Consider the following 222,702-nt stretch of genomic DNA (forward strand, 5'->3'; position numbering starts at 1 on the left):
TTGTATATATATCCTGTTTGTTTGATTTATATCTTGCCTTTTCCTCAAAGCAGCTCATCCCATAAGATTGATCTACTTTTCATTTCTCAATCTCACAATTACCCTAGGAGGTTGCTTGCACTGAAAACAACATCAATAGAAAATAATGGCAACAGAATTGCTTGGAAGATCAAATTCTAAGCATAATTGTAAATAGTAGCTTCTTTTATCATTCTGTTCCCAGGTCTTTTTTTTTATAAAAAATATGTGTTTCCAAAACTGTAATTGCTTTTCTTATGATAGTTTAATTTGCTTTATTTTACAATGATGTAACGCTGTAAATGGCTGGGAAAGCGGAGTAAAAAAATTTTGAGGCTATTGTCCATGCGTGATGCCACGGTTGGTGGAAATCTGCACAATACATTCCAGGCATGCGCCCCAGGGAGGTCACTTAGGTGCTGCTAAAACAGTGGTTTGACTTCACCCCAGAGGCACACTTCATTGTCTCTCAAGCCAGAAAGATGTCAGCAATAATATGTTATGGACTTTGTGGAAATAGATGTTACTGTTCCTGAATTATTGGTCCCCGTCCCCGTCCCCCCCATATTGTGTGTGTCTTGCTTTATTGCTGTAACATAAGGATGTTAGGCTTTCCACAGTGGTGCAGCCTTGAACTGTAGTGACATGACTGCAGGTCAGTTTGTCCTGATGCCAGTCATAACCATGGGTAGGCAAACTAAGGCCTGGGGGCTGGATCCAGCCCAATTGCCTTCTAAATCCAGCCCGGTCCTGGAATCATTGTGTTTTTACATGAGTAGAATGTGTCCTTTTATTTAAAATGCGTATATGGGTTATTTGTGGGGCCTGCCTGGTGTTTTTGCATGAGTGGAATGTGTGCTTTTATTTAAAATGCATCTCTGGGTTATTTGTGCGGCATAGGAATTCGTTCCCCCCAAAATATAGTCCGGCCCCCCAAAGGTCTGAGGGACAGTGGACTGGCCCCCTGCTGAAAAAGTTTGCTGACCCCAGGTCACTACTATAAAAACAAAGCTGAAGAACACTATTCTGTGATATGATCTGGAATTGTTGTGATATGATACTCTATGAGTCTGTGATGTTCAGAATTTTAGACAGATTTTCACAGTAAGAGACCTCCCTTTAAGAGGGCTTATCCATACTGTTGTTTAACATGGATAGTAAGCATCCTGTACCTCCCTTAATTCTGTTGTGCATATGACATTATCCCCCAAATCACTGCCTTCCCACACTTTCCCCTCAGTCCCAGGGATGCTCCAAAAAGGAAAGGGTATGAGAAAGTCTGAACTGAGTGAGTGGAAAGTGTGGGAAGGCACCAATTTAGATACTGTCATATGTACAATGGCAAATTAAGGAAGGTACAGGAATCTTTTATCCATATTAAACGACACTATGGATGAGCACTGAATCACAGGTCATAAGAACTTATATAGCTAATTACAATATATCCAGGTACAGTTGCTTGGAAGTTTACCCATGGACCAATGAATAATGTAATGTTTGGTCAAAGAGCTGCATAGGAATAATGGACTCTGTGCAGTTTATTCATTTACTCAGATCTTGTCTGGTCTTGGAGGCCCACAACCACAGTCTGCAAGCATGAGGAACTCTTACAAGTGGTCCCTGGAGACTTGGGCATCTTAGTGGACTCTAGCGCCTGCCAACCTAGCAGTTCGAAAGCACCCCTGGGTGGAAGTAGATAAATAGGGACCGCTTACTAGCGGGAAGGTAAACGGTGTTTCCGTGTGCGGCTCTGGCTCGCCAGAGCAGCGATGTCACGCTGGCCACATGACCCGGAAGTGTCTTCGGACAGCGCTGGCCCTTGGCCTCTTTGAGTGAGATGGGCGCACAACCCTAGAGTCTGTCAAGACTGGCCCGTACGGGCAGGGGTACCTTAGTTTTGCCAGTAGCCTTGTTGATCACGAGATCAGCCGATTCAGGGCCCTTGGCAGTTTCACTCCCTAGAATCCTTCTGCCCTTGTTGAGCTGGGCCTTCCTGTCATTTAATGGAAAGCTTTGTGTGATGGGAAGGCAGAAATTCAAAATTAATTTGACCAAGCACCTTAGAGACCCATTGAAGGTCTAATATTTGGCTGTGATAGCAGCAAACAGTAATGCTGCTTCCTCACCTTGGTGACCTTTAGCCCTCTGTGCCCCAATAAACAAATAAGATGGCTTGCCTTAAAGTGCAGGGAAGGCAATTACAGCAATGATAGTGGGAGTGTTTGCTGATCTCACATATTTTAGTTATGCTGTTACTTCAACTTGTCACTTGCGCATCTGAGTCTGTGGTTTTTTTACTCAAAAGTTAGTTCCATTAACTTCAATGGGGCTTGCTTCCAAGTACGTAATAGTGAACAGGACTTATAAGCAAATTTTAGAATCAGAGAAGCCACGCGACCGTGGAAATTGAGTTTAGTCCCGCCCCCTGCACTTCAAGGCACCTCATGACCCGAAGAGCGCGCGAAAATTACTAGGGCTGGTCATACGGCGGATAGGGAAGCATAAGCCGACCCACCTCCCATCACTGATTGGTTACTCGATGCCACCCTGCTCTGGCATTCCGTGATTGGCAGGAGAAACAGAGCAACGCGAACGTCGAGTGGTTCTCCCAACGTCGCTCTAGCAATACGGATTCCCGATTGGCTAAGAAGGAAGCTGATGACTGGAGCACCCAAATGCCACTCAACCTGTCAGGGCGGTGATTCGCTAGGGACGAGGCGCGGCTGTTGGCGAGGAACGTTGTCGATCCAACCCTCGCGCGCCGATTGGCGGGTTTGCTCGGAGGAGCCGCGCTACGTGGGGGGGCTGGGCCGTGGCGCCCCGCCCCTTTCCCGCCGAGCCGCGCTCTCGGCCGGCCCCTGACTGGCTAGGCCGCGCCTGTGAGTGGCTGGGATGGCGGTGGCGGTGCGGGCTCTGCAGGAGCAGCTCGAGAAGGCCAAGGAGAGCCTCAAGCACGTCGACGAGAACATCCGCAAGCTCACGGGGCGGGACCCCAACGATGTGCGGTGAGGCGGGAGGAAGAGCGGGGCGGCCGGCGGGGGGGTTTCGGCTCAGAGGGGACCGCCGCGCTCGCCCCCTGAGAGGCTTCTCTGAGGTTGCCCCTTTCGTGCCCGCGCCCTTTCCCTTCCCTCTCCCGGTACTTCAGGGGCCCGAGCGGTGCAGCCGTTAGCCCCGTCCCTCTTCAAATCGAGGACGGAGCGGGAACGCAGAGGGAGGCCTACGAGCAGAATCCGTTAGTGGCGTCCACGTGAGTTGCCAGGCGCGGCTGCGCCCTGCGAACGAGGCTACCCCGCTTGGCTTCAATGGAGCTCTCTAGTTCCCAGTAAGGGCGCTTAGGGACGCAGCCTGCACCGGCGGCCAAAGTTAACCCGGGTGAAGGGTGCGCTCATGCCCCAGCCTAAATCTGTAAAAGTTTCCGTGGCACAGAAGGTAGGCAAAACCCACTGCCGTCCCCCTGCATTTTCTGCTACTTCCTTCCACGTGGGAAGTCAAGGTATTTAAATGAAATAGGCCATCAGGATCCTGCACACGGTAGAAGCAGTCTCTTCCCGTCCCCAAGCACTAAAGCTGACTAATAAAGTGGGGGTGGGGGATACATTTGCACCAGGTCTCCAGTGGTGTTCCTTTGAGGGATGTTTTCTGTACCTCTTTGCACCTTCCTGATGATTATTCCCTTGGCTTTTCCCCCCAGGCCCGCTCAAGGGAGATTATTGACCATCACAGGCCCTGGTGGAGGTAGGGGGCGTGGAAGTATATTACTTAGGTGAGTATCTGTGGATGATTAATGGAAACCAATTCTGTACCTTTCTGAGGGCAGCTTCTATGCTGCACAGAATGTTACGCTTGTATTTGAAGGCTAGAAATGAAAAGAAGGTTAAATGTTAGGTAGCTAGAGTCTGAACTCAACTGCCATACTTGTACAGTGAGGGGGAAGAGAGGGGTTCTGTTCATGGTCCAAAGCATATTCACAGGCAAACAAGCAAATAGCTGTTGGGGTACTTGACCATTGCTTGTGCTGTCACTACTGCCCTAAGGTTACATGCAACTTCTAACCTAAAAAAAAACAAAAAAAAAACTTAAGTAATTTCAAGTTGGACTTAAACAGTTGCTGTAATGCTAGTTTATGGCAGTACTGAGGAGCCCACAAGATTGCTGTGTTCAGAGATTTCAGTAGAAGGCATGTATAACTTGCCACTTGGCTCATATACCATTGTTATTACTGAAGGGTGGGCAGCCACCCATGCTATTCTAAGGGTTACAGATCCTCTGCTGTTATAGCCTAACACTGGCATGGTATGGTACAGTGGTACCTCGGGTTAAGAACTTAATTCATTTTGGAGGTCCATTCTTAACCTGAAACTGTTCTTAACCTGAGGTACCACTTTAGCTAATGGGGCCTCCTGCTGCCGCCGCGCAATTTCTGTTCTCATCCTGAAGCAAAGTTCTTAGCCTAAGGTACTATTTCTGGGTTAGCAGAGTCTGTAAACTGAAGCATCTGTAACCCGAGGTACTACTGTACTTGAAGGCTATTGCAACAGAGCTCTGCCTGGTTTTTATTGGATGGTGTTTTAGGCTCTGCTTGCACAGCAGTCTTTGCAGTCCTACAGATATTTGGCCTACTTGGTATTTAGTTTTGGTACTGGAAAGTTTAAAATTGCTAGATATATTCAGATTTCTAGAGTTTCTTTAAAATGCTCTTAAAAGGAATGAATAAGCTTTTGAATTTGTGGCATTGTGTAACTCAGGGATTAGTTACTTTTGTGGGTGGTTTATTTTTTAAAACTGTCACATCCTCCACCCTTGGAGGGGCTTTTCTGAATTGGAAGGGATACTTTGTTCTGTGTATGAGAGTTGGATATATATACATGGGCAGAGAGAGAGAGGGAGATATTTATGTGAGGTGGGAGAATAGAGGGTAGGTATGTGTTTGAGAGGGAGAGATGTACTTGCAGCAGTGTATATGCGAAGTACAGTATATGCATGTGTGTGAGAGCTGCATGAGTGTGCTGAGAGGCTTTCTCTTGCATCTCACCCAAATATAGTCATACCTTGGAAGTCAAACAGAACCCATTCTGGAAGTCCATTTGACTTCCAAAACATTTGGAAACCAAAGTGCGGCTTCTGATTGGCTGCAGGAGGCTCCTGCACCAATCAGAAGTCGCACTGGATGTTCGGGTAATCATTCGAAAACCGGAACACTCATTTCCGTGTTTTGATCGTTCGGGAGCTGATTTGTTCGGGAGCCAAGGCATTTGAGATCCAAGGTACAACTGTAGTGAACGTCCCCTGACAATGGAAACAGAGAAAAGCACTCTAGCAATCTTGAGGCATAAGCAAGCTGGTTTAGGGAGGTGTTCTGCTTCAATTATTTGGGCTCCAAACCATTTAGCAGCTTAATAAAGGAATACTAGCATTTGAAATTTTTGAATTATGGTGCTGGAGGAGATTCTTGAGAGTCCCATGGACTGCAAGAAGATCAAACGCATCCATTCTTAAGGAAATCAGCCCTGAGTGCTCACTGGAAGGACAGATCGTGAAGTTGAGGCTCCAATACTTTGGCCACCTCATGAGAAGAGAAGACTCCCTGGAAAAGACCCTGATGTTGGGAAAGATGGAGGGCACAAGGAGAAGGGGACGACAGAGGACAAGATGGTTAGACAGTGTTCTCGAAGCTACAAACATGAATCTGGCCAAACTGCGGGTGGCAGTGGAAGACAGGAGTGCCTGGCGTGCTCTGGTCCATGGGGTCACGAAGAGTCGGACACGACTGAACGACTAAACAACAACAACAGCATTTGAAATTGGCTTTGGCAGCAAATAGGCTGCCATGGTAGTTCTTTCAGAATTGATGTGATATGATTCCATCAGGATAAAGCAACCGCCTTCTAAGTGGGTAGCCAGGGGGCCCGTGTGTCTGGGTCTTTGATGCAGGATACTGGACATCTTTCCTCTTTAAACTTAACTTTTTTTACAGGGCAACTGGTAACACTTCAAAGTACAGCACTGGTGAGACCCTAGACACCTCCCATTCAAATTTGCCAACGAGCGCTTGTCTATTTTTAAATAAGTACATAAATATGTACATAAACAGTAGCTCTAGACTGTGGATGGGGTGGAGGGCCTAATCCACATATAGTATACTGGCCCAGGAAATTGCTGTTGCAACCCCATAGCTCTGAGTTCTCCCTGACAGCCAGTTTGTTTCTCCCCTTCAAACGACAGCTGAAATTGGTACCTATACATAAAAATAAACATATGCAAATATTTATTGTGAGCCTCTGCCCCTGAGTCTTTTCAGTACTCAACAATGCTCCTCTGCTGAACTGTATTCTGCACTAATGAAAGTTTTCAAGGGCAGCTCCTTGTACAACACATTACTGTATTCCATTTGAGAGATAAGCAGAATGTGCATCATGGTGGCAAGACTTTCTGTTCAGGAATGTTCCTACCTGGTGATAAGGTCAAATCTGGGAAGGGCAGTTTGTGACACTGGGGCTACCTTGGCCTCTAGTGACAACTGGATGCAAGTGTGTCCCCAAGCTGCAAATCTTCTTCATGGAAGGTGCACCCGCATCTGAAACAAGCCAAGTACCTAATTTATCAAGATAAGAACCACTTTCTCATAATTCTTTATTGTCAGTTTTCAATCTGTTAGCCCATTACTGAGCCCAAGCACTGGTTCAGCACCTGAACAGTCTCACCTAACTCAGATAAAAAAAAGAAATAGAGCTTATTTTCTTTGTTATACTGATGTCATCTTACTTCCACCCTCTGATCTCACCTAGTGGCTTTGTATAAATGTTAGAGAGCATGGCGTGACTTCTGTAAAATTTGCTGCACACAAAGCAAGACATTGAACTTTATTTTTATGGGGTCTTGGCATTATAAACTTGCTTGGAGCATACGGATCTGATACACTGATGTGCTCTTTTGTTTCAGGCGTGGATTCTCGGATAGCGGAGGAGGACCCCCAGCCAAACAGAGGGATCTAGAAGGGGCGACCAATAGGTGAGCAGAGAATGAAATGGGGCTGAATTCAAGAACAGGATTGAATGAAGTTAGAGACAAGAACAGCATGCCTTCTTAGCTGACTCAGTATATTTCTGTAGTGCATTTCTGCATGGTTTTTATATAGCACTCAAGGCTGTGTATAATTTAATAAGATTGTTTGCAATTTCAGACATACAAAAGGAACTGGGAGGGAAGAAAGGAAAAACCATTCATGTATCAGTTCTTCTTTAATTAAGTTGCATATAATTCCTCTTGGAATTCTACACTAGCAAATAATTTATACTGGTGTATCTTGATTCTGTGTGATATTTTAAATAGGATTTCAGTAGAACACCTTTTTTTGTCTTGAGTACCCGTAAATTGTGTAGGAGTTGCTACCCTACAATATGTTCCGTAGAAAGAAAAGTAAGCGGACTTTAAAAGTGAGGTCTCCATCTTTAAAAAGATGCTGTAATAAAGCAACAGATTTAGCAAGCAGCTAATCTGCATTCACCGGAGAGTTCATTGGATCCCAGCAGCAACATGGACAGAGAGGTTGGATCAAAGCAGTCTGAAGCACAGTATCTTGATTTTAGTGTAGTTATTTTGCTTTTATTAACATCATTTTCTAAGCCAATTGAAACATTTTCCTTGGTTCTAGTATAAAATGGATGCCTTTGATACTCTCTTAAATTTAGGCTAGCTGGGGAACGTCGGACAAGGAGAGAATCACGCCATGAAAGCGACGCAGAGGATGATGATGTTAAAAAAGTAAGGGATACCTAGAAGTTGGTGGGTAGAGAGGGGAAAGAAATGTAGAAAGCTTCCATTAACCTGGATTTGACCTATCCTTGCAGCCAGCGTTGCAGTCTTCTGTTGTTGCTACCTCCAAAGAACGAACACGCCGAGACCTTATTCAAGATCAAAACATGGATGAAAAGGGAAAACAAAGGTATCTTACAGTATTGTTTACCACAATGTTTTCAAACTCCAAGAGCATAATACTAAATATGAAAGAAATGTTCTTTCTTGCACAGAACACTTTGTCCAATGTTTTATGCTGTCCTAGCCTGTTTCTTAAGAAGTGTGTGTACAGGTACTGACTGCACCAGACAACTCAACCCAGCTTCCATGTTTATTTAAGTTGCCTTGCCCAGTTTGCTTTGCCTGTTGATTTGTAAGTCAAAATAAGTTGCTTATGTACAGTGGTGCCCCGCAAGACGAATGCCTCGCAAGACGGAAAACCCGCTAGAAAAAAAGGGTTTTCCGTTTTGGAGGTGCTTCACAGGACGAATTTGCTATGGGCTTGCTTCGCAAGACGAAAATGTCTTGCGATTCCTGGGGGTTTTTTTTCCACTCCCCACCCCCTTTTTCTAAGGCACTAAACTGCTAATAGCCTTTTAGCAGCTAATCCGCTAATCCCTTAAGCCTTTAATAGCCGCTAATAGCGCTAATCCGCTAATGGGCTTGCTTTGCAAGACGAAAAAACCGCTAGACGAAGAGACTCACGGAACTGATTCTTTTCGTCTTGCGAGGCACCACTGTACTTATTTCAGACTGTTGTTTTGATTATTCCAGGAATGTAAAAGCTCTGGGTAGAGATTTATCATGTTGTGTTTTTCAAAGATAGGCATCCTGCCAGATAATTTTTTTCTAAAATGTTCCCTTCTTGGTTTTTTTTTTAGTTTGATATGAACCAGTCTAATTCAGAAGTAAGTCCCATTGATGTTGGTGGGATTTCAGCCTTGGTCTTTAAAGAATACTGCAAATTAGCAGCTATTGTACTTTTTTATGCTTTTCTGTGCAAAATCTTGGGAAAATTTGTTAAAATTTGTTTGTCATTAAAATTTGTTTATGAGGTTTGGGTGATGAAACCAGATTTTACAGTCTGCTACAGAAATCAAAACATATTTATTAATTGTATAGATTTGTATCCCACTTTTCAGGGAAGAAATCATATAAAGCAGCTGACAAAATATCTAAAAACATGAATAAGTTCAGATTTGAGCTGTGGGAGCTCTGCTGCCCCTGCCCAACAACATTCTGTGCTGGCTTCTTTTATGAGGAAGGCTATTTAAAGGTCTCACTTTTAGACAGTGCATTGTGTTGAGCCGCTTGTGTATAAACTTCAGATATGTAGTTTGTGGGAAAGTATCCAAATAATTTTTTGGGGAAATTATTTCTTGATTCAAGCACCATCTCATATGTATTAGTTGGGGTGGGGCTGGAATGCTGGGCTGGAATTTATTTTCGGGCTGTGACCATTGTGCTTGGGGTTCTGACAGTAAGAGATGTTCTACAGTGGAGTGGACTCCCTCAAAAGGTTGTAGACTCTCCCTCCTTGGAAGTTCTTAAGCAGAGATTGCCTGGCAATCTGTCAGGGTTGTTTTAGTTGAATTTCCTGCATTGCAAGGGAACGGACTAGATGACCCTTGGGGGGGGGATTCCCTCCCAACTTAACAGTTCTATGATTCTCCATATGGGCCAAAGTTCTTGCTCAAACAGCTAGCCCTCAACAAAAAAGTACGTCAAAAGAAGATGACTATATTTTCAGTGCAATGGTGCTTACAAAATGGCAAATCATTTCTTGAGGTTCCTTATGAAAAGTCACAACAATGTTGTTCCTTTTATTAAAAATCAGTCTGTTTAATGTATTTTATTGTTGTCTTCAATCTTAGATAAAACTTTTGGATGTATTTGGGTCATATATTAAGAACTTGATTTAATATGTTTGGAAATTATATGCTATTGTTGATAAAGCTATCCACTGGAATTATCTTGTTATCTTCTCATGTTGGTTGTTGAAATTTGCAGTGTCCACTAGTTATGTTTCTTTTTAAATAGCTTTTGCACCCTGTATTATTATTGTAGCCTTTTTATAATTCGTGTGCCATTAACTAACAACCTTGGAGGATTTGGAAAACTGTTTCAATAGGTATGCATAATGAACACATATGAAAGTCGATCATATAATCATATCTTTTTACTCCTTTTCTAGGAATCGGCGCATATTTGGCCTGTTGATGGGTACTCTTCAGAAGTTCAAACAAGAATCAACAGTCGCTACTGAAAGGGTATTAACTCTATACATTGTAATGTTCATTAGAAGAGAGAGAGAGTACTACTTCTATTGAATGACAGAATTGTATACTGTCTTGTGCGAAGAAACTTACTGCTAGTAACCCAGTAGCTCAGATTTTTCATTGTGGAAACATGAGGACTTTAAAGTCATTTTTCAAGTGTAAAGGGAAACAGTGAGCATTCCTAAAACTTTACTTAAGCCTATTAAGTTCAATAGAACATGGATCCTACTACAAATACAGTTCTGTATGGCAACCCTAAACTGGGTTCTGGCAACCAGCTGGGAAAACCCCTAGTAACTGCCAGCAGCCTAGAGAGGTCATGCTTAGGTTTCATATGCCCTGCCTTTAGTTGGCTATATAGTTGAATTTTTATTATTATTTACTTGTCTCTGGTTCCATAACAATTTGAAAACAGATTAGAAAGAGAGAGGGGGCACAGAGCTCCTATTGGTTACCAGGCTTAAGGTCATAAGTTGGAGATATGTAATTGCATTGCCTGGCACTGCTTCACTGTAAATGTGGATTCCTCGATACACAAGGAGTGCTCCATACCTTAGGGGAGCAGAAATGAAAAAACCAACCACTATAAGCAGTGACTTGTCCAGCCAAAAGTTGTGGGCCATCTTGCAATAATTAGATAAAGACTTCAGTATTGATCGGATTCCAGAACAGGAGTCGACCACCTATTAAGTGGTATATAAACTAATAATAAAATTTCTGAGCTCACCTTAAGCAAATCTGAAACTGTTTCTCCACTTCAGCAAAAAAGACGGCAAGAAATTGAACAGAAACTTGAAGTGCAGGCAGAGGAAGAGAGAAAGCAGGTTGAAAACGAGAGGCGAGAGCTCTTTGAGGAAAGACGTGCTAAACAAACAGAGCTGCGGCTATTGGAACAGAAAGTTGAACTTGCTCAGCTGGTGAGTCAAAACTCAAGCAGCTGCTATGTGGTGTTTGTGTTGTGGACAATACTAAAAAAATAAAAATCTTTCTTTTACCAGCAAGAAGAATGGAATGATCATAATGCCAAAATAATTAAATATATAAGAACAAAGACAAAGCCTCATCTGTTCTACATACCTGGCAGAATGTGTCCTGCTACCCAGAAGCTGTTTGATGATTCCCAAAAAAAATTAAATGGTATGTTACTGGTGGTAGGGTAGATACATTTTCTTTGATATAAGCTCTTCTGGCATTTCAGTAGAAAAAGTTAAACTGATATTGATAAGGCAGTAAAGCGAACTTGCATCTTAGTCAAAGGGTCCATTCTGGGAGTCTGCATGTTTATACAAAAACACATAAAGCCAGAACTGGCCCACCCACAAGGTGGAGGATTGCCTACCCAGCTTTGGGAAGTTGGTGCAAAGGCACTGGAAGGGTCCTAGAGTCCTGGTTCTGGGGTTTAGGAAAATCCTCAGAACAGCACATAGTTGCAAGCGGGGTTTTTCCATCTTGCAAGATGATGTGCTTGCACAAACAGAACATTTGTAATGGTGTGACATTGGAATTCCAGCCCAAGTGATTGACAGATACAACTTGTCTCTAGGGGGTTGGGGAGATGAGAATCTTGCCCATCTGTTGGATCCAGTTATAAATTATTTCTTAATGTGAAGCTTTACTGCCAGTAGCCTGTAATTAAAAAATACGTGGCAAATGCCCCAATTCACAAGTGCACATTCTGACCTCTTTAACATGGATGATCGCTTGTCTGTATGAAACTTTCCTTGTGTGAAGTGGTTCAAGTGATCTATCAGTAAGATGGAACCATGCTAAGTACCCACAATAAGCTTAGTGTGTCGTCTTTCGTTCTGCAGCACTGTTTGAAAATAGGCGCATTGAGTTTGCTGAGCAAATTAACAAAATGGAAGCCAGGCCCAGGCGACAATCTCTGAAGGAAAAAGAACACCAGGAGGTGCAGAAGGAAGAAAAGAAGGAAGACCAGAACAAGGAGCAAGAAGAGGGTAAGGCGGTTCAGCAGGTGGAAGAGATGGAGACAGGTAATCGGAGCAATGATGTAGAAATGGAAGAGGTAGGGGAAGAAAAGGAGGTAGGTGCTAGTCACAGTGATGGAGAGATAGAACAGGAGGAGGAGGAGCAGAAAGAGGAAATGGAGGTTAAGGTAGATGAGGGACCAGAGATTAAGGAGAACGATAGGCAGCAGGATAATCAGGAGGAGGAGGTTGTGTTAGGGAAAGAGGAAGGTGAAAACACGCTGCCAGTAGATGGCGAGCAGGATGTGATGGAAACCAATGAGGCAGATCATGCAGAGCCACTAGAAAATGAGAATAGCAAAGAAGTGGAACCAGAAATGGAGAGTAATGCTCAACCAGAGCAGGAGGGGCCTGTTGCTCCCTTGGAGAAAGAGGAAGGCAACAAGCCAGAAGTGGAAGCTGAACCCGAGGAGGCAGAAGAGAAAGAGCCGGAATCTATTGCAGTGTCCGAGGCTGAGGTCCAGCCTCGACCAGAGGCTGTGCTTCAGCCACAGCCTTCACCACAGTTGGAATCCACTCAAGATCAAGAGCCTCAGGTAGACAAAGAAGAAACGGTAGTGCCTGAGAATCTGCCTGAAACTCAGGCAGACCAAATCCAGGCAGTAAGCGTAGAAGTCAAGAACAAGGTTAGGAGCAGGAGCAGAGGTAGAGCAAGGAACAAAGGCAGCAAGAGTCGAAGCCGCAGTACTAGCAGCAGCACCAGCAGTACTAGTTCTACAAGCAGTAGTAGCGGCAGCAGTTCTAGCAGCGGCACCAGCAGTAGTCGGAGTAGTTCCTCCAGCAGCAGCAGCACTAGCGGAAGTAGCAGTCGAGAGAGTAGCAGTAGCTCCAGCAGCAGCGAGAGCAGAAGTCGGAGCAGAGGGCGTGGGCACAATAGGGATAGGAAGCGTAGGAGGAGCCTGGATCGAAAGCGAAGGGATAACGCAGGAGTAGACAGGAGTCACAAGTCTTCGAAAGGTAGCAGCAGAGATGCGAAAGGATCAAAGGATAAAAGTTCAAGGTCGGACAGGAAGAGGTCTATATCAGAAAGTAGTCGGTCAGGCAAAAGAACTTCGCGGAGTGAAAGAGACCGTAAATCAGACAGGAAAGACAAAAGGCGTTGACGGAAGAGACCAGGCTCCCTAGCCTAATCTTTGCAGCAGAAGATTACTTGATGAGTGAAAGGATTCCATGTGGGGAAGAAAAGGCTGCCTTAATTGCATGCTGTATAAAATCTTTTGGAGAAATGCAGACTCTTTACCAGGCAATTCTCGTGCTTTTTACATGGTTTTGTAAAAGGTTACTTATCAAATTATGTGACGATGCAAAAGTGTACAAATAAAAGGATTGACAACCCCTTCATCTTTTTAAATCTCCTCTACTTAAAAGAGTTTCTGTATATTTTAATAGGTACATAGTTACATTTGTGTGAATCATTTCTGTATCAGATCTTTTTTTTTTTGTAGAAATAAATGTGTATTTTACAGAGGTGTGAGAGCCTGTTGCCGCTTCATCTCGCATAGATATCTTTCTCCCTTTGCCATACTTCATACAGAGTGTTTGAATATTCTGCCTATTAACACTTCCCCTCTTAATTGCTAAAAGTGAATTCTCAAGTTCTGTGAAGGAGCACACACCTGTGCATAATCCAGGTTTTCTTTTCTGTGCTTTCATTATACAAATTGATGCCAGCTTTTACTAACGTTCCTTGGTGAACTAACTGCCCATATACAGAAGCCAAGTGAGTGTATCAAGCCAATTCTAATTACTTGGCCATCTAAAATCTGTTTAGAGACTTCATGTAGTTATTTCAGCAAGCCTTGCCTCTCCCCTAGTTTTAGAGTAATGCTTAGATTTTTTTTTTTAAAAAAAAACTTGCATCTCATTTATTTCTGTGCTTTGCAGTACGTTGCAGGAGGCCTATGGGTAACTTCAAAACTAGATTATTGTTGGCCACAGGCTAAACTTTCAAATGCCAATAAAAATGCAGTATACCATTAAATTAATTGGGGGTTAAGACGTTGTATTTATGAATACCTGTTGATTGAGGAAAGTGGATTCAAAACTTGGAATTTCTGTAACATCTAAAGCAAGTCGATGGCAATATAGTTGGTGTAAAAAGGTGACATACTGTTTTTAAACTTCCTACAAGTGTATTCATTGGCTTGTTCTGTAAAAGTCTAAATAAAGGTAGCTTTATATACTATTTTCTGTATTCTGCATTTACTGTTTGTTTAATGAGAAGTTTTTTTATACTTGTCGTTCACCTACCAAAACCAAATGGTTTGACACAAATTAGAATTCCCATTCCCAGCCATAAACATACATCGGAAAGACCAGAAATCTCAACTTGTACTTAGGTACCCCTTAAAAACATTAAAGTAGTCTCTCATACCTAACAGTGTGGATTTGTGTATGGAATGTAATCCTGAACTGGGCTGGCGAAGGATTTGTGTGAAGTGCTCTTTTGAGTTTGTTTCCACCAGCCACCCAGCAAAAATTTCTTTTTAAAGGTCCTGGCTACAGATGTCTCTGTGGATGGGCTGGTGGAATCCAAGAGCGCCTGAGTCATTTTGTTCTACGTCTTTAATTTGCAGTGGGGAAAGGGTAGATAGGAAAAGACACTCTTGGCCTCAATAAGTATCCACCCAACTGTGGTCTAAACCATTGAGCTTCTTGGGCTTGCCGATCAGAAGGTTGGTGGTTCAAATGCCTGCGACGTGGTGAACTCCCGTTGCTCTGTCGCAGCTCCTGCCAACCTAGCAGTTCGAAAGCATGCCAGTGCAAGTAGATAAATACCGTATTTTTTGCACCATAACACTCACTTTTTTCCTTCCAGAAAGTAAGGGGAAATGTCTGTGCGTGTTATGGAGGGAATGCCTACGGGTGGCGGGGGGATCTGCTGCAGTCGTGAGCAGAGGATCCATGGTTCCCCTTCCTTCCTTCCTCCGTGGCTCGCTTTGAAACAGCAAAGCGGAAGAAGAGCCACTGAGTGGGGAAGAGAGAGGGACAGAGAGCCTGCTTCTTTAAAGGAGCAAAGCGGGAGAGGAGAGGAGCCGCTTACACGAGTCCTGTCCGGTTGGTTCCTCCCCTTATACCCCTCTTCTTCATTATTAGCAGCATCCTTCTCCACCCACCCCACGCGTGCTCCTTCTCCCCTTAAACCCCTCTTCTGCATTATTAGCAGCATCCTTCTCCACGCACCCCACGCGTGCTCCTTGTCCCTTGAGTGCTTTTCCTTCCCTCCCCACTTAAAACGTGGTTACAAAGCACGGATCCACATGGATCCTCGGGATTTTTGCACTGGGTCACCCCAAATTCATCATCAGATCACATAGCATGTCCATGGCTACATCTTGCACCAAAAAAATCCCGCACCCACTGTTGCCTGGGGCCGCAGTGATGCAAAAACGTGGTTACAAACATGGATCCACATGGCTCCTCAGGATTTTTGCATTGGGCTACTCCAAACTCACTGTCAGATCACATGTCTGTGGCCACAGCATGAACCACAAAAATCATACATCCACTTTCGTTTAGAATATTTTTTTTTTCTTGTTTTCCTCCTCTAAAAACTATGTGCGTGTTATGGTCGGGTGTGTGTTATAGAGCGAAAAATACGGTAGGTACCGCTCCAGCGGGAAGGTAAACAGCATTTCCATGCGCTCTGGTTTCTGTCACGGCGTTTGGTTGCACCAGAAGCGGTTTAGTCATGCTGGCCACATGACCTGGAAAGCTAGCTGTGGACAAACACCGGCTCCCTTGTCCTGAAAGTGAGATGAGCACTGCAACCCCATAGTCACCTTTGACTGGACTTAACCATCCAGGGGTCCTTTACCTTACCTTTACCTACCAGTATTAAGTTGACAAACTGCTTAGTGTTCTTAAAACAGGCCACCATGGTAGGTTAGTGTTAGCCTGGGATAAATAAAATTTAAATTATAAAGTTGGCAGTTAAATTACACATTATAAAATTACATATTAAAATGCATGTCAGCTTTACATACCTGGATAGGGTTAGTCCACACAAAGCTTTTAGCAAGTTTCAAAAATGATAAAGAGTGAAAGCACCTGCCTGATGTCAATAGGCAAGAAGTTCCAGAGTGTTAGTGCCGCAGTGCTGGAAGATAGATTCCTTACAAGTAGGGAAAAGAATATGTGGCACTTGTAAAAGCAGTCCCACAGATCAAGGTGGATGCATGGCCATATATGGACTAAGCTGATCCTTCAACTAAACTGATCCTAAGCTGTTGAGCAGGGGTCAGCAAACTTACTGTGCCTTGGGCTGGTGTTTCCAGCACCGATCACAGGGCAGGGGAGCGAGTGCCCATATGTGTGCGCACACGCTATTTCTGGCGCACTTCCGGGTCGGAGGAGCGCTGGAAATAGCTTGTGCGCATGTGCACGAGCCTTCTTCAACCCGGATGTGCACTGGAAATAACGCGCATGCGAACAAACTATTTCCAGTGCTCCTCCGACCCGGAAGTGGGCAGCCGTGCAGCGCAGCACTGGTAAGAGCGGGCAGTGGGCAGCAGGGGTTGCTGCGGGCCGGATAAACGAGTCCCTTGGGCCTTATCCGGCCCGCGGGCCTTAGTTTGGGGACCCCTGCTGTTGAGTGTTTATGTACTAATGGTAACACATTGAAGTTGGCCTAGTAACAGATTGGTAGCCAGTGAAGATATCAGAGAAGATACCGTATTGGCCCGAATATAAGCTGCACTTTCCCCCCAAATTCTGACCGTGAAAAGTTAAAAGTGCAGCTTATATTCACGACCTTACAGTATGCAGCCAGGAGTTCGGGGCAGACAGTGCCAGGTGTGTCCTCCCAAAGCCAGGAAGGGAGAGAGTGAGGAAGGGGAAAGGCCGCTGGCCATGCAGAAGAAGAAGAAGAGTTTGGATTTGATATCCCGCCTTTCACTCCCCTTCAGGAGTCTCAAAGCGGCTAACATTCTCCTTTCCCTTCCTCCCCCACAACAAACACTCTGTGAGGTGAGTGGGGCTGAGAGACTTCACAGAAGTGTGACTGGCCCAAGGTCACCCAGCAGCTGCGTGTGGAGGAGCGGAGACACGAACCCGGTTCCCCAGATTACGTGACTACCGCTCTTAACCACTACACCACACTGGCATGTGTCCCCCACCCAGTATGCAGCCAGGAGCAGCTAGGAGAGGAGCGGCTTATATTCGCGTATTTTTTCTTCTCCCCCCTCCAATTTTAAAGGTTCAACTTATATTCAGGTGCGGCTTATATTCAGACCAATACAGTATGTCATAAGCTGACTGTGCTAATATTGTAATAATAGTAATCTAATGATGTTCAGGGTAACAGCCATGAAAGCATTAAGATGAGGCAGCCAGGTTCCAGTGAGAGTTGGAGGTACTGAGAGGAGCAACAATTTGAGAAGGAACCAAAAGGGAACCACACTACTAAAGGAGATGCGATTTATTTATAAAATTCTATACTGCCATATAAAATATCAATATGGTTTACAGTTAAAAGATGCCATTTTAAAGAATATAAATAAAAATAATTGATAATCATTAATTTGACTGGTTAATGAAGATAAAAATTGAACAGCTGCAAATATCTCTTAGAATAAAAAGATCTTCAAGAGATACCTAAAAGTCAAAGGATGCTTGTGGAATCTGCTGGAAGAGTGTTCTGCAGTATAGGACTGGTGACAAATTCAAATATGATTCAAAGATGGAGGCCACTAAAGGAAATATGATTCAAAGAATGGGAGTAAAATGCAACAAATGAGCATTAGAAGGCTAAGAAAAACATTTCACAAAAGGTAGTCTTGTTTCTGCTTTAAACATTGGTATTATACTTCATATTCCCAAGAGGATAAAGCAATTTAACATAACAGCCTCCCAGTAAAATCACATTAAAGTTTAGTCCTGGTTCAGATATCTTTATGTCCAAGGAGACATTATCAGCTGATAGGTTTGGAAAGGCAGTTGCTTGGGTGGTGCGATGCTCTGCTCTTTTTCGAAGCTAAAAATCTTTTTAATGTCCCAGGGACTGGGTGCTCTTTTTTGTTGAAAGTATCCAACCCTAATAAAATTTCACTTTCTTTTGGAAGATGCTTGGGTTATAATTAGTCTCCAGCAGAAGGAAAGAGCTCTGAAGATGCCCCTAAGAAGCATCTCTCTGTGTTCCACTACGTACCATGTGTACCACAGTGCCTTTACAAATTTTAGGTTTTAAATAATCAAGGTAAACAAATAGGAACAAGATGCAATTCAGCAAGGGCCAATGTGAAACTTTGCATTGACAATTAAACAAATGGCCATGTATAAGAGGGCAAACTAGGTTTTTTTGGGGGGGGGAGTTAAGTGCAAAAGAAAAAGAAGAAGAGCAGCAACAAAAATGGCCAAAAACAAAGAGGAGATATGAACCTCATGTTCAGGTTAAATTTTTTTTAAAAGAAGATTATCAGTTTGGTTTTATGCATACCTACTCAAAAGTCCCATTGGAACGTGCTCTAAGCTGAGTGTGTGGCAACCTAAATTGCCCAGCATGTTTCATCAAAAAGAAGGGATGCAGTTTAGTGGCAGAGCATCTCTGTATGCAGAAGGCCCCAGCAACTTTAGGTGGGACTGGGAGAGATCCCTTGTCTGAAACCTTGGGTAGTTGATGCCAAGTGATGTAGACAATGCTGAGCTAAATGGGTCCATGGGTTGGTTAAATGTACAGCAGCTTCCTATGTTATTTGCTGAGGTGATTCAACAGTAACTGAGTAGACCACATCAGCACTTTTGAGAGATAAGCAGCCTCATATAGTCAATAGATTTAAGTCAAATTAATGCATGAAGGGGTTAAGACCATAGAGTAAGCTGACCTGCCAGGCTTAGCTATGTCCATTTCCCCTCACCTTGGGAGGAACTAGGTAATCAAGTTTTTTTTCTCCCGCAGTCTCCCTAAGAAGCTCTCTGTGTGAAGTGGTTTGAACTGGTTGTTCCAGCTCAACCGCATGGCTCTCATCAGCCATTCTTGAGCTCCTTTACAAATAATCTAGAAACTTTCACCACTTTGTAAGGAAGCCAAGTTTTACTGCCTCTGCAACTTTTCTGAAGCACATGAATCTGACCTTTGAAGAGTTTGTAAGTAAACCATTTTTTAACTTACCCAGTATGTGGCCTTCTTCCTATGCTGGGAAAACTTTTTAAGGGGACATGCTTTATTTCCATGCTGCAAATTTTGTGAATTTAAATCTCTGCTGGGGTTCTCTCACCAAAAAGTAATTGCTCTAAACTTGGATTTTGGAATCCAGGAATTCTCTTTTCTATACTATAGTATTTTTTTCCCCTTGGCACCAACAATATCATTATTACGTTATATGGGATAATAAAGGGAACCTGAAATTACAATGTGGTGCTCACAGCAAGCAACACTACTTTTTCTGGATCTACTAGTGCAATGCCTGTAGGCTGGATGGGCAGTCTGTAATAGAACTTTTGGGTTGACCAATGAGAGGGAAGATATAAATTGGAGGGGGAAAGAACCTTGGATGAAAAGGAGTTGGGAAAAGGCAGTTGAAGTGAGAAGACCAGACAGGCAACAGATGAGAGCGAAGATTAAGAAGCAGAGCTGGCTGGAAAATGGGAAAGTGAGCTGATATACACCACATTAAAGCAGCAATAAGCCTGATTGAACATAGGCTACCTTCCAAACGAAGGTCGTAAGACACAAAAGGAAATATCAGTTGGATAGGCTGATGGGCTTGGGTCAAGGATATTTGGTTTCAAATCACTATTCAGTTGTTGAGCTCACTGGGTAACTATAGCCAAGTTACCTAATTAACCTCACTTGATTATGGTGATGACAAAATTAGATAACTGTGTACAGTGGTGCCTCGCAAGACGAAAAGAATCCGTTCCGCGAGTCTCTTTGTCTAGCGGTTTTTTCGTCTTGCGAAGCAAGCCCATTAGCGGATTAGCGCTATTAGCAGTTTAGCGGCTATTAGCGGCTATTAAAGTCTTAAGGGATTAGCGGACTAGCTGCTAAAAGGCTATTAGCAGCTTAGTGACTTAGAAAAAGGGGGTGGGGAGCGGGAAAAAATCGCAAGAATCGCAAGACATTTTCGTCTTGCGAAGCAAGCCCATAGAGAACTTCGTCCTGCGAAGCGCATTGAAAAACATAAAACCCTTTCGTCTAGCGGGTTTTCCGTCTTGCGAGGCATTCGTCTTGCGGGGCACCACTGTACACCACCATGAGCTCATTGAAACAAAACTGTGATACAAATGGAAGAATTTTGTATCATATAAGGCCTGCTGCAACCCTTGTAGAATATATAATGTATTAGTATAAGGAACCTGTGGCCCTCCAGATGTTTATAGGCCAAGCTGCCAATGACCAGCGATGGTGGGAGGTAGAGAGGGCCATAGGTGCACCATCTCTGATTTATAAGGTGAAATAAAATGTAGACCTGCAATTGTTTATTTGTTAAATTTATTGGATGATCTTCATCAGAGTGATCCCAGGGTAATGTACAATACCAAATGCTGTGGCCACATATAAATTGCAATCAGCAACAATAATAAAAACACAAAATTGTGTTATTAAAATCACTAAAAACATACTCAGCAAAATTTAAAGCAGCAGTAACAGAACATCAGGGTTTTGGAATATTCTGTCGTATTGCCTGTTAATTCATATTACATCTTTCTCTACATAGCATCTAAAGTTCCACAAAGTGCTCCAATAACTTGCTGATGCAAATGAGGCTATTGGTACATCTATAGTCTATAGTTTGACTGAAAGCGCCTTTTTCATTTCAAATTCCAAGTCCATATTGTCACACACAGTTAATCATTAAGCCACTTAATCAGGACAGTTCACTGAGCAGCTTGTTGAAAGGGCATTCATGCAAGTGGACTTTGGAGGTAGAAGGAAAATGGAACCAAAAAGATTTTATATATATATATATTAACTAAATGGAGGGGGGTGAATGATGTTTCAGACTTCTATTGCCAAGACACAATCCATTTTTTATTTTTTATTCTGTCAGGGATCAGCTTTTTTTAACCATTTAGGATGCTGCCGATTTGGGAAATCAGAATTTTGTTTTTGATCTTTTCATTCCTAAGTATCACCAAGAGCACAAAGTTGCTGTCAGGCCACAAAAAGTGTGGCGATCCAGAATGCGAAAGTAAGTATAAGGGCTTTTGCTTTAAGTAAGCTTCTTTGAAACTAATTTAAGTGTCGTCAAAATCTGTAAAACTAAACAAAGCAAGAAAAAGCTTTGAAAATGCAATATATACTTCAATAAATGTTTGCAAAATATTAGCTTTATGCATGATTAACCTGTGTATTTTCAACAATAGACAAATTCTTTCTGGGAAGCCATTTGGTGGAACGGTGTTGTAGCATATGTAAAAGGGCAAAGTTCAGTAGAAAAGCTTGTTATCAAAACAGGGGCCTAGTTTTCGTCAGAATTGTCCCTGTGCTTATTCAAAATCTCTTACTTTCCAAAAGGGCCTGATTAATATTTACAGCATTTATATTTTAGTTATGTATACAAATTACTAGTGTTTTGTCTACCAAATCTATACCATATATTTGGGTTGATTCGGTTGTCTTTCTATTTTTCTTAGCACCTTGCAAAATCTTATTGCTTTTGTACCTTGCCTTAAAACTGCACTGTTTGTAGCACTATCTTCTGTATGTTTCCTCAGAAGGAAGTGCCACTGGGTGAGTTCAGTGAGTCTTACTCCCAACCCAAGTTAAGAATGCTTCGGATTGTGGCTAAGGCTGCAGTTGTATATACTAGAAGCAAGACTCATTGAATACAATGGCCTTGTTTCTGACAGAACATGCATAGGACTGTGCTGCCTGTTAATGTTATATACTAGTGAAATGCTCATCAATAGGACTGTGGGGTGGAGTGTTTGTGCAGATATGTAGGACTTGTCTATTGCAGTGTTCCTGGGCACCGTCTTTAGCATATGCTCCGTCGGGCTGCAAAAATCTGCCCAGCGCCCCCAAATTTAGTTTAGCAGTCTTGTTAAAATCTATTTTGGAATGTATTTCTAGTTACTCCAAAATGTGTTTCTCACTTAGCATTCGTCATAAAATGAAGAAAAAATGCAGCTCGCAGAATTCATAGTGTGTGCTCTAGGTGCGTTTTTGCAGAAATGGAAAACTAAAACAGTGTGCTGAAACGCATGTGTAATAGAAAAAAATACAAGAAGAATGTGTATTCATATACAAACATTAAACTTAGTTAGGATACCATTAGAGGAAATTCTAACCAAACACTACTCAGCGCAAACAATTAATTTAAGTTTGTTCATTTATTTTAAGAATTGCATAGTGAGACTAACCACTTCTGAAAAATTGTGTCCAGAGTTTTGTTGTTTCTGTAGTAAGTGGTAAAACATTTCATTTAAAGTGAGGTGAAATTCCCCCCACCTTCTAGGACAAGAGGATATCTAATGTATACAAATAATGTAAACGCAATGCCAGTGTGTCTCAGACATGTACTGTGATTTTTGCATGTGGCAACATATTATTTGGGAGGAGAGTAGATTTTAAACTTTAGGACAGCTGGGATAGGTCATGAGGCTCTTAATTTCAAGGTCACGTGTTCAAGGCCCACTTTTGGTGAAAGATTACTGCATTGCAAGGGATTGAACTATAGTGGTACCTTGGTTTGCAATCATTTTGGATTACAGTGGTACCTCGGGTTAAGTACTTAATTCGTTCCGGAGGTCCGTTCTTAACATGAAACTGTTCTTAACCTGAAGCACCACTTTAGCTAATGGGGCCTCCTGCTGCCGCCGCGCTGCCGGAGCATGATTTCTGTTCTCATCCTGAAGCAAAGTTCTTAACCCGAGGTACTATTTCTGGGTTAGTGGAGTCTGTAACCTGAAGCGTATGTAACCTGAAGCATATGTAACCTGAAGTACCACTGTTACAACCGTTTTGGATTACAACCACGTCAAACCCTGAAGTGTGTGTCCCTTTTTTTTTTATTACAACCCCCCTTTTTTTTTTGGAGGCCCCATTGGCGAAAGCGTGCCTTGGATTACAACCTGTCTTGGTTTACAACCGGACCTCTGGAATGGATTATGGTTGTAAACCAAGGTATCACTGTACAGTACATGATCCTTGAGGTCCCAACCCCACAATTCTATGATTCTATGACTGTCTGAAGCCACATGTATAAGATCAAATCCAGACTTCATTTGATTAACTTCGCTTAAGTTTCCTCTTTTTTTTACATACATGCAGCTTTCATGAGCAGAGTGCTAGCCATTAAAGACTACATAGGACCTGACTGCCGCTATTTGAACTTCAAAACTGGGGAAGAGATAATCGTATACTCCAAACTCTCCAGGAAAAGGGAGGACTTGTGGGCAGGAAGTGTAAGTATTTCAAAAGGCAACTATTTCTCTTATGGGCAATCAGAATTCACTCATATCAACAGATTGGTTATTCACAGTGTTTTTTTCTGGGGGTATTCAAGAGTACACAATAACAGCACCTTTTTGTCCAGAAGAAAAGCACTGGTTAAAAGTGTGGCACTCACTGTAACAACTTCATGGTGAGTACCGGCACCTTTTTTGTATAGAAAATAAGCAGTGGTTATTCATAAGTGGTTTTTCAGTGGGCTAGACACTTTTCCATGAATATTTTGAGGGGGGCAATATGTTACTTATTTTGTTTCCTACTGTTAATAAATTGTGCCCTAGGTAAGATTTCAAAGTGATGTTAATATTGTGGCATGAAGTGTAATCCTTTTAAATCCTCTTGGCGTAAACCATAATAGTTTCTTTGAACATTTCCTTCTAGAGATGTAATTTCACATTAGATGTAGGCACCCACTGTTACATTACTTCGGTCTATGTAAACAAGAACATTTCTGTGCTTTTTTATTAGCCAAGCAACTAGGTCATATCCCTGTTTCCAAATAAATTAACTGGGAATAGTTGCTAGAGACATTGTGGAACAATATAAGGCCATTATTGTACCCAGGAGGACCCAAACAGCAATTAATGGCTGGTTATTGTAATGTACAAGAGTACTTTTAATAATGTGCAAAATAATAACATCAAAAGTACTATTACTTTGTGTATTTTTATGAAGCGGGAGAGAAAGTTTTCTGAGGGTTAATAAGAGTTTTTTATTTATCCAGACTTAATTGAAATAAGTGCAGAGATTCTTCTCACAATTGTATTTGTTGTATATCAGTTTTAAGTACGAAACCCCATTTCTTTTATAATAAAAAGCTACATGTTTAATTTTATAGAAAGGTAAAGATTTTGGATATTTCCCAGTGGATGCAGTCCGGATTGAAGAAACTTTTATTACAAAAGAAGTAGAACTGCCAACTAAGGTAAATTAAAGTAATATCAAAATGGAGATATTTGGTTGTGGAAATGTATATATGAATGTATGTATTAAACTTGTTCTAGAATCATAGAATCTTAGAGTTTGAAGAGACCCTGAGGGTCATCTAGCCCAACCTCCTACAATGCATCTCAACTAAAGCTTCCATGACAGATGCCCATCTAACCTCTGCTTTAAAAACTCCTAGAACAGAAACTTGAGAGAAACCAAAATTGAGAGACTTGCCCATCTCTACGCAAAGGCCTGTGCCCCAGAGTCTTTTAAGTATCTATTGTTATGTACTCACCCTGGGCCAGCAGGGGGGGTACTGTAGATAGTTTTCACTCAGGTCCATATATGCAAATAAGGAATTGAAAGTGACGTTCAGTGATTGGATAGTTGCAGAAAGTTGTTACTGTTGCATTGTAGTTGAGCTCTATATAAGCAGGTTGGCTGAACTCTTCAGTTCTGTTCTGGGCCTGTGAACAAAAAAGAGCTGTTTGAAGAATCGCTGTGTCGTCTGATTTGTTCACTCACAACTTAACATCTATCACTGCCGCTTCCAACAAATATGCATAAGAATATACATTTGCATGTGTGTAAAACATGTTCTAAAGACCTCTTTCAAATGCATGAACTACTCATCTTGGTCTCATAAAAATGATTAATAAAGTTGCTCTGTTTTAAATATTCCTTGTGTTAAATTTTAAAGAGAATGTACATTTCACAATTATTTAACAACTTAATTATTTAATAACTTCCCACTTGGAGCATCTGCATGCTTTCAAAAAATATTCATAATGATATAATGTTAAGAAATAGTAGAGACGTATTAAATGGGTAGTAGCGTATTAACTTCAGACACTTGCTTATTTTTAGGAAACTGATTTCCTTTGTATTGATGAAGGGGAATACGTTTTTGAAAATGAAGACAGCATACTTAATCATTATGACAAAGAAAATGAATATATACCTCCGTACTCAGAAGAAAAAGACACCAAATTTGAAATGCCTGAAGACGAAGTCTTGAAACTTGGAGGTATTTCTTACCCAAATGAATATAAAGAACAATTTCCTGACAGTCATGAATCTGACAGTAAATACAAAGACCTGCATACACTGGAAACTACAAACCACGATGATACAGAACTCAGAGATAGGGAGACTAGACAAGGTGAGACTACTCCGGAAGAAGACCAAATTAGTCAGACTCCGCAAGCTGTCCCAACTCAGTCGGCCTGGACTGTGTCTGGTTTTGTTGGCTGGCTTGGCTTGGGAAGTAATGAAAATGAGGAGGCGGTCAGAAAAATATCACAGAAAACAGAAGAAGTTACATTCAGGCGCAGGAAAATCGCAATAACTGATGATAGTGGCTTAAAAAAATTAAATGAAGAGGGTGAAACAGCACCACAAGGCTCCAGCTGGTTTAAAAGTACTTTCACAGATTTGATGCATCTTGGAAGTGACAAATCAGAACTTGATCTGCTGTACAAAGAAAATGATCCAGAAATCCACGACAGCTCCACCATTGCTGGCAATGCCAACCACCTTGGCAGTTCTACCGCATCAGAAGGAATGAAAGAACATAGCAATTCCGAACAATCTGAATCAAGCTGGTTTGATCTGGAATTCAGTGATCTTTTGCCTTTTCGTTACGCTGAAGAAAATGCAGACAAAGAAAAGCTTGCAGCCGGAGGAGAAGCAGATCAAGATGAAGAACAGCGTCCAAGTGAACAATCAAGCTTAATGGACGATGGCTTGAGAAAGCAAACAGGAAGACTGATGCCCTATGAAGAACAAGACAAAGGGGAAATTGTTCAAGAAACCCCAAAGCAAGCAGCTGAACCAACTCTTTACGAAGGACAAGTGAAAGAAAAATATGACCAAGAAGCCCCAGGCATACATGTTAGAAAAACAGATTCTGATGTGCAGTTAGCTGATGAGCATGCAGACGTAAAAGATGCAGCAAGTCCATCACCTTTGCTTGGTGATAAACGACTTAAGTCTCCCTATGCAGAACAGGATTCAATACCAGACAACCAAGTTATGGAAAACAATAAAATTAAAGCTGTAACAAAGGAGTCAGAAAGAACAAATGACCAGTCAGGTTGGTATGAAAGTATATATAACGGTTTGATTGATTATAATAGGGTTACATCAGATAATCAACCAGGGCATGAGTATGTAACTGTTGAGAGTCCACAGGAATCAGCTGTAGATCAGTTATCATATAGTATAGGTCAAGGTACTGCAAAGGAAGAAAATCATGAGGGTCCTAAAAACCAGAAATCTTTCTTTTCTGTTAGTTATTTTACAAGTGTACTGAATTTTCAGAGTTTTATATCTGAAGGAACCAATAATGCTCAGCATGCACACAATAATCTAAAGTCTAGTGAGGAAAGCACCCAGTTTAAAAAGAGTGAGGAAGTATTACATATAGGCAAAGAAGAATTACTAGAAAATCAGAATATTACTGAAAAGGTGCCAGAAAACAGAGATGCTGATACTACCCAGGGAAACGTTTTGCTGTCTTCTTTAGCGGTAAAATGTAGTGAAGAAAGTAGAGGAAAAAGACAGGGTGAACAACTAGCGAAAGATAATACACCACATCCTCGGTCAGTAAAATCTATAGAGTTAGAACACCAGGTTTCCTATGGTCAATGTACAGGGAAAAAATTGTATGGAAGACCTTTGGACACACAGGGCCATTCTAATATAGAAGATAAAAACAATGTTCCTAACTTAGAGGCCAAACAGCAGTCTTCTTTAGAGCTACAAAAGCTAGCTGATTTGGCAGAGCGAAAGGATTATATTAGTGAAACATATTCCTATGAAAAATCTATCCTAGGAGAAGATGAGCCACAAGATGGGAAAGCAGTCAGACCAGATAATGTTGAACAAGCACTATTTTCTGAGGAGCTGAATGAACATTCAGATAGTTTTTCCAAATCAAAGAACACTCCAGGCGAAGATAAGATACCTCTTGATGAAGATAAGCCAGTTATCCAAGGGAGCAGAGAATTTAATACAAAAGATCAGCCTCCATTTTTAACAGAACAACATGAAGCACCAGAATTAACATACAGTGTAAGAAGACCACCACCACCACCACAACAACAGTATAAGGCTGTTAACAAAGATTCCAAATCTAGGAAATGCAATGTTAATAAAAATAATTGTTTAGTCTCAAAAGTTTTGAATGGGAGTAGTAGTACTCCTGTCATAGGTTATACAGATGTTATGAAAGGAATACAAGTTTCAGATCCAGTGCCACATTTACATTCAAAAAAACGTATAAACAACAATATAAGGGCAGATAATGTAGATTCTCATGATGAAAAGAAACTTCCTGATGTTAAAAATATAGAAAGTGTCCCCTCTCATGCCATCCAAGATTATTTTCATATCAACCCCAGTGCTGAAGATGAGATGAACCAAAGTGTAGTTACTGAGGTAGGCAAGAATTTGTTTTCTCAAGAAAGTGCAAAAGAACAAATGCATTTTTCACAGCATATCTCAGAACTTTGTGAAGGCAAACAAGGACACAATGAGCAAAATACATTAAGTAATCAAGGACCATCTCCACTGTCTGAGGAAGTTTTTCAAAGTGAAAAGGAGATTTCCAGGGACAGCAGCCACATACTGAATTATGATTCTGTCGCCTATGGTGTGCAGAAGAAAGGCTTTCAGGGCCCACAAGTGCAGATAGGTGAAAAAGGTGTTGAAGAGGAACAAAACTCAAAAGCAATAGAAGAACATTTAGATAGTGCTCAAGTTAGTGGTGCTTCATTAATAGATCAAAGTGTATTTCCTTATCCTAGCTCCTCCGGCACTTTTTCCAAGAAAAATATTCACTCACCTCAAATGTGTGCAAGTCTGACACATCAGAAGGAAGATAAAGAAGAGTTAAAAGGTGAACAAGTATCATCTTCCTACCTTGACTGTCAGAGTACCAATATTATGAGCTTAGTACCTGACAAAAAGTGTATAAGTCAGAAGGGACATGATAGAAAACAACATTTAACTGTGGGTTTAGAGGTGAAGAAGCTTAGAATCTCAGCTCAGCATAAAAAAATAGATAGCATTCCAGATACTGAAGAAACTAAACCTGAGTATCAGAAACAAATAGCATACACAACTTCAGAGATAACTGACATAAAACCTGAAGACAGTTTAGCGACAACTGACTTTAATAGTTTACCTCAGAAACAATATATTGTAGTTGGAACGAGTCCTGCCCGTGAAAATCCAGTCCAGCACTTAGAAGTGCGACGTGATACATCTAATCTAGATAATAATATTAATCCTAGCAAACATTTATCACATCATCTTCAGCCTGTGGATGATTATATTGACCCTATCCCTCCACATGCTAAAGATGGCATGGACACACAGCATTTAGCTAAAGATCATCATGATGAAACATTTGCACATGACTTAATTTCTCCTTTTCCTAAAAATCTAAACCATGCAGAGAAAGTAGCTTATTCTGGGCATGCAAGAGATAGTCAAGAAAAAGGCAAAACAGGTAAAGATAGTGAGAAAAAACTAAGATGCAAGAATATAGATTGCACAAGTGACAAGACAGAGAAAGGAGGTGTTGGGAGTAACATGTTTGGTAAAATATCACGGCTTCTTGGAGAGCCATTTAAAAATAAGGGCGACGAAGACTCTAAAAAATATGAAGATAGTAGAAATATTATTGGAACACAGATTAAGACAAAGAGGCAGGAGGCTGATGTAGTGAGAAGTGACTTTGAACAAGACAAAGGTGAAGTTCAGAGCACAAAAGCTATCAGGTATTTAGATAATTTTAAAATTAAGGATGAGGGATCTCAGGGTCCAGGGGAAAGAGACAGCAGCATCCAGGAAAAATCTGTTGCTTCAGACTCAAAAAATTACAACCAGAAGTATGACAGATCTGCAAACCAGGAGACAATAGTTCAAAATGGTCAATTAACAGCTGATACAGAGTTGGACCTGAAAGAAGCCACTTCCTTCAGTGGATTACAGGAACTTTATTTCAAGTTTGTTGAGGAATCTAAAAGGATACTTGAAGCAAATATGTGCGAAAGGCATGAACTGCAGCTACTAGAGCAAGAGTTTGAAAAACTTCGCCGCGATATCACCACTTTTCCATGTGAAGATATTCGCAGGGAAATGAAAGAAGTGACTACTTTGGTGGAACATGAAAATAAATTAAACAGTGGACATGAAAAGTGTTTGAAGGATAAAGTGAATTTACTTCCAGAACTGCACAGTCTTGTGCTGGACATCAGAAACAAATGTGAAATCCAAAAGGCAGAATCAGGTACCAGACCGTTGTTTTGATAATAAAAGTTAACAAAGCAAGAACAATATCGCACTTTGCTTTTTTATCTTAAAAAAGCAAAATGTCTGACCGATGGGATGATGTGATTTTTTTTCAGTATAAAATGAACTATAGAAGCTGATGCCCATTATAAGCTTACACAACAGCAGGATAATACCAAGTTGTATTGTGCTTTGTCAGGAAATATACTATAGAACCGAAAACACAAAAGGAGAATCATTCGTTTTCTATCTGTAGAATAAATAGCTGGGTGCTGGAAGGATGCAACAGCCCCACAACAATAGTATCTCAGAAGATACATGTTTGGCAGGGCTATTAACAAAAGGCTTTTTTCGTTGTTGCTTACATATCTGGATTTTAGTCCATTAGGTAAAGGTAAAGGGACCCCTGACCATTAGGTCCAGTCGTGACCGACTGGGGTTGCGGCAGTTTACTAAATATGATTATTATATAAGGAAAAGTCATATTTAAATTTTCATCTTCAGTATAAGAATGGAAAATATAACATATTCCCTGTCACAGTAATAAACTGATATAAAAAGGCTTCCAGAAGTGATCAGGTTCAAATTCCATCAGTCATGCTTGTATACATCTCCACCCTAGCCAGTTTCCTGCTTCTAACACATTTAAATGCAGTAATTTTAAATTGTCAGTCTTAATAATTTCAGGGATGTCATCCAATGCTTTTTTTCTTTCTTATTTTCTGCTTGCATTTCTTTTGCCAAAATTTGTGTTTCCTTCCCCCCTCCTTATTCAGACAATACTTAAGGTTTATGAAGGAACCTTTCTAGCCTCCAAGAGCTTCCTTGACCTATTTCATTAGCCATGCTTTGCCGTGGCAGTATATTCCCTGATTTTAATATTTCTAATTGTAAGTTGGGAGACTGTAGTACAAGAGAACTTTACTGATTGAAATGACAGTGAGATATGAATAGGAATCCTGGGAATTGACATGCAGGGGAAAAATGAATAATCAGGTGGAAATAAACATGATACCACTTTTACAATTATTTGTAGGTATGACCAATAATGGAAAATTACCTGACGATCATCCTAAAGAAAAACATCACTTGAATTTGGATAAAGAACCTAACAGTGGCCAACATACAGAAGCAAATAATGTGCCTCCAATAAATACTGAGAAGAAAATACATACTTCAGCCAAAAATAGTCAACATCAGCCAAATTCAAAAAGAAAATTATCAGAGAACAATCTAGTGACTCATAACTATACTATCAGTAATGGTAAGGAACATGATTAATCTAAAAACTGTAATTACATATAGTATTCTGTAAAGAAGATATATTGTAATACTCATTCTCTCTTCCTCTACTTTTACATGAAACAGAAAGAGAATGGCTATTTCAGATAATCCTGCATTTGAATGACTTCTGTGCCATTATAACATCTGTATTTTCAGTGATGGCATCTACCAGTAAAAAGGTACGTTTATTTACTTTGTATTTCTACAATAATCGTAAAAATGCACTAGTTACAGCTTTGAAAACATTTTATTTGATGTTTAAGCACAAAATCCCTCCTAAGTTTGCATTTGCTAGTGCACTCCCCTGTCACTTCCCTGTAGTTTTCAAATAGCACTGAACCTGATCTAAAGTAGGAATGGACAAAGGTTATGAATGCTTGCGAGTTCAGATGGGGGAGAAATTTGATTCAGTTTGCATTTAAAGGAGGATCTATCAAATTCACACTTTCTGAAACAATCTGAGAACTGAAATACAGCCATCCTTCCAAATTCACACTTATCTGGATTTTGCGATGCAGTTGTCTGGGCAAGTAATGTGTGCAAAAATGCATATATTGGGGTAAAAGTGTGCTTAAAACTGAATGCATTATAAACAAAATACAGTATATTAGGAGAAAATGCTTGCAGAAATGAGTATTATTAGTCAAAGCTACATACAATAATATGTGTATTAGGAGAGATTTGCACTGAAATGCTGATGTGTTTTTATGAGGTTTGTTTTTAAAGAATTGCAAATAACTGCAGAAATGTGTAGGATTAAATTTAATACGGGAAAAATTAGAAACTGAGAGAACTTAGACAGGTCCTTCCATCTCTACTGACTCCTGTGATATCACTAAGAACTGTTCCTTATCTCCTTGTTAAATTTGGCCTGCAGTGGGTGGAAGGGATAAGGATCTAATTGTAAAGAATTCTTTGAGTGGAAAATGTGCTTTTAAGGTCTGCTATAGTGTTGTATTGAGCCTCCTGAATTCTCATATCAATGCATACAAGAGTGCACAGTGCCTCCTAGGGAGGCATTTAATTTTTGCATACATATGTAGGAGTATGTGCTTTTTGCATGGTTGCCATCACATTTTAAATTTGTTCTGAGCCTTGTAACACGTGCAGATTCTTAGTGTAGGTCTCCTGGCTAAAACACTAAGAACCCCTTGCAGTAGATGACATGAGGAAGTAGTAGATGACATGTCTTCCTTGGCTCATCACTTTATTTTCTAGGTAGAAAGGAATTCATTATCTTGTGTGAAGCCTAAAAGCTTCCTGAGAGCCCACTGAGTTATCATTCTTTTGCAAAAGGCAAGAGTGATGAGTTTTGATGGGAGAGGTCTGGCTGAAATCCATGATCAACTCTGAAACTAATAAGAGTGACATTGCACACAGGGCCGTATTAAGCGTATCCGGCACCATGGTGCAAAAATCCCTCTGGTGCCCCCTCCCTTTTCCAGAATTTAGAACTTGGGTCCCAACTCGCGGACCACCTCGTAGCCCCGGGAGCTGCCACCCACAGAAAACGCTGCTGATGTGGTGGAAACGGTGTGGTTGGCCAGACCACCAGAACCCCACGCTCGTTTGTGAGGCTCCAGGGCATCTCCTCCTCCATTGCCTGACGACAGCCTGCTGCCAGTGCTCTTGCTGCTGCCCAGCAGCCCAAGGAACAGGAGGCTGTGGCCACGCTGCTGCCTGTGCCCTGGGGAGTGGTGGTGGTGGGGGGGCGGCGGGCACCGGTGACACGGAGGAGGCCCCTTGGGAGCCACTTCCACAGATGACGACAATGACAGCTGCAGGGCGGGTGGTGGCTGAGGGGATTCCTGCGGCTGAGGGAGAGGAGGCAGCGGCCTGTCCTCGGCCACTGCCTCAGAGTGGCTCCTCATCTACCACCGCCCGCACCGCCGCCGAGCGCTTGTGGGAGCAGCACAAGCAGCAGCAGCGCCAATGTGCCCGCCCACAGAGGGGGGCGGGCTGATGAGGGTAGGAAGGAAAGATGGGTGGCGTGGCGCAGCTGGCAGCGTGCAGGGAAAGGGGAGGCCACTGGCAAAGCTGCGCAGCTCCCCCACTCACTGGGTCGCCCCTGAGAGGCTGCGCCCTGGCACAACGAGCCACTAAGCCCTATGGGAAAGATGGCTCTGCTTGCACAAGTTGGTATCCCTCAGCCTCACCTGTATCACAGAGCTATTAGTGTATAGGTCAAATGAAAGAAGAATATATTGTAGCTATCCCGAGTCATTTTGATATGATGGAAATTTATGTAAATAGAAATAAAAATGTGGTAATTCAGACGGAGTTGGTGAAAACGCGCAAGCTTTAACTGCCTGACAGAAATAAGAGGACTCTAAAATTTCAGAATCTTTCTAGCTACAGCAGCTTCATCATACATTAATGGAATAAATAGGGGCACAGGTGGCGCTGTGGTCTAAACCACGGAGCCTCTTGGGCTTGCTAATCGTCCAAATCCCCACGACGGGGTGAGCTTCCATTGCTCTAACCCAGCTCCTGCCAACCTAGCACTTCAAAACACGCCAGTGCAAGTAGATAAATAGGCACCACTGCGGCGGGAAGGTAAACAGCATTTCTGTGCGCTCTGGCACTTATCACAGTCCTCCATTACCAGAATCGGTTAAGTCATGCTGGCCACATGACCCGGAAAACTGTCTGTGGACAAATGCTGGCTCCCTCGGCCTGAAAGCGAGATGAGCGCCGCAACCCCATAGTTGTCTTTGACTGGACTTAACCGTCCAGGGGTCCTTTACCTTTACCTAATGGAATAAATAACTCTTATCCGGGGTTCCTTAAAATTTAACCGTAAGAGATTAAAAGTGTATGTTCTGAAGAATGACTTGACAGCCTGAACTGAAACATGCTTATTTGGACATAAGACCCACCAAGTTCAATTCAACTTGTGTCTTATGTATGCTGCATCTTGCAAATTTATCTATATTTAGATAAGTGAAGTTGCCTTAGTATTAAATACAAGTATAAGACAATTACATGAGAAAATAGAAATTAATAAGAAACCAGCACTGCCATACAGGTAGCATATATGTACAGTGGTACCTCGGGTTAAGTACTTAATTCGTTCCGGAGGTCTGTACTTAACCTGAAACTGTTCTTAACCTGAAGCACCACTTTAGCTAATGGGGCCTCCTGCTGCCACTGTGCCGCCGAAGCACGATTTCTGTTCTCATCCTGAAGCAAAGTTCTTAACCTGAGGTACTATTTCTGGGTTAGCGGAGTCTGTAACCTGAAGCGTATGTAACCCGAGGTACCACTGTATTTCCTTTCAAGTCCAGCTTTCAGGCCTTGTCGTTTGTGAGTCTGATAAGATATTTTCAGCTGAGTCATATACTTGTAAAAAATGAAAAGAAAAAGTGTTACCTAAGCATCTGTTTAGCAATACCTTTTAAATACTTGCTGCGACTAATCTGATATTTCACAAGGACCTGACTACTGTAATACTATACTGGAAGAAAGTTGCTTGTCATTAACCTCCCTTTTGCACCCCTTCCTTAAACGCATACATGTCAAAGCAGGATCTCTTTTCCATTTGGAAACATAAGCTACAGGGAGCTCTTGTTATCTGGATAAACAACTAGGAAACTAGCGCTAACTTAATTATTCTTACAGATTTTTTTAACGTAACTTTTATGTGATTACTTGGTTCGTAAATGGAAAGAGCAGAGGAAGAGGTAAGTTTTTAAAGGTAGTTAAACTTTTAACGATAGTGAAAGGTGGGGAATGTTGTATCTTTAGAGTGCCAGACTTTTTAGTGCCACATAGACACTCCAGTCTAGTAGATCCTTTACTGCTGTCTTTTTATTTCTTTTTTGCTTTGTAGTTTTGTCTTTTGACATTTTGAATACTATCACTTGTGAGAGTTGGCAGCTTAACTTATTCCTCATGTTTTAGGAATAGTTCCTAGGTCATGACATTTGCCGTGGTCCCAGGTTATGACACCCAGGTATCAAGCTAATTTTAATGTTGAAGTAAAGGGCCAGCTGTTTATACACGGAGGTGCAAATAACCTATACCAATTTAATGTAAGAATCTACGGAAGAAATTGTTATTAGAGTTAATCAAAATGTCTCCTATTTCATACTCCTAGACATAAATATAATTTTCCAGAGTCGGAGATTTTCCTTTTCTTCCTTGGCCCCCACCCACAGGCTATTAGCTTGATTTATTTCCCCTGCAATCTTTGCAGTTTTCTCCCGCTTCGGTGTTTCTACTAAGAACTGCAAGTACTACAAGGAATATTATCCCAAGTATTCTAGGATTCTTAACAACAAATTGTGCATTCTTATCTGTTTGAAGAGAAAAAGCACATGCTTGAACACAGTGTTACTTAAAATGCTCCCAGATTGAAACACAATGCTATAATTGTTATTGGAGTTAATTGTCATCTCTATGCGAATGCTGTTTAAAGTTCCCATAAATATAATTTCCCCTCAAGTTTACAAAAAAGGGTAACCTGTATTAAGGAGCTGTAGCTTCAGCCCTCGTGGGGTGACCTACTTTCAGAGTGGCTTCAAGATCAAGGACGGGGAACCTGTGGCTCTCCAGATGTTGCTCCCATAACTTCCATAATTCCTGACTATTGGCCATGCTACCTGGGGCACATGAGAGCTGGAGTCAGCCTCATCCGGAGGGCTGCAGATTCCCCTTCCCTCCTTTAGACACTGCACTTAAGGCAGGAAGATGTGAAAACTGGGCTATGGACACATAGAAACGCATGCAGAGAACAAGCAACATAAGTTGCTTGGGCGTTGTTTTCCTTCTGTATTACAGTGTTAGAAGCTCCTCCTCTGAATATAGGTCCCTATCATCTTACTAGGAAAACAAGAAAATATTTACCTCAAAAGTAGTAGTCAACCAAAATTTATTTTCATTTATGTAAGATTGAGCAACATAGTCACTTACATTCTTATGGAAGAAGGCCCCAAAGACTAAACCCTATTTTAAACACAATACTTGGAGATGGATTCCTTAATTATAATAAACCCAAAGGCAGTTCAATCCTGTTCTCCTCCCCACACCCATAGCTGTTGTGGTGCAAAGGCTTGTGCAGTACAAATACAGTGGCAATACCATTATTGCTAAATGGACAAGGGAATCTGTTTGTTTGCCACACTCTCAGCTGATAGAACTCTGTATTTTTGAAACATGAAACCACAAAGGAAAGAGCTTGCCTGATAGCAGCTGTCCCCCACTTTTTAGCACACCCTCTTTGTACAATACTCCTGTGTAGCAAATAGTTTTTCTTTAGCACCACACAGCAGCAGAGCCAAAGGCTGCCTCAGTAATGGGGAAGAAGAACAAGGGTCAACTTGCTCAATGCTGGATCCTATGCTTTGCACTTCATCTGCTCAACACATGAGCATAGTGTCAAATTCTTACTGCCCAGTATAACAATTTACTCAAGACATGTGTCATTACACCACTGAATTCAGTGTGATGTTGGACTGTGGCCTCAATGTGTTTAGAATGGAGCAGTTGGTGAAGTAAAAAGATCTCAAATATAATTTCCTACTGGGACACAAGACTTAAAGCAGGAACTTGTTACACGGGTTGCATGCACTGTCATAAACCTGTATCATAATGTGGTTCTGCTTGGCTGCTGCTAATTCATGCTTGCTCAATCTGCATTTAAATAAGGCAGTGATTTATAATTTGTCAGTAGTCTGAGAAGCAGAGATACAAGTCTGAAACTAGTTATATTGACTTTGTAAAAATAAAAGTGTACTATTGAAAGAAGATACGTTTCAGCATAAACTAGTTCCCTACATGACTCTACTTAAAAATATCAGTGTTCTTTACTCCAGGGCCAGAATGTTCTATTGGGGAGCTTATTATTCCACCCCATATATTATCCCATAGGGAGCAGCTACATGTTTGGTCCCTGCTTGTGAAGATTTTTACCCCATGAGACCCAAGACATGTAGCACAATTCTGTACAGTATATGCTTAGAAGCACTGAGTTTGTTGGAAGATTTAAGACAGGTAAAACTATGCAGAGCATAGTCAGACTATGGAACTTGCTTCCCAAGGAGGCAGTGATGGCCACCAACTTGATGGCTTTAAAAGAGGATTAGGCAAATTCATGGAGGAGAGGGCTATCAATAGCTACCATTATTTATTAAACTTCTACACTACCCTTCACTCTGGGATCACAGGGCTGTTTACAATATAAAAACATAAGCATACAGAACACCATAACTAACAAAAACAATACCCCCCCCCCCCAGTTTAAAAGCTGTGTTCTTCATTCGCAGATGGAGGCAGAAATGCTTGTGAATACCAGAGAGGAAAGTGCTCTTGTGCTTATGTTCTGCTCCTGATTTCCCACAGGCGTTTAGCTGGCCCTTGTGAGAACTGGAAGCTGGACCTAGGTGGCCAATGATCTGATCCAGCAGGCTCTTCTTGTGTTCTTACTCTTTACCTGTTTAGGGCTGCAGATTAGCTTATACTAATAGTCCATATCCTTCAATCTTCCACAGATTAAAATAGGGATATGCTTGTAGCATGCCTCATCTCGTCCAAGGATCCTGTTGCAAGCCCTAACCCCCTCAACTATCGTATATTGTTGAAAACTCTCCAGTGCCCTTTGCATACTCTGCAATAACTTGCACCGGTTTAAAAGCCAAGTGACTGATTTGACTTTGGCCGGAGAGAAAATTGCAACTGTCTTCTTTGGCATTTTTCTGTCTTACCAAATTAACTAACTTGCACCACCGCCCTTTCCTAGACCAACATGAGCAGACACAGACGATGGCTGCGTAGGGATTGCTTGCTCTGTGTCATTCAGGTCGCTGCTTGGAGTTGGTTTGTAGCCTCCTCGGGGCTGGATTATTTATTTTGCCCCTTGCGAACATGCAGAAAAATACAGGGTAGTGGGTGCTTCCTATTGCCCTACAGTGGGGGCGACTGAAATGCCTATGCGGCCTCCTACCCAAACACCGAAACAGCCTCTCCTTCCCCGGCAGCGCTGCCATCTCTCCTCCTTCCCCCCTCTTTTCCCCCTTTTTAAAGAAAACCCTTTCGCGACGGCGGTGTCCTTCTTTCGCGGCGCCCGACTCTCCCTCCCCTTCGGCCATGGTTTATCCCGGCTCCCCCCTCTGAGGCTGCCGGTGGTGCGTCCCGTTGGCCGGGCGGGCGCCCAGGACAGGAAGAGGCGGTGTGGGCGGCGCCGCCGGTTGCCGCTGGGCCCCCCTGAGCCGAGCCGCAGTCGCTGCAGTAAAGATGGCTGCTGCCAGCGACGCCGCCGTTGCGGGGGGCAGCCCGGAGGACGCCGTGGAGGCCGTGGCCGGAGGCTTCGGGCTGGGTTGGCGGGACGGCGCTCGGCGCTACTGCGGGCTGGCCTTGGAGAGCGTGAGTGCGGGGAAGGGCAGGGCGCCGGGGGGGCGTGGAGTCGTCGGCCTTTGCCGGGGCTCTGCGGCTCTGCGTTTCCCCCGGCTGGGATGCCGCCTTTGCTTGCCTTGTGACGAGAGAGGGGCCCAAAGCCTACGCGCCCCCTCCCCCGTTGCGCCCATCTCACTGGCACGCCCGTCTAGGCTGCGGTACTCAAGAGGCGGCGGGACTGCGCCCTGCACATGCTCAGAGGCACGGCCGTGTTGCTTCAAGCGTTCCTGGTTATTAAAAGCCCTTTCTAGGACAAAGTCCAGGTTCAGATGATAGCCTTTAATGACAAAATGCCTCCAGGCTGGCATAACGTTTCACAGGTGGCTGTGTACCGTGGGTAGATGGTGGTAGGAATGCAACCATTGATTTAAGCCAAGTAGGTTGCCACCTTTTTTCTGATAGGTTTCCTGTGCTGTTAAGAGCTGTGAGAGGCTGACATTCAGGTGGAGCTTTCTCATTGCTTGAGTTTAGTTCCAAAGCTGTATTTTGTCTGTCACCTGTTAAAGAAATAGGCAGGTCTCTGTCTGGAAGAAGGAAAGAGGTGTCTGCTGTAAAACTCAAAAGTGGCTCTCTAATGTAGTCTGTGCCTCTCTCTTGTATCCTATTTGCTTCTGTAAGAAAACTATAGGCTGAATTCACATGTGCATATTTGTCAGTCTTTGATTTGCCTCTGTGTAGCAACCATTATATGGGACGCGGGTGGCGCTGTGGGTTAAACCACAGAGCCTAGGGCTTGCCGATCGGAAGGTCGGCGGTTCGAATCCCCGCAACGGGGTGAACTCCCGTTGCTCGGTCCCTGCTCCTGATGACCTAGCAGTTCGAAAACATGCCAGTGCAAGTAGCTAAATAGGTATTGCTCCGGCGGGAAGGTAAATGGCGTTTCCGTGCGTTGCTCTGGTTCACTAGAAGTGGCTTAGTCATGCTGGCCACATGACCCGGAAACTGTACACCAGCTCCCTAAGCCAATAAAGCGAGATGAACGCCGCAACCCCAGAGTTGGCCATGACTGGACCTAATGGTCAGGGTTCCCCTTTACCCTTTACCTTTAGCAACCATTATAAATCAGGTACCTTGGATCAAACCAGCCTCAAATACTATGTTTTTTGGTAAAAGCAATTCACGCCAGCTATTGTGTGATGAGACTTGCAAGGCCCAAGTTCAAGACCTGGGTTCCACTTGACCATAGAACAGAGTGATGTTAGACAGTGCACTAACCTATCTCATACAGTAAGTTTGTCATCAGAATGAAATAATTGAGGCAGGGATGGGGAAACTGTGGCCCTCCAGATGTTGTTGGAATCCAGCTATCATCAGCCCAGCTGTTGTGTCCAGTGATTACTCAAGTTGTAGTCTAGCAACATCTGGAAGGCCACATCTTTGCCATACCTGAGATAAGGATTGTAATGCACTTGTGCACAAAAGAATGCTGTAGTATTACTTGTAGTAATAACAAACTGATTTGATATATTGGTAAAACTGGGTTTGTATGTTGTGTACGTAACAGTCATTCAGACAACCATGGTTTTTCACTTTATAAATTCACCACAAGTTGTTTTCTCTCTCTGTGTGTATTTTCTCTTTTTATATTTTGATGTGTTGTTCAGTCTTGTGCCTGTTTCTTCAAAAGCCTTGATGCCAACTGGATGCACGACTGCCTGGGAGCTACATGATGGAAGAAAGGCAGATGAAGATAAATAAACTCCTTGTGTCTTAACTCAGTCTGTTTTTCAAAAGTTTTCCAGGACATGATGAGTTCAAGGAACTTTCGGGAACATTCACAAGACTGGATGCCACACCAAATTCATGGGGCGGGGTGGAGGAGGAGGAATATATTCATATGAAAAATGGTTGTGTAAATCATAGCTACGTTTTCTCAGAGTGTTAATATGGCAAGTCATAGTTTTGAACATCTATGCTTTTACTGGTTTAGGCTGTGAAATAAAAAGTTGAGAAGGGAAACTGATAAATGGCTTCTCATGTGGGAGAAATGAATAGGCTACCATGTCAATACAAGAACAGCCAATTCTGAACCAAGGATTGCTCAAGAGCCCAGTTTGGTTTAGAAGCCCTCATCTTGTGTGAAGATGGAAGAATAGCATGGAAAGATCTGCTCTGGCATTATGTATGTGGTAGTGAAATTTCTGATACAGATTAGTCAAGCTGGTGTGAGGCCATAAAATGTTCATGAACAGTCCAGTGTTTGAGGGATCAAAATGAGAGTAGGGGAAATTGCCTGTTTGGCTGGGTTTAAAATGCAGGTGCACAGTTTTGCAGGGCAGCTGTAGATGTGGCGATAGTAAAGCTAAGATTCAAGGATTCCAGAAATAAGGTGGCTGAGTGATAGAGTTATGATAAAGAATCTTGTGACACTTCTGCCCTTTTCCTTTACTAGGCATAATCTTTCATGGGCCATAGTGCACTTCATGAGATGTGAAAGTTTATGCCATACTTTGTTGGTTTTGCTATAACAGTCTAATCCTTCTGGAAATTTAAGGGTAGAGTGCAGTTAATAGACTGAGAAAAAAGTGTATACGTGGCGGGTGAGCTAAATAACAAAAAAGCAGAAGGAGGCTCTGAAGAAATCACAATGCATAATGTCAGAATGGCCTGCAAGTTGTGTACTAAGAGGATTGGCCAAAAGGTGGGGTATCTAAAGGGAAAGTGTGACACTGTAGGCAGTAGCCTGAAAAGCAGGAATCTGATGAAACGTGATTATGGAGACATGAAGAAATGAAGTCAAAGAAAAAATCACATGGGATGGAAAATAGGAAGGAATTAGAAAAATGATGGAGATTTGAAGGGATAGGTACTGTGTTCCAAAAAGTCACTGGCTATATAAATACCTTAGAATCTAGATCAGGGATGAGGAACCTGGGGCCCTCCGGATGTTGATCAGGCTAGCATGGTCAATGGTCAAGGATGATAAAGTTGGGAGTCCATGAAAACTGGAGGGCCACAGGTTCTCTATTCCTAGTCTATAGAGTCTGACAGGGCTATTATTCCTTTTAAGAATTTTATGTAAAGGGAGCTCTGCAAGTTGTAGCTCCTGCTGTCACTGCAGCATTGTGATTTGGCAATTCTAGAAGGACAGTGAGATGGAACCAAGAAGCAGTGTGCGGAAGCAAGGTCTTTGTTTCATATATTGATTTCATCTAGTCAACCAAATCTTTGATACTGCCTTATATTATAAGTCTGTTTTCTGTCATTTGCTGTTTAGCAGTTTTGTCCTATATGGAGAGAGGCACTGTAAGCTAGTTCTCTTGCTAACAAGTGTTCATAGTTCTATTAATAATTTTTCCTTCCTTTATGAGCATCAACTTTTGGGGTTTCCTAAAAAAAGCAACCCAAAGTAAGCAAACATTGGATAGCACACTATCTGTCTTATTTAGAAGTGTGCATACAATACTATCAAGAACATCACTCTTGTCTTCTGTTGAACAATAGTGTTAAATAAATGAAATCTCCAGATTAAATACAGGGCTTCTGATAAGTGTCTAAAAAAGTAAACATAAAAGACTGAAGCACTAAACTGTGGAGTTTGCTTATGATGAGACATTCTTCTCTTTCCCCCTTTCAACTTTTCTATTGTATTGATTTCTGTCTTGCAAAAATGTTTTATCAATTGTGTTTTGAAATAACGCTGAATTAGCCTGATCAAATATACGCAGTTTATGTTAACACCTTGCTCTTAATTGTTGAGGGAAAAGCTTGTTTTGTTCATTTTTGTTTTAAGGTTCTTGCAGCATTGCCTGAAAATATGAAACCTGGTCCAGATCTTTATGGCTTTCCATGGGAAATGGTGATTTGTGGTGCAGTTGTTGCCATTTTTACTATCTTACTTCTGATGTGTAGGAGTTATCAGTCAGTAAGTATTCAGTATGAGTTATACAGAGTTTTATCAAACTTGTTGGATTGCTTTTAAAATATTCATTTGTATTTTGAGAATCCTATGTAACATTCTACCAGACTTCTCCTGTGATGGGGCTTTGGATTTTAGCTGTAGAAGTAAATACTTGTCTGTATTTTGGCAACTTCATATTTCAACTTGGTGTTGGAAAAGCAAATAAAACAAAATCCATCTCCATGTTCAGTTGCATTTATTTTAATAGTTTATATTTGCAGTATTTCAGTTTTAATAAATTGGCTTTCTTTGAAATATTCAAGACTATATAGGTTACAGTTTCAGAATAAATTTTGAAGAATTACTAAATTATACTCAGTAGTGCAAACTGCTGTCCCTGATGATGTAACTATCTAATTTTCTCCTTGAACTAGTATTCTTTATTTTTGTCCATTTGGCCTCTCCCTGACTCCCATCTTTTTAAAGATATTAGTTTATTGCTCTGATGTTTCCTTGTAGCTTGAAGAAACATTATGGAAACTTTAATTTGCATGAGATTTTGTGTGTATTTTTCATCACAAGATGATGAAACAACATTTGAATCTATTAAATTAGGAATACCTTTATTTTTTGACTACATTATTGCGTTCTGAAGTTCCACATCCATTCAATCTAGATTGATTTTTAAAAAGCTTTTAGATCTAAGACAATAGTCTTCCTGTACTATTTCACAGGCAGTGACTGATTACCACAGTACAGTGGTACCTCTGGTTACGAACTTAATTCATTCCGGAGGTCTGTTCTTAATCCAAAACTGTTCTTAACCTGAAGCATGCTTTTGCTAATGGGGCCTCCCACTGCCGGCGCACCACCAGCACAATTTTCATTCTCATCCTGGGGCAAAGTTCTCAACCTGAGGTTCTACTTCCGGGTTAGCATAGTTTGTAACCCAAAGTGTTTGTAACCCGAAGCATTTGTAACCCGAAGTACCACTTTTTTTGCATGAAGTGCAGAAAGAATGTAGTAGGAAGCACTTGAATGTCAAAGTTGTGCAAAGGGTCCACTCCATTCACAAGCTGTTACTTTGAGTCATTGGCAGACATAATGATGGGGAATGGTTTGTGGCAGAGGTTTTCAACCTTTTTGAGTCCACGGCTCCCTTGACCAACTACATTCTTTCTGTGGTAGTGAAAGGTGAAGAATGTTGCATCCATAGAGTTCTAAACTGCTTAAGTGCCACATAAACACTCTAGTCTAGTAGGTCCTTTACTTCTACAATTTTGTTATTTTTTGCTTTGTAGTTTTGCCTTTTGGCATTTTTAATGCTATGGCTTGTGAGAGTTGGCAGGTGAGCTAACTTTCATGTTGAGAAAAGGGCCAGCTGTGTATACACTGAGATACAAATAGCCTATGTGATTGCATGCTCCTTCCTGAGAGCAGTCTTGTTTATCCCCAGTTAAGATATACGACTGCAGTAACATTAGCAGTCTGCTAAGGCTAATTAAGTTCCCCATGCAGAATTATGAACTAGCTCCATATTCTGAGACTCCTGTTTATGTGGCAAATGAAGTTAGCTTTAACCGTTGTTAATATCGTGATGTATCATTTAACTGTGATTAAAGGGGAAGTGTGGGGAGGAGGTGTGTGATTCTGCAAGTTGCTTGCCTATTTTTGATCTTTTAATTGATTTTAAGAGAGCCCTGATGTTACATTTGCTTTGGCCCTGGGAATCTACTTTGTTGACTATGCTACTCTAAATTTCCCTTAATATTGAAAACTGAGCCTCAATCCCATCTATGCTGTAAACAAACTGCAATATTTGCTCTTCTTTTGCAGATTAGAAGTAGACTTTATGTAGGTAAGTTCAAATTTTTGTCTGTGAGTTGAGTTTAGCTGCAGTTGAAACCGTTTTCTCTCCGTTAAAGGTTACCACATATAGCTCTTCCTCTTTTTAGGAAGAGAGAAACAGCTTGCCAGTAAAGTTGCTGAACTAGTTGAAGACAAATGTAAAGTACTGGAAAAACTCAGTGTCTGCAAAAAAGAGGTAATGGTTACTGTTTCCCTTCAAAGCTTAAATGCTTAGAGTTATTGCTTCTGCCCAAATTTTTAAAATACTAGAATATAGGCTTCCATATTTTATTTTATTTATTTTATTTTATTTTATTTTATATCGATTTGGCTTAATGAATGTGTGTGTACCTGGAAGTTTTCCCCCTTCATTTCCCTTCAATTACCATTTCTTATTCCAATGCACTTGCACAACCTCATTGCATAGGAGCTGCATTCAGATGATGCACAAGTATTTTGGCTACAGATACACCTGCCTTGCTCCTTCCTTTGTAAGAGTGAGAAAACCAAGCAACCAACCAGAAAGCTTTCTTCTAACCAAGTTTCCTGTTTGAACCAGGAAAATATGGCTAACGGTTATGGAACAAGCCAAGATAGTGAGCCATAGTGGAAACTGACTTAATATCCAGCCTTGTTCTGAAACCATTAACCATGCAATATGCCTGCAACAGAAATGCTATAATGTGCAAAGATGCCTAGATCACCCACAGCAAAAGGGTGATAACCATGCTAGGAGAAAAGAGTTCATTGGTACCAGGTCATAGAGCAGTGCTCCCCAAACTCCCCCCCCCCCATGGACCACTTGAAAATTGCAGAGGGTCTTGGCAGGCTACTTAATCATTTTTCTGTCTGCGGTAGCAATGGTATTGCACCGTGCTCGGCGCTGTAGGATTTTAAATTGATTTTTTATAGACATGTCACAGACCATCTGAGTGAAGCTCATGGACCACTGATGGTCCATGCACTGCAGTTTGGGAACCCCTGGCTTATAGAACCTTGTTTTCCTGAGAATTCTGCTAGGAATTGTCCCTCTCTGGGCTCCCATACTACTATTTGGAACACCTTGTTTAGCCTAGTTCTTGACAAGTCTGATAATTATAAAGCTGAAATGTGTGGAGCTTTTGCTAGCAGAGGAGTTTGAGGAGCACAGCCATAGGTTGCCTGATTTCCTTTATTTTAATTCTAACATGGGATTTTCATTTTAGTATGAAGAGCTAGAAAACTCCCTAAATGATGCCAGTCTTCTGCAAGGGTCAGCCAGTACATCAAGCATGAAGGTAAAAGTTGAACTGGGAAAAGTACTTGTATAATATTCATTTTATTTATATACCACTTCATATTTTAATATAAACCTCTATTTGGCTTAAAAAACAACAACAAAAAGGAGTCAATGTAAGAAAAAGAATAAAGATTAAACATTCAAAAATAATACTATTTCTAATCCTGCTAATTATCTTCAGCATAATTCCACATTTTAAGGAACATAAATGAATGAGCATCTGTAAAATATATTTTATAAAATAGAATATACTTTACCACCTGATCCTGTGCATGTTTGTTCAGTATTCCAACTGTGTAAGTAAGTGGGGCTCACTTTCAAATAAGTAAGCATTGAACTGCAGCACTAGGTAGGTTTTTGTTGTTGTTTATGACCTGTATGTATACTAACTCGCTGCTTTTTGTTGGCTATTGTGTCCAGTCACAAGGCATTAAGTTAGGATTTTACTGTACAAGTGCAGAATCTGGAATATTGGTAATCTCACATTTCATTTTTATAGGCTTTTAACCCTATCTGTGCAGATAAGCTCAACAAAATGTAGAAATGTACATTGTTTCTCAACAATGTAGAAAATGTGGGATGTCATACTCTGCATAGGCTCTTTTATCCATGCAAGGCTGGCAGAAGTAGGTTCAAGTATGTAAAATGAAGTAGATTGTGCTGACTTTAATTTGTATGATTTGATTTTGTACATCCTTGACCTAGGCATTTAATTTTTAGTGCATTAAAATTAAGTATAATGAATACATCCAATGTAGCCTGGTCTGTGGAGCTACTCTTACTGTTTCTACAATACATAATTAAAGTTAAAAGTGCTCAGTAGCTACTGCTTAATTCTTGATTAACCTTACTATAAATGTCTTCCTGTTATCTTTCAAAACTTGATTATTTTAGGCAGCATATGAAGAACTGAGCAGCTCGAACTCTGCACTCAAGAGTGACATAGAATGTTTAGAAAAAGAACTTAAAGAAGAGAAATCCAAACGATCAGAGCAGGATGACTTGGTATGTCTTTTGTTCAAAGCGGTCTTTCTCAGGCAGAAAGTTTGGCCTTCAAAGAGAAATCAGATAGTGTAATTTATCTGCATTAAAATTAGAATATCCTGTCCTCATCTCCTCTCTATTTGCTTTTTTTTTTTTTTTTAAAGAATAACATGAAGTCATTGAAGGTCAATTGCTCCTGTGGCTTTTGATCAAAAACACTTTGTACTTCATATTCCAAATATGTTAAATTTATTGTTCCTTTATCAGACTGATCCACATTTTTTCAGTGTGTCCTGGAGGCAGCACTGTTTGAATTTAATTATGTACAGCAAGGGTTGCCAACATTTTTGGTTCCAAGGACACATTTGTAAACCGGAGAAACTGCAATGGGCATCACATTGCAAACAAGTGCACACTGCAGCCTATTCTTTTGGCAGTAGAATGCTTCTTTCAATCCTAATTTCAGCAGCAGGGTGGGAGTCCTGTGGGTTCCAAGGATGACCGTAGAGGGCACATGTACCATCATATTTGCAACCCCTGAACCCAATGTTGGTTCTTGAAATGCGGCTATCTCTATGTCTGCATCTTACTCTCTGTGTGTATTTTGCTCATCCAAGGATGATTTATTGCCATTTTAATTAACTGTAGCTAATTCCTGAACAGGGACGCGGGTGGTGCTGTGGGTTAAACCACAGAGCCTAGGACTTGCTGATCAGAAGGTTGGCGGTTTGAATCCCCGCAACGGGGTGAGCTCCCGTTGCTCGGTCCCTGCTCCTGCCAACCTACCAGTTCGAAAGCACGTCAAAGTGCAAGTAAATAAATAGGTACCGCTCTGGCGGGAAGGTAAACGGCGTTTCCATGCTCTGCTCTGGTTCGCCAGAAGCGGCTTAGTCATGCTGGCCACATGACCTGGAAGCTGTACGCCGGCTCCCTCGGCCAATAAAGCGAGATGAGCACCGCAACCCCAGAGTCGGTCACGACTGGACCCAGTGGTCAGGGGTCCCTTTACCTTTACCTAATTCCTGAACATCGGAAAAAGTCCAGTTGAATTCAGTGGGACTTTTCTCCCATGTATTCAGCATTCTGTGAGAATCATACGTGGACTACAGTTAATTGGACTTCCTGTTTCCATGTGCCAGTGTTGTTTGTTTAGATGAATGTATAAGAGTAGATCTTTCAATATAAAAACATTATCACAAAGCTAATGGAATTGAATGTTTTCTTGACAAATGTGCATAGAATACCTTCATAGAGAATGAGACATTTGCCTTTGGGGCACAGTAGATAGAGCCAGTTGACTTTTGGAAGTTATTTGATCAACTTTCTAAAGCATCTTTTATACCAGGGTTGGGGAACCAGGGGTGGGGAAATGCCCCAATAGCCACATGGGCACTTTGACAAATGGGAGGGGCTGTGCACTTGTCAATTTCAAAGTAAGAATTGTGACAACACTTAGAATGCACTCCCAACTCTTTCTTTGCAGCTTGGCTGGATTAAGTCAAAGAATGTCACTTTTTTTTTTTGCAACCTATTTTTTTGCAACCTATATAGTATCCTATCAATGAGAGCTGAAAATAAAATCGTCACAAGTGACCCCTTGAGAAATACAGCATTTAAATCTAATTTAATACAGTGTTTGTTCACAGTTGTTTTGGCAAGGCAGTATCAACCAGAGTGTTTTATCTAAATTTATTTTACTGTCTTTGTAGTTGATTGAAATACGGAGAAGAATGGAATCCTTAGAAAATGAAGCAAAGTCTATTCAAATGCAAGTAGCTGAAGTAAGCCAATCTTTAGATATTAATGTAAATGTTTCATCATGCACCACAGCAAAATCTTGGACCTCACTGTCAACATTTTTCATTAGTCTTGAACACAAGTTCTTTATGTCTGCTCTGTTTAGACATTTCTTTCTTGTAAACAAATTGAATTCCTCTTGGTTTGCCATTGTTGTTGTTGTTGTTTAGTCGTTTAGTCGTGTCCGACTCTTCGTGACCCCGTGGACCAGATCACGCCAGGCACTCCTGTCTTCTGGTTTGCCATTAGGTTTGCCTATTTCTGCAGTAATTTGGCATTCTAGTAGGAGAATTCAGGACTTTTAATTTATTTCAACATTGCAAATAATTTAAGCCAAAGTAATATTTTGCCTTGTACGTTCTCCAGAGCAGTTATGCAGCAGTGATATCAGTGGGGGGACAGGACCTCCACAAGCTGCTGCTGTGCCATTGGCAACCAGATTCCATTGTTGTCACTTAGAACACAGGGTGTACACACAGCGTCACTAGTGCTGTTTGACAGGTGGAACTGTGTCTTGTCATATTAGTCAGTGGAGAAAGCCCTGCTTGCTTATTTTATTTTTCATTAAACTACCTTTCAAAAATCAACATGCAGAGTTAAATGAATGACTCACAGCTTTAGAACCCCAGACCATTGAGAGGTTTTTGGTGCACAGATCACATGCCTATGATATATATAATTTACTGCTGCTGAAGGTGGGATGCTGGGATTGCATGCATCTATGCCCCAGATTCACAGGATTGCCAGATGAGCAGAAAGATTCGTACCTGTTGTTTATTTTGGAGAGCATCGTGTGTTTGGCAGGTGAAAGGTGGGTTCTGTGAACATAGTTCTCTGTGCCCTCATCCACAGTATATCTTAGTGAGTATCACTCAATGGAACATAATTTTATGATACGGTATTAGGATTGATTGTAACAAGTCTAATGCCTAAAGGAATTGAGAGAAATAACAAAAAATGTACATGCGATTCTATGTATTTTTGTATATACTTATATTAGCAGCTTCACTGTGCTTTATTTCACTTAGGCCAAGTCCACATTAAAAGTATATGAGATCAACAGAGAGAGATTGAAAACTTCTGTCCAAGATGCAATAGCTGAAAACAACCAACTTCATGAAAGTGAAAAACAGGTATATTATTTACACTGTGTAGTTTTATAGAGTGCCTTTTAGGAACACTGTATCCTCACTTTAGAATAATTTGTGATTTTTAATATTGTTAAGGCTCCGGTTTAAATTATTATGTAGTTTAATGAAAGTTGGAGGGAAAGTGTGATAGCCCACAGACTGCTATAATTTTTGTGACTTTGCCTTCCATGGGGTAAATCAGTTGCAACTTCAATGAGTGGTTTGATGTTCCGAGCTGCTTGGCATTTCAGTGCATTTATTAGGACACAGGCCTTTTGGCGGGGTGTGTGTGTGTGGTTCAATTGCTTCCTTTCCATCAGAGTGGTTGGATGCTCTTTGGTCTTGGAGGGTGTGTTTCCTTCAGAACTCTCTCTTTGTCTTCCCTATAGACGCTTTTCTAGGTTGATGTGCCTGGGGCAATGTCAGCACAGTATTTCTGAGCTACTATCTCAGTCAGCTTTTAATAACTTGTCTTGCCGCAGATTGGATCCACCTCATATTTCCAGCTTGGGGATGATTAATCATAGGCTTGGGTTGCATTCTGGTAGCATGAAAGCTGGACTTGTTCCACATAGTTAGGTTTTATACTTTAAATCTCTAGCTCTATATTGGCCAGAACATTCTGAGTTATATCGTGTTGTGTCTCAAGCTGATGGGAAGTTCTTTGCTCCAGTAGAGCCTTCCATCAGCGGAATGGGAAGGAAGGCAGTTTTGTTGATTTCCCTTCCTCCCTGCAGACCCCTTCTGCCCTCTTAAACTGTTCTAAGGGCTTCCCGCCACCCAACCATTCTGAAGCAGATTTCGCAGGGCAGGTTTAAAAAATTGCCTCCCTTCCTGTTCCACTGATGGAAGGTCCTGTCAGATCAAAAAGTTTTTTATTAGTGTGCAAGTCACAATTGGATGCAACCTTATATATTCCCCATGCTTTTTTAAAACAGAAAAAGTTCAATAAACATGATTTTAGATTTCATGTATAGCAAAAGAACAGCTGTCAAAAATTAGAACATATGAAATGTCAGTTAAAATACAAAATATTCAGCTCAATGAATTTTGCTGTATGTATTGTTAAGAATTTAGGCCAGACCTTTTAGAATTAAATATTATGAAATTCTAATAACTGGTTGGTATAAATTAAGTACTGAACTTTCTAACTTTTGTTTCCAGCTCTTAAAAGAAGCTGAAGGACAGAGTGAACAATTAAGTGAGTTAAATGAGCAAGCAAAAATGTTAGAAACCTCAAAAGCAGGTATGGAGGAGACTCTTAAAAACAAAGAAAGTCAAGTCAAGGTAAAATTAAAGATTTATTTATTATACTTATATCCCAACTTTTTTCTCAAAGGATGGTTCTCCTACAACAACCTTGTGAAGTAGATTAGGCTGAAAGGCAGGGACCGGCCCAAGGTCACTCAGTGACTTTCCTGACCGAATGGGGGTTTGAAACCTGGTTTCCCAGGTCTTAGTCTAACACTTTAACCACTACACGCTGGTTGCGGCTCTTGCTTTACTTTATTCATATGGACATGTCTGAATTCTGTGCATGCCTAATGTCGCCTGGCACGCAGGGGGAAATTTGTTATTTATTTTGGGGCTCTTATCGCGGGAAGACTGCATCACATTTTAAAACAGCAGGAAGAGATCTTGAATTCTAGGGGGGAGAGAGAAAGAAAGAAAGAAAGAAAGAAAGAAAGGGGAAATTCCAGGAGTTGCAAGAGAACCAGTTTTATTATGTATATAATTCCCTCCCTCCACCCCACCCCCAAAGTATTTCTTGGTGTGCTGCAAAACCCTGCCACTCAACAGCAGCTTGCACTCCTCCCTTTGGGAATATTTGGAGAGATGCAGATGCTTCCCTCAGGCATTGATAACACTGCTTGGAACTGTGGTTGCCTTGTAGCTTCATTGATTCCTATGGGAGCCACTGGTGCAAAGCTCTAGGAGGGAGCATGGTAGACTGGTATGTTTGGCAAGTTGCTAAGCCCTTTTTAATTGGCTGAGCTGTAGGGTTATCTGCTTAAACTTCTTGGAGTCTTCCCTCCTCTCATATCAAGCATTCCATTTGTGTAAGTGAATGGGAGAAAAGGCCTAGGCAGAAAACTAGGGCCATAATATTTCACTGATTTCTTTAGGCAGCTATCTACATCCCTCCAAATTCCTCAAAGGGCAATTTCCAAATAGCTTTAGTGGAGGTTCAGGTGCCTTTTCAGAGACCATGGAAGCTAGTGGTCAGATACAGATTTGCAGTGCTGGATAGAGAGAAAAATCTGCCTGCAACTTTACTTGGGGTTCTGGAATTCTACTTGTATTGAGTTTGCAGGAGGTCTAGCTACCACACTAATGCATGCTGTTGTGTAAGTTTTTCTCTTAGAAGTAGTCCACATGGAAAAGGAACTATTCCTGAAAAAAACACTCAATATGAAAATACTGTTAAACGTTCAATAGGTTTATTGAATATATATGAAATGAATAAAATCATGAATTTGCTTGTGAAGAGCCAAGGACTCATTTGTGCATCTTGTCTTATAAATATGGTATAGTCACTGACAGAGTGCTTGTTGAAGATGAAAGACTGGAGCTGTACATTAGATGAACATGCTGCTGCTGAAGACAACCATTGGGATAATGATATAAAGACTGAAACAGAAAATGGGGAGCACTTGGGTAAATCATTATTCATTTCCTACGGAAAGGGAAAGAAAAGAGAAATGATTTCATTTTCAAATTCTAGAATTGTCACCTGTTCTCCTCCTTAATATGTGTGAATCAACTACATACAAGGAATTAAACAATATCTATAGCATAGGTATTAATAGGCAATAGCTTGTTGCATTCAGTGCATTAAGTGGATTTTCACCAAAGCTTTATGTTGACATATGCTAGATTTCTCTGTGCTGCAGCCGACTGCTCAATGTAACCCCTGAAGTTAAAAAACTTAGAAAAAGACAATCCAAGTTGTTGAGACTCTAACCCTAGGATAACTTAGCAAAGCACAAACTGGTCTGACAACCACTGCTCGTTCTTGTCCTTAGCCTGAGGATAAGTAGCCCATATGAAAAGGTCATGGAACTTAATTAAGCCTGAGGAGTGTAATTCTCGCATTGGATTGATTACACATTTCAAACGCATTTCAGAAAAACTGCTTCTGTAAAGCACGGTTAGATGAATAATGTCCCTATCCCCTCCCTCTCAAACTCACTGCTTCTTACAAACAATACAACTGTTTTTAAAAATTGGGCAAAAGAAATCTTTCCCACTTAAAAAGCAATACTGTGTTTTATAAATAAATAACAAAAGAAAAGGTTTTCTGTGATTTGTTGGTTTTTTCACCTTCTCTTCTTTTCCCTTAAACAGATGATCAGGAAAAACGAACTGTAAAGAAGTTGATTTATGCTGCGAAGGTAATACACTAATACTGTGATTATTTTCTTTACTGGTTTATAAAAACTTTTTTGGGGGGTGGGGGGAATTAAAGCAATAAAAAAAAATTCATCAGAAAATATCTGCAAGCTTTTTTGGAATGATAGGATCCAGAGTTGCCCTTCTGTGAATGGAAGAGTTTATTTCATGTATGAAGTGGGCTGAGTTTGAACTGAGACCCACTACTGGAGAAGGAAAAGAGACAATTTTAAATGATTTTTCAATTTCTGCTGTCTACTGTACCACCTCCCACACTGTCCCAGAGGGGCTGATGAGAGAAGGAGGAATCGCTGAAATTTGCCTCCACCAGCAGATGCAGCCTATGTGCGGAGTCCTGCTCATAAGAACTCTGGATTCTAGCCAAAGAATTATTTTAATGGTGTGCCTCTTTAGTATATATGGTGCAGTGGGGGGCTCCCACTGCTTAACTATTGCCAGGGCTCTGATGTATGTGTGATGGAGGCAAGGGGGTTGGAGACTGACCCAGGAGCGTGGCTCCCCAGTGATTTATGGTGTTTGGTGCCACCTGTGAGGCAGGAGCAAGGGCAGGGGGGAGAGGAGAGGAAGGGTTGGAGGAGTCAGAGACAGAAGTGGGGGCGCAGGACACGGAAGCGGAGAAAGAGGCTGTTCAGGTGGGGGGCAGGCTGGTACAATCCCTGCCATCCCCTGCTCTGCTGTTTTTTAGAACCAGGAGATGCTTCAAGAGGGAAGAGCAGCAACAACATTTGCGCAGGAAAAGTCTCTGGTTGCGTGTGTGCACTCCCATCAGAGGAGGGCACATAATTCTGGGGGGGGGGGGGGGGGCTAGCCCCACTGTTGCTTTAACTCATTAAAGAAGTAAGCATCAACCAATTGCCTTCTTTGGCTAGGTGGGTGCAGGAGAAGTATAGAATGCTTCCTGGCTTTGCCTTGGCACATGATTTTGATTTACAATGGGTGCACAACCTCCCTTTAGGTACCTACTGTTTTTGCTGTGACATATTCTTGGTGTGGGGGACGCGGGTGGCGCTGTGGGTAAAAGCCTCAGCGCCTAGGGCTTGCCGATCGAAAGGTCGGCGGTTCGAATCCCCGCGGCGGGGTGCGCTCCCGTTGCTCGGTCCCAGCGCCTGCCAACCTAGCAGTTCGAAAGCAAGTAGATAAATAGGGTGCAAGTAGATAAATAGGGACCGCTTACTGGCGGGAAGGTAAACGGCGTTTCCGTGAGCTGCGCTGGCTCGCCAGATGCGGCTTTGTCACGCTGGCCACGTGACCCGGAAGTGTCTCCGGACAGCGCTGGCCCCTGGCCTCTTAAGTGAGATGGGCGCACAACCCTAGAGTCTGTCAAGACTGGCCCGTACGGGCAGGGGTACCTTTACCTTTTTTATTCTTGGTGTAGTGTAGTGATGTTATCGTTCTGTTTATTTTAAATGGCTGTTTTAATGATATACTATGTGAAACCAGTTTCTGTTGTAGTTTGGAGGAATGGTGGGTTGGGGGGGGGGTGGAAATCAAATACATAAATAAGCATTGCAGCCAGAAAGTGATCCAGAACTAGATAAAGGTTTGTTTTAGAAGTGCAAAAGTACATTAGTAGCTTCTTTTGCAATTATGATTTGAAATAATTTATCTTTTTTCTTTGATATAGCTAAATGCTTGTCTAAAATCTATGGAATCAGAAGTAAATCAAATCTGTTCAAAGCTAACAGATGAAAACAAAGCAAAAGAGGAACTTGCAGGTAATGATGAATTCTTGATTTTTAATTATTATTATTTTAAAAGGAAGAAGAAAGCTGTTTTCCATTAAAGTTTAGGAAAATCTTTACTTTTAACTGAATGAAGCTGTAAAGATAATTAGAAATCTCTTAAATGATCAGGGTTCACTGAAGTATAAGGTATCTTGGAAAAAACCATGAAAACGAAGAATTCAGTTTTTACAAGACACCAAAGAAGGCACCAAAAACCAAACCCAAAACCTGGATTTCTATGCATTACATTGCCATTATCTTAGTAGATTGAGATGCGGGGCTTGTTAGCTGGGAAACTGTTGATGCTGACGTGTGGTATTAGTATTAAAAAGGATTCTATTTAGCTATGGTAAAGCTGTTCTGTGCCTTATTTCCCTCCTGTCTGCGCCTCAGCCCATTTGGTCCAAACATGTTTGTCCTGTGAAGGAAATCAGAACAAAATTTGGTCCACAAATCCATGTGAAAGGGGGGGAAATGTATCCTTTTAGTGGGATTTCAAAGCATTTTTCAAAGTGACTGGAGTTATTGTACAGGGACATAATGAGGTTTTACATCTCTTCCAAAATCCTTCAGAAATCATTTTTCTTTTCAGCGTTAGAATACTGCATTCAGTCTTCAATATTTGTTTCCTTTATCGTATGGGTTTAACATATCAGTTAATTGTAATGAACTCTTAATTGTGACAGAACGCATTGAAAATCTACAAAAGGAACATGTCACGTTGCATTCTGAAAATACACAGTTTGAAAGCGAAGTTCAGAAGCTTCAGCAAAAGCTTAAAGTCATGACTGAGCTGTATCAAGAAAATGAAATGAACCTTCACAGGTATTGGTAGTGGTCGATTTGTTGCTTGATACATGAATCTTTGTTTAGATAACAGAAAAAGGATGTTATATGTAACTTGAGCCTGCCATGTTTCTTCGACAATTATACCCTTGTCCTGACACTGGGACCTTGCTGCCACTTCTTGGTCTATTTGCTTACTACTTCATATGGTTTATAATACTGTGTTTTTAGACAACTCCCAAGCATTTTGGATTGATGTGACCCTCTTGACCTTTTCTTTCAACTTCCTTTTTACCAATCCCCTCATTTTGGGGGTGTTCCCTCTTTCATAGCCAAATGGGACTGTGCTGGATTTTCTTGGCCATTTTCATGTATGTGCATGAATAGCACTATGGCTACTTTACTTAACTGGCTTGCAACACTTACATCTTGTACCAAGTTCTGTGCACCACTCAAGATAAAAATCCAGGCTTGCCGTCCCTCTGGTTGGTTCTATGACACAGTCATTTAGGATATCTAGGTAATTTACTGCTTTGTCATGGCTGGAACACATATGTAGCCAGTCTGTATGATGCTAGTTGAAGTCACCCATAACTGCAGCATTCCCTCTTTTGGATTCTTTCTTGATTTCATTCTTTTATCTTAAGATCCCCTGAGCATTTTGATCATGGGGGTGTTAGCACTTAATCAGTACTAAATTTCTCTTGGGGACCAGTTACTATTGTTAGCAGATATTTACTGGCAAGCTCTTCACAAATCATTTTTCAGAGCTACTGGTACAACCTTCAAGGAATAAACTTGGCAAGTTCTGCTATAGACCAGTACTATGCATGTTTGCTCTGAACCCTCAGTGAGGGTGGTGCTGTGTTGAACATTCTGTCTGCTCATGTGTTGCAGCTTGCCAGATGGAATGATCTCTCTTCTCCTACCCACATGCAATGTTGTCTCCATCCCTAGCCAATTTGCATGGGGGTGGGGTGGGCAGAAGCCCCATTTGCACGGGGCTTCTACTGACAGCGATTGTTAGCTGATGCACACCTTGAGAAGCCCTCTAAGTATGCACAGGGTGGCACAACCTTTAATGTACTGAAGATTTTAACACCATTTTTATTGTTGCTTATGCTGCTTATAATTAAGGATCAGGCTACTAGGGCAAATGGAAATTACTGTACGTGCCAGTGTTTGTTTTTATGAAATGAGCTTCAGCTTTTTGTGGATGTTTTCTTAAGATGACTAGAAAACAGTTGAGTTGTGGCTAATGAAAGGCTTTGTTTCTTTTATTTTTCAAAGGAAATTAACTGTCGAAGAAAAAGATCGTTTGCAGAAAGAAGAAAAGCTTTCCAAAGTTGATGAGACAATCAGTCATGCTGCTGAAGAAGTGAACCGTTATCGGTAACTATGGATTTCATTTGGTATTTTCCTCTGTTGAATGAACAAAATTCAGTGGAGAATTAGACCTAGCATCTTGAAACTTCTGAAAAATCAGAGGAGTCGTATGGAGTAGTACCTCAAGTCAGTGAAGCCCCATTACAGTAATCACAACTGACTGAATCCCCTTCTCATAGTGTTTTAGGTGGAGAGAGTGGTTATCATAGGCCTGGATTTGAATGTATCTTCCTTGAGTAGAAAGGCAATTCACCAGATTTTGCTGCTTTCCTCCATCCTGCTGGAGCCCACTGTGTCCCATCCCACCTGAATTCTAGATGATCCCTTCATCCTAAGGAGCCAGGAAAGCCCTGTTACGTAACTGGAGTTCTGCTCATGCTTCTCCCACCCAGAGCTTCCCCTAAGGGGCAGGCAGCTTTAAGGTAGCTTTGCAGAGCTTGTGGGTCTTGACAGTCACCAGATTGACTGGATAGGTTATCCCTTTTTTAAGGTGCTAGATATTCTAGTGTCCCTTCTGCATCAGTGGAGGAGGTCCTTCTGCATCAGTGTTCTAAACAAGGGCTTGTGGGAGTGGTTGGGTGCAGAGATGCCAAAGAGGGATGTCAAAACCGTCAGAATGGTCAGTTCTAGTGCTTTATTAAAAGAAAGGTGCAGACTTACAGCAAATCAGTCTGCTAGGTCTCCCAGCCTTTATGGGATTGACATTGAAGTACGGAGATGGCGGTCTGCACCCACACAAACATTCATACATTCTTTACAGACAAAGCAGAATACGTTTCTCGGCCAGGACTTCCCCATCACTCCACCTGATCAGATGAGGGCATAGGTGGCAAACACCCAAGTCTTACAGATAGTTGCCCTTTCTGGGCCCAGAACCCAGCACTCCAAGCCTACCGATAAGGATAGCATCACAGCAAGCAAATTAGCTTATAGCAAAACAAGTGAATATAAACATATATGAGCTCATTGCTACAGCTGCCAGTTAATTGTGGGGTTATCTTGACTACCAAGATGACATTTGCAGAGCTTCTGGAACAATTTGCCTTTGGTTTGACACAGCCAGGTTAATACCCTCCCCCAACCTTACAGGGCCTTGTAAATTAATGTAGGCTGCTAAGCTTCAATTGGAAGAGACCCCATTCAATTCCAGTTTTGTCTCTTTCACAACAACAGAATTTTGCAGGCAGCTTGACAAAAGGGAATAGTTCTGCAGGCAGGTTCCAATCTGCTTCAAAGGCTATCTTGTTCTTGCCTAACTGGTGCTCTGCCTTCTGCTTCAGTAGGGCTCCCAGTTACATTAGGTTTGGGGTTGTTGCTTTTTTTTAATGACATACTTTTCAATGTTTCTTAAGGTGTTGTGATAATATCTGGTGTGCAAAATTATCCTTGTATAATTCCATTACAGACAACGAGCAGAAGAACTAGAAGAAGAACTGAAAAAAACAGTTCACTCTTATGAGAATCTGGTATTTATATATACATTGTTTTCTAAATTAGTACATGTGCTATGTTTACTATGACTGATTTCAGTTGGGTTTACTTGAAAGTATGCTTGCTTAGGATTTCAGCATTATAGCATGATCCTAAGCATGTTTACTCAGAAGCAGTCCTTTTTTTCTTAAAAAAATGTTTAGGGGTACTCTCATTTTGACTCAAGAAAATCACCGTTTTGTAATTCAAATTGGGGAAAATAAATACAGTAAATGGACAAAAGTACAAAGATTCACAAAATGTTTAGGGGTATGCATACCGCTGCGTCCCCCTATAAAAAAAGCACCGCTCAAAAGTAAAATTCAGTTCAATTAAATTTGCTCCCAGACAAGTGTATAGCAGACTGAGGCCTTGTTGTTATTATTTTTATTAATAACATATATCTTAAATGCAGCATCTCTCACCTTTAAAAGTTTATTGACTTTGACGACAGGCGAGGAATGTATCCAGTGGGCTAGATCCAAAACTTCCCCACCTCTGTGGGCCATTTTGATAAGTGGATGGGGTTGCCCATATGTCAGTCCATGATGGCCCATGACATCAGGTGATACAACACAAAAGCACATCAAGTGAACTCCCATTCCTTCCTTCGCAGGTACGGCTTTTCAACTGAAGCAGTGGCTGCGAAGGAACATTCTACTTTTGCAGACATGGCTCATCTTTGAGTCACGGCAGCAAAGGGAAATTTCTGTTTGTGATTTGCTCCTTTTTGCATTTGGCACCATTTTCTTTCTACAGGAGGAGTACCTCTGCTGAGTTTAGTCGTAGCTTAGCATTACACACGAACCACATATCCTGGTTTAAAACAAGCTGTTTTAGTTTCTAAATAAGCCAACTTCAAACCATGTGTGAACCCAGCCAGTGCTATGTATTTAAGTACTCAAGATGTTAGTTTATGTTTGATCAAAAGCATGCCAGATCATTTGCCAGCCCTCTCTCAACTCCTTGTGGAGACATCTAAGGCCCACCATGCATGAATAGGAGTGGGATGGGGGAATTCTTGTGTCAATTCTTTCCTCTTCCTCCTCTTTGGTTTCTGAGGCACACAGCTGAGAAACAGAGGCATGCTAGTATCTGTCCAGATGGCATTCCTCTCTTGTGCCCGAGACACTTTCATTGGGGTAAAATCGTGGGAACGTAAAAAACAACGATCTTGTTTGCTGTTGTGGATGAACTTGGCAAGAAAGAAGTGGAGATAAGAGAAGAAACAATAGGGGAAAATGTGGGAAATGAGAGGAGGAGTGAGCAAGCAAAAGCACTGCAGGGCAATGTGAGAGAAAAACAGTATTGAGGAGGGCAGAGGGACCTGTGGAATGGAGGTACAACAGAGATAAACATTATGGAGTGGGGAAAGGAGAGAGATTAATAGAAGGTGGGTGTGGAGAGAAAGTGAATTGCCATATACAGTGGTACCTCTGGATGCGAACAGGATCCGTTCTGGAGCCCCGTTCGCATCCTGAAGCGAACTCAACCTGTGTCTGCGTGGGTTGCGATTCGCCGCTTCTGCGCATTCATGTGACGCCATTTTGAGCGTCTGCGCGTGCGCAAGCGGCGGAACCCAGAAGTAACGCGCTCCGTTCCTTCTGGGTCGCCGCAGAGCACAACCCGAAAATACTCCTCTCGAAGCTACTTCAACCCAAGGTATGGCTGTACTTTCCCACAAGTCATGTGCTAACGTGGCTCTTTGGAATTAAAAAAATGCATTTTGCCTTTCAGACTGTGATTTGAGTTCTGCACCTGTGAACTAATGTGGAATTCTCTTTTAACAGGTTAAGTCCCATGAGCAGAAAGCTCATGATAACTGGGTAAGTTGCAAATGCTAAAAACTTGCCAGCCTTTCTGAAAAGTGTGATGCTTTCAAAAGGGGCAAAGGCATTTTTATTACTTTATTTTAAAATATTTGTATGCTGCCTTTGAGAGATTCACCTGGATCTTTCTAATACACTCATTTGCCCCTTGCTCTGCAGCTGTCCCAAAACAACTGTTAGACTGCTCCTTTGAACTCCCCACGTTTAGCCATTATGCTGGGTAAATTGACAAAAGTTGTTTTGAAGGTTTTCTGTGAGCTGCTATAAATCCCGATGTGCACCTGGATGCTGCTACCCCACCCCGTTTGTTATCTTTTTCATTTACTGACCACCAGCTCCCGATTTTTAAATTATATTTTATAGGGCCTTTTAAACTTGCTCTCTTTAAATAAGTGTATTCTATCTCCTCTGATAAAGTCTGGTGCTATTGCTCAGTTGTAGGATTAGCTGCAGGGCTCTGTGTGCTGTTCAGTGGCAGAATTTGTGGCAGTTCAAGTTGTGTTTGGAGAAAAGCCACTTTGCAATGCACTTCAGAAAGAACTTTTTCAGGGCAGAGGAACAATGGAGAAAGGGGGAAAAGCTTCCTATGCCCCTTGGTTCAGAATTGTAGGACCATAAAAATACTCCTTTTCATTAGTACCAGTAAAAAATTGGTGGGGTAAAACCAGTGCATTTTTCCTTTAAAAAATGTTTAGGGGTACTCTCATTTTGACTCAAGAAAATCTCCATTTTATTGTTCAAATCGGGGAAAATAAATACAGTAAATGGTCACAATTACAAAGATTCACAAAATGTTTAGGGGTATGCATACCCCTTCGTCCTCCCAGAAAAAAATCACTGGATAAATCTAAGTTACCTCAAAAAGTACAAGCTTAGGACAGGAAAAGACTATATCAATATGAGCCCATGGATGCTGTGCCCAGTTTCCTCAATGTCTTATGGAATCTTTTTTTATAGTAACAGTAAATCCCTTCTTGTAAAAATAAATCCTTCCAAACCCAATGCCAATTTTAAAATGTTTGCAACACTCTCCTGGCCTTGTTTCAATGCCATTTTAATAAATACTTTGGCTGTTTTTGCGGCTCTTATCTAAGAATAAAACAGTCCTCTGATAACATCGCAGTAATGGAGAACAAAATGTGATTGCAAAACCCATCTTTTACACAAGACAAAAAATAAACCCCACCCCTCTCTTTCCCGTTCTAAGGCACTCCAATTTTATGAAGAGATTCACACAAACGGAATCCAAGGCTTATCCATATGAAAGCTTCCTCCAGAGCTTGAATTGGCATGGACCTCTAAAACAGATGGGAAGGGAAAATGTCCCAGCTAGGATTGAGGGCTTGCTCAACAACCATTGGGTGGGATTCAGTTAGTGAAGCCCCTGCACAGAGACTCCGCACCCCTTCAAACTGGCTTGGGTGGCAGGTCGGAGAACTGGAATGGTTCCTGGGGACCGTTCCATCTGGCAAGCCAAACTGCTTGCCCTGATGGAACGATCAGAAGAGCGCAACCTTGAATTCCTGCCATTAGTTTGATCTGTACTAATCCTGCTAGATTTGGAGTAGCTAACATCATGCTTCTAGATGTTCTAGTTACAGGTAGGTAGCCGTGTTGGTCTGCTGTAGTCGAAACAAAATAACAAAATTCCTTCCAGTAGCACCTTAGAGACCAACTAAGTTTGTCATTGGTATGAGCTTTCGTGTGCATGCACAACTGTTGGTATCTGAAGAAGTGTGCATGCACACAAAAGCTCATACTGATAACAAACTTAGTTGGTCTCTAAGGTGCTACTGGAAGGAATTTTGTTATTTTACTTCTAGATGTTGTTAGACTACACAGAGAGCCAGTGTGGTGTAGTGGTTAAGAACAGTAGACTTGTAATCTGGTGAACCGGGTTCGCTTTCCCGCTCCTCCACATGCAGCTGCTGGGTGACCTTGGGCTAGTCACACTTCTCTGAAGTCTCTTAGCCCCACTCACCTCACAGAGTGTTTGTTGTGGGGGAGGAAGGGAAAGGAGAATGTTAGCCGCTTTGAGACTCCTTCGGGTAGTGATAAAGCCGGATATCAAATCCAAACTCTTCTTCTACACTGCCCATCATCCCAGCCCTGTTGGCCATACTGATGGGCTGATGGATATTATAGACTTCCACATGGAGGGCAACATGTTGGCTACTCATAGTTTGTTTTCACCAGCTCAACAGCACCGTCTCTGTGTAAGTTGTGGGTGTCAGAGAGGGTGACATTTTAGTAGCTACTCAATCTAAGGAGCATGCTAATTAATCTCCAACTTTTATGGGCAAGAGAACGCCATCAGTATTCCATAGCTTCTTTGTCTGTTAGTACTCATTGGGTCAAATCGCTAGTGAATAAGAAAGATCAGGATATTTAAAAGCAGGCTTACTTAAACCCAGACCCATGATGGAGTCACAGTGGTCTAGCAGCTGCAAACTGCATTGAAATCAGCAGTCTTGCATTATGGTCTTTGCTCACAACAGGGGAGGGGTACTTTTAGCGTCATTTAAGCTGTTTCATAGGCTTTCCAATAGACTACTGTTCTAGGATAGGAGATAACAATGTGTGAACTTTCAACTGGAAATATTTCTTGTGCTTTAAGGAATAGCAGTATTTAACAAGAACTTTTATTTTTAAAGCTGGCAGCGCGGGCAGCTGAAAGGCACCTCAATGATATAAGAGAAGAAAATGCATACAGTAGACAAAAGTAAGCATAAAAATGTACATACTGAAGAACTTGATTTTGTTGACGTACTGTTGTCACTGAATAATGTGCTGTTGTGCAGTTACCATGTGACACCAGTGATCAGTTATGTGGGTTTTCTGGGGGGGGGGGGAATGATACATATGCACAGGCTGATGTGTGTCATCAGCACATTACAGTGGACGCTCGGGTTGCGAACGTGATTCGTGTGGGAGGCACTTTCGCAACCCGCAGTGCCGCGTCTGTGCATGCGCGGGTTGCAATTTGGCGCTTATGCACAATGCGTGATTTAGCGCTTATGCGCATGCATGAGCGCTGCAACCCAGAAGCAACCCGTTCCGGTACTTCCAGGTTTGGTGCAGTGCGCAACCCACAAACGCGCAACCTGAAGCATCTGTAACCAGAGGTATGACTGTAATGACAGTGTACTCCAAAACTCAGGATTTAACTTTCTGATTTAGCAATTAATGCCTGTAATCTATTTCATTAACTGATTTTTACCTTTTTCATCAGTTGATAAGTTGGTTTCTAGAAAAAAATAGGGAAGAAGTTAGTTTATTAACATGTTCTTCTTTCCTGTAGATTAACAGAAGCAGAATTTAAATTGGATCGTTTGGAAAAGGATCCTTATGCTCTTGAAATGCCAGTTAGGGCATTTGGCAGAGGTACAGTACTTTTAAAAATGTGCATCTTGTTGAAGTGTAAAAAGATCATGACTTCATTTATGTATAAAAGCATAGCTGGTCTTTATTCATGCAGGGATCATTTTTATTTCATTGACCTGTAGCAGCAACAGCATATAGTATTTTGATTCCCATTGTAATTTTTGTTCCTATTAACAATCTGTAGAGCATTTGAAAAATGACTCTAAATAAATGAGCATTATTTAAAATGACTTTTTTTAAAAATTCCATGACTGATAATGAAATCAGGAGGTTGACTTTTCTTTTGTCCCAAATTAGTTTTAAACCTAGGTGAGAAATGAACTATATGTCAGCCCATTAACTCTAACCTGTGAATTTTAGTATTTTGTTTTAACTGTTCCAGAGCACTCCCCATATGGACCCTCACCAATGGGCAGACCTTCATCTGAAACAAGAGCTTTTCTTTCCCCTCCAACCTTATTGGAGGGCCCCTTAAGATTTTCACCTGTGCTTCCAGGTGGTGGAGGAGGAAGAGGTACAATTCTTAAATTTGAAAACTTAACTTTCATGGATTCTCTCTCCTCTTAGTCTATCCCTCCTTTCTTGGTAATGGATCTATCTGTAAAAGTATACTAAAAAGAACCCGGTTAAGAGTAAGCTTAAATTATCCATATAAATGCACTCTAGCATATATATAGGTCAGGAAGCAGAAGTATACAGTACCATTATGACTTTTACGTTCCAAAAACCAGTGTGTTGGATCTAAAAATGCTCTTTTACATGTGAAAGGTGTATTCTCCTCATGGAAGGATTCTTAACAGCACCTACTAGTGCTTTTTGTGAATATCATGAAACTATCTATGTTCCACTAGTGCTGTCCATCCATTTGTGGAACAGTCTATTTCCCCTAGTTTATGCAACTCATTACATTAGATGGGTGCCCAACGCAAAACAAAAACAGAATAAAAGCTTTAAAAAAACACCTACTTTACTCTTAATTTTTTAAACCAACACTGCTCATCCATCTAGCTACTAAAAGTGAAGCCAGTGCCATCTTTCAGATTCAAGAAAGGGAGTTTGAAAGAGTAGGCCTTTTATATCATTGTAGCAAGAATATTTGAGTCTATTTGTATTTTAGGCTGTTGATCTCAACAGAAAAAAACAAAAGAGTTTTGTTTTTAACTGATATGTATTGACAGCATGTGGTGAATAATCTCAGGAGCTGTTTCTTTTTGTTCTGGCTTTTGTTGGAGAGGATGGAGGAAATATGTCAATTTGCTGACTTGAAAGTGCAACTATACTCAGATAAATTCAGAGCCAGTACAAGTATAACAAAATAGGTGATAGACCAACATAAATCAGTACTTATGAGCCAGAGAGTGAGTCAAACCTTAAAAACTTCTCAACATCTTGAATAATTAGAAATGATAGACCAACATAAATCAGTACTTATGAGCCAGAGAGTGAGTCAAACCTTAAAAACTTCTCAACATCTTGAATAATTAGAAATGAAAACGCTTTGATGTACAGTAGTTCAAAATACTGCCCTACTGGTTTAAAGCGTGTTTTCTCATTTATTCTTCTAAATTGGGGGAAATTCTCTAATCTTTTTCAGCTGTCTTCTTACTTTAAATATTAGAGATTTAAGGGAGGGGAGAATATTGCATTTGATGGGTTTGATCAAATTGCTTGGGGAAGGGGAAGGAGAATTGGGTTCTGAGGGAGGAGGAATCTCTGCCAAGACGTTGCCAATGCTGATGAGGTTGATGAAAAGCCTTTTAACGTTCTTTTTCCTCCCTTTGCCCAGTGAGAGGAATCAGAATATAATGTAGACTTTGTTTCAGGGTTCCTTCCCCCCTCTTTCAAAGCAGCTGTTTGAGTATTTACTGTACTTCTGACTGACTGAACAGTTGCACCCCTCCTGGAAAAAAGAGCGCAAGACTGAAATTCACCAAGGGAGCCACGTGTGTTATTCTACCACCTTTCAATGTGTTGGGATCTCGTGGTTTGGTACTCGGTGGAAACTGCAATGACGGATGTCTCAAGTGACTGAATCCATTGTAACTTGTTCAATTAGGATCAAGAGGACCGGGGAATGCCGGCATGTATGAAGTTAGTAATGAAAGAGGAGAGTTGCATTCTGACAGGTTATCTGATCCCCACAGACCACCTTCTGACACGGGATCTTTGTCACCTCCATGGGATAGAGATCACAGGATAATGCCCCCGCCTGCAGGTAACTAAACACAGCCCATCATTCTCGGACATTTTCTGTTTTAATGGCAATTACAAAATGAAATACTGCTGAGCTCCCTTTTGTTTTGAACCGTGCTATGACCTCTGGAGGGATCAGTGCCAGGGCTTTTTAGGTTCAAGTGTTTGATGGTGTACCTAAGGGATAGCAGCATACATATGATATATATGAGTCTGATAACTGCTTAAAGATTCCAAGACCATATTGTATAGTTGATCGACCTTGATAAATGGGATAGATGTGAGATTTCCGTCAGCTACTAGGTTTAGGTAGCTATCGCCCCATGTCCTTTAGTTTGCATATTCCATAACACAAGGAATATAAGTTGTTGATAAGCCATCATTGAGTAATTCTAATAAAATCTACTGAATAAATTGCACTTTTTTTATTGAATGGTAGGTCAGCTGTATAATGAGCAATCTCTTCCTCGAAGACCAGAAAGATTTTATTCCAGTCATCCAAACTCAGGAAGACTTTCAGGACCAGCAGAACTAAGAAGTTATAGCATGCCTTCATTTGATAAAGCAGGTAGGAACTGCGTTCTTTTAGTGCCCAAATAAAGGAGTTCATTACCAAATTTGGCTGCAGCAGTAAATAATCCTTTTCTGCTCAGAACTAAAGCCCAAAGAGCTTGGAATCCAAAAACTCAGAGCACTTTCTGTTCTCTTGTTTGTAGCGTATCAAAGAATGCCAGTAATGACTTTGGTATTTTGAAATTAATGTTCTTTGCTGTTTGTAATACCAAGCTGTAATCCATGTTTGTGATACCAAAAAAAAAAGCAGCAATAAAGTTTCAGAAACTTCTGCACTTTCTCTATGTTAACTGGACTGCTGTGCTTTGCTTACCATAAGTCACATCATTACTTTATCTCCATTCAGCATCTGTGGTCACATGTGGGAAGGAATAACCTGAATTCATGCTGAAAGCAAAAAGCCTTTCATCTAAGACATTTGACCCTAGATCAGTAAAACATTGATTTAGACTTTGAAACAGACCTTGTTCTCTACAACCAGCATAGCGTTTAAACAATGCCTTTGGTGTTTACACACTGGTTGTTTTGAAAAGATAAATTTTCTTCCCTGAAATGATCGTCTAGTAAATCTATGCAGCAGCCTTGTCATTTATTTAACTTCAGCAGGAAAAACAATAGTTCAAACTGGTTGTGAGTGGGAATGGCACTATTCGTTTTGTGTTTTGAAGTGCACAAAAGTGTCAATACAGTCAACACCTCTGTTTAGTAAATGTGCAAAAACATACGTTTCCACACCCATCTGTTCTTTGGAGGAAAACTGTTTTGGGACTACTTAATGTTAAAGTGCTTGTTGGGTATTTCCCCCCACTTCCAGATGGACAAGCATCTGAGAATAACTCAGGAACAGACTTAAGTGGAAATGGAATAAGAGATCATCCCAATGACAGTGTAAGTAACAGACAAAAGACTGAGAAGATCAATTTCTTACTGAATCCCATTTGGTGCGAAAAAGGTTTGCCAAGTTCCTGCTGAATTTGACAGTTCTTTAAACTGATTTCACACAGTATGTATTTTGCTGCAGCATTATTTATTACCTTGTGGGCATTTTCAGTTACTGAAGACATGTTAGCTAAAATAATAGTTTCACAACTGAATTTATTTACAACCTGCAAAAGAAAGAAAGATGAAAGGACCGAAAAGAAAAGTAGTTGGAAATGAGTGGACTAGCTTTTCAGCGCAGGGGTGATGTTGTGTCTTGCTTTAATGAATTTCCTACTTGTAGCCTTTGAGTTTGGCTCCATCTCAGTCCTGTTGGCCCACATTCCTGATTTGGATTGGGCTTCTGCTTTGATCTGCCCTCTTTGTAGCTTGTAAATCATAGCTTCTTTTCGGGGTTACGTGCTTTGACAAGTTTCTCAGTGGCTTGAAAAAGTGGCTCGAGCTTCTTTCTAAATCTTAACTTGCCCACTTCCCTTTCCTCACAGAATACGCTCAATGCCTCGGATCAGTCTCATGCACCTGACAATGGAGGCTATGGGCCTGGAATTGTGCCGCCACCGCTGCCCTTACTGCGAGCTCCTCTAATGCCAATGGACCCAAGAGGGCCTTTCATGAGACGAGGCCCTCCCTTTCCACCAGTGCCTCCTAGCGGATATGGACCTCGAGAATATTTCCCAAGGGATTTTGCTGGTCTGCCACGTCCTCTTCTGCCAAGTATGTTCTTGCTGCTCTTACATTATTTTTTTCCCTAAAATAAATAATGAAATGCATTTCACGGGGAAACGTTTGGAAACCGCAATAACTCGAGGCACAACCCAGGACAAGTGAATTGCACCCAAGTTCCACTGAAATTAATGGGCTTAAGTTAGTCGAGAGAGCAAACCTGCTCCCAGTGTCTCTGTTCCCATCAGCTTCATGGAGTGGGAAGGTAGGAAGGAGGACTCTTCACATAGACTCCTCCATGTGGACGGGAATCTCCTGCAATCGGCTGAGTACATGAAGATTCCGCCTCCAGGCCTTCTCAGTGTGTAAAGTTCTGCAGCTAGTAGAGAGGTGGGAGAAGAGGCTAGCGTGTGCAACTCTGGTCCTCTCTAGATACCTGGAAGGCATCAGGTTGGGGAAAGCTCTTCTTTATGTTGGAGGTGAATGCCTGAATGGTCTTGCTAACTTGCTGATGGTGCTCAATAACTTTTAATGGACATTTCCCCAAAGCTGCGTTAAGGGAATTAATAGCTACTTTTAGTGGAAGATATGGTTAAACTTTACCTCGTAAGCTATTGTTAGAAAACCTAACAAGCCTTTCTCAGCGGCTGCACCCAGGTTTTAAAATACCCTACCTGGTGAAGCCCGTTTGGGCCCTCTAACTGCTTTGTGGTGATTGATTAAAACATTGGGTTGAAACAACAACCAGTTTTATTATATGGTTGCTGCTGGACAAATTATTTCTATAAGGTAGACTTTCATTTTAGAATGCTCCTAGTATCCGAGCCGGTTTTCATTCCCGGTTAATTGTAAACGACTCTGAATGATGCAGATGTGTTAGAAGGGCAGGATATACATTTTGTAGAATAAATAAATTTGGAAATTCTCTGCTCCAAGTGCTACTCTACTTCTCTTGTCAGATGAAGAGACCAGTGCTAGCAGAATCTTCCACGGCAAAGGGGCCCGTGAGTTAGGCAGTCTAGATGCCATAGCTTCCCTTATGAAGTTGGCCATGGCAACAGGTAGTTAGTCGTTGAACCCCACATCACATGAGCAGCATTTCCCTTACACAACAGGACTTTCCCCTCTTTTTCTCCTCCTGCAACTCCCTTCCCTGAGTTCCCTCAATGCTCCAAAGCAAGTGTTGGGCACATGTGGGGCCTGCAGAGGTGAGGAGAATCCTGTTGTAGAAGGAAAATTTCTGTCCCACTTGCACATGGAGGCTCCTGGATACCTCAATGGGCATTAATAATAATAATAATAATAATAATAAATTTTATTTATATCCCGCCCTCCCCAGCCGAAGCCGGGCTCAGGGCGGCTAACAACAGTAAAACAGCACAAACAACACTTTAAAATCATTCATTATAAAATTAATTAATTCAAGCCACTGGCAACCATTGGGCCAGAGCGCTGCGAAGATTGCCAATGGAGGGAGTCAGGCTGTGCCCTGGCCAAAGGCCTGGTGGAACAGTTCTGTCTTGCAGGCCCTGCGGAAAGATGTTAAGTCCCGCAGGGCCCTGGTCTCTTGTGACAGAGTGTTCCACCAGATCGGAGCCACGGCCGAAAAAGCCCTGGCTCTAGTTGAGGCCAGCCTAACTTCTCTGTGGCCTGGGACCTTCAAGATGTTTTTATTTGAAGACTGTAAGTTTCTCTGTGGGGCATACCAGGAGAGGCGGTCCCATAGGTACGAGGGTCCTAGGCCGTATAGGGCTTTAAAGGTTAAAACCAGCACCTTAAACCTGATCCTGTACTCCACCGGGAGCCAGTGCAGCTGGTATAGCACCGGGTGAATGTGATCTCGCAGCGAAGACCCCGTAAGGAGTCTCGCTGCAGCATTCTGCACCCGCTGGAGTTTCTGGGTCAGTCTCAAGGGCAGCCCCACGTAGAGCGAGTTACAATAATCCAGTCTGGAGGTGACCGTCGCGTGGATCACAGTGGCTAGGTCAGGGCGAGAGAGGTAAGGAGCCAACTGCTTAGCTTGGCGGAGATGGAAAAATGCCGCCTTTGTTGTAGCTGCAATCTGCGCCTCCATTGAAAGGGAGGTGTCGAAGATTACACCCAAACTCTTAACGGACGGTGCTGGCACTAATTGCACCCCCGCAAGAGATGGGAGTTGCCCCCTCAATCCCATATCGTCCCATCCCAGCCACAGGACCTCTGTCTTCGAAGGATTTAACTTCAACCGGCTCCCACGTAGCCATCCAGCCACAGCTTCCAGACATCTGGTCAGTGTGTCTGGGGCCGAGTCAGGATGGCCATCCATCAACAGATAGAGTTGGGTGTCATCAGCATACTGATGGCAGCCCAGCCCAAAACTCCGGACAAGCTGGGCGAGGGGGCGCATAAAGATGTTGAAAAGCATCGGGGAGAGTATCGCACCCTGAGGTACTCCACACACCAAGGAGTGGCGCGATGACAATTCCCCCCTAAGCGCCACCCTCTGTCCCCGACCAGAGAGAAACGAGCGCAGCCATTGAAGGGCTGTGCCCTGAATCCCCACGTCGGCAAGGCGGTGGTCCAGAAGTTCGTGGTCGACCATGTCAAAAGCTGCTGACAGATCTAGAAGAATCAGCAGCCCCGACCCACCTCGATCCAGCTGTCTACGAAGATCATCTGTTAGGGCAACCAGAGCCGTCTCGGTCCCATGACCAGCGCGGAAGCCGGACTGGAATGGGTCGAGAGCCGATGTTTCATCCAGAAACCCACCAAGCTGTTCAGCAACCGCTCTCTCAATCACCTTACCCAGGAACGGAAGATTCGAAACTGGGCGGTAATTGGATAGATCTAAAGGATCTAATGATGTTTTCTTTAAGAGCGGGCGCACCACTGCCTCCTTCAATTCTCCTGGGAATGTCCCCGTGCCAAGGGACAAGTTGATGATATCCCCCAGGAGGGCCCGCACCTCGTCTGGACACGCTCTAATCAGCCAAGACGGGCACGGGTCAAGAGGACAGGTGGTGGGCTTTCCAGCTCGGAGGAGTCTGTCCACATCGGCTGGGGATATCCGGTTGAAGTGGTCCAATACTGGACCTGAGGACAGTCGAGGGGCCTCCAGTTCCTTTATTGTATCCAAATTGGCAGGGAGGTCATGGCGGAGCAGCAAGACCTTCTCCGCAAAAAAGCTCGCAAATGCCTCACAGCTATGTGTCAAATTGTTATTTAAATTTGGCTGTCCCTCAAGGGACGTTAAAGACCTGATTATCCTAAATAATTGCGCCGGGCGGGAGCTAGCGGATGCAATGGAGGCCGAGAAGTAAGACTTCTTAGCAGCCTTCACCGCCATCTCGTAGGTTTTCATAAAAGCCCTATAAGATGTTCTTGAGGCTCCGTCACGGGCACCCCGCCATACTCGCTCTAGCCGTCTGAGGTCCCGCTTCATTTTCCGGAGCTCCTCGGTAAACCAGGGAGCCCGGTTTCTGCGGGGTCGCAGAGGGCGCTTAGGTGCGATCTCATCGATGGCTGCCAGGAGCTGGATATTCCAGCCCTCAACAAGCTCAGTCAATGAGTCGCCAGGGGGAGCAAGGTCCCGCAAGGCTTGGCGGAATCTATCAGGGTCCATCAGCCTCTGCGGGCGAGCCCAAATTGGCTCGCCACCTAAGCAGGGTGGGGGTGGAAAGTCAATCCTGGCTTTCAGAGCGTAGTGATCAGACCATGGTACCTTCATCGAAGGAGACATGATCACATCTATACCTACGCCAAAGATCAAATCCAGCGTGTGACCTGCTTGATGTGTGGGGCCCGAAACAAACTGGGAGAGCCCTAGTGTCGCCATGGAAGACACCAGGTCCAGAGCCTGTGAGGAGGGAGTGGCATCAGCATGGGTGTTGAAGTCCCCCAATACCAATAGGTTAGGGAACTCCAAGGCCCAGCCGGCCACCGCCTCCAATAGGCCTGACAGGGTGGCTGCTGGTGCGCTAGGTGGCCGGTACACCAGCCAGACAGCCAAGCTCTCCTCGGAGCCCCACACTAGGCCAACACATTCAATGCCGGGGATCGATGGCGATGGTAGAGCCCTGAAAGGACAATCTTCCCGGATTAATAATGCCACCCCTCCCCCCCGGCCCACAGTCCGCGACTGGTGGAGGACGGAGAAACCCGGGGGCGCCATCTCTCGCAAGGTAACTGTTGCCCCTTCGCGCACCCAGGTCTCCGTCACACAAGCCAGGTCGACCCCCTGCGAGATAAAGAAATCTCGCAGGGTGGCGGTTTTGTTGCCTATAGACCTGGCATTGCACAACACCAGTGACGGAGGTGAGTAATCCTTGCTCACCCTACCCTCGTCCCTCGGGATGAGGCGCAGATTGGAAGGGGTACGAGCATATCCATATCTCGATCCCCTTCGCCTATAATATCTGCCCCCACCGCCATACCTCCCTCGCCCCTCCACGGTAGGAATCCCAAGCCTCATAGTGGCCTCCATTGATGGCAATTAATGTTATTCTTCCGCCGCCTAACACAATAAAACCTTAAAACAATAAGTACAAAAAACAAAAACAGCCCAGAAACAATAAAACAATACAAATAAAAACTGCCAAAATTACAGATTCGTCAAAAACTAACAAATTCCCAAGCCCACCCAAACATCCATCCCACCCCCATATATAAAAATCTAAAGGGAAAGGGAGATTTAAAAACATGTTAAAAAGAACTCTGGGCCCCTCCGGGTCCTCCTGGGCAGTAGCAGCATCAGAGGCAACAACTGTCCTTGTGAGGCCCCACCCTGGGCCAGATAGCAGGTGGCAGGAGCAGTCCTTGTGAGGCCCGTCAGGCCCCGTCCTAGGCCAGGTGGTAAGTGGCAGAAAGGAGCAGGGCCCTCAGGCACTCACTCAGGGAAGTCCTCCTGGACAGCAGGCAGCAAGCAGTCCTTGTGAGGCTTCAGGCCCCGCCCCAGGCCAGATGGTAGGTGGCAAAAGCAGGGCCCACAAGCACTCACTCAGGAGAGTCCTCCTGGGCAGCAGGCAGCAAGCAGCAAGCAGTCCTTGTGAGGCTTCAGGCCCCGCCCCAGGCCAGATGGTAGGTGGCAAAAGCAGGGCCCACAAGCACTCACTCAGGAGAGTCCTCCTGGGCAGCAGGCAGCAAGCAGCAAGCAGTCCTTATGAGGCTTCAGGCCCCGCCCCAGGCCAGATGGTAGGTGGCAAGAGCAGGGCCCACAAGCACTCACTCAGGAGAGACCTCCTGGGCAGCAGGCAGCAAGCAGCAAGCAGTCTTTGTGAGGCTTCAGGCCCCGCCCCAGGCCAGATGGTAGGTGGCAAGAGCAGGGCCCACAAGCACTCACTCAGGAGAGTCCTGGGCAGCAGGCAGCAAGCAGCAAGCAGTCCTTATGAGGCTTCAGGCCCCGCCCCAGGCCAGATGGTAGGTGGCAAGAGCAGGGCCCACAAGCACTCACTCAGGAGAGACCTCCTGGGCAGCAGGCAGCAAGCAGCAAGCAGTCCTTGTGAGGCTTCAGGCCCCGCCCCAGGCCAGATGGTAGCGTTGAAGTACAGTGGTACCTCGCAAGACGAATGCCTCGGAAGATGAAAAACTCGCAAGACGAAAGAGTTTTTCGTTTTCTGAGTTGCTTCGCAAGACAGATTTCCCTATGGACTTGCTTCGCCTTTTTTTAAAAACCGCCAATGCATTCCTATGGGAAACCGTCAATACACATTGGTGCTTCGCAAGACGAAAAAACTCGCAGAACGAAAAAACTCACAACGAATTAATTTCGTCTTGCGAGGCACCACTGTATTAACTATTAACATTTGCCTTCACCATGGGAGGCAAACATCTTCCATGTTTATAGGCATCATGAACTTGTATTGTTGAGAAGCTTTCTAATGTCTTCCTTTATTCTTGCGTATGAGTTACAGCTGGTGTTGATTTTAATGTGTGTGTGTGTTTGTGAGTATTCAGTGTCAAATCTGTAAGAAAGTAGCTCCATTCTGAATACTAACCCAAACGGGCTTTGATCCTTCTCTTTGAACAGTGAGAGGTCCATTTCCTGTGAGGCCTTATTCTCAATACCCGCCTCCAAGGGCTGGGTTTTTTCCACCACTGCCACCTGAGAGCAGAACTGAAATGCCTGCTGAGTTAACACACCCGTCAACTGCATCTTCTGCAACTCCTCAAGAATCACAACAAGAAACTTGACTCTATTTTGAACTAGCTCTATCCTTTTCCTCTCAACTCAGTAATTTGCTGTTAAGTAGCTATTGTTACTTAACTGACTGTATTATTGCTCAAATTGAAGCTTAATAGGATAATTCTCAGGAGAGTGCCCTGTAAATAATGGTCTAACTGTGAATAAATGGATTTTCATTGTACAGCAGTAACTAAATTATTTTTAATTTGCATATCTAGGAGATGTAAAAAATTGTACCATGTAAGAACTCTCCCGTTGTTTTGGTCTCATAGAAAATAATTGCATGTGAAGAGAATACTTGTAACAAAAGGCAATGTGAAAAAAATTAAATGGATTTAATAATTGTTGGTATTTTGACTCTTCAATGAAACAAGTATCTCTGCTTGTTTTCTAAAGGTAGAGCACATGGGTTTAGAACAGGGTTTCCCAAACTTGGGCCTCCAGCTGTTTTTGGACTAGAGTTCCCATCATCCTGGATTACTAGTCCTGCTAGCTAGGGATGATGGGAGTTGTAGTCCAAAAACAGCTGGAGACCAAAGTTTGTGAGACCCTGCTTTAGAAGTTACACATCCTACATAGCCACTTCTATTGATCTGAATTCACAGGTATTAGGTAGGGAGGTGGCCTGTTATAGATGGGGTTGCACTCACCTGGGAAAAACAGGTCTGTCCTTTGAGCGAGGGTGGCAGTGCTCCTGGATCCAGCACTGTCACTGAAGACTCAGATGGCTTTGGTGGTTAGGAGGTGTGCCTTTTTCCAGCTTCAGCTGGTTTGCCAGTTAAGACCCTTTGACAGAGATTACTTGGCCACTACTCCATTCTCTGGTCTCTTCCAGATCAGATTATTGCAACGTGATGCTATGTTCTACAAAAGCTGCCCTGGTTGCTAGCTTCTAGGCGCGATTCAAGGTGCCCACATTAGTGTAAAGGGAAGTGAGGGGCAGATAGGGCTCATCAACCTGCCAGGGTAAACCCATGGAGAAAACACTGACCCTAAACTTCTGCTGCCTTGTGTGACATCTTTGGGTGAAGAAAAGGCTAAGGAGTAAACCCTACTCAAATCCAGATGGTTGGATGGCGTTTTGTATGCCTCCTTCCATCAACTTTTGCAGCCACGTTAGGGCCAAACCTATTTCTGTTTTTTTGGACCACATCAGCAAAGCCAAAGGGAGGGTCTTGTCGCTTGCGTAGCCCAGGACCTTCATACACACTGCCCAGCCTTGCGCCCTGGGGAGGTCATTTCAGTGCTGCTAACGCTGCAGTTTGACTTCACCCCTTGGAACCAGTGGCGTAGCGTGGGGGGTGCAGGGGGGGCCGGCCGCACCGGGCGCAACACCTGGGGGGGGGCGCGCTCGCAGCTCTCTGCCCCTACCTGGCTCACTCTCTCTCACTGCAGTGCTGGCTGTGCGAATCCGATCCGAGCCGCCGGGTCGCCGCCCACTGTGGAGGGGGGGTGCCAGGCGTGCGGTGCGGAGAGAGAGCGAGGGACTATCTGGGGGAGGGACAGTGCAGCGGGGGGGGGGGCGCAAATTACTTGCCTTGCCCCGGGTGCTGACAACCCACGCTACGCCACTGCTTGGAACTGCTCTCATTGTTGAGAGACAGATGGATGCCAATAGCATTAGTGTTTAAAGTCTTAAACTATTTGGGTCCCAAATACCTGAAAGACTGCCTCCTTCGCTACAGATCCTCTTGCATGAGGGGGTTCTCTTGGTAGCATTGCTTGGCAGATGGCAGCCCATTTCCTGTGGAATTCCCTCCCCAGAGAGGTGCATGTAGTACCTTCATTTCCTATATGCTGACAATGCACCTGGGTATGCTGCTCTTTTGACACCAAAGATATGTATGTTATGATCCTATTCTTCCGATTATAAATTGTTTTAACCAATTTCAATACTGAATCTATCCTGGAACCTTGGGGTCATTTCACACTTTTAGAGTTCTCTTCATTATGAGGTGCAAGTGGCTCTGTCTGTCTTGGCTTTTAAATGGACGCTGAAGACATTGTATTTTGTTGAAAGGATGGTGTATGCTGAAGTCTTAATTGCTGTTTTTCGTCCACTATTTGAAAGATTAGATAGTACTCAACACTAGTTCTACTCTCACTGAAGTTAATGGACATGCTTAACTTAATTAATGAACTCAAGTAGGATTGGATTGAATGCAACTCCTTGCAAGGTGCCTTGCATTCAATATGATCTCACAATTTGACTTTCCCTCCCCTCATCCATGTTTTACAAGTGCACCTGCCTCGGAGACCACAGCTTGTTAACAGCTTTAGTGGGTTTTTTTCGTGTGTTGCGCCAAAAGCAGGCTATTAGAACATCTTGCTTTCAACTTGTGCATTTCCATACTTTTCTGCAAGTTACGTAGGCATAGGGACCATTCATTAACCATTAAGAATGAAAAACTTCAAGGGAAGCTGGTTCTGCCAGTTGCCAATACAGGTAAGTGCTAATTTACTTGTAACATCATGATCTACCTATGCCATGTGGCCCACAAGTCAAACATTTTGAAGGGTTAGCTGCACATTATTCATGCATAGCTGAGGTCACAAAGCAAAGAAAAGCTGATTTGGAAGGCAGGGGAATTTTAGTGTGCAGAAGCAGCTGGAAGTGGCTGATTGCCCATTCCTAGTCACTCTCCAAGTAGGTTTTCCTTCTGCGAAGTTCAAAGACCGGATCCAGGTCTCAGATCCATGTGTTTGCTTGTAACTCTCTGTTAGCCCCTTAGTTAAATTGATCTCACAAGAGCAGTTAAGTGTGTGGTTGACTCTTGTACTGTTAATCAAGGGTATGTACAAACACTTAGCTTTTGCTGGATTGTATCCTAGGTGCAGGGGTTGCAAACCTGTGGCTCATCAGTTATTGAACTACAGCTCCCATCAGTCCCACCCAGGATGCCTGCCCCATGTTCAGGGTTGATGGCAGTTGTTATGGGAAGATACCACATTAGCCACCCCTGTATGTGTGTTGTGTTGAACTGTATAACATGAAGGAACTAGTAACAAATTTCAAGGGGGGAAATGTAATTTTATCACACAGAACAAGCTGCTGTTTGTCCATCTACCATATAGTCACCCGGAAAGTACAGCGATAAGAATAAATAGATAACATGTAAAGCCAAAGGCATGGTAAGTGTTCACAGTCTATTTAATAGTGGGACATGGATATAAGTACTACACAGTTGTTGCTGTTTTAGAACACATTCAATTTTGATATAAGCATTTGCTACGGGAGGGATTTGGGCTTTCCATATTCTACACTTTTAAAGATTTATTCTGCCAGTTTAAGCAAACAATATCAAATTATGATAGCTGGTCTGGTCTTCTACTTAGCTTGGTTTCCTAAAAAAAATTGTTCATAAAGCATTAGCCAAATAAATGTCTGACTTACTTCAGAACTCAAGGCTTTCTGGATTTAAACAGTGGAAACAAGCAAGATAGTTTTCAACGAAAAGTGTGATTTGTTCAGTGCTAAAACTACCATGCTGATATAATAAAATATTTTTCCATGATCAATTTTAATGCTTTATTCATTGATTAAAAGAATATACATTTAACATAAACCATACAACATCAGTCATCAAGTCAAACACTCAGCTGGTTTCCTTACAATTTCTGTCAGGAGTTACTTTAGTCTGATCACATTTATAAGATAAAATCTCACCACATCTGGCATTCACACACACTGTGCCAGTGGATTCACTCTACTGATGTACATATAAAATCCGCATGGTATGTGCTCACTGGAGACAAAACAGCGCACACCTGTCAAAAGGTCATTTTAATATAAGATGGTAAAACCATTTGTAAAACACATATAAACTTTTCCATAAATAGAATCATATCTGGACATCTGTTGCATAAATTGTGTTTTCCAAAGCTTACAATATGGCAGCCAGGTCTCAGCACTGCTGGGCACCCACGTTGGCCACTTAACTTTATTATTGCAGACTGTCCTTTAACATTAAATGCACAACATTCGTACCACTTAAAACTTGGGTCAGGTGGAAGTCTCACAGAGACCACGTCTGTACCGCGGTTGCCCTGAAACAGTTTAAATCGGCTTTTAAAGCCTCTCAGATATAACAAGATTTTAAAACATACTTCATGGAATGTTCTTCATGCATCATAGCAGCTCATACCTGTGATAGAACAAGGTTTGTATTATCTGTTTTCCTTTCTTTCCTTTACATTCACTATTCACAGTGAAACAGGTGCATGTTTAAGAGTTCTGAGGTTGCTGACTGAGCCACAGCACAGCTGTGTACCACAGGTCGAAATTCGACCTTATATATTACAATCTAGCAGTATCTGGCTGGCCAAAAATTGGCCTGCCCCTGCCAGCATGTGGGCACTTCTTCGTTTTAAATCTATTCTTTGGCAGCTGACACAGGCGCTGACAGAGAAAATCCAGTGACTTAGTTGCTAGGGATTTCACGACTAATGTTTGTTTGCAAGCAAAGTAGACTTAAATTTATATCTTTAAATCATTATGGTTTTACCCCATCGGAGTGTAGAGACTTGACGTTTCTTTTTAAATCTGGGCCCAAAGCTAACTTGTACGGAGAAGCTGACAGACCACAAGAAAAAGAAGCTACAATTAATTTACAATGAAACTACGATTGATAGCTTTCAGAGTCAGGTAAGCATCTGAAGAAGCTATACTGTGCAAGAGACAACTGCTTCATATTTAAGGAGGAGATTGCAGAGTGGCAATATTTCATGCTCCAGATATTGTACATGAAATCAAAGCAAAGGTTTACAGTAAATGGTATTGGATAGTCCTGATTTTTCTCTCTTAAAAAAAAAAAAAGCTTTAAGTAGCATGCTACAAGTTTACATGACAATGACTGCATTCAAAACCACTGGGCTATGGATAGTAAAAAGATTTTTGGCTCCTGAGCACAAAAACTCCGACAATAGTAAAATCAGTGAAGTTGCAGAGTTACTCAGTACAAAAAGAAAGTTAGCCGGCAACCTCAGACAACCTTCAGCCACATCTGAGTTTTGCTTTTTTTTTTTTTTTGTAGACAAGTCCATTAACCGTGAAAGCCCTAAACGTTGCCACTTTCAGCTTCTAAACCAATACCCGACTACGTTCTTTGATCAAGAAGTAGAATATACATATATAATTCTATATAGCTAATACTGATTAAACACAGCACAAGAGGGGTTAATTCACACTACTGAAAAACATAATAGGACCCTACTTGCATATGTAACCACAGGAACTGTAAATAAAGAGAACTAAATGCCTTCACTGAAGCTTTGCATTTCTCTGTAAAAATGACGAGTTGGCTCAGTAAAGACACTGAGTAATTCTATGTCCATGACTGCGTGCCAAGGTCGGCCCAATCCAAGGGATACCTGCTCAATGAGATTGTGCACCGGATCCACATCCTGATCGGCCAATTCACCTTGGTCAAAATCAATGCTTTCTTCTGTGACTTCAAGCACTTTCAAATCAGAGCCACGAAGACGAGCAATGGCAATCAGGTTGTGAGCCCAAACAGTATAACCTGAAACACAAAAAAGCAATTACTAATTTTTAGGACTTGGTCTTTCTTCCCTCTCCCTCCCCACCCTACCCCAAAGGTAATTTAATATTTTACAGCCTCACAGCTAACGTCTCCCTATTTAGCAATTTTCCTAATGAGGTTCTTTTCAAGAAATCACCCCAGTAATTGGTCAGTTTACTTACTCAGTTAATTAAAAAAGTGAATATTGCTGCTGCTTCTTTTTGTATTTAATTTTTGTGGAGTTGCCTGTTTTCCCTTCCCCAATAATTCCGGGCAGATGAGTAAGGAAATGTCTCATGGGATTTCTTGGTAGTTTTGCAGCATGATATCTATGTAGCATAAAGGCTCGTGTTAAAGGAGCCAATAATCGTAAAATATGTCGGGTGTAATACAACTTTGACGGGGAAGCCGTCTAAAGTAAGGACAATCCAACAGTGCAGGAAGTTATTTTCCTATCAATTAAGGGTTGTTGGGTTGTTGTTTTTTGGCAACTGTGAGTCCTGTGTTCTGAAGGTAGTAACAGTTTCCCACCATATAATCATGTTGATATGCACAGCGTCAGTGGCGTAGTGTGGGTTGTCAGCACCCGGGGCAAGGCAAGTAATTTGCACCCCCTAACCCGTGGATTTGTGCCCCCTAACCCTAACCCCCAGATGTTGTGCCCGGTGCGGTCGGCCCCCCCTGCACCCCTACGCTACGCCACTGCACAGCGTATCCTAGCCTGAAGCCAGAGCACAATTTATTCCCTGCCCCAACACCCAACACTTTGGGAATTCTCCCAAAACCTGGAGAAAAATACTTGAGTGGGAATTTCAAGGGCATACCCATACCCATATGAATGTGTAGGTTTCTAGACTAGCAGTGTTTTGCCCCTCTGTAATTGCCTACCATGCACTGCCAGAAGAGAGAGCCTTGTGCACCTCCAGGCCAATAAAACCAATGGGTCTTCGGTTCGGTTGTCGCTGAGATCTGGGAAGCCAGACATATCTATCACATCATTCATTAGTATGAAATGAGTGAGGAACTTATCATACTGCCTAGATATGAGATCAACAACAGCTCCTGAAACGCAAGTGATGTAGCTGTCGAAGTGAATCCTCTCCAGTGGGATACTGGGTTTAAGAATCCTTAGCATGTCGTCGCTCTTGATATCAAAAGCCATTATATAGACCCGAAGATTAGTGCTGTTGCGTGTCAGTGCCTTCCAGTCTTCGTCTTCTGGCATATTTTCCAGGGACTTGTGCATTACGGAAATATTGTGGACCAGAAGAGACAGTCGATGCAAAGGCACATGGTTACTATCAGCCAGGACTCTTGCCATTTCTGCTGTAAAATCACAGAAATCCAAGGCGAGTGAGCGAAGACTGACAAAACGCTCCAATTCAACCGCAGTGATAAGAGTGGTATTACCAGGGATGTGGTTGTCCAGTAAACTCAGGTGTTCCATAGTGTTGGCAATAGGATTTGAGAGAGATGACAATGATGTGGGTGTTACGATTTGTAGCATAAACCCGCATGACAGCCATTTCAGTTGCCTGCTGTTACCCAATATTTCTTCAAACAGCTGCTGTATTCTGCAAGAAGAAACAGACGCAACCGTCTTAATCTTTTATAGTTTAATTTTTTAATCCTGAGCCAAGTTCAATAGACAAAGAAGCAACAAAGCTTTACACCTTTAATGCAAACGGTGTTGCATTAGAAACACACTGGCTGTAGCAGGGGTGGGTGGGGTGGTAGTGAAGGAAAGAAAGAACACACCATTTAAAAATAAGTCTAAAGTTCCAGCAGCAGAATTGCACTTGCTTTTTAAAGTTCTGTTGTCTTCCTTTTTGTTTTAAACAAATATAAAAGGAAATTCATTTTGCCCTTTTGGAACTGTGCATGCTAACTTGTTTTGATTCTCTTCCCCACATTTTGTAACTAGCATATGTGTAGGGTAGCTACCAATTGCTAGAAGTCCTAGAGAGCACAGCGTGGTGGGTTCAATAGTGCTTGTATCTACTCATTGCATCAGCACTTTGCGTATCTCATTCAAATGATACTCCAAAGGGAAAATCAGGACTGATTAATGCTGTATATGCTTGTACATCATTCAGCTTGACACTTGATTTGAAGCCACATGGCGGAAGTGAAATTTGATTATATGAAAGCTCTATCCGTGATGCTTGTTCCACGGTAACCATTTCTCACATGCGAGTCATGACTTGGTACCACATTCAGAATGATGGACATCTGTATGTAATCTATTTATACCAGCTGATGAAAATAATGGGGGGTAGGAAGTAACTTGCACCTTACGCTTATTTTACTTATGCAATTGCAACTTTGGTCGGCGGGGGAAATAAATATCTAACTGGAGAGTGGAGGAAACCCATTCTCCATTCATTTATTTTCCTCCACCCACCTGTGCAAAGCTGCGATTGCTGATTTTGGAACAGCAGCTCTGGCAGAATCCAAACAACCCTCCATGTTGCCGGGGTGTGTGTGTGTGTTCCAAAGGGTTCCTGGCTTTATGCATTTTTGCATAAATGTGTGGAGCCCTCACGTAAGATGTGAGTTAACTGTACCAGAAACCTTTCTTCTAATTAGCAAGTACAACTCTGATAATGATGAACATTCTAATCCCACCCTTCCACCAAAGAACTGAGGCCAGTGTACACAGTCCCCACACGTCTCATATTTTACTCCTGAAGTTAATTGTGAGAATAGTCAGGTTAATTGTGTCTGAAGCAGTATGAAAGTTGCTCAGTTTTTTGCAGAATGCACCTGCTTTTAGCAATGTGACATGGATAGCATAAAGTTTATACTGAGAATTGCTGGATGAAGATACTGCTATAGCAGTCCCTGGCACTCCTTCCTGCTTTGCTTAAAATGATTTATCCTAGAATGTGAATTTTGTAGGAGAAAATCTCCCAACTACTGCAAATGGCTTGTTTTTAGAGTAATCATGTTCAGAGAAAAGATGTCCAATTTGCAGCAACAAAGAACGATAGACACTGTGAAACCATGAGCCATTATTTTCAGTGCTAAATCATCAGAGAAGACAATGGATTATATTCTAAAACAGTGCATTTACAACACACACACATCCCATTTCTTTAAACTGCAATACTGTAACAATATATTTTGGACAACTTACTGCTTAATCTTTTTTCCATCTGGATCCACTTTGCTGAGGTGCGTATTTGATATACTTCCATGTTGTTGCAGAATGCTTATATCACCAAAGAGACTTAATTTCTGGAGATTCCTATTTGGGAGGGGAAAGTGTCAAGTCAGAGGCTTTGCATTAGAGGAGCATTTGAAAATAGCTCAAGCTTTTGTGTTATATGAGCCGCAATCCACACAGTAACACTATAGCCTTCCAGCACATGAAATCTAGAAACTAGTTGCCCCTTCTAACCAAGGTACATTTGAATGACCAAGCTAAATAGCTTTACAATACATTTAAATTTGTTCAAAACTAGAAAAGAACCCAACATAATTCCGTCACAATATAGTGAATCTTTTTTCTGAATCACAGGATACTAGAAATAATCCTCATGAATATAGACAGTGGTAAGGAAATGGTTATATGTGGATATAACATTGCAGAGGGGCTTGCAAAATATATACCAGAATGAAATCCCCTGTACCTAGGGTCACTGGGTGCAGCTATTTGGGACTTGCCATGCTAGTGACAGAGACTGTATAGAACCTATGATGTAGATGTGCTTTCTTTGCATGAACCTGCTTATTTTCTTGGCTTTTTTCCACCCAAGAATAAAATGCTTGAATATAAAGGATGGAATGGAAAAGCCATCTAACCAGATTTCCTTCTAGCCCGCCTTCACAGACTGCATCACTCTCCAGGTTATGTGGTTATGTTTTTAGCAGAGTTGCGACATTTTTGGTAAATTCTATATTGCGTGGCTCAGACATAAACACGATGCCCTGCCTAATATTTACATAGAAGCTCTTGGATTCTCCCAGGTACAGATTAGATAACTTGCCAGATCTTCACAGAGGACAAAGTAAAAAGGCAGCAAACAGCAGCCATTCCCTAGATTATTTTCAGTGAAGCTGACTAATAACAGCTGTTTCCAAGGCCATCATACTTAAAGGTACATACACAACTTATCTGGAGACGAGTTTATAGTTCCATACATAGCCTTTCATTTATTACCTATACTAATGCTTCACTGAAAATCATGTTTAAATATTTCAGGGTGTACACTTTTGCCCCCCATATTATTCTAAATTTTCAATTCTGCTCCAGCCTCCTCTACTTTGGTGTTCTGTAGGCAGCCAAGTAAAACAATTTGCTCACTTTTGCTCCCACAGATGTACAGTATTAAAAAGAAAACTGTTGTATAAACAAGTCTGAAGAAGCATTCACCAACTTGGCATCCTCCAGATGTTTTGCACTACGACGTTTGGAGGACATCAGGTTGGTGAAGGCTGGTCTATTAAAAACCATCTACTGCAAGTAGCGCCTGCTACCCACTCAATCGTGGTCTAAAAAACAGTAAAGGAGAGCCAGGTTTCTTCCAATTAACAAAAGCTTGCTTGTCTGGTTGTAGCAACTCATATTCCCATTAAGTGACTACTAGATGAGTGGTTAGCTACAGCCCTGAATTTAAATATTGACTTTTGATCATAAATTCAACCTGAAGCATAAGCACTCTCTGTAGAAAATTAACTATGTTTATGTCAGTTCAAACCTAAGTTTGGCAGGGTGCCGCTCAATTGGTAGCTACTCAGAGTTGTCATAATGTATTGCGCAGAGATCTGAAGACTAGTCACATACAGCAAAGTTCATGCCTCAAATACGTCAATATTTTCAGCGCATCATTTATTGCCAATATGCAAAACACAGAGATTGCTTTCCAAAGGATTTTCTAAAGGGTCAGCTATCATACCTGATCTATATGCTCCACAGTAATGTGAACATTTTAATTAGAAGTAGCAGTGAGCACCCAAGAACATCAAGCAGTATTGCTATTTTTAGCTCTGCAGCCAAAGACTTCTTGCCTCAGGTACCGTAAATTCTAAAAGAACAGCATTGTCATTTGAAAGTTGTGTGTAGTTGCATAAGCTGTACATGCTGCACAGCTGAAAGCCAGGCTAAACCTTATAAGAGGGCTACAGCTGCCACTGCTGCCACTCTCTCTTGTAGCATCATCCAACACATAAAATGCATCATACAAAAAATCACTATGCTAACCCATCTGCCAATGCTGTGAGGCAAAGACCGGGAGATGAGCAACGCAATAGGATGCCATGTGTTGTGTTGGATGCTATAAGGAGGAGTGGTGGTTGCTGCAGGGACAAAGATAGTAAGCCCTCCCATACCAATTCACGTGAATAACTAATCAAAATATCTGGGGTCAGTTGCTTACTTTAACAATCTGGCACTATCTATTCTACACACACCTTTAGCACAGTGGGCACTGCTTGCACATCATGACTTGAAGTGTATGTGAACGCATCTGCCCGTGTATGTGAGAAAGAGGGAGACAGAGAGATTAGGTATCACAGCACACACTTCAATCCTATATACATTTACTTGGAAGCAAGTCTCTTTTTTAGGGGGGCTTACTCCCAGGAAACTATGCACAGAGGGATCCGAGCCATACTCTGCAGACATGCTATTACATTTCCATTCATTTCATGCACAAGGCTTCCACCAGCCCATCAGCAGCCAGAGCCCAGTCGATCCCACAGCAGCAGCAGCAGTGACAGCTCCTGGCGCCAGGCTAACTTGATGAACTCTGGATCTCCTTCAGTCATGTGTTATCATGAACTGTAATGTCCTAAAAATACATGAGCAATTTAGTAATACCCATTAAACCACTGTGTAAAACACAGCATTTTTCTAATGTATGACATTAGCTCTAGGGTTTATGCACAATTGTTTCCAACCTGCATTAAGATTGCATTTGAGCTTTAGAGCAATTTATGGAATTGCTTGGAGAACCTTGTGTTCCATATTATGTCCCAGATCCTTCAGAAACTATTAATTCTTCCCAGCCTTATTTTATATGCTGCACTCAAGCAAAGCCATTAATTCTCTGCTCAGCAACTAATTTTCAGAAGCCATATTTTCAGTTGAGCAATGGCCGAAAGGCCTGCAGTGTGGGCTGTGATTGGACCTACATGAGCAAAATTAAAGCGAATGCGCTCTTCTCCAGCACAATCTGCGTCAGAAACTTTGGCACTCTATGCACCTTCTATGCACCTTCACTGCTCACTGCTATTTCTTTGTGCTTTGGCTTGTACACAGGAGTTTAGGTGCACAATGAGATAAAGAGGTCTGCCCAAGTTTATTCTGTTTGTAGTGTAGAAGACAAGTGCCTCACCCAGGAAGAAAATGGCTGACTACACCATAAGAGCACATGGTCCTGTCTGAGACATCCTGGTGATCAGGGGCTGTGCAAGGAGCCAGGCAGAAAACCTTTAGAAACTAGATTTATTCACTAGGCCACCATTTGTCTATCCACATGTTTAACTTTTAAAGTATAGTCCATGCTATACTTCTTAGTCAAACAGAATATAATTTGCTAGATTTATATCATTGCCACCTAGTCCACAACAGAAACACATCTAATGTTATAGAGTGATCTAGTATGTTCAAACTCTGACATTCTGCATTGTGATTTACAGTGGTGCCCCGCAAGACGAATGCCTCGCAAGACGGAAAACCCGCAAGACGAAAGGGTTTTCCGTTTTCAGAGGTGCTTCGCAGGACGAATTTCTCTATGGGCTTGCTTCGCAAGACGAAAATGTCTTGCGATTCTTGAGGGTTTTTTTCGCTCCCCAACCCCTTTTTCTAAAGCGCTAAGCTGCTAATAGCCTTTTAGCAGCTAATCCGCTAATCCCTTAAGCCTTTAATAGCCGTTAATAGCCCTTAAACCGCTAATAGCACTAATAGCGCTAATCCGCTAATGGGCTTGCTTCGCAAGACGAAAAAACCGCAAGACGAAGAGACTCGCGGAACGGATTCTTTTCGTCTTGCGAGGCACCACTGTATTTTACTTTTGTGGTTGGAAGAGCCAGATGCAACAACTTGCCTGCGTAGTGTTAGTGCATTGGCAGAGACTAAAAGTAGTCAATGCAACCGTTTCAGCTATACATTCATGTGCACTGCGGTTTCTGTGAAATACAGTTTCGGAATACAATACCAAGCTATGAAGCAGAGAGAAAACTAACACCTACTAGCTATCAGAAAGCAAGTACATAGAAGAATATAAAAAGTAAACAAGTCTTGCCACAACAGATACTGCTGTGGCAAGACTTTCCACAAAGGCGGGATTGGAAAGATGCCCCAAACCTTTATTAGCGAAACTAACATTTTACTGACATCCAAAATATCTACCAATTAGAGGAATACGTACATGTGTAAAATGTTGCCTAAAAATATTAGCAACCACATCACAGTTCCCTCATGTTCGTAGGTGGAAATCTGTCAAATTCCACTAGTATTATATCAGACAGTGAAGAGGTTGCTCAATAATTTCCCACATACTTAAAAAATTATAACAGTAGAATGATTACTCTTTTTTAACCAGTGTTTTCTTGGGAAGAAAGTTTTTAAAAAGTTTAGGGACCTACTACAAATTATTTAATGGCTTAGGTAATGCCTTAGATAGGAACATTGGGGCGTATCGTTCACCACTCTATCTGCCATAATTGCTGCATTTTCCACCTCCTCAATTATGAACTGTCTTCCACTGAACACGTAGAAGACAAGGAGGAAACTAAGACAGGCTGCTTCCTCCAGCCGGGTGCTGCATTTTCACATCACGGTCCTGACACAGTGGCTGCTCAGAGAGGGCGATGTCCAGGCTCCTAAGTATTGACCAGTTTCAAAATAGGCCTGTACTCTGGAGGCTGTACACTCACGTCAAAAGCATATTTTATAACTGCAATTTCTGAGAATCCCTGGGGATCTTGTTGCAGTTTAATAAAGGCGAAATTAAAAGATTGGCCTCTTTTGCTCTATCGTTATTCAAGCTGTCAAGCAAACATCAATGACAGGGTGCATTTTGCTCTTTTTTTCTGAATTTAAGCTTTCATTAAAAAAAACACAAAGCACCTACCTCTCAAATGCATTAAGCCATTTATGGCAGGGGGAATAGAGTTACTCAGACGTAGCAAACAGGACAGCTCCACTTTATCTGCCCACACTATGCCATGGAGAATTGCACTGTATCATACGAATTTCCAGCTAAGTATACTGTGCTTTTTGATGTAGCTCTGTCCATTTTTAGCAGTGAGCCTTGCTCACGCTGTATGTCATGATGCCACTGCATTATGTGGGTGGCATTGCAGCCAAGAAAGTTATCATGGTGTGAACTGCAAACAGGGATGGTTCTCTGAAGGGCTTTGAACAAGATAGTTATAAAAACATTATCAGAAGTCAGAACCATTAGTAAATGTAAATCATGAGTTTGTATTCCCAAACCTGAGAACCACTACATTGTTCTCTCCTACGGAGAATATAGGTTCTTCACTTGAACAGAAGAATTTAGCTTCCTCCCCATGCCACTCCAAAATTCTAATCAGAATTAAAGTTGACTTTTTAGGCTCTGCACTTCAGGCCATTTGTGTTTGACAAAGACATACTGTAGGTTTTGAAGAGATTGTAAATTTTATCACTGCCTGTTATGTAACTGAAGAATAAATGAGACAGTCAGAAGCAACATCAGCCTAGGCCACTCGATCATCAACCTAAGCATATCTCCTTCATTTCTATTTGTTTCTCTCCAACTGCTTGATGAAGAATATTTTGCTTGCAAACCATTTTGAATAACTAGCTGGTGCAATAAAATATGCCATTTTAAATCACGCTGTGTGAAAAACAAAGCCACCAACTCTCTGATCTCATACAGCGATGACATGGAAATTTCCCACTATTCTGTAAAATACTGAAAATCTCTCCAGAACAAGCAATCTTGCTATGCTGATCAGTAAATGTGCCTCCGGTGTGCCCTTTTTCTTTCAAGAGTTCAATGACAGAAATAAACGCCTTATCTTTCAGAAGCCTATTTGCTGCATAATGCTGAACATGCTAATATGCCGCTTTCTTTCCTAGCTTATTCACCTCCTTTTCAAGCCTATTCATTTTTATTACACAGATGCTCTAACAAGTTAACATTACTACATAATTTATCTCGTACAGGTCAAGAGCAGGCGTATTTCCCCAGAAACCAAATGTGACAAAAGAAGATAACCAACCAGCAGGCATTGCAGATGGAGGAAGAGAAAGTAAAGCAACAGGAAGAACTAGTTTAGTATCTGTATTTCAGACCTTGAAAATATTTGAAACAATTCAAAACAGCACCTTTTCAAGGTGCTATGAAGAAACTAGTTATGGAGAACAAATAAAAAAAAAATCAGTTTAATACCACTGCACCTGCAACCAAGGAGAAGGAAGAGAAGGCCTCAAAGGATATTATTATTTCAGGGCCTCAAAAGATAAGGCTATTTCATCCTTTGATTTCCTACCCCCCACCCAGTCTTAAGTATTACATGGAAGAAGTTAAGACATACAAGAGCAAGGTCTGATTGCCCACTCTCCAAATCACACACACAATCACTTAGTTATTTCATAGTTTGTGGCAAAGGTTTCACAGGATATAGGGGCGTGCATTCAGTTTCAGAAAAATGGTGAAGCCAAGTGGGATGTCTGGGAGGAGGTGTCCAGTACAAAAGCCCCTGGATGTGCTAGTCTACTATGGATGAGTTGCTATGACTGCAAATTTCACCTATTTCTATCAAAAGGGGGACAAATTAGAGCCATCTGAATTCCCAATCTTGGAAGGGTGGGGGGCAAATGGAACTGATTCACTCTCCTGAGCCAAACTGAGTTGTTTTGTAAAGTGCCAAGCTTTGGGATTCAAACCAAATATTATGGTTGGTGCACACTCCTAACAGGTAGTAACTAAAAAAAGAAGATTCCATGGGGTCTCTAATTATCTGTGGCCTTTTAGAAGTGGGTGCAATATTTAAAATTTTAATCATCCGCTTGCTTTTTATGTATCTATTGGGAGAGTTGGGCTATAAATCGGTTTGAGTTGCCTTGGGCAAGATAAAGTGACTAACAAATTCAATAAATAATAACAACGTATGAGCTTGAGGCTCCATCTCCAACACCAAACAATGGTTTGTTTGTTATATGTGAACTGACCCCACTGTTATAACAGAATTTACTTCAGTAAGACTATTTAAAATTGCAATCTACTAAGCAGATCCACACATAGAAGCAGGCTTTCCAGAGCAGATTTCTTTGCTGGATGAGGATTGTGCATGCAACAAGGAACTGGATGTTCAGATATTCTTGCTGAATGCCCACATCCATTAATGAAGGCTATGCATTATGGAATGTGAATTGTGTACACAGTGCCCAACTCATATGCAGCACAGATGGAATGTGGATAGGCACCAAACACATGCAAGCTCTATCAGCACTGTAGAGTGGGAAAGATCCTGAGATTTTCCATTCATCCAGGGATGAAATCAAGGCAGCACATCCCCATCCATTACCTGAGACAACAGTACATGATCATTACTCAACATGATTGTTACTCAACACTAAACAGAGAATAGTCTTAAAACTCATGATGCAGCTGAAACTAAGCAAGCCTGGCCCTGTAAACTGGGAGGCTGCTCAGGAACCACATGCAATTTGCTCTTTGAGGAGTAGAGCATAAGCGAAATAAAGACAACTTCTTGGGTGCGACACCTTACTTACAGCACAATCCTCCGTATTAATTCCAAAGTGAATTCTACGGTTTTCCCACAGGGCTTATTCAGGGGAACATGTGGTTAGACTTGCAGCTTTAAAGGTTTATTCAGAAGGTGTTGTTGCAGAACAAAGCTGCTGCAACAATTAAGTATTTTCCTTAATAAATTCTGAAAGTTAACCGCGGGGGTAGGGAGAGTTCTGCTTCACTAGGAGAAGGAAAGAGTCAAACGTATTTGCTGGATTTAGTTAATGAACTCTCAGAATGGTTCTGCCAAACGAAACACATTTCCTTCTACTTCTCAAATATGTGTGCATGTCAGAATTCTGGCAATATTTGAGTTGTGTGCGTTCAACAGCACAGGACCAAAGCATACAGTTCAGACACTAGTTTTTGCTCACACCCTCGTCTAGCAATCCTTTCTAAAGGATCATGCTCTGGCTTATTACCATAGGAACGAAGTAATATGAAAATGCACATAATGAACCCTGATGCTCTTTTTGTGTAAGGAAAAGCAACTTCAGATGGAGAAAGTCTTGTACAGAGATGCAACAGGGTGGGTTTACTCTTTCATTATCAACTATTTTTTTCTTTCTAACTCACCACTTGAGCTGCTTTCGCTCTCTGTGGGGTTCCAGGAATAAATTTGTGGTGGTAAATATGCTTCTAGAGCATTTATATGCAACGCTCCCTCCTCTGGCAACCTGCACAGAATTTTGCTTAACGGTTGCCATTAATTTGATTTTAATTAATTTTTATAATGAAATGTTTTTAGAATGTTGGATTATTTGATTGTTTGATTATTTGATTGTTGTTAGCCGCCCTGAGCCCGGCTTCGGCTGGGGAGGGCGGGATATAAATAAAATTTATTATTATTATTATTATTATTATTAACACATAGACTACTCTTTAAGCTACCTGATCATTGACATACTAAGACAGCCTTGTAACTAAGTCCACTGGAGTTAATAGCCTGTAAAGTAAAACCACTAGCCTGCTAAAAAGCTAGTAGGCTGTGTTGTTATGCTGCTCAGAGGAATAAAAGCCTCTTCCCCAGTGGTGAGAACAGAAATGAAGTGGGTTGGTGGTGCCTGGACACAGCAATCCATCCCTCCTTAGCCAGACAACTAATTAGCCGCATGGAATTCCTTGTTGCCTATGGTCACAAGGCAAGTTGTTAAGATACAAGGCTGACATAGAAGCTTTGCATGTTTGCTGGTCCTTTCAATGGGGTTGTTTACATAAACACTTTAAGGAAACAGGATTGCCTCTGCAATCTCAACCAGCTACAGTTAGAATTACTGGGGTCAACTTCTACAGAATTATTATTTTGCCTAGCTGGTAAAGAAATAAGGCTATATAAATAGAACTGGAGAAATGTTTTATGCAAGCATGGCCTCAACTGGTAAGCAACAGGGATGTTCAAAAGGAAAACCAGCAGACAGTATGCAGGATCAGCCACAAGATACAAATAGCCCTTGCAATGCCATCATCTTTACACTCTTCAGATTCTGCAGGATTGAATAAGAAAGCCCATGAAGTCATCTATGTACCATGATTAGCTAACAGAGTGAAAGGGAGGGTAAGTCCTATAAGAAACTGCTGAGGCCCAAATTCCCTACAGCTTTAATAGGCTGCTAGCTTGAGAGGGGCTCATCGAGCCTGCCACACCCTTGTTGCAGACCTAGCACTTCATCAGTCTAATGGTTTCCTATTAATTTGTCCAGGCCTGCTGATAGTGATGCTGGTTAGAGTTGGGCCTTAGTGTTGCTGTTTTTATAATAGGTGCATGATTTTATTTTGTTTTGTTTTTTATATAACCATATATCCTGCAGTGTGTGCAGGATATATGGTTATCTTCTAGATGACGGACAGGGTATCAGCTCAAAGAAAGGACTTTGCTGCTCTCTCTTTCTGGTTCTTGGCTTGTTACTTTTCATGCAGATTACCTCCTTCCCTGAAGCAAGCAGCTGCCTTTTCCACAGGTGAGTGTAAGAGTGTCAATCATTGTCTCCAAGTCAAACCTACATCACATGGGTGCTGTGAGGATAAAATAGGGAGAGGAAGAACCATGTGTGTTACACTGAGCTCCTTGGGAGCAAGGTGGGATTTAAATAAATGTCATAAATATGCAAAAATAAAAAGTGACAGAAAGGCCCCACAGCGGGTCACCTAGTGAGCTCACAGATGAGGTGAAATATGAACTGCAATTTCCTGGCTGCCATGAAAGTGAACTGCAATTTCCTGGCTCACAGCACACATACTTGAGTGTTTCAGTATCCACATGACAAAAGCTGGTCACTGTAGCACCCAACAGAGTGAGACGGAATTTGGAAATCTCTGAAAAAAAATGGCCACAAATCTGATCTTGGCTGCTTCAGATTTTATCACATCTTTTCATTGACATATGGTTGCTGTACCAGTTGCAGCAGTTTAATTTTCTGAGATGTGTGATCTGAACAGGATTTTCTTACTGCAAATCACTTAAGATGTGCAAACTATAGTCTATTCTATTGTGCAGAACTGGCTGTAGGAAAGAGTGATGAGCACAGCATGGACAACTGCACAATCTTTTCTTGAAAAGGACATTTCATTCTGTAGTGGAGCAGAGAGAAACAAGAGTAACACAAAAGGAAACAAAAGGAAACAAACAGCTCTGGAACATTACTGATCAACTTAGATTTTTTTCATTATATGACCTTGACAGAATGGGAATTTTGGAAATCTTGTGGGAGAATGCAGTGCAAAAGGCTTACAAATGCAAAATATGTTTATGCTATTTTTGTGATATACAAGTGACACGAAAAACTTGGTATACTTATTTGTAAAACATTCTTGTTTATAAAACCCAATTGAAAATGCAAAATATGTAACTAACTGTGACACCTTTGTTGTATGACAACAAACACTAGAGTCACTGGAAAGGAAAAGATATCACTTTGGATCAGCTGGTATTGCTCCCTTTAAAAAAGAAGAAAATGTTCTTTAACTGGCTTCCCAATTATGTAACAGCCTATAGCAGAGCAAATTATTAATGTGCCCTGCTGCTGGCTTCAGAATAGTACACTAACAGTAGGTGTTCTAGAACAGACACCACAAAGCCACTGTCTCCCATTTTGAAGGATTTAGGCATTAAAGAAGTGACATGTTAGCTGAGGAATGGTTAGTGTTTCTATCAGTCAAGAAACCAAAAGCAACTGTCAGGTTTTCCTAGCAGCTTATGACAAAAAGTATTATGAGCCCATCAAAACAGGGGGCACAGGGCAAATAACAACTGTCTTAACAGCTCCCTGTTTTTGGTGACAGCCCAGGGAAGGTACTTGACGTGCGGAAGGTAGTGACGCTACCTATCCAGAAACACTCCTCTCCACAAGGATCCCCCCCCCCCCAACCGCAGCACTTTTGGGTGGCGACGTGCAGACGTGTGTTCCTTCATGTGATGTTCCCTTAGAGTTGCTCCAGAATGGCTCCTTCCTCGCCGCTCACACATCCCTCCCCCCCCCTCCCGGCGCGCACAGCAGGAGTAAGGTATCTTTAAGTGGATGCGTGACAATCGGGAATTCAACAGGTGCAGCTTCCCCCACCCAGTAATAACTCAATCGGCTGAACTTCAGGCAGATGTTAGAAAGCACATGAACCTTTGAAAGAGAGAGAGAGCTCCTGCTTCCCAACTCGGTAGCTGGGAAGCAGGAGGCTTTGCAACTCTCCCTCTCGCTCGGCGTGTGTTTGCATTGGTGTTAGTACGTGTGTGTGTGTGTGTGTTTGTGAATGTTAGTTAACGCTGGCAGGCCTCCCACCACGCCGTCCTCCTACCTGTTGTTGCGGACGCTGCTCAGCACGCAGAGTACGAGCTCCAGGTAGGTCCTCAGCAGCTCCAGCCAGCGAGGGCACAGCTGCGCTTCTCCCTCGGCCGCGGCCGCCGCGGCTGCCGCTTCCTCGCACACCCCGCTGGCGCCTCCTCCTCCTCCTCCGGCTCCTGCTCCGCCGCCGCCGCCTCCGGCTCCTCCGCTGGGGTAGTTGTCGGCGGCGAACTGGACGCGGAGCTCGCGCACGAACCAGCCGCACTTGCGCATGAGGAAGTCGAGGCGCGGGCGCTCGGCCGGGCAGACGCGCAGGCTGAGGCGCAGCCGGGGCCACAGGGCCGGGTAGAAGAGGCACTCTCGCCAGTGCGAGCAGGCGGCCGAGGCCCGGAGCCGGTCCGGGGCGGCCAGGAACGAGAAGATGTGGACCACCAGCTCGCTGGGCAGGGAGCCGGCGCCCACCGGCCCCCCACACACCGACGACATGGCCGGCCCAGCCGCCGGCGGCCGCAGCCCCGAGCCCGGCCTCGGCCTCCCCTCCGGCTCCTGCGACAGAAACAACAACATCAATGACAAGGCGGAGGGAGGCGGGGCGGGACCGGACGGGACTCTGCTGCTGCTGCTGCCGCTGCCGCCGCCGGAGCCAACCACTGCTCGCAGCCGCAGGGGGAGGGCGAGATGTACCATTGGGCTCCCGGGTTGGGTTGTCGGGGCGGGATGGAACGCACCAACGAGCCGAGAGGGAGGGAGAGGCGGAGCGTACCAAAGTGCGCTCAGCCGACGGGGGTGGCGGGGAACTGTTGCTCTCATGACTCAGCGCGCGGAGAAGGGCTGGCGTGGCTGATGGATGCCACCTAACGAAAGTTTCGCAGAGGAGGGGGAGGTCGGCGCGATAGCCGACCTGGATTTTTTCCTTTGCAAGGCCGCGGGGACGCTTAGAAGAACAACGGGAGGCGCTGCCGCCTAGGCGCGCCTGCACACAAAGTCCTCCGCTCGGCGTGGAAGACGCCCGGTGTTTCTGCATCTTTCCAAAATTCGAACATCGCTGTACTGTTAAAATGAAGCAGTTTATTCCAGGATAATTTTAAGGGCTGGAATAGGCAAGCACCGGCGCCTGATGAACGAACCTGCCATTATTACCACCTAAGTGGAGTTTATTTTTATTTTTTTCCTTGGCAGATAAGAGCAGAGGGGAAATATTCTCCCTGTCCTCTTTCATTTGTATCAGAGGCATGAGCATGACTAGTGTGCAAAATAACAATATTGTTTACAGTTCTGGTACTGACCTTCAAAGCCCTAAATGGCCTCACCTTGTATATACAAAGGAGTGTCTCCATCTGGATACTGAGGTCCAGCTCCGAGGGCCGCCTGATGGTTCCCTCACTGTGAGAAGTTACAGGGAATCAGGCAGGGGGTGTTTTCGGTAGTGGTGCCCTCCCATCAGATGTCAAGGAAATAAAGAACTATTTGACTTTTAGAAGACACCTGAAGGCAGTCCTGTTTAGGGAAGTTTTTAATGTTGATGTTTTGTTGTGTTTTTGAATCTGCCCACAGTGGCTGGGGCAACCCAGTCAGACGGGCGGCATATAACTCTACCGCTTTGCGGCTGGATTAGAAAGGTGAACAGAGTGCTCTTAGAGATGGAAGGAACCAAAGGCCACTTTGGCAGCCCTTAGCTGAAGAGCAGAACCATTTCCTGGCCATCTTCCCACAGAATATAAATCACGCATCCTCTCACACAATCTGTGACACTCCAATGTTATTGGACTTTCAGCTCCCATCATCTCCAGTCAGCATGACAAATGGTCAGGCACGATGAGAGTTGCAACCCAGGAACGTCTGTGTCTCGGGTTCTTCCACTCCTACTCTTACATGACCCCATGATCTTGGGCAGAAAACCCTAGCACACCACTAGCAGTATCATTTGTCAGCTGCCGGTTCCCAAAATCCTGTCACTTTCTTTTTTGACCAATAAATAAACCAGGCTGCCAACGTGCAATTGAAAGAACACGGTGATGCAGGGGGTCACCAGGAGCATGGAAGAGAGGAAGGGATTTCAGCTCAGTGGTATTCCCAAGTGACTCCTTAACTATAAATGAATAGTTGCCATTCATTCTGTGTGTAGAAAAAGAAACTGTTGAATTTAGGAATACTGCTGCACTGAAGGTAAAGCCAGCCATCCACAAGTGACATGTGGTGAATGGCTTTTAGTGTCATGGGTTTGGCAGGAGTTTATAGTATATTTCTTGGATATGGAAGCCTACCCTTTGCAGCACTTGCCATAATGATAGGCAATTTTGTGATGGTAGTAATGATTACAGTATCGATGATAGTGGTGGTGCTTTTTTATTTCCTCTTGCAATTATGAAGGCATACTAGCTAAACACACTTTCATAAACAAGCGTTCACATAACATCCATATACCTTTAATGGCTGCAGTCCTAAACGTACCTGCTTAGGAGTAAACCCCATTTCACTAATAAGGACCTACTTCTAAGCTAGCATGTACAGGATCAGGCTTATGCATGGCCACTTTAGATACAACATTGTTTCCAAATATAGGGTGTTATTTGCTCAGTGCTGATGTCACTGCTCAGGCATAACTGAACCGTGAGTTCATAATTCACAAGTACACACAGTCAAAATATGCTGAGTTGATGTCATGATGCAATGTCTCCAGAATATGCAAGAGCACAGGCACTTTTCTAAGGTCTCTGGCAACACAGCTTATAGATACAATGCTTTAATACAGGCTTTTGTGCTGTTACAAAGTATGTCTGAAACCACACGTGTGCCCAGCACTTGTGTCTTCATACACTACGAAGAGGTTTAGGATCTTTTGCTAAAGTTACGACATGCATCTGTCAAGAATATGTGCTTACTCTTAACCTTAGGATGTCTTCTGAATGCTTCCAGGACATGTTTTGAGATCAGACTGGTACGAGAGTCAAGAAAGTTCATAATGGAGGGTCTCCTGTCATATTATCATATGCCCACCTTTTTATTCATGCCAGGGTCTACAGAACCACAGAAAAGGTTTAGATCAACACACATCTATCCACAGTTTAATCTGTGATTGTTCAACTGTCTTTTGTAGCACTCTCCCCTTTAAGACCCATTTTGAGTATAGTATTATTAATACTATTTATGTTTATCTGAAACTTAGTTCAGCTGAATTCAGTGGAAGTACAGCCCAGTCTTTAAAACCTGTTAAACATGCCTGCCTGTGCATAGAACAAGACTGTGAAGCATTAACCGGCACTCATAACCCTCACAACACTCATAACTTAGTGCAGAGGTTTCCAATCTTTTTGGGTCCCTTGACCAACTACATTCTTTCTGTGAGGCTCAGGAGCCCAGTTCTGTCACTCCTTGCCTGTAGAGCTGGCAGCCTCTCATCCTTTTTTCAAACACCCTCCCTTGTGGAGTGTTCCCTCAGTCTCTTCTCCTCTCCCCTTTCATTGGGAGTCCTCTGGGTAGCCACAGCTGGTAACCCCTGGTCTCTGAGCTACCTCCCACCCCAAAGAGAGGTGCCTTCTCCCACTGCCCTACAGGGGCCTGGGAAGCACCCTCTGGCCAGTCCTAGAGGCACCATTTGCCCAGGGAGCTTGTAGCCAGGGCTGCTGCAACAAACAGCTATGCAAGCCTTTGGGAGGCAGAAACGCAAGAGGGCACCAGAGAAAGGAGGGAAGGAAAGAATGGCAGAGGCCAGAGTTGCCAGCAGCACCCCTGACCATCATTCAAGGCACTCCAGGGTGCCACGGCACATGGGTTGAAAACCACTGTATTGGGGGGTTAAGAGTAAAGGATTACTCTGCATGAATTGTAAATCTAACAGAATGCCTAGTCTCTCATTGATTCAGTTTGTATGTCTGGCTCTTTTGCAGCTCCGCTCTGTAAGAGCCATATCCAATATAGCTAGGTCTCACTAGTTTCAAGTGACATAATTCGCTTTCTCATCATTTTGCTGGCTACTGCTGTGTTCTAGAGAGGCAGCCATATTAGTTTTCTGCAGCAAAAAAACAACACACTTTAGCATAAACTTTTGTAGGCTGAGCCAGATGCATCATTAGATGCATAAAACGGCATCTTCAGCTTGCAGATATGTACATGGCATATAGATGTGTAGTGGTGACAAAATAAGGGTGGGTGAGGAATGCGAGGTCAGAAAGCCCAAAAACAAACAAGATATGTGTGTTCCATTAGTAAGTGGAACACAAATGCAAACAAGCAAAGGGTAAAAGATCAGACTCCCAACCGATAACAGATCTGCAAAGCAAGCTAAATACCACGCATAAGCACATAAGGAGGTGAAATTCTTTTTCTACTTTAAATAAATTCCCATTTCGCATTTAGCTCATATCTTGTTAAGTGTGAAACTTGCATATCAATCCCTGTTTAACAACCTCCCTTTTTTTTTGCTGAAGTGTGGCAAAGTCGGCTGTTCAATATCCAGAGAGACCGAAATATGTACACCCCCACTCAATCCACGGATTCTAAGCATATTACCATTTTTTAATATTAGATTTGTGGCCATTAATTATCTGGATCAATGACAGTCTGGTTTAGAGAACGAGCAGGAGGTTTCAGGCTAGGCACCCAAAAATATCCGTCAAATATACTGGGACTTGATCAAACCGCTGCATAGTAAATAGATTCCAGAGAACATCCGTAAGAACACGCAGCAAGCACCCCACGCTACTAGAACATGACGTCAGAAGAGGGGGCGGCGCTTGCTATGCGAGCCGGAAGCTCCCCGTGATTCTGGCGTCCTGGCCGGCGTCTTTCTTCATGCAGCATAGTCACAGGCTCAGTGGGATTTTACACTTCCGGTTCTCAATCGAGCATGCGGGGGTAACCAATGCAACGAAATAGAATAGGGCACTGCACAACCCACTCTCCCATTTTACACTGTGAAATGGGGGCCGGGGAGCTGCGTTAGTCCGCTGCAACAAAAACAACAACAAAAACCCACACATGCCACACACACAAAAAAAAACCCGCCCTGCTTTTTAAGGTGCAACAGGCGGACTCTAGTTCTCTACTCTGCACCAGCTTCGTATATGGCGGTATTCCAACGGAAACCGGAAGTGGGGCACGCATTCTGAGGCGAATCTTCTACCTCTACGCAGTCGTGGGTTGTTGTGGTTTTTTTTTGTTAAGGGCCGGCCGAGCAGCAAAGGTGCGACGCGCTCGTCTGTCTCTCTCCCTCTCTCTATGGTCTGTTCTAGATGGGAGCGAGGCATTTTCGATGGCTGTGCGCGTCATATCCGGACGATTCTGAGATGCCGGTAAGAAACGCTCGTCTCGGGGAAGGAAGGAGCTGGGCGGGGGGGAGAGGAGGGGGCGCGAGAATACGTCGTTTACGCGCCCTCCGCCCGCGCGCTCCCTTCCCTCACTCGGGGTGGTCTCGCCACTGTGTGGCCTCCGCCGCCTACCTGCTCCCCTTTCCCTCAGTTCTTGGGTCCAGCCCGGTCCGTGAGAGAAGCGCTTCCCTCTCCGCCCTCGGTGCCGGGGGAGCGGCCTGGGTCCGCTTCGGCCTTGTCTCCGATATGGGACGGGTCTTTGCTTCTTCCCCTCTCAGCGCCCACCCGGACCCAGGGGCTGGCGGGAGACTCCGGGTGACTCCGTCCAGAAGGTGACCTGCTTGTTGCTTAGGCCCCGGAAAGTTCTTCGGTGTTTCGCGAGGGGTCGTGTTGTTGGATGAACCTCCTTGCCGTCCCCCGACCCTCCCGGGTCTTCACGAACCGCCGCCTCCTTGGGTGGTTGGAAGGCTCCGCGGTCCTTAATGTTCAAAGTAAGGAAAAGTTTAGGATTATTGGTATAGCGATGGTTCCCACACCCCGCTTTTCATCAGCGCATGTGTTTTCATAGGGTTATGTCAACACCACAAATTCAGGCTCCTGCCCTGAAGAGCTTTGCATGATAATATAGCCGGGATCTTTATTATTTTTGTTGTTTGTCGAATTTATGCCCCTCCAATAAGCAGCCCTGGGCGGCAATCGAGGATAGGCAGCAGAGGAAGATGACGAGGGAGAGATGGAAGAGGCAGTGAAAACTGAGGACACGTGTGAGCAAATTGGTTTTAAGACAGACACAGAGCCTAGGACTTGCTGATCAGAAGGTCGGTGGTTCGAATCCCTGCGACGGGGTGAGCTCCCGTTGCTCAGTCCCTGCTCCTGCCAACCTAGCAGTTTGGAAGCACGTCAAAGTGCAAGTAGATAAATAGGTACCGCTCCAGCGGGAAGGTAAACGGTGTTTCCATGCGCTGCTCTGGTTCGCCAGAAGCGGCTTAGTCATGCTGGCCACACGACCCGGAAGCTGTACGCCGGCTCCCTCGGCCAATAAAGCGAGATGAGTGCCGCAACCCCAGAGTCAGCCACGACTGGACCTAATGGTCAGTGGTCCCTTTACCTTTAAAGACATACTGCTTGGGAATAAGGATTAAGAGGTCTTGAACACATCCAGCCCTGACATCAGCACCTGGCACACACAGCGGCTGCCAGGGCCCATGCAGTCAATGGGGCGGACTGGCAACAACTCCTACTGTCTTTGAGTGTGTTTTCCCTCCCACACTGGACATTGTTCAATAGCCCTTCTCTAGTAGTGTTACCACTAGTTAGATTCCCACCTCCATGTTGCTATTCAGCTTCTGACTTGTGGCCTTACCCAGGCATCCCTGTTGCGCTTTCTAATGGATGTAGTAGCTCCCATTTTTTAACGTACTGCTGTGTATGCAAATGCTGTGCAGTGTATAATGTAGTGATACCCCATTGGGTGCTCTGTAGCATGAAGGATTGTGGCCACTCACTTCTTGTAGGAATTGCACTTCCTCTGAGTAAGCTCATGGGGGGTTATAATCATTGTAGTACAGCCAGGTAAAATGGGAGGTACCAGTATATGGTGGTTGTAGCACCAATGGCACTGTCATGAAGGCCAGGGGAGCCTTTTGGTTTCACTATGCTGTTGTGGTGAGGACTTGCTGAAGCTTGGAGCTGGCCTTGAAAGTATCTGGAATGGGTTTGAAGGAAGAGAGAAAGAAGCGAATTCTAGGCATATGTGAAAGCAGGAGAGAATGGACAGCTGCTTAAGAGCTGGTATTTATGTATTAAAATGTTTATTTTTGCACCCAAATTTTGGTCCTGACCTCCACATAAGCTTGTTGCGGTTATGTAGGAGGGAATTAATGATATTCTGTAATGGTCAAATAAAAGCTTTTCATTGATCCCTGTAATGAACCATAGAACTGTAAATGTTTCTTGAGGCTGATCTCTGGCAAAGGCTGGGCCTCTGGCAGTGGAATTTAACAGCTGCAGTTTAATAGGCATGGAGTGGAGGTAGAAAGCAAAGAAAATCAACACTATGTTACTGCTGTTTTGTGTGTGAGAAAGAATTATGTTGTAAAATATGGCAGCATGACTGGCAATATGTTGGTCATATTTTTAATATTTGGTTCTTTTACAGGTTAAACTGAATAGCTCTCTACTACGGCTTCTCCTAAGAAGATCCTCACAAAGCTGTGAGGCTGGAATATATTTATAAACACAGAACGTTGTTCACTTTGAACTCTTAAGCTTTGTGCCTTATCCAGATTGACTTTGGGAATCGGAAACTTGAATCAATGTTATCGGATGAGTTAGAGTCTAAACCAGAGGTCAGCAACCGCTAGATTTGTTTTGTGGCTCAATGGCGTATTCTGGAATTATTATTATGGCAAATGATAATTTTCCTAGTGATTTGTGTAGTTGGTATATGGTTGTCATGCATAGAAGCAGTGCAATCTTTTTTGCTTGATTAATGGCTCCAAAATCACTCATCTGATTTGCACCCACAAGGTCTCACTTGAAAACCTATAACACTTAAGCAGGAATTCTGTGCAAACTTACATGGGAATGAGCCTCACAGTGTGACTTACTTCTGAGTAAACCCATGTAGCATTGCAATGCACAGAGGTCACAATTTAAAAATGTTTAACAGTCTACATGGCTCTTAATGCAAAAACTCTGAGGTACCAATAACACCCAATTGCTTGACATAAAGACTTCCAGCTCAGAGCAGTTATGCTTATGGCCTTCATGGTAAAAAGCTGCCAGGAGGGCTAGTCAGAATGAAAGGAAGGGGTGTACTAATCCTTTACTCCTTCTCCACTGTCCTGACCCCCCTTCTCCAATTGCTATTTGGCATGGGAAAGAAGCTGCCATTGATGTAATTTAGTATAGAAGAAAGCTGCCATTATCAGCTTCGGAGAATTGTTTCCACTGGAATCAGATGTGCAAGAGAAAAGAAGGCTGCTTATTATGGTTTTGATTCTCCACAAAATATACTATATATTGTGTATAAAAAATACATGTGACATTAAGTTATATATTTAACAGCACGTGTGATATAGCCTGCACTCTGTGACTAGTGCAAAAGTGTTTTGGGGTGGTTCATGTAGATTACAGGTATGTTGCCTGTTGCTTCTTTTCAGCTCAAAATCAAGCTGGGGAAGGGCCATAGCTCAGTGGTAGATTTTCTGCTTTGCATGCAGAAAGTGCCAGGCTTAGCCCCAGCATGTCCAGGTAGGGCTGGGAGAGGCTCCAGAGGCTGGGAGAGGTGCTGCCATTATTGTGGAAAATACAGACCAATGAAGTGACTACTGTGCAAAGGCAGCAGTAGTTGTGAATTTAGTCAAAAGAACACGGCTTGTAACGTTTATGGTTGTTACCTTAAGAATTAACATTTGCACAGGGAAATAGGAGTTCAGAGTAAGTAGTGAGTAATTATTTCACATTGGTGATTTCTTATTGTTTCTTGGTTGAGCTCAAAATGACAGAATATTTACTTTTAGTATATTCGCTGCAGTGTAGTTTATGAACCATTTCTCTGTGTTACTGCATTTTGTAGCTGAAGCTGTGGAATGGGAACCAGGGGGAATTGACAGAAAGCATTCAGCTTCAGATCTAAGCATTTGCTGCTGCTTTAATATTTTTGCTTCCCCCCGCAGCTGCTGGTTCAATTTGTTCAGAACACGTCTATTCCACTAGGACAGGAGCTTGTGGAATCAGAACCTAAAGATATAACCTGTTTGTCTCTCCTTCCTGTTACTGAACCCCAAGAATGCAACAGACTGATGTTGCCAGGTAAAACCTGAAGCCTAATTATGCTAAAAATGCTGTTTGCATTTTTGAGATATTAACAGCACAGTTCTGTGCATGTCTACCTGGAAGTCAGTCCCACTGAGTTCAGTTTGGCTTGCTTCCAGGTAAGTGTGCATAGGAGTGTTTAGATTCAGTTCTTTTTCAAGGAATGGTGAGATAAAATTGTAATAGAGTGGATTCTGGCAAAGCTGCTAGCAATGCTCTAATTAATATTAAACGTTCAATAAGTTGTTTAATGTTAATTAGAGCATTGCTAGCAGCTTTGCCAGAATCCACTCTCTTACTTACGGAATATGCAGAAATGGCGAAATTTACCGGAAGAATAGGAAATCAAGATAACAAAATTTTTATAAAAGAATGGAAATGGTTTATTGAATATTTACAGATAAATTGCAAACAGATAAAAACATTGATAGGGTTATTGTAATAACCTGCAGTTTCATAAGAGTATATATTTAAAGTCGATAATTAAATGAGCAAATTAAATGAATTTGGATATGCAGAAGATATTAGAAAATACATTTAAGGAACCGCAGAAAGAGGGGGAAGGAAGTCAAACTTTGAAATGTTAAATTGATTGTACAACTAATGAAATGTATAAACTTGAAAAGTATAAATAAAAAACTTTTAAAAACATAACATTAAATGTACTGTTAAGGTTACTGGTTTTATAATGGTTTTCTATCACGTTTGTGCTGAAAGCGTGATTGCCTTGAATGAAATGCATAATCTCACAAATGCTTTCTAAAATTTCCTCATTAGATGACTCTCCGGGTCATACTAGCTCCTCAAAGGATGTCTCCTCTTCTGCTGTTTTGCGAAGCCTCCAGGTGAACGTTGGCCCTGATGGTGAGGAGACAAGGGCACAAACAGTACAGAAACCACCTGAGCTTCTGCCAAGCCCTGATACTTCTAGCTTATTGCAAGACCTCCAACCCACTGATAGCACTTCTTTTATCCTTCTCAATTTAACACGAACAGGTAACTCCTTCAAGCACATCAAAGCACAGAAAGAGATTTGGGCAACGCTGCATTTAACAGGAGTCATCACCTCCTTCCAGTAAAGTGGCTGGAGAGCAGGGAAGCTAATCTGTGGCACCTCCTGATGATGTTGAACTAAAACTCTCATCTGCCCTGGCCATTGGCCATGTTGACTGGGGCAGAAGGGACTTACTGTGCAATGACATATTGAGGGCTACAGGTTAGCCATCCCTGCTGTAGAGGTTGATTGTGATATTGTGGGAAGCAAGAGAGTTTACTCCCCTTCTTATTGTCTCATGAAAACTGCCTCCCTTCTAGGCCTAGGTTCTCCCTCAGAGCACTTGGTGTTTGTCCAAGATGAAGCAGAAGATTCTGGGAATGATTTCTTCTCGAATGATAGCACCGACAGCAGTACCCCATGGTTTTTGCGAGTGCAGGAACTGGCTCATGACAGTTTGATTGCTGCCACTCGAGCACAGCTCGCAAAGAATGCCAAAGCAAGCAATAATGGTAAGAGGGCTTTTATTTCTGTTGGGGTTTTCCCCCCCCCATTTTCAAGGTATAATGTTACTTTCACCCATAAAATGAGTTTAGGAAATCTTGTAAAGCTCTTATATGTTGTTGAGAACTTCAGTCATTTACTTCCTGCCTTTTAAGGTAAAAAACTTTCAATGTCCCTAATAAGGCTAGGCAATATTTGGTTTTCAATATCATGGTACATCACCAGCTAAACATCGCAAGATACCACTATATCATGATATCCGAAATAAGACACAGCTATGTAAAAGCAAGGGACGTGGGTGGCACTGTGGGTTAAACCACAGAGCCTAGGACTTGCCAATCAGAAGGTCGGTGGTTCGAATCCCACGAAGGGGTGAGCTCCCGTTGCTCGGTCCCTGCTCCTGCTAACCTAGCAGTTCAAAAGCATGTCAATGTGCAAGGAGATAAATAGGTACTGCTCCGGCAGGAAGGTAAACGGCGTTTCTGTGTGCTACTCTGGTTCGCCAGAAGCGACTTAGTCATGCTGGCCACATAACCCAGAAGCTGTACGCCGGCTCCCTCAGCCAATAAAGCAAGATAAGTACCGCAGCCCCAGAGTCGGTCACGACTGGACCTGATGGTCAGGGGTCCCTTTACCTTATGTAAAAGCAAACATGGTAATGTCCTGGCAACTGCTATTCAGTTATGGGTCTAGATCACCACTGATGAAATCATTACTTTCATCAGCAGTTTCATCAGCCAAAATGCATTCAAACAGGACTTTGGTTTAGGGCTTGGATACCAAACGGTGGTATTCAGGGCCAGGACAATCCAAAATACAGTGAGGAGTCATAGTGAATAATGAATAATCTGGGAAAATATTGAACAACAACAAAAATATAAATTTGATGCTTATAATTATATTAGATTTAACTCAGATTCATCCCCCAGCATTTCCAGGGAGGGCTGGGAGAGACCACCTCTGAAATTGTGGAGAGGAGCTGCTGCTCAGCGTAGACAATAGTGTTGTAGATTGACCAATGGTGTGCCATACTTCCTATTTCCTATCATATAATTTCCATTTGTCTTTGGAGCAGGACCAGAGGCTGCTCTGATCTCCCACCAGCAGAGGCAATGGTTCCAGTAAGTTATGCACTAGTTGATAAGGGTGCTGTTGTGCAGTCACAACAGCACCTGGCCATGCCTGTGCATGGCTGTGAGGGTAAACGGAGTTCTGGGGTTTAGTAGCTCCTGGCTCTGAGCTGTTTTCACCTGTTGTTGCTGCATGACTGCTGGGCCATGCAATCTGCTGAATGCCAGGTATACCTGGGAGTTGCTGATGCTTGGCAAACGCAGCTCCATTGCTGAGGTAACCAGCCTGAAGTTCCCTTCCTTAATCCAATTGTGTGCCGTCAATTTCTTGCCGATGAGATTGGGGCGCACATTCCATTGGAAGTAACACATTCAAATATAAATGATTTGCACTCCGTCACAACTTCATCTGTTTGTACGGCACTGCTTATAATGGGATGCACATCTCCATGCCTGTTCTGTCCATTAGGCATGCCTAACTATGTGCAATGGGAGCTCAGTCAGGAGAAAAATATGTTGCATAATGATAGTAAGATAGTGAAACTGCCAGCATAACATGGTATGAGTCCTCTCAGTTGTCTCTTTCCCCCCTAAGTGTGAGAGCAATTGAACGGCATTGTTTGCCCTTGCTGTTGTCACACAACTACAGCTGGCCACGTGGTGCCAGTTTTACTATGAGATCTGTGAGTTGGCTGGGATCACATAGTGAAGAAGCCCTTTCAAGTTTTGTGTTTTGTTTTTAAGAAGGTGACCAAGCAGCAACAGCAAGTCAGGGAAACAGTGAATGTGAACAGGTATGCAAAAATGTGGAAGGTAGTGCTTTATTATTTTAACGTGCCTTCTCTACCCTCCCTCTACCTTTGGGAAAGGATTATAGCTCAGTTGGCAGAGCACTAGTTTTGGTTGAAGAAGGCTCAATCTCTCCAGGTAGGGCTGGGAATGCTTCCAGTCTGAAACCCTGGGAAACTTACTAGTCAGAGTGGTCAGTGCTAAGCCAGATGGACCAGTGGTGACTGGTTATAAAGCAGCTTTCTATGCTAGCGTTTCACCACCCCCACTGCTCCTGCCTTTAGAAATGGTAAATTTTGCAGAAGAAAATGGAACCTCCTGAAAATTTGGGAGAGTACAGATTTGAAGTATGAAGAAAATCATCCACATCAGAGGGCTGACTAAACAAAATGAGCAGAAATGTTTCTCTTTTTAAATGTATCTAGGTGAGTTTTTTCCCCTTCCTATGTATCACTGTCATCTTACCATTGTATTCTTTATTTTTTTTTACCCCTTCCAGGTGAAAATGTTCATGTTTGCTCAGGAGACCCTCAACCGAAAGAATCCAGCCCTATCCCTCACTTGCCTCGGGTGGAGAAAAAGTTGAAATGTACAGTTGAGGGCTGTGACAGGACATTTGTGTGGCCGGCCCACTTCAAATACCACTTAAAGACTCACAGGTGCATAGAGTTGCTATAGTTATGACTTTGCTGAGCACTGCAAACTGTATGCAGCTATATGAGTGGTCCTGCTATGGAACGATCAAATTCAGAAAGTCAACCAAAGTACAGAAATCTGAAACAGAAAAAGCTCATCTCTATTTTGCAAATACACTCAATGTGGTTTTTAAAACACTGTTTGTGTGTTTTAACTGCCTGGGAGTGGCTTGTGATTTGCAACTGGCCCAAACAAAACTGCTTTGTTTTGTGTACGATATATGTAACCTAAACTTTTAAATGAGAATATCTGGTTTATTAAAAATATTTATACAGTGTAAGGCAAGGAAAATGCAACCTCTTCATTTTACTTTAACTGTTACTTCAGGTGGGGCCAGTAACTGGCCGTGTCACTTTTCAGCCTCTTCATTTTGAACTGAGACAAAAACAAAAATGCACACAACACCACATTAAGGAAAGCCAGAGCACCAGCAGAGGACTACTTGATTACAGCAGCATGTATAATAGTGCCATGAAAGTGATGTTGTTTTCCAGGAATGACCGTTCCTTCATTTGTCCAGCAAAAGATTGCGGGAAAAGCTTCTATGTCCTGCAGAGGCTGAAGGTGCACATGAGAACGCACAATGGTGAGAAACCATTCATCTGCACCGAGCTAGGTTGTGGGAAGCAGTTCACGACAGCTGGGAACCTGAAGAATCACCTGCGGATTCATACTGGTGTGTACCATTCCCCATTTTCGAATTCTTCTCTTGTTCCAGTATTCAAGTGTTAATGAAGTTTCTCTGCATTTCTGTCAGCCAGTTTATGAGCATGGCACTGACTAGGCAGCTGCTGCCTCTCTGCCTTTATGCCTGTTATGAAGTATTTATTTAGGGTTGCCAAAGTTGTTGAGCTTTGAGGTATTTTTAATGAAATTAGGCAAAATCTACACTTCCGACATGGGTTGCCATATATCCAGATTTTCCTGAACACTGCAGCGATTTCCACCCGGATGCTGTTTATGAGGGCCAAGTGCCGGCTATGTTACAACTAGGGAGGAGATAGGGAGGAGAAAGCTGATTCAGATGACCCACTAAGCCAAACCTGGCTTGGCACAGCGGCAAAGAGGACCAGGGAGGAGCAACGTGGATATGAGCTCCTCTGTGTATGGTCTCAATAAGTCAAGGTTTGACTTAGCGGGTCATGTGAACCAGGCCAAAGTTTTCCCCCACCTCCTTTAGGTGGTCAAAAGGTTATATAATAGCAAACCATGTTGGTGGTTATTATATTAAATTTCTGAAACTTCCAGTCTTGGAGAAATTGTGTTTTCACTCTCCAAGTAGAAAGCTTGCACGCTAATATTTGATAGCCAATGAAGAACTCATGTAAACAATGAAGGGTGTGTGACTGAATTTGAGAAACTGCAACTTAATAGAAAGAAGTGGATCCTTGCATATGAGGGCATATGCAATTCAAGTAACTTTTTGAATTAACTGAAGGAAATGCTTCAATGCAGGGGAAAAGCCCTTCTTGTGTGAGGCTCAGGGCTGTGGTCGCTCCTTTGCTGAATACTCCAGTCTTCGGAAACACTTAGTTGTCCATTCAGGTAAGGGGACTTCATTCCTTGAGATATACCCATACAACAGACAGCATCTATCTTGAAGACAGCAGAACATTATTCCCTAGGTCTCGCTGAACAATTATTAATGTCCTTCCCCCTTTGCTTTTTATGCTGTCTTGCCCTTTTCTCTTCTTGAGCCTCATAACTTCAAAGGTGTAGGCTAAAAACAGCATCTTGCCTAGTATATACAATTATGGGTATGACAAAGTGAGATCTTACAATCTCTAGGTCAAAGGCTGCTTATACATACAGGCCCGTGACTCTAAATTGCTCAAATTTCCTGACAAAATTTGACTGTGAACTTGATAGCCCCTTTCTAAAGCTAAGCCTTTGTTGTCTGAATTCAAGAGAAATGAAAACTACTTAAGCATAGAAAATGGATATTTCATTATCTGCTCTAGCAATTATTGTATATTGTTTATAGGAGTAAAGCCCCACCAGTGTCAAATCTGTGGGAAGACATTTTCTCAGAGTGGTAGTAGGAATGTACACATGAAGAAACATCATTCCAGAGTTGGAACAGATAGCAACAGACAGCATGAACAAACAGGTAGGAACCGAGTAGAATGGGAATGTTTGATTGGATCTTTCAAACAGTGATGAGCAGGGTTGAGTTGAGAAAGAGAACCTGTTCTGTCATAGAAGTGTTAGCATGAGATGGTGACAGAAATGCGGCTGCTTCTGAGGATGGTAAATATATCACATGAAGAGACTGTAGGAACAGAGAGGCTAAGAGTGTTTGACCACAAAGCATTAACTATTTACCAGCTTTGAAAAACAGTTATAAAATTGATCTGTGTGAGTAAAGTTGTGCTTTTCAGATGTGTATGCCCACATCTCAAAATATACTCTACAAAGTCAAACTCTCTTCCTGAAAATACAGGTCATGAAGAAGAAATCTTGGATAAAGAAGAGTGAGAAAACAATTCTCCACATTCTTCAGATTTGTGAAGCAGAAATCCCTCTCTGTGTGATAGTGGACACATGCTGTTGTTCCTCAACTTGGTGTTTTGTTTTTGCAACAGAATCGTTGATGGGCAGTAGTTTGTTGGAAGAATCTGAAGAGCACAGTAAGAATCTGGTGTCCATGAGCTCACCTCCCAGCCTTGGTGTAGAATCCTTGCAGTTGCCGGACACAGAATCAATTATTGGTGTAAAGGAAGGTGAGAAAAATATTTCTATTAGCAATGAAATGTTTACAGGAGCTGAGTTGGGAGGGGATATCTTTCTATCAGGATAGTCTTAAATGGGATAATTTATTGGAGTTCCAACACATAGTTTCAGTAAAAAGGGTGGAATGCAATAATAATACTTTTATATTGGTTTCTGATACTGTATTTGTTTTCCTGAGTGCTGATTTAGCCATTGTTTCTAATATTTGCCCTAGTTTAATACATTCACACAATGCACACTTCATTTTTTGTCTGAAGATCGGGTTGAGAAAATAATCCCCAAGGAACATTTTATAAAGCACAACTTAGTCTCCTGTTTGATTTGCAGAGGTTCTTGCTGAAGCAACAACAAACTCTCTCCATGCTGCATCTGATGTGGTTTTGCCATCTCATCACCTGATGCCCATGTCAACATCAAGACACTCCTATGGGGTGTCATCTTTACTACAGTAAATCTACAGGTCAGCCTAGACAACTTCTATTTCTTTTTGAACAGCATAATCCTAGTCTTCTGAAAGTGCAGGAAAACATCACCTTTTCTACTATCTGAGAATTTAATAGCAGTGAGGCTTTTGGTTATTATTTAGTTTTATAAATATTTGTTTGAAATTTTGATGGAAGGTTATAGTAATAATAGGTTTAAAAGAAAATTCCCATTCAATCTTAAACTGAAGGTAGTAATAATAATAATAATAATAATAATAATATACAGTGGTGCCTCGCAAGACGAAAAGAATCCGTTCCAGGAGTCTTTTCGTCTTGCGGTTTCTTCGTCTTGCGAAGCAAGCCCATTGACGTAGTAGCGCTATTAGCGCTATTGGCTAAAAAAGGGCTAAAAGCGGCTTTTTTAGGGGGGGATTAGCGGTTTTGCTGCTAAAATGCTTTTAGCAGCTTAGCGATTCAGAATAAGGGGTTTTGGAGCAAAAAAAAAATTCGATTTTTTACCGTCATTTTTCGTCTTGCGAAGCAAGCCCATAGGGAAATTCGTCTTGCGAAGCGCCTCTGCAGACGGAAAACCCTTTCGTCTTGCGGGTTTTCCGTCTTGCGAGGCATTCGTCTTGCGGGGCACCGCTGTACTTGATCTGGAAGCTATATAACTATAGTGGCATACATCTTGGTCTGACACAAAAATCACAACCTCTGCTGGTGCCTGTTGGTTTCAATTAAAGCTTACTACAGTCTCCTAACTGTGATGACTGTAGGCAAGGCTCTTTGTTACAACCTTACTATATCCATTTGTTCACTGAACAATGATTGGGTGTGGTACCACAATGTTGCACGACAATTCTTGCAAAATAACACTGTCATTACTCTGTTCCCAACCCACAATGCCATCTTTCAAAATACGACACAGGCAAAGTGTGTACTCCTGTGATGTTTTGCTGGCACAGAATCTTTAGTACGAGTTGAATCCTAAGATGCCTTTTGCTCCAGAATACACTTGTATTAGAGTGAGAAAAGTGAAGCAGTCTAAAGATGTTCTGTTCAGCTTTTTGTGCGAGCGTGGTCCAGCCCACCCTGCCCAACTTCTACCTTGATCGGAGTGAGCCAGTTCCTCCCACTGCCTTAGCACTGATCAGCCAGGCCCTTCATTTAAAACAAACACGTTAGAAGGTGTTACAAGTAAAGGTACTTCTCCCATACATCTGTGTTGGTAATTCGTCATATAGAGAGGGCTTAAAAGAAAGAAAAAAAGATGATATGAAATATAATAGAACAGTGTATTGCTTGAATCATTCTATTATTTGTTCCTTTCTTATAAACAAGTCTGAACTAGTATTGATAAAAATAAAATGTGTTGATTTGCAGTTACAAAAAGAAGAGCAAATGAATGAAGTATTCAACACAAGATACGAAGCTAAAGAAGAAGCTTGTGTGATGATGGGCTCAAGAAACCATGTGGTACTTGAATCCCCAGAGTTTATGCTGTGCCTCTAGTGTACTTATTGTGACCTGTCAGACCAGAGGCCTGGAATATGGTTTGCTTCAATCACTGGAACCTCTGAAGAAGGGCTTCAGGAGCTTTTACTAATGTCTGAACAGGGTACTGTTCCTGTTGAACCTGGCACCCCAAAGGCGAGGAGGTAATGCTCTTGGAACTAGCTCCTAGCCACTTTTTTCTCCCCTGAAGCTGATCATAAGCTCAGCATTATATTGACTCGTTCTTCTTGGAGGAGTATCTTTAGGTGGTAGTGAATTCTGCAACAAGGCACTGCAGTTCTGTTCTTGCTTCTGAATTATCAGGTGGTTTGTGGTTTCTCTTTGAGCTAGATCTTCCACATCTCCTTGCTTGGGGCGGATATACTCTCTAATATGGTTTCTGCTCCAAACTGAAGACATGATGTTGTTTAGAGGATTGCCTCAGACACCCTTGCTTCTTGCTGTGATTTTAATTTCTAATTATTAGGGCTTAATTAAAAAAAAAATCAGAGGTAGAATCTATTCAGTATTCTTCAGTTGTAAATAAACTATCTACTTCCAACTCCTGATATTTGTGTATTTTGTGCTTTTCTTTGCCTATTCATGGGTACCTTAAAGCCAAGTACCAAGCAATTATATGTAATACAAAATCCTATTACTATATATGTAAAACAATTAAACAGAAAAAAATAGAACAAAAATGAGCAGGAATGTTCTCATTGGCCACTCTGTACCAAAAGTACTATTGCTGAAGCTTCTCATATAGCTTCCACTTTAAATAATTTTTTTTTGGGGGGGGGGGGGAGATCACGTTTCTACATTATATTTTAAAGGCCATATATTTTTGTGAACATATAAAAAGGTGAAAACAATTAATCTTGTAATGCCTTTAAGGTCAAGCACATTTATTATATCATAAGCTTTCATTTACTTCAGACAGTTCTACTTGTAAAATAGAAAAATGCATAAATCTTTTAATCAGCCTCTGAGCTCAGAATTAACATGGTTTGAAATGGACCAGACAAAGCATAATAAATACAGTATTTGTGCCACTCACAAAGTTCTCTGAGCAGCTTAAATATTTAAAAACAATTACAGACTATTAGAACAAGAATACAGCACAGCACAAAATATATTAACTGAGCAGGGATTAAAAGTTCTGTGCAAAAGCACTTTTTGAAGCAGCTCACGTGTACTTGCAAGCTGTTTCAAAGTAGCTTTTGCAAAGGGTCTAAAAGCAGCTCCTGTGCTCCCATTTGCTCAAAAGGGAGTGCAGAGGCTGTCTTAAATCTTTTTGCAAGTCTCCCAACCCTCTGGGAATTGGAAAAGGCTTTGGAAATCTCCTGCCACTTTTTTGTGCCTCTGAGATCAGTGTGCAAGGGTTTTTGAGAAGTGGGTGGCCCCACATCAATTTTGGCCTGCAAGGCAGATCTTGGTAAGAATCTGGCCCATGGAGTCAGAAAGGTCCCCCCCAACCTGTCCTCAATAAATAAAGTAACTTTAAATGTTACTTTAAATTTTATGAATCTTGGGTTTAATGATTTTATTCATGTTTTTGAAAATAAGAGTTAATTTTTACTAAACGTTCAGATGGAATAACAACTCATCATGCTTTTCAGTAGTTGCTACTAGATTAATATACCACGGCTTTTGGAGCATAGGCACTTCATTTTACTCCCTAAGCACATTTATCTGTAAGCAAGCCCATTTATCCTCAATGGGACTAACTTCCAAGTAAGCCAGCATAGAATCATAATGGCAACTTGGACTGTAAATCTCAGTGAATTTATAACAATAAGAAATCTAGGTTGCTAGGGAAAATATAATTTTATTAGCCTTGCAATGGCCAAGAGATAGATAAGAGGATTTAGCATAGATCCTCTGGCCATCTTTTGTTTTTAAAAATAGTGCAAATTAGTTACTGAAGGGAAATCTAAAAACTCCTTGTTGCCAACCTGTTTGTAGAAACAAAACTGGCTAAAAACATTTACTGTAGCAATTCCATTGTACAGCTTTCTGAACCTGAGAGGCATAAACTTTTAAAACAGTGGTGTGGTACCTTTTAATTTAAGTTAGCGCAGAATCTGTATGGGTACCATTAGCATGAAACGTCCAAACAGGATGATGCTTCCAGGATCTGTGTCAGCACAGCAGGCTGCATATGCACATACCTCCCCACTTCTACCCACCCAAGTACAGTGGTACCTCTGGAGGTCCGTTCTTAACCTGAAACTGTTCTTAACCTAAAGCACCACTTTAGCTAATGGGGCCTCCTGCTGCTGCCATGCCACCGGAACCCGATTTCTGTTCTCATCCTGAAGCAAAGTTCTTAACCTGAAGCGTATGTAACCTGAAGCGTATGTAACCCGAGGTACCACTGTAGAGGGATGGTGCCAAATCTTTTGAGATTGCCTAAAGAAATGTAATACATTTGTTATCTATAATCTAGTATACATCATGATTACAAATTTTTATATAAAAGCATGTTAGCTTCAGTTCTTCGTGCTGAAGAAGTTGCCTAACCCCGATCTAATGACATTTGATTAAAGGGGGGGGGGGGGAGAGAATGAGCTTTAGGCACCTGAAGACTTCCATTGGGTTCCTACTTTGCTTGTAGTATTCTTTGCCCCTCTTCAGCTAGTTCTTGTATAATGCCAGCTTTGGTATTCCTCTGCGATTTATGAGTCCTGTTGATTAAAAATTGTGATTTCAAAATTTCACGCTATAAAATCACTGGAAGTGGTGGTCATAGTTGCAAAGTTCACATCTGAATCCTACTCTACTTCTAAGGAGTTCTGAACATCTTATATACTGTTTTCCATATTTCATCCTCACAAGAACTGAGAGATACTTTAGACAGTGTGATGTGCCTAAATTCAATATGTGAGCAGGGACTTTTATTATTATTTCAGTTTATATTCTGAGTTAAGGGTGGCTAAACACATCAATAATGAAACAATTTTAAAATTCTAAAAACATTCTTTCAACCAGTGATTTCAGGGTTTCCAGGAACAGGTGTGGTTTTTTTCCAGCCATCAAATGACTTGAGTAAACAGGAATGTGTTAAAAATCCTGAAAGTCAATAATGAGGGGAGACAACACCACACAACAGGGGCACCAACTCCAGGGTCCTGGGGCCCGGCTTCTGCCGGCTGGTGCCTTACCTCTGGCGGCGACTGGGCCAGGGCCTGTGCCTCTGCCGTGAGGCCTCTGTTGGGGCACATTGCAGCCATGGACGTGCTTCTGGGATGCAGTGGGCCCCTCGCCACCATGACTTTATGACAGTGTGGGGCCCAAGTCAGCACTGCTGCCTCACCAGGAAGGACCTATGAATGGGGAACTGCTGCTGAAGAGGCCCTGTCACATGGAATTGCGAGCTGGGGAGCCCCCAGCGGCACCATCACCAACAAGGCCTCACCTGCCAAACAGAGGTAGTTTCCTATTTGGGAAGATTCTCTTTCATGTACAGTGGTGCCTCAGAAGACGAAAAGAATCCGTTCCGTGAGTTTCTTCGTCTAGCGGTTTTTTCGTCTTGCGAAGCAAGACCATTAGTGGATTAGCGCTATTAGCGGCTATTAGCGGCTATTAAAGGCTTAAGGGATTAGCGGATTAGCTGCTAAAAGGCTATTAGCAGCTTAGTGCCTTAGAAAAAGGGGGTGAGGAGCAGGGGAAAAAACCCAGGAATCGCATGACATTTTCGTCTTGTGAAGCAAGCCCATAGCAAATTCGTTTTGCGAAGCACCTCCAAAACGGAAAACCCTTTCGTCGAGCGGGTTTTCCGTCTTGCGAGGCATTCGTCTTGCGGGGCACCACTGTAATTTGTTCCCAAGTAGGTTAATCTTGAATTGGGTCTGGTAGCTTACTGACAACTCCATGGCTTGTTAAGTGCAAGTTTCTTTCCTTCTCAGCATAAATGTATGCCCTTATATCTTAATAGGTGAATGTAGAAGGCTATTTTTTACGAAGCTGCAGGTGATTTTCTGTTCTTTAAATACCTTTGTGATTCAGACTGCTCCTTCCCTACTAGGTCAGTGGTGTCTCCTCCTTTGCTTTTCACAAATTCTTCATTCAACCCAAACTGCTGCAAGGTGTCTCGAAAAAGCCTCTCTGCCCCCTGATGGGCACTTTGCTGTGGAATTCAGAAGACAGGCGGTTTAATAGGCCCTCTTCCCTTCATGAATACTTACAGTTATTCCAGGCGATCGCTCTAAACTAGAAAAGTAATTGGATATTTCCCTCAATATGGAAGAAGCAGTTATATTTTTAAATGTTTGCGAATTCTTTGAAGACCATTATATTCAAACATATACCTCAGTTTATTTTGAAAACAATATTTTCCTATTTAGGGTACAGTAGTTTCTCTATCATTACAGCTGGTCAACAACTAAATTTTGTTCCCTACCAAACTTTTTCCCATGAAGTTTTTTTACCCTTCAGACTTCCAGAATGGCAAAGCGGTTACTTGAATATTGACTCCCTGCTACAGCCTGCTAGTATTTACTGTTTGATCCTCTAAACCTCAACAGTTTCCCCAAACCAAAATAGTTACCTTTGTGACCTGTTCAAACATATATGGTCTGTTTTTCACTCGCAACTTCATCTCTTCTAGTTCCTTTTTATACTCTTGTGTTCTTTTTCGGTCATTTTGCCTGAAACAAAAGATTTCCGTACTATGCATCATCTTCAGTTACTCTGTGCTGCACTTTTAATTATCGGGTAGGAGGGCACATTTAGATATAGGAATCTCTCCACAGAAATGGGCTGCATATAGATCTGCTATGTGGGTGCAGAAGAACATCTGGGCACCTATGCTCCCTGGCAATTCATTTATAACATATTTATACTGCTTAACACAACATTTATAAGCAATTTACATAAAAATAAAAAAGCAATAACACTTCTTAAAAACAAGGTAGGACAAGGTAGCTTTGGTGCACCAACCAAAGTTGGTAATGGGTGCTCAGAGCCAACTGGGCCTCTAGCATCAGTGACTGATCTAGCAGCACCCTCAAATGATGCTCTACCTCCAGAATGGGTACAAATTCAAATTCCCAAAACTGAAAAACTCCCACCCACAGGATCTCTGTCTTGTCAGGATTCAGTTACAATTTATTAGCGCTCATCCAGTCCATGATAGCATCCAGGAAATAATAATAATAATAATAATAATAATAATAATAATAATAATAATACTTCTATTTTTTAAAACCCAGTCAGGCAGAGAAGAGAAGCACAGTAATGAGATGTTGCTTTTTTGGGAAAGCCTTTTAGATCCAAATCTGAATCCCGTTTCTATTACAATATATTATTTTTCAAATTCTGGGGCTCTGTTATCAATTATATCTAAGGATAGTGGTGAGATAAGCATGAAGTGTAAATAAATAATATGACTGCTGTCTGTTGGCTATGAACACTTGAAGCCCAAACCCATTTCTCATACCGAGTTATCAGTAATTCCACCTGAAATGATTTTGATTCAATAATATGCTACCAAAGCCAATTAGCATACTGACCAGTTTTTCTTCAGCTTTTCTCTGTGTGTTTCCTCCAAGCTCTTATGGGGATCCAAAGCTTTTGCTCGGCAATTCAGAGACTTATGCATAGCTTGACCTCTCTTTCTCTGCAACTCTGCCCAACGAGCTCCTTCATTTTCCTTGTATTTTTTATCCTCCTGAAGGCGTCTAAATATATATGCAGATAATGGGATATGATCTTATTTCAAAATAAAATCACTAAGTTTTCCAAAACAAAACTTATACAAAGCCAATTCATATATCCAAGTTAAAACAATACAGTGGTGCCCCGCAAGATGAATGCCTCGCAAGACGGAAAACCCGCTAGACGAAAGGGTTTTCAGTTTTTCAATGCGCTTCGCAGGACAAATTTCTCTATGGGCTTGCTTCTTGCGATTTTTTTTCGCTCCCCACCCCCTTTTTCTAAGGCACTAAGCTGCTAATAGCCTTTTAGCAGCTAATCCGCTAATCCCTTAAGCCTTTAATAGCCGCTAATAGCCGCTAAACTGCTAATAGGGTTGCTTCGCAAGACGAAAAAACCGCTAGACGAAGAGACTCGCGGAACGGATTCTTTTTGTCTTGCGAGGCACCACTGTATTGTTCAAAGTATATGTGGTACTCTCTTAACTCTGAATTTTAGCAGGCTTTTGGGAATTTTGTTCAGGGAGGTATCCAAAAGCATAGGTGGCCTCCACCTGCCATGTGGGACAGGCAGGGTTATATTGCAAGGTTTTGAAGGCATTGTCTGGATCAGGATGTTCCACCTTCGCACTTATTCATACTTTAATTAAATGAGTAAGTTACTCACTTAATAGCAGACTGTCTCTTTCTCACTGCATCTGTGATATATATTGGAAGTGTGTTGGAGGAGAGGGATGAAAGGTAATTCAAAGACCGACTCCTTTGCATTGGTGCCCTGGAAGGTTGTTGAAAATCCTGAAAGTAAGAATATTTAATATTTATTTTTTTTAAAACACACCTTTTTGTACAGTGCTTAGTTGCAGCTGTGCTCTCTTCGTATGTATGTATGTATGTATGCATGCACACATACCGTATTTTTCGCTCTATAACACGCACCCGACCATAACACGCATGTAGTTTTTAGAAGAGGAAAATCCGTATGAATGCCACCCATAGGCATTCCCTGCATAACACGCACAGACATTTCCCCTTACTTTCTAGAAGGAAAAAAGTGAGTGTTATGGTGCAAAAAAATACGGTATATAGTGTTTGCTATTTGTTATTATCAACCTGCAAATGCTAGTCTCTTATGAGGTTCACATTTTTACATTTGGAAAACATTATGTTGACAGGTAAGTGGGGCAAAGAGCTGCCAATGTGGAAAGTGACACATCCTGTACACAACAGGATGTTATCCTGCTACATACATAACCATTTCCTGATTTACAATAAAATCTCTCTTTTTACTCCATGACTGCTAAGATTACACAAGTGTCCTGGGTGAGGTACTTTGCTGAAATCAACCTCTATCTATACGGTTGCTGACACTCTCAAAGAATTCTAATTGGTTGGTGAGACAGGACTTGCCTTTGCAGAAGTAATGCTAGATCTGCTTAAGCAAGAATACAGAAGAACAAGCTTTGCTGATCTAATCTTTAACAATGCTTTCCACCAGTTTTCCTGGGAGAGATCAGATGTTAAACTAAACAGCATTTAATTTCCAGGATTCCTTTAAAAACAAATAGGGTTACACTGGCCACTTTCCAGTCCTCGGGTATGGAGGCTGATCTGAGAGACAATTTACATATTTTTGTTCAGCAATTTTACATTTACGTGCTTTAAGAACTCTTGGGTGGATGTTGTCTGGGCTTGGTGATTTGTCAGTTTTGATTTTGTCTACTGGGCCTAAAACTTCATCTCTCTCTGTTTTTCAGACTACCTTCCTTCAAAACAGTGTAGTTCAGACACTGTGATTTGCTATTTAATATTAATAGTACTAAAGTTGTTATTTACTATTTGAAATACACTTCAATAGAAGTACAGTTAAGACTTCAAGCATAAGTTGGTGCCATTGAGACTCTTCTTGTTTTATTCCGTAACATTTGTTCCAAAGAAAGCCGACCTTGATCTAAAACTATCTTAACACTGAGTTAAATGGATGGCAAAGTATATTTGGTGTTTTGCACTCATGAGTGATTTGTATGTAAAGGAATACAAAGCAGCACAAAGATAAAAGCAATCCCTTTTACCATCATCCCCGGATTAGGCACTTGATGTTTGCAACAGAGATTAGATGTTCTAAGTCTGAATGGTTTATTATGAGTTGTTTCTTTGATTTCTCGTTTGCTTAAAGCTTCTCTCTGGAATGCCCAGTAAAGTCCTTCAAAGTCAGGCACAGATGTATTGATTCTTGGTTTAAAACTGAAGTTATCCTGCAGAAAGCTCAGTTTTTTCTCCCTGTTTATAGAGGTAATTTGGGATCCTTTTTTTCTCTTGCCAAGCTCAATAGGAGCCCAGGAACTTTCCAATAGATCCTTGGCTCTCATCTGAATACGGATTTTTCGTAAGAGTTCAGCTTCTGGGGAGTAAAAGCAACAGTGATGAACAGTAATGAACGGGCTGGGAAAAGGTATGTAAATCTGGCTAATGCAACAGAAGAAAAGTGTTAATGACACTAATAACAAGAGAGGCTAATGGTTGAGCCAAGCGTTAAAGCAAAAGCAACAACTTAAAATCCAGAACAGTTGAAACCGCATAACACATATCTTTTCCAAATAAAAAACTAGTTACGGGATATATCATGCAGCACAACTTAATAATGCTCATTCTTTTTATATTTCTATTGCTTTCTCTATTCTTTTTCAAAAACTTGTGTATTCTAGAAAGGAAAATGATCAACATGAAGTCTCCCAGACCTTTGGCTAATTAAACTATCCATGGCCTTTTAAACAGTGGGGGCATAGTTTTTGTATGTTACTGTGTTTTGTGTTTTTATATTGTAAACTGCCCAGTGATCCTCAGATCAAGGAGTGTATAGAAATTTAATAAATAATAAAAATAAATGAAATTTGCATAGCCCTGCTTCAGGAACGAGCCAAGAGGAGCAATTCATTTCTGTATACATTTTACTATTAAGAAGAATTCCCCAAAGGGATGGTTCAGGTTGGCATCCTTAAAGCAAAGGATACAGTTCCTAGCCATCACCGTTTTTCAGGATAATCAACTCCAGAGGTTTATGAGGTGGGGCAGAGACCAAGGCCCTGAAGATGCCCAATTCATCAACCATTGCAAATCTGTAGCATCAGAGAAGTTTCCTCCTAATTTTTATGTGATTGTTGATCACCTTCCCTCAGTCCTGTTTTTACTAATTCCACTGATTGGTCCTACTCACTCTGAGATAAGAAATGTGTTTTGTGATATGGCAGGATAAAAGGCCTATTTTCTTTTATTTATTTTGTACTGGTATGACAGACAATGAATCTACTAACTGGAATGTCTCCTATAGCAGATGAAGAAGATACCTTCATACCACCATTAGGTATTGTTGACAGTGCATTAAAAGCTGTTTTACCTTTGAGTTTATCCCCAAACATTGGTTCATAGGTGGACTTGGGGATCTTCTTCCTGACTTTTGGCACTGATTTCTCAACTGGAGTCAATACTTCTAGCATCTTCTGTCTGATGACCTCCTTTCGTTTTTCTTCTTTTTCCTGAAAACTGAAGGGTTTTTGCATTGAAAGGAGTAGTTCTCTTCTCTTTTGTGTTTCCACTTGTCTGCGAATTTCATTCTTTTCCATTATTTCTTGGTAGAGTGGCAGATAGATGTGAGCAGGCACAGGTTGTGCTCTGAACTGTTTCTGGCATTCAGCTTCTTCTAGGCTTTGTCTTTTGTACTCAGCTGATTCAATTTCAAACAATGCATGGGACTTCAATTTTCTGCGAGCTTCTCGGAGTGTCATATTGAAGGGTTGAGGGACAGTGATAGGGGAGATCCATGTAGCTGAAGCACTCTTTGATCTTGAAAAGGACTGAAGAAACGAATGATGATTTTGCTCATCTTTTGGGTTATCAGCAGTGATGTTAGTCAATGAACTGAACCTTCTTAGGTTGCCATATCTGAGGATATGGTAAAAAATAATGTTATCAATGGCAAATAAATCAAAAGAAAGGTTATATTTGAGAACTTTGAATAAATGAAAGGAGATAGTTTAGGAGTAATGATACACTAAGATCTATTTCATTATTTTATTGGATATGTTGTCCAACAGGAGCATTCAAGACTACTGTAAAAACTTTATGCCTGTGTAGGAGAATCATGGTATGGATTTCATTAGATTCTTTTGCATCTCACCTCAAAGCTTCATGGAACTTTGATGGCAATGTCAACCTTCCATTTTCCTGGAAAAAATCTTCCAGCTCCTTGTTCTCCTCTGGTGGTTCCTGGTGGTTTTCCAACTGTACCTGGTACATCAGACCTAGTTCTAACAAACATTGTCTGTTTTTCCTTTGGAGGGCCTGAAGCGAGTTGTAAAAATCCTCTCCTGAACTTGAGGCACCTACTATTTGTTCCTCTGACTGGAGGAAATCTAGCAGGTCACCGCCATCGGGCAGAGAAATATTACTACCCAGTTGCAAGTCTGGAGACTGTGCTTTAATTGGAAACACCTAGGCAAATCAGAGCAACAAAACAAAGGTTTCAAACACAGAATAAAAAACTATTTTGAAAATGCATTTCCATTCAAAATACTGTATACCACTTTGCACTTTGTATACCTGAAGGAGCGTCTTCACCCCCATCGTTCTGCCTGGACGCTGAGGTCCAGCATTGAGGGCCTTCTGGTGGTTCCCTCATTGCGGGAAGCAAAGCTACAGGGAACCAGGCAGAGGGCCTTCTCGGTAGTGGCGCCCACCCTGTGGAAGGCCTTCCTGTCAGATGTCAAAGAGATAAACAACTACCTGACATTCAGAAGACATCTGAAGGTTCAGGGAAGTTTTTAATGTGTGACTTTTTAGTATATTTTTGGTCTTGTTGGAAGCCGCCCAGAGTGGCTGGGGAACAAATAATAAATTATTATTATTATTATTGCCCGTTATTATTATTAAACCAACCTTCCCCCCCCCAACAAGCCTGCGCTCAGTTAACCTGGGAGTAAAGAAGACCCATTGAACTTTGGGTTCACATGCAACGGGATCCCGTCGTTGCACGAGAGAGGTTATTCCTTGTAAAAAAAGTTAATTTTTTTTAAAAAAATTGTTATTTGCTATTTGTGGTGACTGTTGCTGTTACAGGTCTGGCCCGCTCCCCTCTGCCGCCGATCGGTTTCCTCCAGGGATGCCCTCGAACTTCCATCCCCATCATACCCGACCCCCATTTCCCGCTCAGGTGAAGCCTCCGAGGAGCGGCCATGGCAACAAACAACCGCCGCCTGTTGCCATGGTAACAGACCGCTTACAACCGCCCCGCATACCCGTCGAATCTCTTCCTTCGGGAGCACCGCTTCGGCCCCGCCCGCGGCCCCCTGAGGTTCCGACACTGTCATCGCCGCCTTGGACCTGCTGCGCCTCCCGCAACGCTCCGCCGCTACCAGCTCGCCGTGCCCGCTTGTAGCTCCAGCCAATAGGCACCCTCCTTTTTTGGGTCGCTCCTCGCACATTGGCCAATGACCGCGGTCTGTTTTCCGTAGCTCCCGCCCAACCCGGTAGAATTCTCGGCTCTCATTGGTCCTGTTTTGTTGTCCGCTCTCCGTTGCCAAGGTACTGATGAGGTGAATGCTAGGTGCACGAGAGTGACGTGAGCGTCACTTCCCCCCACAAAATGGCGGCCGTGGTGGGTCTGTCACCGTGCCGGGGCGTTGGGCCCCTTTTCGGGAAGGGCCTCTGTCTCCGGAGCGGCCTTGCCCGTTCCCTCGTGAGACCCAGTGGCTCGAAGGCGGTTTACGACGTGGTGGTATCGGGTGGCGGCATGGTCGGGACCGCCATGGCTGCTGCACTGGGTAGGAGGCACATCACCAGGCTAGAGATCCTCCTTGCACAGGTCATATTCGTAATTTTAATCCCTGCAAGTTCCTATCCTCGGCCTCGTTGATGGTATATAGGGAACCATTGGCCCTCCCGACGTAATTTAGGCAATAAATGCGTTGTGGGCTACACTGTTTACAGCTGTGCTGATGTATACACATTGTTATTGTTTTCTTCAAATACAGCATTTTAGCGGCGAATCTTCGCGATATGGACTGAAATCTCATGTCGGTCGTGTTGAGGAGTTTCATACCAATCATGCTTTTCGTCAACATTCAGTTCATGCCAGTGGCAGTACCTGAATAGACTGGAGGAACAGCTCTCTAAAGTGCTTTAACTTTAACAATATTCCAAGGTTATTGGTGCGTGGAATATTCTGGCTGCGTCCAAATATTGAAGAATGCATTAACTTGTCAGGTGGAATTTGTTGTTAACAGTGTTAGCTTATTCAGTAAAAACAACAAGGAGTTTTGTGGCACCCTGAAAACTAACACTTTGATTGAAAGAACTAGTGTCCATTTCATCAGAGTCTGTTTCAAGTGCTGCCCTGAGTTGTTTTTGTGAATATTTACTCACATGTACACTGACATATTTCTGCATTTAATTTTATTTTGACTTCACTGCTTACAACCCCCTCCCCCCCTCCGCTGCAACCATGTGTTTAGATATCAGAAACTTGGGATAACACATCATGTATTGGATGAAATGGACTGTAGTCCACATCTTTGTTTTTAAAGTGCCACAAGATTCAAGTCATCTCAAAAGCTTTTAGTAGCTATTTTTTTAATCAACAGTTGATTTAGGCTCTAAAAGAGAAAAGCTAGAATGGTTAGCTTTCGCTTTTCGAAGTTAAAGGGTGCTAAACAATTCTGCATGTTCAGGGGAAGATGTAAAATAGTAAACTCCTGTTGAAGATGTAAAATAGTAAACTCCTTGTAAACTCCTGTTGCAGAATGTTAAATTATTGATTAATCTTGGTTAAAATGTTATTAAACATCTGGCTTTTTCTTTTGATAAGGGCATGATGTTCATCTGTCTGATAAGAAAATTCTGCTACTTGAAGCCCGTCCAAAGAAAGTGTCTAACCAGTTGCCCAAGACTTACAGTAATAGAGTCAGTGCTATCACCCCTGGTTCAGCCACACTTCTCAGTAGTAAGTATAGCATTCGCCCGTTATCTGGTTGCCAGCTATGCATGCATGGGGTTTTGATGTTGGAATATGAAATTACAGGTGTGAGTCTATAAAAGCTTGTGTGCCGCATAGGATACTGGCTTGGGATAGATGGTGAGAATAAACCCCATACATTGTAGAACTGGCTTGAGTCACCTAGAGTAGAATGCACCTATAATGGTCACTTGTTGAAATTAATTTTCAGGTTCACACGTGAGCTCTTTGTTTGGAGGTCAAAAATAGTTACCAGCCTGTCATATTTCTGGCCTCAGTAATCCTCTAGTGTTGTAGCTAGCATCTAATAAAATAGTCTGTTGATGTGAAATTCTGGAGTTTCTTACTACAATATGTAGTGATAGCTGCTTTAAAAGGGCAGCTTAAAAGCTGGGCAACTCTAAAAGGGAATTAGACAAATTCATAGAAGTTAAGGCTATCAAGATCTGTTTGACTGGACCTAACTGTCCAGGGATCCTTTACCTTTATCTTAGTCATGTATTCCCATCAATATCAGGCTATACGAGTCTGAATACCAGTTGCTGAAAAAACATAAACAAGAGGGTACTATTATGCACATGTCCTTGTGGCCACTTTGTGAACAAAATTCTGGACAAAATGAGCATTTGGTCTGATTCAGCAGGATTTTCTTTGTGTTATGATTTCCTAGTTAGTTGCTTATTGGGACATGTCCAGATTACGTCACTGTTTCTGTTCATAATTGCTTGGCTCTGTACATTGGGGGTATTTTCTTAGAAATTGTCGAGTATAATTAAATGGTGCACCATTCCTTTAGTCAGCTTCTGACAAACATCTTAGAACTTTCCTCTTCATAACTGCAAATCTGCTCATCTGTGAAACGACAGGTGCTTTTTCTTATTTATCTCCCTAAAATAGTTTATACAGACAACTAAGCATTTGAAGGAATGCAGGTTACTCATTGCTACTCCAAGGTTTGCCCTGAAGCTTCCATAACAGTGTCGTTGCTTTCACCATCCTTGGGGACTTCACTGCTTTTGTTTCTTACAACCCTCCACATCCCAACTAGACAGTTGGGCCACAGTCAAACCACAAGCAAATAAGGGAGAGTAGAAAGAAACCAGATGGAAATAGTGAGGGAATTTGAATTGGTCCTGAGGGTTCCCCATTAAAAGTTTGCAGAGTGTCAGAACAATTCCTTTAACGTTCTCTTTCTTTTCTAGGTTTTGGTGCTTGGGATCATATTTGCAGTATGAGAATCAAGCCATTTCGGCGGATGCAGGTGCCTGGTACTGCAATATATATACTGTGTCTGTGGGTGGTAATGCAATTCTTAAGTCCTTGCAAGCAAGGACATTCTATTTTGTTTCTGGGGTCTTGTGCAAAGGGTTCATATATATTCTTTGCAGGGAGATGTGTAAACTAAACTCTCAACAGGAACATTAGTATTTCCTGGTGGGTTCCCCCTTTGCACAGGCCTCAAAAGTGTGAAAAGAGGATAACTCAGTCATGCACCCTCTGCTGCTGCTTCCATGTGCATGTTAAGTTGATTAAGGTTAACTAGTTACGTGTTAATTACCTGAACTTAGCCTCCAGAAGTGTACCATAGCCTTGCCACTTGCTCAGTGTCCTCAGAAACCATTAGGTGAGAGGTGTACATATAACTGAACTCATGTTTTGGGGCATCTACTTTTGGAACTCTCTGCTTATTGACACCAGGCAGGTGCCTTTAATGTTTTTTGGTGCCTGCTTAAAACATTTTTGTTTACATGAGCCTATCCAGACATGTAGATGTTGACATCTTTTAATCTCTTTTCCTCTTAATTTTTATTATTTTTGAATGTTCTGGTTTTTAACTGTATTTGTTGATAATTTCAATGTTTCTCGTACGCTTCTAAGAGGTTTCACAAGCGGTATAAAAATATTGTAAAATAAAAATAAAAATATAAGTGAAGTGCTTTGAGTTCTTAAGAATGGCAAATAAATAATAAGTAGTGGACCACTTGGAGAAGAAGTTTATCATTTTTGTATTTCCTTTCTTTTTCATACTAATGTCATTGTATGTCTTGATTCTCCATTTATCAGAGGTTACCTTGCATTTTGTACATCACAATAAAGGAGAAAATGTCTGTTCTTGGGTCTTGTATCCTCTTTGCTGTTGTTAATATTGTTCCTCTTCTCTACAGGTGTGGGATGCTTGTTCTGAGGCTATGATAATCTTTGATAAAGATAACTTGGAAGACATGGGTTATATAGTGGAGAATGATGTTATCATGTCTGCTCTAACCAAACAACTGGATGCAGTTTCAGGTAGCAGCTACTTTCTCCAATCTTGGTTTACATGAAACTCTCTGTGATTTGGGTTGAGTGGAGGCATGTGAGAATGGGATACATTTATGTCCATCATGTAACTTGGGGTTATAGCAATCAATTTTAGAAGTATAGAAATTAAATAATGATTATGCTTTCTTGAAATTGGGTCCTTTTCAATATGGTACAATGTCTCTGCCCCTGGCTTAGAAATTGGGAGGTGCCTAACCAACAGCCAAAAAAGTACTTAAAGATAGGAATTCGGCAAATTAGTGAGCTGTTCTGCCTGAGTAGTTTAGGATTTTTTTGCTTCTTTGCTTCACTCATTTGGTGACCTCAATATATTGTGCCCCCATCAGACCGCGTTGAAGTTCTTTACAGGAGCCAAGCAGTTGGCTACTCCTTGCCCCTTCCTTATGAGACCTCTGACTCAAGCCCTTGGATCCAAATTGATTTAGCAAATGGACGCAGGCTACAGACCAAACTGTTGGTAAGTAAGCCTTCATCTTCTGTTTGGTCAGGCACTATCTCTTCCTAGGTTCTTCCGTTGAATTTGGTTGTAATCTCATGTGGTGCTACTCAATCAGCACGAAGGGTTATAATGGTTAGTAGTAAAACATGTTCAGTGTGGTTATACTTGGATTAACATTATGGTTCTAAACATGCTTACTAGGAAGCAATTAAATATGATGACATTCTGGGTATAGGAAAAAACAATTTTTATACATAAAGAAGCTATATATTGAAGTGCAGAGGAAATATTTGGGTTTCTATAACTAGTTAGTGGCTGATTATTCATAATGAGACTTGAAGGAATTCATTTTTGTTAAAACTGTGAATGGGTTCTTTTAATCTCTCTTGTCCACAGATTGGTGCAGATGGGCAGAACTCTATAGTCCGGAAGGCAGCTGGTATTCAAAATATTCAGTATCAATATGGACAGTCAGCAGTAGTTGCTACCCTTCACTTATCTGAGGTCAGATCCTAGAAAATTGGTCATTTGGGCTGTATCTTCTGAACAGTCAAAACAGGTGATGGAAACTTGATAATATGAATCTGTCTTCTGGTTTTCATGTGCCGCAGGCAACAGATAACAACGTAGCATGGCAGAGATTCCTTCCATCAGGACCAATTGCTCTCCTCCCGGTAAATAACTTAGTAACACTTGACTTGCCCGTTTTTTATATTTGTCTTTTGCCTTTCTTTGTTTAAGCGCTAGTTTGATATTAAAAAAATCAGTTACTGTATGTTGTTTTATCTTCATTAATCCTCCTCTTAAAGTTATGAACTCCTTGCACTTGTTTAGGGTGGGGGAAGTTATTTTTAGAGACGTAATGGTTGGATATTTTGTGTTTTTAATTCCTGATGCTGGGTCAGCTCTCTGACACTGTCAGCTCTTTGGTTTGGTCCACGTCACATGAGCATGCATCCCAACTTCAGAGAATGGATGAGGAAAGTTTTGTGGATTCTATCAATTCTGCTTTTGTGAGTACCTTTCTCTTTTTATTTATGTTCTCCTAGGAAGAGGCATGAGAATCAAGAAGTTAGGATGGTATTCAAAAAAAAAAGTTTGGGTGGTATTCAATTAAGTTTTGCTTAGAGTAGACCAATGGAAATCGACTTAATTTAGTTATGTTCATTAATTTTAGTGGGTGTTCTGAATATTTGAATGTCACCCTTTATTTCTAATAAGTTGTGTGTTTATGGTAATTCCTGTGTAGAGGGAATATATTTCTAGCATCAGTTGGAGATGGAACAGATCTTTCTTTCTTTCTTTCTTTCTTTCTTTCTTTCTTTCTCTCTCTGTGAGCATGTAGTTGGTTTTTCCCCCTTAAGAACCAGACCTTGTGAAAACAATATTTATTTTGTGTAACAGTTCAGCTCACATCTTTAGGCACACTGCCAAATGTAGTCATTTATACAGTGTGAGGGGACACTGAAAATAGTAACTAAATTAATTCACCCTTAGATATTCCATACAGAAGTTCATGTTTTTGGCTACTGAAATTGAAAGTGAAGTGCTGAACTGGTTTTTGAAGCTCTGTCATAGTCTTCAGTAATACAGATGTCAATCTTTCCACTTTATATTGCACCATATGTGCTGATTGTTTACATATTTTATACTTTAGCTTTGAAATATTGTGCATGGTCATTGGTAATCTTTTACTGTATTACATTGGCAATATAGAAGCTACCATAGCAGAGTAGTAATATGAGAAGCTATGGCCTACATGAGGGTATTCTTTGCTAGAATACCTCCTCATGCCACCATCTCCCTCTTTGAAGGTTAGATAGATAGTGGAATGCTCCTCCCATCTGAAATGCAAATTCTGTGTTGTCTTGCTTTTATTTCGTGCACGAAACACGTGGAGTTGATTTGCAAAAACCGAGGCCCTGGTGGTTGTGGATCCCACCATAGGTTTCTTGTGAGTCCTGTATGCAAGGTATTTTGCAGGCAGATGATTAGGAGAGAAACTGTTTTATTCTAAGATAAGGATTTCTTAAAAACTTAGTAGAGTTTCAGTTCTGACTCTCATACTCTTGTAATCTATTGGTAATATTAGGGTGTTGTATAAATAAATCTATCGTTATTCAGTGGAGCAACGCAAATCACTCTGACTTCATTGATACTGCTGGATCCATGTTCCGATCTGCTGTCTCTCTCTTGATGCCATCGGGGACTGCAGCCCGTCAGCTGCCCCCAAGCGTTGCAAAAGTGGATCCAAAGAGCCGAGCTGTGTTTCCTCTTGGACTGGGGCATGCAACAGAATATGTCCAACACCGTGTGGCCCTTATTGGGTAATTGCACATTGAGGAACTTTAATGCTGTGATAAGGGTAGATTTGGTCTGGGAAGAGGAGTTCTTAACTGATGGGAGTATGCTCTTTTTAGTGCCAGAGGTTGAGAATCTTGAGGGTATAACATTAATTTTGGAGGGATTGGTGGATTGTGTCTGGAGAAAACACAAGTCTAGCTAGTTTAACCCATGTCCCTAGACACTAGAATGTTAACAGGGATGAATACAAATTGTGGGAGAAGTCAGCAGGTATCAAGTGGGGTGTTCATTTAAGGTTCTAGTGAGGGACAAAAAAGAGCTTTTGAGTCCCATATAGTGAAACTCAGGCAATACTAATTGGCAGGGTTCTTGTGGAGTACCAGACTTTGTAACTGGCATAAGCTGACATTATCCTTTCCTTTTAGGGATGCAGCTCACAGAGTACATCCTCTTGCAGGTCAGGGTGTAAATATGGGCTTTGGTGACATAGCCTGCTTGAGGCAACTTCTCAGCGCTGCAGCATTTAATGGGAAGGACCTGGGTAAGAATTTAAAACTGAAGGAATTGATAGCACAGGCGACTTTCAGCTTAAGCGGGGGTTACGTTCCAGGGATAGTCAAAACACACTGGGTGCAGTGGTGGGTGGGATTGCCAAAGTTTATTTTCCCGGATGCCCGCTCCCCCTTTTAATTTTTTTGCCATGCAGGTAAAGCTGAAGGCACACAGGTTAAATGTGCCTAAGTTGCGAGTTACCTGTAATACGAAATGTCACTTCTAGGGTCTCTGCCATTCAACTTCTTGATGCACGATGTGTTTAAAGTTCTGGCTACTAGCTTTAGGAATAACACTACCCATTTTGGGGTATTTGTGGCAGGAACATTTTGTGCCCCACAATTTGTTCTCCTATAGACTAGGAGAAGCATTTCTCTGAAAATAAGAAACTGATGCCACCAGATTGGAGTTAATAAGGAAAGGACAAAGCTGCAACATGCCACCTATTCTCATTTACAAAAAGTTGTTTTAGAAAATGCTAATTCAAGATGTGCTAGTAGAAATCCAGGGTGTTAACACGCTCTTATGTATTATTTGGGTCATGAATATATTACTGTTTTCCTGCTGTGATTTACATGGAATTCCAGAATGCCTGACTATAGAGGCAACATAATTCACCATCTGGGATGCAATAGTACCACTGTTGTGCTGCTGCCCATTCAACATATGACACAATATGACAAAAAAAATCCTTGCCCAGGATGAACTTCTTAACATACTATGAGTCAGCCCTGATTGAATAACTTTGTAGATGGAATCTAGCTCATAGGTACCTGTGGTGCAGCTTAATCACCAGTTAATTTACTCTGGAATAATCTTTCTGTTCTAGGCTCTTTAAAGCATCTACTACAGTATGAAAGAGAGCGGCAAAAGCACAACCTATCTCTCTTGGCTACAACAGACTTATTAAAGAGGCTGTACTCTACAAATATAGCTCCTTTTGTACTGCTAAGGACATGGGGATTGCAAGCAACTAATGCTGTTCCTCCAATTAAAGTAAGATTATTTTTTTTGAAGTTGCTTATTAAATTAAGATTAAGAAATTTGCTTAATCCCAAATAAGAGTGTTGCAACTAGGGTGTAGCTTCCCTAAGTATGTGTCTCCTTCCTATGGCAAGGTTGCGTGGTCACTGGCATTTAGACTAGGGCACTAAATCTAGAGCCTAAATATTTGATTATTATTTATATCTTGCCTTTCTCCATTTGGTAGACCCAAGGTGGGTACCAATTCAGATGAATTTCTGGAATTAAACAATTTGCTCTTCTTATGGTTCAAGAGGGAGGAATGGTTCCTTCTTTATAGGAACTATCCAATTCCCCAGCTCTCACCTTCAGCCCCACCAGGTATTTGTAGAGACGAATGTATGAACGCGCTGTAATTTCCAAGTGCAATGGGATGTGTCCAAAATGGCACGGACCTATGGGAAACATTTACGCTACAGTGATAGTTGAATTAAAACCAAACCAATAGCCTGTACTTTGCACTTCGGTAATTAGGTTTGGCCCAATTTATTCTTTCCTATGCCAGGTGGTAAGGTAACATGCAAATGCAGGAAATGGGATCATCTTATTTCCTACTAGGACAGCTTAGAAAAGGTATCATAATTGCTGTCTTTGGTCCAACCATGCTAGTTCCCCCATTAAGTGTGCTTGGTGAACAGTACTAGCGTGTCTGGAGCAACACAAACGCCACAAGCTGACAGTATCCACGCAGACCCACAGTGCAGCATCTGTGGCAGTCTTTCATATCCTGAAGGCAGGTGTGAACTGGTTAAGTAAGAAGCATTGCCATTTGGTGCTTATGAGAGATTACCCTAAAGGCTTCTGGTGTAGCCTCTCATTTTCAGCTGGGAAGGTATCTGCAGAGCTGAGTAGATATTTATAGGATTGCACTGTTAGTTTATTATGTACTTAAGAAGTGTAAAGCAAACAAAAGCTAGCTTGTGCATGTCATAGCTGATGACATTGGAGTAGAGCTGTCTTATATCTTAGTAATCTTGCTTTAGATCCCCTCTGTGCCCTGTCCGGCAGCAAAGGGTGGCAGAGCTTCATCAGAAATAGAAATAACGTTCTTTCTTCTTTCTTTAGGAGCAGATCATGGCTTTTGCTAGCAAGTGACATCCTTGTGACTCTAGGATGATAGTTCCTGCGTGGTTGCTGTATACTCACCAATTACAAAGACTGTGTTTGAAATGGTATTAAAACAAAACAGGGAGCACAGTATTGACTTACCTTTGCCGATTGTGGCTGGAGTTCTTCTTTCCTCCAAGAGAACCAGCAGATTGTTTTCTTCTAGAATGTCAAGGTCTATCTCTAATCTGACACAGTACTGGATCTAGAACTCTAAATATTGGCCTTGAAAACAGTATTGTTGGAATGAATTTACTTGTATCCAGTTTGAAGATCGCATGCAGGATTTTTTTTTTACTGCTTTGGACAAAAGATTCTGAGCTGCAAGCTTAGTCGGCATCTCTTTCAGCCTTCTTGGCTGCGAAACAGAGGAGCAGAATGTTGCTCCCTCTTCAAGACTGCAATGATTCTCTTCTACCTCCAAGGACTGCAAGATTGAGACTCAAGTTACAGGATGGAGTCTGAGAACATTTTGTTAAAAATATTGTTTAATTACTAAAATAGACATTCAAAGAGCCCTGTCATAGTCATGTGCCAAACAACCAGGCCAGACATTATCAGTTTAATGGCATTACAGCACCAAGTAATGTGAACACAACTAATAAGCAAGGATATTTACGCTATCGTCTGACAATTAACTACTTTCAGAACTTGTCTGAAAAGATATTCTAAGGCTTATCAGCACTCAACCTGCACTTGCAATGCTACATCTGTGGAAATTTATTTAAGAGGGGCTCAGTCTGCTTAACAGTTTAGCTTACCTTTTTAAAATAGGTTTAAGCTAAACCAAAATAAGTGTCCTTTCAACCTACAAGATTATGTAAAACTTAATCTGCTTTCACTTCTGACTTCTTAAAAACTCTTAATTTAGTACACTGTTAAATATGTGCTTCTTTCCTCCTCCGCCAATTACATAGCTGCTTTTCAACAAGGCCACCGTACAGATCATTATACTGCGAATAATCTCATTGCACTAGGAAAGGTATGGGCATTTGTGGAAGCGAGATAGAATTCTGTACCACCACCACTGGGATCATAAGAGGAAGAAACTACTTGTCTGTCTTGCGCCCTAGCCGACAAACTCAACTGGTGCCCAGTTTTGGTTGACTATAGAAATGGTCTCTTAATTAGCAGCAGAAGTTACTCATCAATCAAAACACGTAGTACCTGAAGAAATAAAGACCCTGAATTTTTCAAACATAGGTTAACTTTGGTAGAGGAAGAGCAATGAAAAGAAAAAATTATCTTGTGCCTGAGTTTACAAATGAGGTTTCAGAGGAAAAGTTTATAATGAGTTTTAACAAACTATGTTGCTCTGGGTCCAGTACCAAACATTTTGCTTCCAGTTTGCCATCTTCTTTACTACTTGCCTCATGGGACAAGAAAGCAAGGTGCAGAGAAGCTGGGCTTTGATTTAGGGTTATAGGGATAAGTTGAGAAGAATTAATGAGTTCAGACACTTAAAGAGAGGGTAGTGCAGAATAGTTCCTGCCAAACTAAGGCTTCCATCATAATTTTCTAATGTATACTGAAATAGGTAGAAATAAAGGCTTATACAGGGCAATAGGATACGCAGTCAAGAGGCTAATCCTATGCACTTACTTGTGAGTAAGTCCCAATGAGCTAATAGGAATTACTTCAGAGCAAACATGCCTAAGATGCACTGTAAGTGTCCCAACTTTGTATTCTGCAGATAATGCCATAATACCTTTTCATATCCAGTAAGAGGGCAGTGGGCCAAAAGTGTTGTCAAATGAGATATTGGGTTGGCATGTCTTAACCTAATTTGGTCAAGGTTTCTTTAGCAAGCGTTTACACTGTACTGGTATATCTGGACAACACAGAGATGAAACGCTTTGTGCAGTGGCTACCATGTTAAGTCTCATATTTATGCAGTCTGAAATGTCCTGCTCAAACACAATGTTTAAGGTATGACAGCATGTAGTGCTTCAGCTTCAGTGGTAGTCCCATGCTGGGGTCCAGTTAACCATACCATTTTCCAAGGAAGCTTATTTCGGAGGCCTTCATTTGCAACTGGAAGGAGGCACCAGGATGCCTTGCATTAAAAGTTTCTTTAAGGCTAGACTGAGAAGCAAAGTATTTATGTCAGTTCATCCCCAGCACTCCCCGCGGTCCTCTAAAGTAGCCAGAAAATGCTTATATATAAGCCTTTGCTTGCTCTCAGCTTTAGAGATGTAAAGAGGAGAGAAGTTTTGGGGATGTTCCTAAAGTCTTTACTGCTATGTTTAGCCAGCTACTTATATGTGAGGGTTGACAAACAAGTTTTTCCACTGACTGTCACAACTAAAGCTCCACCAGTTTCAGCAGCCCTCTTCAGGAGTCAACTAATCTTAAAAATCTTAACTTGTTAAATGTCAAAGGGTTGGTAAATGGCACACTCCAGCTTTGTTTAAAAACAACTCATTACGTAAGCATCTATTTGAGATTTGAATCTTAAGTTTCATGCACAAGAAGGCCTGCAAAATATTATTATGGAGGAAGATCAATATTGGGATGCATTGGTACCAAATGTGTACAAATGCCTTGGCTAAAGATGTGCTTCACCTCTGCACAAGATCAGCTCCAAAGCTATAAACCCAGAATTCAGGCCCTTTGGCATCAGTTAAGCAATTGTACAACGAAGCACATCTTACTACCCTAGAAGGACCCATCTTATTACAGCTTGGAACCACTCAGTCTTAAAGGTAACCAGTTCTACTTTGGTCTGTGTCTGGCTGTATGCTCATCAGAATTGCCTTTTCTTGTTTCAAGAAATATAATATTCTATAGATGATGTTTTCTCAATGGGAGAGTCCAAGAGATTGCAGGAGGTGAAAGGTAGCACCTAGAGCCCAGCTTGTCTCTATGTTGTTCACTTTCTTTGCCAGCTGTAAAAGAAGAAAAGTAAGAGATCAATTACCCTTGTTGCAATAAGGACATTTTAGGCAGAGTACATTTTTGGTGTCTAGGCTGAGTATATTTTCCAGCATAACTCCAGATGGATATGATAGAAAGTACAGTTGCAGTAAAAATAACTGCAAGTCAGATCTCAAACAAGGATATCTGACTACTGGACACTAAGCAGCATCCAAGTCAATTTAAACTGGGAGTTAACTACTGCAACTACTTATTAATGAACAGTGACTTCCTACTGTTATGAGTTTAAATAATAAAAGTCTTCGTTAAAATCCCGTACTGTTAAGTTTGAGCTGCATTTGACTAGAAGAAAAAAACGGGAGCTGCAAAAACTTTTAACAGGCGCTGTGGGTTAAACCACAGAGCCTAGGACTTGCCGATCAGAAGGTCGGCGGTTCGAATCCCTGCAACGGGGTGAGCTCCAGTTGCTCAGTCCCTGCTCCTGCCAACCTAGCAGTTTGGAAGCACGTCAAAGTGCAAGTAGATAAATAGGTACCACTCTGGCGGGAAGGTAAACGGCATTTCTGTGTGCTGCTCTGGTTTGCCAGAAGCGACTTAGTCATGCTGGCCACATAACCCGAAAGCCGTACGCCGGCTCCCTCGGCCAATAAAGCGATATGAGCGCCGCAACCCCAGAGTCAGTCACGACTGGACCTAATAGTCAGGGGTCCCTTTACCTTTATTCTTTACCATGCTAAAATAAGTAAAATGTAGATTCACCCACCCCATTTCACCAAAGCATATGGAACAAAGTACCAGTACCAACAACTAGTCAATAAAATAAAATCTTAAACCGAGGCTTCTTTCAACCATTTTTACTTGCCTGTAAAACTGTACTGTCTCCAAATCCAAATCCTTCTTTTAATAAAGCTGTAATGTAACTGAGATCCATACAAAGGAAAGGACTGGCAGAGCTGTAGCTGTCCAGATTGTCACATACTTCAAAGAAAAATTTGAGAAGAATAGTCACCAGTATTGGAGTAAGTGACTCCAAAATAAACAGTATTATCACAAAGACTATTAAATGTAATTCTAGCTGAATGCGAACCACAACTCGGAGATGTAGGATCCTATAGGTCATTCCACATGTGTTCATTCCCACCTGTGCTACACTTGTGCATGAATTAGTTTCAAATGCTGCTTTAGGAGCATTCGAGAACAAGAACCATGGGAAATGGTGCAAGTGCAATAATAAACCGAGTTGGGAACCATTACTCTTCTACTTGTTCCCAATCCCTTAATTGTTTAGTATATGTTTTTAGCTACTCCAAAGTAGAATATTTTCTACCTGGAAGAGAGAGGAACTTGCTGGCCATATTAAGACTGTGCACTTTAAATGGTTCCTAAATATATATACACGTGAATGCACTTTATTGGAATACATAATCTATGCAAGTATAGTGGTACCTCGGGTTACAGACGCTTCAGGTTACAAACGCTTTGGGTTACAGACTCCGCTAACCCAGAAATAGTACCTCAGGTTAAGAACTTTGCTTCAGGATGAGAACAGAAATTGTGCAGCGGCAGCGGGAGGCCCCATTAGCTAAAGTGGTACCTCAGGTTGAGAACAGTTTCAGGTTAAAAACAGACCTCCAGAACGAATTAAGTTCTTAACCCGAGGTACCACTGTAGTTGAAATGCTTGTGGACTGGCTGACTTGCCCTTATAAAACCATAGACTCATAGAATTATAGAGCGAGAAGGGATCCCAAGGGTCATGCAATGCAGGAATTCTGCCCACAGCCATCCTTTGGTGGGCTCAAACCACCAACCTTCTGGTTAATAGCCATGGTTGTTTCATGGCTATTCCATAGTTGTTCTCTGAATTCAAAAGTGCAGAGTGAATTCCTAATTTCTTAAGCAGTTACTCGAAAACCTGCTTTATTCTGATCAAACCATTAGCCTTACCTTGTCCCTAAACAACAATGGTCTGATATTTCAAATGTCAGTGAGTGACTAAAATACACCCTCACATGGCACTATTTCAAAGTGACATGACTACTGCTCCATTAACTGGAAGTACCCTAATTCAACTCTCAGAGTACATTTTACCTTCTTTGGCTTTTCTTCTAAAGTCTTCCACTTTGAGAACACCGCCTTTCTCATAATCTGAAATGTCAAAAGATAAGGGTCATCCTCTGGCTACGAGATACAGTGAAAAACTGATAAAGCACTTATCTCTGTGGCAAGTGTAGTAGTCTACCCAACACAAGTTATAGCGGGATTTCCTGATCAATTTAGGTTGGCATGGGATGCTGATAATAAAAAACCCCAAACATTTAAATGAGTTACAATGTGGTGTTTGGCAGATTCAGATATGGTCCTTAAAGCCATGGTTTTCACATTTTCTTCTCACAGATTTCCTTTCCATGCCAGTTGGTCTATGAAGGAAGCCGTTTGTGTCTGCCACGGAACCCCAATACGTAAAACAGCTAATGCAAATAGTCTGTTTACCCAGAGTCCTGTCACTGGCCTATGGAACATACCCTTGGTAGGTGGACTGACTAGGAAAGCAGGATACAGCAAACATTAATGACAAACGTTTAAGTTGTCATTTAAACATTTAATGTTTGTTTAATTTAAAACAAGTTAAACATTTAAGCACTAGCTTCAACTCAGATCATGGGCACCAGTATAGCATTTAAGGGCAAAGCAGCAAACTTATGGACTTCTGGTGCCCACAAAGACTGCCCCCCTGCTTACTGCCCCCTTTGTCATGAAGCGAGGAGGAGTAGTTCCTCCTTCATCCCTATCAAGGCCTGTAAAACAACAAGCTTGTACAAACACATATTTTGTTGGGAGAGATGCAACTAGAGGGGGTGATAGCTACACACCCACCCACCCACCCACAGTGAGAGAGCTCAAAACGTGCCCATCAACCCAAAAAGGCTGGTGACCCCGTGAGCCATGATAGCCTGGCAGTGGCACCTGCCCAACCAACTGTGCTGCTGCATTCATTCTCCACAGGAGTGAATGAAAACACCAATCATTTATACAGAAGGAAGCATGCAAAAACACTCCTTTATTGTTAAGGCTCTTCCAGAGGTTAAAGGAATTCTGTTCTAAGCACTACATTTGCACTATCCTCAACCATCTGCAGCCACACTTTAATCCATCCTCATACAACTGAAAAGGGGAAGGCACGTTTTAAAAGGTTCATAAAGTGGTGCTGGCTGCATTGCTCATGCTTGTGATATTCAATAGGTGCCAGTGACATCTGGTGCAACCACATTCTACCCAGCATTCACAATGGATACACTATCTGGGCTGGGGGAATCATATTTCTCCAGGTACAATATATACTTCCAGTGCTTACCATGCCGGGATAATAAGATATTCCTGCAACAAATGAACGACCCGTGTGCATTCATTGCATGAATAGAGGAGCATCTGGAACGGCTCATCGAGTCCCATCGTGTAGGTGACTCACTGAAAGAAGGGCATTCATTCCCCAAGGGTCATAGAGCTCAAGCAAGATTTCAAATGTTTGCTATTCACCTATCAGGGCGGTGTCCACAGCCCGATCGTAATAATAGGAAAAGGCATAGAAGGAGCTGTGCCGAATCTCATCTGGTTGATGCAGTTTTCCCTTTACCACCTTCAACACTTCAGAATAGCAAGGTTCAAATCCCGTTTCTCCTGGCAGGGTAAACACACAAAGGTAAGTTCAACATGTCATGAATCCCATTGCAGATAAGTGCAGAATTGCTAACAATGAAATTAAGGAAAGTGCAACAGTTGTAAATGGTCTTTCTTGACAGCTTTGCAATATTGGCACAGCCTGGGCACATTCCCATCTCTATGCTTTATGATTATACATTGTTTTTTTAAAAACAAACAAGCAAATCCTAGGTGATGGGGAAAGGGGTCCTCTACCCAAAAATGACTCTCTTACAACTGTGAACATACACCCAATATTAAATGCCGTAGATGTCAGGGAATTATGCAAGGTAACCTTATTGTGAGCCTTGTGATCCAAATACAGTAATGGAGATTTTAATGGAGCAGAAGTGATTCATTTGCTTGGTTTGCACACCACACCGAGACATACCATGGCTTAGCACAAACGTGTTGGTTTGGAGAAGAGATGGTGGCTGCTTTGCTCGTTCCCTGATTGTTTCGCATCTGTTCCACGCCGAGCTAACCCATGGCTTACCATGTCCAAAACTGGGGTTGTGATTCAGCTCTCCTGGACGAAACGTGGTTAGAATTTGTGCTTAGTCTGGACAACACTAAACCACAAGCCTGGGTTGAGACGACACCCTAAGCCAAACCGGTTTAACTCAAGCAGAGCATGGAAGCAAAATGACTGGCTGTGATCTCTGGGAGCCCACTCACTCGGGTCTTTGTGCTAAGCTTCCATTTGGCTTAGCATGATATGCAAACAGGGCCACAGTAGCCAGAGGAGAAAGGAAATGCTGTCTTCCTGGACCTAAAATTTATGTTCTGTGCCTGCTGCAATCTGAAATGGAAACTCAATAAATATTAGAAAAAAAGTATGTCCGTTGCTATTGCCTATGCAAAATAGCTCAGGTCTTATCTTGACACCTCTTCCTGACTAAAGCCACTGTGTCTTCACGAATCTCTGACTCATCTCCCAGCTTTCTCTCTTCTCTGTCCTTAAATACTAGGTTTTAATAAAAATAGGTATTCCTTTAATCCACGATTTAAGAACTTCCTGTTTTCAATAAATCAAATCCAGAACTGGCCTATCTTCTACGGGTCAGTTTTGAAAGATTATCACACTCCAAGCGAGCAAAAAGGGAAAATGTTTCCATGCGGCTGCAAGCTGTGCCTGCAAAGAAGTATTATGCAGTGCTTTCTCTGCCACAAGCAAGCCCTGCTTGTGGCAGGGATAGGTAAAGGTAAAGGCACCCCTGACCATTAGGTCCAGTCATGGCCGACTCTGGGGTTGCGGTGCTCATCTCTCTTTATTGGACGAGGGAGCCGGCGTACAGCTTCCGGGTCATGTGGCCAGCATGACTAAGCCGCTTCTGGCGAACCAGAGCAGCGCACTGAAACACCGTTTACCTTCCTGCCGGAGTGGTACCTATTTATTTACTTGCACTTTGAAGTGCTTTCGAACTGCTAGGTTGGCAGGAGCAGGGACTGAGCAACGGGAGCTCACCCCGTTGCGGGGATTTGAACCGCCAACCTTCTGATCGGCAAGTCCTAGGCTCTGTGGTTTAACCCACAGCACCACCTGTGTCCCTTTGTGGCAGGGATGGCTTCATTCAAAACTTCTGTTCCGGAGTCTCTTGAGTGGAGCCAATCCCAGAAGATCTGGTATTCAGCACCAAGTTTAAAGATATTGAATGCAAGCCCCACTTGCAGGCAAATTAGTGTACTTTAACACTCCTTGTTGTTCCTTTGCAGCTACAGCTGTACTACACCTGATGTCATAGGAAGTCACATGTGGGGTAAGTGAATATGGCCTGGGGTAAAATGCCTCATAGCTTAAATTGGGACCGCTGGCCTCCAGGCTATAGGTTCCCCACCTGTGCCTTATGAATTTTATTTAAAATAGTTACTTAAAAAAGAAAACCCTCCAAGTGTAAGTAGCAAAACGTTTAGAAGTGGGGAACATACAACATAAAATTCACATCAAGCAAATAAATTATGGCAATGGACAGCTTCACTGAGATTCAGATCAAGGATTCCCAGATGAAATAAGAATACAAGAGACTGGCCATATTACTTCAGTGGGACAATATACTCCAATGAGCAAAATCAATGGCTTTTCAGCTGAAGATCTGTTTCCTGATCATTATTATTTCTGGCTGGGTCTAAACCATTTCAAGCCATTACCCCAGCAATAAGCTCCCTGGGACCAGAAGATAGATGATAGATAGATAGATAGATAGATAGATAGATAGATAAAAGTCAGAGCAGCAGCAGTCTTGGGAAACTTTATCTCTCTAACTTACCTTCTTTGTTGCCACCATACTGGTATTTCACTCCCCCAAAGTGCCATTCTGCCTCCAGCTGTTTTGGCAAACATGAACTTCGGAACGTCCGTCCATCTGATGCTAAAGAGAATATAGATCGGGTGAAATCAATAATGCTTATGTTTTCCAGTACCCTTGGTACTTGCAGCAAAAGGAAGTTGGGAAAAGTTCAAAGTCCATTTATAGAAGAAAATCAAGTTTTTTCTTGTTTCCCCAAATAGGAAGCTCAGTCCACTAGACCAGGAGTAGCTAATCTTTGGTCTTCCAGATGTTGGTGTACTGTAGTTCCCATCAATCCTGACCACTGGTCATGCTGGGTTGTTGGAGCAGATGGGTGTTGGAATTCAACAACAGCTGGAGAGCCACACATTTCCCACCCCTGCACTAAACTCTATGTAGGCAGGTGGGTCCTGTATAGACGGGTAGGTGAAAAATGGAAGAGACAGATACAGGTTGAGGAATGCTTCTGCTCCCAGCCAAACTGGACTAAAAATGTATAGATGGGGCAGCAATGTACAACACCGGGATGGAGGCCATGAAACCTAAGTGTATTCTGGGTGAGTTGGCATGATAATGGGATGTGAAAATGATAATCGCTGTATGTGCTACTCAAAGGGTCTTGATATTAATACAGTGGTACCCCGCAAGACGAATGCCTCGGAAGACGAAAAACCCGCTAGACGAAAGGGTTTTTCATTTTCTGAGGTGCTTCGCAAGACGGATTTTTCTAAGGGCTTGCTTCGCTAGACAAAACAGCCCTGCCTCTCCTGTCATGGCGACGGTCGCACGGTCGCTTCCCCGCTCCTCCGGCTCCCTCCCACCTTCCTGCTGACGGCTCCTCCGGCTCCCTCCCACCTTCCGGCCGACCTTCCGACCTTCCGGCTGCCTCGCGCCGCTGCCCATCGCCCTCGCGCGCTCCCCTCAGGAGCCGTTGCCGCCAGCAGCAAGCGTTGCAGCCGGAGTCGCGCTCCTGAGCCCCGCTGCCCTCCAGCAGCCGCGTCACGTGGTGTCCACAAGGAGCGGGTGAGCCCTAGGACCGGCTGCGGCAGCTGCCCTGCTTCTCCCCACCCCTCCCCGCTGTGGTGCTTCGCAAGACGAAAAAACTCGCTCTACGAAAAGACTCGCAGAACGAATTAATTTCGTCTTGCGAGGCACCACTGTATGTTAGTGGACTCCTAGGCCAGGCTTCCTCAAACTTGGCCCTCCAGATGTTTTGGCCTACAACTCCCATGATCTTTAGGTAGCAGGACCAGTGGTCAGAGATGATGGGAACTGTAGTCTCAAAACATCTGGAGGGCCGAGTTTCAGGAAGGCTAATCAAAAGGAGGAGACGATACTTAGAAGGTTCTCAAGTAGGAAGAGCATCCCCTGAACCCAAATTTTTTCACATTCAAGCAAAACAGGAAGCTGAGTTGCTGAACCGTTTAAAAGAGCTGAAGTAGTATATCTACTGTTTAGAATGTAGGTCGTAATCATGGTGCTTGTTTGTTTGTAATCACAACCCAAACTCACCTCCACCCAAAGGCTTGGTTTTAATAAGCAGTTACCTACCACAAAGGGCAGCTACAATTGCTTTCCACAATTTGGCTCCTCTTTGAGTTTATCTTTCAGCTGGCTTGTATAAGCCTACAGAGTGCCATGTTACCTGTCTCAGTGACAACAGAATCTCATTAAAAGGAAAATGCACACCAGGAAGGGGATAAAGAGACAGTCAGCCTGTCAGAAGCTGGTCTAGGACCATTTCCCATTAGAATTCTGAACAGGACAAATTCTAGGGACTGGATGAATCCACTTAGCTGGATGACCCCCCCCCCCGAGTCCATCCACACACACAAACACAAAGCTGTTCTGTCTGACTGTACCTTCCATTTCCAGGGCTCCCAATGTAGCAAGCCGTGCAGCCTTCAGACCAAACCCCAAATAGCTGTAAAATGAAGAAGGCCAAACAGCACTTGGTTAAAGTCGGAGTTCATCCTATCCCACTTACAAGACTAGGCAATTTTATGAACAAGGATATAAGATCAATACTCTGCTAAAACAGCCTCCTCCTTCCTAAGCCCATGTATGAAATGTTAGCATGTGGCTCTTTACAGTAATCCACAGACTACCTGTTTATTATAATGAGAATAAAGACACATGTAGGGTTGTGATAACTAGCAAGAGATGCGATGCTGACTTCAGAATAAGCAATACAAATTATTAAGGCAATATTACATCTGGCAAATACCTAACAGTGTCCTTAAAAATGTTCATTTGCATAGAACTGCCTCACTCACCTGTGTGTGTAGAGCTTGTAAGTGCTGTTGAACATTTCAAATGAGGTAAGGAAATCTACTGGTGTTTGCTCTAGGGTTTCCTAAAATTAGGATAATGAAAAAGGATTCTTCAGTGACTTTAAAATTTCAAGATACATTTGTGTAACATTAGTACAGCATATAACATTCACACGAGTCTTGAAGAGACAAGAGAATTTTGATAATCTTAAGCTATTAATGTTCAGAAAACATCTGCTCTACTGTAGTAAGGAAGAAAATCTTCTATGAAGGTTGATAATGAATGTAGTCACAGTCATAAATTGATGATGCTGGAAAGCTCACAATAAGGAAAAAAGGTAAAGGACCCCTGGATGGTTAAGTCCAGTCAAAGGCAACTATGGGGTTGTGGCGCTCATCTCGCTTTCAGGCCGAGGGAGTGGGCGTTTGCCCACAGACAGCTTTCTGGGTCATGTGGCCAGCATGAGTAAACCGTTACTAGTGCATTGGGACACTGCAATGAGTGCCAGAGCACATGGAAACACCGCTTACCTTTCTGCTGCAGCGGTATCTATTTATCTACTCGCACTAGTGTGCTTTCGAACTGCTAGGTTAGAAGCTGGGACAGAGCAACGGTAGCTCACCCCGTTGCGAGGATTCGAACCGCTAACCTTCCGATTGGCAAGCCCAAGAGGCTCAGTGGTTCGGACCACAGCACCACCCACGTTCCCTGGTCAGAATATACGTATGATAATAAGATACAGGCACTACTTTAAAGAACAAGCTGCAACATTTTGGAAGTCACAGCTTGAAAAGCAACATTATCAAATGCATACCACTTCACATTATTTTTGGTATTTAAAACACTTTTACAAAGAAGCCTAACAACCTAATGAATATTATTATAATAATTTAATAATAACAATAATTTATTATTTGTATCCCGCCCATCTGACTGGGTTGCCCCTGCCAGATTAAAGCAGCCTAGATCTAAATGAAATAAAACATGAAATAAATGGGACACCTGTACCAAATTATCCAACATTTGGGCAACCTCGAGATTCCTCACCTCCCGCTGTGGCAGGAATGTGATCTGGGTTGAGGCTCCTCCCAGATCCAGGGTCCCCACCGTCTGCTGATTCCGGCCATACAACTGCCCTGCAGGGAACATTGAAGAAGTTCAAAGACTACCCACATGCCCAGAGAGTTTCCATGTTATCTATTATTTGCAGCCCTGAATGGATTTCAGCAGCAGAGTCTTCTGAAAATTTGCACTATAAATATCCAACTACCTACTCAGTTTTTACGGAACAGACTCTATCCAAGCCTCAAAACTGAAATCACAAAGCAGTAATTACCTGTCAAAAAGTTCACAGTGATCCAGGCTAGTATACCTGCAAAATGGAAGGAAAAGTAACTGAAATCTATCTTGAGACCCAAATGCAATCCAGAAAGATATCCACTGCTGCTAGAGTTCCACCTCTATCACTGTTCAAGCATAATCTCTTCCAATCCTTCCCTAGGTTTTGAATATGTTCTAGTCTCCACCCCCATCAGCCTTCACTGTTTTCCATTTGAGACCTTCCACAATTCCGCTCTTGAAATATATTTGACTTCATTTCTAACCCACAAAAAATGTATTATCTTTACTCTTAGTGGACATGCTTAACAGGCTTGTCAGCTTAGGGACAATTCGCTTGACCACTTTGGCATGTTGAACGTGTGAGGGGGATCCAGGCTGAGTTTAGCGCGCAGTAAGTATGGTGGGATAGCTTTGCACCGCTCACTGTTTCCCATCTCAGAAAATATTTTGGCTTGCAAATGTGCAGGCAGGGACTGTGCTCTTTTGCCTGTACTTCCCAATAAGTAACAAACAATAGTTCACTGTTCATCACAAAGGTATGGAAAGTGAGTTGAAGATCATTTGGTAAATGTAGGCTGACTGATAAACCATGCTTGTGAGGAAACAGAAAACCTCTACTCCAGCTGTCATTGTTAGTCAGAGTAGGGGTAGGAAATCTCAGGCTCAGGGGCCAATGCAGCCCTCCAGGCCTTTCCATCTGGTCCACAGAACCCTGCCAGGTCATGCCCCATCCATAGGCCACACCTCTCTCCAGCCCTGTTCCACATCCTCTTCCACTGCTTTTCCTTCACCGAAGGACTATGTCCCTGACCTGTGACAATGCCAGTTGTTGAGACTGGGGCAGGGGTGCACATAAAGACCTCTGACAATGTAGCTGACTGTACAAAGGTAAAAGTCTCACCTGTCGGGCAGCATACCTTTGTCTCCAACCCCGCACATCTCTGGCATACAGGGGCTCCCAACCCCCCTGGGCTAGATACACTTAAAACTATTTACTCACTATGCCAGTTTGGCTACTTGAATTTGCCCTTTGCTTGAGTTTCTTCTAATTGCAAACTATGTGACTGCTTTTCATCTAACAGTACTTGCATTATGAAATGTTGCCATTAAAACCAAGGAGACCCTTTGCTTTCCTGTGTAGGGAACCTAATTCTCCTCTAGAAACTTAAAGCATCTCTTTGGGACTATGAAATATATTGTGGTTTGGCCATTGTGATACCAGCAATATTTTACCTTTCATTTGGCACTGGGGAGATACTACTCCTTCCCTCTTGCTTACGTGGTTATTCTCCCTCACTTGGTCCCCTCCGTTTTCTTTCTCCCCGAACTCACCTCCATTCCTTCCCATTTTCTGCCTCCCGGGACCCACCTTCATAAGATCCATCCATGATGCTAACACTGTTATCAGGAACTAGAAATGGTGACTCCTCAAAGACCGCCCTGACCTGTGGAAATGAAAAAACTAGGTTATGCATGGATGAGTGGATGTCATAACTTTCCTCCCGTACAAAAAACAGTGGGAGGAAAATCAAGGTGAGCACAAGTCAAACGCTTTCACCCAGCATTCAGGTATAAAACAGGAATTTATTGAAACATAGTGACAGCAGATGTAGGATCTACAAGTGCCTCTCACAAGACTTGTATAGTACCGTATTTTTCGCCCTATAGGACGCACTTTTTCCCCTCCAAAAATGAAGGGGAAATCTGGGTGCGTCCTATGGGGCGAATGCAGGCTTCGCGGAGCGTTCCCGCTGCTGGCGGAGACGTGCCTGCATGCCGAAGCCTGCGCGCGCTGAGCTCAGCGCGCCCAGGCTTCGCGGACCTCTCCGCTAGCAGCGGGAGCGCTCCCGCTGCTGGCGGAGAGGTGCCTGCATGCCGAAGCCTGCGCGCGCTGAGCTCAGCGCGCCCAGGCTTCGCGGACCTCTCCGCTAGCAGCGGGAGCGCTCCCGCTGCTGGCGGAGAGGTGCCTGCATGCCGAAGCCTGCGCGCGCTGAGCTCAGCGCGCCCAGGCTTCGCGGACCTCTCCGTTAGCAGCGGGAGCGCTCCCGCTGCTGGCGGAGACGTGCCTGCATGCCGAAGCCTGCGCGCGCTGAGCTCAGCGCGCCCAGGCTTCGCGGACCTCTCCGCTAGCAGCGGGAGCGCTCCCGCTGCTGGCGGAGAGGTGCCTGCATGCCGAAGCCTGCGCGCGCTGAGCTCAGCGCGCCCAGGCTTCGCGGACCTCTCCGTTAGCAGCGGGAGCGCTCCCGCTGCTGGCGGAGAGGTGCCTACATGCCGAAGCCTGCGCGCGCTGAGCTCAGCGCGCCCAGGCTTCGCGGACCTCTCCGCTAGCAGCGGGAGCCAGCACTGGGCTCCCACGGCTTGCAGAGAGCTGCCTGTTTGGGGGCTGGGGTCGGGGGAAGCTTGGGCTTCCCCAACCCCGCGCCTGGGGGGGAAATAATTTTTTTCCTTTATTTCCCCCCCAAAAAACTAGGTGCGCCTTATGGGACGGTGCGTCCTATAGGGCGAAAAATACGGTATTTTTTTAAAAATCAAGGCAAAACTGCACATAGGCAAGCACTGAAAAGAGCTTGTTACATATGCCCCCAACTTTTACACAATGAGCCAACCCCCTTGCAAAACCTAAAGTTACCTCAGAGAGTAAGGCTTGGGCTTTATGCTCTGCTAACAGCCTCAGACCAGCCGTGGCTTTCAGGACTACTGGGGTCTTATTCCAGTGACTGGGCGGTACAGCTTCTTTAGCCATGTCCAACAATTGTCTGACTGTTTCTGCTCCCTAAAGTTGGAGAGAAATCCAAGACACAAACGTTGGTAAGTTCGCTCTCGCCTATAACTAAGTTACATGCAACTGCATTTACTCACATTTGTCCCTTCCGCCCCCCAAGTTCCTCTTGCCCCACCCTCTCCTACCTCTTCTGCTATCCTAGATTGTAAGCTCCTGTCCAGCTCCCCCTCCCCATTCTTAAACTGCGTCAAGCACCATGTCTACTGATGGTGCTGTACAGCAAAACATCTACTTCTCACCCGCCTCTTTGTCCTCCTCGCCTTCCCATTATGCTTTCTTTTTCTTCTTCATGTTATATAACCTGAATTTAGAATGAGTGGGGAGGAAGCGAGCCCAATAGTCACAAAAAGACACCAGAATGTCTTACCTTTCCAGGCTGATCAGCATAGGCGGAGAGTCCTGGCTTGACTGATTCAAAGATTTCGCCTTCTAACTCTGCAGGTTTTTCTGCAAAAATCAAGCCAAACAACTTTTATAATAGTTGCTCTTCCCAAATGTGTGCATATCTATCAAAAGGAACTTACTGGTTTCACAGGACATCAATCTAACACATCATTATTTCTTTCACACAGAAAATGTTCTAGTATGGGCCACTGCGGCTTTGGTTTTCAAAATGCAGGCAAACTGACAAATTCAGTATACTTTTGGGAAAGGAAATTCTGAGCCCTGCAAATCCAGGTGTAAAAAGAATTACTGGGGCAACAAGTGAGCACAAAATTAGTTGAAACGTGACAAAGCAAGCTGATCTGGATAAGGCCAAGCAATCAAAAGAAGGAGCTGAAAAATTTATCAAGCATGTCCTAAGGCAGGGGTCAGCAAACTTTTTCAGCAGGGGGCTGGTCCACTGTCCCTCAGACCTTGTGGGGGGCCCGACTATATTTTGAAGAAAAGAGAGAATAAAGAACGAATTCCTATGGCCCACAAATAACCCAGAGATGCATTTTAAATAAAAGGACACATTCTACTCATGTAAAAACACGCTGATTCCCGGACCATCGGCGGGCTGGATTTAGAAGGCGATTGTGCTGGATCTGGCCCCCGGGCTTTAGTTTGGCTACCCAGGTCCTAAGGTGATCCTTCCCAATTCCCTCCCCCCACTCATCCATTTATTGAAACAAGGCCACCTTCTAAGTTACAAAACATCTTCCCCTCTGCCTATAGTAACTTTTAGAAAACGTATGTGTTTTGTTTGACAGTTATCTGATAATCTCCTAACAATTCACTGTAGAAGTGAATATACGTCTCATACCACTATCAAGTTCCCACCTTTCCGACACTCACTCTGTTACAGACAACATTTCAGACCAAAATCCCCTGCTGTTTTCTGTGATAAAGCCACTTTAAATTGAACACCCTCTCAAAAGAAGCATGACTAAGCAGTACAACTGAACCACAATGAACTTTATCTAGGAAGAGAAGCAAACATGTACAAACTGATCAAAGGTTAAAGAAAACAAGACAGAAGCTCTGAGAATAAAGGCTTATGAAGCATTAAGAAACTCTAGAGCTCAGAATAAAGTTTCAATGGCTGGTCACAGTAGTACTCAAGCTAGTTCTCCAACTTTTAGACGATGAGTAAGATCATTGGTATCAGAATTAGCAAAAGCATACAATATATGCACAATCTAAGGTCCCCACAGCATAGGCTTAGAACCTTCTCATGTGATCTTACCTGGGCTTCTCTGTACAAAGGTGTAAATGTGAATCCGTGTCCCTGTGCTTCCTGCATCAAACATAATGCCATATAGCGTATCCATGCTGGTGTTTGCAGGGCACACTTTGGAAGGGAAGAGGTCTTGAAACCACAGCTCTGGGCCGTGGTGAGAAACTAGGCAGTAAATGGAGGAAAGCGCAAACATAGCAATGACTGCAGCCCAGGAAAGTACCATTGTGCTTGGGAGCCTTGGACAGCCGCTGTACAAATCAGGATCTGCAGAGTTGTAGAAGTTCCTGCAGCAGAGTTATTAACCAATAGCATAATTAGTCACACCAAACCTCTTACACACAGGAGACTTTCAACATCCTAAAAAGCCACCCCAACCACAGCTCATGCTACAAACGCACTTCAAGAATCTGATTCTCACCATTAGGGGCTGCATCTTTTGAGTCTACGGAACAGTTCAAGATGCATTCTGATGTTCCAGACAATTTCATAAAAATGCAAGCTATGCTCCTCCTCCCTCACAGAGTATCTGGTTGAACAGCTTCAACATAATGTTGAAACTGTGCCAAATGCCAAATTAAGCCATTGACATGAATCTATTCAATTCAGGCTAAGCTGTGTTCAGGCCAAGACTTCTGTGTCCTCACTAAAACACTAGCAGGCTTGGGCAGACAAAGAACACAAATGTCATTCAAAACGACAGACAATGGGAATCTCATCTTCTCCTGATGGCAGCGGCTTAAAAATCAGGGAGGGTAAAACACACCATTTCACTATGGTTATGTATAGTTATTAGAGAGGCAGAATGGGAGGGGTATTAGAATTAGATGCAGTTTTCTTTCCTTGTACTCAAATTTATCTTTCAGTATTTTTGTTTTGTTTTGTGTATTTTCAAATCAGATGCAAATTGTTTTTAGACTAATGTTCCCAACCAATGCTGTGTCTGATTATAGCACAAAAGAACCTCACAAGAACCCAGAAAGTAGAGAACATATAAGGCTTTCACCAAAGATGAATTCTGATAGGTTGCTACCAGTCATACTAAATCTCCCAGATTATCCAGCAATGGAGGGGTGGGGAGACGAGGGGGTAAATCCTACAGAGAGTGATCCAGCCATATTCTAGGGGAAATGAGCTTTAGTTTTACTTTTCCAAAGCTTAGAGGACACCATAGAACTCTATGAGGTAATTTTGAAATACAAGAGCTAGCTTAATAACCGTGCAGTCTAACATATGGAAGTCTTTAAGGAGAAATTCCAGAGGAATACTATTTTCAGCTCATGAAACAAAATGTCAAAGAACAGAAATAAAGTTTATTTGGGAAAGGGGGGAGGAAGAAGAAAAAGAGGAATGCAATGCATCACACAGAGACTTTCAAACTAAAAATTTAAAAAAGTCAATCTAATGTAGCCAATTGCATTTTACCTATTTGAGTAGAGTGCTGAGTTTTAGAGCCTATGCAGAACTTGTCAAAAAGAAGTTCAGGGGAAATGCAAGTCCTTACAGAGCATCTGATGACGTGGACTCTGGCCCACAGAAAATTATGTCAAAATAAATGTGTTAGTTGTTAAGGTGCCACAAGACTCTTGGTTGATTTTGTCCATACTTAGCTGTGACATGCTCTTATTTCTAAAAAGCCTCAAACTACTTTATGCATCAGCTTTTCAGCATAGTACATCACCTCACTATTTGCACACCCAGTCTACTAATTGTATCTGCCCACCGACATGTGGTTAGAACTTGGCATCTGAATCCACTGGACTTGTTATCTTCTCCTGCTTCTACCCTTATGCCTGTTTCAATTTGCTGCCCTCCCGCTCAGAAACCTCATTTGCCCTCTGCCTTTTTTTTATTTCCTTATCATTCCATAGCTCCACTCTCATAGTTTGATCCCTCAACTTTATGACTAGTTACAAAACCTAAAATGAATCTTTAAACTTCTCTCCCTCAGCAGCTATGTCGTTTTCCATCTAGATTCAAATCAGTATATTTTATTCCAAGAGCAGTAGAAAGTATTCAGCATTAGAATATTATTCTAGGCTATACTTTGCCATAACAAAGTGGCAAAAAATTGGTCTAACAATCTGAAACCTAAACTTTCATTTTACAATGAACATCCCAAGCCAAATGAACTCAGAATTTATATTAAAAAGACAGCTTCAGCAACTTAGGAGCAGATTGATTGTCTAAATAAAATTACAACAAAGTTTTAAATGCAGTAGCAAACAAATGAAATCTTTTATTCAACTTTACCAATAACCAACACCATTTTGAGAGAATATCCATTAACATCCCTGTTGAGTGAATTGTTATTTTGCACCACCAGTAGTTTCCCTATTCAAATATAAAGCTTGGGATGTTGTCACGTGGGATGTTGAAATAAAAACATAGATTGTTATCATAGAACTGGAGGCATAATAGTGAATAAACTTTTTTATTTCCAAAAAGGAAATAAAAATGCAAAATCGTGCTAGCCAGTATTTATTAAAAACTTGGGTATGTTCTAATAAATACCCACCTGCTCTACTTTGCATTTCCCTCCTTGTTAAAGGCATAATAACTAAAGTAGTCAGATGCATAATACAGCTTAATGTTAAGCAAGTCTTGATAGAAGCTTAGGTCTCATTCATGTTGTAACCAAGACTGGATTTAGAACTCACAGTTCAAGTTTTCTTACCAACCACTGAGCCTGCTAATAAGCATGGAATCTGGCATACAGAGGAATCCTATGCACATTTACTGAGATGTTTACTTCCCTCCAGTGAATATCTAAGCCTGCAATCCTATATTCACTTACCTGGGAGTAAGTCACATTGAACTCAATACAGCTTACTTCTCAGTAGACATGTACAGGACTGTCTGTAAAACGTTACACCATTGAGTTGGATTTGTGGCGCTGCAGAGGGTTTATTTTGTACTTGTTGGTGCAGCACTTTGGTTTTTTGGATGTTGAGTGATAGGCCAAGCTTTTCGTAAGCTTCTACAAATATATTTAGGATGGTTTGGCTACGAGTGATCGCCAAAGAAGAAGAATGTCTGTAAAAATCTCTCACTGCAAAAATCTAAAGGAGAAGCTCCTGTACTATATGATACCACAGAGCAAGTGGGAGCCATTATAATGATCAATAGTTGAACTTGGGCTCAACACTCTTTGTGCTGAACTGATTTCACAAGCCACTGTGACATAATTATGGTTCCACCAAACACCTAATTTATTCTTGCAACTACCCTCTGGAGTGCCACTCTGTGCACTTCAAAGGAAGGCAGGATAATTACCGTACTTTTCTGTGTATAAGACTAGTTTTTTTAGTTTAAAATAAGATTAAAAATCTGGGGGCATCTTATACATAGATAGTGAATATGCCCATTTTCTAAATTTGGGGTTCCCAAAAGTAGGGGGCGTATTATACATGGGGCAGTCTTATACACGGAAAAATATGTAATATATGAAGCAATATTGAATGGTATTTGGAAATTGTAGCTCATTCATTACTTGCTAGTTAATACTAGGCTAGTACACCTTCACAGATAAACAATAGTCCAATTGATGAGCAAATCACATATAAGCTTCATATACTTTGTGTTCTTAGCTGTCAAGCTGCAGTGGATTTCATAATAGATTTAGAACATGTGATGCTGAAATCTTAGTATAATCTGTATGAATGGTTCAGGGCTGAGCAACAATGGTTAGAAAGCAATTAGGTTGAGTTGGAGTCCTTAGAAATCTGGGAACAATGAATCCAGCTGCACTTATACCGTGTACCTTTGTTATACCACCTTTCTTACTTCTTTCAAATCCCTCCACAAAACCCATCTTTTCCATAAAGCCTTTAGCACAATCTCCAATTACTACAAACCCAAATAATGTGTAACTGAAATAAATACAGAGTCTTCCCCTGCTTACTCCTGCCTGTATTTCCCTCCATTTTATCTGTGGTCACCTGTGGTCAATTGATTAGAATGTAAGCCCCCTCAGGGTTGGATAGGACCGGTTATCTTGTATATGTAAAGCGCCCTGCACGTTAATTACATTACAGTATATACAAAGAAACATAATATTGCATCTCTTAGTTTTTATTTGATGGCAATCATGACAACTATATATTCAATCCAAGACCTGAAATTTAGGCAGTTTCTTTCAATCCCAAAGTCCCCCTCCCCACAAAGCAATTTAACTAGCCAAGCAACTCCAATACAATACTGTATCTTCACTCACCTATTCCTCAGCTTTATTTGCAAGTGCAACTAAAAATGCTCAGCTATTAAGCAAGCAGGCGTTACATGTTAAAGTTCAAGCCAACCACCTTCTGTGAACCTAGGTTTATCATTTATCTAAGGCAAACAAGAAAATATGCCTTGGTTGCGTGTGTTTTTCTGCCCCAGGAAAGTTCAAGGGGCATATTTCAGTAGGGCAAAAGCTCCAATAAAAATCATTGCTGAATTAGAAAATAATTTACCAAGATGAATGTTCATTGCAAAAGAAGAATGGGGTGGGGAGGAGGCACAAAGTCAATTCATGAACAGGGGAAAACAAAGAGCTATTTTTGACTCATCTTCTTATGTCACACTGTGCTGATCGGAGCGGGCACTGCCACAGCGCAGCAATAGATGATGCGACTGCTTGAAATGCGCTTTATCACAGCACCCCTAGAATACCACACCGCGATTTCAGGAGCCATTGGCATAACTAAAATTGGAGAATAAAAGCAACACTCTTTCCAAGACTTAACCCATTGAGCAAACCAATTTTGTAAGTAGTGAAATGACACGTTCAGCTGATGCTTGGAAACAACTACGTATTTCCTCGTGGTGGTTCTAAACGGGCAAAGTGGCTTTTCTTTGTTTGCACGCAACAGATTGAAACGGGAGGCATGGTCTCTCCGAGTCGAGAAGCTCCGGATTCCTACCGAAAGACGCGTGTCGGGTGTGCACGCATCCCAGTGTATCGGAGTGATACGCCGCCGGAGTATCGACAGGGCAAATGCTGCCGAAGCAGGAGAGACCAGAGCCGGGAAGGCCGGAGCAGGGGGAGCTCTCCAGGGCTGGGCCCGCGCGCGACCCTGAGCCGGCGGGGAAAGAACTTCCACGCGCTGCCCCGTCCAGACCTCTCCACTCACCGCCTTGTCAGAGCCCTCAACCTTCCACATCTCGCCGGTGCCGCGTGTCACGTCAACACACCGCGCGTGACGTCTCTCCCTCTCGTGCGCGCGCGCGCGCGCCATCGTCCTCATCTTCCCGCGACGCCCGGTTGCCGTAGCAACGGGCCGCCGCGAGGGAAAACACCGGCGTGGCTTCTAGGGGGAAACATGAAGGGGAAAGGGAAGGCGAAAGCGGCGAAAGGAGGGAAGTAGGTAGCTAGGGAGACGGGGACGGGCAGGCGGGCGGGATGGCGCTGGGACCCACCTCTCCGGGCAGATCTGGCGGGTGGGAGCGAGAGTCGCCCGGACCCCCTTGACCCTCCTATGGCGCGGTGTCGCTCGCTTCCCTCAGGGGGAAGAAGGGCGGCCCCGGCGGCAGCGGCAAGAAGGTGGACGTGAAGGCCCTGAAGGAGGAGTCGGAGGCCGACAGGGCTAAAGCTGCGGCGTCGCTATGGGAGGCCAGGCTGGAGGTGACCGAGCTCTCCCGCAAGGAGTACCGCGCCGCCGCCCGCCGCCTCGCGCAGAACAACGAGGAGCTGGAGCGGCAGCAGCGGCGGCTGGAGAGGGACACGGTGGACGTGATGGGCTACCTCAAGAAGCAGGACATGGAGAAGGAAGATCTGGTAGGTGTGGAACAGCAGGCGAACTTCCTCCTCCTTTTGCAGAGTTGCTACCCCTTAACGCTGAAGGCTACGATCTTTGCAGCCTGTCGAGCTAATTCAGAATAATCTGTCTAGTTCCACGGTTTTAATACACAAATATATATGCAGTGCTCTCTTTTTCTAAAAACTTGTTTAGGGGTACTCTCATTTTCCTACTCATATTGAAATACTGCCCTCAATGAGGCCAAACTTAGATGCACAAAATGTTTAGGGGTATGCGTCCCCCTGCGTCCTCCCAGAAAAAAGCACTGTATACGTGTGTGTATACACAAAAAACCCCCACAACCAAAATAAAAATGAAGGAGCTGATTGCTGTTGTATTCATTAGGCAATTTTAAAACTGGTGTGGGAAACTTTTAATCCTCCAGATGTTGCCTTTTTAGCCCTAGCAAGAGTGGCCAAAGGCTGGGACCCACCTCTTCAGGAACATCTGGAGTGCCAAAGGTTCCCCACACCTGTCATATGGCATGTACTTTCAGAATGGAGACGTGACATAGAATTTCAGAGCAATCGCCACTGCTACGCTTTTTAAGGGGGAAAACAACCTAGATGAGGAGGAAAGTGTTTCTCCTCAACACTGTTTAGATTTTCTTTCTTTGCAACAGATAGTGTTTGCCAAAACTATTATCCTTTCGTTTTCCATTGGTCTTCAAAATCAATAGTACAAAAGTACTAATATGGAGTGTCATTCAGTAAGTATAGTTTGGCTTTCCTTTACAATTTAACAGCCTACTTATTCAGCCCACTGACTGTAAGACTTTCACAGCATATACCCTATCTACTGTAGCACTTTTGCAAATAAAGATATGGAGAAAGTATGAAATAATCACCCTCATATAACTAACATACTTAAATCTAATTAATGTGTGGAGGGACCAAAACTATAAAGCTGTCCTGTCAGGCTTAGCTAGGTCACACACCCTCACCTTGGGAAAGCTCTTTGTTCTTCCATTCCACCATGTGAGCCCTGAACTGGATTTTTCCAATCCATAAAATGATTGATTTTTCCCCTCATTTTCTTTTTGTAATATGTAGATTGAGAAGCTAAAGCTGCAGTTGATTGAAGTGAAGCAAAAAGCCAAAGAAGAGAATGATGAACTGGTGAATGGACGTGTCTTTTGATTCTGTTGGTACAATGGGACACTGAAAACCAGACTAAACACATTTTGGGTTGTACCTGACAATAGATAAGTTGCACAAGACTGTTTTACAGTAAATATATTTAATCTTCTAACATCTAGTGGTTCAACTCTTTAAGTCATGACTAAGTCTTTAACTAGGACTGTCATATGTTCAGGCTCTGAAAATGGCATCCGGATGGATTTTTGCCGAAGCGTCAAAATGTCTGGGAAAACCTGGACGTATGGCAAGTAGAGCTTTCTTTTTTAAAAAAGAAATGCTTTAAAAATCATTTTAAAAGTCTAAAAACATAATTGGGGTGCATGTGTGTTCTTAACAATTTTGTCCCCCCTCTCCTCCCCTCCCCCCAAGAAGAAAAAAACTCAACAACGTTGTCCGGATTTTCACTTTTGGGAATATGACAATCCTACCTTAACTGTTTTGGGGGGGCAGGATTTGCCAGAAAAAAATTGGAAAACTAAGTCCAAAATATGTTAATACTCAACCTCATGGCAACACACCCTTACCTGGGATTAAGTTCCATTCAACTCAATGACTTATTTCTAAATAAGCATGCCTAGAGTCAGAGATGGAGTTCTCATCAACATTTGGCTTATGCAACTGGAGGTAGAACTGACTTGGAATTGTTATACTATTATTTGGTTCTAAAAGGTCATCATTTAAAGCTTCATTTTGTTAAGTTATTTTAGTTTTTTATTGGTAGCCTTTCCCTAGTGATGCTCTTTAATGTGAATTATTTTTAAACATGCTACACATCAAGCTGATCCTAATGCAATATGCTCATTTTTCTCTGTTTCCTCCCATGGTAATCAGTGGGACAATCAAGTTCTGATTGTCAGTTTGTGTCCTCACATAGATTTCCTCCATGTTCATGGATATGAGTGTACAATTACAAACACTGATAGTATGCTTCTCTTCCATGCCCTACCCTTTTCTCTGCCACTCTACCTCAGGGATGTTGCTGGTGTAATTTTTCATCTGATGGGGTCTTTCATCAGTGTAACAACAGGGTTCTGGCAGTGGATAACTTGTTCTGCCTCTGTAGGTTCAATTCCACCAGTGGAAAAGGAGTTCTTCCACTTCCAAAGGCCATTCGGCCAGCAGATACCTAGGGTAGGATAGCACCATTAGTTTTCTTTTCTTTTTTATCTTGCTAAAAGTTTCTAATTTGCAGGTAGAATATTACACCAAACAGTTGGAGGAGATGGAGGAAAAATTCAACAAGAAGGCCAAAGAAATTGGCCTAATTCAAGTTGAGCTGAAAATGATAATGGATTTTCGCAAAAAGAAAGCTCTTATGGAAAAACAACTTGAAGATGTAAGTTTATTAGCATCTATTCTGCTAAGCGTTAGAAGTGCATTGGGTGATCTCTAGACTGCCATGCTAAAGTACAGCTGTGCTGGACTGCCAAAGTGTAATTTGGAAAAATGAAATGAAGTTTTGAGAGACAGGCTCAGAAGTTACTAGAATGAGACAGAAAGTTTTTTCCCTGGATTTTTGTAAGAAAATCAAGTGTTTACATTTGCAGTTTGATGACCTTTTAGCAATTTATTAAGCTTATCATATATAATGTGATGTGCACTTCAACTGAGATATTTTCAAGATTTGTGTGTAGCAGATTTTGGATTATATACTCTGACAAAGATTAAAAGCTATGTCAAAATGTGAGAAGGTATGCAAGGCCTGTGCTATCAGCATTGCTCACAAAGTAAGTGTTACCTGCAGTGCTTTTTTCACGGTGTACTTTGAAGGGGAAGCGGTACTGGCACCTCTTTTGTTGTTGTTTAAAAGTGTGGTACTTATTGTAACAACTTCACGGTGAGTACTGGCAACTATTTTTCTAGAAAAAAGCATTGGTTACCTGATATGCAAACTTGCAAAAATGTGAAAAAGTGAGCTGGTAAATTTTCAGGTAACAGATAGTGAAAGCACTGTGAGTTTCAAGGCATGCAATACGGACATATAAGAAAAACGTGTGGCATATTGTGAGATACCGCTCTAGAGAGTTTTGTTTAAATTGCCATTTAGATGGTTAAAATAATAATTAAATATTTCTTAAAATCCTAGCTCAATGAAATTATGGAAATCACAGAAAAAGAACATCAGGAAACAATCTGCATGTTGGAGAAAAAGTTCCTTGAAGAAAAGGTATAGTGTTTGGGCAGTAGTACATATGTTGTTTCAGCATGCACAGTCCTTGCGATAATGCACAGGATGTCTGCTTCAATCCACCAGTTCAAACAGCTCCGAGGCAGCAATATGGGGCTTGCAGTCTATGCATGGACAACTTTTTGAACCATCTAGATATGTATGGAATGAAGAAATATGAAGTACTGTACTGATCCAGATTCCAGATTTGCAATATTTTGCCTGTTCCGTTATCTTCCCCCAGCCTGAAATAATAAATAAGGAAATAGGTACAGATTTTAAGGAAAAGTTATGGATCTATGCCATTCCGCCTCTGTCTGTATTGAACCTCAACTTTCACAGTGCAACCTTTTATTATTTTCTATAACACAGAAGGGGCAAACACTTCCTTCACATACTTTTGAAATGTGAATGCCGCTTTATGCCTGGTTTTCATTGCAAAATATCTGTTTATGCTTCTTTCAGCAACGACTTGAAAGAGAAGCAGAGAAGAAGATTTATATGCTAGCAGAAAGGGCTCACCATGAAGCCATTATGTAAGACTTACTTGATTTCTCTGTTCTTTAACCATTGTGAAGGTGCTAAAGTATGGTAATTCGTAGGATATTCACATGGGTGCTTTGTTTTTGATAAGTAAATATGATGCTGGACCCAAAGCAGCCTTAACACACCCATGAATGCTGTCTCCATCTGTTTGTTTTGTATCTACAGCTTGTGCACTGTGACGTATTGTGATTAATACAGGAAATTTGTGATTCCAACTGCTGAATAGTCTTTACATTTATTCAGGCAGTTGGATGCTGCTGGAAAAGCTGTTTTTTCAGAGAATGTTCGTCTTCATGAGGCTCTTGGATACCACATGAAGGAAACAGAAGAGTTACAAAAAGCCAAGCAAAAATTGGAGGAGAAAAATGCCTTTCTCTTGCAGGAGAAGGTTAAGTTTATGACTTCTTACCTTTTTCATTCTCCTATACATAAGATCCCTTGAAATTCTATTTGTGCAGGTTCATTAGAGCTAGCACCTCTTTTATCTATGTCAAAATCACTTAATATTTGGTGGTATATTGGGAAGCTAAAGCTCCTGTTCTGTTCTGTAATGAAAAGGCTTCTAACACCAATTCACATGTTACTTGCATGTGGGGCACTCGTGTTGAAACAGGGGCAGGGCTGATGACTTGTTCCCAGGCTAGTCTTTATCTAGCCTTTATCTGCATTCAAAGCAATGCAAACATGGGAGCAGCTGCTGTTACACCTACATGTGGCACCTAGATGTCAATAGTACATCTGGTTGTGTACGTGTCGTGATCACGTGGATCCTTGTATTTGAACAGCAGCTTGTGCATATGGAATCATTTTCAGATACCATTCAACATGCGGACATTGGTTATGCAGCCTGGGGATGTAATTTCAGGGGTGGGGTCATGTTGTGGGCCTTGAGCATGCAAATGCCTTACATACCAGTAATGCATGAATAGGTGTCCACTTAAGACCATGTTCTATATTTTCTTCTTCGGCATTTTGAGATTTTGGGATATATTCAGTGGGTAGGATTTACCTAAGCAGCTCAACGCACTTGCAACTGGGCTCCCTCTTCCCAACCCTCCCAAATTGGCTCTGAGCTGGCGGACAGGAGAACCCCAGAACAGGGCATGGGGGAGGCAGGATCGTTCCATCTGGCAGGCTGCTGCTTGTGCAGACTGAACAATAGAAGAAGCACAGCATTGAATTCCACCCATTATTTATTATTATAGTCATATATCAGAGCCAGAATAGTTTTAAAATTAGTCCAAATCCCATCACTAGTGTGAAAGTTCTAGATTTAAACATAAATTAAAGTAAAGGTAAAGGTACCCCTGCCCGTACGGGCCAGTCTTGACAGACTCTAGGGTTGTGCGCCCATCTCACTCAAAAGGCCGGGGGCCAGCGCTGTCCGGAGACACTTCCGGGTCACGTGGCCAGCGTGACGAAGCTGCTCTGGCGAGCCAGAGCCGCACACGGAAACGCCCTTTACCTTCCCGCTAGTAAGCGGTCCCTATTTATCTACTTGCCCCCGGGGGTGCTTTCGAACTGCTAGGTTGGCAGGCGCTGGGACCGAACAACGGGAGCGCACCCCGCCGCGGGGATTCGAACCGCCGACCTTTCGATCGGCAAGCCCTAGGCGCTGAGGCTTTTACCCACAGCGCCACCCGCGTCCCAAAAAACATAAATTAGTCATTCCAATTGAACACTGTCCGTTTCAACTACCTGTGGCTAACTTGAAACCTATAGTAGTTTCCCTCCAAAATACAAATATGCACTAGTTCTGCATATTAACCGGAAGAGAAAGCTTACGTTAAGTTTGTTTTTATCAGATTGAGCATGAGTTGAAGGGAGACAAGGTGTGTGCAAGCTGCTCAGCAGTGGACTCTTTAATCTGTCTATCTGAAATTGGTGAATGTTGCAAGCAGGGCAAATTTTAATCTAGCCTGTAATCCATTGAAGTTTTCAATTTTGTTTATAACCGTTTCAAGAATTTTAATTGTTTGAAAGCTTTGATGATCAAAAGACAGCTTTCGAAAAGTATTACCTTGCAAGTAATTTTATTTATTTATTTTTAAAGGAAACCAATGAATTGTTAGTTCAGGAAAAGATACGGCAAATTACTCAGCAGAAAGCCCTGATCCAGGACCTGCAAAACAAGGTGAAAAAACTGGAAGAAGCTGTTTATCATATGACCCGAGAATTTAAAACTGAAGTTGAAAGTACCCAACAGAAGGCTTTGATGCAGAATCAGGCAGGCCAGACAGAAATTGCAAAGCTGCAGCAGCTGCTGGAAATGAAGGAACGAGAGATGAGCAGAGTGAAGAAACTGGCCAGAAATATCCTGGACCAAAGGACTGAGGTGGAGAAGTTCTTCTTAGATGCTCTGGAGCAGGTGAAACAGGAGATCATAACCAGCAGAAAGTGCTACAAGCAGGTGGCTCAAGATGCATATCAGAGAAAAATGATGGCAGCATATGCAGGGAAAGATGAATACCCTAAAATCAGAACCTTTAACAACAATGAGCACAGCACAAATAGTGTACAAATGGACCTTCTGGAAGCAGAGAAATGGTACATGTGGTAGAACTGTAGAAGTTTTCTTTCTGGTGGCCCTGGCTGCCAGGAACAGAAAGTGTGTAAAAATCCCTGTGAAATAGCACACCTCAATTTAGACTGTCTTCGGATAGGGCCGGGGTAGGGAAGCTTTTTTTAGCCTGAGACACATTTCTTTCTTGGCAATCTTCCCGGACCACATGCCGGTAGTGAGTGGAGCCAAAGGTAAAGTGGGTGGAGTGACAAATGAAAATTTTACTTTTGTACAATAAGCTAGTTTCTTCACACACACACACACACCCTCTCTATCTTGTATTCTGGCAAGCAAAATGCACTGTCAGAATTTAAGGGCACATTCCATCCTGGCCAAACTACCCAAGGAGAGGCATTGCCTGGAGAGAAACCTGGAAGCCAGATAGAGAAGCTTACTGCAGCACAAGAGTAAGGAGACAGAGCCATATAATTGTAGAGTTGAAAGGGATCTAAAGGGTCATCTAATCTAACCCTGTGTAATGCTGGAAACACAACTAAGGAATCCCTGACAGGTAGTCATCCTATCCCTGTTTAAAAGTCTCCAATGAAGGAGAGTCCATCACCTTCTCAGGTAGTCAATCCCACTGTCAAAACAGCTCTTAATGTCCTGATTCTAAATCTCTCTTGTGGTTAGGCACCACTGGTTCAGACCATATAAGCAGATATGTGAAGTTAGGACTTCTTTCTCCAGTGTGTATCACTTTACGTGGTGCTTAAATTGCATATGCCATTTTAAATGTCTGTTCACCCAGTTTAGAAAGAACCCATTAGAGTTCCTCACAATCCCTTTGTCCTGTTTGTTTTTGCCAACCTGAACTATTGGATGTCACCCCAACTCCAAATCATGATGAATAAGTTTAAAAAGCACTGCTTCCAATGCAGATCCCTGAAGGACTGCTTCTTCTACCTCTCCATTTGAAGAACTGTTCATTTATTCCTCTTCTCTGCTTCCTGTTTTATTTCCAGCAGTTACTGATCTGTAAGAGGACCTGTCCTCTTATCTCATGACTGTTAAGCTTACCCAAGAGTCTTTGACAAGGTACTTTATCAAAAGCTTTTTGAGAGTCCAAGCACACTGTGTCTACTGGATCATCCCTATTCAAATGCTTCTAGAAGCTCTCTGAATCTTCTTGAGCAAGGCTTGTTCTTCTGTATACTATAATGTTATTTTTAATACCTTTTCCACCAGTTTTCCTGGAACAGATGTTCAGCAAACCTGCCTGTAATTTCCTGGATCCCTTCTTAAACATTGGTGTTACATTGACCACTTTCCAGTCCTCAAACACAGACACAGTACCAGTCTTAAGGACAAACTACATATTTTTGTTACAAGATCAGCAGTTTGAGGTCTTTAAGAACTCTTAGTTGGATGCCATCTGGATCAGGTGATCATTTTTATTTTGTCCATAATATCTTTGTCTCTTGTCACCACTATTTGCTTTAATCCCTCAGAGTCCTTTCCTGAGAAAGTTAATTCAGTTACAAGTGCTTGCCTTACATCTTCAGAAACAAAAGCTTTTCTTTGATTTCCCTTTCTTCCATCTACACACTTTGACACCCTTGTAGTCTAAAGATCCAGCTGTTCCCTAGCTAGCTTCTACTTTTAATTTACATACTTTTTATTGTTAGCTGTAAATGCATTTTTAAATGTATTTATTTGGGAACATTCCTTGCCATCTGCTTGCTTTTTATTTTTTTGGTTGACGTTTGTTTTCCTTTTCCCCCTCATTTGGCTAATTTCCCCCCTGAAATATTCCTTCTTGGATCTAATAGCTTCCTTGAAGTTGCTCCTTAATTGCAGTGGCATCATCTTGGCCTAAGAAGCATAGAATTGTGGAGTTGGAAGGCATCCCGAGGGTCATCTAGTCCCAGCCCCCTGCAGTGCTGAAATCTCAACACATGGTCCCCCATCTAATTTGAAATCATACAGGACCTTCCTTCATTTTGCAAACGTGCTAGCAGTTTTATGGCTACACCTCCAGGAGAACCTTGGTGGTGTCTTTCCTGATCTAAGCTGCTATTATTGAGGTATTGGATGATCCTAAAACATTCTGGGAAGATTTGACTTTCCTGACTTTCCCTTTCAAATTCTTTTTACCAGTCCCCTAATTTTTTAGAAGCTTCTTTTTGAAGTCAAATGTGATGCGTTGGACTTTGGCAATTGTTCATTTACAAATATATTGGATTCATTAGCGGCACAATGACTGTTCCCAATCACACCAGTTCTTGGATGCCCCTTAAGATTAAGTCCAGGGTCACTTCCTCCTCCTTCAGTTCAGTGACCAACTGATCTAGGACACAGTCATTTAGGGTATATATTTGTAGGTTTATGCTCGTAAGGTACTGATTTCTTGATTTTATCTTTTTTTCTGTAGGACAAATATTCAGAAAGGAAAACTGGACATTTCTGATTTGACCTGGGAGCAGAAGGAGAGTGTGCTGAGGCTACTCTTTGCAAAAATGAATGGCCTTAAACAACGGTAAAGTCCTATCTGTTACAGTGAGCAAGGGCTATAGAATCCTTAGGGCTCATCCACTTGGTAGGTGCCCATTTCTCAGTTCACCACTTGTTCGCAAACGGAAACCCTTGAGAAACGGTCCACAAAAAGAATCATGCTCAAAGAGACTTATAACAAAAGTCAACATCATAGGAACAATTTCATAACAACATAATAAAACAACATAATAGCAAAATATAACAAATGAAAAAGACAACATTTCAGTACTAATATAATAAGATGGCATTAACAAAAAAAAATTGCAATAGCAAAAAATAACAAGAGAGCTTGATAGTTTCTGCTTGGTCCTAGAAACACCCCTCTCATGAGATTGCTCATAGTTCCTTTCCTGCAGCAACTTGCAGGGCTTCTGAAGGGTAGTTGGAAACACTCCTCTGGTGGTGTTGGGGGAGGAAATGTTGAAACTGGAACTTTCACTAGCTAAACCAGTTTTTTTGGAAGGAGAGGTTTGCAGAAAGTAAATACCATATTTTGCTTTTGATTGAATTAGGACCACTAGGCCTGAGACTGAGAAATTCTAGCTGCCCTGTTTTCCTAACATAAACATAAAGGTAAAGGGACCCCGACCGTTAGGTCCATTCATGACCGACTGTGGGGTTGTGGCGCTCATCTCGCTTTATTGGCCGAGGGAGCCGGCGTACAGCTTCTGGGTCATGTGGCCAGCATGACTAAGCCACTTCTGGCGAACCAGAGCAGTGCACGGAAACGCCGTTTACCTTCCTGCTGGAGTGCTACCTATTTATTTACTTGCACTTTGACGTGCTTTCGAACTGCTAGGTGGGCAGGAGCAGGGACCGAGCAACGGGAGCTCACCCCATCGCGGGGATTCGAACTGCCAACCTTCTGATTGGCAAGTCCTAGGCTCTGTGGTTTAACCCACAGCGCCACCCATGTCCTTTCCTAGCATAGTCAGGACAAAAAAGAGACATTAACTCCTGCAAGCGGAAGATGGAAGCTTCTGCAAGTCCTGCCTCCAATGTTGAAAAGGATGAATGCTAATGGATGACATCCTCTTTATTAGAGCAAGAATGCAACTAGGAAAGAGTAGCTTGGAAAAATATTTCTGTGTTCCTTTTTCTTGTACAGGTCCTAACTAGCTAATGGGGGAAATGGGTATCCAGACTTTATTAAGAAGTACTAAAATTTAAAATGGCAGAATTATGAAGTATTTTCTCTAGTTTTGAAAATTTAAGCAGTGATCCAAATCCCACTTATCTGGCAATAAGTAGCAGTGAGCTCCATTGAATTCAGTGGGACTGACTTCTGAGTAGACATGGTTAGGCTCACAGCCTTAGTTACTAGCGCATTCTGACACATAGTATTGAAATAAAGTGCAAACTAACTTACTATTCAGGAGGAGAAAATGAAACAGAAGTTCAGGTGTGTAGATTCATTGCAGAGTCCCCAAAGTTTTGCAATGTCACAGAATAGCATTGACTCTGGGAGTTCTGGGCAGAGGAGAGAAAAAATGCTTGATAACAGATCAGCAGTGTCTGCTTTCTTTTCATCAAGGAAAATTACAGAAATGGGAACTGAACTGATGATTTTTGCTGTCATTTCTGTTTTATAGGAAATACGGTAAAGCTTTGGTTCCCATAACTCCAGACACAATAAATTTAGCAGAACCAAAGAACGCTGGGTAAGAGAATTTGCATTTATCTAGTGACTTAGAAGTTTTTTTTGTAGCACTGTCCCACTTTCCAGAAAGGGCAATGGTAGCTAGTACTTGCATGAGCAATTCCCATGTTACCCTGCCAGCATGGGAAAACCTATACTGGCAGTGTCATGTAAGACAGACTAGGTCCAACCAAAAGCCACAGAAAATAAGGTAGGAGATAGAATGCTTGTATTACTACATCTTCGTTTTCTATCCTTTTGGATATATGTGATGGAATTAGCATTATCTTTTCCAGCATATTGTAGCTAGTTGTTCTACATGTCTGACTCCTTCATTGAGTTTGATATCAACAGACACAAGGCAACACTCTCCCAGCAATTTACACAGTGAAAGAAAGGTAGATATGGAAGGGGGCCACTAAGGAAGAAAAAAGCAGGGGTGCTGAGAGATGGAGATGTAGACTCTAATTAGAGAAAAAAGAGACAAAGAAGTCCAATAGGATGCAGAGAGACCTGTGGAGGAGGGAGGGTAACAGATGGAGATGCAGAGGAAATAGGATGCAGAGGGCCTTCTGGCGATTCCCTTGCTGTGAGAAGCCAAGTTACGGGGAAGCAGGCAGAGGGCCTTCTCGGTAGTGGCAACCCGCCTTGTGGAGCGCCCTCCCACCAGATGTCAAAAACAACTACCAGACTTTTAGAAGACATCTGAAGGCAGCCCTGTTTAGGGAAGCTTTTAATGTTTGACGGACTATAGTATTTAAATATTTTGTTGGGCAGGGTATAAATAATAAATTATTATTATTATTAATTAAGATTATTATTAATTATTATTTATTATTGAGTCATGCAGCTCTATATTTAGAAAGAAAGAAAAACAGCTCAGGGCTACTTTATACCCCACAGCTATGCTTTGTTCCAGAACATGGCATTTTAAAGGCACTGTATATACTCTTTCTTTTACACACCGAGAAATGCTTTTTTTCCTTGCAGGGGAACTGGGTTTATTATCTGTTTTCAATCTGGCCTACTTATCACCTCTTTGTTGACTTGCATGGGGTTTGGGGAAGTCCAGCAACTGATTTTCCTTCTCTGTGACGTTTGGGCAGCTATTAGGCTACCATTACTAGATCAGGGCAAGTGCCACAACTTGGTCTTGATATTCTCATCCCTTCAGAGAAAGGAATGGGAACTCTTTGGAGTTCCAGCTAACAGCTGGCCTAAGGTAGAGGGCTGCAAAATAGGTTGAAAATAGAGACAAGGGCACAGCGCCTCCAATGTGCATGGCTGAGGACATTACCCACAGGAGGACGTCCTTAGTATGGGCCAGGACCTTTGTTGTCACCTATCTAGGACATGGGTAGGCAAACTAAGGCCTGGGGGCTGGATCGAGCCCAATCACCTTCTAAATCCAGCCCGCGGATGGTCTGGGAATCAGCATGTTTTTACATGAGTAGGATGTGTCCTTTAATTTAAAATGCATCTCTGGGTTATTTGTGGGGCCTGTCTGGTGTTTTGTACATGAGTAGAATGGGTGCTTTTATTTAAAATGCACCTCTGGGTTATTTCTGGGGCATAGGAATTCGTTCATATTTTTTTTCAAAATATAGTCCGGCCCCCCACAAGGTCTGAGGGACAGTGGACCGGCCCCCTGCTGAAAAGGTTTGCTGACCCCTGATCTAGGATCACCCCCACAAAGATCTAAGCACAGCAGAACAGTTTTCTGTGCAGGAGAGACAGTTCTATTAGGGAAAACGTCCCTAAAAGTGTGGGTGTGTTTGGGCCTATAGCCTAAATGTGAAAAGGGGTTAAATTTGCTGCTGAAATCTTGAGTACAATTGAGATGGAAAGTGTAATACACTGAGGGCAATTGTTAGGCTTATCTGGATGAATGTATGTGCTAATGCTGATCTTTTCTTACTGTCTTTCCATTACAGCACTGATGATACAATTCCTGTCTATGCTTTCATCACTCAGCAGGCACCACTATCGGAGTCACCTCGTAAAGGATCATCCCTTCCAGATATTCAGGTTATACCACCACAATCCAACTAAGATGGCTGCTAATCAAGAAAAATATATAATGAAAGCCACCTTTCTTCATGGGCTCCAGGTCTATCAGGCAAATAATGCTGCAGTGATGAAATTCAAATGTTTTTTATACATTTCAATTTACTACTTCAATTATTCTTTCAAGGCAACTACTTTCTTTTTTAAAAATTCACTAGTGCTTTCTTGCAAGATGGAATCCTATTTCTTGGTAACATTTGTTTCATTTTAAAGTCTTTGTATTGTATAACTGTATTCTGAAATAAAAAATGAGGGCATTTCGTTCACAGCCCTTTTTGATAAGGTGAAACTTTCTGATTTTTGCCTTAATTCAATACAAAGTTTTAGCTTGCTGAAGTCAATGGGTTCAAGGGGATTTGTGCTATTAGATTGTTTTACTGAAGAAAATCAGAAGGATTCTGAATTTAATAGCCATTTATTCATGATTAACACCAATGTAAGACACAACATACAGAGTATTAATCAATTCAATTATTCATTACCATTTTCAGTTTAAGCGCTTGCTGGTTACAAAAGGCAGAATATCAAATGAGTCCAATTTGTTTCATTAGACAACTTAAAAAATCACTGCATGGTTTCAAAGTGGAAGAAAGGACTTTGAGCAAGTATTTTTTATATGCCACTAACATCCCTATGAAGCCAGATAGTTTATCCCTCCCCATCCCATGACTGCATCACTCACAGCTAACCTATGCAGATCACACTGCTGTGCAGTTCAAGGTGTCATCTCAAGTTGTATGTACTCCCACTATGCAGGACTGCCTTTAAATAGCCCTAGAATTGACAATTCTCCTTTGCACTAGTGCAATGGGAAGTAATATCCCAGTGAAAGCTAGACTGATAGAACCAATTGCATCTTTATGAAGGCTTATTATTTTTGACGCCATGATGGTCTAGCAGCCCCAGAAGCAATGATCACACATGTTTTGGTTCCAAAAACATTTAGTGCATAAACAACGTATAGGCACATTGCTGTGTTAAGGTAGAAAATCTGTCCGCTTTAAAGCAGCTTGCATGCTGTTTCCATGCATCATGGGAACTAAAATTCCCACTGGTAAGGTTTCACTGTCTTTTTGCAACAGCTATTTCCTGTGTGAGATTCTTGGAGATCACTTATTAAAGTTGAGTACCTGCACATTTACTGCTCAGTCCTGTAATGCGTAAATCTGTTTCTCTGAAGTATCCAAAGTTTATTGCGGGGGAAAGCTGAATTAGATTCTGACAGCAGGGCATACCAGCTGTGAACAGAGAAACAGCAGTAACAGCAGCAATTGATTCTTAAAAACTAACATCCCATGAAAAATAGAGTCTGGGTTCTCAGCACTGGGTTACATGAGTGGGACAGGAGAAGCTGATTTTGTCTGTTTACACACAACAGATTATTTTCTCTAGAATTAAAGAAAATACCTTGGGTTAGCCAGTATGTAGATGAAAAAAATCTAAATTGTGTGTTAAAGGGCCCTGGCCAATTTGATTTTAAATGCAGAGCCTGAAATGAAGCAATCTTTGTTATTTCTAGGGCAACAATGGCAACAGGGAGTATCCAAGAGCAGCTTGCATCAGTGGGTGAAGAATACTTTCAGCAGCATCTTGAGCAAATTTAACAAGGTGCTTTAGTTCCCCATGGTTGGCATAACGACGGCAGGCTTGGCATCAGTAGCGTCTTCCTCCTTCCACTGAGAAGTGATTGTCTTCAGCTGTGTGTAGAAATGCACCCCCTGAAAGAGACAAAGAGTCAGATGTTCATATCAGTTTGTGCTGCAGAGTCGCTGGTTTTAGTTTTAACTATAAGGCTGCAGGGGAACCTGCAGTCCTCTTGACTTTGTTGGACTCAACCCCAGGCAGCATGGCCCATGGTCAGGAATAATTAAGAGTTGTCGTCTAGCAACATCTGGAGTGCTATAGGTTCTTCACACCTGCCACAAGGCAAAATATATTTTCCTGCTCATTTTCTCTTGTCAGAAATACAGCATGCTGATAAGCCTTCCCTCTGCCAATCTCTTACAAGTTTTTCTTCCCTTCTTGGCTCCTCCTGGCTTGCTGCAGCATGCATCATAATATATATATATATATATAAAAATAAAACCTTAATGGATTACCTGTTTGCCGTAGAAATTGGTGTCCCCCCTGAAAGACCCGCGAGAACCAGTGAAGGAGAACATTGGCAAAGGCACTGGAATTGGAACATTCACACCAATCTAAAGCAAAGCCAAAATTGATAATTTTATTATAAATCAAAGAAAATGCACAAATAAATCTAAAAAGAGTCAGGCTAGGCTCAAGGTAACCTGGATTCAAATCAATGCTCTGCTGTAGTCTGACTGGGTAAGCACTGAGCAGTTTCTTACTTTGTAACCTCAGGGCCAAAAAAGAAGAGAAAGAGAAAGCTTTTGCATTTTAAAAAACTTGCACGTTGAATGCAGTAATGCATTCAGCATCAGTTTGGTCCTCGGTTCGTTAATAAAATAGCCCTCAGTATCTCGTTGGTAGCATGGCAAATGGCTCCACAAAGGGAAAATGGGGCAAGTGTATTACATTCAGATGGAGATCTCTCAGTATGAAAGGCCACACAGGAAAGAGGACAAGGTTCTTGCACCTTTAGTGTTGGAGAAGGAATTTCCCAACCCTGCTATCCAACAATCTTTTCACTAAGAGATGCTAAAGATGGAATGTGGGACAGTCTGGATGTAGAGCATCTGCTGTGTCATGGAGCTATGATGGAGCTAAAACTGTACCCCAAGCAGTTCAGCATGAACCTCAACCTTTACATACCTGCCCAACATCTACTAAGTGAGAGTACTTCCGAGCAGTGGCACCATTGGTGGTAAAGATGGCTGTTCCATTCCCATAAGGATTTTTATTGATTATTTCAATTGCTTCATTCAGACTGTCTGCTTCCAGAACCACTAGAACTGGTCCAAAGATTTCCTCCGTATAGCAGGTCATATTGGGCTGTCAAGAAAGAAGCAACTTTTAATTGCATGTCAGATTCTGCAGAAATCTTGTTTCTGACACTTAACACAGAAACATCCTTTTCCTTCACAAGTCATCACCCCAAAGGACCCTTCTGTTCCTTTTGATGAAATGGCTACCACTCTAGGCTATCATCCCTCCCTCCAATATTGAACTCGGATGGTGACTGCTGCCAAGATTGTAACCAGATGGGGAGACTAAGAAACAAGAAGGAGGCTATCACCAAGCTTGGGAGGGGAGAACCCCAAGGTTTGCAGAAGTACATAAAAAAGAGAACCACGCCTAATGCAGGGGGTCGGGGAGGGAACCAACAAAAAGCAAGAATGGTGAGGTCTGAATATACCGTATTTTTCACCCTATAGGACGCACCGTCCCATAAGGCGCACCTAGTTTTTTGGGGGGGAAATAAAGGGGAAAAAATTATTTTCCCCCCAGGCGCGGGGTTGGGGCGGGGGAAGCCCGAGCTTCCCCTGACCCCATCCCCCAAACAGGCAGCTCTCTGCAAGCCGTGGGAGCCCAGCGCTGGCTCCTGCTGCTTGCGGAGAGGTGCGAGAAGCCTGCATTCGCCCCATAGGACGCACACACATTTCCCCTTCATTTTTGGAGGGGGAAAAGTGCGTCCTAGAGGGCGAAAAATACGGTACTCAGTAGGCAAGAAATGTAGATGAAAAATGGAAAGAGGGGGAAATGGGATTCTTCTCTCAACAACCTCACAGTGGACTGGCAGGACGGAATAAGTGAGGTTGCAAAAGGTGTTGTAGTCTTGTGATCCCTACAATGACCCCAGTGAAAAGTATTCATTTATTAAACAGATTTTATCCCATCTTAGAGCATATTGCTTCGCAAGATGCTTTGCAAACATAAACATTTGAAAGGCACATTGAAACATCAGATACAACCAATAAATGCCACATTGCACAATTGTTCAAATGCCAGTCACATCTAAGGCATTCAGAAATATGCCAATTTACCATTTTTTTATTCAGGGAAAGGATCTCCAGCGCATTCCAGCCTTTATTATTCCTTATCCATCCATTCCCATATATTCACCAAGCATCATTCTTGAACTTCACCACTTTTTGACAACCATTCCACATTCTAGCCACAGCTCACGTCAATAGCCAGGTATCAGGACATTTGCAACATTTCACTATGGCACAAAATATAGCTGTAGGCCAACACCAGTCTTTTGAAGACCAAAGGGAAGGCTACCTCTTGGAACATGCTGGATCAATGTTCATGTCTTCCTTAGTTTTAAGGTGTTTTAATTTGCACCTGCTGATCAGTACATCAGCTCACCTTGACCTTCGCAAGGATTGTCGGTCCAACAAAATTGCCATTTTCAAAACCTTTCACTCTGATATTTCGTCCATCAAGAAGGATGCTAGCCCCCTCCTTTGCTCCACTGTCAATCAGTTGACAGACACGCTCCTTGGCCTGGGGACTGATCAGCGGCCCCAGATCTGCTCCAGGCTGGTCTCCTATGACAATACACAAAACCTGCTCAAATCCTAAACTCTTCTTTTTTAACACCTAACAAAAATCAAGCAATCAAGCAAGCAATGTCAACATATGAAATTAAACATGGTCCTCGTGATGCAGCCTTGTAACACTGTTTACCTTTACCTTTAAGTAACTAGCTAGCCAGCTATGCAACTCTAATTTTGGTGACAAGGCAGTGAAGTTCCGTAAAGTCAACATGGTTTTTATTATAACGTTAAATGCAATGAGTGTTCCGAGATCTTATTACATTATGAAAAAGCAGCGACTGACCCCACAAAGAAAGCAAATTTGTTAGACACTTGAGAGAAACAATTTAATGGACAGAAGTTGCACTGATCATCTTCACGGCTCCAAAAATTAGCCTTTAACAAGCACATTACAACACACATTCTAATGCTCTAGATTAGACAACCTGTGGCTCTCCATGTGTCGCTGCATGACCTATGGTGAGGAATGATGGGAGCTGGAGCCCAACAACATCTGGGAGGCCACAGGTTGCCCACTCTTTTTCTAGATCTGCAGAAATTGGATTGGATTAAAACAAATGCATCGGCACCTGCGTTAACTCGCAGCTTCTTGGCTCTCTCCACCAGTTCGGGCAACCAATTCCGAGCCTCTCCCACCAAGACTGCTGTGGATAATGCCATGCAACGTTGCCCAGCTGCTCCAAAAGCCGCTCCAACCAACTGATTCAGAGTGTTCTCCTTATTGGCATCCGGCATCACTACTCCATGGTTCTTAGCTCCCTAGAATGAAATGTACTTTTTTTTTAAAAAAAGAAGAAGCTGAATATATGTATATATTAAGCAACAGTAAACATCAGCTTAAATGGTCCCAGACCTTCAAGGAAAATGTGGCTGTTACACCAATGTAAAATCAGAACCAAAAAGGGTGCAAGGTGTCACAAAAAGTTTTTTACATTTTTGAGATCTTCTGCTAGATAATTAAGTGTTAATATATGGAGTATTCAAAGGTTTTGTGTTAACCAGACTTAAAATGACTTTGAAGTTTGTCCTTTTCAACTGTAACATCAAAACTTCAGAAATACAATTCAGGACATTAAAATTATAGATTTTTCCAGGATCATCAACAACTATCCTATAAACAGAGATGTCAAGCGGTACATTTTGCGGAGTTTTACCATATTGGCCTGCACTCTCTTGCCGTTCTTGGAACCCCTTTCATAGATATATTCTCCAGCCTGATTAGATCCTACAAAGCTGATTGCTTTGATATCAGGGTGATCACAAATAAAATTCACGGCTGAAAAAACAAAACAAAAACAAAACACTGTTCATTATATCTCGTCATTGAAGAGAGCTTCATCTTTTGCTGTGGCAACGATAACCTAAACAAATAAACCAAATTTCTCCCTACATATATTAATTAAATAGAAACATCATCACCCCTCCCCCCACCTCTTTCCCCCTTTTTCAACAAATGAAACTGATTTGTAAAAATGTCACATGGGGGGGGGGGACACAAGAGAGAGACATTGCACATACTTTTGTAAATCAAGAAAACCTTTAATAAAAATACATTGAAAAAAATTAACCAAATTTCTCCCTCTCCCACTCCAATGTTCTCACAGAAGGTCCTTAAAACAAAAACACTCTCCCATTTGGGATATCTACTTGCCTCACCAAGCCTCACACCTTCCTTGTTCCCAGATCACTACACAAACACATGATCTGGACAAGCAAATAACCTGGACACCCTTGCAAATAGGGAAGACCAAGAGTGGTAGAAGGGGGAGACTTTTTTCTAGCCTTTCAAGGAACACCTCTTGAAGGAGTGGGGAATTTGCACCTGTGATTACCAGGATCAAAGTGGGAAAGATGGAGAAGGCGCTTATTTTTAAACAGTTAAAAGAGAACACAAGCACACAATCTTGGCTATATAGCACATCCCTGCCTGCATGATATCGACATGATATCAACCCCACTCTGCCCCTACACTACAGCCTTGGAGGCCTGCCTTGCAATTGATATTGTTATTATTAGCTATTTATTAAATCTCTATACTGCCTTTCATCTGAGGATCACAGGGCCGTTTACAATACAAAAACACAAGAATGCAGAACACCGTAACAAACAAAAGCAATACCCCCTCCCTAGATTATGGATTGTTTAGTTATCCAAAGGCCTGGGATAAGAGGAATGTTTTTGCCTTAAACATATTGTAACAAATGGCGCCAGAGGAGCCTCCCCTGGAATTACCTGCGTGTTGTCCGTGGATGATGTTCAGTGTTCCATCAGGGGCTCCAGCATCCTGCAGCAGCTTTGCAAGAAACATGAGGGCTCCCGGCACCCGCTCAGAAGGCTTCATCAAGAACGTGTTCCCACACACCATGGCCATGGGAAACATCCAGAGAGGAATCATGGCTGGGAAATTGAAAGGTGCTATGCCTGCACACACTCCCAGAGGCAAGCGGTAGGTGTAAGTGTCCATATCTTTAGTGATGGAGGGAAGGGTCTCGCCCAGCATAAGGGATGTCACACTACAAGCATGTTCAACGACCTCTGCAACAAAGAATAGGGACTTCTCAGTTTACGAATCTCCCTGGAAATGCTCTTTCCAATGCCGTCACGATCTGGCTAGCTTTTCTAGCTCCTTCACTGTAACTGATACAATCAGCACCATCCAGAAATACTTCCCATTCCGACAGGGATAGGATTCTGCTTGAGAATTACTTTGATTCAGATAATTAATGGGTGAGGTGGATTCATGTCCAAATGGAGACAGGAACTATGCTAACTAAGACCTACATTGGCTCCCAGTACGTTTCCGAGCACAATTCAAAGTGTTGGTGTTGACCTTTAAAGCCCTAAATGGTCTCGGCCCAGTATACCTGAAGGAGCATCTCCACCCCAATCGTTCTACCCGGACACTGAGGTCCAGCTCCGAGGGCCTTCTGGTGGTTCCCTCACTGCGAGAAGCAAAGCTACAGGTAACCAGACAGAGGGCCTTCTCGGTAGTGGTGCCCGCCCTGTGGAACGCCCTCCCATCAGATGTCAAAGAGATAAACAACTACCTAACACTTAGAAGACATCTGAAGGCAGCCCTGCTCAGGGAAGTTTTTAATGTGTGACATTTTAATGTATTTTAAATCTTTGTTGGAAGCCGCCCAGAGTGAAGAAGAAGAAAAAGAGTTTGAATTTGCTATCCCGCTTTATCACTACCCAAAGGAATCTCAAAGTGGCTAACATTCTCCTTTCCCTTCCTCCCCCACAAGAAACACTCTGTGAGGTGAGTGGGGCTGAGAGACTTCAAAGAAGTGTGACTAGCTCAAGGTCACCCAGCAGCTGCATGTGGAGGAGCGGAGACGTGAACCCGGTTCCCCAGATTACGAATCTACTGCTCTTAACCACTACACCACACTGGCTCTCTGGGAAACCCAGCCAGATGGGTGGGGTACAAATAAGAAATAAGAAATTAATAATAATAATAATAATTCTACCATAAAAGAATACTGTCAGTATTATCAAAAAGATATCAGAAAGGAAAACAAAGCTCTTAGCATTTCAGAATATACTCGAAATATACAAAGCAAAATATACAAAGCGAAAAAAGCAGAAGTGTTGTTTAAAATTCACAGTGTATTCGGAATTCCTTCTTGGAAGGTTACAGAAGGGGCTATCCTCCCAAGGCCCTAGAATGCCTAGTACTCATAAGTATTCCGCTCTTCCCTCAGCTCGTGAAAAGCCATTTTCTATGTACAGCAAGAGGTGCCGGCAGCTTACGGAGGCCTCGAAACACATCTCCCTCAGCATCAGCCAGGGTCTTCCCTTGCTCTAAGGTGATCAGTTTTGAAATTTCTTTCTGGTGATTAAAAAAAAGAAAAGAAAAGGTAATGAGAATTCCTGAAACCGAGAAAAGGGAAACTCAATCAAGGTGGAAATAAAGCTCATCTACTGAACCAGAAGGCAAGAAGCAAGATTTACTGTGCTGCAGGAGGCCAAGCGCAATAGTAAGGAAAAGCCACTCTGCACATGAGTAATCACCACCCTGCCCCCATCTTATTCCTGGATGTACCCAGCTGGTGGATGGGTCATTTGGACCACTCAGAATGAGAATAAAATGCAATTTTGCAAAAGAAGAAGAAGTCTTAAAGACTAATAATGTTATTCTGGCATAGGTTTTCAAGGGCAACAGTCCACTTCATCCTGTTTCTAGGCAGGCTATGAACTCTATCTATGGGACGCGGATGGCGCTGTGGGTAAAAGCCTCAGCGCCTAGGGCTTGCCGATTGAAAGGTCGGCGGTTCGAATCCCCGCGGTGGGGTGTGCTCCAGCGCCTGCCAACCTAGCAGCGCCTGCCAACCTAGCAGTTCGAAAGCACTCTCGGGTGCAAGTAGATAAATAGGGACCGCTTACTAGCGGGAAGGTAAACGGCGTTTCCGTGTGCGGCTCTGGCTCGCCAGAGCAGCAATGTCACGCTGGCCACGTGACCCGGAAGTGTCTTCGGACAGCGCTGGCCCCCGGCCTCTTTGAGTGAGATGGGCGCACAACCCTAGAGTCTGTCAAGACTGGCCCGTACGGGCAGGGGTACCTTTACCTTTACGAACTCTATCTACAGCAAAATAACATACCTCCAGGGTAAAATTATTTAATGTGAGAATAGGCTGGTACACTTTATTTTGCTGATTTCTGTAATGATTTTGTAGGGAAGGCTATCTTAATTCCCATTTTATAGCCAAGGGCACTTATTTATTTAATAAAATTAGTATAACACCTGATTGAAGAAGAAGCCCCCACCACAAAGCGTTTTACAATAATAAATCAAAAACATTATCAGGACCCACTGTTTAAAAATAACTGTTCAAAACACACACAATCTGGTCAGTCCAGTTCCTCACCAGATTGTCTTTGATGAGCTGTTGGTATCGCAAGAAGACTTGTTGCCGACTCAGAATGGATGTCTCAGCCCAGCTCGGTAGAGATTTCTTGCACGAAGCCACTGCTGCTTCCATCTCACTTTGTGTAGCTTTGGGGACACGACCAACCACTTCATTGGTGGCCTGTTAGAATAGTAAACCCAAAAATGGTCATTATAAATGTGCCACCGACTCAGGATTGCCTTAACACAGGAATCCACAAACTGTGGCTCCAAATCTGCTGCAACAGACTTGCATGTCCTGTGCAAACAGAAAATGCTTAGCCGATTATGAACCTTCTTCTTTGAAGGCACTAATCAAGGAAGGGTGTCATCTCTAATATATAGAAATGGGATTCCTTAAGAATCCAAGATGGGGATGAATAGCAAACTTTTGAGTATCAGCTGCAAAGATAATTCATTGCCACGTCTCTGAATAGGTCTGCAGGGAAGGAAAAGGGAATGCATCATGCTTTGCTAACAGCACATGAACTCATGCCTGACGATCAGGAATTTATCTTAGGAACTATGGTGGATGACCCTTGCTCTGAAAAATGTAGTGAAAATTAAAGGGTTCAGGAACTCATACCAGACCAAATTTCATTAAATCATACACAGACTGTTGGGGTCCGCTAATTGGGCCCAATCTGCCTTGGTTGACTTTACTAAAACAAAACTCTACAAGAGAGAAAAACTTCCAATAATTACACAGATTAAAATAGCTCAGAAAGTAAGAAAACATTAAGCACAAACTTAAGCTAATTAACATAAACGCTTACATTTAAATCTCAATAGTCTGAGCAAGATGCTGTCAAAAGCCCAAATAAATGCTGACCGCTGGCTGGCTGTGGAGAGATCCCACCAATCCAGGTTTTATGGGAACTTAGACCATGGGTGTTTACCTCTTCCACCCCACTTACTGTACCTTGTGACACTGTCCTTGAAGCCTTAACAGGAGACATCTGTATGCAAGCTCATTATTTTTGAGGTTCTAACCCATTCCCACAAACCAGTCTTAAAAGGGGCGATATCACCACAGGGACACACGGCTTTAAAGTTGCCAGACTAGCCTCCACATAAAATCCGTTGTAGTTTGCCCCACTAGGAGGACTCAGGAGTACATTAAGCAAAATAATGTCAGTGATTATGTACCTACACTTAGTGTCTGAAATCTTAAGCCAGGGATGGGGAACTCATAGCCTTCTGGATGTTACTGTCAACTCTCATCAGCCCCAGTCAGAATGGTCAATAGTCAGGGATGATGGGAGTTGTAGTCCAGCGACATCCAGAGGACCACATGTCCTCGCCACTGCTCTAAGGTAACTGCTTTAAGTTCCAGCCAAACCATTTTATCCCTCTGCCGGTGAAAAACTGGACCACATGACAGCTTATGCAAAAAGACGTTTTAAATTTCAAGCTAAAGACAGCTTTGGAATTCAGACTACTTAAGCAATTCCATTTTAAAGTGTTGCTCCTGAGTGCCTGTTCCTTGTTACACTGGTCAACTGCACAATCCAACCCTTTCCTGCCTCAAAGAAAAGCACAAAATAAAAAGGAAGTTTACTTACTGGGTTGTGAATATCAATCCATTCATTACTTTTGGAATCAACAAATTTGCCATCGATGAACAGCTTGGTTGTTGGCTGCAGAATACAAAGGGTTGGTCAGTGTCAGAGTTTATCTGAATGCTGAAATACCAACTAAGCTAAACTCTTCCACATACTTAACATAAGGATTAAGTATCAATTCTTTTTTCCTTTCTCGCCCTCTAATTCTCTTCATGGAGCTGCAGTCATTTATCCACATTTATCTGCAACCAAAGTTAATGAATACTGCCAGAAAAAGTGGGTTGAGAATGTGCAATCTACAAGATTGTTTAAAGCCAAAATACTTGCAACTAAAACTTTATTTTGAAAGAACCCAACTCACCACTGAAGATGAATAGGAGGATGAAAAATGCCAATTTGCCTTCCTCTGGATCTACAAGATGGAAAAAACAGGAACACAGAACTTACTCAGAAGCACAGCTACAATTTTCTGTGAAGACATTCAGCTACCCTAAATTCACCCAAGGCTGTGCCATGAAAAGTCAAACGTATTCACTCATTTTCAAACTACTATAATTTACTATTGCTTTGTGTCATATGCAAATTTGTGCCCTCTTTCGCAGGTGGAGTAGAGCGCCAAAGACTGAACTGGGGCCACACATAAGTATTAATATGCCTGACAAACATGGAGAAATGAAGGCCATGAAAAAAGACTGGGAAAATTCAGGGGCGAGGGAGAATATTTTTCTGTTTTCCCCAAAGTCTCTTTTTTCTTTTGGCTTTCTCCCCAAATAAATAGGAAAAAATCTAGGTTGCGGGGAATGGATTATGAAGTCATTTCCTTTAGAACGATGAATGAAATGTTTAAGACGAAATGTTCCTATATTTAGTCCCCCAAAATGATATCTAGAAATGATGTAACAGGAACACTTTTTTGTAACACAATGTACAGGATCAGAGCATTACAATTCCTGTACACAAAGGACAGGCAAATCCTGAGTTGTAGACAGAGAACAACCCACAAATGCAGTCGCAAGATGCATTTCTGTGGAAGGAATTCAACATCATGCTACGGTGACTGTTGTCAGTGCAAGCATTTTGGCTTGCCAGACAAAATTACCCCCCCCCTCTGCTCCCCTGCGCACTCTTGCAGGAGTTCTCTTGACCCCCCCCCCAGCCAATTTCAGGGGGTATGGAGTGGTGTACAGGAAGAAAGTCCTTGCCCACAGCTTCTGCTGATGAAACTCATTAGTTGAATCCCACCCAAAAGGAAAGGGTAGAGAAGCTTGTTTAAATCCATACAAGCCTTCAGTTTTTAGACATCCATGATAAATATGAGAAGTAATAAGAATAATTCTTATTTGAAACATACATTTATGCTTATGAGGTTTCGGGGGAAAGTACTAGACTGTATAAATATTACCTTTGGGGGGGAAAGCTAGCATTGTCAGAGGATAATATTATTTTAAATTATCTATCTACGACTTGGAATTTGACAACTGGTCAACATAAATAGATTCTCCGCACCCTCACTACTGCTAAAATACTGATATTGATAGAAGAGATGACAACTATTGCAAAATACAAATGGAGAGCTTATAGACATAGACTGCATATAGACAAATACTGTTATTTGGAAAGCATTTATAAAAATATAGTAGGTTATAAATAAATGTATATGTATTGGAATAATAATTTCATTTATAGACCTTTGTGTTATATATGTATAGAATTATAGGGGGTTTTGTATTTTTATGCACCTTTTCTTTTCCTTTTTCTCACTTTATTTTGTTCATCTGAAATCTTTTCAATTGTAAATTTAAAAGTCCATAAGAAATATGATGGCATAGCTTCTCAACCACGATTCATACTCACCTGGGATATGGATATACAGTGGTACCTCGGAAGTCAAACGGAATCCATTCGACTTCCAAAATGTTCGGAAACCAAGGCACAGATTCGGATTGGCTGCAGGAAGCTCCTTCAAAATTGTCAGGAGAAGGAACTTCCTATGTACTTTTAAGCCATTTGCAAATATTCCCTTCGGTTTGTACGACTACGTTTCTCCATAGCACTCATTAATCACAGCTCTGATGTCCTACCTTTCAGAGCTTTTAGCCAATGAGTGAGCAGGCTCCTATCTCACAAAGCAATTCCTTCAAACGTTCCTTGCACATTTTACTTTTGTTCTACAAGGGCAAGAGATTATTTTATATTTAAAGGAACTCAAAGTCTGGGCCTGATACAGCTGTACCCCCCTGCCACCAAGGGCCCTGTATCCATTTGTCAAAGAAAGCCAAAAAGGTTTATGCCTTTTTCCCCTTCTCCAAACTTCTGCACTGTCTCTTTCAAGCTCCATAGATGAGACTGTAGTAAGGAACCTGAAAGATTTTCCATTGTGCATTTCATTTGGAACTACAGCATGTCACACAGTTGTAGAGGGCAGTAACCAATTCAATAGTCATTTCAAATACAACTTGTGGTTAATTAAGATCTACAACACATATGTTAATTCTGTACTGAGACAGGTTTACTCGAGTTGTAAGTCGCTTTGGGGTTGCCCCAGGGTTGCAAATGACAAATAAACAAGCAAATACTCTGCAAGGCAATTAGAGAGTTGAACTGTCATGTATGAACGGATCCCTGCATGTACTTGTCCCCGTAATCACAGAGCGGTGTGTGTTCAAGGCGGCTATGCACACTTACCACGGAGGAATTTAGCAGAACTAGCCTCCAGGTAAATAGACATAGACCAGCGTGCACTGCATACATTCAACAGTGCTTTAGACTTTGGAGAAGTACAATCTAAAGCAAGGGTGGGCAGAAGATAAGCCCACCAGCCAGTTTTCCGAGGGATTCTTCTTGCAATGGGCTCCTGCCTGCATAGATCCCAGTCGGATCCTACACCGCGCTTTGCGATGTCCTGTGGCGACTTATGCACACTCAGGGATAACTGAAAGCAAAGATTGCACCTTCGCCTTTCAGAAATCCCGAGTGTAACCTCGCTTCGCACGTGAGAAAGCAAGCGCGTCCACCCACTCAAGTCTGAAGTTCGCTGGCTCCTGCGAAGCGATCCCCTTCGCCTGCCAGATTTCATCGCCTTTTGCAAGGGGGGCGGAGCGAGTGTGGTGGGACGAGAGTCGATCCCGCTCCAGAGGTTATTCCAGGGGGGTGTAAATTATCCCCCTGCTCGCTCGCCCGTACGCGCGCATGGGAGTATTCAGGAGGGCAGGTGAAATGGAGGAAGGGGCAAGATCTCCCGCCTCCCGCGTCTGACGGACCCGAAACCCCCAAGAGGAGCCCTTCCCATCCCCCCCACCCCAGTCTCTTTCGGGGCCGCTCCCCCTCCAGCATGCAGTCTCACCCCGAGCCAGAGGCGCCGCCCTCCCTGAGACCCCCGAGCCGCCGTCACCGCCGCCATTCTGCCAGCGACCACCTGCCAAAAGGCGCCCCTCCCACCTCCAGCTCAACCATCGAACCCCGCCCGAGCTTTGAGCTTGGCCAATGGAATCACGAGCCCCGACGTTTTCTCCTGCCCTTTCTCCCTTAGCAAGCCAATGGGATAGTGCTGGAACCTGGCTCGGACCCACCCCTTCAGCTCCGGATTCCGATTGGCTATGTTGCCGTCAACGCCCCCTCTAGCCGGAATCTGACTGGATGGCTCTCCCCCCTCCCATCCCTGGTCACTTTCTCTCTCTCCTAAATCACGACCTAGTGGGAGGAGTGCAGGAGGGAGGGGGCGGAGCAAGTTGGCTCGTTCGAAAAGGAAGCGTCATATGTTTAGATTCCCGCGTGCAGGCGGCCGGGTGTCACGTGAGGGGCCAAAATGGCGGTCTCAACGGAAGGTAAGAGGTGGTAGTGAGGAGAAGGTGAAGGTTTTCCCAGTTTTGCGAGTATCTCTTCCACTGGCATATTAATACTATAATTTGTGTCCACTTGCGTGTCTCTCACTGGGTTGCTGGGGAAACCCAGCCACATGGGTGGGGTATAAATAACTAATTATCATTATTAAATTATTAGGAGTACGTGTGCATAGGGTGGACCGAAGCTGTCGTACGGGAACAATCCTCACTGAATACAGCGGGTAACTTTATTCCTCAGTAAACCTGCTCCAGTTAGAGCTGAAATGCTACTTAAGCGAATTCCTCAAATTTTTCCTCAGATCTGGAAATAACTGTTAGGGTTTGTATTCACATTTGATGCTCTGTTCATGCAGTCAGGCTCTAAAGTGGCATAGAACAGTGGCCGTGCGCCTCATGTCTTGAATGCACACGGTCCCAGTAATATCAGGCTCTGTCAGTAGATCATGAAACTCTTAGTCTCAGTCATGGGTTTGAGTCCCACAATGATTGGAAGTATTTTGGTTGTTCTTCTAGGCTCAGACTTGGAAGCCTCCCTGCTGAGCTTTGAAAAGTTGGACCGGGCTTCACCAGACCTCTGGCCTGAACAATGTAAGTTGCACTCAAGTGGGAAATGTGAAAGGGCATGGAGAATCTTTGGCAACTATGATATCGCTCTGACTTACAACGTGCTGTTAGGATGTTACTGACAGTGTCTGCATGTTGAACATAAACCTGTCTCAGAACAGTCTTCAAAAATGCACCATAGAGTGGTACTCAATAGCCTCCCAATAGTAGCATCATTCCTGGTTACATGGACATGGTGGCAGCAAGTTGGGACTGTGTGGGCATGTTGGCAGATCCAGTCCAGAACTCCCACTGCTGTGTTTGTGTAGCCCCTATCACTACTGTGTCTCACACTGCCCCAGTTAGCAGCAACAGCACGGCTGTTGGGAGAGCAGTTGCCTGGTACTGTGCCAGTCGCTTCTGTGCACATGCACATTCATTTACATAGGCATGCTCATACACTTTTGTTTAGCAAACATAACAAATGTAACTAACACGTTTTAACTGTTGTGTTTTCTAGCCTTTCAATATTTGTGTTTTCAAAGTGGTTTTAAAAATACATATTGGCTAATTGTGAGTAAGCACTTTATTATCGCCAATCCAGTTTAAGGCTGCAGTCCTATGCAGAATTAGCTGGGAGTAAGCCTTACTTACTGTGAACTTTACTTCTCAGTAGAGAGAAGTACAGGATATGTGTATAGGATTGCACTCAAGGGCTCCAGGTGTGTGTTTCGTTGATGGACCAAAGAGAAATCATGCAAATTACTACTGAGCTGCAAATGTTACAGAAGCAAATGATTAGTTTTGCATTTCCACAGTCACAGAATTCAACATGAGTTTGAAGTAATACATGGTACAAATGCATAATCATTTTATTCTGAATATCTCTAGCAATTTAACAGGTGGAGTTAGCAACAGAAATCATAAATTGCTCTTGAAGTTGTAGAGAAAGTTGTACTCCAGTAACTGTTTCTGTCTTTTCTCCAGTACCAGGTGTTGCTGAATTTGCAGCTTCTTTTAAAAGTGTAAGTAATTTCTCACTTGGATTGACAATTCAGTACTAAGCATATCTGCTCAGAAGTAAGCCCCAATAAATTCAGTAGGACTTAGTCTAACCATTGTTCACCTAGGCCCACCAGTTTATCACCCAGTGTTATTCCTACTGTGTTGTTCAGAAACCTGATATATTGCCCAAGCAGGCAAAGACATCCCATTCCATGCAAAAAGCTGACTAAGAACTAATTCTAGACTTGGATGTTGTAGCTAACTTGACAGAGCTGACCCATCCATTAGCCAGGGTAAACCAGCAGATTTTAGGTCTCCATTAAAGTAGAGCAAGTTGGTATGTTTTTCACTTATTATAGTTTTTACACTGTTTTGTGGAGTTGTTGACCTTCTCTGCCTGAGGCACCAAAGTGTCTTGGGCCATCTCTGCAACTTGCAAATTCTGGTTGTGTGTTTCTTCACTGGAAGCTTAGCAACCTGCCATATTCAAGGACAACTGAAATGGCCTTTTTTGAAACTCCTTTAAAAAAATATAAAAATTGACCTCTTAAACTCATGACACTTTATGTCGTTTTTCAGCCTGCTTTTATTTTTTTAGAAAAGCAAGTTTTGCATCATATATTTTTTAATATTTGCAACCATGAGAACTTTTAAAAAAAGGCTGGATTTTTAGGGTGTCATAAAATAGGAATCTGACCAGTGGGTCATAAAGTGGTCGATAGTTATATTCTATGTAAGTGTCATGGAAATGTAAAACATAATAATTTTCATACTTTTGAGTTAAGAATCTATTGGTGTCTGGACACTGCATGCTGAGTTTTGTTCTGTCTACTACATTAAAATTGTAGTAATTTTTTGTAGTTTATACAACATTGTGTAGCTATTTAGAACTTGACAGGTGATCTGCATTTTTTGTACTTTTATCACAAACAGGATTCTGTGTAGTCTGCATGTGCCAGTGCTGATATACAGTGGTGCCTCGCAAGACGGAAAGAATCTGTTCCGCGAGTCTTTTTGTCTTGCGGTTTTTTCGTCTTGTGAAGCAAGCCCATTAGCGGATTAGCGCTATTAGCGCTATTGGCAGTTTAAGGGCTATTAACGCCTATTAAAGGCTTAAGGGATTAGCGGTTTTGCTGCTAAAAGGCTTTTAGCAGCTTAGCGCTTCAGAAAAAGGGGTTTTGGAGCGGGAAAAAAACCTCAAAAATTTTCGTCAATTTTCGTCTTGCGAAGCAAGCCCATAGGGAAATTTGTCTTGCGAAGCGCCTCTGCAAACGGAAAACCCTTTCGTCTTGCGGGTTTTCCGTCTTGCGAGGCATTCGTCTTGCGGGGCACCACTGTAATCTTATTTGAATTGTACTTCTATTCTTACAATGGGAATATTTTGCAAAAACAATATTTGCTAATATTTCTTATTTACATTTTGATTCTATTTTTTAAAGAAAAATTAGCTTCGTTCTGCTTCCAGTTCTGCTTCCAGCAGCTAAACTCCATTGTAATTAACAATTGCTATGTAATGCAAAACGCTGTTGGGTATTAGGTTTTGATCTGGTTTTGTATTCCGGCGTGATAAAAGGGTTTCTGACTCCTTCCTTCATTCTGACAGCCTCAGCAATAGTAAATGGTGAAATAAAAAATGTGTGTGGTTATTCAAAAACTCTACAACTAATACTGCAACCTTAATTCTACTTACCTGAGAGTAAGCCCTATAGAAAACACATGCTCTGTATCAAAGTAGAGCGAAATTTTATGCAATTTGGCAGCTGAGCCTATTTTCTATCAGCTGGTTCCAGATATTAGAAATATTTCCCAGTTTCTGTTTATCAAAAACACAGGTAATCACAATTTTTCTATATATGTGTGTGTATTTTTTTTTAATAGCCCATCACCAGTTCTCCTCCCAAATGGATGGCTGAATTAGAAAATGATGATATTGACATGTTAAAAGGTGAGTTCCTGTCAATGTTTGAGCACTTCAAATGACTGGAATTAACAAGCCCAGTATAGTTTGTCTTTACAACTACACAAATAGTTAAATATTTGTTTTTTATCTTTTTAAGCTCTACTCAAGCATTCATCTGAATGTATGTGGGCAAAAGATTGTGATGGGGGGGACAGGGGTGCACACATAAGCCCATTCCAGTGTCCCTGCACACACCTCATTCACACCAGACCTTTCCATGCTGGGAGGGAAAGCTTGAAGGGAAGAGGGTGTGACCAGCCAATGTTCATCATGTATCTGTGATTCTGGATCCTTTCATTGAACCTCAGACTTGGAGAACATCATGCAAGATGTGTATTTCAAGGACTTGGAGAACATCATGCAAGATATTCTCCAAGTCCTTGAAATACACAGGAGTATTAAACCACTAGTGAATTTCTGTATGTAATACTAGTTTCCAGAATAGTAGTTGTTGTTGTTGTTGTTGTTGTTGTTGATGATGATGATACAACATTCTGGGAGTGATAAAACCCTTCTTTGAAGTATATGTTTCAATTTTTCTGTATAACCATTTTAAATTTCATGGTTAATTATTACTACGGTATTATTAAATTTGTTACACATACTTCACCAGCAGGTTGCAGGGCATTTTTAATTTTTCTTCAATAAGCTTCTTACATAGATGCTTCAGATCAGGCTAAATGTAGGACTGGATGTTGGGTTTGTATATCTATAACAATTTTTTGTCTACATAGTCTTTAAACCAGCTCCAGTCATGCAAGCTAAGCTTAAGGATGTGGTGAGAGCAGCTTGTAGCCATTTAAATGGACTAGAGCAACACTATGTGAAAAAGAAAGAGAAGAGCTGTAACCTTAGACATATTTGGACAATGGTGTGCCAAATACATTTTGTATAATAGAATAGTGACGATACTAAAGAAACAACATGAAGAGTCTTTGCTAGGAATTCATTTCATGGCACATCTTAAGCCACACTTCTTTTTTTTTAAGAGTTGGGGAGTCTCACCACAGCTAATCTAATGGAGAAAGTGAGAGGTCTGCAGAATCTAGCATACCAACTGGGACTAGACGAATGTAAGTAGATAGTTGCTAAGGTGTATTATGTTTCAAAACTGTAGGTCTGTTGCTTAATTTTCTTATAGAGCCAAACTTTACATATTCAGTAAGAACATATTCAATATTTCACTTGTGAGAAATAATACAATAGCCAAGCATGTATGATATTGCGCTGTTAGTCTCCTGAAAAATTAACAGTTTGGCGTGGCTGCATCAGTAGTAGAATATCTCTACAAGCAGTTGCTGGGTTCCTACAACGATTGTGTGTCTCAACGATTTAGGTGGGATGTTTCTCCTGTTTCTTCTGTGAACCTCTCTAGTGTTTTGTAATAGTAACCCCATAAGATAACTGAAGTATGAATTCAGAGTACTTTGGAACACTTCTTACTTGAAGATGAAATTACTCTATTAGGATTAAGTACTGTCTTATGATATGCAAGATAAATAAATAATTATTTGAATCAGTTTATGAGAGTCACAACAAAAGCTATCTTTCAGTATCCTCTAGGTGGCAGCAAAATGCTACCTAGAGATAATTGGTTCTCCGTGATGTTTTTGTAGCTTTTTAGATTTGGATTGAGTTCTTTTGCGGGGTGGGAGTGTTAATCACTGAATTATTATATTGTACTGAAAAATGATATCAGAAAGATTGTCTCCATGTAGTAATGTTGATGGTCCCTTATTTTTGTGGAAAGCTTGATAGAGAAATTTCTACTGACTTTTTTTTATTCTTCGTTAGCAGTTTGCAGGTTTAGACGTTATAATTCTCATGGTCAGTCATTGCTCTCTCTTGAGATTAGATTTGATATTTTGCTGAGGAGACCATTTATTTAGGTAATTCTAGAGTTACAATTGGTTTTTAAGCTATAAATTTATAGTTCCATGTACTAATATTTCTCATTATAAAACTGTTGCCTTTCTTTGCTGCTCTGACATTTAGAATGTTCCTGCGTATTGTATATGACCACCGAAAGCAAGCCATAAGAAAATTACCTTAGTAACTTAGTTTGTAACTTACTATGGTACTATCCTGCTCATTAGGATCCTCTGTGCAGTTAAGTAATGGCACAATCAAATCTTAGTTTAATAAGCAGAGATATGCACAAGCTTCAGACACCTACCTCCAACTGCTTTGTTCCTCCCTTTGCCCAAGCCAGAGAGCAGATTAAACCATGATTTCTTGTTAACATCTGATTCAGGAAGCTGTAGAAAGACAGGATAGGACAGAACTTTTAAGTTATGGCTTCCATATCCTGGCTTGTTCCGCAGCCATTAACCATAGTTTCCTGGTTTATATGTAATATGAAATCACAGTTAAATGCATCTTCCTGGTTTGTTCATTCGTGCAAAGGATTAAGCAGAGTGATTGCGTTCAGGTGCCTGAAGCTCATGAATAGTTTAATAAGATGAGATGAGATTTGATTATTCAAATGTTACCATTAAATAACTTGTTTGGAGGATCATAACTCTTTACATAGCATTTATATGCCACCTTTCAATAAAGTTCTCCCACTGGCTTACAAAATAAAAACACTAAAAATCCTAAAACAAATAGCAATAGCAGAGAGAAGACAATTCATCTCCTACAACTTGGTAGCAAGAGAAGGGGATAAACAGGCCTCATGAGAGAGGACATTCTGTAGTACTGAAGCCATCACAAAAAGGCCTCTTGGGTATGTCAACCTGATACGCATCAAGGATGCTGGCCAGCTGGCTGTCCACAGGCATAATCCAACCCCACAAGCAGTTTTGCTGGGTGTCTGGTAGTTCTATCAGATTATACTTAAGGTATGCTAAAAAGTAAAAATTTAGAGAAGCTCTGTTCTGCAAAGGCAGAGATCTGTCGGTAACAGTCTATGCCAGGGGTAGGCAACCTAAGGCCCATGGGCCAGATGTGGCCCAATCGCCATCTAAATCTGGCCCGCGGACGGTCCTGGAATCAGCGTGTTTTTACATGAGTAGAATGTGTCCTTTTATTTAAAATGCACCTCTGGGTTATTTGTAGGGCCTGCCTGGTGTTTTTGCATGAGTAGAATGTGTGCTTTTATTTAAAATGCATCTCTGGGTTATTTCTGGGGCATAGGAATTCGTTCATTTTTTTTCTTCAAAATATAGTCTGGCCCACCACATGGTCTGAGGGATGGTGGACTGGCCCATGGCTGAAAAAGATTGCTGACCCCTAGTCTATGCACTGAAAAATTGCTCATAAAAAATGGTTACAACGCACATGCAATGTTAGTGCTACCTCTATATAAGCATGGTTCAAATGCAGTGTTGGCCTTGTAAGGCCTGGGGCATACCTATACTAAGATGGTGCCAAAACTCCGAGGGCATCTGGCTGGCTAAAGCTGTTCTACATTGATAGCATCAATGTTGCAACAAGCTCAGCACTGTCGAGATTGTTGGTGGCTCTTCTGATGGTATGGGACCAGGCCACTGAATATTAGTCTCTGGTCCATCAGCAGACTGTGATCAACATTCTGCCTCCCTTCTCTCTCCTCATTCCCCACTTCCCACTCTGGTCATGCTATTGTGGGGTTTTGCCTGTCATAAGGTGGTCACTTTGTGTAGTAAGGTATGGTTCTATTCCCCAGACAACTATCTGGAACAGAGTGAGTGCAAGAGTCTGAGCATTCCTGGTTTAGGTCCTAGACTACTCCAGTACATGAGATGGAGTAAATTCCATTGCCGGGTCTTATTGAGAGGTATGTAATGCTTGATTGAGATGGCTGTATGGAAGCTATCAACCAACTGATAGCTTCCATGCAGCCATACAGTTTTAGGTGAGCCATAATAACAGATCAGATACCTTTTTTTAGATCAGGGATAGCCAGTTGCAATCTACAGGCAGCATCAGGAATGCAGCCAGTTATCTAGTGCCTGTTAGGCTCATTGTGTTGAGAAAATAATCTGAGGGTGAAGACAAAGCATGCTCATATTTAGGGCAGGGCGGGGAGCAAATGGCTAAAATCAGTTGTTCCAGAAAGCAGCAGTGTGACTAGAAGAACCTTGTGTCTACATTGCATTAAAAAACAGCCTGCTAGGATCATATGTAGAACTTTCTTATACCCTCCCATCAGATGTATGGATAAATGTAGCATGGTCATAGGTTCTGAAACTTTCTAGTGTTGCCCTCCATGTTCATCTTGCGAACGTGCCATAATGTAGCATTGGGGACTCTCCAGGGTTTCATGCAGGAGACATTCTCCCAATGTGGAGATGTCAAGGACTGAATCTGGGACTTACCATGGAGGCTTAGCTCTTCCCCTCTGCAGCAGTAGGTATCAAAGCCTGATTTGGGGTGCAGGCACTCTGTACAATCTCAGAGGCACTACCATTCCATTGTGTGGTCCAAAGATGAGCTCAGCACCAGTAGGGAACATAGCAAGGTGCCTTATACTGAGACAGCTCATTCGTCCATCAAAGACAGAATTGTCTAGCCTACATTGACTGAGAGCAACTCTCCATAGGTTTCTCCAAGTCTGACTTGAAGATCCTGGGGATTGACCCTGGGTTGCTTCTTCTGCTTGCCACAGCTTTCTATTGTGCTTGGCATATTTCATTTTCCAGCACTCAAAAGCTGCCCACCAGATCACGGGGCGGCCCTGCTAGAGCCCCTCTGATTTTCATCATCCCACCTCAGAGGAGGAGCAAAACCACACCATGCTGTGCAAATACCAATGGATGAAAGAGAAGCCAGGCACATAGGGTACTACCCAGGCTCACAATCACTTCTGTCTGGAAGGAAAGGCCAGCCTTTCCATAAGCCATGGCTGAAGAGGCTCCTGCTGACTGGAAGATTCCTGCAGATCCTGAGGTCCATGGAAGAATCTGTCCCGCATGATTTTAATGCATCCAGGCTGCTGTTTCTGTATAATACAGTTGATTTATATTTTGATATATATCAACTGTATAATACAGTTGATTTATATTTTGTATTGATCTCTTGTTTTATGATGCTTTTAAAAAATGTTGCGCCTTGGGATAACTCTGCAGCCCCCTGGTTAACAACCACTGATCTGGACTAGTAGTTTATACAACATTGTGTAGCTATTTAGAACTTGACTGGTGATCTGCATTTTTTGTACAGTGGTACCTCGGGTTAAGAACTTAGGTCGTTCTGGAGGTCTTTCTGGGTTAGCAGAGTCTGTAACCTGAAGCGCCTGTAACCCGAGGTACCACTATTGCTATTTGTGTAGTACAGCATAAAATGCAACCAAACCTCAAGTTTAAATAATAGAACAGTTGTGATATGCAGAGCAATGGTTCAGAAAGAGCTGGTTTCACCTCAGAGAATTGGCTTTATTAAATACAAAGCTACCATCTGTTCTTGAATGTAGTCAGAATTACTTTAGCTAAAATAATTTGCAGCAATGATTAGACAACCATGTGAAATTTTACTTTAAAATATTTTATGATTGTCCTACACTTAATGAATTCATCTGATATTAATTTTGTATTCCCTGATATGCACAAAGTATCGTAAACCACATCAAAATTCAGAGTTGTTGGTTTTTGGTTTTGTTTTGCTACAATGTTTTGCTACCATGGTCATGTAGCTGCGTAAACTGTAGAACTTACTGTTTGATACCTAGTCTCCAAGGAAAAGAACAAGCTGGCATTTCGACATTGGTTTAAAAGTGGGAGTGCTTTATGATGAGCAGAGGGCTTGGAAGTTCTTCTGTAACTTGATAACCATGTTATGTAGGCTTTTATGTATGGAAGGTGTGGCTTGCTAGTATGCCATGAAAGAGAATTCTAGAAGCCCACACGGGGTTAGTTAGTTGAACATGGGGCCCATTGAAATCCGTGAAACAAATTAGTCACAATTTGACTTGCATTCCATTTATTTAAACAAATTTACTGTGGATCCAACCCATGTACAGTACTTATTTTGTGTTGTGTTGTTGCCAAGATGCTGGCTTCTTTTGGAATGAACATGAATGTTCTGCAGGTTCTATGGTTTGCTTCTTGTGTTTCATCTGGTACTCAGATAAGATATATTGACTCCAAAATGTGTATGTAATGTGGCAAACAATATAAACTTCAGGTTTCTCCTTTAAAGTCTCTGGTAGCAGGCCGCGGCTTCATTGGCTTGGGGGCATGGAAACATATGCATAGGTCTCTTGCTTACACATTTCAAGAGAAATTTCCATGTATGTATACATGGGATCAGAGCACAGAGAGATGCTAGAAGATTGTAGTCCTACTTTCCACACATAGTCGTGGGAATCTAGAAATAATTTAGTAGTAAGAAGAAAGAAGAAGCTGCTGCTAGATCAAGTTGTTGCTGGTAGGAAGCCTACAAAAGCAGGACCTGAGTACAGCAGCACTTTCGCAGCCTGCAGCTGCTAGCTGGGAACAGCTTTTGCAAGGAAATAGACTTCACCTTGGGCCAGGCATGTCCAGAATCTGTTTCGGGGGCCCAAAGTCCATTTCAGGGACCCAATCTAGACTGCCGGTCGATTTAATTCGGCCCCCGTGGTAGAATATGTCCTAGGGTAAAATCCCTAAAAAAGCTCAACCACTTTGGTCGGCCCTCACGCGTGTTCACTTCATCAAATCTGGCCCTCTTTGAAAAAAGTTTGGGCACCCTGCTGTAGGCCTCTGAGAAACTAATCAGCTATGGAGAGTACTTAGGTTTCCAGCACTCCTAGATGTATGTTAGACCTCACAGGCACTCACCCCAGTTCTCAGCCTGGGATATATATATTTTTTTTCCATACTTCATTCTTTTTGATCATTCTAGGTCTCTTTTGACACACACTCGTGTGCTGTTCACATGCAGAGGAACAAGACATTCACCTTTGTCTTTGCTGCTCATCACACAGCTTGGCTTGTTTACTCACTGTTTTGTTTTTTTGTTTTTTATGTGTGAGTATTTCAGTTTCTAAAAAGAGCCACCCAAATATCAATTTAAAATTAGGATGCACACAAGACCCTTGAATGGGCTAATTTTGACATGTAATATTCTTAACTATCTGCAGTCCACAGATCATGACCTCAACTTTTTATCATCGCTATTGGATTGTATGCCAGTTTTAGAAGTGAAGGAGCTATGGGAAGTTTTAATTGTACCTGTGTGATTTATCCCCAGTCAGCTCTTTAATTTCTTCTGGCTGTCTGAGGTTTCCGACATGCTGTAAATTTCACCAACTTTTTCATTATCTGCAATTTCTTTATGACTTGTGAATCGGAGTGGAGAGAGAGTGTGGATTTACAGCGGATATAAACATGTCCATAAAGTCTGTATCTGTGTCAGTAATTGTACTGCTGTCAGTGACTGTCCTGTTTTACAGGCCTCTCTTGGGGAAGGAACACACTTTGCTACTAGTGGCAGTGTAGTGTTCATCCTTCGCTTTGCATTAACTCACCAAGAGATTAGGTTGTAATAATTGGGATGGAAATTGAGCTTAGATATTGGTCACTCACCCTCTCTCTCTCTCTCTCTCTTTCTTCTTGCTCTTAGCTAATGAATAAGTGAGTGAATTATCCAGTATTTGTTTGGAAGGAAAGGGAAATGGACAGATAGCTGCTTCATGCTAAAATGTGGTGCAGTCGACTAACAATAATGATAGTGCTGTGCATATGTACAGATTAGTTGCATGTACCATAATAAACACTGTCTTTACCTGCCTCACCAGTGTTTCTAGATTAACTATTTCTTCTGAGGCAGTTAATTACATCCTAATAATCTCCAGCTGTTGATGACTTTTTGTTGCCCATAGGAAGAGGTGTGGGGGCAAAGAGAGAGTATTCTTTTAAATGTCAATAAATGTGCCAGGTATTTCTTGTTTACTCTCTTTACTTCAAGTAAAGTAGTTTGATAAGCTGTAGATTTTTTTGACAAGGGCATTTTTGTGTGGCTTGTCTTTTAGTATATGGACTATTAGGTGTTTGGTATAGCAAAATGCATTTCAGACACTGGAAGATTATTCATGATGTCTTTGTGGAATGTCTCATTCACTTGTCAAATACCCAGAATGTGAGCCGGTTCCAGCACTTCTGATATATATGCCTGCCAAACAGATTCAGACTGTGGAGAATGAAAACTTAAAATAAAGCCTTTTCGGGAAGTGTTTGGGTACAAAGGACTGTTCAATAGCTCACTTCCTTTTGTTCATGTCAGTGGATGCTAACTTTAAAGCCTATGGCACTTGCGTGGCATCTTCTGGAATTACAAGGGCATGGTTCCCCATTTATAGTGAGTGTAATTATATTTAAATAGCTACCAAAATCTGATACGTGCATGCACTTGACCTTAAATATATAGATAAGCACACTTCATTTGAGTCTTGCAAACCCAACTTTATACAAATTCATGGGAAGTTTCTAGTTCCTGAGTGTCACTCTGTCTAGATTTGCACACATTTAAATGCTGTTTATCTTGTATTTTTATGTTGTCAACCACCTTGAGATCAACAGAGGAAGGGTGGCATATAAATATAATCATCATCGTCATCATCATCGTCATCATCATCCATGGTCCAAACTACTTGGTTTGCCACTATGGGCAGGATAGAAAAGAAACACCTGGCAAATTGTAACAGTTGGCTGTTGTGTGCATGTCTCTCTAGGCTTGTTCACACATTTCACTGAACAAGGGTACCAATTATCTCTACACATGTTCCATACAGCTAAACTATTGTGTACACAGACTGTGCTCTGCTGCATTATTAAAAAAACTATTTGTGTACACAGATTGTACACTCATTGAATGCAACGTGCGAACACGCTCAAATATTCTGCACTGTTTTATTTAATGAAGTTATTGGTAGACATAAAGGAGACTGTTTCTAAAGAGTTAGAAATTGAGAATATGGAGTCTGTGTCTGAAAGCTTGGCCTTTGAAAAGAAATAAAATAAAATTGTTTTTTAGTTTTCAAAAGTTTACATACTTCACCATCAACAATATGTTTAATTCAGGCCTGGCTTCTTTTGTCCATGATAGGTCTACAGTCAAACCTCGGTTTTCGAACGTTTCGGAAGTTGAACGGACTTCCGGAACAGATTACGTTCGAAAACCAAGGTTCCACTCTCAACTTTTCCACACTGGAAAAACGTCTATCTTGAACTAGGAATCAGCTATTACCCTTTGTCACACTTGCTTCTTTATATCATACTGCAGGGTATATATACATAAATAAACTTGCAACTAAATTTTTACATTATAATTTTCAAAAGTAGAAGACTTACATTTTACTAAGTTGTGATTATAAACTTAGATAAGACAGCTTGTAATTATAAGGTGAGACAGCTGGTGTTGTCCAATTCCTTGCCCATTGGACTTGGGTCTGGGTTTAACACCTGCCTCTGTCATGGACTTGCAATATGCCTTGTGTAAGTTGTGTTCCTTACTTCAGTTTCCCATCTGTGTAACATGTGTAATACTTGACAAGGCAAACAGGAAATTTGCAAATAAGTAGCAATATAATATGTAACCTGCCTTTTTCAAATCCCTGCCTACATTTTTATTTCCTACTTTAGTTGTTTATGACAAAAAGCAAATAATCTTGAAGCATTGGGTGCCAACCAAGGCAGAAAACCAGTTCAGCTCCAAATGCTGATGTATAATAATAATAATTTTTTTAGCATAATAATAATTTTTTTAGCATAATAATAATTTTCTTAGAAGATTTGAATGTATCCAGAATTTCAAAATAATCATTCTATGCACAAAATTTGGTGGACCCTGATGTATTCCAGTCACAACTGTAGTTCTTTAAACAATCACGTAGCTAGGACTATTTTTCAGCTGGAGCTTACAGGAGCTCAGTTCTGGCATCTTTTAGATGGGCGCCATTGCCATTCTAAGAGAACAAGAAAGAAGTTCATGGTGAGCTCTGGCACCTATTTTCTAGAAAAAATAGCACTGCATGTAGCTCTGTTTTAATATATCTTCCCTTCTGCCCCCTCCTAGTTTCCTGGGAAAAACTTGGGACAACCTCATTTGATTAAGTAAGCTATGCAAAGTACCGTATTTTTCGCCCCATAGGGCGCACCTAGTTTTTTTTGGGGGGAATAAAGGGGGGGAAATTATTTTCCCCCCAGGCGCGGGGCTGGGGTGGGGGAAGCCCGAGCTTCCCCAGCCCCCAAAACAGGCAGCTCTCCGCAAGCCATGGGAGCCCGGCGTGAAGTCGCGCCGGGCTCCCGAGGGTTGCGGAGAACTGCATGAAGCCCGGGGCGCACTCCGCAGCGCTCCCCAGGTTTTGGGCTGCAGGCTGCTGTCCGCAAGCCTTGGGAGCCCGGCGGGAACTCCCGCGGGCTCCCAAGGCTTGCAGATAGCTTCCTGAAGCCTGGAGAGAGAGAGGGGTCGGTGCGCACCGACCCCTCTCACTCTCCAGGCTTCAGCGAAAGCCTGCATTCGCCCCATAGGACACACACACATTTCCCCTTCATTTTTGGAGGGGGAAAAGTGCATCCTATAGGGCAAAAAATACGGTATGTGGAAATGCTTGATTCCTAATGGCTTCCCATGTGATGTTCAGCTGTGGCATATACCACTTAGCAGGTGATTAACTGGGATGCACATGGATATATGTTTTGTAAATTAATCCTACAGACAACCCTGTTCTTGTTTACTCAGAAGTGGGTCCGACCCTCGTTTTCTCTTAGCAAATTCAGCACTCTTACTAGCTGAGATTTCTATGGTTTGTTTAGAGAAGAACCTGTTGTTGTTTTCTCAGCTTCCCAGAAGCAGTTCCTCCTCTTCTGAATACGAGGCCTTTACAGAGATCAATTGCATTCCCTTTTTGCATCCCTAGTCACCGCAGCCTTGCAGGGCCTGTATATATCGAATGTAATATAGCTGGGCCAGAGCTCTGTGACAAGATCTAAGTGCCTCATTAACTCCTGTACGCTAGAACAAGATAAAAATGTCATCAAGCCCCTATCAGATGCCTGATATAACCTCTAGCAAGCTGGAGTGCCATTAGTTTAAATTCTCAATCAAATGCCTTCCTTGAGCTTAAGGAGCAATGATTAAACGTGGAGTGTCCCCTGAGGACTCTACAGCTGTCGCGGCTTGGGGTGGGTCCCTTCTCTTACCAACCGGAGAGTCTTGAGCCAGAGGTCCCAGTGGGGCGGGCCCTCTTCAGACCTGCACGTGCCTGCCCCAGCTGTTCTCCTTTGCCTAATGAATTGCTTTACAGGGAGAAGCTGGGTATTGTCATCACAAGCTGCCTTCCCTGGGGGCTTGAGCCAGCCTCGGTAATGACTAATGTTAGTGATAGTAATTGAAGTGTGATAGCTCTCTGGGGACTCTGCACCATGTTTGATGCTAGCAAGCACTTGTGGCTGGTGCAGGCCTGCGAACGGCTCAAAAGTGATTTTTAATTGCTCTGCTCCCGTAACTACACTTAAAAGTGGACTTAAAATGTTTCTCATTTTCATGGTAATCTGATGGATCTATATTTTTTAGAGTGAGTGGTACTGTGAAAGGTTTGCAGGACTCTACTGTCCTCGTAGTCCTTTTATTTATTTATTTATTTATTTATTTATAATTAATTAATTAATTAAAATTTGTATGCCGCCCTATACCTGTAGATCTCAGGGCAGTTCACAACTTAAAATCACAATATGAAAAACTGAAATATACATAATAAAAACACAGACAACTCAATAATCCCCCCCTTCCAAAAAAAGTTTTCAGTTAGTGATAATTGCAGTAGTCCTCGGCACCCCTGTTGCTTGTCCTCATCTGTCTGTCAAGTTGCAGTGTGTGGAGCATACAGTATGGATCCTTCTCTTTTCTAAGTTCAGCTGAACTCTAGAGGAAAGAAGAGTCACACGCAGGGATGTAGTTAGTTTGTTCATTGGCATCAGCATATGGGAGTGGGCCGGATCCTTACCACCCACAATAGGCAAAGTTTGACCGGCAGCTGGTGTCAAAGACGTCAGGTGACATGTTTTTGCCCATGTGATGATCAGCTGATGGTTGCGGCTTGCAACCTTTCCTTCACCCAGCCACATCTTATCTGCCCCACAACTGACATAATATATAACATTAGATATGAGGAAGGTGCATGTGACTTAGCCAAAATGGCCTTGCGGGCCTTTTACTGGCTTTATCTGGTTCACTAGCTATAGCCATTGCTGGACAGAGGTAGCCTGACCACTGTAGTCCATGTGTTGGTAAGTTGAAGGCTGGATTACTGCACCATGCTCGTTGTGGGGCTACCCTTGGTCCTGGTTCAGAAACTAAACTAAACTAAACTAGTGCACAATGTGGCTGTCCGGCTGCTGCTAGAGGCCTCTGGCTGGCAGCATGTGACGCTAATATCTGGCTACCCGTCTACTACTCAGCCAGGTTCCAGGTTCTTGTATTAATTTATAAAGCCCTGAACAGCTTAGGTGCAGGGTTCTTTAAGGACCGCCTAAACCCTTATATCTCTGCTCAGTCACTAAGATCATCTGTAGGGTCCTCAATGGTTCTCTCCTGAGTTGGCAAGGTCTTTGACATCAATACAAAATAGAGCCTTGAGTGTCACCAGCCCAGTCCTGTGGTATGTTGAAGTCTGCTTAAAATTTCTGCCATTTTATACTATTTTTCAGAATTTTGTATTCTTTTCTAAGCAGTAGTGCAGTCTCCACAGGATCAGTTTTACTTGAAAGTTTGGCTTGTGATATCCTTTTCTAGAAAACCTCTGCTTCAATGCAGACAGTTCAGAAACAGTTCTTTCCTCCTCTCCCATTCCTGCAGCCCTGCATTGCATTGCACAGTGTTGGACTAGAATTTAATGAATGTTTGCGGCTGTGGCAAAGCTTGCTTGCAGATCTTGGTCCACTTCATATGTAGCTTCTTACTGATATTTCTGCCTATAGGAAGAATGTTCATATGTTGATACATCATTACAAAGAATATTGAATATAGTCAGCTTTAAAGATACAAATGTTTTGCACTTACATATTTCTCTGAAACAGCTTTGTTCAGCAGATTTGTGCTGTATCTATTTAATGAGAGAGAGCTCTTGGTTCCTTGGAACTTCTGTGCAAAGGCGAATGGCGAACATTATAGCTACAAAGTGTGAATTCTTAGCTGAAGTACTGACAGCATGAGCTTTAAAAAAAGAAGTAGGAATGTCTCATTTTTGACGTCACAGCAATCAAGTTCCAAATTAATTACTAAGAGACACTATGGGGAAGAAATTTTCAATCTTTTCTGCTAATTTTCTCATGCTGCTCCTAGTAATAATCTTTCATTGTATATGCATTATAGATATGCTTGGATTTGTTAATTGTAATATAAAATTAATGAGCACACTCAAATAGCAATTAGTTACAGGCATTCTTCAGGAGGCTCATGGCATTTTGTTCTGCCTAGTGTACCTGATACCTGCATCAGCAATCTTGACCACATTTATCAAGGTTTACTTGTGGGGTGGCAGCAATAATGAAGGGAGTGCATTCTATTGCTCCAGCATGTCAACCAGAATAAACCCCTCCTTCTTTCCTTATATGACCTGTACACTGTTAACAGCTACTTTCCTATGGTTGCCAAGTTTCCTTAGCAAGGTCTCTAAAGCCCAGGTCTCATCTGGGCTTGTGCTGTTCCTCATTAATATACACGTGCAAATTATCTATCCTTCCCCCCCCCCCCCCACAGAGTGCTACACTTTCTATAGTTTTTGTTAAGTCAAAACCTTATGAAATTATATTTGTGGGTGTTCTTAAAGCTAATTTAGATGGGCATCATCATAGTTCATGTATTGTCAATATATATTCAGGTCAAATACAACCCATATAATTAGGTTTATATAAGCATGCTTTCTCAGTATTTTGCTCTGGTTTAAGTAAATCAATTTTAAAATCAATTTCTGTTTGTACAAATAAGACCTTTAATGTGGTAGCCTCAGACTTGGTTGTTTTAAGCATCGTGCCTGTTCTGAATAACTTTCGCTGCTGTGTTCACTAAAAGTGCATCTGCTGGCAGAATAGGTCTTATTTATATGTTGGTTCTGCAAGATCAAATACTTCAGAGTGGTTCCACTTAAAGCTCCCAAGATAACTGCCAGTTAGCACTGATGGTTACACATTCATCATTTTCTGTGTAGCATGTAGATACCTGGGCACTGGTTGACTTCTATCAGACCAAGCTGTTTTGAATTCAGCAGCAACCTTTCCTAAAAGAAGGAAAGTTGCACAAAGTATGGCACATCTGGCAACACCAATGCAGACAGTTCTGAAAAGTTATTTAAAGTTCTATGATTTTTGCCCTATGGAAGCATGGATAAACAAGTGTCTGATCATGATATAATTATAAGGGGAGGTGGTGATAGGAGTTTAACTCCATAGAAGATATTTCTTGAGCCAGTAACCTTTCTATAGGGATGCGGGTGGCGCTGTGGGTAAAAGCCTCAGCGCCTAGGGCTTGCCGATCGAAAGGTCGGCGGTTCGAATCCCCGCGGCGGGGTGCGCTCCAGCTGTTCGGTCCCAGCGCCTGCCAACCTAGCAGTTCGAAAGCACTCCCGGGTGCAAGTAGATAAATAGGGACCGCTTACTAGCGGGAAGGTAAACGGCGTTTCCGTGTGCGGCTCTGGCTCGCCAGAGCAGCGATGTCACACTGGCCACGTGACCCGGAAGTGTCTCCGGACAGCGCTGGCCCCCAGCCTCTTGCGTGAGATGGGCGCACAACCCTAGAGTCTGTCAAGACTGGCCCGTACGGGCAGGGGTACCTTTACCTTTACCTTTAACCTTTCTATAGAAAGCTGCATTCACTGCTGGAATTCAGTTGCTGTGCTCTGCTTTTCCCTGGGGGATTTAATACTTCTTCTACATACCTTAGTAGTATTCCCTCACCCCACGCCCAGCAAGATCAAACCTGAAACCCTGAAGAGCTGTTGCCAGTGAATTAAAGACAGTACTAAGCAGGATGGACCCAGTGGTCTTGGTATGTGACAGTTTCCTATGTTCCACATGACACACAATATGATTGGTGTATTTTTAAAACTAGGGTTTCCCAAATTTGGGTCTCCAACTTGGACTACAACTCCCATCATCCCTAGCTAGCAGGACCAGTGGTCAGGGATGATGAGAACTGTAGTCCAAAAGCAGCTAGAGACCCAAGTTTGGGAAGCCCTGTTCTAGAGAAGTCCTGTACAACATTTTTAAAACACTTGTACTAGCTTCACATTCTTAATCTGCAAGTGTGCAAACTTTTTAAAATACTTCTTTAAAAAGATCATCTTTCGGATGCAGTGAGTTTCTTAGCTCAACATAAGGAGCAATTGCCAGCTAATTTGTTTATTAGATATTTGGGCTTAGGCATCTAATAAGTGTAATAATGCCTGGTTAGTGATGAATAACCTAATGAATCTTATGCAAGCAGGTTCCTTAACCCTAATCCATTGACCATGCTGAGGGTCACTGTTGCGGTGCATTTCTCAGGATGAGCCGCATGCTGCCTGCTGCTTCCCTGTTAGAATTCAGCCTGCCATACCCTTAGCACCCTGTCTCCTGAATGGAATTCAAAAAGACACTTAGATTTCCATAAATAAATTAGGAATTCAGTGGCTTCTTCCGGCTAATCAGGACAGGCTGATAAACCTTGCTAGCTGTTTAATAAATGAATTGTGACTGATTACCTATTAATATGGACGCCTCAGGAATTCACCCAGGGGGAAGCAGAGCAGTGAAATAGAGAGGGGCATGGCCCCCTGGGAAATCAGGGCTTCATGTTTGCAGCTTAAATATCTCTGTGAAGTATCAATAAGGAGGTAATTGAATTTTGAACACAAACATGAGCGCCGGATGGATGAAGAGAAGGGGAGGGGGCTCTGATCGTCTCTTCTAGGCCCCTTCATTCTTCCCTCCCCTTTCCCTTGGAGACCACTCTAGTGAAGATAGATGCTAAATCCATTAAATAAAGATTAGACTCTGTCGTGGTAGAAAATGGTAGCTTAGCTAGATCCCTGGGCAAATTGGGACTTTTAGCAATACAGAAAATTAAAATATACATTTTTAACAAGTGTGCTATCGACACGCTAATAATGGTTGCCTGTCTTGGGGGTTCGCTCACCTTTAGATTTGCTTTTGTTAGTCTATAGTGCTCTCCTTGTTTCTGTACTAGATTTTTTGTTGTTGTTGTTCCTTAAAGTGGTAAAACTGTAGCTTCTTCAGACTATGATCTGCTGTCTCCTAGAATGAGATCTAAAATGTAATATTAGACAAGAGATGTCTTACATTCCCTGAAATAGAAAGACTACCAAGAAGATGCAGTTAAGGCAACAACATGCAGACACAAGGATAGATGAAACACCCAAGAGAAATACTGTACTTTTATGTCTACACAAGCTCCATAAGGACCTTGAATCCAAGTTGTTTTTTTTCTTTTCTAGGTTTGCCTTAGATTGAATCTGACTATTAAGAGGGTGGCACTGATACCAGTTGTTCCTGGTTTCTAGATTGCTCTGTAGGTCAAAAATAATGAACTTACTAGTGAAGAGGTTTGCACAACAGTTAAATCAGAACTCTGTGCCTCAAGAAGCAGACAAAACTTTCCCTCTGTTAAAAAGCTCTCTACTCTTCATTATACTTGCCGTTGACTTGTTGCCAGAACTGTAGGAAGTCACCATATTCTAGCACCTTTTAGACAGGATAGTATTAAGTTCAAGGCAGCTTCTTTAATTTTAGGATCTCTTCACCGAAAGATTACAGCAAAGTGGTCTGAGTTTAACACTCCATACATTGCATAAGTCTTGGTTTGTTTGAACTTGTAAAATAACTTTACACTTGTGCTAGGTAGATGGAAAACACTCTGAATGCATGAATATAAACAGCAATCCAACATATATATGAAGGCTGTAGTTGTCCCCTGAGAAAATAGAGGGGAATGGTAGTGAACCAACTACTTCTATAGAGATCCCCTCTTTTCCATGGAGAGGATAGGATTTGACCTAAAGGCTTTTTACATTACTGGGATTTTTATCTCCATACAAGTCAGCATGCCAAGAAAGTCGTTCGGCACTTGAGCCTACTACAGATTCTAGAACCGGCGTCATTTTTCACAATGCAATTTATTGTACTTTTCCTTTATTCCATTGTAGCTCTTTAAAATTTTCATTTTTTGATTGCATCATGAAGAGCTGAAATGAGTTGTTTTGAGCGAGCGCTGCTGTGGTGTCCTACAGAATAAAGCTCAGTCTTGTAAAGATTCAAGGAAAACTTGCTTTTTCCAGAGTTGGAAAAGTAGCTCACTTCTGCCACTTTGGGGAGCAACATGCTGGATTCTGAGCACCAAAGGATAGCGAGAGTATTACTTAACCAAAGCAGCGTAATAGTAGACTTTGGTTTACTAAGATATATAGAAGAGGTTGTATAGCACAGTAGTTGCTACAAAACTGACCCCTATACCAGGAAATTGCCATTCCAAATTTGGCCTTGCCCAAAATGCATTAGGCAGCCTTTTGCAAGTTACTGCCTCTCACCCTTAGCAAATAACAGAATAATAATATTGACATAGCTGTTAGGGCTGTTGGATATTATGTGAAGCGCCCTGTGGACACTCAAGTACAATATAAATTCATACTGGTATTGAGATGTGCAGAGTTTTCTGGAACACATGCTAATGGCTTCACTGAGACAATAAAAAGATTCTGCCAAGGATGCTAAGGATTTAAGTATTTCATCTGTGCTTGGATTTCAGTGCTCACACAAATCCTCCCCTCAAGCATTTAAGTAGAATTAATTTACATAAAGTTGTTTCCTACATATGATCATGATGGTAAAGAGGGTTAAAGAGTCTTCTCCAGTGCTATCCAATTGCTGTCCTTCTGTTTCAAGAATGTAAATGTTGACTAAGTGTGATTCATTTTTTAATTTTGGAGGAAGACAGATGCTCTCTGATGGATTGGCTGAAGAGTTTCTTCTGTTTACCATTTCTGCCATTTTATATACTATTTATCAGAATTTTGTACTCTTTTCCCAGCAGTACAGTGGTACCTCTGGTTACGAACTTAAGTCGTTCCGGAGATCCATTCTTAAGCTGAAACTGTCCTTATCATGAGGCGCGCTTTCGCTGATGGGGCCTCCCGCTGCCGCTGTGCCGCAGCAGCACAATTTCTGTTCTCATCCTGGGGCAAAGTTCTCAACCAGGAGCACCTGCTTCCGGGTTAGCAGAGCTTGTAACCTGACGCGTTCATAACCAAAAGCATTCGTAACCAGAGGTACCACTGAACTACAGTCTCCACAGCTTCAGTTTTACTTGAAAGTTTGCCTTGTGATATCCTTTTCCAGCAAATCTCTGCTTCAATGCAGACAGTTCAGAAACAGTTCTTTCCTCCTGTCCCATTCCTGCAGCCCTGCATTGCATTGCAGGGGGTTATCTCTTCATATTTGTAGTCCAAGTCCACCTCTCCTCTTTATTGGTTGCAAATCATGTATGAAAACAGATATTGAAGCTATTTGGTAAGAATGGTAGAAAATAGCGCACACAATCTCTCCCTCCCTCCCTCCCTCCCTCTCTCTCTCTCTCTCTCTCTCTCTCTAAAATCTCATCTCAAGGATTTTGACACTGGTATACTTCCTAGTGATAGAGCATAACTTTTCCTAAGAAAAAGTAGAAGATAGCCATGTTGGGCTATAAGAAAACTTGCCCATCTAATTCACCATCCCTTCACTGTGGTAATTGCTCCTTTGGGCATAACATATTTGCAGAATCAACCACTTGTACTCTACATGTGTTTGGATGATAAGGAAGCTCGGTTATGAGTTAAGGACTCGTAACATTTAGAAATAACTTGGTGTTAGTCTTGATCTTTAATGCCCCAAACAGTTCAGGCCGTCATGGAGATGTTCAGGTCCCCCCAACTCCCCACTCCCACCCCAGTCCCACCAACTTCTGATCTGAGACAAGATCTTGCTGGCTCTGGTTTTATGTGTTTGTTTCTGTTCTGCTTTTTGAAATGCAATGGTTAGATGTGCTTTTGTTTTAATCGTTAGCCGCTTTTATGAACCCTTTGAGATTGAAGTGCAGAATATAAATATATGTCAATAAATGTTCCCCTAAAGAAGGTATACCGGAGCACTTAAGTAAGAATGTGAAATATTTTTCCTGCAACTGTTTATGTGGCCAAAGCAAATGCCTTTCCTACTGTGCACGGATTGAAAGCAGATTTGTGCTTTCTCAACTGAACTGTGGCTATGGCTGGTCATCCTTTTTGCTTTTCATTTTCTTGGATTGGGCTGTGCTTTCTTCAGCTCTGCCGCTGGAGATCTAAGCGATGTCAGTAGCACATAGCAACATTCACCACCTGTGGCCCCTTCTGGGCAGAGGCTGCATGTGGTTATTCATACTCTGATAACCTCCCAGATTAGGTTACTGCAACATCTTCTACTTGGAGCTCCATCTTTAATTTTTATTATTTGTCTTTTGTCCAAGCTGTATCTTCTTCTCTAGACAGTTCTAATCTTCACTTTTTTCTCTGTCCTTCTACTTCTAAAGCCTTTGGCTTCAGTTGAACATGGGTGAAGCACACCGAAAAGCCAATGCTCTTTAAGAGTGCTTAACTCCATTGAATTGTGCCCTTTCATTCTTTCACCTTGATTTACTGCAGTATGCTATTCCCCAATCTTCCCATTTTCCAGTCTTGTTTTGCATTCTGCTGCTCTGCTCACCTGGTTTACTCGGCATTTTGTTTTGGCAAAGTCTCGTTGTCTTCTGGCTTCTCTCCACAGGCCCCAGAACATTCCATGTGAAGTTTTGATTACAAGTATTCATGCTCCTGCTCCTGTTTCCCCCCTCTTTGCACTCCGACTCAGTTTCTTGGCCTCAGTTTTATGTTCCTACTTTGTATGTTAAAGATTTCCACTTCTGCTACTCTCCATCTTTTCTCACTTGTAGCCCTCTTCTGTGGAATACATGCTATCTGAACACAATGCATTCCCAAGAAATTGTTTGTCAGGTGAGCATTCACATAACAAGTCCACAATTACAATTGATTCCTATGGGGAAATTTCTAATGCATTCCTGACCAAATAAGTTTGACTCCAAAATGATGGAAAACCCCCAGGAAAACACTCAGCAAGATTACAGTACAGAAATAAAATTCCAAACATTGTAACCATTAAAATACGAACCTGTACTGTGCTTTCCCCCCTTCTCATATGGTTGTTATTCTGTGTATACATGTGTACATTTTGCCTGAGTTTTTCCATCTTATTTATTATTATTAAATTTGCATACTACCCTTCATCTGAAGATCTCAGGATGGTTAATTTGCTGCCCTTTGTTATGTTGCTTTACCTTCCCTCTTTTCAAATTCTAAATGGATGAAAAGGATATTGGCCTTTTTTTGGTACAATGTGGGTGCTATAGAAATATAATTAAATATTCAAGTATTGTGGATGTAAAAAGGAATGTATACACAAAATGTTCCCTTCTGTGAAAATTGGTTGTACAAGCACATTATGTAATTCTACCCTGGTTGCGTTTCTAAGAGTTCTGGAATGGTAACTTAGAACTGTAACAAAAAAGTATATATGAATACTGAATGTATAGACAACACTGCATGAGTTCCAGAGTTTTGCACCAAACTCCAGATTGCTAAAGAATCTAGATTCTTTGCTGAATGTGTCCATATCTGAAACTAATTCTAATGCCATGTGTGTTATCCAAAGAAATTTGGGTGTGAATCTTAATTTGAAAAGAGGTACAGCCATAAGATCCATGATGAAAAGTGCTAGCGTTAAAACAAACTGGATGGTTGTCACATGGAGTACAGTGCGTATGCTAATAAAGCTTTAGGCGAAAATATTGCATGCCTATGGTAGATTTAGTATGAAGTAAAGAAATGCATTCTGTTCTGTTGAGCAGATTAAAACAGAAGAAGTATCTGTTGAAACCTTTTCAAAAACATGTTCGAAAAAAACAAAAACTAGTCTTGGGTCATGGAATATGAATAAACAAGGAAACATGCTATATTCCCTTGTGCTTGTGGGCCTAAGCATCAGTTAGATTTGAGAAAAAAATTTAGTAGGTTGCATTTTTGTTATGAGAAGTTGTTGCTGGGGCAAGGAGGGAACGCCCTGTTGTGCAAACAAGAAGTCCTTGCCCAGGACTTCCACTGGTGGAGTTCATTAAGTGAATCCCATCCCAGATTTAATTGAACTTTGACTTGGTTGAACATACAGCTTTCAACCAGCTCTTTTTAGAACCCTCTATCTGCCTTACGATAGAACTTCTTTGCAGGGTATCCACAGCTTTCACCACACTCACAGAGAGAAGCCCTTTGCAACTTTCCTCTATTTTTGAGGGGATATTTACTGAGACCTTTTGCCGGCACTGCAGGAGGTACTGGTGCACGTTGGTGACCCCTAAATACAAATATGTATGTGCTTTATGCATCCAGTTTTGCTGATAATTTTTGCAGTGCAGTTAGCCACTATAACACTCCCGTTATACTGTGTGTGTGTGTGTGTGTGTGTGTGTAAATTTGTTTATAGAGATTGGCTTTAGTGTGTATCTTTTGATGGGATTTTTGTCTACATGATTTTACTTTGCAATATAGGATGTAAATTCAGCTCAGGCTTTGAGCACTATTATTAAACCTTTTCAAGGAGGTCCCTTGCGGCAGCTTCATAGAGCAGGTGGCCTGTACTGCATATGGGGAGTCAGGAGCCTGTGTCTTATCAGAACATATAATCTAAAAATCGCTCAGCCTGTTTTCCTCTCCTGGGGAGAGAACGACCACACTGGACTCTTATGCTAAAAACTAATTATTAACCTACAGTAAACGTCATTCAGCACAAATCCCAGCTGAAAGTGCCTGGGTGACGGATGTTTCTGGGTAGCAGGCCAAGCTGTCATTTGGCTTTTTAATAGATAGTCTGTTCATTGTCCCACAGAATTTGAAGCTTATCTTTTTGGATTTATCAGAATAAGCCGAGCCTTCTTTTTTATTTTTCTAATAGCTGTTTAGAGGAGTGTGAATTTTTTTTTTTTTAATGTAGTTCTCAACGGAGCTAGTGGGACACTGCCTGCTTTACTCAGTTATAGTGTGAGTGGTCCAGTGATACCAGACATAGAATTAGGGTTCATGAGAATTTCCATTTTCACTTTTACATAGAAGCTAATTTCTCACGATTCCTAAGTTCTATTTTAAAACCTGTAGGCAACGTCTATGAAAGGCTGTATTGATGAGGATGCAATTTGTGTCCTACATGATTACCTGTTTTTCCCTCACGATCTCCAGTAATTTTGACCAATATATTTCCTCTTGCTGCCACATTTTCTGTGCAAATAAAATAAAAGTTTTCCTCTTGCCTTCCTGAGGGTAATGCTCCAGCAACCTCACTCCTTTTTGTATCCTTCTCTGCCCAGGTCTGGCAGCTGCCACCACACGAGGCACACTGAGAAGGAAAAAAGGAAAGGGACGACTATGCATATCACTTCTCCCCGTGTGGATTGGCTTCCGGGTCTGTTTACAAACTGCACAAACAACTTTCATCCCCTTGGCAAGGTCTGTCATTTATGTGGCTTGTAAACACTCCTCCAGGAGGCCAAATCACATTTGCTGAAGTAATTAGTTATCTGGGACTGTGTGTATACAACTGCAGAGGCAGCGACAACCACCCGAGGAATTATGTGTGTAAAGGGGGTCTTAGAATGTGCTACAGATGGAACTCAGCATTGCACTCACTAGTGTTTCTCCACCCAAGCAAACACAATGTGCTTTGATGACCCCCAGTCTCTGGAGTTTCTCTGTCTGAGTGAGTGAATGCACCCGGAGCAGTCAGCTGGGAAACTTTGTGGAGCTTCAGGACACTACACACTCATTTCTCTCCTTCTCCCTTCCTTTCCTGGCAGGGATGTGAGAGTGATCATGCCAGCAGCAGGAAAAGAGCCTGATTGGGTACCCATTGACAGCTCTTACCCCTCCAAACTGGTAGTGCATTTGAGCTTCAATGTCTGATCCACAACCACACCTACCAGCCATTCTCTATTCAGCCATGAATTTGTTGCCAAGGAGTGTGGTGGAGTCTCCTTCTTTGGAGGTCTTTAAGCAGAGGCTTGACAACCATATGTCAGGAGTGCTCTGATGGTGTTTCCTGCTTGGCAGGGGGTTGGACTCGATGACCCTTGTGGTCTCTTCCAACTCTATGATTCTATGATTCTCTGATTGTTCATCTGTTGCTGTATTCAATACAAAGAACTTCACAATCAGAATGCCAGTGTTGAAAATCATGGATGATGATTTATAGAAACAACAACGCATACAATCATAGAGTTGGAAGGAGCCCTTGGCGGTCGTCTAGTCTGCCTGGTTATTGCAGCATCTGCAATACAGGATGTGCAGCTACAACATACCTGACAGCCGCTGCTTAAATACCTCCAGTCAAGGAGAGTCCACCCTTTGAAGCAGCCTGTGCCACTGCTGAACACCTCTTACCATTAGGGAGTTTCTCCTAATGTTCAGTTGAAATCCGCTTCCTTGCAGTTCCAATGGAAGTAACGTGGAAGTCTGTTCCACCTTCTGCATGACACCCCTTCAGATATGAGAGCTGCAACCATGCAGTCCCCTGTGCTTTAATCTTCACTTCTCCAAGCTAAACATCCATCTCCTTCAACCATTAATCATAGGCCTTGACTTCTAGACCACTCACCATCCTGCTTACCTTCACATGCCATGTGTAAGAAAATGGCTCCCTGTATCACAAAGTCTTCTTCCACACATTGGGATTTGACAGGGAGCAGAGGCAGCATGCTCATCCCCACTGCCCCCCCATCAGGTGTTTATGCCAGATTTCTAACACTTGCGGAAGGTTAAAGTTGTCCCCTACTATCCCAGCATACCTCAACCAGCAATGGGAGCTCTCTCAGCTTTTTCTCTTTATCTAACCAGTCATGGTGAGAAGTGGATTGTCTACTTTGTCCTCTTTAATAGTTTGATAAGGGGTTGATAACTGTGGTTAGCATTTGGAGGGATTCCTGCAGGGTTAAGGATGCCACCAAGGAAAATGTCTATGATTGGACTCAACTAATCCTGCAGAGTCAAGAAAACTGGACCCAAGCAGGGGGTTTTCTATTAGTAAATGTGTTGAGTGTAGGATTAGTAATTAAGTTTATGATTAACATTATATGGAAAGAATGGATATTAGTAATATGAGACATCATGTGTGATATTTATGTGATAGAATTCTCATTACTTTATAGTGATGACTGCTCAGTCTTTTGCTATACCTGGAGGCTCTCTTTTTGTAGCTTTATGTAATATTTTATAGTTTATTAGCTTCATAATTTAACTACTTGTCTTTGATATTGGCTGGTTTTGCATGTGATGCTTGTATGTGTGCTCACACACACAGTTGGCCTTATGCCAGAATAAATATTTTAAGCTGCTTGGTTCCTACTTTTTCTCCTTTTCCTGAAACCACAGGGCAGACATAACCAGCAGTGGGAGAACTGAACTGTATAAACTACAATTAGAATTGCAGAGCACAGGTGGTTGAAGCTTCTATACAATTGCCAAGCCATTTTGTTTTCTCAAATGAGAGGGTATTTAAGGAAAAAGCGGGCTGAAAATGTTGCTTTCTCATTCAAATTCTTCCAGGCAATGTATTCTATTGATGCCATTTGAAGCCACAGCAATAAACCATTTAAAGCTATCCTACAGTGTTGCTGAGAAATGAATATATAACCTGATTCAGTTAGCAGTTCATTTATTGATTTAGATTAGTGTATTGGGAATAACTGTGCCCTTCAAAAGAAGCTTTCCTTTGATCACAGCTGGATTTGGCACTTGGAGCCTCAGAACAAGGCCACCAGTAACAAGCAAGTTTAAAATAAAAAGATGGTTTTAGTGTCACAGTTAAGTACTGTTTCTGCAGTGGGTGTCTAAGACTTCACTAGGGAGACAGGCATCCCATCTCTATGCTGTTCAAATACAAAGAACTATTGCAATGAAAGACTGGAGTAGCCACCTCATAGCATGTAATGTATCTGAAGGTTTGGTGATCACTCCATTTTGCAATTTAATAGATAAGAAACCCCCTCCCCTCGCACCCTGTATATCTACATGCTCTACTATGTCAGATCTGCATTCTTGGGATGTAAGGTTCCATTAAAAAATAAATAATAATCGCAGCCCCCGCGCTCCCCCTTCGCCACACTCATTTTCTATAATATGGTAATGATATCACCGTAGCAGTAATTACGGGTCATCTTCATTTCTTTCATCTCTGCTGGTTCTGATGGCTTCATTCCTTTGACGGAGAAGATTTGGCTCTGGGTACTGTGATTATTTTGTTAAGCATTATTCGAATAGACAGGAGTGAGAGAAATTAATCAATCCAAATGCAATTAGCATCATGTTTAACCCAGTGATGGACGTCTCAAGGTGAAACAGCCAAGGGAGTTTCAGTCATTATTATTCAATCCAGTGGCTCTTATCTAAATTATAATCAAGAGCGGTTTTATTGGCTTCAAGGCGAGGAGATGTAACTCTTTCCCTACACTTAGTGTCATGGAGATCATGGGTCAAGGAGGTCAAGCTGGCTGCTGTCAGTTTCTTGGAAGTGGGAGGTGCTCCCAATACATTCATCTTCATATTTAGGTTGGTTGAAACAAAATAGCACTTAGTGAATTTGATACTGGTAGTTTTATGTTCTTGGCTTTTACCTTGATTGTGTTTATTAAGTTCAACAGCACAGCCTATTCCTACGCAGTCTACTGAAGCCCATGGTGGTCCAATCTGCTTTGAGTACCGTAAGAGTTTTTATTCCTTTCTTGTAAAGGGGCCAGAAAGAGAAAATCCCTGAAGGAGAACCTATTACAATAGAGAAATTCCTTTGAAATTCTGAACATCTTTTCAGGTAGTCCGAATCCATCCATGCAGCGGGGGATGACATACTTGCACATTATGCAAGTAGAATGTCCACTTGCGCATGGACAGTTTTGGATACAGCCCATTGTTAAGTCACAGTATTTCACGATCAAGATTTGAAATACGTAGAGCAAATATTACCAGCACAATCAGCTTCTCTTCATCACTTAGAAGTCCAGTGCTATAAATAACATGTTCCAGATATGACTCATAATTCATCTTTTATTTATTTATTTATTTATTTATTAGATTCATATACCCCTCTTCATTGAAAGATCTCAGGGCACTTCACAAGATAAAAGCACAAATAAATAGTTAGAACAGAAAGAACCAGGCCTTTTTTGTTTCAGCCAGAACTCTCTGGAACTCAGTTCCGGCACCTCTTATGAGGGTGCCATTGCTATTGTAAGAGAACAAGGGTGAGTTCCAGAACCTCTTTTTCTAGAAAAATAGCACTGGCAACAACCAAACAATATATTTGATACGTGAACACTGTATTCTGGAACTAGAAAGTAAAATTATAGATCTGCAATGATGAAGTGAAGCCAGTATATGTAAACAACATTCCATCCATGAATGGAAGGTTGTATAGAACTGCAAAACAGCGCACACAATTATATTTTAATCTCCATGTCTGCATTCAGTTTCTTTGGCATAAGTTGCATGTTTCAACTACTATTCGTTCTGCCCTTAACAAACTTACAGGGCAAGGCTCTTATGAAAACAGAACTCTTCACTTAAGATCCCTCAACATGCATTTTCTATGCTAATGGTCTGTGATTTTACATATAGGTCTGCTTGCAAAGCCGTGTTTCTTATAACATGGTGAACATAGCACATCAGTGAAAAGCAGTTGAGAAGTTAGAAGTATTTTACAGAACTGCCCTTAGTTACAGCTGTGTGCTATGTATAAGAGTGCATAAAATGGCATTGGCGGTGTTGACTGTTGCTAATTGCATCAAGTAGGCTACCTTATACCAAGTTAGTCCATTGGTCTGTCTTGCTCGGTGCTGTCTACTCTTAACTAGCAGCAGCTCTTCTGGGGTTTCAGGATACCAGGGATTGAACCCAGAACCTTCCTTCTGCAAAACAGCTATTCTGCCACTGAGCTATGGTCCTTCTCTTAAATGAAATGCAGATTGTTCTATCTGAACACGTTGGGCATCTTTATGCAAAAACAAGCCATCTCCCCTTTCCTGTTAAGGATCCTTCAGAGTGATAGCTGCTTACATAAATGTAAGTCACTGGTTTCATTGGTTTTATCATAGTAAATCCTCCATTATTTCCTGACTATCCAGAGCTTATGACACAGTGCGGCGCAGAGATACTATATGCATGAGAATGCCCTTTATGAGATGTTGGGGACCAATGAGCCCCAATCTCCAGCAGAGGGTTCTTTTCTAATTAAATTGCCATTGGAAGGAACATCCTAGCTGCAGTTTCCACTTTGGACCGAAGGCCAAACATTATGAGTCTTTGTCATTTGATTAAAAATGTTACTTAACCTTTCAATTGCTACAGATGTAAAGATAGCCCTGAGTTTCTAATGTAATCTCCTCAAAGTTAAAATCGGGAAAATCTTTGTGTAATGAAACCCATATGTCATAGTGAAAGGATGCAAAGCGCTGGCAGAGTGGGCTGCTCTCGCAGGAGATTCTGCACCCAATCTTGTTAACCAGGGCTGCTTTTGGTAATCCCTCATCTCCTCACTTGCAAGAAATCAATCTGTACTACTGAATCGCTTCAACCAACAGCCACAAAATTTACTGCGGGAGGCAGTTTGGGGACAGTTGTAGTGCGAAGGGAGACCAAGGCAACAAGGCTAAATACAGGATTGAGGGATTGAAGTTCCAAAGAGGAGATTATATTAAACTGTGCTCCACCCTCCTTAGCAACTGGGAAATTAAGCTTCCGTTTTTGGATTCGGCCTCTTCTGTCCACTACCTGGTTTGAGATCCATCTATTCTAAGGCAGAAAATTTAATTCCTGGTTCAAGAGCTTCTGTTATTTATAGCAACCCAATGGCTGTTTCCTAGGTAGTCCCAGGAAAGGGCGGATTTGTTGAAATACTCAGCTTTATTGTAACCTAGGCCGATTACATCCTAAATTGTTGTTTTCTGTGGTCTTTAGTGCCCCCACTTCCCCATCTAACTGAGGAGATTAATTTGTAATCGAGCTATTGCAGTTGTATCCATTGTTGGTTTTCTATTGTAGTGATAGAGAGAGTAAATTTTGCCTGGTTAGGGCAATTCATGCTTCTCTTTCATGCTTTGGTTTTTTGCTGGAATGATAAAAAATTGTATGATGCCCCACCTCCAGTAGGCAAGTCCCTTGGATTAAGTATATTTTAAAAAAATATTCCAATGTAATCTAGTACAATTTTGTTGATCTGTTTTATTTGAAAACGTACCTCTACTACGTAACTGGCTTCCCTCGTTCCCATGGGTAGTCAGTAGCGACAGCTAATACTGTAAGTTTCCCTGATAACAATTGCATTTAGGATGTTGACTGCACTTTCTTCTCTTCCTTGTTTCTCAACCAAAATAAGCATATCTGGAATTAGATTTTTAATGAGGTGGGGGGAAATGTTGAACTGGACCGATTCTAAACAAAAAGAACCATTTAGCATAAGAAACATTTTTGGGTTTCCTTCCCAAAGTGGGGTAAACTACAGGGAGGGGGGCAACCCAGAGGGAAGAGTGCCCAAAATATTGGGAAAGAGCACTATCCTGTCTGAATTTGCCTATTACCAGCAATATACTGCGAGGGAAGGAGTGCGTGTCTGGGTAGATCAGCTGCTAGACAATCAGCACACCCAAAGAAAGTAGCAAAATGCAGAAACTTCTCTGCACAATTTGGATGGCCCTTGCTTATTTGATGGCTATAAGGACCTTACCTTAGTTTTGTGTTATAGCTTTTAAAATTTAAAGCCTAGTTGACTCCTAAGTGTGTATTGAGAAGAGGAATACAGAATAGCAGAAGGCTGTCTCCTGCTCCTAATGGGATTTCGTAGCAGCATGTGCGAGTTTGTTTCAGAAGTCAGAAATGAACAGATGTTGGTATAAATTACCTCTGTGTCTGATGTCTTGCAAATTAAAAGCGCGGTTGGCATCACTAAACAATTTCACCAGGTGGGGGGGGGGGGAGGGCGAGCCGGGTGGTGATTATTGTAGCAGGTCGGTAAGAATCTTTAAGCTGCGGCAGAGCAGGATAGCAAGGATAAAGGAATGAAGAATAAAATGAGAGGTCTGTGAATTAATCAGAAATGTTAACATCTCCGATGACAAGCGAACAGGAGGGCACGTGCTCAGGAGCAGCCCCCAACTCACAGTAATTTCACTTGGAGCGCAGAACTAGTCAGTGCTCGCAGGCTGATTTATAGGGTGCAGCCCTCTTCAGGGGCGCCTAGTTGTCACACATTCGTATATCTCCTATATGGGACTGGGGCTGTGGAAAACTTCCACTCCATCAGTTGATAATGCTGCAGTTTGACATTACTCGAGCAAGAGCAGGGCATGAGATTTAATTCAAAGCCAACTTTCTTGAACCTCAAACTTCCAGTCATGGTGTTTTTAAGTTATTAGGGTTTATCCCCTTTATACAAATTAGAAAAGAAAAGGGCCCCCTCCCGGAGCGTCTCACTGCACTTTTTAAGTCTCTGAACTTCACATATATGGTGTAATCGTGGCAAAATTTGAAATAGGAAAGAATAGTCTTCAGGTTACACAGCAAGGTTCAATATAGTTGACTGTTTTTCTGCAACTAAATGTCAGTTGAGTGAATATGGTTTCATGTTTTCTATTTTCTGTGTGCATTGTGGTTATGTGACTGCTTCAGGGCCCCTCAACACTACCAACATCACTTCGGCACATTTAATAAGTATTTGGATGGTGCAGTAAAGCTGGGTTTCTGGTGTGGGAAAACAATCACACAGCCATTTTTTAATCACTCAACCTGCACCTTACTTAATTACAGTCCTGTGAATTGGACCTGACTTAAGGGTATTATTATATACATGTTCTAGATCAGTAGTGGAGAACCTCTGGCCCACAGAAGTTTCATCTGCCCTACACCTGATGTCAGTTGTAGGTAAAGATGCTTCTAAGTGAAAGGGAATTTACAAGCCCCATTGGTCAGTTGAGCCCCTTTTAAAGCCATCTAAGTTAGCGAGTAGCTTCGTTTAACCGTCAAGTGTTTGAAGGAGTGCTTCCTTCTGTTTGTACAAAATTGTACACAATATCGAAGTGTGGTTGCAGCTTAGATTTGTATAAACAAGACACTACAGTATTAGCAGTTTTAATTTCAGTATTATGACATGGAGTTTTCACAGCTGCCATAGATTGAACCAATGTTTTCACTAAGCTGTCTACCAGAACCCCAAGATGCCACATTGAATTTATGCAATTAATACAGGAAACTCCCCACTTGTGTGCAATCTACTTGCGCACAACCCCAGCGCCAGGAACCTGGAAGAGGCAGGTGGATCGCAAGAAGACCTGAAGAAGACATCCTTTTTGTGCTCTGGGGAGGGTCTCCTTGCAAGCCATGAGGACTTCACTGGGTGCTCCCCACTTAAACACATTTCACTTATGTGCGCAGGGGCCCAGAATGTAACCCCCACATAAGGGGGGAGTTGCCTGTCCTTTCCTTGCAGCCAAAATCTTCCCTCCACTCTCAAGATTGGCTGGTCTGACCTTCATAGTAAAGGCTCCCACAGGGAATTTTGATGCCCAGGAGTCTTTGCAATACATTAGCCCTCTGTCTGCATATAACCTATCCACCACAATGAATGGGCATTTTACTTATTACTTAAGTATGGGGAGACAGCATGCGAGGGAAAGTGTTTGTGTATTTTCTCATTGAAATTTTGGTCTTTGGGACACCTGCAGCTAAAACCTTGGAACTCCAAGTCAGAAATGTTTCTGTAGGAAAGTAGCTGTGTAAAAGCTCTGTGGTGCTTCTCACAGAGATTGATGTCACACAGGGAAGCATATATATACTTTCCCTTGCTGTATTAACCACTCAGGGAATGACAATACAGCGTGAGAGGGTAGAGCACAGCTCTGTAAACTCTACTTTAACACACCATCCATAGATGAACTACTTTGAAGGAATATAAACTCCATTTACGTTATAGCATCCAGGGACTATCACTGCCAAGGGAGAGTGGAAGTGCTGTCTCATTTATGTTTAAGATCATAAGCAGCCAGGGACAAGTAATCTTGAAATGGAGGGAGACAGAGGTCCATAATCTCTGAAGGGTTATAGCATCCAGGAAGAGATGCCCTGAGGAGGAGCAATAGCGCTCTAGATTATACTATTCATAGATGGATATAGCAGGAAAACTGAAAGGGCGAACCTGAAGCTAGCCGCAGAGGAAATAAAGGAAGTGGGTGTAGTAAGAAATGAGACAGCTTGTGAGTATTACAGCTGAGCTTTGACGTTTTCAGTGCTTGGCCTGCAATTCCAGACTGCTAGGAACTCAGAACCGCAGCACAGATTTATTTCTTCACTTTATATCTTTTTTGCTACCTCTTGGCACCAGAAAGCCATTTTAAATGAATTTCACAAGTGGGGTTAAATATTGTAAATTATCCAGCTCTACTTGTTTTATGTTAAGCCTTTTTTTCCTTTCTTTCTTGTGATTTCAGCAAGAGAAATGACTCGAGGGAAATTTCTGAACATCCTGGAAAAACCCAAAAAGTAGCTGAATATGGAGTTTGGAAAGAAATACACCTGGCTGCTGGAAGACAACCAGAATTTCCCCAAATGCCTGGTGCTTACAGAAATGCTCTCTTACCTCACCTCTTTTCTGAAGCGACACATCCAGGTTATTTTGGCAAGGACAGACAAGAGTTCCCCAGCAGAACCATTTGACCTGCCTGCCTCTTTACTACCCCTACACGTTTTGCTAGAATAATTTTATGCCAGGCGTGTCAAAATGGATACATTCATTCATTCATTGGCAACAGCATATTTTTTAAAATAAAAGCAGAGTTGCTTTTTATTACCTGGTTCTGTGACATAGGCCTGTACATCACATGGTGTATACAAGTATATGTCTGCATGCATGTGCATGTCCCTCTTTTCCTCTTGGGACAAGAACTCAACATGAATAATGCCACACGGAAGAAGCCACCACAAGTGTGGTCCTGAAAGAAAACTTTTTTTTTTTTTTACATTTTGGCTAATCTCAAGACTGCAAAACATGTTTGATTTCCTTCGAAGTTAGCTGTATGTATTGGCCATAAACATCGCAGATAAGATGATGTGGTTTCTCTTCCCAAAGCTCACATAGCCTCAGGTGCTGAGTGGGATTGGGAGCCACGTGCCAACATGTAATATGAATTAATGGATGTATGTTTGTTTGAATATATATTTGTCTCTTAGGGTGGGAAACGTGGAAGGGGCCTTTCTAAATAATGAAAGAAAATATCCTCCAATCGTTAATACCCAGAAGATGGTTCTTCAAAATTGGTTTCTCTTACAAAGAAACATATTGGAGAGATGTCATTATTGTATCACTTGAATCACATCTCCCCCACCCACCCACAAGCAATAAATTGCTTGTCCACAAGATGTATGGTTAGGATATTGTATTATGAAGTTGCTAGTTAAACATTTGAGGATAATCCAGCCAGAAGCAAGCAGTTTTAAGTCCCATGCATCTCAGTGGGGAGATTGAACCTTTCTCATTCTGAAATAAGTGGGATTCAAAACAGCTTAACTTTGGGTGTGGCCTGAATATTCTACTGAAAATTCTATATAGATTTCACTTTTCTCCAGGGCAGAGCAAAGCATTTATGTTGTGGGCACTGGATATACATTGAAATATTTCAGCACAGAGACCTTAGAGTGTTCTTTTCAATTTGCAGGTGATACAGGGTAAGCTTGGAGCTGTACGAATAAAGTATAATCAACTAACTATATATATGCAACTTCACGTGATCCTGCAAGCAATTCTGTGTTAAGGCACTTTGTACAGTACACAAGTGAGACATCTCTGTTGCAGCGCACCTGCCAGTTTCAGCTGTAAATCCTTGGGTATCTGTATATCCAATAACAAGAGGGACTTTTCAAAGCATAAGAAGTTTAGCAAAGTCTTCACTTGTTTAAGTAATGGTCACATATGGTCACAATATGCATGACTGGGGCTCAAATTTGAGGTTGCATTGCTGTGGGAGCAAATAATGGTGAACAATGAGATTGGAAGCAAGAGAAACTGTGGTGTTGGCCAGAAAAATGTTGATGAAATGTTTTTCATGTTGACCTAATGTTTATATTTGTTTAGGCATATTGAAATTCTTGCATCTATTTTATATATATTTGTGGCTTTTCATATGTATATAGTAAACATCACAAAATGGGTTTTTGTGTACACGTTACGTTGGGACAGAGAGTTCTGAATTCTCCCATTGAAAGCAATGGAATGTGAAAGTGTTTAGCTCCAGTTTCCTCATGCTCTGTATATTTGTTTTTATTGTGAAGGTTTTTGAAACACATTTTTGAGGCTGTGAAACTGAAAAGTTTAGGCAACACCTAGGGTAACTTCACATTACCAGCCTAGTCACGAATCACCATTTTTAAAATTAGTTACCATTTTTAAAATTAGTTGTTAAAAAGCATTTCTTTTTTATTCTGGAAACTTTTATCCTTCATAGATAGGATATGCCCTAGTGTTGGGATATTTATATATTTATATTTTTCAGTCTTGGATATGATGGGAATGTATTTTTATAAATAGTAGTAATACTTGATTGGGTTGTCCTGAACAAGTAACCTGTATGTTATAGCTCCATGTTCTTAAAATAAATAAAGATTAAACAATGCATTTTCAAAAGCATGTGAAATAAGGAATTTTGTTTCACCAGTGATTTTTAGCCAAATATCAGTTTGATTCTATGTATGCCCCAGCTGGGAATTACTTATATATTTCATTAATGAATTGCTTCCCATAGAGTAGCCTGAGCCAATTTAACAATAAAAATGTATCTTAAAAACAATTTGAAGTCTAATTATAATTACAGGGATAGAAATCTCAACCTCAAATGCTTGTTGGGAGAAGAAAGGTCTTCAACAGATGCAAAAAATAAAATAGAAACGGTGCCCATATGCAACACTGGAAATTCGCCAGGTGCCAGGCACACGTGGGTGGCGCTGTGGGTTAAACCACAGAGCCTAGGACTTGCCAATCAGAAGGTTGGTGGTTCAGATCCAAAGTGCAAGTAGATAAATAGGTACTGCTCCGGTGGGAAGGTAAACGGCGCTTCCATGCGCTGCTCTGGTTCGCCAGAAGCGGCTTAATCATGCTGGCCACATGACCCAGAAGCTGTACGCTGGCTCCCTCGGCCAATAAAGCGAGATGAGCGCCGCAACCCCAGAGTCGGCCACGACTGGACCTAATGGTCAGGGGTCCCTTTACCTTTATCAGGCACTTGCATCCAAGTGAAGATGCCCCGTCGCCAGAATGGCGCCTGACGTCTCCACCATCTGGAGGTGCATGCCTGGGGAGCCTTGGATCTTAGAATCATAGAGTTGGAAGAGACCACAAGGGCCATCGAGTCCAACCCCCTGCCAAGCAGGAAACACCATCAGAGCACTCCTGACATATGGTTGTCAAGCCTCTGCTTAAAGACCTCCAAAGAAGGAGACTCCACCACACTCCTCGGCAGCAAATTCCACTGTCGAACAGCTCTTACTGTCAGGAAGTTCTTCCTAATGTTTAGGTGGAATCTTCTTTCTTGTAGTTTGGATCCATTGCTCCGTGTCCGCTTCTCTGGAGCAGCAGAAAACAACCTTTCTCCCTCCTCTAGCTTGACTGTTTTCACACACTAGCAACACTTTCTGTAGAGTTCTACCTGCTATATTTCATCAGCACAAACAGAATTAATTTCAGGACCCTAAAAGTCGTATTGAAAAATACGACTTTTGAGCCATCTCACTGAAAAAATGGCAACTAGGCATTCCATGTTGGCAACTGTAACCCTGGTTTAAGGAGCTATCTGAGTTTCTAACGCTGCCTGTATGGTATAGGGAGAGAGTTCTAAAGGACAGGTTCCTACCATTGTATGAGGAGGTCTGTTCTATGCAGTGTATCTGCAGAAAGCCCTCACCTGCAGAGCAGTGATCAACTGATTGTATAAGGGGTGAGATAATTTTTCAGGTATCCTGATCCCAAGCTAAATAGGGCTTTAAATACCAAAACCAGCACATTAAACTTAGGCCAGTAGTGAATTGGCAGCCGGGGCAATTCTTTCGGCAGCAGCATAGTATGAAAGTGATACTGGGAAGCCCCACATAAAGCTCAGTGTGGTAAGTCATCTGGAGTTACCATACATGGTTAACACTGGTCAGGATATCCTGGTCTGGAAACAGTCCTAACTGTCTTACTAGATGAAGCTGCCGAAAGACGCTTCTAGCCATTGCGGTCACTTGGGCCTCTAGTGACAAAAGTCTCATATTTGGAATTGGTTATATAAAACCATAGGAAGAGAGTACAATTAAAATGTCACAGTTGAAGTTCACCTGAGTTTGAGACTTGAAAATCAGAATTTAGTTACTTTATAAAGAGTAAGACTTGTTCTCTCTCAGTCTACATCCCCAAATATCCTCTATAACAACCATATGAAATTTTGAGTACAGTCTCAAGTTTCTTTTGTATTTTAACATCCAAATAATAAATAGAGCAAGATGGATTCTGGTCTTTCAGGATGCCCAATTCACTTGCTTTCATACATTTAGAGTGAAGTCATTTTGTATTAATTAAGTCTGGCAAATGTTGGAGTGTTTTGAGATAATTACGGAAGGAGTCTTCCTTCGGGTTGACTTGAATCTCCTATGGTCCACAATGGAAAGTGTAGCTTTGTAATAACGGGGAGGTTATCTAATTAGCAATTCAATTTAATCTGGTTTTAAATATTATTCAGTAATCATAGCTGCATGGTGTTACTAAAGGATAGAGTTAATTGAAAGCCTTAGCTGTGCATTTCCATACCTTAATAAGCTTGGAGAATAGGAGACATTCAAAGAGAAAAATGTTACATTCAAGTGTACCCTGTTGATCCTATTAAATCTTTTAGCAGCCCTTAATATCCTGAAGCACTAGGTTCTGATGTTGCAAACGCAGAACGTGGCAGACTTTTGTGTGACAGCTTTCTAGGGGTCTTCTCCTGCCAGTTGCTGTGGAACAACAGTGGAAGAGAGCTATTTCCTCCATGCTCTGGCTGGTGACTTTCCCATAGGAATATGATGATTCAGGGTGTGAAGCAGAATGCTATACTAAATAGGCCAGGTGTGGAAAATCTTTGGCCCTTGAGATGTTGCTGAACTACAACTCCCATCAGCCCCAGCAAGCATGGCAGATGGGCAAGATGAAGGATGAAATGGCTTGTCCAGCGGCAGTGGAGCTGCAACACTAGTTTCCTAGCAGGTTTGTCATTGGTACTCACAGAGAGAGGGGGTTGGAGAGGTCAGCAAAGTCAACCCGGTGTTTCCTGCCCTGCTCTTCCCCCTTCCCACTCCTAGTAAGCAGCAGTGACACAACTGCCAGGCAGCTAATATCACAGATCTACCCCACAGTGGGAGGCCATGCCTGCTAGGTCTTAGGACACAGGTAGTACAGATAATTAAGATGTAGATTTATACATCAGCTATCTAACACCTTAATTTAGAGTGGAGGGAGCCCTTTTTGTTTTCACAAACAACTGACCTACTTTAAAATTATCCAGCAATCTACTAATAGATCTGCATTTAGCTGCTGCCAATCCCTGCTCTGCATAATTTTAGTGGCACCCTGAAGATAGCAGCAGGGTGAACATCTAGACTTTCCATTAAAATGGAGAGCATGAGACTCTTAATCTCAGTCGTGGGTTTGAGCCCCTACAGAGGGCAAGATTCCTGCATTGCAGAGGCTTAGACTAGGTGGCACTTGTGGCCCCTTTCAACTCTACAAAGTCTTCTATTCTATTCTATTCTATTCTATTCTATTCTATTCTATTCTACCCACAGTTTAAAGTGTGTGTGTGTGTGTGTGTGTGTGTGTAAAATCTCATTAAACTTTCCAGGATGTGACTCCAGACATTTCTATGCATCACCATTTTAGCACTTCAGTGGTTTTGTTCTAAGTGAAGTTCAGAAAATACGTCATCTGAAAATTGGTGATTATCCAGCTTGG

The 222,702-nt window shown here is 42.2% G+C and overlaps 10 protein-coding genes and 1 long non-coding RNA gene across 34 annotated transcripts; 6 read left to right on the forward strand and 5 right to left on the reverse strand.

Annotated features, from left to right (window-relative positions):
• Nucleotides 1–2,764: 2,764 nt before the first annotated feature.
• Nucleotides 2,765–14,264, forward strand: PNN (pinin, desmosome associated protein). Its single transcript, XM_083452682.1, has 9 exons — nucleotides 2,765–3,023; nucleotides 3,710–3,781; nucleotides 6,958–7,026; nucleotides 7,707–7,779; nucleotides 7,866–7,960; nucleotides 10,007–10,082; nucleotides 10,853–11,008; nucleotides 11,090–11,228; nucleotides 11,903–14,264. The coding sequence occupies exons 1-9, from the start codon at nucleotides 2,911–2,913 to the stop codon at nucleotides 13,180–13,182; spliced, it is 2,073 nt and encodes a 690-aa protein (XP_083308808.1). The 5' UTR covers nucleotides 2,765–2,910; the 3' UTR covers nucleotides 13,183–14,264.
• A 4,715-nt stretch (nucleotides 14,265–18,979) lies between these two features.
• On the forward strand, nucleotides 18,980–74,123 carry MIA2 (MIA SH3 domain ER export factor 2). Of its 9 annotated transcripts, none has more exons than XM_083452178.1 (31): nucleotides 18,980–19,162; nucleotides 21,070–21,210; nucleotides 23,295–23,428; nucleotides 24,313–24,399; nucleotides 25,272–26,499; nucleotides 27,241–29,703; nucleotides 30,742–30,969; nucleotides 31,074–31,168; nucleotides 42,115–42,246; nucleotides 44,059–44,080; nucleotides 44,178–44,266; nucleotides 45,276–45,347; nucleotides 46,244–46,354; nucleotides 48,043–48,114; nucleotides 49,159–49,263; nucleotides 50,425–50,547; nucleotides 51,795–51,918; nucleotides 52,609–52,655; nucleotides 54,299–54,389; nucleotides 55,085–55,223; nucleotides 56,475–56,576; nucleotides 57,976–58,036; nucleotides 59,831–59,866; nucleotides 62,524–62,591; nucleotides 63,171–63,253; nucleotides 63,636–63,767; nucleotides 65,310–65,468; nucleotides 65,886–66,014; nucleotides 66,834–66,907; nucleotides 67,444–67,672; nucleotides 73,626–74,123. In XM_083452178.1, exons 2-31 carry the CDS (start codon nucleotides 21,096–21,098, stop codon nucleotides 73,787–73,789), a joined length of 6,714 nt encoding a protein of 2,237 aa, XP_083308304.1. In that variant the 5' UTR covers nucleotides 18,980–19,162; nucleotides 21,070–21,095; the 3' UTR covers nucleotides 73,790–74,123. The 9 variants fall into 9 exon arrangements, 8 of the variants coding, with proteins under 8 accessions (XP_083308304.1, XP_083308303.1, XP_083308306.1 ...); XR_014514205.1 differs by lacking the exon at nucleotides 18,980–19,162 and adding an exon at nucleotides 19,569–19,668 and having other exon boundaries at nucleotides 65,398–65,468; XM_083452177.1 differs by lacking the exon at nucleotides 18,980–19,162 and adding an exon at nucleotides 19,573–19,668.
• On the reverse strand, nucleotides 64,209–64,799 carry LOC310683712. The gene is made up of 2 exons (XR_014514503.1): nucleotides 64,707–64,799; nucleotides 64,209–64,622 (listed from the first exon to the last, which is right to left on the reverse strand). It is a non-coding gene; the product is annotated as an uncharacterized lncRNA (long non-coding RNA).
• A 2,791-nt stretch (nucleotides 74,124–76,914) lies between the features above and the next one.
• FBXO33 (F-box protein 33) lies at nucleotides 76,915–94,532 on the reverse strand. Its single transcript, XM_083445565.1, has 4 exons — nucleotides 93,844–94,532; nucleotides 82,443–82,553; nucleotides 80,192–80,877; nucleotides 76,915–79,303 (listed from the first exon to the last, which is right to left on the reverse strand). Exons 1-4 carry the CDS (start codon nucleotides 94,515–94,517, stop codon nucleotides 79,032–79,034), a joined length of 1,743 nt encoding a protein of 580 aa, XP_083301691.1. The 5' UTR covers nucleotides 94,518–94,532; the 3' UTR covers nucleotides 76,915–79,031.
• Nucleotides 94,533–98,911: 4,379 nt separating this feature from the next.
• Nucleotides 98,912–112,229, forward strand: ZNF410 (zinc finger protein 410). Of its 6 annotated transcripts, none has more exons than XM_083445689.1 (13): nucleotides 98,967–99,121; nucleotides 99,820–99,954; nucleotides 101,295–101,484; nucleotides 102,817–102,952; nucleotides 103,733–103,951; nucleotides 104,270–104,461; nucleotides 106,812–106,971; nucleotides 107,503–107,684; nucleotides 108,464–108,553; nucleotides 108,993–109,118; nucleotides 109,594–109,731; nucleotides 110,069–110,201; nucleotides 111,550–112,229. In XM_083445689.1, exons 3-12 carry the CDS (start codon nucleotides 101,452–101,454, stop codon nucleotides 110,191–110,193), a joined length of 1,401 nt encoding a protein of 466 aa, XP_083301815.1. In that variant the 5' UTR covers nucleotides 98,967–99,121; nucleotides 99,820–99,954; nucleotides 101,295–101,451; the 3' UTR covers nucleotides 110,194–110,201; nucleotides 111,550–112,229. The 6 variants fall into 6 exon arrangements, with proteins under 6 accessions (XP_083301811.1, XP_083301815.1, XP_083301813.1 ...); XM_083445687.1 differs by having other exon boundaries at nucleotides 98,988–99,121; nucleotides 99,820–99,900; XM_083445688.1 differs by having other exon boundaries at nucleotides 99,000–99,121; nucleotides 99,817–99,900.
• A 319-nt stretch (nucleotides 112,230–112,548) lies between these two features.
• On the reverse strand, nucleotides 112,549–122,788 carry FAM161B (FAM161 centrosomal protein B; the record flags this gene model as incomplete). Of its 3 annotated transcripts, none has more annotated exons than XM_083445584.1 (9): nucleotides 112,549–114,347; nucleotides 115,656–115,789; nucleotides 116,210–116,309; nucleotides 117,174–117,341; nucleotides 117,982–118,109; nucleotides 119,384–119,712; nucleotides 120,706–121,250; nucleotides 121,486–121,799; nucleotides 122,603–122,788. In XM_083445584.1, the coding sequence occupies 9 exons, from the start codon at nucleotides 122,786–122,788 to the stop codon at nucleotides 114,263–114,265; spliced, it is 1,989 nt and encodes a 662-aa protein (XP_083301710.1). In that variant the 3' UTR covers nucleotides 112,549–114,262. The 3 variants fall into 3 exon arrangements, with proteins under 3 accessions (XP_083301710.1, XP_083301711.1, XP_083301712.1); XM_083445585.1 differs by having other exon boundaries at nucleotides 122,588–122,676; XM_083445586.1 differs by lacking the exon at nucleotides 122,603–122,788 and adding an exon at nucleotides 121,908–122,547.
• Nucleotides 122,789–122,915: 127 nt separating this feature from the next.
• COQ6 (coenzyme Q6, monooxygenase) lies at nucleotides 122,916–132,947 on the forward strand. Of its 6 annotated transcripts, none has more exons than XM_083445640.1 (12): nucleotides 122,916–123,879; nucleotides 123,947–124,305; nucleotides 125,520–125,578; nucleotides 126,483–126,606; nucleotides 126,966–127,096; nucleotides 127,475–127,582; nucleotides 127,690–127,752; nucleotides 127,984–128,091; nucleotides 129,203–129,405; nucleotides 129,808–129,923; nucleotides 130,764–130,930; nucleotides 132,023–132,947. In XM_083445640.1, the coding sequence occupies exons 3-12, from the start codon at nucleotides 125,549–125,551 to the stop codon at nucleotides 132,050–132,052; spliced, it is 1,080 nt and encodes a 359-aa protein (XP_083301766.1). In that variant the 5' UTR covers nucleotides 122,916–123,879; nucleotides 123,947–124,305; nucleotides 125,520–125,548; the 3' UTR covers nucleotides 132,053–132,947. The 6 variants fall into 6 exon arrangements, with proteins under 6 accessions (XP_083301766.1, XP_083301764.1, XP_083301765.1 ...); XM_083445638.1 differs by having other exon boundaries at nucleotides 122,916–123,127; nucleotides 124,171–124,305; nucleotides 126,483–126,609; XM_083445639.1 differs by having other exon boundaries at nucleotides 122,916–123,127; nucleotides 124,171–124,305.
• ENTPD5 (ectonucleoside triphosphate diphosphohydrolase 5 (inactive)) lies at nucleotides 132,535–154,200 on the reverse strand. Of its 3 annotated transcripts, none has more exons than XM_083445749.1 (14): nucleotides 154,105–154,200; nucleotides 148,997–149,274; nucleotides 147,692–147,771; nucleotides 147,172–147,315; nucleotides 145,912–145,987; nucleotides 144,538–144,573; nucleotides 144,249–144,337; nucleotides 143,204–143,283; nucleotides 142,790–142,851; nucleotides 140,907–141,008; nucleotides 138,478–138,618; nucleotides 137,032–137,088; nucleotides 135,804–135,919; nucleotides 132,535–134,952 (listed from the first exon to the last, which is right to left on the reverse strand). In XM_083445749.1, the coding sequence occupies exons 2-14, from the start codon at nucleotides 149,211–149,213 to the stop codon at nucleotides 134,866–134,868; spliced, it is 1,287 nt and encodes a 428-aa protein (XP_083301875.1). In that variant the 5' UTR covers nucleotides 149,214–149,274; nucleotides 154,105–154,200; the 3' UTR covers nucleotides 132,535–134,865. The 3 variants fall into 3 exon arrangements, with proteins under 3 accessions (XP_083301875.1, XP_083301876.1, XP_083301877.1); XM_083445750.1 differs by lacking the exon at nucleotides 154,105–154,200 and adding an exon at nucleotides 153,204–153,239; XM_083445751.1 differs by lacking the exon at nucleotides 154,105–154,200 and adding an exon at nucleotides 149,409–149,429.
• Nucleotides 153,571–167,676, forward strand: BBOF1 (basal body orientation factor 1). Its single transcript, XM_083445571.1, has 11 exons — nucleotides 153,571–154,334; nucleotides 154,478–154,748; nucleotides 155,823–155,888; nucleotides 157,102–157,245; nucleotides 157,996–158,076; nucleotides 158,542–158,612; nucleotides 158,866–159,010; nucleotides 160,676–161,169; nucleotides 163,560–163,664; nucleotides 165,274–165,342; nucleotides 167,255–167,676. The coding sequence occupies exons 1-11, from the start codon at nucleotides 153,766–153,768 to the stop codon at nucleotides 167,370–167,372; spliced, it is 2,133 nt and encodes a 710-aa protein (XP_083301697.1). The 5' UTR covers nucleotides 153,571–153,765; the 3' UTR covers nucleotides 167,373–167,676.
• A 110-nt stretch (nucleotides 167,677–167,786) lies between these two features.
• Nucleotides 167,787–181,786, reverse strand: ALDH6A1 (aldehyde dehydrogenase 6 family member A1). Its single transcript, XM_083445608.1, has 12 exons — nucleotides 181,650–181,786; nucleotides 178,668–178,718; nucleotides 178,307–178,381; nucleotides 176,722–176,883; nucleotides 175,607–175,685; nucleotides 174,083–174,385; nucleotides 173,005–173,126; nucleotides 172,420–172,609; nucleotides 171,660–171,841; nucleotides 170,160–170,339; nucleotides 169,487–169,585; nucleotides 167,787–169,105 (listed from the first exon to the last, which is right to left on the reverse strand). The coding sequence occupies exons 1-12, from the start codon at nucleotides 181,704–181,706 to the stop codon at nucleotides 169,001–169,003; spliced, it is 1,605 nt and encodes a 534-aa protein (XP_083301734.1). The 5' UTR covers nucleotides 181,707–181,786; the 3' UTR covers nucleotides 167,787–169,000.
• Nucleotides 181,787–181,928: 142 nt separating this feature from the next.
• LIN52 (lin-52 DREAM MuvB core complex component) lies at nucleotides 181,929–219,369 on the forward strand. Of its 2 annotated transcripts, XR_014512822.1 has the most exons (7): nucleotides 181,980–182,130; nucleotides 182,662–182,736; nucleotides 183,679–183,716; nucleotides 185,575–185,641; nucleotides 186,646–186,729; nucleotides 215,554–215,614; nucleotides 217,181–219,369. XR_014512822.1 is itself a non-coding variant. In XM_083447235.1 (6 exons), exons 1-6 carry the CDS (start codon nucleotides 182,112–182,114, stop codon nucleotides 217,234–217,236), a joined length of 339 nt encoding a protein of 112 aa, XP_083303361.1. In that variant the 5' UTR covers nucleotides 181,929–182,111; the 3' UTR covers nucleotides 217,237–219,369. The 2 variants fall into 2 exon arrangements, 1 of the variants encoding a protein (XP_083303361.1); XM_083447235.1 differs by lacking the exon at nucleotides 215,554–215,614 and having other exon boundaries at nucleotides 181,929–182,130.
• Nucleotides 219,370–222,702: the final 3,333 nt, after the last annotated feature.

This window comes from Podarcis tiliguerta, assembly GCF_965153285.1.
Source record: "Podarcis tiliguerta genome assembly, chromosome: 1".
Lineage (NCBI taxonomy): Eukaryota > Metazoa > Chordata > Lepidosauria > Squamata > Lacertidae > Podarcis > Podarcis tiliguerta.

Excerpts from the sequence above, each read along its gene's own strand:
- PNN (XM_083452682.1), top strand. The coding sequence starts at position 2,911 with ATGGCGGTGGCGGTGCGGGCTCTGCAGGAGCAGCTCGAGAAGGCCAAG. Across the intron at positions 7,027-7,706 it reads CTAGAAGGGGCGACCAATAG|GCTAGCTGGGGAACGTCGGA; the intron begins GTGAGCAGAGAA and ends TCTTAAATTTAG. Across the intron at positions 11,009-11,089 it reads AAGTTGAACTTGCTCAGCTG|CAAGAAGAATGGAATGATCA; the intron begins GTGAGTCAAAAC and ends TTCTTTTACCAG.
- MIA2 (XM_083452178.1), top strand. The coding sequence starts at position 21,096 with ATGCTGCCGATTTGGGAAATCAGAATTTTGTTTTTGATCTTTTCATTC. Across the intron at positions 59,867-62,523 it reads AGAAAGCTCATGATAACTGG|CTGGCAGCGCGGGCAGCTGA; the intron begins GTAAGTTGCAAA and ends TTATTTTTAAAG. Across the intron at positions 62,592-63,170 it reads AATGCATACAGTAGACAAAA|ATTAACAGAAGCAGAATTTA; the intron begins GTAAGCATAAAA and ends TCTTTCCTGTAG.
- FBXO33 (XM_083445565.1), bottom strand. The coding sequence starts at position 94,517 with ATGGTACATCTCGCCCTCCCCCTGCGGCTGCGAGCAGTGGTTGGCTCC. Across the intron at positions 82,554-93,843 it reads AGCAGCGTCCGCAACAACAG|GAATCTCCAGAAATTAAGTC; the intron begins GTAGGAGGACGG and ends CCTCCCAAATAG. Across the intron at positions 79,304-80,191 it reads CTCTCTTCTGGCAGTGCATG|GTTATACTGTTTGGGCTCAC; the intron begins GTAGGCAATTAC and ends TTTGTGTTTCAG.
- ZNF410 (XM_083445685.1), top strand. The coding sequence starts at position 101,452 with ATGTTATCGGATGAGTTAGAGTCTAAACCAGAG. Across the intron at positions 108,554-108,992 it reads ACACTTAGTTGTCCATTCAG|GAGTAAAGCCCCACCAGTGT; the intron begins GTAAGGGGACTT and ends TATTGTTTATAG. Across the intron at positions 109,732-110,068 it reads AATTATTGGTGTAAAGGAAG|AGGTTCTTGCTGAAGCAACA; the intron begins GTGAGAAAAATA and ends TTTGATTTGCAG.
- COQ6 (XM_083445638.1), top strand. The coding sequence starts at position 122,950 with ATGGCGGCCGTGGTGGGTCTGTCACCGTGCCGGGGCGTTGGGCCCCTT. Across the intron at positions 129,406-129,807 it reads CACCGTGTGGCCCTTATTGG|GGATGCAGCTCACAGAGTAC; the intron begins GTAATTGCACAT and ends CTTTCCTTTTAG. Across the intron at positions 130,931-132,022 it reads ATGCTGTTCCTCCAATTAAA|GAGCAGATCATGGCTTTTGC; the intron begins GTAAGATTATTT and ends TTCTTTCTTTAG.
- ENTPD5 (XM_083445749.1), bottom strand. The coding sequence starts at position 149,213 with ATGGTACTTTCCTGGGCTGCAGTCATTGCTATGTTTGCGCTTTCCTCC. Across the intron at positions 147,772-148,996 it reads CTTTGTACAGAGAAGCCCAG|AAAAACCTGCAGAGTTAGAA; the intron begins GTAAGATCACAT and ends TGATTTTTGCAG. Across the intron at positions 147,316-147,691 it reads ATGCTGATCAGCCTGGAAAG|GGAGCAGAAACAGTCAGACA; the intron begins GTAAGACATTCT and ends CTCCAACTTTAG.
- BBOF1 (XM_083445571.1), top strand. The coding sequence starts at position 153,766 with ATGCTTGGAAACAACTACGTATTTCCTCGTGGTGGTTCTAAACGGGCA. Across the intron at positions 154,749-155,822 it reads ACATGGAGAAGGAAGATCTG|ATTGAGAAGCTAAAGCTGCA; the intron begins GTAGGTGTGGAA and ends TGTAATATGTAG. Across the intron at positions 161,170-163,559 it reads CTTCTGGAAGCAGAGAAATG|GACAAATATTCAGAAAGGAA; the intron begins GTACATGTGGTA and ends TTTTTTCTGTAG.
- ALDH6A1 (XM_083445608.1), bottom strand. The coding sequence starts at position 181,706 with ATGGCGGCGGTGACGGCGGCTCGGGGGTCTCAGGGAGGGCGGCGCCTC. Across the intron at positions 176,884-178,306 it reads GGATTGATATTCACAACCCA|GCCACCAATGAAGTGGTTGG; the intron begins GTAAGTAAACTT and ends CTATTCTAACAG. Across the intron at positions 175,686-176,721 it reads AGCTCATCAAAGACAATCTG|AAAGAAATTTCAAAACTGAT; the intron begins GTGAGGAACTGG and ends TTTAATCACCAG.
- LIN52 (XM_083447235.1), top strand. Across the intron at positions 183,717-185,574 it reads TTGCAGCTTCTTTTAAAAGT|CCCATCACCAGTTCTCCTCC; the intron begins GTAAGTAATTTC and ends TTTTTTTAATAG. Across the intron at positions 185,642-186,645 it reads TGATATTGACATGTTAAAAG|AGTTGGGGAGTCTCACCACA; the intron begins GTGAGTTCCTGT and ends TTTTTTTTTAAG.